This window comes from Coregonus clupeaformis, chromosome 10 (assembly GCF_020615455.1).
Source record: "Coregonus clupeaformis isolate EN_2021a chromosome 10, ASM2061545v1, whole genome shotgun sequence".
Taxonomy (NCBI): domain Eukaryota; kingdom Metazoa; phylum Chordata; class Actinopteri; order Salmoniformes; family Salmonidae; genus Coregonus; species Coregonus clupeaformis.
Genome location: NC_059201.1, coordinates 20,438,906 through 20,723,138, shown reverse-complemented (window position 1 = coordinate 20,723,138; position 284,233 = coordinate 20,438,906). Strand labels below are relative to the sequence as shown.

Genomic DNA, 284,233 nt, shown 5'->3' with positions numbered 1-284,233 from the left:
CCTGCTATATATATATATATTGTTTTATTTCACCTTTATTTAACCAGGTAAGCCAGTTGAGAACAAGTTCTCATTTACAACTGCGACCTGGCCAAGATAAAGCAAAGCAGTGCGATAAAACAACAACACAGTGTTACATATGGGGTAAAACAAAACATAAAGTCAAAAATACAACAGAAAATATATATAGAGTGTGTGCAAATGTAGCATGTTATGGAGGTAAGGCAATAAATAGGCCATAGTGCAAAATAATTGCAATTATTATTAACACTGGAATGATAGATGTGCAAGAGATGATGTGCAAATAGAGATACTGGGGTGCAAATGTGCAAAATAAATAACAATATGGGGATGAGGCAGTTGAGTGTGCTAATTTCAGATGGGCTGTGTACAGGTGCAGTGATCGGTAAGGTGCTCTGACAACTGATGCTTAAAGTTAGTGAGGGAGATAAGAGTCTCCAGCTTCAGAGATTTTTGCAATTCGTTCCAGTCATTGGCAGCAGAGAACTGGAAGGAATGGCGGCCAAAGGAGGTTTTGGCTTTGGGGATGACCAGTGAGATATATAAGTAGATGGGGGGAATCTTGACGGCTGTGTTTCCAGTAAGATTACATTCGCACAAGATCATTATTTTGACCATGATTATTATTTTAACTCCACTCCACTGATCAAAGTGGCATACTTTTTGGCCATTCAAAGGGCTGCATTACACCAGTCTACCAATAGATGGCAGAGTACTGAATCAAAGAGACAATGTAGTCTGATGGTATCTTTGTGAAGTGTCACAAGAAATCTACAGTGGGGGAAAAAGAATTTAGTCAGCCACCAATTGTGCAAGTTCTCCCACTTAAAAATATGAGAGAGGCCTGTAATTTTCAACATAGGTACACGTCAACTATGACAGACACATTTAGAATTTTTTTTCTCCAGAAGATCACATTGTAGGATTTTTAATGAATTTATTTGCAAATTATGGTGGAAAATAAGTATTTGGTCACCTACAAACAAGCAAGATTTCTGGCTCTCACAGACCTGTAACTTCTTCTTTAAGAGGCTCCTCTGTCCTCCACTCGTTACCTGTATTAATGGCACCTGTTTGAACTTGTTATCAGTATAAAAGACACCTGTCCACAACCTCAAACAGTCACACTCCAAACTCCACTATGGCCAAGACCAAAGAGCTGTCAAAGGACACCAGAAACAAAATTGTAGACCTGCACCTGGCTGGGAAGACTGAATCTGCAGCTTGGTTTGAAGAAATCAACTGTGGGAGCAATTATTAGGAAATGGAAGACATACAAGACCACTGACAATCTCCCCTCGATCTGGGGCTCCACGCAAGATCTCACCCCGTGGGGTCAAAATGATCACAAGAACGGTGAGCAAAAATCCCAGAACCACACGGGCGGACCTAGTGAATGACCTACAGAGAGCTGGGACCAAAGTAACAAAGCCTACCATCAGTAACACACTACGCCGCCAGGGACTCAAATCCTGCAGTGCCAGACGTGTCCCCCTGCTTAAGCCAGTACATGTCCAGGCCCGTCTGAAGTTTGCTAGAGTGCATTTGGATGATCCAGAAGAGGATTGGGAGAATGTCATATGGTCAGATGAAACCAAAATATAACTTTTTGGTCAAAACTCAACTTGTCGTGTTTGGAGGACAAAGAATGCTGAGTTGCATCCAAAGAACACCATACCTACTGTGAAGCATGGGGGTGGAAACATCATGCTTTGGGGCTGTTTTTCTGCAAAGGGACCAGGACGACTGATCCGTGTAAAGGAAAGAATGAATGGGGCCATGTATCGTGAGATTTTGAGTGAAAACCTCCTTCCATCAGCAAGGACATTGAAGATGAAACGTGGCTGGGTCTTTCAGCATGACAATGATCCCAAACACACCGCCCGGCAACGAAGGAGTAGCTTCGTAGAAGCATTTCAAGGTCCTGGAGTGGCCTAGCCAGTCTCCAGATCTCAACCCCATAGAAAATCTTTGGAGGGAGTTGAAAGTCCGTGTTGCCCAGCGACAGCCCCAAAACATCACTGCTCTAGAGGAGATCTGCATGGAGGAATGGGCCAAAATACCAGCAACAGTGTGTGAAAACCTTGTGAAGACTTACAGAAAACGTTTGACCTGTGTTATTGCCAACAAAGGGTATATAACAAAGTATTGAGAAACTTTTGTTATTGACCAAATACTTATTTTCCACCATAATTTGCAAATAAATTCATTAAAAATCCTACAATGTGATCTTCTGGAGAAAAAAATTCTAAATGTGTCTGTCATAGTTGACGTGTACCTATGTTGAAAATTACAGGCCTCTCTCATATTTTTAAGTGGGAGAACTTGCACAATTGGTGGCTGACTAAATACTTTTTTCCCCACTGTATGGCAACATTTGCATTGGCTACTATTTGCACATCGTTACAACACTGTAAATAGCCATAAAATGACATTTGAAATGTCTCTATTCCTTTGGAACTTTTTTGAGTGTAATGTTTACTGTTCATTGTTTATTTCACTTTTGTTTATTATCTATTTCACTTGCTTTGGCAATGTAAACATACGTTTCCCATGCCAATAAAGCCGTTTGAATTGAATTGATTTGTGTTTGAGAGAGAGAGAGGTCAAACTACAGTTGTTGAATGTGTTTGTCACTCAGCGTTTAACAGCGGCGACTGTTTAGATATTTGAGGCATTGGAGAAAACAATAAACAGAGTACAAGGAATACATTTCCAGTTCGAATATATAAATTTGCAAACATGAGGGGAAAAAACTGTCAAGGGGTGCTGAAGGTGGGTGTGGTGCATGAATCAAGCGCAGGACGCGAAGCTCAGTCCAAAAGACTTTAGTGCAATATTCACGTAGAAAATAAGCACAATAAGCCCGAAGGCGAAATAACGGCGCACACAGGCGTCAAACAAACGGCGCTCTAACATGTGCGAAAAACCTCTCCAAAACACTGGAGGGAAGTACGTAGCTCCAACACGAAACAGAAGAGCAATCACACACAAAGACAAACACACACAACGAGAACTAAATAGGACACTAACAAGACACAGGTGTACAACATCAAGACAAAACCAAACGAACATGAAACATAGATCGGTGGCAGCTAGTACTCCGGGGACGACGACCGCCGAAGCCTGCCCGAACCAGGAGGAGCAGCCTCGGCCGAAACCGTGACAGTACCCCCCCCTTGACGCGCGGCTCCAGCCGTGCGCCGACCCCAGCGACGACCAGGAGGACGCGGAGCAGGGCGCGCGGGCTGGTCCCGGTGGAACTCCGACAGGAGAGATGGGTCTAGGATGTCCCTCCGCGGCACCCAGCACCGCTCCTCCGGGCCGTACCCCTCCCACTCCACGAGATACTGGAGACCCCCATCCGGCGTCTTGAGTCCAAGATGGACCGAACGGTGTACGCCGGAGCCCCCTCGATGTCCAGTGGGGGCGGAGGAGTCTCCCTATCTCATTGTCCTGGAGTGGACCAGCTACCACCGGCCTGAGAAGAGACACATGGAACGAGGGGTTAATATTCCTATACTCAACAGGTAGATGTAACCTATAACACACCTCGTTCAATCTTCTCAGGACTTTAAAGGGTCCCACAAACCGCCGACCCAGCTTCCCGGCAGGGCAGGCGGAGGGGTAGGTTTCTGGTAGAGAGCCAGACTCGATCTCCGGGTGCGTACACCGGCCCCTCATTGCGGTGGAGATCGGGCGCCGCCCTTGTGACGAAGCGACGGCCCGCTGCAGGTGGACGTGGGCAGCGTTCCACGTCTCTTCCGAGCGCCTCATCCAATCATCCACCGCAGGGCCTCGATCTGACTCTGCTGCCAAGGTGCCAGAACCGGCTGGTAACCTAACACACATTGGAAGGGGGGTTAGGTTGGTAGAGGAGTGGCGGAGAGAGTTCTGGGCCATCTCGGCCCAGGGAATGTACCGTGCCCACTCCTCCGGCCGGCCCTGGCAATACGACCTCAGAAACCTACCCACATCCTGGTTGACACGTTCTACCTGCCCGTTACTCTCCGGGTGGTACCCTGAGGTAAGGCTAACCGAGACCCCCAAACGCTCCATGAACGCTCTCCAAACACGGGAGGTAAACTGGGGGCCTCGATCAGACACTATATCCTCGGGTACCCCGTAATGCCGGAAGACGTGGGTAAATAGGGGCCTCAGCGGTCTGTAGGGCAGTAGGAAGACCCGACATAGGGAGAAGACGACAGGCCTTAGAGAACCGGTCCACAACGACCAGGATGGTGGTATTCCCCTGAGAGAGGGGAAGGTCTGTCACAAAATCCACCGAGAGGTGGGACCATGGTCGTTGTGGAACGGGCAGGGGTTGTAACTTACCCCTGGGCAGATGTCGGGGCGCCTTACACTGGGAGCACACCGAGCAGGAGGAGACATAAACCCTCACATCCCTAGCCAAAGTGGGCCACCAGTATTTAGTGCTAAGGCAATGCACTGTCCGGCCAATACCCGGATGTCCAGAGGAGGGTGACGTGTGAGCCCAGTAAATGAGTCGATCCCGACTCTCGAGCGAACGTACTTCCGACCCTCAGGACACTGTGGAGGGCTGGGGTCGGCACGCAACGCCGCTCGATTTCGGCACCGACCTCCCACACCACCGGTGCCACAAGGCAAGACTCCGGTAGTATGGGAGTGGGCTCAACGGACCTCTCCTCCGTGTCATACCGCTTGGGACAGCGCATCTGCCTTACCATTCTGGGACCCAGGGATGTACGTGATTTTAAATACGAACCTGGTGAGAAACATACTCCATCGAGCCTGGCGAGGGTTCAGTCTCCTCGCTGCCCGGATGTACTCCAGGTTCCGATGGTCAGTCAAAATGAGGAAAGGGTGTTGAGCCCCTCAAGCCAATGCCTCCACACCTTAAGGGGCTTGAACTACAGCTAACAGCTCCCTGTCCCCAACGTCATAGTTACGCTCCGCCGGGCTGAGCTTTTTTGAGTAAAAAGCACAGGGGCCGGAGTTTAGGTGGCGTGCCGGACCGTTGAGAGAGAACGGCCCCTATACCAGCCTCAGACGCGTCTACCTCAACCTGAAAGGGGTACGCGGGATCCGGATGCGCCCAGCACCGGAGCCGACGTAAACAGGTCCTTCAGTCTCCTAAAGGCCCTGTCCGCATCAGCTGACCACTGCAGGCGCACCGGACCCCCTTTCAGAAGGGACGTGATGGGAGCTGCCACCTGTCCAAAACCCCGGATAAACCTCCGGTAGTAATTCGCAAAGCCCAAGAACTGCTGCACCTCTTTACAGTGGTTGGAGTTTGCCAATACGCACAACTGCTCCACCTCCATTCTCACCCCTGACGCGGACAACCGATAACCCAAAAAGGAGACCGACTCCTGGAAAAACAGACATTTCTCTGCCTTGACATATAGGTCGTGGCTCCAACAGCCTCCTCAATACACGACGCACCAGGGTTATATGCTCGCTCGGGTAGACGAGTACACCAGAATGTCATCAATGTACACGACCACCCCTTGTCCCCGCATATCCCGGAAAATGTCATCTACGAAGGATTGGAAGACTGATGGAGCATTCATCAACCCATATGGCATGACGAGATATTCGAAATGACCTGACGTGGTACTAAACGCTGTCTTCCATTCGTCGCCCTCCCTAATGCGCACTAAGTTATACGCGCTCCTGAGATCCAATTTTGTGGAAAACCGTGCTCCATGCAATGACTCTGTCATGGTCGCAATCAGAGGGAGTGGATAACTGTATTTCACAGTAATCTGATTGAGACCACGGTAATCAATGCACGGGCGCAACCCTCCATCTTTCTTCTTCACAAAAAAAGAAACTCGAGGAGGCGGGAGAAGTGGAGGGCCGAATGTATCCCTGTCTCAAAGATTTGGCTATGTAAGTCTCCATAGCTTTTCTCTCCTCTTGAGACAAAGGATACACGTGGCTCGTGGGAGCGCTGCTCCTGCCTGGAGATCAATCGCACAATCCCCCTGTCTATGAGGAGGCAACTGCGTCGCCCTAGTTTTACTAAACACGAGAGCTAAATCCCCATATTCAGGCGGAATGTGCAGTGCGGGCACTTGGTTTGGACTTTCCACCGAAGTCGCCCCCACGGAAACACTCCAGACATCGCCCCTCGCACTGAGCAGACCAACCATCGAGAGCCCTCTGTTGCCACGAAATAGCAGGGTTATGGGTGCTTAACCAGGAATTCCCAGCACCACTGGGTACGCAGGAGAGTCGATCAGATACAGCTGTATAGTCTCTTCATGACCCCCTGCGCACACATCCTAAGTGGTGCTGTGATCTCCCTAATCAACCCCGACCCCAACGGGCGGCTATCTAAGGCATGAACGGGAAAAGGTTTGTCAACAGGTAGGAGAGGGATCCCTAAATCTAAACAAAACTTCCGATCAACAAAATTCCCAGCTGCGCCTGAATCTACTAGCGCCTTATGCTGGGAATGAGGTGCAACCTGTGGAAAACACACAGGTATACAAAAGTGCGCAACAGAAAGCTCTGGGTAAGTGGGACGTCTACCACCTGGGAGGCCCCCCCAGTGCGTGGCCTGTTGTCTTCTCCCCGGAGAACCCTCCCCAGCACCTGGCCGCAGTGTGCCCTCCACGACCGCACTTGGTGCAGGAGACAGGCCCCCTCGGGCTCCTCCTCCTCCTTTCTATAGCGCCGGCACCCCCGAGCTCCATAGGGCTCGGCGGTGCCGGAGGGCGGGAATGGACGGACCCCCTCATGACGTCCACGGGTGGCCAGCAGGGTGTCCAGACGGATGGACATATCGACCAACTGGTCGAAGGTGAGATGGGTATCCCTGCAGGCCAACTCACGTTGAACGTCCCTCCCGTAGGCTGCATCGAAAATGGTCGATGAGGGCCCGTTCATTCCACCCTGCGGTCCCGCCGCTAGAGTCCGGAACTCTAGAGCAAACGCCTGTGCGCTCCTCCTCCCCTGTCTCAGGTGGACTAGACGCCCCCGCCGCTTTGCCCTCAGGTGGATGGTCGAACACGGCCTTGAAGCGGCAGGAGAACTCGGCGTAGGAGATGGTGTTGGCGTCCATCTTCCTCCACTCGGTGTTAGCCCACTCCAACGCCTTGCCCGTGAGACAGGAGATGAGGGCGGAAACGCTCCGTGTCCCGAGGGCACCGGGTGTACAGTGGCCAGGTAGAGCTCCACCTGCAGGAGGAACCCCTGACACCCGGCAGCTGTTCCGCCATACGCCCTCGGGAGCGAGAGCCGAATCCCCCTGGGTTCCGGACCTGGGACTGGTGGACCGGCCGATGGGGTTGGCAGGGTAGGTGGAGGTGTGGGTACCCCGCTGGCCTCCCATCGGTGCAGGGTGTTGATGACGTCCTGTAGAGCGGTCCCCAGTTGTCGTATCTGGTCATCTTGGCCGCGAACATGCTCCTCGAGCGACTCAGGCGTAACTGCAGATCCAGCTGATTCCATTTTGGTGTGTGATTCTGTCAAGGGGTGCTGAAGGTGGATGTGGTGCATGAATCAAGTGCAGGACGCAGAAGCTCAGTCCAAAAGACTTTAGTGCAATATTCACGTAGAAAATAAGCACAATAAGCCCGAAGGCGAAATAACGGCGCACACAGGCGTCAAACAAACGGCGCACTAACATGTGCGAAAAACCTCTCCAAAACACTGGAGGGAAGTACGTAGCTCCAACACGAAACAGAAGAGCAATCACACACAAAGACAAACACACACAACGAGAACTAAATAGGACACTAACGAGGACTAACAAGACACAGGTGTACAACATCAAGACAAAACCAAACGAACATGAAACATAGATCGGTGGCAGCTAGTACTCCGGGACGACGACCGCCAAGCCTGCCCGAACCAGGAGGAGGAGCAGCCTCGGCCGAAACCGTGACAAAAACGATGTAATACATTTTACAATAAGGCTGTAACGTAAATTCAAGGGGTCTGAATACTTTCCGAATGCACTGTATATTTGTTGTTTGTTGTCACTTATATCCTAAGTGTTTGATATTTTTTGTGGTCCACTTAAAGGATTGCTGTAGATCATGAGTTATTATTTTTCCTATTGCCATTATTATTTTATTTTTTCCATGTTAATTTTATATCCTGAGATTTTAGAGTATTCTGAAAAATATTTTTAGCAAGGGGGCATTAAGTTTTCAGTGTTGGTCAGGTATATCAGGAAATCATCTGCAAATAAGTTTCGTTTATATTCATATTTACCAATACTGATACCTGTTACGTTTGGGTCATGTCTAATTCTTTCTGCAAGCGATTCAATTGACAGTGCAAACAGGAGGGGGGAGAGAGGACATCTCTGTCTTGTGCCCCTTTCTAAATCAATTTAATCAGATAAGGTATTATTTGTGTATATTTTTGCTTTAGGACATTTATACAATATTTTTATTAAATGTATTACACTACTTGACCAAAAATATGTGGACACCTGATCGTCGAACATCAAAATTATGGGCATTCATATGGAGTTGGTCCCCCCTTTGCTGCTATTACAGCCTCCACTCTTCTGGGAAGGCTTTCCACTAGATGTTGGAACTTGCTTCCATTCAGCCACAAGAGCATTAGTGAGGTCGGGCACTGATGTTGGGCGATTAGGCCTGGCTCGCAGTCGGCGTTCCAATTCATCCCAAAGGTGTTTACTGGGGTTGAGGTCAGGGCTCTGTGCAGGCCAGTCTGTGATCCCAGCCACAAACCACATTAAGCCTGACAAGCAGCATCCTCCATCCCTCCACACACATACACTGTCTGCTACTTCTACAGACATGTTGTGCAGCTTGGTTTTATTTGGTCCTAATAGAATAAAGTAGTGATTAACTAATCTGCGTTGCCTTGGCCTCCACTTAAACTTAAGCTCTACACAGTAATAAATGAACCCAAAGCATTATTTTACCACAAATACTGTACTGTCTTTGACAGTATGAACCTAACACGCTAGGTGGCAGTATTGCACAAACCTTCAGGCTCCAGCCTGCACAGCTAGAAGAGAAGGGAAGGGGCGCTTCGACAAATATTTCCTAGTATGGCTTCAGTAGCTGCTTGCAACCATTTATTAATTCACCAGAATCGCTTATGGCATTTCTAGCGGAGCGGCAGCTGCTGAGGATATATTTGTCGTGATGGAACAAATGATCACCAACTATGAGGGTAAAATGTTATGTTCCAAGCAGGAGAACGCGCGCCTACGAGCCTCGTTTTGGACGTCGCGGTGAACACTGAAACATTAGTCTCAGGCCTGGAACTAGCTAGGCTGGTAGCTAATGTGAAGTTTATGTACAATTTCCTAAAGTATACTCCGACCTATCTTGTTTCTGGCAACAATACCACAGTGCCTAACCTATGTATTACTGTCTCTAACAAATCCATATATGTCTACCATAGGTGCTAAGTAGCTATAATTTGTCACTTGTGCACTTGAAAAATGGTACGGTATCATCAACAGAAGGTGTAGTTCTCTTTGATGATGTGGATGCCTCTTAGATATTTCGTTCTATCTATTACAATTACCAATAGGGTGTGGGTCATTTTAACTATTGTATGCCCCATGGTCATTTGAGCTTTTCAGATTCTCGGATGCTCGCACTCTTAGGCTCCATAGAGGATCCCCATGACCAGCCGCAGGAGTGGAGCCCACTGTCTGGGACAGGAGGAACAGGAGGGCAGGGCCAGCTTTAGGGAAGAGCAGTCTCCTTACATGCATACCGAACTGTAGACTCATCAGCACTCGCTGACACAGCCTCCCTCAGAGGAAAACACATTCAGCACGGAGTGAAAGCCCCAGTGAGAGTGAGAGCCAGGAAAGTGATGATGAGTACTAACAACTGCAGATGGAAAACTCACGCAGGAGAGGAAGTGGAAAAGACTCCCAGGAGTCTCCATCCAGATCCAACAACCCTCCTTCACCTGTAAGGTCTGCAGCAAGTCATTCAGGCACGTGGGAAATGTCAATGTGCATGTGAGAGTGCACACGCAGGAGGAGCCGTACCTCTGCACTGTGTGTGGTAATCAGTGCCGGTCCTCAGAGGAACTGACGGGACACCATGAGATCCGGAGAAGCCCTACCGCTGCCACGCCTGTGGAAAGGGCTTCAAACAGGCGGGAGAGCTGAGGGTCCACACAGGAGAGAAGCCCTTCAAGTGTTCTGAGTGTAGGAAAATGTTAATCTCAGCCACCACTCTCAGAATCCATCAGAAGATCCACAAAGGAGAGAAGCCCTATTGCTGTGAGGTCTGTGGGAAGTTTTTCACTCAGAAGGTTCACCTCAACGTGCACATGAAGGTCAAAATAAAGGGCAAATAGTGAGGATATAGAGAAAGAAGTAAGGGATAGACTGCTTTTCAGGTCAATAGCATTCTCTTCCGACATGTGGCGTCACTCCTAAGCAATGCTAGTCCCTCTGTTTAAAGGTATGTTAGACTGATTCTCTTCTCCTTCATTTCTTTATGATAATGATACTCAAAAAAATATTTGCTATGTGAAAATGTGTGGTAAGTGTTCTCATCTCCAATGCTTCAAACTACTGACAAGTCTTTTATTAATCAAATTGGGATCCTTGGCTGAAAGCAGAATTTTTGCTTGTCTTGTGTAAAAAAATATATATATAGATTTTTTTCTTGTTCTTGTGTCCTTTTGATGTATTGAAGTGTCACTGAATAATAAGGTATCTCTGTAAGGTCTTGGTCTGTACCAGTGTTTTCAATGGGAAGTTATTTTCACACACAATCTTACACAAGTGACAATACATTACCCCACGCTGATCATTCATATACACAGGAGAAGTAATGCATATTGGGAAACGTACTGTGGCGTCCCCCATCAACACGGTTCTGTCTGCAGTAACTACCTCCCGCCCATAGGGGCACTGCAACCTTGCGGCACAATCACTCTGCTTGCGCACGCGGAAGGCCGGGAGCGGGCCATTGAAGAGAACTTCAACGTGAATATTTCAATTTCGCTGTCCGCCTGGGACTGAAATGTTTTGCTGAAAAATAGGTTTTTAGACAACAAAGCGTTAAACCTACAAGGAGGATGGCGTACAGAGGACAAGGGCAGAAGGTCCAGAAGGTTATGGTGCAGCCAATCGTATCCTTTTATCATGAAATTGTAACGTTAGCTAGCATTAGCCTGCTATTTTGCCCTGGCCTGTGTCTGATTCACTGTAGCTAAGTTAGCAGGATAATCCTAACTAGCTAGCGGTACTCATTAATGAGCAGTTGCTATTAATACACAGGGACGTTTGACTAATTGCAACTTTTTTAAGTGGTTAGCTACCTAGCTTGTGTCCAGCCAGGAACTGAAACATGGCCAATTATGTAGCTAACTATAAAGATGTGTATGTTGCTAATGGCCAAAAAAAACTGCAGCCAGTTAAGCAATATGTTTGTCGAGTTTCCTTGACCCTCTGTCCACCAGAACCTTATTTTCAGGTATCTACAGAATGTAAGTATTCCATCCTTTTTGTATGATTTTCTTCATTTCAGTTACATGATTTGATGTTCATGGCTGTATATAGACCTCATACTTTCATAATACATTACATAGCGAGCTATCTCTCAAATGTATTCAAAGCCTCTCTTCTCCCTGCAGCGCTCTCGGATCCAAGTGTGGCTGTATGAACAGGTGAACATGCGGATAGAGGGCTGCATCATCGTAAGTCATCATCCTCCAGTGTTTCCTCCTTTATTCTCCTTGGCTAAGGCTCCTGAAACTACATCATGGCTGCTGACACCTAGATGTGTACTTGAAACCAACAAACCTCTCACTCTCTCTCAGGGCTTTGATGAGTACATGAACCTGGTTCTGGATGATGCTGAGGAGGTCCACATGAAGACCAAGAACAGGAAGCCCCTGGGTAAGTCTGTGTGTTTGAGAGTTTATTTTCAGTATCGGTCTCTGTGTATTACATGTTGATTCATACACATCAGTTATAAGACTTGCAGGCTATTGTCCACGTTCCACAATATCAGAGTTGGTCTGTGACTAGCCTTCAGAGGCCCAGGCTTCTCACATTCTGTTCGAAAGCCTGGGGAAGTTGTCCCCAGGAAGATGATAAAAAGGGGTGATATATGGCAGAGTCTAGATGGAAACTAGTGATGCGTTGCCACTTATGAAACCAATCAAATGTTTTGCATGGGTGGAGGTCCAAATAGAGGTTGTGTTTTTGAACATTTGTCTGACTTGCAAAAAGCTAGCTCGCATAAGATATAAAACACAGGATAGGCTACCAAAACTTTGTCCGACGCGATAGGAAAAGAGACACGGACAAAACAAGGAAATGCAAGAATGAAAAACAAGGAAATGCCTCTTCTGATGGGAACATAAGTTCTATGTCATTACTCAGAGCCAATCAAATGTGAGCGCTGACAGCCAGTACTACCATGCATTTCAAATGCATGCTCCAATATTGAAGTTCTCCAGACTTCCAGTAGTCAACGAGACGAGATTTGGAAGGATGGCCCTGCGAGACTAGTCTGTGACCAACTCATGGTAAGCAGCCCTGTCCTGCACCATGGAGAAAAAACACACTTCAAACCAGATAGATGACTCTTGTCTGATGGGGTCTAATGCCATCAAAATGATAAAGGCCACTCCAGTTGACTAAGTCTCTGTAGTTTCTCATTCGTTGTCGATTAGTCATCTTTCCTTTGCCGGCAGTCTGTGAAGAAATGTCTCCTACTACTGACTGCTGAAGTGTCAGTTACTCTAGGCTGATCACCTGTCTCTCTCCACTTATCCCCTCCTCTCTCAATCCCTCCCTACATTTCTCCATCCTCTCCGTCTCCCTCAGGGAGGATCATGCTGAAAGGAGATAACATCACCTTGCTACAGAGTGTTGCCACCTAACTCAACAGGATGAAGTCCATCCATCTACAGCCAGCAGACAGATTTGAGGATCTTGTGGATGTTTTTTTCCTTTCTATTTTGTAGTTTTTGGAATGTTTTTGATTTTCTTTGTGAACAATGTTGAAGCTCAATGGTTTTAGGGACATGAATAATGTAATTTTCCTTTTACCAACTTTTCCTCCTCTGAAATAAATTTGAGTTTTGTTTCTTACAGTGGTTGTCTCATTTCAATGATGAAGTATGTGGTCCTCTGTAGCTCAGCTGGTAGAGCACGGCGCTTGTAACGCCAAGGTAGTGGGTTCGATCCCCGGGACCACCCATACACAAAAAAAAATGTATGCACGCATGACTGTAAGTCACTTTGGATAAAAGCGTCTGCTAAATGGCATATTATTATTATTATTATTATTATAAGTATCTATTTACAACCAATTACTCTTTATTATCCCAAAGGGAACATAGTTTGCAAGCAGGGATCATACAGTGAGGGGAAAAAGTATTTGATCCCCTGCTGATTTTGTACGTTTGCCCACTGACAAAGAAATGATCAGTCTATAATTTTAATGGTAGGTTTATTTGAACAGTGAGAGACAGAATAACAACAAAAAAATCCAGAAAAACGCATGTCAAAAATGTTATAAAATGTTTTAAAATAAGTATTTGACCCCCTCTCAATCAGAAAGATTTCTGGCTCCCAGGTGTCTTTTATACAGGTAACGAGCTGAGATTAGGAGCACACTCTTAAAGGCAGTGCTCCTAATCTCAGTTTGTTACCTGTATAAAAGACACCTGTCCACAGAAGCAATCAATCAATCAGATTCCAAACTCTCCACCATGGCCAAGACCAAAGAGCTCTCCAAGGATGTCAGGGACAAGATTGTAGACCTACACAAGGCTGGAATGGGCTACAAGACCATCGCCAAGCAGCTTGGTGAGAAGGTGACAACAGTTGGTGCGATTATTCGCAAATGGAAGAAACACAAAATAACTGTCAATCTCCCTCGGCCTGGGGCTCCATGCAAGATCTCACCTCGTGGAGTTGCAATGATCGTGAGAACGGTGAGGAATCAGCCCAGAACTACACGGGAGGATCTTGTCAATGATCTCAAGGCAGCTGGGACAATAGTCACCAAGAAAACAATTGGTAACACACTATGCTGTGAAGGACTGAAATCCTGCAGCGCCCGCAAGGTCCCCCTGCTCAAGAAAGCACATATACAGGCCCGTCTGAAGTTTGCCAATGAACATCTGAATGATTCAGAGGAGAACTGGGTGAAAGTGTTGTGGTCAGATGAGACCAAAATCAAGCTCTTTGGCATCAACTCAACTCACCGTGTTTGGAGGAGGAGGAATGCTGCCTATGACCCCAAGAACACCATCCCCACCGTCAAACATGGAGGTGGAAACATTATGCTTTGGGGGTGTTTTTCTGCTAAGGGGACAGGACAACTTCACCGCATCAAAGGCATCCCCGAACTCCTTCTGTCAGCCAGGGCATTGAAAATGGGTCGTGGATGGGTATTCCAGCATGACAATGACCCAAAACACACGGCCAAGGCAACAAAGGAGTGGCTCAAGAAGAAGCACATTAAGGTCCTGGAGTGGCCTAGCCAGTCTCCAGACCTTAATCCCATAGAAAATCTGAGGGAGCTGAAGGTTCGAGTTGCCAAACGTCAGCCTCGAAACCTTAATGACTTAGAGAAGATCTGCCAAGAGGAGTGGGACAAAATCCCTCCTGAGATGTGTGCAAACCTGGTGGCCAACTACAAGAAACGTCTGACCTCTGTGATTGCCAACAAGGGTTTTGCCACCAAGTACTAAGTCATGTTTTGCAGAGGGGTCAAATACTTATTTCCCTCATTAAAATGCAAATCAATTCATAATATTTTTGACATGCGTTTCTTTTGATTTTTTGTTGTTATTCTGTCTCTCACTGTTCAAATAAACCTACCATTAAAATTATAGACTGATCATGTCTTTGTCAGTGGGCAAACGTACAAAATCAGCAGGGGATCAAATACTTTTTTCCCTCACTGTATACACATCACTTATTACTCTGTCGACCCGTATTCCATCTGAGAGAATCGCAAAAGCCAACGAATAGAAAACCATTAATTTGAGTGTTACTTGGTTTCATTTAGCGACAAATTCAATTGAATCATGCTTCTAGATGCATTTTATTTTCTAGCAATATTGACCATCATACTGGCATCCACTTTTCTGGTCTGTGGGTTAAAACCGTGATGATCCACCAGATGGCAATATGCGCTTAGTGTTTTTCTATGCAACTCTCATATGAGAAATGTATAGATATTTTCAGCAGGGATTCTACACTTTTCATTTCAATTTTATAAAAAATCCAGGAAACATTGCATGCAACATTTCAGATACAGGACTGTACTGACTGCAGGGTACCATTATGTCAATCAACATTTCCACACATCTTACCATAAGTGGCCATAGTATTTCATATGGTATTAATAGAGTGTATTATATAAAGCAGGATTGGCCATTTCACTGTTGGGTACAATATACCTGTAACATGATGATCTGAGTCAGCGAGGCCAGCCTTGAGTTTGCAGTTAACAATAGTATTAATAACATACAACCCTGGGCCGGCTGGCTATCCGTGGAGGATGTGTGATGGATACGAGCAGCCGAGGACAGACGGGAGTTCACAAGTGGGAGAAGGAGCAAGGAGCTTCAGCAGCGAGGGCCGAGGTGTCGCCTTACAGGACAGGAGCCGTACGCCTCATCTTAAAAGGAAGGGGTGCCACAGCTTGTGGCAACATGCGTCGCTCATCGGGCATCGTTGTCAAGTGCCAGATGACTCTCTTTGTGCTATGAGGGGAGGAATGGGCTGACTCTCAATTCCACACACCTCCCACACATTCTTAAGTCAGGCTGAGAACAGTGAGACTCTACAGACGCTGGCAGTTGACTGTCACAGTGGTGCAGTTCAAGCAAACAAGTTTTACTTGAAGATTTCTGTACGTTGTAAACCAATTGAAATTATTTTGGTGACCTTTCAACAATAAAACGCTTTTCCAGACACACACACTCATACATAACATACATTGGCCTCCATGGGAGTTTTAGGGCCAACTCCCCTTCTTATCCATCTCTCCCCTGTCTTCCTTGTGTTTCCCCACTTCCAGGCAAAGGAAACAGTGCCCGGGTCAGACCACTTCCTTTCCTTAGTCCACTTCCTAAGCCACCTGACCCCTCTCCTACCTCGGCTTGGCTCAGCCAGGTGTGGGCCTGTATCCTGCCTACCTCCCTCCCTTTCTCTCATTCTGTCTGTCTATTCATAGCACCCTCATTTAACATGTTTTGGGGCTCAGACTCTTGTGTGGTTGTTATTTATTTCAACCTCTGCTCTGTCTATGGCATGTATCAAAACTCTATGAATAAAAGTTATTCCAAAAGTTCAAATACATAACATCAACACAGTACAGATGTATTGTAATGAGATTGTTATTTCAACCTCTGGGTGGCCTTAGTACCTATTCTGACTCTCAGGGTAGTATGTTTGTTAATCTGTGTGTCTCCCTCTAAAGCCAGCACCCATTGATAGCATTGTATCATGACCTGACCATGACTGAGAGACTAGGAAAGAATAGGACCAAGAGTTACTTGATACATGGCTATTATATGCATGTTTATTTTGTTTATTCAAAAGTGGGGTTGGAGGCCAACCCCGGTGAGAAAGGGGGAATATCTGTACGTTTGTAACATTAAGCAACGTTAATACAACATCAGTTTAGCTAGTGCTTAGCATGATGGAATGACAATAATTAATTGAGAAAATGTATAAATACTGTACCTCAGATTGCTCTCTGTATGTTTTTCTCCTCAGAATCAATCAAATGTACAGGTATATGTATGACCTTTTACCTGCAGAGATGCATTGTGTCAAACATAGCCATCTGTCACCATCTCTGACAGCATCCAAGAGAAGCTCTCTGAGCAGAGCTGGGGAACTTCCAGACTGTTCACCTTAGACAGGCAGACTTGGTCAGAGCAAAAATAAAAAATCATCTGTTTTCAACTTGTTCACACTCTTTATACCAAACAATCCCATTGAATGGCCATCGGCTTGGACCTGTTCACGGGGCCCTTATCTTGTTTTCACAGGGCTGTCGCGATGCAAAATACACGTATTTCCCCCCCAATTAACATCATGAATAATACGCAGGTCGCCTTTTTGTTTTAAATAGAATTTGTGAAAATGAGGAGGCGTTTTAATTGTGTGACTCTTTGGCTGTAACACAGGATCTGATCTACAGTGGCAGGGTGTTGAGGCCAAACCTGTACCAGAGGCGTCACGGCGTACCAGAGGTGGGAAAGTCACCCCAGGGTTTGGGGAAAATAGGCTGCAGGAAACATGTTAACATATGAACACAGGCTACCTGATTCAGCTAATCCTGATGCTTATTGAATCTTGATAATCAGTTAATCAATGTCTTAACGGTCAGTTGATATCTACAGCCCGTATAGCTCAGTTGGTAGAGCATGGCGCTTGCAACGCCAGGGTTGTGGGTTCGATTCCCACGGGGGGCCAGTATGAAAATGTATGCACTCACTAACTGTAAGTCGCTCTGGATAAGAGTGTCTGCTAAATGACTAAAATGTAATATCTTATTGAATCTTATGTATTAGAGCTAGGCTGGGATGAAGGCCAGCACACATAATACAGTAGCTCTTCAGGACCAGGGTTAGTGACCACTCTGTGGTTTACTGTGTTCAAACAAGGTCTATTGATTTAAGATGGATATTTCATAACAATGGAAAAGGTCCTAGCTGTGCACGGCCATGCGTTAAGCCTGTGAATAGATTACTACTTCTCTCTTCACAACTACCCTTCACTTACTATGTGATTACATTACAAAGATAGATGAAATTCATTTTCTCTGCAGACACTGTATATGTAGCTGTTTGTAGCTTCCTGTGATGTTACAGAATGAGAGACATGTCTTTTCAGATTATTTACTTCCTGTTTTATCTCATCATGAAACTGACACCTGTTTTGCACACACACACAGACTGGCGATGGCTCCAAATGAAGAGCCTAAATTTGTCTAACAAAAGATCTGCAGGGGAGCGAAAGGAGAAGCGGAACAAAAAACAAACGAGTAATGAAATTATAACAATACGGAGAGAGGGAGAGGTAGAGAGAGAGAAAGAGAGTAGGGTGCGGGTGCCACAATGGCAGGGAACAATCGTGCCGCGTCAATGGAAAAAGAGAGGTGGGGAAGGGCTATCTGGACAATAGAGCCGGTGACAGGAGCACAATGGCTGCAGTGTTTTCAATTAGACATTATCTCATAGACAGAGTGGCAGGTCTCATTGTGTGAGGGGGCTATTTCAGGGCTGCCTTTGTGTGGGGCAGTGCCGTACCCACCTCCCCTCAACCCCCCACCCCCCGCCGAGAGACTGTACCCCTCCTGCCCCCTTGTGTGTGTGTTAGTGTGCGCGTTTGTGTGTGCACCCATGGAGAGAGAGCAGGCCTTTATGCGGCCCTCTGTCAGGGCAGGGGAGAGCATGGGTGGCTACTGGGGTTGGACCTCAGAGAGAGAGAGAGAGAGAGAGAGAGAGAGGGAGAGAGAGAGAGATGGAGAGAGAGGGAGAGAGAGAGAGAGAGAGAGAGAGGGAGAGAGAGAGAGAGAGAGAGAGAGAGAGAGAGAGAGAGAGAGAGAGAGAGAGAGAGAGGTTAGCTCGTCATCTGATCTCACTGTCTTCACCAGTGTTCTTCAACCCAGGTCTTGAAGAGCTACAGGCCGTGCAGGCTTTTGCTCCAGCCCAGCACTAACACACCTGATTCCACCCATTCAACAGCCATAAGAGGCTTGACAAGCACAAGGGCCCTGGATTGAGGCCTTCTCTTGACTATCACCCAAATTGTTGTCACAAATAGATTGGCTGTCACATCAAAGAAGTGACTACAAGACCTCAAAACAATTTCTGTTAAATTGCCTGCATTCACTAAAACTATCAGCTCAATCGGGTCACTGCGGTCTGTCTCAATAGGGTAATGTTTGTGAGAGGGAGTGTTACTGTGGCCGTATGTTTTTCCGATGGCAGATGTGTTGTTTTGCTCGAATCTGCGGAAGTGGTGTCGGAACGGGGGTGTTGCGGTCCCTTCACTTCTGAGAAATAATGGGAGTGCTTGTTATCGTATAAACATGTATCACGCACACAAACACACACACACACATACACAGGAGTGATGTTTTTGCTGTTCTCGATAACATTCTCAGCCTACTTCTCCCATGCAGTTGGTGTGTGTATCTGCCCTCTTCTGTTTCCCACCCCGCCTTTTGCATGTTGGTGAAGACACCTTGGTTTGTGTAAGTGCACACATAAGCAAATCCGCTTTTTCGCTTTGGCTGCTATCAAATATACTGTTGTGTCAGCTAAGCAGAATAAAGTCAACCCCACGAGGAGCTTTCCCCCAACAGGTTTGACTGTTATCTCTGTCTTCACTGGGTCTTCCTTTGATGCTCACAAGATTCCATGGTTGTGCTTGATGTTCTGGCTGATATTGTTTAAATACACATTCATAATCATTTTAGTCATACTGATGGTTATTCCATTTGGCAAAATGCGTGTGAACCAACTTCTCATGGCAAAAATGACCCATCAGTCCCCTCTGCTAGGGTGAGTGATACAGCACAAGAGGGCATTGTGAGTATGATTCTTCTTTATCCCCAAAACTTGTAGAGGCCCATCATAAGATTTTGGGATTTTCCTATGGCCCACTCTTTCCTAACCAAAGCAATGTTATCAGTCATCTTCCATACAGATGGAAATGAATCCACTATGACCCAGAAGTGGGCCTGGACACTGGAGACCCCTGCCAACCAATGTCATGGTTTTGGTGGTTTAGTGGTTAAGGTCTTCAGTACATTGTTGTGAACACTGGTTGGGATCGTGGGTCCGCCGTGTTAGAGATGGACTGTGTTCCACCAGCACCACAGGGAGAGACAGACAGTGTGTTGATATTCACTTGCTTCAGTCAAACCCACCAGTGGTGCTGAGAGTGCTGTTAGATTAGACAGATAGGCAGGCAGGCTAACAGATCAGCTCCAGGAGAGAACAGAGAGGCCCATAGTCAGATTGACATTGAGGGCAGAGAGCAGGCTGCTGTGTGGTCTGATACAGATCTTTGCCATCAGGGGAGGGCAGGGGGCTGACAACCCCACAAAAGGGGGGCAAAGAAACAACCTGGCACACAGGAAGAGAGTGTGGTAATCTCATAAAGTTTGGATTGTGTCTGTTACAACATATATCGCATGGAGGCTAGGCGCTAATGCAAACACACATAACGGACATAAAGTGTTTGGTTTGTGGGGATAGGTCCCACTGAAACCAATGTGAAGCTTGCTTCTTTGCTTTGCCTAGGGCAACTCTGGTCCTGGAGGTCCATTGCGTGCAAGCTTTTGTTCAAGCCCAGCTCAATGCACACATACCAGATTAAACTAATCCAAATCGAGATTGAAGTAAATTATAAATTGATTATTTGAATCAGGTGTTCTAGTGCTGGGTTGGAATAAAAGTGTGCACACAGACTGTGAACCCTCCAGGACTGGAGTTGCCCACCCCTGGAGTAGGGTTTTCACATTCTCTCTCTCTCAATTCAATTTCAATTCTCTCTCTCTCTCTCTCTCTCTCTCTCTCTCTCTCTCTCTCTCTCTCTCTTCTCTCTCTCTCTCTCTCTCTCTCTCTCTCTCTCTCTCTCTCTCTCTCTCTCTCTCTCTCTGTGTTGATTTGAAAGTGGCTTAACAACCTTGGCTCAGCTCAGCCCAGTTCGGTTGGTTTAAGCAGGCAGAGTAGACAAAGATGCATGGCCTGAAAGGCAGAGGGGAGAATAAGGGTGCCAGATCCTTAGCCAGGCAAACAGTCTCACTGCAGCTCACTGACACCAGAGTGACTCACTAATAAACAGAGAGAGTGTACAGAGAGGAGGGGCAAAGATGAACTGGCCAAAAAAATGGGGGGAGATTGAAAGAGAGAGACGCAGAGAAGAAAAGGAGAGAGAGCGAGGGAGAGAGAAAAGACGAAGGGGAGCGAAAAGGAGAAGTGGAGAAAGGGTTCTGTAATCCCGCAATAGTGGTGTTGGGCCGTCACCATGGTGACAGGCACAAAGGCCTGTGGTTGGCCATTGATGGCTAATTGTATTCTTCACAGCTCTTTTGTTAATTGTTGTCTGCCCAGCTCCTACTTCCTGCTGGGCCACAACACAAAGGCAGGAACAGGGGGGATTAGAAATGGCACATCAGCTCCCAGCTAGCTAGCTATAGTCTCTCTCCCTTTCTCCGAGCCCTTGCCTCTCTCTCTCATCTATCCGAGCCCTTTTCTCTCTCTCTCTCTCTCTCTCTCTCTCTCTCTCTCTCTCTCTCTCTCTCTCTCTCTCTCTCTCTCTCTCTCCCTCTCTCTCCATCTCTCTCTCTCTCTCTCTGTCAGAGCCTTTGTCTCTCTCTCACTCTTCCTGTCAGAGCCCTCGCTTTTCGCTCTCTCTCTTTCTCTGAGTGACTGATGGACTGACTGAGTGAATGACTGTCTAGTTTTGGCTTAGGGCCTCACTGTATCTATCTGTGCTTGTCTGGTCCACCACTGTATAGCTTCCATCCATGTAACAGATAAAGCACTATGTGTTACAACTATTAAAAACAGGCTTCTGTTTCTAGCTACAGACAGTACTCTAAAGTCTTACTCTAAGGTGCCACTTTAAGGTGAGCAGGCATACTTACACTTTTACCCAGTGTAGACCAACATCACAAAGAACGTCATGGGGATGAAACACTTTTCTCAATGGTTGGCATACTTTATTCCAATAAAGGATTTTGTGTCCCATTAATGTTTAGATTATACACAACTGTTCTGAGCTGTTTTAGGTTAGGTACTTTTGAGCCCTAGTGTATACTCTCCTTTGCTGTGTGTGTGTATGTGTGTTGTTTTGGAGGGTATGGGAAGGGATACCTTATTGACAGTTTGGTTATTGTGTCAAATGAGAATCGCGTGCAGAAAAGGCCTTTCTTTCCAGTCTAAATATAATATTGATTGGATACCCGGGCCCTTTCTCATTATCCCTTCTCTTCCAAGCCCGCTGCGGCGACAGTTAAATGAGTCCTTTGCCTTTAAGTGGGAGGTGAGTGGCAGGGAGCGTGAATGTTGGAAACAAAACACCAGAAAGTCATCGGGAGAAAGCGGGGTGAGGTTGTGTGAGCACTGGGGAGAACTACCGTGAAGCTGATAGCAACTATAGGCGCTTCTGTAACCCTGTCCTCGTCTTCCCTGCAGACCGAAGAGAAGTCGACACAACGCATCCTCTTGTGCTTTGCATGCGGTGAGCTATCAACCGTGAGCGTTCGGAAAAACAGCGGTGGGGACGGAAGTTTGGAAAGCCCGGGCGCTTCAGGAGTGGTGAGTGAACAGAGCGCGGCACTGCAAAGCTCCTGACGCACATAGTGTTTTTACATTTCACTTTATCCAGGATTAGTGTGATGACTCCCGACACACTGTACTACTTGTTATCGTCAACACCTACAGTATTACCTACTGTCCATACAATTACATAAAGCATAACTTTGGGTGCTTTGGGATATTACCCCTATGCGTTTCCCCCCAAACATCATGCGCGCATCCTGGATCGCGAATACCAAAGGACAATTTGCAACTATTTCACATGTGCACCATATTCGAACTCGAATAGCTAATATCATATGTATCAATTACTCAGACTGGTCCCTCTCGCATATTCTTCAGTTGGATTATATGTGAGTGTCAGTTTGTGACTGTTTTTATAGGCAGAACAGTGACGGCGAACGCAATAAACTAGAGGAGAAGATGCCAGTTCTGTTGGCAAATGCAAATTAAACTGTATCACCTACTTTCCCGAGAATAGCTGCGAGTGTTAAAACACACAGATGTTTTTAATATGTCTCTGTTCTCTCATGGGTCGTGGCATAATTATTATATAATTCAATTTAAAAAAGACTCTGCTGGGGAGTTGTTGGGTGTTTGCATGGGCAGACTAGCCACCTGGCATTTTGGGCAAATGCCTGATGGCTGGTCCATTTTTAGCCCAGTGGGCCTGTCTAACTTGTTTTTTTTTGCGCAAAATGATGATTATCTGGCTAATAATGGGGCCCTCAAGAGAAAAAAAATGGGCCAGTGTGGGCTCTTTCAGGAAAAAATCGGGCCGGTGTGTGGGCCTCAAAGAAAAGAATGGGCTGGTGTGTTTGAAATGCCAGGGCCAATTTCTGGTCCCAGGCCGCCCCTGGGTGTTTGGATGTGTAAATTAGGCTATATCTTTGTAGTTTTGGTAGAGTTGGAGGATTGGTAAGAAAAGAGAACATGCTTCATAGTTTTACCTTTGTAGAATCTATGTGCAATCTGCTCTTCTAGATCATATGGACATAGCCCTGGGTGGAGGTGACAGAACATGTTCATTGAGTCAGAGGTGGCATCTTTAGTGGTGGTCAGTCTTGATGGCTGGAATGAGTTGATTGACAGCACTAGACAGCAGATATGTCTTCATGGACAATGTGTGTGCATTGTGCAAGTTATAAGCAAAGCAAGTCACTCTGTAGTGTGCAGGGTCTGGGTAGGCATACCCTACTGTGTGTATGTGCGTTGAGCATGCATGGTCTGGGTACTGTGTTTAGGCCTATATGTGTGAATGATGGGACTGTGAAGTCTGAAGTTAGGTAATTTCAGATTATTTAAGGCTTTCATTTCCAGCCTATGGCCTCAGTGTGTATCTGAGAGAGCCAGAGTGTGTGTTAGGCTTTACAGTGACTGGCTGCACACAAAGCTGTCCGTCAGTGGGGAGTCCCTGACCTTTCTCTCTGTCCATCTCTATTCCTCACTCGCTTTTCTTAGCCGTCCTCATTCCCACTCTGTTTTGTCTCATTCTCTCTATTTTCTCTCTTTGTGTGTCTGTCAGGAGAGAGAGAGAGAGAGAGAGGTCTTATTTGCTCTTGCCCTATTGGCTGTGTTGAGTTCCAGTTGTCTTTAGCCTACAGAGCAGAGAGGGTCTGTGTTAAAGCTGGTAGAGAAGGGAAGGGACTGACATACAGTCTGTCAGCAGCAGAGAGCTGACTCCATGTTCACACTGTACTGTCTCAGCTGTCTCTGTCTCCACTGTCAAACATTTCATCGGGCGCACCTACCTCTGCAGAAACACATACACACAGTTCCGGTATGGGAATTAACCAGAGTAACTGACAGGCTGTGTGTGCTGCTCTTACAAGGAGAGGGTTGACCCCTGACCTCTAGCACTTTCTCTCTCCAAGTCAGGTCAAACTTGATAGGTGACTAGAAGACTATCAGTGAAATTCTATTGAAAGAGTATTTACACCTTCTTGCTAAATAAAGCATTGTCAATGACTACCTGCAGAATACAGAAACTATGAATGAATGACCTATTGTTAAAATGTATCCAGCTGACTCTATAGGCTATCTAGCTAGCTCTCTGATTGTTGGTCTGTTGAGTGACACAGTGCATATATGTTTCTGCTCCACTTCATTTCTATTGGCAAATTTCAAGAACTCAGGGTAGTGTTTTTGTGTGTGTGTTTGTTGCCTTTGTGTGCCGTTCATGTGTGTGTTTGTGTATGTTTTTGTACGTATATGTGTGTGCCCCATTTCCTATATACCAGACAGCTCCATAAGGGCAGCAGAGCATTTCTTCTTCTGACCTCTTCTGTGGCAGTCTGCATTGTTATCCCTTTCCTATTGAACCAGGGGTCCACAGAGACACCACAGTGGAGACTGGAGTGTGTGTGTGCTCCCCCTGTGTGTTGTGTGTGTTTCTTCAGATCAAAAAACAACAACAACTGGAAATAAAGTGATGGATTGGTTGCTGTGATCCATATAATATATTATGCAAATGTCCTTGGATCATCAGTCATTAAACAATACGATTAATTTGTCATTAAAAACTGAATACATGGAACGCATTCTTATTCAGTCCTTGACAAGTTAAGTGGATGTTTTAAATTACATCTGACACATTTTTATTTATTTGACATACGTGTGTGTCAGTGATGTTGTGGGAAGGGTGTCGCAGGTCAGAGTGATAAGGCGTGCTTGTGTCTAATGAGGGGAGTGAAAGGCCTGTGGTGAAATGGAAGTGCATGTTGTCTCCTGTTGGATCTGAGACTCAAACCCCATGATTAATGAGCCAGGCAGGTCTCTTTCTGTGTGAGAGACAGGATGAGAATGAAAGAATATTGACAAAGAGGGCAGTAATCATTGACTACATTTGACTATGTGTGTTTGTTCAGCGCAAACCAGGTTAAAGAGGCAATGGAAGAAAATGGTTTTACACACCATCTCTGTGCGTGTGTGTGTGTGAGAGAGTTCACATGGTTTTGGGCTCTTTCCTTCTTGAGGCATGATATGATTTAGAGAGGTCTTGAGGTACTATTTCATCATATGCTTTGATTGGGCTCCCGAGTGTCGCAGCGGTCTAAGGCACTGCATATCAGTGCCTGAGGCGTCACTACAGACCCCCTGGTTCGATTCCAGGCTGTATCACAACCGGCCATGATTGGGAGTCCCATAGGGCGGCGCACAATTGGCCCAGCGTCGTCCGAGTTTGGCCGGTGTAGGCCGTCATTGTAAATAAGAATTTGTTCTTGACTTGCCTAGTTTAATAAAGGTACAATTAACATTTCATGAGCTACCTGGTCTTTGCACCTAACTCTGAAATGCACCACTTCAGCACTAGCTATCTTAACACAGTGGTTCCTCATTTTCTGGAAAAAAGGGTATTGTGTAATGATGCTGGCTTTCAATGGCCTCATCACAGGAAACCCAGTTTAGTGTTTTGGTCGATGCAGACTTCATACTCTAGAGGAGAGTTTGGAGATCATTGACTTTTGATGAATCTCTGACCCCTCCCTCCCTCCCACTAACACCTCATCTCATGCGCGCACACACGCACGCACAGTCTCCACCTGTTGTTGTTTCAGTGGTGAGTGGTACCTTAGTGGGCAAAACATAGATGCAGATGTCTCAGATTCAGCATTGCTTATAGAGCTCAGTCAGAAGAGACAATAGACAGTCAGTCAGTAGACAGTCAGTAAACTCGGTCAGAAGAGCTCAGTAGGTAGAGTCCAACAATAGAGAACACAAATCGTACTTGCTTCCCTGCATATCAGCCTCTCTTAGACATTTCAAGGTAAGACTCCTTTCCACCAACCAATTCCACTTCAAACATTAATATACAGTATTATAAAGCAAAATTACTGAAAATAAGTTTAATCCATAATGAGGTTTTCAATTTGCGATGTTATAAAGTTCCAACTAAGGCAGTAACATCTTGTTTGTGGCATACTGAACTTTTTTAGTTTGTTAGGTTAAAGTTGCACTTTGCCTGTGACTTAAAAAAAATTATGTTTTCCAGTCATCTCATTTGTGGGGTGTCTTTTTGTTCGATTTTGTGCCAGTGTTATTAATACAGCATAATGTCACATAACAGTCTATAACAGGCACAATCAACTAGATTCAGCCGTGGGCAAATTTATTTCTTGAGGGGATGATCAGGGGCCCGGAACATAATTACTAATAATTTGTAGACTGCAAATTGACCGCAAGAAGCCCGAACAGATACTGTATAATATTTGACTAAAACAATCATTTCAAACTTTGTTTACATTTGTATATGATCACATGTATCTCTTTATTATGCGTGGGAATACTTTGGAACAGATTTCCAAAATTAAAATCACTTGGAGCTGATTTGCTGGTGTTTTCACAGTCTTATGTCCAACAACCCTCCCCCCAAAAAAGATATATACAGTATACACTACCGTTCAAAAGTATGGGGTCATTTAGAAATGTCCTTGTTTTCCATGGAACATGGAAACATACATGAAATGAGTTTGAATAGGAAATATAGCAACATGAATAGGAAATGTAGTCATTGACAAGGTTAGAAATAATGATTTTTAATAGAAATAATAATTGTGTCCTTCAAACTTTGCTTTCGTCAAAGAATCCTCCATTTGCAGCAATTACAGGCTTGCAGACCTTTGGCATTCTAGTTGTCAATTTGTTGAGGTAATCTGAAGAGATTTCACCCCATGCTTCCTGAAGCACCTCCCACAAGTTGGATTGGCTTGATGGGCACTTCTTACGTACCATACGGTCAAGCTGCTCCCACAACAATAGGGTTGAGATCCGGTGACTGTGCTGGCCACTCCATTATAGACCGAATACCAGTTTGGAGCTGTGCTTTGGGTCATTGTCCTGTTGTAGGAGGAAATTGGCTCCAATCAAGCGCCGTCCACAGGGTATGGCATGGCGTTGCAAAATGGAGTGATAGCCTTCCTTCTTCAAGATCCCTTTAACCCTGTACAAATCTCCCACTTTACCGCCACCAAAGCACCCCCAGACCGTCACATTGCCTCCACCATGCTTGACAGATGGCATCAAGCACTCCTCCAGCATCTTTTCATTTGGTCTGCGTCTCACAAATGTTCTTCTTTGTGATCCGAACACCTCAAACTTCGATTCGTCTGTCCATAACACTTTTTTCCAATCTTCCACTGTCCAGTGTCTGTGTTCTTTTGCCCAACTTAATCTTTTCTTTTTATTGGCCAGTCTGATATATGGCTTTTTCTTTGCAACTCTGCCTAGAAGGTTAGCATCCCGAAGTCGCATCTTTACTGTTGACGTTGAGACTGGTGTTTTGCGGGTACTATTTAATGAAGCTGCCAGTTGAGGACTGATGGTTGCTGATAATGGGCCTCTGTACGCCTATGTAGATATTCCATATAAAATCAACCACACCTGGTGTTGTATTGTGCATTTTTACCTTTGTGTGAACCATGGGTGTACATTCAGCAGTCTATAGTGATGTTATAAGCCGGTGGCGTGTTCTACTATAGGGAGCTATTCACTAACGGTAATAAATCCGTCTGAACAAGAAAGAACGGAAGCTGCTGTGAAGGCTGCTTTGACTTTCTCATGCCACAGCTAAAGAGCTTTTAATCCCTCTCAGAATACACAAGTGTGGGCTGTGTGTGATCCTGTACCTGCTGCAGATGTGTGTTATTACAGAGAGGGCACTAGGTGGGGCGCTGCTTCAAAAAGCAAGCTGCTACAGGACCAAGGTGTGTTTCACCATGCCTCTATCTAAATAGATATCAGGAGGATCTTTTGTTGGTTAAAATGTTTTGTTTCGCTCATTTTATTGTTTGTGTAACGTGAGAGATGCAACATCAGACGGTGGAATTTTACTTAATTCATTCGGCAATGTATGACTGACTCTACTCTCACAAGTCTATAAGAAAAAAGCAAATTATAAGAAATGGCCAAACAAACTATTTTGCAGTGTTGAATTGTCAATTTATGTTTAGACAAACCTAAGCAATACAATTTAGACAGTCTTCCTGTAAAATTCAACGACATAAAGGGAAATAAATAAATAAAATATATGTATGCACGCATGACTAAGTCGCTTTGGATAAAAGCGTCTGCTAAATGGCTTATTATTATTATTATTATTATTATTAATATTTTATTTTCTAGCACCATAAGTTGTTAATGGGTGACTGGTGTGACTGTAGGTAACAATATTAGACTGCTCTCTCCAATGCAAGTTCCAAGACACAGATGGGAGAGGCTGTACATTTCACACAATACAATACAAATCGTTCCGTCTCTTTATGTTGTTCTGTGGTTAATGGAATGTCACTGTATAGTATTTGTATGGATGATTGTGATGCTACCTCTTGATTGGGATGCTCCCTGATCGTAAGTAGAGCACTTCAACCTTTTCTTTTCCAGGGACCCCCTCCCAGGCAAACTGGCGACCCAAGGGCCACCATCATACATTAGCAAAACAAATATTTTTCACGTCTTGCCTTATCATCAGGTGAATGATAATGGCAAGGAGAAGTAATCAACATTTTAAAATTACTAGATTTCGTAGATTTATTATTTTTATTTTTATTATTTTGACCTTCCTGGATGAGGAACTGTAAACTCTGACATAGCCTATTAGCTAGAAAGGTAACTCCAAACACATTTTTCACTAACAGCAGCTGTTTAGCAGCTGGTTAAATATTGGCAAAAATTAATGTCCAAGTCAAGAAAGCTTTCCAGCAGCTAGCGGCACTGGTAGCCTATTTGCAGGTGCTTTTTCAAAGCCTATGTCAGATACTCCAGTGAGTGTAATTGGCTGAAATGAGTGTAATTTGCTCAATATTAGGAGTTGAGAAATAAAGTTGACATCATTATGAAGAAGATATTCTCCTCTTTTCTACTTTCATATAGATATGTAATTCAAAATGTGTTTATTCTGTTGCTAGCGATATTCATAAAAATATTAAAATAATAAAAATAGAAAGTCCCTTTTTTGGGGGGGGGACCCCCGGTTGAATACCCTTGCTATTGAATACCCCTGCTATCAGAGTGTGCTCTGGGCATTCGTAGAAATGTGTTGCGTTCAGAGCGCACACTGGACACTGCCCGAGGAGTAGGGTTGATCCGAGTGATCTGACCTCACAACAGCAGTCAAGCGCCCAAGCTAACTGGCTAAAGTTGGCTAGCTTGCTACTTCCAGACACAGACGTGAGAACAGCCCACTGAACATTTGACTTGCCCTAGCGGATCTGGTTAGTGTTTTCATGTTATCAAGAGTGTTAGTGACTGTAACTGTGTTGCTGGCAACAATTTAATTCTGTTTACTGTTCACCTTTTATAACAACCGAGTTTAGGGCTTTCATAAATTCTTCAATTATTCTGCGCTCTGGTACTCTCAACCCAGAGTGCTCTGAAATCAGAGTAGTTTGCCAGGGTGAATTTACGAATGCACCCTTTCCCTTTTAAAATAAATGATTATCTCAATGGGACTGACCTTGTTAAATTAAGTCTAAATATATACATTAATAAAAATACATTAACCGTTGATAGAATATCCAATATTTTAATATTTAGCAACTTTACAGTATTGTACTGTAGAAGTTCTTTATGGAGTAGTTATAGTTAGCAAATAAACGGCCTACTCCAAAAATATTCTGAATTTGCTTCTGATACACTTTTATTATTATTAACCATGAACATTTGCATGGTTAGCGTCCTGGTGTAGCCCCTCAGACACAGATATATGTGTGTTGTGGCTGTCAGGTATGTGAGTGGGGTGAATGTCACCTGTTGGTTGTCACAACCCAGTGTCCAGTGGATTTGTTTATCTGCCATCAGGAGAATTCACAAACACTCTATTGATCAGCACCCACCTAAACAGCACAGCATTATAACCCACTAGTTTCCTGCTCCATTTACATGTCTTTCCACTGGGTGTTTAAACAACACACAACAGATTGCTTGTACCATTAAGTTTAATTCCTCATCGCCGGACACGCACCTCAGTGTGTGTGTGTGTGTGTGTGTGTGGCAACTTGCAAATTACCAGAGACAGTTAGTTTTTTTTCCATAGCTGTCTGAAGAATGATTTGCATCTCTTTTGGAATCAGTGAAAACTAAGAAAGAACTGTAAGTGTTTGTCTGTTTTTTTGTGATGTTTTTTGTTTGTTTATTAACTTTGTCAGTGAAGGTCTATCTGATACATTGTCCAGCACTGAATGTGACAGTGCTTAAATAAATAACCTTAAATGTGGAAAAACAACCATATTACGGTCAATACAGTATAATTTATTATCTCAAATCCTCTCTTTAATTATTCAGTTAAAGTAAGCACATTTTGGATTAAGTGCCATCCTGTCTTTTTTAAATGTTATGGTTGTTTTTGTAAGATTTCCACATATTATATAGGAAGTGTATTCCAGGGGCGGACTGGGACCAGAAATTGGCCCTGGCATTTCTAACACACCAGACCAGTTTTTTCTTTGAGGCCCCCACACATTTTTTTCACCCTTCAAGGCCAGGTAGCAGATAATGCACCCTATCAGATATTAATGTAGTTGGTGCTGTATATTTAAGCAATAAGGCACGAGGGTGTGTGGTATATGGCCAATCTTCCACGGCTAAGAGCTGTTCTTAGGCACGACGCAACGCCGAGTTGGCCATATACATCAAACCCCAGAGGTGACTTATTGCTATTATAAACTGGGTACCAACGTAATGAGAATAGTAAAAATAAAATGTTGGTCATAGCTGTGAAAATGGTCTGATACACCACGTTTTCAGTCAATCAGCATTCAGGGCTCGAACCACCCGATTTTATAATAACTAATGGGTTCTAACTTGAAAAATTGTTTGTTCGTTTACAATTATATGCTCCCCGCATATAAAAAACACGAAGACTGCCGGAAAGGCCCGAATGTAAGATCGTAATTTTGATGACTCACGGTGAGCCTACTGTAGCCTACTGTACATGGTAAGCTGGTGCGCACCAAGTTGTACTTCACGTTTTAGTATGGAAAACAGCTGTGAGGATTTTTCTGCAATATTCAGAACATATTGACATAATTACATTTCTTCATAGAATAAAAATCTAATTTCATCAATTACATGTGGAAAAATGTATTTGAGTGAACATTATCAAGCCAACAGCAGATGACAGTGAATTCTCTCCTCCCTTTCTTCCCGGTTTTAGCTTGCGGCTATCACTCTCTAGCTGGCTAGCTTTAGGATATTTTCTAGCCCATACCAGTGACACACTTGGCTATGGTATCGACATATGTCAGTACACAAACAAAATCTAGCTCACTTATTTTGCCAGCTAGAAAGAAACAGCCACAAATTCATTCAGAAAAGGAGGAAGAGGATAGCTATATGCCTCTTCAACAAGAAGCAACTGTGACAACATTGATCCTAAGATAAAAAAAATAACTTTCCCACTGAACAAAATCCACAATCCACCCCTCCAAAGAAAGCCTGTCTCCGTGACTTCTCCAAAACTCCCTCGGCACCACAGACACCATCCAACGAGCCATCCACACACACCGAGAGCCCAAGTGCAGACAGCCAAAAACACAACTTGTGCGGCAAGCTACAGAAATAAACTTTGATCACAATCCACTCTTCTAAAGAAAACCTAGCTCCTTTCTCCAAAATGCCACCAGATCCACGATCGAAAACATGGCCAAAGCGTTGCATTTCGGTTTAGCCCACCATCCACACACATAGACACACATACAGTTTTGGCCCCAGCCACAGGGCTCTATACAAAAACATTGACCTCCATCTCGACCAAAACTACTATTTTCCCATAGGCTTGTATTATCTGTAGTATGACAGCACCAGCAGTTAGCTACCAACAGCTGGCAGACAAGGTAATTTGGTTACTTTAGCATTGTTTAGATGGAAGACGTGAGCTAAATGCCGTAGCTCTATAGCTAGCTAACGTTAGCATAGAGGTAGTAAGCTAGCTCTTTCCCTTACCCGGTGAAGCCCTGATAATGCTCTCTCTGTTGGTGCTGCTGGCTGTTTGTGATACTTTAAAGCCATGTTGTTGGTAGATGCCCAATTTGCCCACCTCATTCTCACAAATGTATCCCATTTTTTGCTAAGTGTTTCATTTGTGTGGCCGTAGAGGCATAACATACTCACATTCGCATAGCAAATGTTGCAACACCCTACTTACCCACCCTTTTTTGTAATTTTTATATGAAGCACTTGATGCGAAGGGTGAGCATGGATTTTTATTTCCTCACTGTGTGACGCTGACACAGAGCATTGTGGGATTGTTTCCGAAGTTAGAGCTGATGTGGGGAGAACCTCAAACCCAACTTTTAGAACAATATTACAGTATTATAAAAATGTATTTAAGTTTGTAATTTGGGAATGTTTTCTTGGGGTGCTCTAAGTTACTATTATATGTTTTTCTGGCATTGAGAAATAGCTGCTACATGCCCTTTAAGGCCTCCATTACTAGCCAGATAATGATAATTTGCTCAACAAAAACAAGTTTGACAGGCCCACTGGGATAAAAATGGACCAGCCCATCTGGCATTTGCCCGAAATGCCAGCTGGCCAGTCTGCCCCTATTGTATTCAACTGGTAAAACTAAAACTTAAGTTAGGCGAACTTTAAATAAGGATGAGGGTTAAGGTTAAAGTTAGTTATAGTTTCAGTGAGGTTAGGGAGAGGCATACAAGTTAACATTGGGTAAGCATACCGCCATACGCCGCCATTCATTGTTCTGTCAGTTGAATATACCTCTATATCAGGGGTAGGCAACCCTGGTCCTGGAGTGCCACAGGCACTTTGTGTTTTTGATTTAACCAACCTGGAAGACCAGGTATGTTGAATTTAGTCAATCACTGAACTGATCAATTAGCTCAGTTGGTCTGGTCTGGTGCCTAGTTGGGACAAAATTCTGCAGTACCTGGTACTCCAGGAACAGCATTGCCTACCCCAGTTCTACATTAACAGACAGAAAATGTCACACTGTAGAGTATTTCTTAGAGAGTTTAAATGGAGCTGGTAAACTACAAGTGATTCATAGCCTATATCTTTATCCATCATAGCTATCTCACCTCTATTTAAATATGGATTTGGATAGCATGTATAATACCAGGAAACACATCTGAAAAAGAATAATGTATTGTTACTGTAAATCTGTATTGAACCATACCTGGGTGAGAGACCATTTCACCAATTACAGTCAAAGTTTGTTCAACTGATAAGCAGTGCAGAAGAGTATATTATAAATCCAGAAAACAGGCTATTTTAGGCTCTAGATTATAGACCCTAAATAAAAAAATAAAAAAGCAAGTTCTGCTCTGAGAAATCAAGTTATCGAAAGGAATTACACGTACAGTATCTCATCATGTGTTGAAAAGACTTTCAGCCCTTCAACAGTTTGCTAGGTTTCCATAAAGGAGGATATTGATTCTTAAACCATCTTTATCTGTGCACACCCCTTTTAAGAATTTGATGATTGATTGGTTAATCGGATTCCTTGCTGGCAATCCATAGCCTATGACGTTGTGTCTTGTTACTTTAGTTGCTCTCTGACTGCAGTAGCTTTGATGTTTGTTTGCCTTAATTTATGTCGGTATCTTTCTGACATATATGACAGTATACACACGCATGTATACACTCATGCACGCACACACACACACACATTATGGAGATTGGCTTTGGCTCAGCCAAGTTTATCCATTCCAAGGAGAATAACCAGTTCTCTATCCATCTACATCCATCCATCCATCCATCCATCCATCCATCCATCCATCCATCCATCCATCCATCCATCCAGTGGGGGAAAAAAGTATTTAGTCAGCCACCAATTGTGTAAGTTCTCCCACTTAAAAAGATGAGAGAGGCCTGTAATTTTCATCATAGGTACACGTCAACTATGAGAGAAAAAAAATCCAGAAAATCACATTGTAGGATTTTTAATGAATTTATTTGCAAATTATGGTGGAAAATAAGTATTTGGTCAGTAACAAAAGTTTCTCAATACTTTGTTATATACCCTTTGTTGGCAATGACACAGGTCAAACGTTTTCTGTAAGTCTTCACAAGGTTTTCACACACTGTTGCTGGTATTTTGGCCCATTCCTCCATGCAGATCTCCTCTAGAGCAGTGATGTTTTGGGGCTGTCGCTGGGCAACACAGACTTTCAACTCCCTCCAAAGATTTTCTATGGGGTTGAGATCTGGAGACTGGCTAGGCCACTCCAGGACCTTGAAATGCTTCTTACGAAGCCACTCCTTCGTTGCCCGGGCGGTGTGTTTGGGATCATTGTCATGCTGAAAGACCCAGCCACGTTTCATCTTCAATGCCCTTGCTGATGGAAGGAGGTTTTCACTCAAAATCTCACGATACATGGCCCCATTCATTCTTTCCTTTACACGGATCAGTCGTCCTGGTCCCTTTGCAGAAAAACAGCCCCAAAGCATGATGTTTCCACCCCCATGCTTCACAGTAGGTATGGTGTTCTTTGGATGCAACTCAGCATTCTTTGTCCTCCAAACACGACGAGTTGAGTTTTTACCAAAAGTTCTATTTTGGTTTCATCTGACCATATGACATTCTCCCAATCCTCTTCTGGATCATCCAAATGCACTCTAGCAAACTTCAGACGGGCCTGGACATGTACTGGCTTAAGCAGGGGGACACGTCTGGCACTGCAGGATTTGAGTCCCTGGCGGCGTAGTGTGTTACTGATGGTAGGCTTTGTTACTTTGGTCCCAGCTCTCTGCAGGTCATTCACTAGGTCGCCCCGTGTGGTTCTGGGATTTTTGCTCACCGTTCTTGTGATCATTTTGATCCCACGGGGTGAGATCTTGCGTGGAGCCCCAGATCGAGGGAGATTATCAGTGGTCTTGTATGTCTTCCATTTCCTAATAATTGCTCCCACAGTTGATTTCTTCAAACCAAGCTGCTTACCTATTGCAGATTCAGTCTTCCCAGCCAGGTACAGGTCTACAATTTTGTTTCTGGTGTCCTTTGACAGCTCTTTGGTCTTGGCCATAGTGGAGTTTGGAGTGTGACTGTTTGAGGTTGTGGACAGGTGTCTTTTATACTGATAACAAGTTCAAACAGGTGCCATTAATACAGTTAACGAGTGGAGGACAGAGGAGCCTCTTAAAGAAGAAGTTACAGGTCTGTGAGAGCCAGAAATCTTGCTTGTTTGTAGGTGACCAAATACTTATTTTCCACCATAATTTGCAAATAAATTGATAAAAAATCCTACAATGTGATTTTCTGGATTTTTTTCCTCAATTTGTCTGTCATAGTTGACGTGTACCTATGATGAAAATTACAGGCCTCTCTCATCTTTTTAAAGTGGGAGAACTTGCACAATTGGTGGCTGACTAAATACTTTTTTCCCCCACTGTATGTATGTATGTGTGTGTGTATATGTGTATGTGTATGTGTATATATATATATATATATATATATATATATATATATATTTTATAGTAGATTTCACAATACTTGGAGTTGAAGATATGATCAACTCTGATGCTTATGCACTCTCTCTTTCGGTGAGGTTAGATGCATGTTAGTGTGTAAAGCAGTGTGGCCCGGTAAACCCAAGCAATTTTAGACATGATCTGTGTATAAAGGAGCTAGTTAAGAACTCTCGGCCAAGCTGGATCCTGAAACAGCTAACACCTCGTATAATCTCTCTCTTTCTCCCTCGCTTCCTCTCTCACTCACACTCTCTCTCGCTCTCTCTCTCACACACACACACACCTCCCGCAGTTCTCAATACTGAGACCAGCTCAGCTAGCCTTCTTTAGAATCACCTGTTGTGCAACTTACTGCACAAAGACATCTCCATGGCAACTCCTTAGAGCCATGGCCTGTCAGTCTATAAGGCCCTCAGCAAACAGGGATCTATACACGCACACACACACATCCTCTCTCTCAGCCACATATGCTCTGTGCACACATGGGTGCCCTAAAGTAGTGGTCCTGAATGGGGCTAGGATATAAAGTGTGTCGGGGCTAAAGGTCCTGAATGGGGCTAGGATATAAAGTGTGTCGGGGCTAAAGGAAACAGCACATTGTGTGTGCCTTCCCCTTTTGAGGGAGGAGGGGGCGAGGGGGGTCTTTCTGCGAAAGGGGCACTTCATACACATCCTTTCTTCCCCTTCTCTTGTTCTTTCTCTTTATTGGGAGTATGTTTTGTCCTCATCCCTCTCCTTTCCTCCTCCTCTCTTTTCTGATAAATACCACAGTACCCTTTCGCTATCCACCACAATACATTGCCTGTTCCTAAGTCGGAGAGAGATGAGAGAGAGAGGGATGAGAGAGAGGGATGAAAAGGCTGCTTTTTAACCTGCGTTTCTGAAAAGCAGAAGAAAGGAGCCGCTGCACCAGAGCCAGAGTTCCTTTCTCTTCTTTTTTATTTTCTCTCCTTTCTCTCTTTTTGTGAAAAGTGCAGTTGTGTCATCAACCTATTTATACATTTACATCTTATTTAGAAAGCCTCCTCAGAGAGGGAGAACACAGGGAAAGCAGAGAGTGAGAGAGAGGACACAGAGAAAGCTGAGAGAGAGGGCAGGGAAAGCAGAGGACACAGAGAAAGCAGGGAGAGAGGGCAGGGAAAGCAGAGGACACAGAGAAAGCAGGGAGAGAGGGCAGGGAAAGCAGAGGACACAGAGAAAGCAGGGAGAGAGGGCAGGGAAAGCAGAGGACACAGAGAAAGCTGAGAGAGAGGGCAGGGAAAGCAGAGGACACAGAGAAAGCAGGGAGAAGGAGAGGACACAGCAAAAGCAGAGGGAGAGAGGACACAAGGAAAGCAGAGAGAGAACAGGAGAGTAGAGCCCTCAAACTGTATAGGTTTAGATAAATAACAAGGTGAACATGTGACATTGGCAACAGTGTGTTTTAGATGTTGAAGTTAAGTGGAATATACTACTAAGTAATTTGAATTAGTTGTGTGTGTGTATGTATGTGGTGAGACGGAGGGGGATGCCTTGGGGCTGTACCTGTGCTCCACACGGAAAAAGCTGAGAAAAATAGTGATTATTATCAGTGTATCCTGGAGCTCCCAACACTGGTCTTTGTGTGGTGAGATCTGGCCATCAACCACAGAGAAAAACGACACTGATTCAACCTTGACTACCTCTCCTCTGCCCTTATCATGCTTTTACAACTCCTCACCGCAGTGTGTGTGTGTGTGTGTGTGTGTGTGTGTGTGTGTGTGTGTGTGTGTGAGAAAGTGAATGAGTCTCTTGTCTGTGTGTGAGTGTATTCTGTGGCCAGAGTGTAGCCCCCTGGGATCGGCACTCTTGACATCAAAAGGCCAAAAGAACAGAAAAACAGAGAGGAAGAGGAGAGCGAGGGAAGGGAAGCTTTTGTGTGTGTGGCCCTGAGAGCTCAGTTCCTAATGAGACGTAGTCAGCAACACAACACAAAAAACCTGCATCAGACCCATTCAGAGAAGGAAAGCAAGCAAGTGCGTGCGTGAGAGAGAGAGCGAGAGAAACGTTGTACGCCGGCATAACACTAAGAGAAACAACCATGCCATCTGCAACACCTGTATCAGATTTAATTTCTGTCGTCTTGCCAAACCCCCCGCCTCTATAAAATATCATATCAAATATAGACACGCACACATAGCAGCCGCCACATGTCGGGCTCATCATGTCAGACAAATGTATGTGTTGACGTTATTCTCTCACTACAAGGCTTAGTATACTAAATATCTGACATATGGTCTGGGCCTGAGGCTGTCTATGATTCAGGGGGGACTGAGAGGGAGATATGGTCTGGGCCTGAGGCTGTCTATGATTCAGGGGGGACTGAGAGGGAGATATGGTCTGGGCCTGAGGCTGTCTATGATTCAGGGGGGACTGAGAGAGAGATATGGTCTGGGCCTGAGGCTGTCTATGATTCAGGGGGGACTGAGAGAGAGATATGGTCTGGGCCTGAGGCTGTCTATGATTCAGGGGGGACTGAGAGGGAGATATGGTCTGGGCCTGAGGCTGTCTATGATTCAGGGGGTAACTGAGAGGGAGATATGGTCTGGGCCTGAGGCTGTCTATGATTCAGGGGGGACTGAGAGGGAGATATGGTCTGGGCCTGAGGCTGTCTATGATTCAGGGGGGACTGAGAGGGAGATATGGTCTGGGCCTGAGGCTGTCTATGATTCAGGGGGGACTGAGAGGGAGATATGGTCTGGGCCTGAGGCTGTCTATGATTCAGGGGGGACTGAGAGGGAGATATGGTCTGGGCCTGAGGCTGTCTATGATTCAGGGGGGACTGAGAGAGAGATATGGTCCTAGGAACCCACTGTGGATCCAGGTCTTCATCTCAACTCAGGTAATTAGCCCACGTTGAACTATTAGACATATTCTTGGTCAATATTCTTAAAGAGATGGCATTTGTTTGTGTATATTTCGGAGAAAATCTCTAAAATGAGGGATTCAAAGTTAATTGGTGGCCTTTAACGAGGCAGATCCTAATTGATGGTCATCTTCAGTGGGTACCCAGGACCAGGGTTGAATCCACAGCTGCATTGTGTGGGCTGGAGAGAAGCAGAGGGAATATTTTGTGTCACCAATGAAAGGAGAGTGAATGTCCGTACATCCGCTGTTTGCTGCTGCCGAGCGTGATCTTTATTTGAGTGAGTTATACAACCATATATTACTATTAACCATATCGTCTTACTAAACTCTGTGACTCGACAGTCATATAATCACACAAAAGTTGCTCTGATGAAGACCATCACGATCAAAACTCACGTTGATCACCAGATCAATGAAAATCATGCTTGGGAGCAGAAAACGGTGAACACATATGCTTTATGTTCATTGACACGCTGTTTCTAGTCCAGCTCCTGTGCTATATTTGAATGTGTGATATTCCTTTCTTTCCTTCTTCTGTGGTGTCCCCATTTCAGGCAGGTGGCCAAGAAACGCAAGTAATGCATAAAGGTGACATTGTTAGGTGTTACTGGACATCCCAGCGCAGTATCACACACCTGGATCACACCTGTGGGTCCAACTATTTGATTATCACATATTAATGTTCAAGATAGGGTGACCGGGTGCAAAACACATATTATGCAAATTAGTGGATTGTTTAGCTCAAAGATGCCAAAAAGAGTCTCTTTGTCACGACAATGGGAGGTATACATGAACACACAGAGGGAGGAGGCATAGAGGGAGATAGTTAGAAAGAGGGATATAGAGAGACCGGGAGGGAGAAAGAGTTAGAGAGTTGAAAGGAAAGAGGAACATAGAAAGAGTTGAGACTACAGAGTGGCTTTGGGCTGTCCTGAGAGGGAGAGCGAGAGCGTTAGACGGCTGTCCTGTGTGTGCCTGAAGAGAACATGACGTGTTTCAGCATCACCAGTGCTCTACTGTGGAGGGGTCCTCTGGGTCTGGGGACCTCCACACTCACCACACCAAAGAGGTATCTCTCCCTTACCTTACTTTCTCCTTCTCTCCCCCTTCCTCTCTGCTTCTCTCTCTCTGATGGGGTCCTAAATGAGGAGTGACCGACTGCTTGTTTCTCCATAGTTGTCGTTAACTCTAAAAGTTGAAGCCTTGGGGGGGGAGGATGATAAGGTTCTGAAGTGTCTGTCCTATATCTAGGACATATAAGAAAGATCAGGAAATATACACACTACCGCTCAAAAGTTTTAGAACACCCACTCATTCAATTGTTTTTCTTTATTTGTTACTATTTTCTAAATTGTAGAATAATAGTGAAGACATCAAAACTATGAAATAACACATGGAATCATGTAGTAACCAAAAAAGTGTTAAACAATCATAATATATTTTATATTTGAGATTCTTCAAATAGCCACCCTTTGCCTTGATCGATCGAATCAATCAATCAATGAAATTGTATTTATAAAGCCCTTTTACATCAGCAGATGTCACAAAGTGCTATACAGTAACCCAGCCTAAAACCCCAAACAGCTAGCAATGCAGATGTAGAAGCACGGTGGCTAGGAAGAAACCTAGAGAGGAACCAGACTCTGAGGGGTGGCCAGTCCCCTTCTGGCTGTGCCGGGTGGAAATTATAACAGTACATGGCCATTAAGGCCAGATTTTTCTCCAAGATGTTCAAACGTTCATAGATGACCAGCAGGGTCAAATAATAATCACAGTGGTTGTAGAGGTTGCAACAGGTCAGTACGTCAGGAGTAAATGTCACTTGGCTTTTCATAGCTGGGCATTTAGAGGTTGAAATAGCAGGTACGGTAGACAGCTTTGCAGACTCTTGGCAAAGCAGTAATACCAGCTGAGCTAGGATTGTGTAATAAAGTGTTATTAAGCATTAGGCAGAGGGAATGGCTGCAGTGGGGCTTTACAGGGCATCTAACTTAATTCCCCCAGGGAGGACCATGGTACTAGAGTCCCACTAAGCATCTGAACCTGTACTATAGTGCACATGTTACTTTACAAGGGTTCTGTCCCAGCCACTGATCAGGCTTCAATGTTGCCATCGCCAGCCTCACCTGCCACTATACCAGCCCTCTGGGCATAAGGGAATCAACCACTCTCGGCTGGCGGACAACTGCATGTAAACATGCTAACTTTGCCAGAGCATTTAAACATTCCTAAAGCAGGATTGATTGAATCCAGCCATAGGTTTTTAATGGCTCGGGCACCTTAACACAACATTAAACAATTCTTCCACCAGGGGATGAGTGTGTCAAGTCAGTTCTGTCTGTGTTTGTGTCTCTCTCTGCCCCAAGGAGCCCATACAGAGCTTCTGTCTTTAGATTTGTCAGTCTCAGAGTTCACGATGGCAGAGTTTTTATTTGTTTAGTAAAATAATTCAGCCACTTGATCAGCCGCCGTGTGCTGGAATGGAACTGGCTCCTGGCTCATCTCTCTCTCTCTCTGTCGCTCTCGCTCTCTCTCTCTCTCTCTACTAGTCCCCTTCAGGCCATGTTTGGAAAACAACAAAGACAGTGCTGGGCAAACTAACCGCTCCTGTCAGGGAGGGAGGGAGGGAGGGAGAGAGAGAAAGAAAGAAAGAAAGAAAGAGAGAACAACAGAAGACATTGGCATTGCAGATGCCCTGGGGTGAGATGTTTGGTTTGCACGTTACAACATGTTGGGTAACTGAAGCTTTTGTCGGCTGTTTAGTGTGTCGTGGGAAGTGTATGATTTCAGAGGTGTCGGAGCTCAAAGACTCAGTGCTAATCTTATCCTGCCTCCCTCCTTTCTTAGACGTAATCACTGATCTGAACATGACTGGATTGGTGAAGGCAATGTATATGAACTCGCTTTCACCTGTCTCCGAGTTTCCATTCCGTTTGAACTAGACTGTAACAGTCTTGGAAAAGTATTTTCGATAAGTGCAAACTGTTTACGTGCAATACAGTTTTCCAGTCCCACTTCAATGAAATTGTTTTTAATTGCTATGGATAAATGCATGCTTTAGTTTAGTACATGATGTCATGACAGTCCCAAGCCGCTATATTTACCAGGAGTCTTACATATAGGACTGTGGTGAGGCTCATAGATCTCCACTAGATGTTGGAACATTGCTGCGGGGACTTGCTTCCATTCAGCCACAAGAGCATTAGTGAGGTCGGGCACCGATGTGGGGTGATTAGGCCTGGCTCACAGTCGGCGTTCCAATTCATCCCAAAGGTGTTCGATGGGGTTGAGGTCAGGGCTCTGTGCAGGCCAGTCAAGTTCTTCCACACCGACCTCAACAAAGCATTTCTGTATGGACCTCGCTTTGTGCACAGGGGCATTGTCATGCTGAAACAGGAAAGGGCCTTCCCCAAACTGTTGCCACAAAGGTGGAAGCACAGAATAATCTACAATGTCATTGTAAGCTGCAGCATTAAGATTTCCCTTCACTGGAACTAAGGGGCCTAGCCCAAACCATGAAAAACAGCTCCAGACCATTATTCCTCCTCCACCAAACTTCACAGTTGGCACTATGCATTGGGGCAGGTAGCCTTCTCCTGGCCTCCGCCAAACCCAGATTCGTCCGACAGACTGCCAGATGGTTAAGCGTGATTCATCATGCCAGAGAATGCATTTCCACTGCTCCAGAGTCCAATGGCGGCGAGCTTTACACCACTCCAGCTGACACTTAGTATTGCGCATGGTGATCTTAGGCTTGTGTGTGGCTGCTCGGCCATGGGAACCCATTTCATGACAGTTATTGTGCTGACGTTGCTTCCAGAGGTAGTTTGGAACTTGGTAGTGAGTGTTGCAATGATTTTTACGCGCTACGCGATTCAGTACTCGGTGGTCCTGTTCTGTGAGCTTGTGTGGCCTACCACTTCGCGGCTGAGCCGTTGTTGCTCCTAGACATTTCCACTTCACAATAACAGCATGTACAGTTGACCGGGGCAGCTCTAGCAGGGCAGAAATTTGACAAACTGACTTGTTGGTAAGGTGGCATCCTGACGGTGCCACGTTGAAAGTCACTGAGCTCTTCAGTAAGGCCATTCTACTGCCAGTGTTTGTCTATGGAGATTGCATGGCTGTGTGCTCGATTTTTATACACCTGTCAGCAACGGGTGTGGCTGAAATAGCCGAATCCACTAATTTGAATGGGTGTCCACATACTTTTGTATATACAGTGTATCTGTGGTCAGGTCTATGGTACGGCAGGCAGTCCTAAAGGTATGCTGTGTTATGACCGGCTGTGGTCAGCTCAACTGCTGTGTCCTACAATAATAATAATTTGAATGTGTGTTACAGGTTTGACCTGCATGGTCTCATAAAGAGAAGCATGTTAAACCAACCCAGAGTTCTAGGTGGTCTATTAGGCCACAATCAGACACTACTCTCTAACCCTGTTGCATATTCAGCCTATTGCATATTTACTTGCTTCAAGATGTCCAATCAAGCTAAGGTAACTGAACTAAATGACTATCGCCCTGTGGCACACCTCTGTCATCATGAAGTGCTTTGAGAGGCTGGTCAAGGACCGTATCACCTCCACCTTGCCCAACACCCCAGACCCACTACAATTTGCAATTGCTGTTTCACTGCACATCGCCCTATCCCACTGGGACATTGAGGAATACTTATGTGAGAATGCTGTTCGTCAACTACAGCTCTGCTTTCAACCCCATAGTGCCCTGCAAGCTTGTCACTAAGCTCAGGGCCCTGGGTCTGAACCCCTCCCTGTGCAACTGGGTCCTTGACTTCCTCACGGGCCGACCCCAGGTGGGTGTATGGGTAGGAAACAACACCTTTGCCACGCTGACCCTCAACATGTGGGGCCCCCCAGGTGTTTATGTCCCCCTCCTGTACTCTCTGTTTGCATTTCCTGTACTCCCATGACTGCATGGCTACGCACAACTCCAACTCAATCATCAGGTTTGCTGACGACACAACAGTGGTAGGCCTGATTACCAACAACAACGAGATGGCTTACAGGGAGGAGGTTCGAGCCCTGGAGGAGTGGTGCCAGGAAAATAACCTCTCCCTTAACGTAAAAAAAACTAAGGAGCTGATTGTGGACAACCGAAGACAGGAGGGAGGACCTGAAATGGTCCCACCAAACCGACACCGTGGTGAAGAAGGCGCAACAGCGCCTCTACAACCTCAGGCAGCTGAATAAATTCATCATGGCCCCTAAGACCCTGATAAACTGCTATAGATGCACCATTGAGAGCATTCTGTCTGGCTGCATCACCGCCTGGTACGGCACCTGCGCTGCCATAAACTGAATGGCTCTCCAGAGTGTGGTGCGGTCACCGGGAGCACGCTGCTTTCCCTCCAGGACACTTACAGCACTCGTGTCAAAGGAAGGCCAACAGATCATTTAAGGACCTCAGCCACCCAAGTCACGGTCTGTTCACTCTGCTACCATCTAGCAGAAAGAGACCGTACAGGTGCATCAAAGCTGGGACTCGAAAGACTGAAAAACAGCTTCTATCTCCAGGCCATCAGACTGTTGAATAGCCATCTCTAAGTGAGAGATTCTACTGCGAAGTATCTACTGCTGTACATATCATTCTTAGTATATATTTTTAGTGTATATACGCATAGATTGCATTTGGATTACTGATAGTGTTATTTGGGTTGTTAACTTGATTTTTCCTGACATTCATGAGTTCTTGTTTTTTTTTAATTGGATTATCATTTGATGATCTGTTTGCATTTTTACTTCATTGTTAGGAGCTAGTAACACAATACTTTTGCTGCACCCGCTATAACATCCGCTAAACTGTGTAAGCGTTTATTTAACATTGAAATCACACTTTACAATTCCCAAACCCACATGCACACAAGTTCCGCATGGATGCAGTTTGATGTAAACATGGACGGTGTACATTTAACTAGATTTGTGTTGAGAGCACTGATAAGCTGAGGTGAGGCGAGCCCAAGCATTGTCTGAGCTGTGACACTACGGCATTGTTTAACTCTAAGATTAGATGTGCCGGACCCCAACCCCAGAAAACACACAAACCTTAATGCATACCAGGCTGTCAGCAGGTCTGTGACTCAAATTCTGGGCATGCCTTTGTGTTGGGCACACAGGCAGAGCGGTGACACACTCGCGCGCACACATGGGTGGCAGTCTAAAGCCACCTGTATCAGCTCTATAAGCCAGCCACTTTTGAACGCAGATGGGAATGCTGTTCGGAAGACCAGGAATACATTCCTGTGCTCCACAGCAGGATGCTGACTGCCACCAACACCCCCCACAGGGAAACATCATCACTCCTTAAACATTAGGAACAGTCAAATGAACAGAGTGTTTGAGATGAAGACGAAAGGCTTGAGGTGTGTGGAGGAAAGGGATTTGAGTGGATTCTGAAGGTTGTTGCCACAGGCAATTTTGCCAATCCTCTATAGCCTAGAGGTGAAGAGTGTTTGGCCAGTAACCGAAGGATCGCTGGTTTGAATCCCTGAGCTGGCAAGGTGGAAAAATCTGCTGTTCTGCCCCCAGTTAACTCCCAACAACAACTGCCCCGATTCAGAGGGGTTGGGTTAAATGCTGAAGACACACTGAATGCATTCAGTTGTGCAACTGACAAGGTATTCACTTTCCCTCTATGCTCTACGATTAGAGTACCCCCCAGCACATTAAAAAAGTTAAAGGTTATGGTGAATGTATTGGTTCTCAACTCACTCACTCATACACACAGGTTTAGAGCCTTGGCCTTTGGCAGGCAGGTGGCTTTGTGTAGAGACAGAATATGAAAGGGGGAACGGGGGGAGGTACTCTAATCGCTCGGCAGAATGGTGGCGCTCCGCATTTTCCCCCGTTCCCCGAGTCCGTCGGCACATTCCGCAGGCATTGTTATCTGCGCTGTTTCCTGCGGCCCGCGGCTTTTGTCCGTCTCGCTCATTGTCCCGGCTTCCTTTGTTCTCCCCGTCTAACAATGGCTTTTTTCTCTCCCTTTATATATATGTGCACTTTTCGCCCTGTGTGTTCTGTTTGTTTTGTTCTCATGTCTGGCGTGCTTTTATTTCCTCCTGCAGCGGAGGTGGGAAAAAACACATCTAAAGTCGGAGAGTTCATTAAGGTTCAGCCTCTCTCTCTCTGCTCTCTCAACCTGTCCTTAATTCCATCTCTCTCCATCTCTCTGTATCTTTCTGTTCGTGTGTGTGTGTGATGTGCAGAGTCTTCGCCTTGTCATGATGGTTAACTTTCCCTGAGACTAGAAGTTAGGTTTTCAAGCTAAAGGTACAGTTGAAGTGTGTGTGATATTCACAGTATGTCCTTTGTTCCCTACGCAAAGCAATGGTTTCTATACACACACACCCAAAGCTCAGAGACCCAGAGATACAGTCACACCTGGAAAGGTCTCATTTACTTTTCTTTGTCTTGATTACACAGAGTAGGTTTTTTCTTACAGACAAAGTTGGTCGTGGTGTGTGTGAAATAGTGGGTAATTTTAGGGTAATTCAATATTGTGTTCGGGTTGAATAAAGAGGAACAATACCTTAATGCAATAAATATATAATTATTGTGCAATTTATATAGGATACATTGAGGTTCTAAGTTCATTATTTAGGCTATCTGGTATTACTGCATAAGCCTAAAGTTAACATCAATCCACGGAGTCAAAAAGGACATTGTCTAAGTTTAATTCAATAAGAAAAATCTGCGAAAGGAGAGTTGAACATAAAGAGAAGGGAGGGCCAGAAAAGTAATGTTTGGGAAAGATTTGGTGAAGTGGTAAAAGAGGATGATATCACTGCCGTCTATGTTATGTGTGATGATTGTGAGGCTTTATACAAATTCGACAGTCACAAGACGGGACTTAAAATAGGCCTATGGCATGTCAAGGGAACAAACTGTAGCCTACTGTTTAGATCGGTTAAATCGAAACTGAAATCTGGACATTGACTAACCAGAATAACCTACTGTTTTTTTTGTCAAACTCCAAAATCCTCTGATAATATTAGTCCCGTGCGAATCGACATCCCTGTGTTTTGAGAGAAATGTCTGAGTTTGACAGGTGTCGCTCACGGTTTGGAAAAAAACTAATCCAGTCAGAATCGTCCTCTGGAATAACTGACATTCTGGGATAATAAATACATAACCAACGTTCTCTAGTAATACTAGTCCGGTGCAAATAGGGCTATAGGCTTAATAAAACTCCTGCAGAATTAAGCATTTCTTGCAGTAAAATGGTACACCAAATGTAGGCAATATTTGGACTTGGGAACAGGAGTGGAGAAATAATTTCTTTCTTTCTGCAATGCTCAGTTAGATACCATCTGTAGAGGTGCTGTCTTCATCATAAAAGCTGATAGTATTTCAACCACATCAAATATGCATCGAAGCCGAACTGAAATATTATCAGAAAAACGTTGGGTAGTTTTCACAGCTTTTCTTTTTCCTTACAACCGGTCAAACTGATGTAATTTGGACATTTTGCACTGAAAATCTTTCATTTTCTCCACAGTCCCTAAACGTCTTTGCTCGACGAAAGATGACAGAGAGAACTTTACCAATGTCAACCTGATTGAAGCCATCATTCTATCGATCTATTACATTAGTCTGTTGAGCAAGAGTTATTTATAGTCTTCTAGGGCAACATAATGACAAAAGAGAAGCTACATGTATCTAATTATAGACAAGTTGACTAACAAATAACCAGTGGCAGTTTTAGCATGTAAATCTTGGTGGGGCAAACAAAACAGAAAAATGTGGGATGCGTGCCAGCAAAGCCACTACACAACACAACACTAAACAATACATTAATTGCACTATAACGTGACAAATGGTACCCACAAACTGTTAGGGCCTACATAAAGCTGTCCCAACAGCAGTTCCAACACCTTACCACTCCTACACCTGGCTATCAGCGGAGCCTTGTCTGGCAGCGAAACAGTTCATTCAGCCTCATTTACAGCCTTTAAAAAAACATAGCTGATATGGCTGACTTGCTTAAACAAATGTGGTTTTACTGACAATTGAGATGTACAAACTATGACATAAGGGGACGACAAGCAGTGTTCTCCCTGTACCCCAAGTCAGAACCGTAGGATAAGTAAAGGGGGCATATAAGCAGACAATGAAAGCTCTTACAATATTTGATGATTACATCTCTAAAACAGGTTATAGGCTACATGTGTACCACCAAGTCAGAACAGTAGGCGAAATTAAGAGGGGAAAATAGACCAAATTATTAGGGTGAGGCACATGGGCTACTAACAGCTTACTACACAACATACACTTAGTATTACTTTCTTAGCTACAGTATACATATCTCCCTGGCATATTACATCATTTAGGCAGCAGCATACAATACATTTTTAGACTCAACTTGTTGTGCTGTGCTCACTTGAACAGGAAGGTGGTGCGGCTGTCCTTCGTGGGCAAATTTGGTCATAGTCTGGCATTCTCTGGATTTATGGTGCTTTCAAGTCAACTGGGAACTCTGAAAAAAACAAGGTCGAATCATGATGACGTCAGTTATCTTCAGGTCGTAGCTCTAGAAATAGGCCAGAGTTCCGGATTTACAATTCCGAGTTGGATGACGTTCAAAACGTATTTCCCCAGTCGGAGCTAGTTTGTTCCCGAGTTCCCAGTTTTCTTGAACTCACTGAAGTCAGATTTCGCAGTTCCGAGTTAAGTTGTTTTGAGCGCTGCACAAATCATGCTTCATTGACAGCATGGCCAATGTTGAATGTTTATCATTTTAAGCTTGGAAAATAGACTCTTAATCTCAGACCTGTGACCACACAGCCACTCCACTGAATAGCAGGCTAGTGAATGCTTTGCAATGCTTGCAGTTAGCCACTGATTCCTGCCAAACCACTCATTGTTGAATTTGCGCTTTTCCAACTTGTTGTGTAATGTTTATGTCCAATTGTGGATGAGCACAGATATGTTTGATCTATTATTTATCTTCATATGACAAGGATTAAAAAGGATTTGCCAGTAGATTGTCGACTTGATTCATGATGATGACTGCTAGCTAAGATTTTGAAAGTATGATGTTGACATGATCAGTTCAATCAAAGCTACTGTAGATATAACGTGATATGATGTCATTTTATCTATGGCCAATGACCTTGAGCCTTCTTGGATGGGCACTTCTAATGTAACTCTATGGCAGCACCCAAGGGGCTTGAATTTTGTAGCTCTACCCTTAGACTTGGCAGTGACGTAGTGTCCCCATGAGTGACAGAACACTGAGCCAATCCCGGTGCAACTAGAGAATATTACCAACACCTATGCTCCGTATTTTCCACTGGCTGCCCCACCACCACCACCACAGAAAGCACTGAGCTAGGCTGAAACACCTGCGTTTTGGAGCTGCCTTACTCAAGAAAGCAAAAAAGAGACCATGTTTGTATGCAGCTTTATTAACTCAATGATTATTTAATTTTTTTACATTGTTTGCAAACTGATATGTGACACGTAGTAATGCCAAAATAACATGTGGGGCTCAAAATGACGGGTCGCCACTGCAAATAGCCTACCAAAATGTTGGAAACTATAAGCAGAAACATATGTATATCAGGCAACAACAACAAAAAATCCTGCACCCCCTGTCAAAAAATAATTCTGCAGTCTTTGACTGTAGCCTATAGCGCATTTTCTATATTTGCGGGTTAGGGTCGGGTGCAGGCCTCTGATTTTCACTTTATCACATATAGTCGGGCAGTTGCGGATGGGTTATTAGCAATTGCGGTCAGGTGCGGTGAACAAACTGCTGAGCCGCACACCACTAGTGTGTGTGGTCAGCTCCAGACGTGCTGTAAAATTCAAAGTTGGGCGGTCATAGAGACACTCAGTTAGTGGGAGTGCGTGCTGTTGTGCGATCACTCTGGTAAGGCTAGAGGCATGAGGGCAGAACAGCATTTGCGTTGCTTTCCCCCTACATGTTCCCATGGACTATCTATTCACCTGTATGGTTATTCTCTCTCCCCCCCGCCCCCTCTATTTCGCTCTCTCTTTTCCCTTTTCCTTCCAGAATGGTGGAGCAAAGTCCCCCAGCGCTGCATCTCCATGCCAACGGTGATGTCAGCATGGTGGGCGTCGGCGTGAAGTTGGAGGAGTCTGGAGGAGAAGGGGGAGGGGCCCACGCCAAGGCAGAGCTGCTCTCCTCCCCTGCCTGTGATTGGTCAGGACATCAGCCAGGGGAACGACTGGAGTCTAGACAGCTGACTCCTCCCCTCTCCCGCTCACCCTCCGTAATAAACTTCTCCCATTTTTTTGTTTAAACAATATTTTAAAGCTTATCCAGGTCTGCTTCCCAATCCCACTAGTCCTTGCCTATAGGCACTTGTGTAGATCTGGTTGTACTATGTTTATCACAGGCAAACTAGCTACAGTTTGTTAGCTATATGATTGTGATCTAACAATGTTTTCCCCTGTCCTTGGTAGGAGGGCTCTCCTGGTAAGGAACAGCTTCTCAGACAGAGTCCTGTGGGGATGAAGGGGGGCAGCAGGGGGTACAACCACCGACCAGAGGGACACATGCACCCCACTGTCAGCGAAGGTATGGTACACCTACACCTCGTCTGCTCCTCAGTGTAATCTGTTTCTGATCATCCCTTTGCTCTATGGTGATCTCTCCTGTACATTGATAGAGGTGAATGTGAAGATGTAGAGATTTTTTACAATGAATCCCATTTAGAATCTGAGGAGGCTAGAGGAGTTTGCCTTAGCTCTCAGTGTGCTCAAGTTTGTGCTCCTATTCGTTGGCTACAGAATTGCAATGAATTTCCCTTGGCTGTTTTTCTTTTTTAAGAGAAGTCACACAAAGTACCTTCCTATTGAAATCCTTACAAAGTAGCAGACCTTGAAATATGAACTACTGCGTTGATTCACACACAATCTAATTCCGTTTGTTCATACAATATGGCGGCTGGACAACAAGTAACACATCTTTGTCCTGTGTCCTGTTGGCAGTCATGCCCACCATAGAGAAGCTTCTGAGTGTGGACTGGAGGGATAAACTTCTGGACAAAAGCCCCCTGGGAGGCAACCACCTGAAAGGTGAGCTCTCACCCCTTTACCCCTAACCCCTGACCTTTACCTCTCACCCCTGACTCACCCATCAGCGCTTTGTCTTAACTGTCTCTCCACCTGTCTGTCAGTCTCTGCTTGCCTGCCTGTCTGCCTCCTATATCTAATTGCCTCTCTATGTATAATCCTGTTTGTACTCATCTCTCTCGTTCTCTCTCTTTCTTGTTCTCCCTCCTTCCCAGGCACTCCAGAGTCTCTGGCAGAGAAGGAGCTGCAGTTGTTGTTGATGATCAACCAGCTGGGTGGTCTGAGGGAGCAGCTGCTGGGAGCCCACTCTGAGCAGAGGAACATGGCCGCCTTGCTGCTGGAGAAACAACAGCAGCAGATGGAGCTGGCCAGACAGCAGCAGGAACAGGTGATCCTGACCTCTGACCCCTAACACAACTCACACTCACTCTGACCCCAAACCCTAACATTGACCATAACCTGAGTGTACCTGGACTAAGCTTTATGTTGTTAATGTGTGTGTGGTTTATTCCAGATTGCCAAACAGCAGCAGCAGTTGATCCAGCAGCAGCACAAAATCAACCTGCTTCAGCAGCAGATCCAGGTGAGACGAGACCTCTATAAATGACATGCTATTTTCATAACAGAATTTAGAAGTAACTTTGGGGTAACTCTGAGTGTGACTGACCTTGTGCCCTCTGTCTGACCTGGTCTCAGCAGGTGAACATGCCCTACGTGATGATCCCAGCCTTCCATCCCAACACCCAGCAACTCCCTGTCACTTCCGACACCCAGATGACCATGCCTCTGCAGCCAATCCCCTGCAAGCCAGGTGAGTCACACTGCTCACCAACCTCTCTTAGCCAATCCCCTTCGAGCCAGGTGAGTTACCATGTTGTCACCATGCCGACAGCTCAGTGCTTTCAGCAATATCTCCTGTATGTTTTTCTGTAAGCTTTATCATATAAATAATACCTTTTATAGTACTGTAAATGGACCTGTATACTTCAACTCAAGGTCTAGTGCGGTATAAATACAGATCACTGCAGCAGAAATGGAGAGATGAATAATATAGACCTCTGTCTGGGTAGAGCATTGCTCCACTCATAGAAATATGGAGAAAAGGCTTCTATAAGACTTCCTTGAACTCAGAGCGTTTCTAGGAGCCTTGCAGCCTCTCGGTATGAACAGTAAGAAACACACGTCTGCCCCTGAATGTAGCCTCACCTCACTGAGCGCATAACACTGCACTGACAAGAATACCTCAGCAGCCTTACAATGCCTGCTGGCTTTCCAAAGGCCTGGGAGGATGCAGTGAATAGGGGTCCAGATGGTCGTTGTGAACCTCATTGATCTGTGAGGCAGTGTTTTTCTCTGTCTTGGAGGTCAGGTGGTGTGAAGCTAGGGTAGACTGAAGCAGATATGTATTTTTACCTGGAATTCCACAGACCAAGGCCCCACTGCAATGCTTCCCAAAAATGAGGGTTGGTTGGGGCCCATTGGTGGGCTGTGACATGGTTTAGATTACTCAGTAGTTCATTATAAACACTCAATCCTCTCATACACTATGAAAACAAATAAGTAACATGCTGACATCAAGTGATCGCTGCAGACTTTTAATGTATCATAAATGTCAATCTGAAACAACAAAACAATGGTCAATTTAGCTCCTCGGTTTTGTTTGTCTTGTTGCTATGTACTGTGTAAGTTGCAAGAAAAAGAGCAGTAGTCCCTTTCAAATTGTATTGTGGTCAGTAACCTTCTCAGTCAAACCCCCATTTTCCCTGCTCATACCCTTCAATCTGTGGTGCAGTCAGCATGATGATAGTACAGATAATGTCTAAACGTTGTTTGGATGTTATTGATTCTGTTCCCTTCAGACAGGGATTGTGAAGCTTTCATCTCCACCCTTTTTATTTTGCAGTGGACTATCCCATGCAGCTGCTGCAGAACTCTCGCTCCACCCCTGTGAAAAGGCCCAGTGGTACCTTCCGTCAGGTAGTGCTTTTCATCCATTACTAAACTATATGGTAGAGTAAGACCTTTGGCCAGATTCTCTCTTTGCACCTGTTATTTTCCAGATGGAATAAAATAAGTTGAATTGGAAAGTAACCAAATGGTGTAAATGCTAAGTGTCAATAAAGACAGGTTTTCTGTGCTTTATACCTCTCTGAAAATAACAGCTGCAAACATTGCACAGGTTACAATCCTAATACAGCACTATAGTACATAGTACATGGATATTTGTATTTGGATAGCATGTCATGTTGGTGGTTGAGGCCTGAGGTATGTACTGTATGTACCTAGGAAGCCAGCTCTCTTAACACTACAGATACAGGCTGGGAGATCTTTGAAAATGCTGTCAAAACAATGCACTCCAAATTAACAATGCATGTTTCTGGTATCTGGGACAGTGAACAACTTAACAAATACACCACACCCCATTCACAGTTGTGTGTGTATGTGTGTGTGTGTGCCTTTGCGTGCACAATGCAGTCATGCTCTGTCTGCACTGTTGCACAAGTGGAAAAGGGCATCATGTAAATCACTAGACAATCACTAAACAAAAGAAAGAACAGACAGACTAAAGAAACACTACAGCGGTGTGAAAGGAAAGATCTGCCGTGACACACCAAATATGTCATTCATAACCCTAACATACACACCCACCCCATACCTGGGTGTGTTTGTTATATTGACTTTGATGAGAATTTAAAGTTGTGTGTGTGTGTTTTATATTGACTTAAGTAAGCAGTGTATTCTGAATGTGTTTTTTTGTGTTGGGCTGACACACTGCTAATTGTCTACTCTTCTGTCTTTCATCCCCTTAGGAAGCCAGCCAGCCTCTGAACCTGACCTCCAAGCCCAAGGGGATGGACATGGGGAAGAGCCCCAGCCCGCAGGCCTTTGAGCTGGGCTCGCTGACTCTGCAGGGGGGGTACAGACCCAGGGACAACCATAGAGACAGCCCTTCACGACCTGCACTTAACCTGGGTCAGTCTACACGCACACACACGTACGTACACATACACACACACACACACACACACACACACACACACACACACACACACACACACCGGCCAGCTAGTCTATTAGGTACATTAATATGCTACACAAATGGTTCGCTCCTACAGACAGGAAGTCACAAGGCCGTGGCTTGTTATATAAAGCAGGCATCGAGGCCTTCAGTTACTGTTCGATTGAACATTACAATGGGCAAAACGAGTGACCTAAGCGACTGAGTGTGGTATGATCATCGATGACAGGCGCGCCGGTTCCAGTATCTCAGCAATGGCCGACCTCTGGGCTTTTCACGCACAACAATGTCTAGGGTTTACTGAGAATGGTGTGATGAACAAAAAACATCCAGTCATGGGCAGTCCTGTGGGCGAAAACAGCTCGTTAATGAGGGAGGTCGAAAGAGAATAGCAAGAATTGTGCAAGCTAACAGGTGGGCCACAAACAGACAAATAACGGCGCAGTACAACAGTGGTGTGCAGAACGGCATCTCGGAATGCACAACTCGTCGATCCTTGTCACGGATGGGCTATTGCAGGAGACGACCACACCAGGTTCCTCTCCAATCAGCTAAAAACAAGAAGAAGCGGCTCCAGTGGGAACATGATCACCAAAACTGGACAATTGAGGAGTGGAAAAACATTGCCTGGTCCAACGAATCCCGGTTCCTGTTGCGTCATGCTGATGATCCTGAGTCAGGATTTGGCGTAAGCAGCATGAGTCTATGGTCCCATCCTGCCTGGCACACGTTAGGTCCCTTGACACCAATTGAGCAATGTTTGAACGCCACACCCTGTAGAATCCATACCCCGGAGAATTCAGGTTGTTCTGGAGGCAAAGGGGGGGGATCCGACCCAGTACTAGATGGTGTACCTAATAAACTGAATGTTTACACACACACACACACACACACACATACCTACCTCCACTCATGCCATTCCTCAAATTCAGGCATGTCAACACCCTGACTGTGTGTGTGGTGTGTGAAAGAACCTGTTCCTCCTTTGACTTCAGGGCTTGTGCGCTACCATCCCCATCCCCTCTGATGCAATAGGTGTACTCTGATACCTTGACTCACTTTTATATTGACATTTGCAACACTTTGTCGGTGCACTGTCCATTTGAGCTTCTAATGACCAATTTGTACCTGTTTTTTTCCCCCCCTAATTTTCTCTCTTTCTCTCTCCTCCTCTCTCTCTACAGGTTTCCTGGGAGAGGGGGATGTGGTGACCCAGGCCATCCACGATGCACAGCAGCTGCTGTGGAGTCATGGGCCGGGCGGAAGAGTGAGGGAGCGAGAGAAAGACAGCACTGCCAGGATGGTAAGCCATTGTCTAAAGTCACTCTCTCCTGTCACACACACACACAGGCTGGCAGGCTTAGGGTCGGGGGTGGGTTCAGGGCCAGGTTTAGGGTTACAGGGATGCGTGGTCTCACAGTGGCTGTTATAGACTGGAGAATGTCTCAGCTACACACACACTGAGAAAGTATCAGCCATGTCCTCAAGCAGGAACAACAGCTGCTGTAAACTTACAAAAGTGTTCTTATAAACACCATGGGGATGACTCACCTTTCTCCTTTGTCCACTGTAACACACCTCTCCCCTCCTCTCCCCCTCCTCTCTGCCGTCTCTCTCTCCCTCCTCCTCTTCTCTCCAGAGCCATAGATAGTGTTCGGCCAAGTGTGTTTGAAATGTAGACTTTTCATGGACTCCACAATGGCACCAAAAGCTCCAAGACGAGTCCATTCTTCAGCAGTGACAATGTCATTGTTGTGGAGCATTTGGTGCCATCATAGAGGATAGTCCTTATGTCTTTCACCCCTCCACCATCCTCTCTTCCTCTCCTCAGGTCTATAAACAACACAGTTCTCTCCTCCTCATCCCTCTATTATTTCCTGCTTTAAAACACTGGCTGATATGAGAAACATCACCCTGCTCAGCCAGAAATAGTGCTGTTCAACTCACTCACGCACGCACACACACAGAGATAATGTTAAATGCTCTCTTCAGACCTGTTTTTATTGCCGCAACATTCAAATATGTGTACCCATGTGTGTTAAGGTGTAGGCCTGTGTCTGTCAGGTGTGTGTGTGTAACTCTCTGTCTCTGTGTAGGAGTATAAGGTGGCTGGACACAGCAACAGGCTGCCACACCCAGACCCGGGAGAGAACAGACAGACCCGCCAAACCAACGAGGACCACCACAGCAGTGACTCTGAGGGTAGGCCCTCCATAACTGCCTGATCAAAAAGAACATGTGGTTTAGATGGTAGAGGGCGAGCATGGCAGTAGTCTAGAGCTTTACTCTCCTCCTCTTTATCTACACTGATCTGAACACACAACACACAGAGCAGGGGAAAGCAACATGGAGAATTCTTGTATTTGTTTTCACCTTGTTCTTTTAAAAGTGAAGGAAAGTAGATTTGTTGTTGGCCACTGACTAACTGTCCCCCCCACCCTCTTCCCCTCCTGCAGGCCCCCTGTCTGCTCCTGGTGTAGGGTTGTTTACAGAGGTTCGCAGCCCCCCCTCCTCCGTCCACATCAAGAGGCCCATGAACGCCTTCATGGTCTGGGCCAAAGATGAGAGGCGACGTATACTACAGGCCTTCCCTGACATGCACAACTCCTCCATCAGCAAGATACTGGGTGAGCACACACACACGGGGACATAAAGCATGCACTAATGGCTCCTCTGGGATTAATAGAGTCGTATGAAATTGAATTGACATGCAAAACACACACATGCTGTCAGTCAATGTGCACTATAATTGTTTGTGTGTACTCTTTGTGTGTGTGTGTCTCTATTCCGGGTGTGTCACCTGCTGTAGTCCTGGCACAGAGGGGCATGCGAAGGCACGATCTGCCACCTGCTTCCCCCGGCGACAGGAACCCCCCCACACACACCCCTTTCCTCTGACCAAACACTTACATTCCATTCCATTGTGGAGCACTGGAGACACTCATGCTATCGCTCCCTCCTCCCCTCCCTCCCCATCGAACGTAGTTTAGCTAAGCCCTTTCTCTGGAAATCTGTGTCCAACTAGTTTCAGGGTTTAATGTCACGTGCACAAGTACGGTGAAATGCCTTTCTTTCTAGCTCTAAACCTAACAAAACTGTAATAAATATCAATGTAGTACTAAAAATAACATAAGGTAGAACAAAAACATACGAGAAATATAAAATAGAAATAAGAAGAACAGGAGAAAGTAAGAAGCTACAGTATATACAGGGTCAGTTCCAATACCATATTTACAATGTGCAGGGATACTGGAGTGGTAGGGTTAGATATGTATAGGGGTAAGGTGACTAGGCATCAGGATATATGATAAACAGAGTAACAGCAGCGTATATATGATGAGTGTGTGTGTGTGCGTGTCGAGTCGGTATAAATGTGTGTGTGTGTGAGTGTGTAGAGTTCTGTGAGTGTGCATAGAGACAGTGCAACAACAACAAAAAACATACAAGGGTCATCTCACTGTGTAGCCATTTAGTTAGCTATTTAGACATTTACATTTTCGTCATTTAGCAGACGCTCTTATCCAGAGCGACTTACAAATTGGCAGTCTTATTTATGGCTTGGGGATAGAAGCTGTTCAGGAGCCTGTTGGTATCAGACTTGATGCACCGGTACCGCTTGCTGTACGGAAGCAGAGAGAACGGTCTGTGGCTTGGGTGGTTGGAGTCTTTAATGATTTTCTGGGCCTTCCTTTCACACCGCCTGATATAAAAATCCTGGATAGCAGGGATCTCGGCCCCAGTGATGTACTGGGCTGTCCGCACCAACCTCTGTAGTGCCATGTGATCGAGGGCGGTGCTGTTGCCATACCAAGCAGTGATGCAGCCAGTCAAGATGCTCTCAATGGTACAGCTGTAGAACCTTTTGAGGATTTGAGAGCTCATGCCAAACCTTTTCAACCTCCTGAGGGGGAAGAAGTGCTGTTGCGCCGCCTTCACGACTGTGTGCACGTGTGTCCTTTTTCACGACTCTGTCTGTGTCCTTCCTTCCCTCCAGGAACTAGATGGAAGTCTATGTCTAACCAGGAGAAGCAGCCCTACTATGAGGAGCAGGCCAGGCTGAGCCGACAGCACCTGGAGCGTTACCCCGACTATAAATACAAGCCCCGCCCCAAACGCACCTGCATCGTGGAGGGGCGGAGACTCCGGGTGGGCGAGTACAAAGCCATGATGAAGAGCCGGAGACAGGAGCAGAGAGGGGCATACACACACAGGTAACACACACACACACACTGGAGATGATGTTCTGTTAGAGATTGGCCCTGACAGTGAATAGAACCTGAGTTGCTATTATACAGAGAGCTCTTAGTGAAAATAAACAATGAACTCTGTTCCCGTCCCACATGCATTTTCTGTAAGAACACAAACAAACCCACTGTGGTTAAATAGAAATGCAGGGCTACAGCTGGTTATGTCGTTTCTCATAGTGAATAAAACTCTGCTCTATTGTTCTCTATGACTGTAAAACTGCTCTTGAGTAACAGCAGCTTTGAGTGGTTTGTTTACTTCAGTCCAGTCCTCTTCTCTGGGTATGGACTTGTCCTGAGACATGGTGCTAGACCTCTACATACAGCCATGCCTCAGGACAAACAACTATCCAGTCCTTTCAGATTTAGACAAGGATTTGGGATTTGTTGGACATTCCAGCACCAAAGTCCTGTCTCTTCCTGTCTTCCAGCCAATCAGAGCCGCTGAAGCTGCACTACGCCCCAGGCGAGGGCCAATACCCAGGCGGCGGTGGAACGGTCTCCATGCCGACGGTGCCATTCCACCCTGCGCTATTGGAGCACTACCTGCCACGAGGGTTGGAGGCTCCGCCTCCTCGCAGACCTGAGGGGCAGATCACACCCACTCCACTCCACAGAGAGAGGGAGAGAGAGAGACCACCACCGTACAGCGAGGGGGAGGAGAGCGACAGAGGAGAGAGGAGCGAGGGAGAGCTAGTTCTCCTCACTGACTGAGGGCGAGGGAGAGAGTGAGGGAGGGAGAGGGAGGGGGACAGAGTTTAATAGGGATAAAGGAGCAAGGGAAAGCTAGTGCTACTCACTGACTGACAGAGAGAGAAGAAAGGAAAAAAGAAGAGAGGAACGGAGAGAAATAAATATGTGTGTAGAGAACTGAATGAAAAGGGGTATGTGTGGAGAAGGGGATCTTGGACCACATCAAGTGTGTTAGAGTTCAACGGTTAAATCTTAGCCATGTGATATGACCATGTCAGGAGAGTCCATGACATGTTAGGGTTAGTATGAGACCATTGTTTGTTACGATGTTAAAGGTGTTTGCCATTTACTCATAAATCTGGCAGCTGAATCTAAAAGATAATTGGTCATGAATCATATCATAGATTGGGCTATCCATGTTGCTAGTGATAAAAGGCACATTCAAAATGTGAAGCAGACATTCACAATGTGAAATTAGTTGAGATACACTGGATTAGACTTGAGGTCCATTACTGTCACCAACAGGCATTGACATAGATGTTTCCCTTAAAACCAAATATCTATTATGTCTAGACCATATCCTTAAAAACTGAAACATTAGCTACATTTATCAGTAATTAGGGATAGATCTGATTTGATTCTGAAGGAGAGTGCTGCCCTCTGCTGTTTGGGATGGGCACAGCACCATGAAATATCCCACATTAAGATTGTTAGAAATTAATAAATATTTTTATTTGATATTTTTTACTATTTTTTTATTCTCAATATTTACAGATGACCTGGTCTGTGGTGATAGAGGCTGAATAATCCCCATTATTAGCCAATGCACTGGTCAAGCATAGGCAATGAAATGCACTCTGTAAGAATGCACTTTCACTGAACCCTCATCTCCTTTCCAAAACAGACTCAAAGGCTGCACCAAAGTAGTCTAAAATATAAACTTGTCTCCTTATATCCTCTCCTTCATATGCACTGACAACAAAACATAGGATAAGTAAAAGCAATATGGGGGATTCCTTCTGCGAGAGTTTCTTTCACTTGTCAAGTTCTTTCACATCAGTGCAAGTAGCGTAGGGGAGACGAGGAAGCCACTTTAGACTATTGGGATGCACCCAGTGTTTCACAGGTTTGCACTTGTGATAGAAGTGGTGTATCAGCAGTTACATCTACTGTAAATGAGGAGAAATGTGTAAGGAATCCCCCTCCAAGCCCTTATTCTAGATTCATCTCATCCTTCTCTATTCTCTAGTTGTGTACAAGCTGTATGTGATGTGTGTGCATATGTCTTTCAATCAATTTATTTTGAACGCGGGTTTACAATGTATTTGGCACAGAACGTTATACAAATGTTCTGTAAAATGTCTGTTTCTTTGTGTGCGTGTGGTTATTGAACTCAAAGGTTGGCCTGAACACTTTGTCTGTGTATCCTGACACCCTGGCCTCTTGTCTTGACCACAGCTGTTTCTCTGTCCGTGTACTGCAGTTTGCCTTCTCACAACAGGGCTCCATCTCAATAGTCCTAATGTTACTTAGTCTCCTTTCCTTCATCTGCACTGACCTGAAAGATCTGGACAGGTGAAATGAAAGTTTTCAACCCATGTTTTCAGATCAGTGCAGATGGAGAAGAAAAACAGAATATGAAGCCACTTTAGACTATTGGGATACAGTCTTAATCACAATGTACTGGACAGAAGGTCAGATTTGTGGTGTAATCATATTATTAACTGAGACAGGCCTGTGTTTAGTTGCTGTCACACTGTGGTAAAGCTTTTGGTGAGCCTTGCTTGGGGGAGTAGGAAGAAGTGGCCCCTGGACACTGATCTATGGTCAGTTTTAAATCGTTGCCTATAATGTTAAGGCTAGGATATGGATAGTGTAAAAAAAAATCCTAGGTCTGTTGCTAAGCACAACTTCAACCCAGAGCCAAGGGGATGGCACTGTTAAATGTTGGGACTGTATAGCGACAGATGTATCAGAGAAACATGTTTATCTAATTATGACAGAAACCCAGAGGAAGAGAACTGTCACCTGTTGTCACCCCTGCTGATGTAAATATAGACTTTATTTTGTTTATAAGAGCCTGTGTAATTTAAAGGTGTACCTTTTCTGTATGTTTTCTAAGTTGTGGTTTTGTTTGTTTTTTTGAAAATAATAAATTGGTTGTGTTACATTTGTCTATGTTTTCTGTGTGTACTCCTTTGCTTGTTCAGCTGCAATCACGTGCTCCTATATCCCCACAGGAGTGCAGTCCAGTAATTAGTTCTTACCATACTGACTCCGAGGTTACCAAGGTGAATTTCCACCCAAGTCCTTATCATGGTAACCACCCAGTCATTATGGGATGCCTCCTTCAGCCATTTAAGACCGCCGAAATTGTCGCAACCCCTATTACTAGCCTGTTCAATCTCTCTTTCGTAACGTCTGAGATCCCCAGAGATTGGAAAGCTGCCGCGGTCATCCCCCTCTTCAAAGGGGGTGACACTCAAAAGTTTTTGAAAGCCAAGTCAACAAACAGATCACCGAACATTTCGAATCCCACCGTACCTTCTCCGCTATGCAATCCGGTTTCCGAGCTGGTCATGGGTGCACTTCAGCCACGCTCAAGGTCCTAAACGATATTATAACCGCGATCGATAATAGACAGTACTGTGCAGCCGTTTTCATTGACCTGGCCAAGGCTTTCGACTCTGTCAACCACCGCATTCTTATTGGCAGACTAAATAGCCTTGGTTTCTCAAATGACTGCCTCGCCTGGTTCACCAACTACTTCTCAGATAGAGTTAAATGTGTCAAATCGGAGGGCCTGTTGTCTGGACCTATGGCAGTCTCTATGGGGGTGCCACAGGGTTCAATTCTTGGGCCGACTCTTTTCTCTGTGTATATCAATGACGTCGCTCTTGCTGCTGGTGACTCTCAGATCCACCTCTACGCAGACGACACCATTTTGTATACATCTGGCCCTTCATTGGACACTGTGTTAACAAACCTCCAAACGAGCTTCAATGCCATACAACACTCCTTCAGTAGCCTCCAACTGCTCTTAAACACTAGTAAAACTAAATGCATGCTCTTCAACCGAACGCTGCTTGCACCCGCCCACCCGACTAGAATCACTACTCTCGACGGGTCTGACCTAGAGTATGTGGACAACTACAAATATCTAGGTGTCTGGTTAGACTGTAAACTCTCCTTCCAGACTCACATTAAGAATCTCCAATCCAAAGTTAAATCTAGAATCGGTTTCCTATTTCGCAACAAAGCCTCCTTCACTCATGCTGCCAAACATGCCCTCGTAAAACTGACTATCCTACCGATCCTTGACTTTGGCGATGTCATTTACAAAATAGCCTCCAACACTCTACTCAGCAAATTGGATGTAGTCTATCACAGTGCCATCCGTTTTGTCTCCAAAGCCCCATATACTACTCACCACTGTGACCTGTACGCTCTTGTTGGCTGGTCCTCACTACATATTCGTCGCCAAACCCACTGGCTCCAGGCCATCTATAAATCACTGCTAGGCAAATCCCCGCCTTATCTTAGCTCATTGGTCACCATAGCAACACCCACCCGTAGTCTGCGCTCCAGCAGGTATATCTCACTGGTCATCCCCAAAGCCAACACCTCCTTTGGCCGCCATTCCTTCCAGTTCTCTGCTGCCAATGACTGGAACAAATTGCAAAAATCTCTGAAGCTGGAGACACTTATCTCCCTCACTAACTTTAAGCATCAGTTGTCAGAGCACCTTACCGATCACTGCACCTGTACACAGCCCATCTGAAATTAGCCCGCCCAACTACCTCATCCCTATATTGTTATTTATTTTGCTCATTTGTACCCCAGTATCTCTATTTGCACATCATCTCTTGCACATCTATCATTCCAGTGTTAATACTAATTGCAATTATTTTGCACTATAGCCTATTTATTGCCTTACCTCCATAACTTGCTACATTTGCACACACTGTATATATATGTATTTCTGTTGTATTTTTGACTTTGTTTTACCCCATATGTAACTCTGTGTTGTTGTTTTTATCGAGCTACTTTGCTTTATCTTGGCCAGGTCGCAGTTGTAAATGAGAACTTGTTCTCAACTGGTTTACCTGGTTAAATAAATAAAATAAACATAAACAATCAGTTGCTTTTTATGTAGTCTATCATCAGCCGGGCCTATAGTGAAACTAGAAGGCAACTTACTGGTTATAAATCACTGACCAACTGTATAGAAGTCGACTCCTATAGAAACGCAATGGCAGTAGTCTTGAGGGCAGTGATGGGTAACTTCATGTTGGTGTAGTGTATTAGGATGTGTGTGTTTAGAGGATATCTTCAGTAGTGGAGCCCCCTGGTGGTCTTCCTTCCCTCTCTCAGCTGCCAGAGGCAGACAGGTCACAGGAAACATATTAACCCATCAAGGTTGGTGTTCTGTCTCTCACACATGCATACACAACAAAAAGTTCAGACATTTTTTAATGGAAATATTTACTTACCAATGTTAAATTACTCCCTAGCACTCACACAGAAGTGTGGAGGATCACTATACAGTCAGATTTTCACAGTATTTCTTAGAGTATTTACAACCTCTGTCTCCTCTCCGCTGGCCTTAATGCCACAGCATCCCCTTCGAGAATGGCTGACTCCCTACACCCGCCCCACCACACACACACACCTTAATGTTAGGCCCTCTTTTATACCGTTTCTAATGAACACTTGTCTAAAATTCAAATCAGTCAAACGCATGTACAAAAAAGTAAATATGGAGAAAGTAAAATCTAGTTATCTGTAGTGTGTTTTCCAGTTAAGTCAGTTTAGTACATTCACACACACAAAAAGTGACTTTCAAATTAACTGCAAGACTTATGAAGCTAACCATTTTGGTATGTATATAGAAAATAAAAACATGACAGATTCACTCAATAAATACCCCCTTTAACATGTCTCTAGTCTAAAAATACCACCATCAGGATGTAACCCTTCCATAGCCAGCACATATCCACAGGGCTATATTGGAATAACAAGAATAAAATCAAGTCCCACATTAGTGCACGCTTAACTTCCTACATGTGTATTACTAGCTTTTTAAAATGGGGGACTTTTTCTTTACTAACGTATTTAATTGAATGTCTTTGAAAGCAAGTGTGCAAAGTCTTCTGGGACACTTTCAATAACTAGTGGAAATCAAAAGCTCTTTCAAATGTTGTCCAGTGAAGGCATGTGCTGTAGTAGTGTATAAAAACTCTACTATACTGCTTTTTAGCTATTATTAGTAGACCTACAGGGCACTTCAATTCTTCAACCCACTCCCCTCCATCTGCTCTTGCTGGCTTGCCCTCTAAGATCTGAGAGGATTGGATAGGTGTTAGCATGATGGTAGAAACTCCCTCCAGCCTATCAAAAGGGTACTAGGAGCAATAAGCATAATCGTTTACACTTACCCAAAGCTTTACATTTCGTGAGGGGGAGTTAACAAGGGCATAGGCAGAATGGAGAATAGGAAAGCAGCCCTAGCCTGCCGTAGTTAGTCTACCACTTCAATAAGTGGGGTGCATTTCCATTTTTGGTTGTGCGTTCAGGAAGCTGACTCATTTACAGTCGTCACTATCTGGCCATGCTAGAATGGATGGAAGTAGGCTGTTGCCTTCTAATCACAAATATTAACCTCAACCTAACTGTAACCTAAGTTGCCACTTCTGTTTGTTGTAGCTTGTCCATCTAGTGACTTCTGACTAGTTTAGTTGAATGTAACCACAGACCACCAGGAGTGCTTTGGTGCATAGAACATAATCTTAACCTCCATTCTTGACATTCGACCACATCGCCCTCATACTCTTATGGTCAGTCTCGATCATCTAAAGTGTCTTCCCCTACTCTTCTCTCCTTAAGCACCACGCATCTGAAGACATAGGATGAAAGCAATATGGTGGATTCATTTATTGTCATCCATCCAATTGTTTCCTATTAGTGCAGATGAAGGAAAGGAGACTAGGAAAGGAATCCACTCTAAGACGGTTGAGATGCACCCTAACAGGAGAATACAGTTTGAGTCTGATTGAAATCTTAAGGTCAACTCAAAGGAAACACATTCACATATGTACATCTACGATAAACAGGAATTCATTGCACTTGGTCACCTCTTAGTTCAACCCTGGGCCTACATAGAACAGGTGGTGAGCTGTGACTCACCTAAAGCCTTTCAAAGTGATGTCTCTGTCCATAATGTTCATAAAAGATTTATACAAGAGGGCCTTGACCATCCATTTAGGAAACACTACGAGATTCTCACAACCAATTCCACTCACTTAAAAACGCTGACTCAATGACATAAATGATTTGGAATGTTGAAGATAGAAATGTACTGTATAGAATGGACACAATCCTACATCAAGTATGAGTCATTTCCATTCCATTTGTTGCATCTCCATCTGCTGCTATGTTGCGGATGTTCTGCTCTGCTTAACACTACTCCAGTAGTCAAAAACCCTGGTCCTGGACAGTTACAGGGTGTGCAGGCTTTGTTCCACACTATCGAAACACTATTCATGTTAGTGACTGACTAGGGAGAGAGGATTTCTGACTCCAGGACAGAGTTATGGACCCTGCCTGTTCAGGCAGGTAAAAGATGGTGTCATGGTCTGCTGAATGATGGATAGCCCCTCCTCTGTCCTATATTGGTGAATTATTAACCCTGTCAGTAACAGGAGACAGCCAGGGGAGGGCAGGGATCAGCGCTCTCCGTCTCCCCCCAGTGGTCATGGGCAGGGATCACATGACAGGCTGTACGATATCCTAATACTCTAATCAATCAAATGTATTTATAAAGCCCTTTTTACATCAGCAGATGTCACAAAGTGCTATACAGAAACCCAGCCTAAAACCCCAAACAGCAAGCAATGCAGATGTAGAACATGGCTCTCCTCTAGTTTCCCTTACATGTTGATCTTCTGATCTGAGAGGGCTGGAGAGGAAGGGAGGGAGGACTGGGGTAAGGAAAGGTGTTGGAGTTCCTCCAAAGACCTGTGTGCCATGATGCCAGTCAGAGAAGGACGTGGCTGCTGGCTCAGTGTGGACTTCACCCTGCTGTCTTGTCCTTGGTCACCTCACTCACATCCTGATTAGCTTCAGAACTAACATTAGGGTTAGTGATTCCACACCCTTTGAAGCATTGACTGGCTCTGACCTGACAGTTTACGCAATATCTCATTGTATAACATTATGGCTCTTTTCTAGGGAAGTTATGACTGGATGGATGGATGGGGGTTGGGATGTTACAGTGAGTAAGTGCACTTCAGGCAAAAGTCCCTCCACCACCTCAGCCAATCAAGAGAGAGGCAGAAGCGTAATAGGGCAGGAAGAGGGGTAAGAGAGGGCAGGGGGAGACTGGGGAAGGCAGGGGTGATTGAGGTTGTGATTTTCAGAGTAGTCTGAGGAGTGCAAAGTTTAACAGAGCGAGTCACCATAACCATAAAAGCTAAAGTGGTGGAAAAGAGGCTGAGGGAGAACAGGCCCTGGTTTAAAGTTTAGTATCAGTGACGCAAAGCTGCTCCTGGCCACAGAGGCAGCTCTGCCGTCACAGACATTATTAAACCACCATATCACTGTCTTGTCATGGCTAGCCCCTCTCTAACCTACACGTCAATGCCACCTTCACTGCAAAGCAACTAAAACTTCCCAGTTCTACATCAACCCCCAGCCACTTTGTGTAGATCTGAGAGAATGGACTTAGTGTTTGCTGGACCTTTTTTCTACATTCTTTTTAAATGTAGTTGAATGTAAATTAATACACTATTTTCATGGCGAAACCATTCCCATATTGCTTAAGAAATCCTCTCAGATCAGTGCCTACATGAAGGATTAGGGGGTTGAAGATGGCTGTCCTCTCTCCCATACTACATGCCTTGAACACAACCACAGGGCAAACCCAGAGCCCATATATTCACAACTCTGTCTGCACACTGTCCTCAATGTTGGCACCAAATGCTCCCGGACTCAGCTAGTGTTTCAGCTTCCTGTCTGCCTGGGGAATGAATCTTACATCACTAGGTCAATCAATTCTTCACAGAATAAATACAGACAACATTTACACACAGACCTGGCTGTTTTGGGGAATCTTGATGAGCTTGACTGGTGAGACAGAGGTGGACAGAGTTGAAGAGGAATTAAATAGTATTTGCACTTGTTGCCAGGGACTGAGTTTACAAAATAATGTTGTGGTCCATCCACACTCAGCCCCGTAAATGTTATTTCCCCCACCCCTCGACCCCAGTAATAACGCTCAACCCTTGCCCTCATCCCCAAGCCCCAGCTCCTAGCCCAACCCTTTTACCCCAGCACAGCCCTTCCCTGGTCAGTGCCAGTGATGGGGTCCTCTCTTCTTCTCTCGTCTTCTCCTTCTCTGCTCATTCTGGGATCTGTAGGGCCATCACTGCAGGCTTGGTCTTGAAGTATTGGTTGAAGCGCAGCACAGCATACCTGCAGGAGAGATGGGGGGAAAGGTGGAGGGAGAAAGAGGGAGAGATGGGGAAGGAAGTGTTGAAAGAGAGCGGAAGAGAGTTTTAAACATCGATTTTGACTTAATGAGAGCACCAACTATCCAATAGCAGCCCTAACAATAGCCCAGACAGCTCCCATTGACTGGCTGTTAAACTGTCAAGAGCAATATGTCATTCATACAGGCAGCGGCACTGAGAGTGACCGGGGGGACAGCTCTGTTGTCACTGCAGGACTGATTGGGTTGCAGACACTGAAACCACCAGGGTCAGTTTCAACTCTGCAGGCCCCGAGGAGGGCAGAGTCAAGACAAGACCGCTCTCACTCTCTACTCCATCTTTCCTTTCTCCCACTATTTTCTCAGGCCCTCTCTCGCCTCTTTCTCTACCGGTCTGCTTTCTCAGTGTGTGTGTTTGTGGAAACTGTGTGTATTGGAAACTGTGCTGTACCACAGAGTTTGACTGTGCTGCTGGGTTTGTCTTTCAGTCTGTCACCCACATTAAAAGATCCCTTTCACTCACATGCACCACAGGCAGACAAGCCAACCAACAGCTTTTAACATCACTCCACAGGGTACCATTACACACACAAACACACTTACCCCAGGAAGTCAAAATCGATGGTGGAGTACTTTGCCTGGATGAGTGCCCAGAAGCCCCAGAAGAAGTGTGATGCCTACAGAAAGAGGTCAAAGGTTAGACAGGGTCAAACCAATACAAGTTTCAGCCCAGCATCTACCAACTCATCTGATGGTGAGAGAGACGATGCGGAGTGTTCCTCACCAGGGCAAACTTGTTGACCTGTACGTAGAGAGTCTCCAGCTCTCTGTCGCTGACCTCCTCTCCTTTCTTAGTGGACAGTTTGTACGCCTGCAGATACACACGCAACCACTCCAGCTGCATCTCACGGCTAGGATACAGCCCATAGTCCAGCTCACTCATACCTGAAAACACACAGGTTAACACACACACACACACACACACATATTATATACAGTGCATTTCCAAATGTTGTTACATTACAGCCTTATTCAAAAATGGATTAAATCGTTTTTTCCCCCCCTCATCAATCTACACACAATACCCCATAATGACAAAGCAAAAACAGGTATTTAGACATTTTGGCAAATGTATTCAAAATAAAAAACTGAAATATTACATTTACATAAGTATTCAGACCCTTTACTCAGTACTTTGTTGAAGCACCTTTGCCAGCAATTACAGCCTCGAGTCTTTTTGGGTATGACGCTACAAGCTTGGCACACCTGTATTTGGGGAGCTTCTCCCATTCTTCTCTGCAGATCCTCTCAAGCTCTGTCAGGTTGGACGGGGAGCGTCGCTGCACAGCTATTTTCAGGTCTCTCCAGAGATGTTTGATCGGGTTCAAGTCCGGGCTCTGGCTGGGCCACTCAAGGACATTCAGAGACTTTTCCTGAAGCCACGCCTGCGTTGCGTTGGCTGTGTGCTTAGGGCCGTTGTCCTGTTGGAAGGTGAACCTTCGCCCCAGTCTGAGGTCCTGAGCAGGTTTTTATCAAGGCTCTCTCTGTACTTTGCTCCGTTCAGCTTTCCCTCGATCCTGACTAGTCTCCCAGTCCCTGCCGCTGAAAAACATCCCCACAGCATGATGCTGCCACCACCATGCTTCACTGTAGGGATGGTGCCAGGTTTCCTCCAGACGTGACGCTTGGCATTCAGACCAAAGAGTTCAATCTTGGTTTCATCAGACCAGAGAATCTTGTTTCTCATGGTCAGAGTCCTTTAGGTGCCTTTTGGCAAACTCCAAGTGGGCTGTCATGTGCCTTTTACTTAGGAGTGGCTTCCGTCTGGCCACTCTACCGTAAAGGCCTGATTGGTGGAGTGCTGCAGAGATGGTTGTCCTTCTGGAAGGTTCTCCCATCTCCACAGAGGAACTCTGGAGCTCTGTCAGAGTGACCATCGGGTTCTTGGTCACCTCCCTGACCAAGGCCCTTCTCCCCCGATTGCTCAGTTTGGCGGCCAGCTCTAGGAAGAGTCTTGGTGGTTCCAAAATTCTTCCATTTAAGAATGATGGAGGCCACTGTGTTCTTGGGGACCTTCAATGCTGCAGAAATGTTTTGGTACCCTTCCCCAAATCTGTGCCTCAACACAATCCTGTGCCTCAACATACGGACAATTCCTTCGACCTCATGGCTTGGTTTTTGCTCTGACATGCAATGTCAACTGTGGGACCTTATGTAGACAGGTGTGTGCCTTTCCAAATCATGTCCAATCAATTGAATTTACCACAGGTAGACTCCAATCAAGTTGTAGAAACATCTCAAGGATGATCAATGGAAACAGGATGCACCTCAGCTCAATTTTGAGTCTCATAGCAAAGGGTCTGAATACTTATGTAAATAAGGTATTTCTGTTTTTTATTTTTTATAAATGAGCTAAAATGTCTAAAAGCCTGTTTTCGCTTTGTCATTATGGGGTATAGTGTGTAGATTGATGAGATTTTTAAATACATGTTTTATCCATTTTAGAATAAGGTTGTAACGTAACAAAATGTAGAAAAGTAAAGGGGTCTGAATACTTTCCGAATGCACTGCATACACACACTGCATGTCATGTCTAAGATACAGCCCATGTATCTCCTCTTACCGGCAAACTCGTTGAAGTGGTTCCCGATGTCAAAGGCCTGATAGTTGTAACTAGAGTATTCATAGTCTATGAATCGGACATGGCCTGGAGAACAAGGAAAGGTTGGAATTAGTAACATTTGGATGATGTTATAAGTGGATGATGTGAGTTTGTGGATGATCATCTGGGTGATGTTCTAAATTGATGACATATCTCACCCTCTTTGCTGTTGTGGATGATGTTCTTGCAGAGGAGGTCATTGTGACAGAGCACCACAGGAGAACCCAGCTGAGACAGGTGCTCCTTCATCCACACCATCTCTTGCTCCAACACTGCCTGGCTGGGCACCTCCTGCTGGATCCTGGAGAGATGGGGGGAGACAGGAGGAAGGGAGAGGTAGGAGGAAGTGGGGAGTAGGTTGCCCCTATTGCTAGTCTTTATCCTAAAAGGATAGAGTTTAAAATCAGACACGGAGTGTGTGTGTATGTATACACTGTGTAGAGTCAGAGTGCCCAGTGGAGCAGTGCTGAGGGGAAAGGGCCGCTCTCCTGTTGTAATGGGCTTAAAGGGTTAATCCAGAGTTAGCCTGAAGAGAGGAGAGGAAGATTGACTGACTCCCATTGTGTTAACTCAACCCTCTATCCAGGGACTCCCACCTCTAACCTTCTTCCATTAGTAGTACAGCAACAGCTAATACTGGCTGGACTGCTCCATACTAACAGTAACCTACCACCAACTGCTGCTGCTCCCTCCCCATGGCCTATCCCCACTGAGGTCCATCTACCCAGGCCACCTCTCGCCAACAGAGCCTCAACCAGCTTCTCCCTGCCTGCCCAGTTCTCTGCTGTTGGCTGGGTATAGGAGCAGCCAGTACCCACCCACAAGAAGACAGAAGCCTCCTCTGATAGTGCTGGCTGGGGCACAGTTGTTGAGTCTACGTGTGTGCGTGTTTGTTTGTACAGTGCAGGCAGGCAGGCTGAATGACGCATTAGCTCGCTACATTACCCAGGCGTTCTAGGCTTGCTGATAAGTGGTATGCAAACATCTGTTATCCCAGTGCATACCTCCGCCTCCCTAATCCACCTCTACCCTGTGCTGTAGTTATGATCACACTTATATAAGAGCCTGTATAGAGGAATGAATAGCAGACCCAGGCAGACACAGCCATTGAGGACAGGACTGGGAGACAGCTGGCCAGCGCATGTATGAACAGTAAACCGTTTTAAGAAAATACCTTATTGAGTAAGAGGGCCAAAGTGTGTGTGTGTGTGTGTGTGTGTAACTTCAGTCTGGTTTCTCTACAGTCTGTGTGTGTGTGTGTGTTCAGGTGAACTGGTACAGAGTATTGTGTGTGTTCAGGTTCCTCTTACCTGGCGTTAGAGGCTTGCTCGGTGAACTCGGTGGCGACCAGAGAGAAATATTTCCTCATCTTGATCCACAGGTTGGGTTTGGGGATGCAGCCGTTGTGTGCGTGGATCGCATGGATACGAGCCATCTCCCTGGATATCAGTCTGAGGACACACACACACACACACACACACACACACACACTACTCAATACTCATCATTCTGCAAGTATGATGAAATAATAGACAACATGCTCATTGCAAAATGACTCCTATCCCCCAAAATATGTTTGTGTCCTGCATCCTGTTCTGATCAATGAAAAATAAATGTACTTGACTGTTATCTGACCTTTTTCTGGTGTTTACTATACACTGTTTTATTGTAGTTCCATGGTGCAGCCAACAGGGCTTAGTACTGCCTAGAGACTCATCAGTCCCTCTGGACTCAGTAATAGTCAGCTAACCTCTCTGCTGGTAGAACAGGGGAGCACCACACCATTGCCATGTTCTCTCTGCTGTTAACATGGAACTCCAACTAAACCCTAAATCCAGCAGAGCAGACAGTGAGAGGTGCGACAGGACCTGAATGAGTGCACTATAAACTCCTAGCTATCTATCTCCTCAAGGAGCTTGTATTGAGGGTGTGTATATTTACACATCAAAGCAGGCTTTCCCTGCAGGCTAGACAGATACCAGGATCAGCTTGAAGATGGTTTTCTAGTAAATGTCCTCACCTGAGTAAAGTAGGGTCCCTGACGTCCTGTGTTCCGAGAGCGTCCCCCTGCATGAACTCGTAGCAGAGGCCATTCTGGAAGGTGCAGTAGAGGCGTGGCGCGCAGCCATTAGCATGTAGCACCTGGAAAGACATGCAAAGGATTAGACACAGATGACCTCATAAGACAGACCAGGAAGTACCCTCCATATGGGTCCATGCACAGGGAGTTGAACTTTGCTACCAGTGTAGATGCACTTTGTTCCTGAGTTTGATCGTGAAATGCTCTGAAGTGTCAAATGTGTGAACTGTAAAGTGTGTGTGTATATATATATATATATATATATATATACAGTGGGGAAAAAAAGTATTTAGTCAGCCACCAATTGTGCAAGTTCTCCCACTTAAAAAGATGAGAGAGGCCTGTAATTTTCATCATAGGTACACGTCAACTATGACAGACAAATTAAGGAAAAAAATCCAGAAAATCACATTGTAGGATTTTTATGAATTTATTTGCAAATTATGGTGGAAAATAAGTATTTGGTCACCGACAAACAAGCAAGATTTCTGGCTCTCACAGACCTGTAACTTCTTCTTTAAGAGGCTCCTCTGTCCTCCACTCGTTACCTGTATTAATGGCACCTGTTTGAACTTGTTATCAGTATAAAAGACACCTGTCCACAACCTCAAACAGTCACACTCCAAACTCCACTATGGCCAAGACCAAAGAGCTGTCAAAGGACACCAGAAACAAAATTGTAGACCTGCACCAGGCTGGGAAGACTGAATCTGCAATAGGTAAGCAGCTTGGTTTGACTGAAATCAACTGTGGGAGCAATTATTAGGAAATGGAAGACATACAAGACCACTGATAATCTCCCACGATCTGGGGCTCCACGCAAGATCTCACCCCGTGGGGTCAAAATGATCACAAGAACGGTGAGCAAAAATCCCGAACCACACAGGGGGACCTAGTGAATGACCTGCAGAGAGCTGGGACCAAAGTAACAAAGCCTACCATTAGTAACACACTACGCCGCCAGGGACTAAAATCCTGCAGTGCCAGACGTGTCCCCCTGCTTAAGCAAGTATATGTCCAGGCCCGTCTGAAGTTTGCTCGAGTGCATTTGGATGATCCAGAAGAGGATTGGGAGAATGTCATATGAAACCAAAATAGAACTTTTTGGTAAAAACTCAACTCGTCGTGTTTGGAGGACAAAGAATGCTGAGTTGCATCCAAAGAACACCATACCTACTGTGAAGCATTGGGGTGGAAACATCATGCTTTGGGGCTGTTTTTCTGCAAATGGACCAGGACGACTGATCCGTGTAAAGGAAAGAATGAATGGGACCATGTATCGTGAGATTTTGAGTGAAAACCTCCTTCCATCAGCAAGGGCATTGAAGATGAAACGTGGCTGGGTCTTTCAGCATGACAATGATCCCAAACACACCGCCCGGGCAACGAAGGAGTGGCTTCGTAAGAAGCATTTCAAGGTCCTGGAGTGGCCTAGCCAGTCTCCAGATCTCAACCCCATAGAAAATCTTTGGAGGGAGTTGAAAGTCCGTGTTGCCCAGCGACAGCCCCAAAACATAACTGCTCTAGAGGAGATCTGCATGGAGGAATGGGCCAAAATACCAGCAACAGTGTGTGAAAACCTTGTGAAGACTTACAGAAAACGTTTGACCTGTGTCATTGCCAACAAAGGGTATATAACAAAGTATTGAGAAACTTTTGTTATTGACCAAATACTTATTTTCCACCATAATTTGCAAATAAATTCATAAAAAATCCTACAATGTGATTTTCTGAATTATTTTTTCTCATTTTGTCTGTCATAGTGGACGTGTACCTATGATGAAAATTACAGGCCTCTCTCATCTTTTTAAGTGGGGGAACTTGCACAATTTGTGGCTGACTAAATACTTATTTTCCCCACTGTATGTGTGTGTGTGTGTTTGAGAACCAGGAAGCTCTTGAGAACGTGTGCGCGCACCTGGAAGCTCTTGAGTTCGTTGTCTCGGTCGACGATCAGCTCCGTCTTGTTCCCGTACACACGCACCAGAACCACGTCTTCTGGACTGGCATCCACATAACAACCCACCAGCTTATTAGTGGTCCCATCAGTGAAGAGCTGAGAAAGGTAGGGAGTGAGGGAGAGATTAATACAGCAAAATGCATCAGTAGGGGCAGCAGGTAGCCTGGCGGGTAGGAGCGTTGGGCCAGTAACCAAAAGGTTGCTGGATCAAATCCCCGAGCTGACAAGGTACAAATCTGTCGTTCTGCCCCTGAGCAAGGCAGTTAACTCACTGTTCCCCGGGCGCTGATAACGTGGATTTCGATTCAGGCAGCCCCCCGCACCTCTCTGATTTAGAGGGTGTTGGGTTAAATGTGGAAGACACATTTCAGTTGAATGCATTCAGTAATACAACTGACTAGGTATGCCCCTTTCCCAACAGTGAAGGTATAGTTTAGTTGACTCTACTCTAGTTTACTGTCACTAGGTCATTTGAGGCACAAGCCTGTCCTTGTCAGGAATCATATCAGGAAGCGTAGGCCTAGATGACCATGAGAAGGTTGAGGGAGTCACAACACTGATTTCCTCGAAGGTCTGACTAGCCTATCTTGTGAGCTGAGATAAGACACAGTTACAGTATTCTGGGTTACACTGAAGCTGGACAACTGGGGCAAAGGGCAAGGGCTTTACAGCTAGGCTACTTGTTTAATGTCTCCCAGACAAGGAAGCTGTTTGCATTACCAGTGTGAGCCACTTCATTCAATGACTACTGTTGGGGGAGAAAGTAACACACAGGAACTCATGGTCTGCATCTGTAGTCTTTAGTTAAGTGTGGCTTTCTTTCCCCATCTCCTTTCCAACCAGTTCAGACCATTGAGATCCACCCAATGGCTAATAACTGACCATATTCTGGATTGTGGACAATCCGGACTAGTGATTTGACAGTCAGCAGATATCCATCCCCACAGCTAGAGACCACAGAGCGACTAGCCCTATACACACTGGCCCTCTCTCTGGCCGCCCACCCCTACATAGCTGGCATTCCCAGCATGGTTGACCAGAGAGATGGGCACATGGGCACCGTGTTATGACCACACACACGTACACCGCTTTGTGACTGCTTTATTTATCCCGTGACAGTCTACACATACCCAGAACACAACGCACCACTAAGACCTGTGATCATCGTGCCCCAGTGTGTGTGAGTTTCTCCATGTGTCACAGGCAATAAGCTCCAACACAACTGGGGTAATTATTAATGAACATTCTGTTTTAGGTGACATGTTCTTTGAATGAGAACAAAACGTCTGCATATCTTAGTAGGCCATCACTTTATTGTGGCTACGCTTAAAAGCTTTGGCTCAAATGAAAACCTTCTCCAGAGCATTGATCTTCTCTGTTGAGACTGAACCCTTCTCTCAGTTTCTATCCATTGATGAGGCCATTGACAATCAAACACGCAAAAGTTACGAAATATCTCTTGCACACCCACATCAGAATTGGCAGAAGGCCACATGGCATTAATGTGTGATAATAAGCAGGTCAAAGGTGAAGGGAATGGGATGTGACTGGGGTGTCGGTGTTGGCAGGTTCTGGTGTTTGTAGGGACAGAGGGCAGGATGTTTGGGACTGGACACTAGATATTTACAGTAACAAAAAGCACCCCTGGCCCCCTCCCAATCCTGTCCAGGTGGCTCAGTCAGTTCCAGTAACCCCCCCTCCCCTCCCACCTTCACTGCTCTCCAACTAGTTTCTCTCTCGGTCTCCCAGCTCTCCGTCTCTGTCTGTCCTCCCAGTCTCGCTCAGTTTGTCCTCCATCTCTCTCTCTCTCAGTTGGCACGTGTCCATGTCTGGGGGGGGGCTGTAGTGGGTTACAGGGACAAAGGCAGGGGGACAAAGCCTGTTTGGGTGGCTCCCATTGAGAAAAGCTGTGTTGGGAGGTCAACAGTGTCACGTTCTCAGTCACAGGGCAGCAGGGGGGGACAGGGAGGGACTAGACACACACACACAGGTAAACATTCAGCTGAGACACAGTCACATTCTGGCCTCAATGTACAAAACAACCCAGAATGACTGGGTAGTTAGACATGTGTAAGTTTGTCAGCACTAGTCGAGGAGTGGGAAGTTAGTCTCACTAGCAAGGCCCTAGAGCTGGGAGATATGGCCAAAAATCCAGATTGTGATAAATTGACACATTTCTCACCACAACCATAAGAATTTGCCGACATCTTTGTGCATATTGGCCTATAGGCTACATTATTCACCACCTGAGGAAGTGGGAACTCAAAACACTTAGCTAGATTGCTAACTCTAAATATGACATTGTTGCTAGATAGATTGATCAATTAGACTACATGGCTATCAGTAAATGTAGGCTAATGTCCTACAAAAACGTTCCAGAACAACAGCAGTTGCTTTGAAAACTGCATTTTTCCCGCAATAGCATTTTTAGCAACAGTCATGCTTGTGCTTCTCAGAATGCATCTCTCCCTCCTCCGTGCGCACAGTGGGGAGAGGGAGTGAGAGTCAGCAGTCGACAGCCAAACAGGGACAGAGATACTTTCATAGTAGGAATCAACATAATGCATATGCCATTACTGTTGACCAAATAATGGTGTTAGAACAATCTACAGGAATGTTGTGTAGCAAAATCACAGAAAATTACCGATGTAAACGGTGTCGGGTAATTTTCGGTTTATCGTCCCAGCTCTACAAAGCCCGAATGAAACCAGTGTGTCATGTAGCATGAGTGTCATCATCATACGTCACATATCAACACATTGCCATAAAACAGCTGACACTTTGTCAAGAGACAAGATTCACCCAATAGCAGGCCTACCTACTGCTTAGTGCCAGTGAATAATGCATTTCCCCTTTCCCCGACAGGAACCCTAAACGTGGCAGACATCACACACAGTCATTCACACAAACAGGGTAATAAATAGACCTAGCTTGGTCTATCAATGGACATCAACTCCAGTTGGTATGGAGATGAGATGAGATTGAGGTGTGTGTGTGTGTGTGTGTGTGTGTGTGTAGTTGAGGTGAGTTGTGTCTTATGTGGGTGTGTGCGTGAAGCCAAAAGTTAGGAGTGTGTCGGGGGTCAGGAGTGAGGCAATTATGGATGGGGATATGACGTCGTCATCGGACAATGGGTGACTCACAGGGTACTAAAATCCTCTGGACACGCACACAGTTTTGCCACTACCCTGTCCATCTTATCTGAGAGGAAAGCTTTCAAAGTTCCTGTATTTACATGAAGCTATTGAGGCAGTGGGGAATGCAAATGAGATAGCTAGCTAGGAGATTTTGACTGTCCACTCTGGTGTTCACTTGATAAATTATGATATTCTGATCAACTGTGAATTAAATGGAAATATTTTTGCATAGATATCTTCCTTAATATGTTGTGAACAACGTGTGTAAATGTTAACGTCTGATAAATCGTTTGTGAGCATGTCTCTCTGATATCGAAGGAGCTCCCTCAATCAGTGGGGCCAGAACCGTTTGATGCTTCTGACAACCACTTTTCCTGCTCTCCTGAAAATACTGCTTTCACATTCGTCCATTTAGAGGTGTTATCTTGTCCAATCATAAACTATTTGAGTACCAACTCAAAGTATACAAGTTGACTGACTAGGAGGAGTTTTGTGGAGAAAACTAAATTCTAATGAACATTTTGCTATGCTGCTATCAAGATTTCATGCTGAATTGTTGAAGTGATCGTAGATTTACCACAAGTAGGTGAACAAGCTGTTTAGCTAGCTAGCCACCGTTAGCTAACTGAGGGAAAGAGTGGGGCGTTCTGCTTGGATAAGGCGGAGATGTTCTCGCTCACTGAGCCCTTCGTCTCCTGCTCTCGTTCTATCGATTTGGTGATACTAAAATAAACGTTAATACATTTAAACCTGAGGTTCTTAGGAACAGTTTGATATGCAGCAATTGAGGCAGCATTTAGAATTGAACCTACGACCGGATATTAACCACAGATTACACAAATTGTAATTTCAGCAATGGTAAGGCCTTCAGACATGAAATATGCACTGTGCTTCTGAGAGTCTTGTTTAATTTGGAATCAGTTCAGTTCTAAAAGCACTGTTTATTTTACCCCCCTAACAACCTAACAGTAGCTATCTTTGCTGTAACTTAACTGTGTCCTTTAAATATGCCACGTCTTGAAAGGTAGAGGTATGAATGATGCTTCACTCAGATTGAGTTGTTCTGGAACGATGTCTGGGTGAGCAAGCAAAGGAGGGAACATGGCATCAGCGGGCGACTCGATACTGAGTTTCCTGAAGTCCCAAACGGAGATGTAAGTCATGTCCGAGGACCGGGCATGGAAGTGGGCAGATGGCGAGAAGCAGCGAGGCAAAAAGAAAGGCGCGAGGTGCAAACCCGAACCGACAAATACAAGCCGAGTACTTTCTCCTTTGGGTCAAGTACAGGAGAGAAAAATGCATGTTACGTGCCAGAAGACCCTGACCAGTCTACAGACTGAACTTGAAATTGATCCTGACAAAAGTGAGGAGAAAGGACCTGCGTCGTCAGGTGAGGTGAAGGCTTACGAGCCACCCAATGATCAGGAAAATGCCAGATATGACTCTGGCCCAGGGGGAGTACGATTCATGGAAAAAGTGGATCCATGCCTTTTGGCCGATCTGTTTGTGGTATCAGACTGGGTGAAGAAGGAGATGGGTTCTGTCAATTCGGTTAAAGTATCCAGAGGTGTGTCTGCTGCTTAGAGGGAGAGGGCGCTATGCGTTTCGAGTCTCGGGACGAAAGCAGTGTCCTACTTTGATCTCCGGAGTAGAGCGCCACTGAAAGGAGTGATAACTGGGGTGGGGTTGAGTGTTAAGGTGGATCAACTGAAGTTGGGGATACCTGGTGTGTGTGATGCATGCCGTTTGGTGCGACGCAGACTGAGGAGACCCTGTCTGTCCTGAGTTTTGATGCAGAGTGTTTGCTGGATATAGTCATGCTAGGGTATAGAAGTTATCCCGTGAGAGCATTTTTTCTGAACCCACTACTCTGTTTTAGGTGGCAAGTTTATGGTCATGTTGCAGCCATTCTGTATGTAGGATGGAGATTCCAAGGTGTGAGAAGTGTGCAGGAGAGCATAGGACAAAATAGTGTGGAGTTTTGGGGTAAAAAGTGGAGTTTCAATTGTGGGGGTGCGGATCCGAAAATGTCCTGTGCAAGTGAGACAGATTGAAATTTCTAGGGTGAGAGCAGTGCAGAAAGTGTCATATGCTGAGGCAGTGAGGAAAGTAGAGGATGGTGGGCAAAGGGTGAGGGAGCCTGAGAGGATCCCTGTGACTAGTAGGCCAGTACAGAGTGACCCGAACAGTTTGTGCTTTAGTAAGGTTGGCTACTTGCCGTTTATTGCTATGATCATTAATTGTACCGCACAGATGGAAAGGAAATCCAAGAAGATTGAATTGGTAGTAGCAGCAGCAGCAGAGAGGTTTTTGGGTATCAGAGATTGTAATGCAGGAAAAACTACAAGCGGTTTTGAGAGAAGGGGTTGTAGCCTCCCAGGCCGATGGCCTGGTGTAAGATCTGTTGGGGCCAAGTAGGGTTTTTGTGTGAGAGTGAGAGAGAGAGAGTTATCTATCTAGGTGCAATTTATTTTCTTGTGAACAAATGTGTAATGCACTTTCCAAACTGTGAAAGGCAGCAATACGCAACAAAGCGTCTAGTCTGCCGGAAAACCACACGAAGAAGGGAGAGGTATGACTTTTCTGTCAATGTATCCATGGAACACACAATACAGACACGAATATTCCTTTTTGATTCGACCTAAAGACTCCAAGGTTGGAGTAGTGACAGCTAGCTAGTTAGCTACTGGCTGCTACACCCAGGACGAAACCAATCTAACGTGGTTAACTAGCTTGCGAACACCACTAGCTTTGATCTCAGCTTGAATAACTGCAAACTAAGTAACTAAATACAAGAGAAGCCAGTGTGATGCACGAAATACATGTTTTAAATGTATGCACGGGACGAGGAATATATCAAGGGCCCTGGACTGGTCTAATAGTTATGCTAACTTTAGTTAGCTATCTATTGATGATGATGTATTGGCGCATCATTCAGTGGAGAGATTGTCAAACTTACCTTGGTCTTGACATGGTTTATGTCCCACGCTGGCCGAAGCTGCTTTATCAGCTTCATTGCCCCATCGGTTACGTTATGTTCCTCCACGAAAATCGGGAATTTTCGAATTACCGGCGACCCCACAGGCACGTGTATTTCCGTCTCCATAATGTGGTTTATTTTCCGTTTCGAATTCTTGACAGATATTTCTGGAATTCGGGACATAAAAAAAAATAAATATATATATAACAACAATTGTTTGTGAGCTGGTTTGTATAAACGGCTAACGTTAGCTAAACCATGGGCTTATCGGTGGTTAAAGCAAAGGATGCAACTACCGGTGAGGTTCTCGTCGTCGCTTTAATCATACTTGGCACCGCCCTCGCGTAATCATCTGACGCTAGACGCGCGTAACCGCGTGCTCGGAGCAAATCAAATCAAATCAAATTTCATTTGTCACATGCGCCGAATACAACAGTGAAACGTTTACAGTAATCCCTCGTTTATCGCGGGGGTTACGTTCCGAAAATGACCCGCGATAAGTGAAATCCGCGACATAGAAAACTTTTTTTTTTTTACAATTAGCAACTATTACATGTATACAAATACAGTGACTCACGTGTAGGCCGTTTCACTGCTCTTCAGACTGGGCCGCTGCATCCTGACTGCGCTCTGCAGTGTTCTCTTCTTCTGGCTCAGCGGTGCAGGTGTGTTTGTTCGGGAGAAGAACATAGTGATAGGCAGCTGTTGTCGCTCTTTTTCTTCTTTGCAAAAAGATCCTTGTACACCGACATGCCACCATCGATTACGTTGGAGAACTGTAACGAACGGCTCATCAAAGGGTCCCATTCCTCAGCTACTCGCTTAAGTTCAGTGGCCATTCGCACCATGGTTGCTAAGCGACCAAGCGTTAGTCCTTCCTCCTCATCTCTCTCCGTGTCCTCTTCTCCCTCTTCTCTTTCATCGCCGCTTTGTGGCTTTGTGCATTTCTGCCAGCTCTGCATCGGCCGCTGTCGGCTTGTCTCCATCAATCAGGGCGTTTATGTCTCCGGACTCATGTCATTAAGCCGTCTCCTCCAATCTGTTTAGCCAGATTCCAGCTTTTTACGGCAGAGTGGTGGACCTCGCTAAGCGAGCCTCCGGTTGCGTTTTGCACTGCCTCTGGCCAGTTTTTCAGGCCAAAAAAATGCATTATGAAAATCCGAAATAGCGAACCAGCGATAAGTGAACCGCGAAGTGGCGAGGGATCACTGTGCGTACTAAAAGCCCTTAACCAACAATGCAGTTTTAAGAAAGAATACAAAAAAGAATGACAAAAAAATACAATATAAAATAATATAAATAAAGTAACAAATAATGAAAGAGCAGCAGTAAAAATAACAATAGCGAGGCTATATACAAGGGGTACAGGTACTGAGTCAATCTGCCGGGGCACCGGTTAGTCGAGGTAATTGGGGTTATATGTACATGTAGGTAGAGTTATTAAAGTGACTATGCATAGATAATAAACAGAGTAGCAGCAGCATAAAAGAGGGGGGGGGGGGGGTACTGGGCCATACGCACTACCCTCTGTAGTGCCTTACGGTCGGAGGCCGAGCAGTTGCCATACCAGTCAGTGATGCAACCAGTCAGGATGCTCTCGATGGTGCAGCTGTAGAACCTTTTGAGGATCTGCCAAATCTTTTCAGTCTCCTTAGGGGGAATAGGTTTTGTCATGCCCTATTCACGACTGTCTTGGTGTGCTTGGACCATGTTAGTTTGTTGGTGATGTGGACACCAAGGAACTTGAAGCTCTCAACCTGCTCCACTACAGCCCTGTCGATGAAAATGGGGGCGTGCTGGTCCTCTTATTTTTCCTGTAGTCCACAATCATCTCCTTTGTCTTGTTCATGTTGAGGGAGAGGTTGTTGTCCTGGCACCACACGGCCAGGTCTCTGACCTCCTCCCCATAGGCTGTCTCGTCGTTGTCGGTGATCAGGCCTACCACTGTTGTGTCATCTGCAAACTTAATGATGGTGTTGGAGTCGTGCCTGGCCATGCAGTCATGAGTGAACAGGCCCAGGGTCCTTAGCTTAGTGATGAGCTTTGAGGGCACTATGGTGTTGAACGCTGAGCTGTAGTCAATGAATAGCATTCTCACATAGGTGTTCCTTTTGTCCAGGTGTGAAAGGGCAGTGTGGAGCGCAATAGAGATTGCATCATCTGTGGATCTGTTGGGGCGATATGCAAATGGAGGTGGGTCTAGGGTTTCTGGGATAATGGTGTTGATGTGAGCCATGACCAGCCTTTCAAAGCACTTCATGGCTACAGACGTGAGTGCTACGGGTCGGTAGTCATTTAGGCAGGTTACCTTAGTGTTCTTGGGCACAGGGACTATGGTGGTCTGCTTGAAATATGTTGGTATTACAGACTCAGACAGGGAGAGGTTGAAAATGTCAGTGAAGACACTTGCCAGTTGGTCAGCGCATGCTCAGAGTACACGTTGTGGTATTCCGTCTGACCCTGCGGCCTTGTGAATATTGACCTGTTTAAAGGTCTTACTCACATCGGCTATGGAGAGCGTGATCACACAGTCATCTGGAACAGTTGATGCTCTCATGCATGTTTCAGTGTTACTTGCCTCGAAGCGAGCATAGAAGTAATTTAGCTCGTCTGGTAGGCTCGTGTCACTGGGCAGCTCTTGGCTGTGCTTCCCTTTGTAGTCTGTAATAGTTTGCAAGCCCTGCCACATCTGACGAGCGTCGGAGCCGGTGTAGTACGATTCGATCTTAGTCCTGTATTGACACTTTGCCTGTTTGATGGTTCGTCTGAGGGCATAGTGGGATTTCTTATAAGCTTCCGGGTTAGAGTCCCGCTCCTTGAAAGCGGCAGCTCTACCCTTTAGCTCAGTGTGGATATTGCCTGTAATCCATGGCTTCTGGTTGGGGTATGTACGTACAGTCACTGTGGGGACAACGTCATCGATGCACTTATTGATGAAGCCAGTGACTGATGTGGTGTACTCCTCAAAGCCATCGGAAGAATCCCGGAATATATTCCAGTCTGTGCTAGCAAAACAGTCCTGTAGCTTAGCATCTGCCTCATCTGACCACTTTTTTATTGACAGAGTCACTGGTGCTTCCTGCTTTAGTTTTTGCTTGTAAGCAGGAATCAGGAGGATAGAATTATGGTCAGATTTTCCAAATGGAGGGTGATGGAGATCTTTGTATGCGTCTCTGTGTGTGGGGGCGGCAGGTAGCTTAGTGGGTAAGAGCGTTGTGCCAGTAACCGAAAGGCCGCTGGTTCTAATCCCTGAGCCGACTAGGTGAAAAATCTGTTGATGTGCCCTTAAGCAAGGCACTTAACCCTAATTGCTCCTGTAAGTCGCTCTGGATAAGAGCGTCTGCTAAATGACTAAAATGTAAATGTAAAAGGGATTTAAATGTCCCTGCATTAAAGTCCCCGGCCACTAGGAGCGCCGCCTCTGGATGAGCGTTTTCCTGTTTGCTTATACATTTCATTGAGTGCGGTCTATGGGGGCGTGCTCGGTCCTCTTCTTTTTCCTGTAGTCCACAATCATCTCCTTTATCTTGATCATTTCTTAGTGCCAGCATCGTTTTGTGGCGGTAAATAGGCAGCTACGAAGAAAATAGATGAAAACTCTCTTGGTAGGAAGTGTGGTCTACAGATTATCATGAGATACTCTACCTCAGGCAAGCAAAACCACGAGACTTCCTTAGATATCGTGCACCAGCAGTTGTTTACAAATATACATAGACCGCCAACCCTTGTCTTACCAGAGGCTGCTGTTCTATCCTGCGGATACAGTGTATAACCCGCCAGCAACCGGCGGACTGGGAGGGAGCACGCCCACGTTCTAAGCCCGAGTTTGTCCGAGTGGAGCCGAAGAGCATCAGAGTAGCCGTTTTCGTTTGAGAAGGGCGACATTCATGACCTTGAATGATGATCTACTTTTGATCAGAAAGAAACATGTCATTGTTTTTTACGCAACATTTTAGGCCTATTGATTGGTCACAGACACTGGCCATAACTTAGTCTGGGGCGCCCCCTATTGACCAATCAGTATTCTTCTCAATATGATTAGAAGTACACATTTCAGTCAGAGGGTGTCAGTGTTGTGATGCAAATACCAGTCGATTACCAGCGGCAGCAATGTAATGGCATTCAATATATTTTATAGTGTGTAAAACACATTATATATATATATGCGCTTTTTCCCACCAGAGATGAGTTTTCATGAAATTGACTTGTTACGGATAAAAGGCTGTGCGTGATGACATAGTGCACATAAAAATAACTTTTGAGGTAAAATTCCCATGTACAGAATAAAAAATACAAGTTAATAATAATAATATGCCATTTAGCAGACGCTTTTATCCAAAGCGACTTACTGTCATGCGTGCATACATTTTTTTTTGTGTATGGGTGGTCCCGGGGATCGAACCCACTACCTTGGCGTTACAAGCGCCGTGCTCTACCAGCTGAGCTACAGAGGACCACGTTAAGTGGGTTTCCATTGCATTTTCAACTCTACAATGGTTTTATCGCAAGAAATGTTGCGTTAAATAGTGCACATGTGCGCTCTAGCCAACACCTTGCAGATACAGTGCGGGTATAGCCTACATCAGTGTTTCCCAAGTCCAGTCCTTGAGTACACCCAACAGCACACATCTTTGTTGTAGCCCCGGACAAGCCCTCAATGAGTTGTATCAGGTGAGTTTGTCTGGGCTATAACAAACGTTTATGCTGTTGGGGTTACTCGAGGACTGGAGTTGGGAAACCCTGGCCTACATACATGATGAGATTATTATGGACAAAAGAGCTAGATTATTATTATTTGTCAAACGGCAGCAAGCATCGATGATCATGTCACCAGAATGAGACCCTCGATATTTATAGGAAAGGAGCATCAAGCTCATCACCTTGCACTTTCACCACCCTGTGAAGTTATTTTTTTTTTATTTCATCATAACTTATTTTATCTGTTGCCTAATAAACTGCATGCTTTCCCGACAAGTCGTAATGGGAGTGTCACACAACATGTCATCGAGTGACTCCAAGTTTACTTCGATATGAGGGTTATTATATCAATATTTGCGCATAAAAGCGTTTCCACCGACATTTCTCGCATAATTAATTTTACCAACACAAAAAGATCCCACCTTGTCTAGCGTATTTTGATTTGACACATGTGGAAAGTTTAACAACACTTATTCTGTTTCCATCATGCCTGTCATTAATTTTATTTTTTATCAGACATGCACTTTACTCGCTTAAAAAGGTTGGATGGAAACCTGGTTTGTAAAATAATTTTTTCTATCTATAAAATGCATTGGTTTTATCAATCAAGAAAGTTTTTTATCAACTTCCACTGCCCTCCTAGCAGGGGTGGAACGAGTACTGAAATACCCTACTCAATTAGAAGTACTGTTTTATTCAAGTAGAAGTAAAATTACTGGTGTAAAAAAAACGACTCAGAGTAAAAGTACTTTAAAAATAAAAACATTGACCTTGATAATGTCGTATCTGATGAGTGGTGGCCATTATTGCTGTCAACAAAGAGTCCGCCTATGCTGCATCGTGTTAGAGGCTTTTATTAAAATCACGAGGTTACAGCATAAGTACAGACCCGCGGTGTCCGGAGAACGGCTCCTCAGATTGCCATGGCCGTTCTGCCTTCTCATCGTTTAACCCCTATTTATAAACAATGCAACAAGATGGGCTCCCTCTTCTGGCCAATCACCAGTTTACAACACACTTCCTGTCTATTATATGTGACATTATACTAAACATTGCCTTTTGATACTAACATAACCAACATTCCATTTCTTCATGAAAAACATTTAACAAAGGCATAATCTTCAGATACTATAATAATTAGCTAATTTTGCTAAGGTTACCTGAATGTTGTTACATATGATATTTTCCATACATTACATTGAAAAAGGAAGTGAGGAAATTAATGAGGGGATTCGATTAATGCCCGGGCATTAAGTGAAACGTGTTAGCGTTGATTGCATTCGATTTGGAACCGGGCTACCTCCAGGGCAAGAAAATCAGTCAATTGAAATATACTGAACAAAAATATGAACGCAACACGCAACAATTTCAAAGATTTTACTCAGAGTTACAGTTCATATAACAATTTCAAAGATTTTACTCAGAGTTACAGTTCATATAAGGAAATCAGTCAATTGAAATAAATAAATTAGGCCCTAATCTATGGATTTCACATGACTGGGCAGGGGTGCAGCCATGAGTGGGCCTTGGAGCGCATAGGCCCACCCACTGGGGAGCCAGGCCCAGCCAATCAGAATAAGTTTTCCCCCACAAAATGGCTTTATTACAGACAGAAATGCTCCTCAGCACCCACCACCACCCCGCCTCAGACGACCCTGCAGGTGAAGAAGCCGGATGTGGAGGTCCTGGGCTGGCGTGGTTATACGTGGTCTGCGGTTAAGAGACCGGTTGAATGTACTGCAAAATAATCTAAAACGACGTTGGAGGCAGTTTATGGTAGAGAAATGAACATAACATTTTCTGGCAACAGCTCTGGTGGACGTTCCAGCAGTCAGCATGCCAATTGCACGCTCTCTCAAAACTTGAGATATCTGTGGCATTGTGTTGTGTGACAAAACGGCTCATTTTAAAGTGGCCTTTTATTGTCCCCAGCACAAGGTACACCTGTGTAATGATCATGCTGTTTAATCAGCTTCTTGATATTCCACACCTGTCAGGTGGATGAAATATCTTGGCAAAGGAGAAATCCTACTAACAGGGATGTAAACAAATTTGTGCGTATGGAACATTTCTGGGATTTTTATTTCAGCTCATGAAACATGGGACCAACTTTACATGTTGTGTTTATATTTTTGTTCAGTGTAAATTCATTAGGCCCTAATCTATGGTTTTCACATGAATACAGATATGCATCTGTTGGTCACAGATACCTTAAATAAAAGTAGGGGCGTGGATCAGAAAACCCGTCAGTATCTGGAGTGACCACCATTTGCCTCAGAGTTGATCAGGCTGTTGATTGTGGCCTGTGGAATATTGTCCCACTCCTCTTCAATGGCTGTGCGAAGAAGTTGCTGGATATTGGCAGGAACTGGAACACGCTGTCGTACATGTCGATCCAGAGCATTCTAAACATGCTCAATGGGTGACATGTCTGGTCGTATGCAGGCTATGGAAGAACTGGGACATTTTCAGCTTCCAGGAATTGTGTACAAATCCTTGCGACATGGGGCCGTGCATTATCATGCTGAAACATGAGGTGATGGCGGCGGATGAATGGCACGACAATGGGCCTCAGGATCTTGTCACGGTATCTCTGTGCATTCAAATTGCCATCGATAAAATGCAATTGTGTTCGTTGTCCGTAGCTTATGCCTGCCCATACCATAACCACACCGCCACCATGGGGCACTCTGTTGACAATGTTGACATCAGCAAACCACTCACCCACACGACGCCATACACGTGTCTGCCATCTGCCCGGCACAGTTGAAACTGGGATTAATCTGTGTAAAGCACACTTCTCCAGCGTGCCAGTGGCCATTGAAGGTGAGGACGACAAGCACACAGATGAGCTTCCCTGAGACGGTTTCTGACAGTTTTTGCAGAAATTCTTTGGTTGTGCAAACCCACAGTTTCCTCAGCTCTCCGGTTGGCTGGTCTCAGACAATCCCGCAGGTGAAGAAGCAGGATGTGGATGTCCTGGGCTGGTGTGGTTACACGTGGTCTGCGGTTGTGAGGCTGGTTGGACGTACAGCCAAATTCTCTAAAACAACGTTGAAGGAGGCTTATAGTAGAGAAATGAACATTACATTTTTCTGGCAACTACTCCGGTGGACATTCCTGCAGTCAGCATGCCAATTGCAAGCTCCCTCAAAACTTGAGACATCTGTGGCATTGTGTTGTGTGACAAAACTAACCATTTTAGAGTGGCCTTTTATTGTCCCCAGTATAAGGTGCACCTGTGGCAATAATCATGCTATTTAATCAGCTTTTTGATATGCCACACCTGTCAGGTGGATGGATTATCTTGCAAAGGAGAAATCCTCACTAACAGGGATGTAAACAAATTTGTGCACACCATTTTAGAGAAATACAATTTTTGTGGGTATTGAACATTTCTGGGATCTTTCATTTCAGCTCATGAAACATGGGACCAACACTTTACATGTTGTGTTTATATTTTTGTTCAGTGTACATAGAGTCATTGAACACTAGCCACTTTAATAATGTTTACATACTGTATTGTAGTCATGGTTCATCCTATATAACTACTACTATACACACCTTTTCTATTCACATGCTGTCCATACTGTCTATACACAACATTCACATATACAGTTCCTTCAGAAAGTACAGTATTTACACCCCTTGGCTTTTTCCAAATTTTGTTGTGCACATCCTGAATTTAAAATTTATTAAATAGAGATTACCCCATAATGTCAAAGTGGAATTATGTTTTTAGAAATGTTTACAAATTAATAAAAAATGAAAATCTGAAATGTCTTGAGTCAATAAGTATTCAACCCCTTTGTTATAGCAAGCATAGCAAGCAAGAGTAAACATTTGCTTAACAAGTCACATAATAAGTTGCATGGACTCACTCTGTGTGCAATAATAGTGTTTAACATGATTTTCAAATGACTACCTCATCTCTGTACTCAATGCTATCGGAAGAATCCCGGAACATATTCGAGTCTGTGCTAGCAAAACAGTCCTGTAGCTTAGCATCTGCGTCATCTCTTGTGGTTGCATCATGTTATGGGTATGCTTGTCATCGGCAAGGACTAGGGAGTTTTTAGGATAAAAAAGAAACAGAATGGAATTAAGCACAGGCATAATCCTAGAGGAAAACCTGGTTCAGTTTGCTTTCTACCAGACACTGGGAGATTAATTCACCTTTCAGCCGGACAATAACATAAAACACAAGGCCAAATCTACACTGGAGTTGTTTACCAGGAAGACAGTGAATGTTCCTGAGTGGCCGAGTTATAATTTTGTCTAAAATCTATGGCAAGACCTGAAAATGGTTGCCTAGCAATGCTCTACAACCAATTTGACAGAACTTAAAGAATTTGGAAAAGAATAATGGGCAAATGTTGCACAATCCAGGTGTGGAAAGCTCTTAGAGACTTACCCAGAAAGACTCACAGCTGTAATCACTGCCAAAGGTGCTTCTACAAAGTATTGACTCAGGGGTGTGAATACTTATGTAAATGAGATACAGTATTTCTGTATTTAATTTCCAATAAATTAGCAAAATTGTCTAAAAACATGTTTTCACTTTGTCATTATTGGGTATTGTGTGTTGATGAGTAAGAAAAAAAAATGTGGTAGGTTTGTTATTGTTTCAACAGCTGATTGCCGCTTTAATGAGGAGGAGCTATACCACAGCCTCATACAGTTCTTGCGCTACGAACTTCCAGGAAGGAAACTAGTAGCTCGTGAGCACAGCCCTACTTCCTGAGGAGTGGCGCAGTGGTCTAAGGCACTGCATCGCAGTGCTAGCTGTGCCACTAGAGATCCTGGTTCGAATCCAGGCTCTGTCGTAGCCGGCCGCGATCGGGAGACCCATGGGGTGGCGCACAATTGGCCCAGCGTCGTCCAGGGTAGGGGAGGGAATGGCCGGTAGGGATGTAGCTCAGTTGGTAGAGCATGGTGTTTGCAACGCCAGGGTTGTGGGTTCGATTCCCACGGGGGGCCAGTATGAAAAAAATAATAATGTATGCACTCACTAACTGTAAGTCGCTCTGGATAAGAGCGTCTGCTAAATGACTAAAATGTAAATATGTAAATGAATGGAATGCACCCGGAACTCACTTCCTCTTGAAGACGTTTATTGAATTAAGAAAGCGGTTGAGGCTTTACAAGTGGGATGCACTGTTGAGCGATACATCCCGAGGGGTTCGTGCTGATTGTACGGAGATTGTGACAGCCGGTTAAATGGCATCCCTTGAGAAGTCAAGAACAACTTGTATGTCAGGAGAAGTGCAGTATTATCATAAGGAGACGTATACTTGGAATACGGAGGAGGAATGGAGGGAAAAAGAGAGACAGAGGAGGTCTAAGAGAGCGAGGGAGGAAGAGGGTGAGCTTGAGTCGGTTAAAAATGGCGGGAAAAGGGGAGATGGTTTGTTAAAGAAGAATGGTAGGAAGTGTAAGCAGAGTGAGCTGAAGACAGGAGGAGAAATGGATGTGAATGAGGGCGAAGTATCTGAGGTGGTAGGTGTGGTGAAGTTCTCGAAGCCCGAGGCTTGCACCGAGGGTCAGGATAAAGATGAGTCTGTGACAGTAGGAGTGACGTTTTTGGATAAAGTGGACCCTTAACTTTTGGCTGATCCATTTGTGGTTTCAGGGTGGGTGTAAACAGAGTTGGGTGCTGTGGAATTGGTGAAGGTAACCAGAAGTGGTCTAGTGATAATTGTTTGTGTTTCTGCTGGTCAGAGGGAGCAGGCGCTCCGTGTTAAACGAATGGGGGCAAGAGATGTGAATTGTTTTGCTCTCAAGAAAAGGGCGCCATTGAAAGGAGTGATTACTGGGGTAGCGGTAAATGTGAAAGTTGACCAACTGAAGGGGAAGATTCAGAAATGTCCCATACTAGAGATGCAGGTTGAGGTTTCCAGGGTTAGAGTAGTGCAGAAGTTGTGATATGCTGAGGCAGTGAAGAAAGTAGAGGAAGATGGGTCAAGGGGGAGGGATCCTGAGAGGAGTGGTGTGAGTAGTAGATCTGTACCAGTATAGAGGGATAAATCAACAAGTGATACAGTGGGGGGAAAAAGTATTTAGTCAGCCACCAATTGTGCAAGTTCTCCCACTTAAAAAGATGAGAGAGGCCTGTAATTTTCATCATAGGTACACGTCAACTATGACAGACAAATTGAGAAAGAAAATTCCAGAAAATCACATTGTACGATTTTTAATGAATTTATTTGCAAATTATGGTGGAAAATAAGTATTTGGTCACCTACAAACAAGCAAGATTTCTGGCTCTCACAGACCTGTAACTTCTTCTTTAAGAGGCTCCTCTGTCCTCCACTCGTTACCTGTATTAATGGCACCTGTTTGAACTTGTTATCAGTATAAAAGACACCTGTCCACAACCTCAAACAGTCACACTCCAAACTCCACTATGGCCAAGACCAAAGAACTGTCAAAGGACACCAGAAACAAAATTGTAGACCTGCACCTGGCTGGGAAGACTGAATCTGCAATAGGTAAGCAGCTTGGTTTGAAGAAATCAACTGTGGGAGCAAATCAACTGTGGGACATACAAGACCACTGATAATCTCCCTCGATCTGGGGCTCCACGCAAGATCTCACCCCGTGGGGTCAAAATGATCACAAGAACGGTAAGCAAAAATCCCAGAACCACACGGGGGGACCTAGTGAATGACCTGCAGAGAGCTGGGACCAAAGTAACAAAGCCTACCATCAGTAACACACTACGCTGCCAGGGACTCAAATCCTGAAGTGCCAGACGTGTCCCCCTGCTTAAGCCAGTACATGTCCAGGCCCGTCTGAAGTTTGCTAGAGTGCATTTGGATGATCCAGAAGAGGATTGGGAGAATGTCATATGGTCAGATGAAACCAAAATATAACTTTTTGGTAAAAACTCAACTCGTCGTGTTTGGAGGACAAAGAATGCTGAGTTGCATCCAAAGAACACCATACCTACTGTGAAGCATGGGGGTGGAAACATCATGCTTTGGGGGCTGTTTTTCTGCAAAGGGACCAGGACGACTGATCCGTGTAAAGGAAAGAATGAATGGGGCCATGTATCGTGAGATTTTGAGTGAAAACCTCCTTCCATCAGCAAGGGCATTGAAGATGAAACGTGGCTGGGTCTTTCAGCATGACAATGATCCCAAACACACCGCCCGGGCAACGAAGGAGTGGCTTCGTATGAAGCATTTCAAGGTCCTGGAGTGGCCTAGCCAGCCTCCAGATCTCAACCCCATAGAAAATCTTTGGAGGGAGTTGAAAGTCTGTGTTGCCCAGCGACAGCCCCAAAACATCACTGCTCTAGAGGAGATCTGCATGGAGGAATGGGCCAAAATACCAGCAACAGTGTGTGAAAACCTTGTGAAGACTTACAGAAAACGTTTGACCTGTGTCATTGCCAACAAAGGGTATATAACAAAGTTTTGAGAAACTTTTTTATTGACCAAATACTTATTTTCCACCATCATTTGCAAATAAAATCATAAAAAATCCTACAATGTGATTTTCTGGAATTTTTTTCTCATTTTGTCTGTCATAGTTGACGTGTACCTATGATGAAAATTACAGGCCTCTCTCATCTTTTTAAGTGGGAGAACTTGCACAATTGGTGGCTGACTAAATACTTTTTCCCCCCACTGTATATGTTTCATTAAGATTGGATTTTTTGCATTTATAGCAATGGTTATCAACTGTACTGCAGGGATGGAACGTAAGTAGCAGAACATTTAGGTTGTGGTGGCAGCTGCAGAGAGGTACAGTGCCTTTGGAAAGTATTCAGACCCCTTGACCTTTTCCACATTTTGTTACGTTACAGCCTTATTCTACAATTGATAAAATATTTTTTCCGCCTCATCAATCTACACACAATACCCCATAATGACAAAGCGAAAACAGGTTTGTAGACATTTTTGTACATTTATTAAAAAGAAAAAACAGAAATATCTTATTTACATAAGTATTCAGACCCTTTGCTATGAGACTCGAAATTGAGCTCAGGTGCATCCTGTTTACATTAATCATCATTGAGATATTTCTAGAACTTGATTGGAGTCCACCTGTGGTAAATTAAATTGATTCGACCTGATTTGGAAAGGCACACACCTGTCTATATAAGGTCCCACAGTTGACAGTGCATGTCAGAGCAAAAACCAAGCCATTAGGTCGAAGGAATTGTCCGTAGAATGCCTGAATGCCAAGTATCACATCTGGAGGAAACCTGGCACCATCCCTACGGTGAAGCATGGTGGTGGCAGCATCATGCTGTGGGGATGTTCTTCGGCGGCAGGGACTGGGAAACTAGTCAGGATCGAGGGAAAGACGAACAGAGCAAAGTACATACAGATCCTTGATGAAAATCTGCTCCAGAGCGCTCAGGACCTCAGACTGGAGCGAAGGTTCACCTTCCAACAGGACAACAACCCTAAGCACACAGCCAAGACAATGCAGGAGTGGCTTCGGGACAAGTCTCTGAATGTCTTTGAGTGGTCCAACCAGAGCCCGGACTTAAACCTGATCAAACATCTCTGGGGAGACCTGAAAATAGCTGTGCAGCATCGCTCCCCTCCAACCTGACAGAGCTTGAGAGGATCTGCAGAGAAGAGTGGGACAAACTCCCCAAATACTGGTGTGCCAAGCTTGTAGTGTTGTACCCAAGAAGACTCAATGCAGTAATCGCTGCCAAAGTTGCTTCAACAAAGTACTGAGTAAATGGTCTGAATACTCATGTAAATGTGAAATTTCCGTTTTTAATTTTTAATAAATTAGCAAACAATTCTAAAACCTGTTTTGCTTTGTCATTATGGGGTATAGTGTGTAGATGTATGAGGGGAAAAACTATTAAATCCATTTTAGAATAAGGCTGTAACGTAACAAAATGTGGAAAAAGTCAAGGGGTCTGAATACTTTCCAAATGCGCTGTATTTGGGTGTGCGAGACTTGATGTCAGAACAGTTACAGGGTGTGTTAAGTGGTGGTGTCCCATTTTTCAGGCTGTTGGCCTGAAGTAGGAATAAATAGATTTAAATAGTGGAGTATGGTATTTTTGAAAGTTGTTTTGTTTGTGAGTGTAGTGTTAGATGGTAGGGTATTTTTATTGATATATCTTTAAGCAAATTATAAGGGTGTTATACTTCAGTCTAGTAGGTGGTGGTAATTCAACATTTATTGGATGCCAACTGCCGTTAAACCTCATCGAAGAAGAAAAAGACATCCTCATACAGGAAATCCATCCAAACCACTTATTTTCAGTACAGAGAGTTCAAGCACTCTGGCGCATCTATCTTCACAATAAAGAATCAAGAGCAAAGCATGTGATCAAAGGAATATCATTTAGAGGAAATAATGTAGAGTTTAAAGAAAATAACCCTTTCAGCATGAAGTCATGCAAAACTCCATTCAGGTTTAAATAATATAACTACCTGAGTTGGCTGATGACACAAGGCAGGTTTCCATTGACCCAGGTTTATTAAAAAGCAATGTCGCAAAAACAAATCATTGCGACGTGTAATGGAAACGGCAGATATAGAGGACATTTTCAATTTTTATCTGTTCAACAAGTGTGTGCATTCACAACAACTAGATTTTTTTTAGACATTGCTTTTGTCTAATAAACCATTAGACAAAAGCAATGTCAAAAGGAATTATCTAGTTTCACCATCCAATTATTTCAGATCTACAGGAGTGCACGTGTCACCATGGCACGGGCCGTGGCAATACGTTGGCACATGAGAATTATTAGAATAGGTAAATATTAGTAAATTATTGCATTCTATCTATGATGGCTATCGCGGGCTACCTGAGACATGAAACAGATAGGTGGGAGGGCATGGAGCCTGTCGCCAATTTATTAATGCATAATTTGCCTAAATGGGTAATGAAAACACTTTAACCACTACATTTTATTTGACACTGTGGTGTCCAAGACAACGATGCTGATCTATGCTGTGATGATAAGAAGTCCGCTTACACTGTACTTTGATTATAAAGATTTTATTGTATCAAAGATCACAGTATCAATTTACAGATATCTGCAGGCATTTGAGAACAACGGCCCAATCTGTTGTCTCCCCGTCCTTTGTTCAAACAAAGTATTTATATCCTATGTAACATAATATGGCGTGATTTTAATAAACCAATCCCCTGCCTCTACATAGCAGACTTTCCAAGAAACCTATGTAGTAATGCTTTCCAGATGTTTCCGCAAGTCGAGCCAAGTTTCCTCTAACACACCATTTGCAAACGTCAGCAAATCATAGACCCTCAGATACTACATATTTCCCCCCTTCGAGACTAATTAAGTCTCGAAAACAAAAATAATAGGATTATGACAAATAACAATTTTTGTTCTTGAGTAACTTCAACAATAAACCAAATTTTATGGAGAGTAAACACCTTTTTCTATGGAGTGTAAATACATTTCTATGAAATATGAACAAATATCTATGGACTGTAAATAAATTGCTATGGAGTGTAAATAAATTGTTATGGAGTGTAAGAGCGAAAAACCTGTCTGGCAGCTTTCATTCCAAATATCCATCAATCAGTCAAGACAGGAAGATTCTCTCACGGCCCCTCTGCCCCAGGCGACCACCTAAGTACTCCAGATCAATTTATAAATCTTTATCAATGCATTTTAAGCTATGATGCAATTGAATACACATGAAAACCTCAGCAAACAAAATACAATAAAAATGTCCACATTCAGGCTGGTCGACGCATCGGACCCTCCTGTGGATTCTCTCTGTCCCTGCCTAGACCCAAAATCCCTAAGCTTCAACTAAATAAACAAAAACATCTGAGGTCCCCACATGTACCCAACAACAGAAAACATAATTCTTCAAAACATTAATACAGAAAGAATATAACACAAATTATGTATTACACATGCAAATATGTCTATATATCATTGCAGACACTGGAATGTAGTCCACTATACTTCATCTCCTCAGCAGTGTCGACTTCCAATGAAACGTTGATGATGGAATCTGAACATCTCCACACCTTCCTTGTTCCACTTCCTCCAGTCCACTCATATTGTCCATGTTTGAGTATTTGAATCCCCTCTACACATTCCCCCATATGCTTCTGGAAGAAAAGAAAAGACCAAACAGTATCTTTTGCAAAACAACACATTCAAATTAAAACATCAATATCAACTAAAAATATAAAAATGATATATAAAATGATAAATAAAATTAATCATATTCCATTTCCCCCCTTTTGAATCATAAGAAAATACTAAATATCACAATAATATAATTATCCCACAATCAGATATTCAACATTTCCTAGAGTTATTTCAACCCTAGTTTTCATAACATTTTAGTCTGAGTTTTTTTTTCCCACTAATTTTTTAAAAAACATTTCACTGATTTATCCACAAATTCTTTCCCATTTCCTGAGGATATTCGATCGGGAAGTCCCCACCTGTTTATGACTTCTTTACACAAGAACTTTGCAACCGATTGAGCATATTTTAGCTTAGTTGGACATCTTATGCACCTCTTGGTGTAGAAATGTAACCAAGAATAACAGTCACACCCCTGCAAACACTATTTTTCAGACAAATTATGCACCTTCCTATGACATAGTCAATCTATTCAAGCAAATATGGTTCCCAAAAACCATACTCCTTTGTGATCTTTCTCCTAATCTTAGCCTTCTTTAAAGAATCTTCACTGAGATTTCCAATCCAGAATCCTGTAGACTAATCCATCTCCGTCATCATAAACAATTGGTAAACCTTTTCCTTTGGCACTTCTACCAGACAGCCGTCTGGTGTACATCTTATTGTACAGTTCAATTTCCACAATGCATCTCTTCCCAACAATGCAATAGGTATGTGTTCTGATACCAGTATGGGTATTGTAATTTTCTCATTTTCATAGCAGAGCTCAATTGGTTCCTTAAGAGTAATCAACCGTTTTACTCCCTCAAATCCCTATCCTAATTAGTTGATTTTACATAGTGAGATGTGTAACCTCTTCAGGCTGAACACAGATAAAAGCAGTTCCGCTATCCATCATCACTTCCCATAGTCCTTTGTTTACTTTCACCTCAATTGTTGGATCTTTTTCCGGTCCTGATGCTACCAGCTGACACCCCCCTTTCGGATCTTCTGGGCACCCCTAGAATCCTTGCTCCTTTCCCCTATAGGGGTTCACCTGTCTTCCAGATGATCTTCACTTGCTCCTGTATCTTCCTCTGAAATTCCCTCTTGTGTTTCCTCCTGGCCCATTACACTCACGGCAAAGTCACCAACCTTAGTTGGAGTTGATCCGTTGTCAGCACCTTCTCTCTTTCTCTCTCCTCCTTCTTATCGTCTCTCACATGATAGAAGTACAAAGAAACAGACAAGAATTTAGTATTTTATGCATACCTATGTTCACATTCGCGCTAAGAAATAAGCAAACAGCTTAACTCAGGAATATTATAAATAGCTCAATAACATTTAATTTAATTTATTTATTTAATTATTTATTTATTTTTAATCCGTCAACATATCTCTCTCATTTATCAATTCAATAGATCTCAACAAATAGTTTCATCATTAAGCAACAGCCTATTTAACAAACAGAACACTATTAGTGTTCAAATCTCCCCCACTCCCTGTCTGCTCTGTTCTGAGTCTGCGTCTCCCAGCAACTCAGTGCAGGCAGAGGAGTGGCACATTTGCACTACGTAACTCTAAACACATAAAATCCCACGCGTGCGTAGTTCATTCACCAGTGCGATTTCAGAGTGGAGAGAGCTCTCTGGCAGCTCTCTCCAAGTCTAAACAACAGAGTGGACAGACCCGCTGTCGCTCCGTTTGCTCCCCCCTTTGACAAACACAACTCACAAACCAACACAGAACACAAATCCTACTTCGAAGTTTCTTATCTTTAATTATTGTAATCTGCAGATTCATAGTTATTTTCTAATCCATTACAAATAATCATCCTCCCAGGGGCTCATATTTTTTTTTTTTAACAAGTATTAAAAGTTCTCTCTGACGGAGACTCATAAGGTTTTAACCATAACTAACATATTTCCTTACAAAAAACTAAAACCCCTGTTGTCATAGCCTAGTCGACACACAGCTGGAACATATCAGAGACCTCTCCATGTACTCACACACACGCATAGGCTCTCTCACACACACACAGAGACATAGGCTCTCCTTGTCTCACACACACAATTCAAGAGGAATGCATCCATTCATACAATACATTAAGCATGCTACCGTCGCTCCTTATTTCCTTTGTACCTTACTAAATTTATGCTACCTCGAGTTGCAGAAAATTCAATGAGAGGTTACTTCGGGCATATACTTCGTCAAATATATTCCGAGAAGTAACGTACAATTGAATGTATATTCTACAACTGACAGTTCCCAGAACTGACCCGACAGTCAATCTAATGACTCCCAGGATTTATGGCCCATCTTAATGATCGCCTCTTTGAGGGCTTCCTTAATCAGCGACGTCCTAAAAGTATACTTTTTCCTTATTTCCTGGCCTTATTCCTTCATGCTTTTCCTGGACACTCTCTCACACTTTTTTCCAAGCCAAAATATGTGTGCCCAGTGTCAATAATTCCTATATACATTCCCCCCTGTTTGCGTTGTTCCCAACGCAAACAAATTTAGAATTTAGAACGGATTCCCATCACACAGCAAATAACAGCAAAGCGCACACACAAGTCCTTTAACGGTACGTCTGAACGCACACACATGCACAAGCACACGAACTAACCAGCGCCCAAAACTGTGAGAAATCTCACCTTATCTGCCGGCGTCTTGAGCGGGAGTCACTTCGCAGCCCATGAATGGAATGCAGAGAAAAGACGCAGCACGTCCCAAAAACCTTGTCGCCATTTAATGTGGTGTCCAAGACAACGATGCTGATCTATGCTGTGATGATAAGAAGTCTGCTTACACTGTACTTTGATTCTAAAGATTTTATTGTATCAAAGATCACAGTATCAATTTACAGATATCTGCAGGCATTTGAGAACAACGACCCAATCTGTTGTCTCCCCGTCCTTTGTTCAAACAAAGTATTTATATCCTATGTAACATAATATGGCGTGATTTTAATAAACCAATCCCCTGCCTCTACATAGCAGACTTTCCTCTATTCCAAGAAACCTATGTAGTAATGCTTTCCAGATGTTTCCGCAAGCCGAGCCAAGTTTCCTCTAACACACCATTTGCAAACGTCAGCAAAATCATAGACCCTCAGATACTACAACACTGTAGGTTTTTGCGATAAAGTGTTTTCTTTAGGAGTGACGTCAATACACCCAGCTGTTTTTTTTCGACACAAGATAGTTAAATGGAAATGCACCCTAGCAGGCAATTGTTGCATATATTTTCTATGCAAACTTTATAAATGTTGACAAAAAAATCACTGGACAAGTTAATGGAAACATAGCTACAGTAGTGGTCAATAGTTTTGAGAATGACACAAGTATTGGTCTTCACAAAGTTCGCTGCTTCAGTGTTATGAGATATTTTTGGTATACTGAAGTATAATTACAAGCATTCCATAAGTGTCAAAGGCTTTTAGTGACAATTACATTAAGTTTATGCAAAGAGTCAATATTTGCAGTGTTGACCCTTCTTTTTCAAGACCTCTGCAATCCGCCCTGGCATGCTGTCAATTAACTTCTGGGCCACATCCTGACTGATGGCAGCCCATTCTTGCGTAATTAATGCTTGGAGTTTGTCAGAATTTGTGGGTTTTTGTTTGTCCATCCGCCTCTTGAGGATTGACCACAAGTTCTCAATGGGATTAAGGTCTGGGGAGTTTCCTGGCCATGGACCCAAAATGTCGAAGTTTTGTTCTCCGAGCAGCTTAGTTATCACTTTTGCCTTATGGAAAAGGCATTGTTCATCACCAAACTGTTCTTGAATGGTTGGGAGAAGTTGCTCTCGGAGGATGTGTTGGTACCATTCTTTATTCATGGCTGTGTTCTTAGGCAAAATTGTGAGTGAGCCCACTCCCTTGGCTGAGAAGCAACCCCACACATGAATGCATGACACAGGACTAATGGTAGCGCTCACCTTGTCTTCTCCGGACAAGGTGTTTTCCGGATGCCCCAAACAATCGGAAAGGGGATTCATCAGAGAAAATTACTTTACCCCAGTCCTCAGCAGTCCAATCCCTGTACCATTTGCAGAATATCAGTTTGTCACTGATGTTTTTCCTGGAGAGAAGTGGCTTCTTTGCTGCCCTTCTTGACACTTCAGGCCATCCTCCAAAAGTATTCGCCTCACTGTGCATGCAGATGCACTCACACCTGCCTGCTGCCATTCCTGAGCAAGCTCTGCACTGGTGGTGCCCTGCTCCCGCAGCTGAATCAACTTTAGGAGACGGTCCTGGCACTTGCTGGACTTTCTTGGGCGCCCTGACGCCTTCTTCACAACAATTGAACCTCTCTCCTTGAAGTTCTTGACGATCCGATAAATGGTTGATTTAGGTGCAATCTTACTAGCAGCAATATCCTTGCCTGTGAAGCCCTTTTTGTGCAAATCAATGATGACGGCACGTGTTTCCTTGCAGGTAACCATGGTTAACAGAGGAAGAATAATGATTTCAAGTGCCACCCTCCTTTTAAAGCTTCCAGTCTGTTATTCTAACTCAGGGGTGTCAAACATACGGCCCGCGGGCCGGATCAGGACCGCAAACGGGTTTAATCCGGCCCGCGAGATGATAAAAAAAAAAAAAAAACATGTTTTTATTATTTTGTAAAGTATAAAAATGCGCTGCAATTTTTCAATAAAATAAACTGCTGTTCCAATTGCGTCCACTGGATGGCGCAATAGCAATTGTGTTAAGCAAGCAAACTATTTATACCGGGGCAGAGCAAGTAGGTCAAGCACGTGCAGCCAATGAGCTACTTTGTTTTGCCCGCGATATTTATTACGGCTTCTACTTTTAACATTATGTGCTTTGGCACCCTCATTGCCCCATTATGTCTCTGTCAAAAAGAGAAAAGTGGACGCAGAGTGCAGAGTGTTCCAAGAAAAATTGTCATCCTATTTAATCACGGAATTGAATGGGAAAGCTGTATGTTTGGTGTGTTCAGAGCATGTTGCAGTGCTGAAAGAATATAACCTTCGTCGCCACTATGTGAGTCTTCATGCCGACAAATATGACAACTTTCAAGGACAGCGGAGATGAGAGAAGGTGAATGAACTGTTGGCGGGTCTGAAGAAACAGCAGTCTGTGTTTACTCACAGCCGAGACATCAGTGACGCTGCAGTGAAAGCTAGCTACCTCATTGCTAATAAAATCGCAGTGGCTTCAAAACCATTTAGTGAGGGTGAATTTGTAAAAACATGCATGATGAAGGCAGCGGAGATTGTGTGCCCTGAAAAGCGGCAGGCTTTTGCAAATATCAGCCTGACAAGAAACACAGTTGCAGACAGGATTTCCGATCTTTCAGTGGATTTGGACAGCCAGTTGAAGCAAAAGTAAAGTCATTTATTGCGTTTTCGGTTGCAATTGATGAAAGCACGGACATTACAGATGTTGCACAACTGGCCATTTTTTCATCCGCGGAGTTGATGACACATTGACCGTCACCGAGGAGTTTGTGGAGTTGGTGCCGATGACAGATACAACGACAGCAGCTGATATTTTTACCGCACTCGTCGGCGCGCTGGACAGGGTCGGGGTGGACTGGTCCCGCGCTGTCAGCCTGGCTACAGATGGTGCGCCCTCAATGATCGGGAAAAAAGCAGGCGTTGTGACAAAGTTCAGAGAGAAAGTGCAATCTGCAAATGGAGGACGTGATTTTTGACTTTTCACTGTATTTTGCACCAGGAGGCTTTGTGTTGCAAGTCATTAAAGATGGATAACGTCATGAAGGTGGTCATCCAAACTGTTAATTTCATCCGATCCAGAAGCCTGAATCACCGTCAGTTTGACAGCCTTCTCAGAGAGAAAGACCACATCTATGGCCTGCCATACCACACTGAGGTAAGATGGTTAAGCCGAGGTGCTGTGCTGAGGCGTTTCTTTGATTTACGAGAAGAAATTGAACAGTTCATGGAAGAAAAGGGCAAACCAGTGTTAGAATTACATTCCGCAGAATGGATGCCGGACCTTGCATTTATGGTGGATGTTACAGAGCACCTGAATAACTTGAACAAACAGCTGCAAGGGCGCAACAAAGTTGTCACGCAGTATTATGACAGCATACGTTCTTTCAAGTTGAAGCTGTCATTGTGGGAGACGCAACTTGCCGGTGGTGATGCAGCTCACTTCCCCTGTCTGAAAAATGTGTGCGTGACCCAACATGTGGCAGACATGAAGCGGTTCAAAGATAAAATAACGGGACTGTTACGGGAGTTTGAGCAACGCTTTCAGATTTATGTTTATATGTTTTTATGTTGATGTGCTATTATTTTTAATTGATTTTATTTTATTTGTATATTTAACCTATTCTTGACTCTGTGGTTCTTGCACTTGTTTGGGGAACAGGATTTCATTATTTTTATCTACATTTCTGCCTGAGAAATGACACCCTGATATAGTTCTGTGATCTGTGAAACAGTTCTGTGAATCACTGAGGCATTGTGTGTTTGTGTGTTCTTTGTCCTCAGAACTTTCAAATAACTTGAGGTGTTTTATGATTAATAGTGATGTTGTGCTTTTGGACACACTGTCCTCAGGCTCCAGCTTTATGTTTATATGTTTTTATGTTGATGTGCTATTGTTTTTAATTGATTTTATTTTATTTGTATATTTAACCTATTCTTGACTCTGTGGTTCTTGCACTTGTTTGGGGAACAGGATTTCATTATTTTTATCTACATTTCTGCCTGAGAAATGACACCTGATATAGTTCTGTGATCTGTGAAACAGTTCTGTGAATCACTGAGGCATTGTGTGTTTGTGTGTTCTTTGTCCTCAGAACTTTCAAATAACTTGAGGTGTTTTATGATTAATAGTGATGTTGTGCTTTTGGACACACTGTCCTCAGGCTCCAGCTTTATGTTTATATGTTTTTATGTTGATGTGCTATTGTTTTTAATTGATTTTATTTTATTTGTATATTTAACCTATTCTTGACTCTGTGGTTCTTGCACTTGTTTGGGGAACAGGATTTCATTATTTTTATCTACATTTCTGCCTGAGAAATGACACCCTGATATAGTTCTGTGATCTGTGAAACAGTTCTGTTAATCACTGAGGCATTGTGTGTTTGTGTGTTCTTTTTCTTTAGAATTTTCAAATAAACTTGACGTGTTTTATGATTAATAGTGATGTTGTGCTTGTACTATTTTGGACACACTGTCCTCAGGCTCCAGCTTTATGTTGTATGTTGATCGTATTAAAACAAAGAAAACAATCTGAAGTTGTTGTTTTTAAGTTATATATACCATGATTTTACCGGTCCGGCCCACTTGGGAATAGATTTTCCTCCATGTGGCCCCTGAGCTAAAATGAGTTTGACACCCCTGTTCTAACTCAATCAGCATGACAGAGTGATCTCCAGCCTTGTCCTCATCAACACTCTCACCTGTGTTAACGAGAGAATCACTGACGTGATGGCAGCTGGTCCTTTTGTGGCAGGGCTGAAATGCAGTGGAAATGTTTTTTGGGGATTAAGTTCATTTTCATGGCAAAGAGGGACTTTACAATTAATTGCAATTCATCTGATCACTCTTCATGACATTCTGGAGTATGTGCAAATTGCCATCATCAAAACTGAGGCAGCAGACTTTGTGAAAATTAGTATTTGTGTCATTCTCAAAACTTTTGACCACGACTGTAGTGTTGTCACAGATTTTCTGACAAAGGCAGGATGCAATATTGTGGGGAAGGTGATGAGGCGTATGATAAGATTCAAGAACCAGCTCACAAACTGCTCCAATGGAGACCGTTTTGTGTACATCGAAGCAGTGCCTACCACCTCCATGCCCCATTCCACAATGCTTGGACCACATTGGGTCAGAATATTTTATGATGGGCAAAGTAATGAACCTCAGCAAGGCAGGCGAGCATATCATACTACACTAGAGCCTCAGTTGGCAGAGTTCAGCTCAAATACAGAGTCTGTAAATTGTAAAACTGTCAATCGGAGAGAGGGCAGGTAGCAGATAATGACAAAACATACAGTGGGGAGAACAAGTATTTGATACACTGCCGATTTTGCAGGTTTTCCTACTTACAAAGCATGTAGAGGTCTGTAATTTTTATCATAGGTACACTTCAACTGTGAGAGACGGAATCTCCAAAAATCCAGAAAATCACATTGTATGATTTTTAAGTAATTAATTTGCATTTTATTGCATGACATAAATATTTGATCACCTACCAACCAGTAAGAATTCCGGCTCTCACAGACCTGTTAGTTTTTCTTTAAAAAGCCCTCCTGTTCTCCACTCATTACCTGTATTAACTGCACCTGTTTGAACTCGTTACCTGTATAAAAGACACCTGTCCACACACTCAATCAAACAGACTCCAACCTCTCCACAATGGCCAAGACTAGAGAGCTGTGTAAGGACATCAGGGATAAAATTGTAGACCTGCACAAGGCTGGGATGGGCTACAGGACAATAGGCAAGCAGCTTGGTGAGACGGCAACAACTGTTGGCGCAATTATTAGAAAATGGAAGAAGTTCAAGATGACGGTCATTCAACCTCGGTCTGGGGCTCCATGCAAGATCTCACCTCGTGGGGCATCAATGATCATGAGGAAGGTGAGGGATCAGCCCAGAACTACACGGCAGGACCTGGTCAATGACCTGAAGAGAGCTGGGACCACAGTCTCAAAGAAAACCATTAGTAACACACTACGCCGTCATGGATTAAAATCCTGCAGCGCACGCAAGGTCCCCCTGCTCAAGCCAGCGCATGTCCAGGCCCGTCTGAAGTTTGCCAATGACATGTGGTCTGATGAGACAAAAATAGAGCTTTTTGGTCTAAACTCCACTCGCCGTGTTTGGAGGAAGAAGAAGGATGAGTACAACCCCAAGAACACCATCCCATCCCAGTATGGAGGTGGAAACATCATTCTTTGGGGATGCTTTTCTGCAAAGGGGACAGGACGACTGCACCGTATTGAGGGGAGGATGGATGGGGCCATGTATCGCGAGATCTTGGCCAACAACCTCCTTCCCTCAGTAAGAGCATTGAAGATGGGTCGTGGCTGGGTCTTCCAGCATGACAACGACCCAAAACACACAGCCAGGGCAACTAAGGAGTGGCTCCGTAAGAAGCATCTCAAGGTCCTGGAGTGGCCTAGCCAGTCTCCAGACCTGAACCCAATAGAAAATCTTTGGAGGGAGCTGAAAGTCCGTATTGCCCAGCGACAGCCCCGAAACCTGAAGGATCTGGAGAAGGTCTGTATGGAGGAGTGGGCCAAAATCCCTGCTGCAGTGTGTGCAAACCTGGTCAAGACCTACAGGAAACGTATGATCTCTGTAATTGCAAACAAAGGTTTCTGTAACAAATATTAAGTTCTGCTTTTCTGATATATCAAATACTTATGTCATGCAATAAAATGCAAATTAATTACTTAAAAATCATACAATGTGATTTCTGGATTTTTGTTTTAGATTCCGTCTCTCACAGTTGAAGTGTACCTATGATAAAAATTACAGACCTCTACATGCTTTGTAAGTAGGAAAACCTGCAAAATCGGCAGTGTATCAAATACTTGTTCTCCCCACTGTATGTCTTTGGACATTAAGAATTTGCACAAAAAAGTAAGTCTCTGGACATTAAGAATTTACACCCAAAAAAACCTGTCTCAAACTGTGGCAAACGTGATCACTTATAGAGCTCTTAAAACCAAATATTGATCCAGGTTGGATGTGACAGCAGAGATGAGGAGCACACTGTCTACCACGCCCCCTAACTTTGAGAATCTCCGACGAGACATTCGTCAGGCCCACCCATCTCATTAGTGGTGGTGAGATAAGATACATTATGTCAGACTAATTTCCAATTGACTATCATAGCCCCACACTAAAAGTATGTGATGGTGAGTCGAGAAGACAATCAGAAATACTGTTTAGAATGTTTTTGAATGAACTGCCATAGACCCAAATAAAAAAGGAAACATTGGCTGTTAATTACATACTTTTTTTTCACATGGTTGGGATCGCGATCATTTTCAGATATCTAAATGGGGTTGTGGGCCAAAAAAGTTTGGGAACCCCTGGCTTACACTGAATTTTTATTAGACAAACTAAAAACCCTGGCCATTGAGTAACGTTAGTCCAGCAAAAGCAATTGGAATTTAGTGACCGTGTTACATGCACATTAATATTCCGGTGTTATTTGGGATATGGCAATATTCTGTTTATAATGTGTAGGCTTAAACACCATGTTCCTGTCAAAGCCCCCAGTGATATGCGGCATAGCCTACTATTGTGCATGTAAACGTGTCAATCACCATCACCATCATTTTATTACTGCTTGTCATGAAAACGAAGACGACCAAGTTAAGTTAGCTAAGTCAATCAGATATGCCCATAACCTGCATATTAGTCAGGGCAAGCGTTCCACAGGGATGCTGGCCGATATTGACTCCAATGCTTCCCACAGTTGTGTCAAGTTGGCTGGATGTCCTTTGGGTGGTGGACCATTCTTGATACACACGGGAAACTGTTGAGTGTAAAAAACCCAGCAGTGTTGCAGTTCTTGACACAAACAGGTGCGCCTGGCACCTACTATCATACCCCGTTCAAAGGCACTTCAATCTTTGTCTTGCCCATTCACCCTCTGAATGGCACACATACACAATCCATGTTTCAATTTTCTCAAGGCTTCAAAATCCTTCTTTAACCTGTCTCCTCCCCTTCATCTACACTGATTGTGTCACGCCCTGACCTTAGAGATCACCTGTATTCTCTGTTTGGTTAGGTCAGGGTGTGATTTGGATACATTCTGGTGTATCTATTTCTATGTTGGCCGGGTGTGGTTCCCAATCAGAGGCAGCTGTCTCGTTGTCTCTGATTGTGGATCATACTTAGGCAGCCATTTTGCCTACCTATGTTGTGGGATCTTGTTTCTGTTTCGGCTTGTTGGATGTTTAGCCTTTAGAACTTCACGTTCTGTTGGATTTTGTTATTTTGTCAGTGTTTCTTAAAATAAACGACTATGTACGCATACCACGCTGCACCTTGGTCTGATCCTTTACACAACGAACGTGACAGATTGAAGTGGATTTAACAAGTGACATCACTGGGATCATAGCTTTCACCATGATTCACCTGGTCAGTCTATGTCATGGAGAGAGCAGGTGTTCTTAATGTGTTGTATACTAAGTGTAGTTTGGTATTCAAAATGTATTCACTTATAATTGCATACTAAATTGACATTTCAAATATAGTGTGAGCGCAATCCTCCATGTCCATCCTCTGTTCTCCGCTCCCTGTCAGCCCCATAGACATTGGTCAGCCCCTCCATCTCCACTTGACAGGCTTGACTCCGCACTCTCATCTGGATAGCACACCACACCCCCTTAGGTGTACGTGCAAAGAGCCTCCTCGTAGCCCTTAATTGGTCTGTGTCAGCACGTGGTCCTGTGTGATGACGTAGTCATCAGAATGGATCACTATTTAATGAAATATCTCAATTTGTAGAAAACTTCACTGTGGGGATTGAACTTGATCGTAATAAACTAATTTTAGAGCCCAAAACGTTTGTAAATTTGTTGGGGTTTGGCCGTTCTGGTGATCTTAATTTACAAAGGCTTTCTGGGGCATGCCAGGGCTTTTGGCACCGCTAGGTTGCTACGCAGTAGCCGACCAGCAGAGCTTGTGACTTCTCGCTCCAGATTGGACATTGGGGGTCTGCCTAAACCTCCTTCTATGACTGTGCTACTATACCACTTCCTCTTATGCCCTGCAGGCCCCCAGGCCTCCGCGTTGCGTCGTGCGTAAGAACAGACCTAAGCCGTGGTATATTGGCCATATAACACACCTCCTCAGGCCTTATTGCTTAATTATAAACTGGGTAGTTTGGGTCCTGGATGCTGATTGGCTGATATCAGACAATATACCACAGGTATGATGCAAAAATACTTTACTGTCCTATTTATGTTGGTAAACAGTTTATAATAGCAATAAGACATGTTGGGGACTTGTGGTATATGGCCAATATACCACGGCTGGTGCTATATCAAGGCACCCCACTTCGCCTCGTGCTTAAGAACAGCCCTTAGCCTTGGTATATTTAAACAATAAATACAAAAAATACAAAAAGCAAAGCCCCTGAGGTGCCTTATTGCTATTATAAACTAGTTACCAACATAAATAGAACAGTAAACAAGTATTTTTACATCATACCTGTGGTGTCTGATACAGTATACACCAGGGTGAAATGCTGTTTCAGCCAATCAGCATCCAGGACCCAAACTACTCGCTTTATAATCTGAATTACACAGAAGCTTTAGCCATTACTCCCTGTCTATCTATTCTATTGTGTTTGTTACCAAAATGGCACTTATCATACAGACACATTTATTCATGCACATTTATATATTTATATTTATACTTATAATATTGGACAAGAAGGATTAGCTATGCAAATCACTGAATGTTTAGGTTTTTCTGTGTTCTTTGTCAGATCTGACATGTCTTGCCTGTCTAGTTCAATGTTTAGGTTTTTCTGTGTTCTTTGTCAGATCTGACATGTCTTGCCTGTCTAGTTCAATGTTTAGGTTTTTCTGTGTTCTTTGTCAGATCTGACATGTCTTGCCTGTCTAGTTCAATGTTTAGGTTTTTCTGTGTTCTTTGTCAGATCTGACATGTCTTGCCTGTCTAGTTCAATGTTTTGTAGAGGAGCACTCTACTACTGTGTGTATTATTTTATTCTGATTGACATTAGACACTGATTACTCAACATCAGGTGCAGTAATTAGTTTATACTCTTTATTCATTATTTATCAAATGTCTCATGGAGATTATAAATATGTTCGCATGAGGGACCTAAATGTAATATTCTAATTATTGTAGTTATTGTAGAATTACATTAATACATAAAACATTGATACATTTGTATTGAGCACTTTCTTTTTCACTATTCAAATACATGTCTACTGAGGTTGAATTACTCAGAAAAACATGTGTCTTCCAAGATTCAGTGTTGAGCTGATAGATTGTACTTAGACAGTTATCTGATAAGACTGTGAGAACCAGGACTCAGGGTGTATGTGTGTCTTTGTTTGTGAACCAGATGACAGCACCAAACATCTGTGCGTGTGTGTGTGTGTGTGTGTGTGTCGGAGAGAGAGCTACTCACCTCTATCACAAGGACACTCAATAACCCATACCCATGTGATACATTACACTGTTTCTTCAGAAAGGCATTACACACATACAAAGACAGAGGCACTCACAGAAGACCATAGGATTACTGAAGAGTGGTTCGAAATGATATAGTCCTTTAATTCCAGCAATTTATAAAGTCCTGTAGAGAGAGAACCCCACTACAGTCATGGGGTTACAGTTAGCGGGGGGGTGTAGCAGTGGGACACAGTTCCAAATACAGTGTATGAGTGTGTTTGTGTGTGTATATCTGTATGTATGTACAGTATGTATGTATGTATGGTGTGTGTATGTGTGTGTGTGTTATGCCTTTCTGAAGTTACAGTGTATGGGTTATAGGGGGGGGTTATAGAGAGATGATCAGTCCGTTATACTTTCTAAACCTCGGTGTCGTCCCACCACTGAGTCTGTTCCTATACCCAGCCCACAGTTGCCCTAGACAGCGCCTTCTATTTACAATATTCATCTATTCATTTCTGTTCTAAATAGAAGATTCTGGCCCCAGTGATTCCCAAACACTGCAGCCTTTATAGCCATGCAGCCTCTCTCTTAGACTGCTCATTCACTCATTACATTTCAACATCAAATCAACATACATCAGTTATTAGTCAAAGCTAATTAAAGAGATGCTACTCTGTGGTGAGCCTGGCTCCTGATTTGTTATTATGTATTGAGCTTGGCTCTTGATTTGTTAAGGCCTCCTATGTTTGGTCCCCTGCCCGAGGGCAGGGGGTGTGAGGTGTGTGAGGTTCATGAGATATTAGGCACCACGCTGTTCTGTTCGTTAACTTAGCCGCTAATCTACCGCGGTTAGCGCTAAAGCTCTACTGGCCCGAGGCAAGAAAAAATTATTAACAAAAAAAGAAAAGAAAGAAAATGAGATAAACAATTACAAAAACAAAAACAGCGAACTGAGACAAAATGAAATGAAAAATAAACACATTATTTATAGAATAAATATAGTATGTACAATTTGCTTTGTATGCATCTAAAAATAAATAGACAAAGCATTCCTTCCCCCCTGAAGAAGTATTCACAACCTCTGACCCGTGCTGGGGCACAACGCTGGCACAGGTTCAGTAAGACAGCAAAGAGAACCCAGGTTCTAGATCCAGGGTTCTGCTTCAAGAATCCAGAGGACGTTGTAGAATTAAGAAGGTATAGATTCTACAACCAAGGATAAAGGTTCTAGAACACCCAGGTTCTAGAAACAAGAAAAATACAAAGTTCTAGAATCTAGAAAACATAGGTCCTTGATCAGAATCTTGGATACAGGTTCTAGAATCTAGATGAAGGGAATAGTGAACAGAGGCGATCAGCACTGTCTCATATTCACTCATATGACAATGTCGCCCTCTGGTGCCTGTGTGTATACTACAGTACTTTCCACACAATGACGCTATACTCCACTTGGGCTGCCTCAATCATAGACATGACATAATCATTTCTCTATGACCAACACATAAGATCACAGAAGGATTAGGAAAAATAATGAAGTTAAAGAAAAATCTAACAACAGACTCAATGTCCACTTTGTAAAATGGGTCACAAACCTAAGCAGGAAAACATGATATTTTAAAGAGAAGGAAACTTAATTCATAAAGCACACGTTTTGCATATTCATATTATGTGGTCTGCACATGCATTCTGCTGGCCCCTTAAAAAACATAGAAATCTAACAAGCAACAGATAACAAAGCATTAGATGATAACACATGAATTTGACCATCAAGCTGGGCTCTGCTGCTTAGAGAATTTGAGTGTCTATACTGACAGTAGGTAGATGATGGTAGGATAAGAGACCATTTTGAAGCATGGCGTCTAGCTGGCAGATATTGTAGGTCAGCTGCACATTGTGTTTGACGTTGTTTGTACCATGAGAAAGAGACATAAAGAGAGAGGGAGCGAGAGACATGAGATTTTGTTAAATGATATCCCTAAAAGAGAGAGAGAGAGTGAGAGAGCGAGAGAGAGCGAGAGAGAGCGAGACATGAGATTTTGTTACATGATATCCCTAACAGAGAGAGAGCGAGAGAGAGAGAGAGACATGAGATGTTAGTACATGATATCCCTAACAGAGAGAGAGCGAGAGAGAGAGACATGAGATTTTAGTACATGATATCCCTAACAGAGAGAGAGCGAGAGAGAGAGACATGAGATTTTAGTACATTATATCCCTAATAGAGAGAGAGCGAGAGTGTGAGAGAGAGAGAGAGAGAGAGAGAGAGAGAGAGAGAGAGAGAGACATGAGATGTTGTTACATGATATCCCTAACGGTGGGAATATTGGCTTGACAATTCATCCCTCAACAAACTGCAATTTCTGATAACGTTCATCTCACATCAGTTGACATCCTGTCTTTCCTCACTAACCATTGAATTCCAGTTAAGCCTTCCAATCAGAACACACCAAACAAGTAAAGCCACGTTTTTTACAGATTCTCCAAATTCCTTGTGCTGGAAAACAAAAGACAAAATTTGATTTGATTTGGAGAGCAGATTTCACCTAGAATGGCCTCTGTCTCAATAAGAGCTGTCTCTACCCTCTCTGGTCTCTCTCTGGCCTCCCAGTAAGGCTACTCTAACCTCGGTGAACCCAGTGATCAGCAGAGCTGTGTGTATGTGCGCATGGCCGCAGAAAGATGTTTTGAGGTGGGGGTGCTGTCGACGGGGGACGGACGGTGACGGGGGGGACAAGAAAAACAAAATAAGTTTTTTTAAAATATTATTTTAGATTTCTCTGATTTATCCAGGGGTGCTGCAGCACCCTCAGCACAACTACTTTCTGCGGCTATTTGTGTGCGTAACCGTCATCCTGCCAGAAACTGAGGCAGGCCGGACAAACAAAGCCTAATTTTCTGTCTCTAAGTGTTTGTGTACAAAAACCGTTAACAAAGAAGAAACAACAATCTAATTTAAGATATTTCACAATCGTAGCCCTTTAGGAGGATTTAGGGGAGAACAAGGAAGTGTTGACACATTGTAGTGGCGCTCTTCTGCCTCAGTAACCACTAAGGACATGGTTGGCAAGAATTGGGCTGACTTTAATTCAAGAAACAACCCTCCAACTGTGTGTGAAACATGATGTGTATAGAGGTCCCTGGCACCTGACCTTACGATCTGGCACGACCTTAGTGACCTCTGTCCACAGAATAGTTTGAAGTTGCCTCTCACCACTGATATAGGGTCAGGTATGTTTTCATCTCTCCCCAATGGTTCAGGTTAGGATTAGGGGTGGGTAAACCGATCCTAGAGCTGTGCTTAAAGGGCAACTTCTACCCAGAACTGTTAACACTTCCTGTTTCTGTTCAGGTTAGTGTTCAGACGTCCACTGATTGGGTTGGAAGGTTGTTACCTAAGCGGATTCAGGTCTATACATTCTGGTCCGGGTCCCTGTGCAGCTGCCCCCACTGAATCACTACGATAAAGGCAAGGCAAATTGGGAGAGTCATTTAAGGCCCTGTGTACTCTCCTTCATCAAACATTATTCACATAGGGGCCGATTCCGACTTAGGAAATATATGCCTTTGCTACCCGCGCCTTTCCTACGCACATCTCAGTAGTTGGTTTTCAGACTTACCTTATGCAGGTGCGTAACGGGCTTTGCAGGCGTGGTTCCCTTGCACATGCTGAATACATTTAATTAAACTGCTAAAAACCCTCCCGCTAGCTGGCCAACAGATTTTCTTTTGGAGTTTTCAATCAATAGGGTTTTCAGTACATTTGTCTTAAGCCATCCCTTTAAATACGGTGTACCTTTAATTTGAATTTTGTCAACCGACTCATTAGAATACATCGAAAGAATGGGTTCAGAATATAGGGATCAATGAAAGAAAGTAATCTAAATATATGCATATTTGTCTCCTTTTCAGCACCAACTCGTAGATTTAAAAATACTGTGATCATGTCGATTATTTAGGCACATTTTAGGGTTAAGAAAGTATGTATGAATCATTAAAAAATAACTGGTTTGGAGAGCCTTTACACACTAAATATATTGATGAATCAAAAATACAGTGGTTTGATTTATCCTGAATCAAGTTCAATCCATTAAATATTGGAAGGTGGAAAAAGTGTACAATAAGGGTTAAACAATAGTCCTATACATTTACCCTAATCCCCACTAATCATGGAACTGTATGACAACGGTCCAGTCGTCGTGAACCGTGTGCCATACTCCAGGTTTAACCTGCTACGTGTGCTCTGAGTTCCATAATGATTAAAATAGGCTCCATGTCCGAAATTATTGCACAACGTTAGCCTAATATGATCCACTAATGATTACGACCCTCAGGAACAACTTCACGGACGTGACAGAGGAAAGAAAGGGAAACGGAATGGAATGATAAAAAATGTAAGCTACAAATTGAAGAAAACGAACACTAAAGTGACAGTCATAAATGTATGTGGGTATTACTGACGGTGGCTCCCGATAGTGGCTAATATTTAATATGAAGGAGAAAAGCCCGAGCGTATAATTAAAAAGTTCTAAAGCGCATACATCAACCGGGCAGGATCAGAAGCCTATAGCTTGGGTCTCCACATTTCATCTACGCAAATTATGAGGGCACACAATTCAAATTTGGAATAATGGCACAGCTACTTATAGCCTACTTCACCGTAAAAAAAGGGGGCCACAATACATGTCATGTTGATATGATTTTCAGTTTGCTTCCATAACTGGTTTCACATTCGTCTCCAGGGATCATAAGGAAAAATCATCTAAAACAATTGATATGTGTATTTACAATCCCCTACTCATTTACCTAGCTCCTATCAATAGCTCTTATCAATTTATAAATTATAGTGCATGGAGAATGCTGTTATTTCTATTGGTAAAAAGAAAGTAGATGCTTTTTCCACTTGGAACCGGCAGGTTCGCTCAACCTTATTCCTGGTTTCCTTGCGTGTAAAGGTGGTGGAATTATGAGGGAATTAAAGTCAAGGTCAGAATACGGTGTAGACACACCTCCACCACACCTTCATTTCTTAGATCTCCACCCTGAACGAATAGCGGGTGAATATCATGCTATTCTCATGCTTAAGTTCAAGGTCAGAATACACATAGAGAGAAAAGTGCATTAAAAGGGAATTACGTTCCATTTACTCGCGCTTAACTCGGGTCGGAATCGGCCCCATATCTCATAATTAATTAATCTCTTTATACATATAGCACTTGGTGATTAAGTATTCTAGGCTTGTGTGAGTTTTTTTGCTGTCTGTCTTCATTTCAAGTCTTTAAAATGTATCTCATCTTTACAAATGCGGCCAACGTGACTGGCCCAAGGGAGAATGTCCCCATTGAAAATAATGAGGATTAATCTGCCCAATGATAAAACAGATATAGATTCATATCAAATTCACTATTACCAATAATAATCATAATCGTTGTCATAGTAATAATAATAAAAAATAATAGTAGTAGAACTCTCTTATTTAGTCAAATAAAGAAAGAGAAGCGTAGTCTGCGACCCAGGGAGGGGAGGGGGGTTTGGTCTGGGTCTGAAAGTCATTCAGCTGTTCTGTGGTTCAGATGTCTAGAGGGAGATACTGTACAGTTCAGTTGTTCAGGTTGTTTCCGGTGATCCGGCGTTGATGCCGTGTATGTATACTGTCCAGCTGTGTGTATGCTTAGTCTCCCACGTCGGTGTCTCTGTCTCCAATGAGCCAGAGGACATGGAAGCAGAGGGCCAGGAAGCCGGTCCCCAGCAGATCTCCCAGGGCCGTCAGGTAGGGAATAGAGAAGTTATCAGGGTTCATTCCCCTACTCCACATCCAGTGGACCATCCAGTCAGCCAGGTACAACAGGATCAATACCTAGAGACAGAGAAGGAGAGTGGTGAGGGTGTGTGTGTGTGTGTGTGTGTGTGTGATTGTGTGTATGTGTACCTGCAGTAGTGCAGCTGCCATGTAGAAGGCAATGAATGTGGATGTTAGAGTGGTGTGTCCTCCCTGCATGGAGTTGATGGTGTAGAGGAAGACCAGATGACCTGGAGCAACCAGGAGGAAGAGCACCCGCGCCGAACGAGAGTTCACATCTGAGAGAGAGATGTAGAGAGAGAAATGTAGAGAGAGAGATAGAGAGAGAGAGAGGGGTACGAAAGACGTGTTTACATAATATCACTCAACAAACCACCGTTTTGCTAACAATCCTGCATCAGTAAACATTGAACCTTAACATAAAACGAATCAATACTCACTGGAGCTAAAGAAGGAGGTGCAGGGAGTGGGGCATTTCCTGGGGTTGGGGTCAGGGTCTCCCATTGGGATACCGTTCATGTGCAGATAGGTGGAGATTCTACTGGCCTGCACTGCTACCAGGTTACCTCCCACACCTGGCAGAGCACATCACAGTACACGTATGAGACAGACAGGCATTGTGTACGAGTGGTTTTGTATCAGTGGTTGTGTATGAGTGGTTATGTACTGGGTATTTCAATGCCAGGAGTCTCACCATTGATAACAGGAGTGAAGACAGCCATACCAGCAAAGTTGGGGTTGGACACAGTCTTATCTAGGATCAGACCCCCAACACTAAGGAGAGCACAGAGGAGGGGAGGTGAGACACAGGACAGACACAGGTGAGACAGAAGAGGAGGGTGGGGCAGGTTAGAGAACAGTGACACATATGAGAGGTAGGTGAGACACGTTAGAGAACCGTGACACAGGTGAAAGGAAAGTTAGGCACAGAGAGAGGAGAGACGGAGGTGAGACAAATGAGAGACACAGGTTAGAGAGCGGATTGACATAGGTCTTGTACCTGCTGATTGCCATGGCGATGATGACAGGTTCCCAGCCTGAGTAGAGCACCTCTCTTGTGGAGGGGATCCTCCGAGCGATCAGCACCCACAGAGGGGTCAGTGCCACAAACACAGCACACACCAACGGGTTGGCATAGTCGTTAAACTCTATAAGAGAACACACACACAGGGGTTAGCATTATCGTTACGCTATATAACACACACTTCATCAGTTCAACATAGAAACTCGGACTGGGTGTGAATGGGAAATCGTGAGTGTTTCCATGTATTTATGTGTGGTGGGGGGCAATAAAAAAACACGTTATTCTGAATCACATGCCGCAGGGTGTGGTGATGGTGAAAACACGATCACTGAGCTAACAATAGACAGCATAGCTGTGGAATCACACAGTCAGACATACACACATCTCCTACCACTGTGAGGTTAGCGGTGGAGTCAAATCTCAAGTAGGCCTATGTTAAAATAAGGTCCTTACTTTAAGAGTCTAGCAGTTAAGGGGTGAGTTAAAGTGTTTCTATTGGGACTTTTACTGCCACACTCACACCCTGGGGTGAGACAGATAAGTGTAACGTAAAGTGGCTGTTTGTGATGAGTGTGTTTGAGTGTGTGTTTGAGTGCGTCTGTATCTTTATCTCAAGCATAGAGACACTATGCACTAAATCATACATCAATTCTGAGATCACAAGTGTGTGTGTGTTTCTGTATCTTACGTGTGTGTATATGTATGTGTGTGTGTGTCGTACCTAGCTCCTTGTACAATCCTGTGCTGATGCCAGCCAGCAGAGAGAGGGTGATCAGGTCTCCCAGACTGGCAGCGATGGGCGTGGCCACGTTGTCAGGGTTGATGCCCACCTTCCTGGCCGCAATGATCACACCAATCATAATGATCCCTGCAGACAGAAGGAGGGGCTTAATGTTAAACCCACCAATCATAATCAGCTTTATGGAATTTGTAGCATATATGATCACTTTTCCGTTGTTAAATCGTATCTAGGGTTACCATGTGCATATGAATAATTACAGTCTGAAAAAAGTGAATCAGTATTATTGATTATTGTCTCCTATCCTCCTAGTGGTACCTAGTATCAGAGAGGCGATGAATGCGGTAGCCACACTGGAGGCACACAGCAAGATAGCATGTCCCAGTCTAAAGTTCCCCTCTGGGATCCAGCCAAAGATCACCGCAGCGATGGACGCCAGGAACCCTACTACTGTGGCCTGGACCTAGCAGGCAGAGAAAGGGAGGGAAGGGTTACTGTAAACTGTACTGTACTGTACATGTGTGTGTGTGTGTGTGTGTGAGCTGACCCAGCACACAGTGATCCCTCTAGCAGGTTATGTGACTGGGGTTGAGGGGCATCCAGGAACCACAGGTTTATCTCATCAAATATTACATAACAGCACTTTTACATCTGACACAGTCCAAGTATGGTAACAGAATGATTGGAGTTATTTTGTTTTATATCTATGACCTGTTTTGTTTGGGAATATGTTGAATGGTGTTCTGTGTTCCGCAGTGTTCCATCCAGGTGTTATGGGATGTTCCAGAGCGTTTCGTACCTGGATGAGGGCGAGGTTTCCAACAATCATCTTCCACATGTCCTTGGCTGAGTCCATCTGACCAACATTAGCCTGCACAGAAAACAGACACAGGAGACCATAAGAGACCACGACCACAACACAACCATAACACAACCACAACACAACCATAACACAACCACAACACACTACCAAATCTGACTGGCCACGGTTTGAATCGAGGAAAAGTAATCAGTGTGTGTGTGTGTGTGTGTGTGTGTGTGTGTGTGTGTGTGTGTGTGTGTGTGTGTGCGCTCTGCCGTTGGCCCTGGGTTCTGTCAGAACAATCAGAGGTCAGTTCTCGGGACAAAGGAGCTCTGGAGTTCTGACCCCTTCACCCTGTGGCCGACTCCACTTATCTCATCTCTCTCTCTCTATACGCACACACACACACACACACACACACACACACACACACACACACACACACACAGACTCGTCTCTCTTATTCATGGTCTCTAGCATCAAGTGGCTGTCCAACAGCAGTGTCAGAGGCTATGATCCTAGAGCTCCCAGACCCAGGGACAGTTAGGGACAGTTTCCCAGACACAGATTAGGCCTAGTCCTGGACAAAAAGCATTATCAATGGAGGATCTCACTTGAAAATACTTCTCCGTCCAGGACTAGGCTTAATCTGTGTCCGGGAAACAGGCCATTAGAGCAGATAGCAGAACAGGTATGTGTGTGTGTGTGTGTGTGTGTGTGTGTGTGTGTGTGTGTGTGTGTGCAGAGAGCTGATAGTGGAAGACTGAGTCAGTGGCTGTGTTTGAAACCCATCTCTCCTTCCTTCCTCTCTTTCACTGATCCTTCCATTGATTACCCAGCTATGTAGAAAAAAAGAAAAAGATGATATGATGTAAAAGTGATCTTTACTGTAAATGCTCTTTACAGACCTTGTTACACAACTATGCATAGTGCAACTGGAAGAGCTATGCAAATGAACCCATATCATATTAGATCTGTGATTAGGCTACTTTTCTGAAAGGCAGAAGGAAGGATGCTTTTTCTAAGTATTCAAACAGTGTGAAATGCTGAGTATCTTTTTAACCTCTCTCTCTCACACACACTCTCTCTCTCTCACTCCTCTCTCTCTCTCTCTCTCTCTCTCTCTCTCTCTCTCTCTCTCTCTCGCGCTCTCTCTCACTCTCTCTCGCGCTCTCTCTCTCTCTCTCTCTCTCTCTCCCTCTCCCTCTCCCTCTCCTCAGGCAACAGCACTACATCAAGCTCTAGTGACTAGCCACATGAGAGTGGTCCTGACTGCCAAAAACAGAGAGAATGCTTTGGAAGGAGAAAAGAGAACATGTTTGAAGGAGAGAGCAGAGAGAGAGAGAGAAAGAGAGAGAGAGAGGGGGGATGGGGGGAGGAGGAGGAGGTTTGAATGGAGGAGTTGGTTCAGAGCCAGACCACATTGGCCTCTAAGTCTCAGCTTGAACATGAGTGTAACACTCTGGCTCCAGGGACTCTGATTGTTGAGCCAGGGTTGTTATTTTCATTTAGGGTGTCTTTTGTTTTGGTTTTGTATTTCTAGGTTTGCCTTTCTGTTGGTTGTATTTCTAGGTTTGTCTATGACTCCCAATCGGAGGTAACGAGTGTCAGCTGTCGGCTCGTTATCTCTGATTGGGAGCCATATTTATTCTGAATGTTTTCCTGTGGGGTTTGTGGGTTTTTGTTTCCGTTACGGTGAGTGCACCGTGGAACTTCATGATCGTGGTTTATTGTTTTGTCGTGTTGCACTTTAATTAAATAAAGTCATCATGTTTATCGGTACACGCGCTGCGCGTTGGTCTCATCCTTCAGACGATCGTGACAGAAAAACCCACCATACCAAGACCAAGCAGCGTGTACAGGAGCAAAGAGACTGGACATGGGTGGAGGCGCCGGGCAAGGAGATGGAGAGGCTGGCGATGGCCCAGGTGGGCACATCGTGGTCCTGGGAGGACATGCTCGGAGGCAAGGGACCTTGGGGAAAGATCAAGGCCCTGGCGAGAGAGGAGCATCGGCGGCAGCAGGTTTTTCGCCGGAAGGACGAGAGGCAACCCCAAGAAATTTTTGGGGGGGCACATGGCTTAGCGGCTGGGCAGCAGGAGGCTGCCACAGGGAGAAAAGGAGAGAAGGCTAACGGAATACGGGAGCCATTGGCGAGTAGAGGAAGGGAAGTGTTTGTGGCACGGCGTGAAAGACCGACGTGTGTTGCCAGTCCGGTCCGGCCCGTTCCTGATCCTCGGTTGAGGCCAGTGGTGTGTGTTCCCGGTACGGACGGCTGTTCCTGCTCCCCGCACCATGGATACGGTGCGCTCGCCAGCCCGGCCCGGCCTGTCCGCCACTCGCACCAGGGATACGGTGCGCGCCGCCAGCCCAGCCCGGCCTGTTCCTGCTCCCCGCACTCATGGATACGGTGCGCTTCGCCAGCCCAGCCCGGCCTGTTCCTGCTCCCCGCACCATGGATACGGTGCGCCGCCAGCCCGGCCCGGCCTGTTCCGGCCACCTGCACCAGGGATACGGTGCGCGTCGCCAGCCCAGCCCGGCCTGTTCCTGCTCCCCGCACCATGGATACGGTGCGCTTCGCCAGCCCGGTCTGCCCTGTTCCGGCTCTCCGTACTAGCCCTTATGTGCGTTCTCAGGGTCCAGCATGCCCTGTTGCTTCTCCCCGCACTAGCCCTGTGATGCGTGTCCTCAGTCCGGTACCTCCAGTTCCGGCACCACGCAACAGGCCTACGGTGCGTCCCCCCAGGGCCAAGCATGCCCTGTTGCTTCTCCCCCGCACTAGCCCTGTGATGCGTGTCCTCAGCCCGGTACCTCCAGTTCCGGCACCACGCAACAGGCCTACGGTGCGTCCCCAGGCCAAGCATGCCCTGTTGCTTCTCCCCGCACTAGCCCTGTGATGCGTGTCCTCAGCCCGGTACCTCCAGTTCCGGCACCACGCCACAGGCCTACGATGCGCCTCAGACGGCCAGAGTCTGCCGTCTGCCCAACAGGGCCTGAACTGTCCGTCGGCCCAACGGCGCCTGAACTGCCCGTCCTGCCCAACGGCGCCTGAACTGCCCGTCTGCCCAACGGGGCCTGAACTGCCCGTCTGCCCAAAGTCTGCAAAGCCGCCCGTCTGCCATGAGCCATCAGAGCCGTCCGCCAGACCGGGAGCCGCGCTCAGAGCCTTCCGCCAGACAGGATCAGCCAGAGCCTTCCGCCAGACAGGATCAGCCAGAGCCTTCTGCCAGACGGGATCAGCCAGAGCCCTGCCAGACAGGATCAGCTAGAGCCTTCTGCCAGACAGGATCAGCCAGAGCCTTCCGCCTGCCAGAGCAGCCAGATCCGTCAGCCAGCCATGAGCAGCAGGATCCGCCAGAGCCAGCCAGCCAGGATCCGCCATTCAGTCCGGAGCTGCCCCTCAGTCCGGTGCTGCCACTTAGTCAGGTACTGTTCCTTAGCCTGGTGCTGGTCCTTATCCCGGTGCTGGCCCTTAGCCCGGTGCTGCCCCTTAGCCCGGTGCTGCCCCTTAGCCCGTGCTGCCCCTTATCCCGGTGCTGGTCCTTAGTCCGTGCTGCCCCTTAGTCCGGTGCCGCCCCTTAACCCAGTGGGGGTGTAGTTGGGGGTGGTAATGTGTAGGAGGCTAAGTAAGTGGGTAATGACTATGGTGGGGTGGGGACCACGACCTGGGCCAGAGCCGCCACCTGGACAGACGCCCACCCAGACCCTCCCCTAGACGGTATGCTGGTGCGCCCGGAGTGCGCACCTTTAGGGGGGGGTACTGTAACACTCTGGCTCCAGGGACTCTGATTGTTGAGCCAGGGTTGTTATTTTCATTTAGGGTGTCTTTTGTTTTGGTTTTGTATTTCTAGGTTTGCCTTTCTGTTGGTTGTATTTCTAGGTTTGTCTATGACTCCCAATCGGAGGTAACGAGTGTCAGCTGTCGGCTCGTTATCTCTGATTGGGAGCCATTTATTCTGAATGTTTTCCTGTGGGGTTTGTGGGTTTTTGTTTCCGTTACGGTGAGTGCACCGTGGAACTTCATGATCGTGGTTTATTGTTTTGTCGTGTTGCACTTTAATTAAATAAAGTCATCATGTTTATCGGTACACGCGCTGCGCGTTGGTCTCATCCTTCAGACGATCGTGACAATGAGCTTCTGTTCCCTCTGTGAACACACATATGGGACTAGTCCTGAACACTACTGCCACTGATGGGACCCTGATTCAGTTACAGCAACTCTGCCTCAGTGTCAGCATGCCAGTATTTGTATGTGTGTGTGCCTGTTAGTATGTGTCCGAGTGTGTGTGTGTGTGTGTGTGTGTGTGTGTGTGTGTGTGTGTGTGTGTGTGTGTGTGTGTGGCAGAGAGTTAAAAGAGGAATACTGAGTCAGGGGCTGTTTTTGAAACCCATCTCTCCTTCCTTCCTCTCTTCCACTAATCCTTCCATTGATTACCCGGCTATGTAAAAAATACAAAAAGATGATATGATGCAGTAAGCTGGCTCTCGACACTATGTGGTAGCTAATGCGATTATGCCTGCCAGCAGTCATTCACTAAATATGATTTATTCCAATACTTACAGTCAATTAGGCTCACAAACACGGATCATAGAGAGTTACAAAAACAAATGTTTGTAAGGAGAGAGAGAGAGGCAGAAAGAAAGAAAGAAAGAAAGAAAGAAAGAAAGAAAGAAAGAAAGAAAGAAAGAAAGAAAGAAAGAAAGAAAGAAAGAAAGAAAGAAAGAAAGAAAGAAAGAAAGAAAGAAAGAAAGAAAGAAAGAAAGAAAGAAAGAAAGAAAGAAAGAAAGAAAGAAAGAAAGAAAGAAAGAAAGAGAATTAGCCTAGCCCCATTTCCTCTCCTATCCTTTAAACAAGTTGACAATTTTCAGCAGACCAAAATAACAAGGAATTCAGGGAGAAGCGTGGTCATGTGGATGGCATTCTGCCTCAGCCCCTGGCAGCTATTTCTTCTTTGATAAGTGCATTAGGATACTTACAGTGGTCTTAATCTGCTGATAATTAGTAATACCATGGAAAGAAAAGTGGCCCACCGGGGCCAGCCAAGATCCACAAAGAAAGATAATAACTCTGATTTCTTAAGCAACCCTATAATGAGCCCTACACTCAATTCACCTGAAACACAAGAGATTCTGTGGTACTTTTGTATACTTTCTAGCCAGTAGTTCTGAAAGTATCGCTCACGAGCCAAAAGTGGTCCCCAAAAATAGCGTACTACGTCATACTGTATATGGGCAGATAGCCACATCCTCTCTCTCTCTCTCTCTCTCTCTCTCTCTCTCTCTCTCTCTCTCTCTCTCTCTCTCTCTCTCTCTCTCTCTCTCTCTCTCTCTCTCTCTCTCTCTCTCTCTCTCTCTCTCTCTCTCTCTCCTGTTTGTGCATCTTGCTAGCTGTCACTCAAATGCAGATGGGCTCAACCTCATTGGCTGGAACTCGAATATCTAGGGGGCTGGCCCACGTGGGGGAAAATGTAGGGGAAAATGGCGCTGTACAGCTTCCAGTAAACAGTCGCTTTCAAACTAGGGATTTCATGGCTAATTGACGTAAAACAGTAATTCTGCTCATAGATTATGCATGTATGAACTACACATTGACACAACCAGTCCAAAGCGGGAGGTTTAAAAAATACTTACTAATCGCCAAAGTTCCGGAGCGTCTTTAATAATCAGGACAGTAAAGAACTGGAAAAGCTTATCACATTCTGCTGTGTTTGTCAGCCTGTTTTCCCACAAGCCAATGGAATGAATGTGTGAATTGGTGTACTTAAGAGCAGCAGTGGACTAATTCTCTTTTAGCACCAAATAGCTCCAGGGATAGGAGGCTAGGCTAGCTAGCGCCTCCTGTTAACAACACCAGTGTCCCAATGACCCCTCTGCCTGCTGCCTACAATGGACAATAGTGTTGTGTTGTTGTAATGGTGTTGTTAGCGGAGTATAAGCTCATGAGCTAAGAGCCTAATAGAGATGTAAACACTTGCCTGGTGTCAGGTACAACAGACCCAGTGCTTTGGTTAAACTTTGAGCAAAGTCAGAGAAATTAGTTTAAACCAGAGACATGACAGGAAAGCTGGGATCTGTTACAGTTAGTTAGCCAGTCAAATGTCTTACAAAACCAGACACATACAGTGGGGAAAAATGTATTTAGTCAGCCACCAATTGTGCAAGTTCTCCCACTTAAAAAGATGAGAGAGGCCTGTAATTTTCATCATAGGTACACGTCAACTATGAAAGACAAATAGAGATTTTTTTCTCCAGAAAATCACATTGTAGGATTTGTAATGAATTTATTTGCAAATTATGGTGGAAAATAAGTATTTGGTCACCTACAAACAAGCAAGATTTCTGGCTCTCACAGACCTGTAACTTCTTCTTTAAGAGGCTCCTCTGTCCTCCACTCGTTACCTGTATTAATGGCACCTGTTTGAACTTGTTATCAGTATAAAAGACACCTGTCCACAACCTCAAACAGTCATACTCCAAACTCCACTATGGCCAAGACCAAAGAGCTGTCAAAGGACACCAGAAACAAAATTGTAGACCTGCACCAGGCTGGGAAGACTGAATCTGCAATAGGTAAGCAGCTTGGTTTGAAGAAATCAACTGTGGGAGCAATTATTAGGAAATGGAAGACATACAAGACCACTGATAATCTCCCTCGATCTGGGGCTCCACGCAAGATCTCACCCCGTGGGGTCAAAATGATCACAAGAACGGTGAGCAAAAATCCCAGAACCACACAGGGGGACCTAGTGAATGACCTGCAGAGAGCTGGGACCAAAGTAACAAAGCCTACCATCAGAAACACACTACGCTGCCAGGGACTCAAATCCTGCAGTGCCAGACGTGTCCCCCTGCTTAAGCCAGTACATGTCCAGGCCCGTCTGAAGTTTGCTTTCAGCATGACAATGATCCCAAACACACCGCCCGGGCAACGAAGGAGTGGCTTCGTAAGAAGCATTTCAAGGTCCTGGAGTGGCCTAGCCAGTCTCCAGATCTCAACCCCATAGAAAATCTTTGGAGGGAGTAGAAAGTCTGTGTTGCCCAGCGACAGCCCCAAAACATCACTGCTCTAGAGGAGATCTGCATGGAGGAATGGGCCAAAATACCAGCAACAGTGTGTGAAAACCTTGTGAAGACTTACAGAAAATGTTTGACCTGTGTCATTGCCAACAAAGGGTATATAACAAAGTATTGAGACACTTTTGTTATTGACCAAATACTTATTTTCCACCATAATTTGCAAATAAATTCATTAAAAATCCTACAATGTGATTTTCTGGATTTTTTTTCTCTAATTTTGTCTGTCATAGTTGATGTGTACCTATGATGAAAATGACAGGCCTCTCTCATCTTTTTAAGTGGGAGAACATGCACAATTGGTGGCTGACTAAATACTTTTTTCCCCCACTGTACAATACAAAACTCAACTGACTGAAGTCTGGAGAGAAATGAAAACAACACTTGGTTGTCAGGTTGGTAAGTGTTGTTGTTGATAAAGTGTATGTGTGGTATTCAGCCTGTCTGAAAATATATTCCCTTTGACACAATCATTCAGAAGTTGTTACGTCTGGAGAGAAGACAGGTCAACAGGTGTCCAAACTGATTAGTGGAAACTACACCAAACTCAAACACACTCACATACACCTAGGGCAGGTTGAGCTGGATCAGATAGGTGTGTTGAATCAGTAGAAACAGGTCGAGTGGAATGTTGGCTTGAGGTCATAACCAAAGATAAATAACATTTAGCAATCATGACCTCTGACTTTTGACTGTTGACCAATCACTTGAGAGATTCCAAGTGAGCGAAAGATAAAGAGAACATGTTTCCTGAATGAGTAAAAACCCTTTTAGAATCTAGTCACCACTGAACATTTTCTTGTTTTCCATGGGGTTCTAGATAGATCAAACAGAATGGAACAATTTAAGTTTTTTCCTCATAATGTTTCCATGACAACAAAGACAAAGCTCTTTCAGACACTGAGGTGAGCGTGAACCCCTGTCTCCTTAAGACGCGTGATTAGTGCTTGTTCACCTGTAGCCCACCTGTAGGCCCCTGTTAGTCAAACACTCTATTGTTGAAACCAGTGGGTCTGATTAATCTGACAGGAACATTACGATAATGTTATGGTTTCTAGTGTTTCACTCTGCTGCTCCTTGTGTGCTACAGCCAAACACTGTAGCGCACAATGGTTGCCAAATGTAGAGAACACAACAAAACACACTCACTGCTGTGGACAATCTGGAGGCCAGTGTCATCTCCAGGTTGCCTTTTAACCCCAGCAGCGCCGGGACCAGGATGAAGACCTCTGTCACCTCTGTAAACACCGTCCAGTGCTGTAACACAACAACACAACACACAGTTACACAACTACACACAACAAAATACCAGGTGTGTATTCATGGATGCCAAGGGAAGCCAGGCTTCCCCAAAAATGTGACCATTAAAACAATTTTAACTATATAACAATTTCTCTTTCGTCTCTCTGTGTTTTCATAATTTTCCTTCAATTCGGAAGTGGCTGTATCTCACTGGAGAAATCATCAGAGCGAGGGAAACAGCGCCCCACTGTCTCAGTATGTGTAGCCCATGTATATGATGCTGTCTGGACAAAAAGAGTATGACACGTTGCCACCGTAGCATTTGATTGATCCAGCAAGCATTTGACCTTTTATTACATTTTTATTTAACCTTTATTTAACAAGGCAAGTCAGTTAAGAACAAATTCTTATTTACAATGACGGCCTACTTGCAAAGCCCCCCCGGCCAAACCCTCCCCTAACCCGGACGACGCTGGGCCAATTGTGCGCCACCCTATGGGACTCCTGATCACGGTTGTGAACCTAACTTAGCTGGTTCATTATTGCCCAATCGAGGAAGTTAGGAGCCTAGCAAGCATTTTAGCCAGCTAGCCTAGGACATCAAAAACTAAAAGCGTGTACTATTGTCTGAGAGTCATAGACCGTTTTGGCAACATAAAAGAGAGGACAATGGCTTTGGAGTTCATCTAGTCTACAAGTAGTCAACAACATGCTTTTTTCTACTTTTTTTTCACACACACAGAAAATCAGTAACATGGACAGCCACATGATATTTAACAACGTTGATTGGACTAAATTGTTTTTGGTATGTTAAAGTTATTTTTCACTGTATTAGAATAAGAATATTATAGCCTAGTTGATTTGATTATGTTTAAATGTTTAAGTTGAAACCCACTGGGCACAGTGACTAAATTCCCTTTACGTTGATTACTTTTTGCAAATCAAATCAGTTTTCCACATTGATTCAACATCATCACATAGATTTTTTGTTATTTAAATGATGTGGAAACAACGTTCATTCAACCAGTTTTTGCCCAGTGGGAATGGTGCTGGAATAGCGGAGGAAGTGCTCCTGTTCACTTTGTGCTGACTTGCTGTAACTCTCTGTGGTTCTAAATCAGTAATTGTTTAGTAAACTGTTGGAAACATTACCTTGCTTGACCACTGTTTGTTACATGCAATATTTGCTTTGTGGACTTCACCGGACAGATGTTGCTCTCCGGTTTTGTGATGAAACAAACGTATGTGTGGTTGAATTTATTCCACCACTGTGTGACTGTTGTCTTTTTGTTGTCTCAGCCTTATTTTACTGTATATGACGGTGGTGTATGAACAAATGGGTTAATTGCACAAACAATGCAGTTATCACAACAGGTTGTACTATGGCTTTTTTCCTGGCTTGGCTTCCCCAGAGAATTGACACATGCACCGCTACTGCACAACACAACACAACGTCACCTACACAACAAAATAACCTTTACTGACCTATAAAGTAGTATAAAGTCTGACTTCAATTGTGATAAAACAGTTATCGTGATGCAGTTATCACTGAGTTTTCATGATACAATATCCCATTATGGTACAAACCCAACAGCGTATCACACTGGGCACTGCTGAGGTCGACAATGTCTTGCTGTCATTTAGTTTCATATTGATTCAATCTGAAACCTGATCTCTGTCTCATCTTAGTAATATTCTATTTGTCGAGACCATGTTGGGATCATATGATCTTATTCACTCTGGAGAGGAGCAAGGTCATTTTGACCTCACACTGCAACAATTCACCACCCTCTTTCTGCCACTTCTCTCTCCCTCTCTTCTCTCTACCTCCACCCGCTCCTTCTTTCTCGCTCTCTCTCCACCTGCCTATCTGCTCTCTCCTCTCTCTCTCTCGCTCCTGAACAACAGTGGACAAGAGGACATTTTATTATCATCTTTCATACAGTACTTGCAACCCACAGTGTTTTACTGTAACCCTCCATCTGCCTGCTACCTCTCTGCCTCAGCACAAATACTCTCTGACTCTGTGCCAATTACCCTACATTTCCACAGTGAACAACTTGAGGCAAAGATAGCCAGGAGCAAGAGCAGCTATACTGAACAAAAATATAAAACAGAACACGCAACAATTTCAAAGATTTTAGTGAGTTACAGATCATATAAAGAAATCAGTCAATTGAAATAAATTAATTAGGCCCTAATCTATGGATTTCACATGACTGGGCAGGGGTGCAGCCATGGGTGGGCCTTGGAGGGCATAGGCCCATCCACTTGGCAGCCAGGCCCACCCACTGGGGAGCCAGACCCTGCCAATCAGAATGTGTTTTTCCCCCACAAAAGGGCTTTATTACAGACAGAAATACCCCTCAGACGATCCCCCAGGTGAAGAAGCCGGATGTGGAGATCCTGGGCTGGCGTGGTTACACATGGTCTGTGGTTGTGAGGCTGGTTGGACGTACTGACAAATTCTCTAAAACGACGTTGGAGGCAGCTTATGGTATATAAATTAACATTCAATTCTCTGGCAACAGCTCTGGTGGACATTCCTGCAGTCAGAATGCCAATTGCACGCTCCCTAAAAACTTGAGACATCTGTGGCATTGTGTTGTGTGAGAAAACTAAACATTTTAAAGTGGCCTTTTATTGTCCCCAGCACAATGTGCACCTGTGTAATGATCATGCTGTTTAATCAGCTTCTTGATATGCCACACCTGTCAGGAGGATGGATTATCTTGGCAACATGGAAACATGAAACATGGGACCAACACATTACATGTTGCGTTATATTTTTGTTCAGTGTAAATCTGAAAGGTAATTTACAGTTGAAGTTGGAAGTTTACATACTCTTAGGTTGGAGTCATTAAAACTCGTTTTTCAACCACTCCACAAATTTCTTGTTAACAAACTATAGTTATGGCAAGTCGGTTAGAACATCTACTTTGTCACGATCGTCATAATGATTGGACCAAGGCGCAGCGTGATATGCGTACATCTTTTTAATAGTACTTAAACAACAATACAAAAACAACAAAACGAAACGAAACGTGAAGTCCTCAGTTAACAACACAAACCAACACGGAACAAGATCCCACAACTCACAATTGCACAAAAGGCTGCCTAAGTATGGTTCCCAATCAGAGACAACAAGCAACAGCTGATTCTCGTTGCCTCTGATTGAGAACCACCCCGGGCAACATAGAAACACATAACCTAGAACGAACATAGAAAACGAACATAGACACTACACAACGAAACTAACACCCTGGCTCAACATACAAGAGTCCCCAGAGCCAGGGCGTGACAGTACCCCCCCCCAAAGGCGCGGACTGCGACTGCGCCAACATAAACCCAACAGGGGAGGGGCCGGGTGGGCATTCCACCTCGGAGGCGGATCCGGCTCCGGGCGTGACCACCACCCTCTAACAACCCCCCCATAGCGCCCCTGGTCTGGTCTGGCCCCGCTGGCTGGAGCTGGACTGGACTGGACATCGGTGGAGCGGATTGCTTAGTCTCCGGTGTGGAGCAGCTGACCGGTACCTGACCAGGCACCGGTGAAGCAGGCACGGGCTGTGCCGGACTGACGACGCGCACCACAGGCTTGGTGCGGGGAGCAGGGACGGGCCGGACCGGGCTGGCGACGCGCATCACAGGCTTGGTGCGGGGAGCAGGAACGGGCCGGACCGGGCTGGCGACGCGCAACATTGGCTTGGTGTGGGGAGCAGGAACAGGCCGGGCCGGGCTGGCGACACCCACCATAGGCTTGGTGCGGGGAGCAGGAACAGGCCGGGCCGGGCTGGCGACGCGCACCATAGGCTTGGTGCGGGGAGCAGGAACAGGCCGGGCCGGGCTGGCGACGCGCACCATTGGCTTGGTGCGAGGGGCAGGAACAGGCCGGGCCGGGCTGGCGACGCGCACCACAGGCTTGGTGCGAGGGGCAGGAACAGGCCGGGCCGGGCTGGCGACGCGCATCACAGGCTTGGTGCGGGGAGCAGGAACGGGCCGGACCGGGCTGTGGAGACGGACTGGAGTTCTGGAGCGAAGAGCTGACACAACCCGTCCTGGCTGAATGCCTATTTTTACACACACTGTGTGAGGCATCAGCACAGGACGTACAGGGCTGTGTACTCGTACTGGCACTACAGCACGTGACACTGGCGCAGGATATCCGGGACCGAGGAGGGGTACTGGAGGCCACGAGCGTTGAGCCGGCACACTCCGTCCTGGCTGCATGTCCACCTTAGCACGACACATGCGTGGTGCTCGCACAGGACGTACCGGACTGTGCCGGACCACTCGCGGCACAGTACGCAGCTCCGCATACCTCGGAACCTGCCCAATCTCACGCTGCCTAGCCTGAGTACGGGGAGTTGGCTCTGCTCTACCTCTAGGCTCCGCCAACCTCCCTTCCAGCCCCCCAAACCCGGTGGCCTCCTCTCCTAATCCACAAACTCGCCCAGTAGCTGCCTCCAGCAGCCCCGTCGTCCATGCCGTGTGCCCCCCCCCAAAAAATTTATTGGGGTTGCCTCTTGCGTGTCCGACGTCGGCCCGGTTGGCGCCGCTGCTCCTCTCTACGGCGCGCCTCCACCGTCTCCTCCCACGGACGGCGATCCATACCGGCCTGGATTTCCTCCCAAGTCCAGGACCCCTGCCCGTCCAAGATCTCCTCCCAAGTCCAGGCTGTCTGCTCCTGGACACGCTGCTTGGTCCTGTTTTGGTGGGATCTTCTGTCACGATCGTCGTAAAGAGTGGACCAAGGCACAGCGTGATATGCGTACATCTCTTTAATTGAGTACTTTTACAAATATACAAAACAACAAAACAAAACATGAAGTCCTTGGTCATACACACAAACCTACACGGAACAAGATCCCACGACTCACAATTGCACAAAAGGCTGCCTAAGTATGGTTCCCAATCAGAGACAACAAGCAACAGCTGATTCTCGTTGCCTCTGATTGAGAACCACCCCGGCCAACATAGAAACACATAACCTAGAAACGAACATAGAAAACGAAACATAGACACTACACAATGAAACTAACACCCTGGCTCAACATACAAGAGTCCCCAGAGCCAGGGCGTGACATACTTTGTGCATGACACAATACATTTTTACAACAATTGTTTACAGACAGATTATTTCACTTATAATTCACTGTATCACAATTCCAGTGGGTCAGAAGTTTACATTCACTAAGTTGACTGTGCCTTTAAACAGCTTGGAAAATTCCAGAAAATGATGTCATGGCTTTAGAAGCTTCTGATAGGCTAATTTACATCATTTGAGTCAATTGGAGGTGTACCTGTGGATGTATTTCAAGGCCTACCTTCAAACTCAGTGCCTCTTTGCTTGACATCATGGGAAAATCAAAATAAATCAGCCAAGACCTCAGAAAAAGAACTGTAGACCTCCACAAGTCTGGTTCATCCTTGGGAGCAATTTCCAAACGCCTGAAGGTACCACGTTCATCTGTACAAACAATAGTACGCAAGTATAAACACCATGGGACCAGAGATTAACGTACTTTGGTGCGAAAAGTGCAAATCAATCCCAGAACAACAGCAAAGGACCTTGTGAAGATGCTGGAGGAAACAGGTACAAAAGTATCTATATCCACAGTAAAACGAGTCCTATATCGACATAAGCTGAAAAGCCGCTCAGCAAGGAAGAAGCCACTGCTCCAAAACCGCCATAAAAAAGCTAGACTACGGTTTGCAACTGCACATGGGGACAAAGATCATACTTTTTGGAGAAATGTCCACTGGTATGATGAAACAAAAATAGAACTGTTTGGCCACAATGACCATCGTTATGTTTGGAGGAAAAAGGGGGTACTTGCAAGCCGAAGAACACCACCCCAACCGTGAAGCACGGGGGTGGCAGCATCATGGTGTGGGGGTGCTTTGCTGCAGGAGGGACTGGTGCACTTCACAAAATAGATGGCATCATGAGGAAGGAAAATGATGTGGATATATTGAAGCAACATCTCAAGACATCAGTCAGGAAGTTAAAGCTTGGTCGCAAATGGGTCTTCCAAATGGACAATGACCCCAAGCATACTTCCAAAGCTGTGGCAAAATGGCTTAAGGACAACAAATTCAAGGTATTGGAGTGGCCATCACAAAGCCCTGACCTCAATCCTATAGAAAATGTGTGGGCAGACCTAAGAAGGGAATTTTTACTAGGATTAAATGTCAGGAATTGTGAAAAACTGAGTTTAAATGTATTTGGCTAAGATGTATGTAAATAATTCATACACACAAATGCATGTGCTCACACAGCTAAGGTGTTATAGAATCAAATGGAAATTCACAGTGGATGACTCTGTGGTACTGGAGCTGATTACTGGCCCACTTTGGCCCCCACTTTGGCAGTTTTCCAGCCCTTGAGATGGTCTCTATGAGTCCCTGAACTGATGACTGGGGTAAAGTGCATCTCTGGTGTTTCTCAATTAGCCCAGTGCAGTGGGAGAAACAGCAGAGTGGGGCTGGGGTATGAGGATGAGTTTTGGGTAAATAGCTAGGGACGGGCTGGGTTAGCCTAGAAGGCTGGGACGGGGGTATAAGGCTGGGGGATGAGGTTGGGGCTGGGGGATGAGGTTGGGGCTGGGGGATGAGGTTGGGCTGAACATTGATCCATCAACAGAGAAAGTGCTTATCTTTAGAGCCAGTCCCACTGGCCCTCAGCACTTACAGCTCAACTCAGCCCAGCCCAGCCAGCCCACAACTTAATCAATACTGAGAGGCTGTCAGAGAAAGGAGAGGAGAGGAGAGGAGGAGAGGAGAGGAGAAAATAGGAATAATAGCTAGATCACTTCATTCTGCCTACAGATCCCTACAGTTTGTGAGAGATAACAGGGCTTCATTAGAAGTCCGGGTGGAGGTAATAGGTGACTGGGCAAAAAACGGTTGAATCAATGTTTCCACATATTTTTTTAACAAAATAATTTTATGTGAAAACTGATTGAATTTGCTAAAAGTCACCTAAGGGAATTTCATCTGTTTTTCACCCAACATTAACCTAAATCCAATGACATGGTGCAATTTTTGGTTGATTTCACATTGAATTCATGTTAGTTGACAACTCAACCAAATGTAAAGCCAAAATAGATATTGAACTGTCTGTGCCCAGTGGGAGGTTAACACTGCTGCTCTCTGTCTGTCAGCAGCCTGGGCTCTTTAAAGCAGTCGACTCCGCAGAGACCCCACCACCCCACCTCCTGGCACTCTGCCACCCCAGCTCTGATTCCCCTAGTGCCCCTAGACCCCCCCCCATGTCATTTCTCCCCTCTAACCCACTTCACTCTTTCATTCTCTTCCTTTCTACCCCCACTCTTTTCCCCAATGTCTATATCTTCCCCTAACCCACTTCTCTCTCTCTGCCTCTCTTCCATAAAACTCTTTCCTCCCTCCCCTTTTCCTTTCCTTACCCCCCTTTCACCCTCTCCACCTCTCTCTCCTCTCATCTCCAGCTGTGATATATGTTGTTGTCTCCAATGGAACAGTGGAGCCCAGCCAACAACCCCCTCACTCCCCAACGACCAGCCCCAGTTCTGCGAACTCTGTGAACAGTCAGCATCATGGTGTATCAGAAGCATATAGGCTGTGGTATGCCGTCCAAGGGGGTCAGGTTGCAGAGTTAGGTAACGCAGCCCTGTTTGCCCACTGTGCATATACAGTGCCGTGAAAAAGTACTTGCCCCCTTTCTGATTTTCTCTATTTTTGCATATTTTTGATACTGAATGTTATCAGATCTTCAACCAAAACCTAATATTAGATAAAGGGAACCTAAGTTTACAAATAACAAACAAAATTGATCATTATTTTATTTATTGAATTAACAAAGTTATGCAACACCCAATTCCCCTGTGTGAAAAGTAATTGCCCCCTTACACTCAATAACTGGTTGTGCCACCTTTAGCTGCAATGACTGCAACCAAATGTTTCCTGTAGTTGTTGATCAGTCTCTCGCATCGCTGTGGAGGAATTTTGGCCCACTCTTTCACGCAGAACTGCTTTAACGCAACGACACTTGTGGGTTTTCAAGCATTAACTGCTCGTTTCAAGTCCTGCCACAACATCTCAATTGGGATTAGCGGTCATGGGTCCCATTTTGCCTGGCGAAAACCAAAAACTGCATTCCACAGAAATAACCTTATACCAACGTTCAAGCATGGTGGTGGTAGTGTGATGGTTTGGGGATGCTTTGATGCCTCAGGACCTTGACGACTTGCCTTAATACAGTGAGGGAAAAAAGTATTTGATCCCCTGCTGATTTTGTACGTTTGCCCACTGACAAAGAAATGATCAGTCAATAATTTTAATGGTATGTTTATTTGAACAGTGAGAGACAGAATAACAACAAAGAAATCCAGAAAAACACATGTAAAAAATGTTATAAATTGATTTGCATTTTAATGAGGGAAATAAGTATTTGACCCCCTCTCAATCAGAAAGATTTCTGGCTCCCAGGTGTCTTTTATACAGGTAACAAACTGAGATTAGGAGCACACGCTTAAAGGGAGTGCTCCTAATCTCAGCTTGTTACCTGTATAAAAGACACCTGTCCACAGAAGCAATCAATCAATCAGATTCCAAACTCTCCACCATGGCCAAGACCAAAGCGCTCTCCAAGGATGTCAGTGACAAGATTGTAGACCTACACAAGGCTGGAATGGGCTACAAGACCATCGCCAAGCAGCTTGGTGAGAAGGTGACAACAGTTGGTGCGATTATTCGCAAATGGAAGAAACACAAAATAACTGTCAATCTCCCTCGGCCTGGGGCTCCATGCAAGATCTCACCTCGTGGAGTTGCAATGATCATGAGAACGGTGAGGAATCAGCCCAGAACTAAACGGGAGGATCTTGTCAATGATCTCAAGGCAGCTGGGACCATAGTCACCAAGAAAACAATTGGTAACACACTACGCCGTGAAGGACTGAAATCCTGCAGCGCCCGCAAGGTCCCCCTGCTCAAGAAAGCACATATACAGGCCCGTCTGAAGTTTGCCAATGAACATCTGAATGATTCAGAGGAGAACTGGGTGAAAGTGTTGTGGTCAGATGAGACCCAAAATGGAGCTCTTTGGCATCAACTCAACTCGCCGTGTTTGGAGGAGGAGGAATGCTGCCTATGACCCCAAGAACACCATCCCCACCGTCAAACATGGAGGTGGAAACATTATGCTTAGGGGGTGTTTTTCTGCTAAGGGGACAGGACAACTTCACCGCATTAAAGGGACGATGGACAGGGCCATGTACCGTCAAATCTTGGGGGAGAACCTCCTTCCCTCAGCCAGGGCATTGAAAATGGGTCGTGGATGGGTATTCGAGCATGACAATGACCCAAAACACACGGCCAAGGCAACAAAGGAGTGGCTCAAGAGGAAGCACATGAAGGTCCTGGAGTGGCCTAGCCAGTCTCCAGACCTTAATCCCATAGAAAATCTGTGGAGGGAGCTGAAGGTTCGAGTTGCCAAACGTCAGCCTCGAAACCTTAATGACTTGGAGAAGATCTGCAAAGATGAGTGGGACAAAATCCCTCCTGAGATGTGTGCAAACCTGGTGGCCAACTACAAGAAATGTCTGACCTCTGTGATTGCCAACAAGGGTTTTGCCACCAAGTACTAAGTCATGTTTTACAGAGGGGTCTAATACTTATTTCCCTCATTAAAATGCAAATCAATTTATAACATTTTTGACATGCGTTTTTCTGGATTTTTTTGTTGTTATTCTGTCTCTCACTGTTCAAATAAACCTACCATTAAAATTATAGACTGATCATGTCTTTGTCATTGGGCAAACGTACAAAATCAGCAGGGGATCAAATACTTTTTTCCCCTCACTGTAGAAGGAACCATGAATTCTGCTCTGTATCAGAGAATTCTACAGGAGATTGTCAGGCCATCCATATGTGAGCTGAAGCTGAAGCACAGCTGGGTCATGCAGCAAGACAATGATCCAAAACACACAATCAAGTCTACATGTAAATGGCTAAAAAGCTAAATATTTGATGTTTTGGAATGGCCTAGTCAAAGTCCAGACCTAATCCCAATTGAGATGTTGTGGCAGGACTTGAAACAAGCAGTTCATGCTTGAAAACCCACAAATGTCGCTGAGTTAAAGCAGATCTGCATGGAAGAGTGGGCAAACATTCCTCCACAGCGACGTGAGACACAGATCAAAAACTACAGGAAGCGTCTGGTTGGAGTCATTGCAGCTAAAGGTGGCACAACCAGTTATTGAGTGTAAGGGGGCAATTACTTTTTAATACAGGGGCATTGGGTGTTGCATAACTTTGTTTATGAAATAAATGAAATAAGTATGTGATTGTTGTGTTATTTGTTAATTCAGGTTCCCTTTATCTAATATTAGGTTTTGGTTGAAAATCTGATAATGTTCAGTATCAAAAATGTGTAAAAGTAGAGAAAATTAGAAAGGGGGCAAATACTTTTTCGCAGCACTGTATGTACAGGCAGGAAACTGAACCCAGTGGCATACAACACCAACGCAACGTTGATGACTGTGCAGTGACACCAACGGTCAGAACACCTATGACATCACAGGCACTAACACTGATGGCACACAGCAGTGTTTTGCCTAGATTTTTTCCCCCTATTGCTGGCTGCAAAAATCAACATTTTAAATGGAAACTAATTGATTCTGAATGCTTTTAGGCAGACAGCCACTGAGCTTGGAGGGGAAGGGGTTCTGCCTTAGTAATGTTAGGGTAAATATTGCATCACAGCAACTCAGATGATGACAGTGACCTTCAATACTGACGAGTGCAAACAGAACTCTCCTGAAAATTCTAAAGCCTCCTATGGACAGAGTAAAAGATTAGCTAAGGCCTTTAGCCACACAATAGCAGGCTAACCCGCTAAAGCCTTCAAACTCAATCAATCAGCCATCTATATCAGGGATATAGCATTGTTAGCAGGCTACTGAACAGCGTAGCATTTAAAGGGGGGGATTTGGATGGATGGAAAATCCACGTCACGTCAGAATCAACTTCAGAGCATGTTTTAGAATTAGATTTGGGAGGGTGTTGTTGCACAAACCAAAAAGACAAACATACCACAAGTGTACCACTCCAGAAATGATAAAATAATTAAGACAACTAACCCTCTGCAAGGTCAATCGATCAATAACATAGTCAATCGATCAATAATATAATAATAATTTTAGCAATCCAAGTGCCATTGCCGTTTGAGTGGCGCAGTGGTCTAAGGCACTGCATCGCAGTGCTAACTGTGCCACTAGAGATCCTGGTTCGAATCCAGGCTCTGTCGCAGCCGGCCGCAACTGGGAGACTCATGGGCGGTGCACAATTGGCCCAGCGTCGTCCAGGGTAGGGGAGGGAATGGCCGGCAGGGATGTAGCTCAGTTGATAGAGCATGGTGTTTGCAACGCCAGGGTTGTGGGTTCGATTCCCACGGGGGGCCAGTATAAAAAAATATGTATTCACTAACTGTAAGTCGCTCTGGATAAGAGCGTCTGCTAAATGACGTAAATGTTTAGCAAACTCCAGGCGTTTACATTTGTTGGATGACATGAAAATAGAGCTCTGGTGGGTTCGGCGTCAAAATGAGAATGCATGAGCAGAAAATAACCCCGTACCTACTGTCAAATATTGTGGTGGATCTTTGATGTTATGGGGCTATTTTGCTTCCACTGGTCCTGGGGCCCTTGTTAAGGTCAACGACATCATGAACTTTACCCAGTACCACGACATTTTAGCCAAAAACCTGGTTGCCTCAGCCAGGAGGCCGAAACTTAGCCGCAAGCGGATCTTCCAGCAAGACAATAACCCCAAGCACACATCAAAATCCACAAAGAAATTGTTAATTGGCCACAAAATCAACATTTTGCAATGGCCATCTCAGTCTCCAGACTTTGAAACCCATTGAAAACCTGAAGGCAGTCTATAAGCGCAGATGATGGATCTAGAAAGATTCTGTATGGAGGAATGATCTAAGATCCCTCCCAATGTGTTCTCTAACTCATAAAACATTTTAGAAAAAGGCTCAATGCCGTTATCCTCGCAAGGTGAGGTATTGAAAGGTATTGAAAACAGCGGTGTCAATAATTCTGCCCCCTAGCTTAAAAAAATTAAGTATTACTTGTTAAATAAAATCTATTTCTCTGAGCAATTGTATTAGTATAAAATAATATAATTTCCCTATTTTTTTTTAACTTACACTATTGCTCAGTATTTGAATTATTTATTTTATACAGTCATTTTTGCTCATCTTTATCAAGGGTGTCAATAAATTCAGACCCCACTGTATGTATCAGATTATCCGTTTTGGAGAGGAGCAGGGAGTTCATATGTGGGACGGTGCTGCACTGCACTCTACCCTGGCTTGGTCTCAATAAACTAAACTAGCTTCCTTTCCTTGTGTCCATTCCTTAATGATCTCTGATCTGGCAGAAAATTAAATTTAAAGCAAATATTTAGAGAATATAAGGAAAGGAAGTGAAGGGAGGGAGGTGATGAGAGGCAGCCATGAAAGAGACAGCCATGTTGTCATTCATGATAGTGTGTGTGATAAGAGTTTAGCAGATCATATCTGAGGATCAATTAAATGACTGTTAGCACCAGTGAGATTATGTCTCTATTTTCTTCTGTGGATAACATTCTGAAATTAAAAAGAGAGAGACAGCTGGATTTACCAGATTATGAGGCTAAATCCGATCCACAGGGGACTAATCACATGCTCTGGTTTCACACTGGCTCCTGTAGAAACCCGGCAACTGAATGTGGTTGACCCAAAATGGCCTCCCTTGGGCGGAGAGGGCTTGGCTGTTGTGAGGCCTTTGTGTTGATTGTGCTTTCCTGTTTACTGTTTCCTATATTTTTTAGATTGTTTGTGTGTTTTTGAGGCACTGAGGCTGAACCCATGTCTCGCCTTGCTGTTTTATTTTGGTCATCTGCACATCATCCGATGCCACAGTGTGAGGCAGACAGAAAGACGGAGAAGAGACAGATAGCTAGGATAAATTCCACAAAGCAACAGACAAACAAATTACCCCACATATTTACACTATCTAATCTGTGAATGTCAATTAACTGTGGCTAACACTATCTGGGGTGGGGTGTTCTCCCTTTCTACTGGAAGCATCTCCCTCCTTCCAGACAAACATAAAAACAACCATTGCACCAGTCTTGACCTTTGACGTTCCTAGGAATGTAAACACATAAATCACGTCTACAAAGAACACATCTGTGACCTGTCCTCTCAATGACCTACAGTAAGCAGTGACGGAAAACCTTCTCAATTGTGATACTGGAGTAAAAGTAAAAAGTAGAAGTAAATGGGGGCACACACCAACACTCAGACATCATTTACAAACGCAGTATTTGTGTTTAGTATGTCCGCCAGATCAGAGACAGTAGGGATGACAACGTGATATATTGATAGGTGTGTGAATTGGACCATATTGCTGTCCTACCTGAGCATTCAAAATGTAACGAGTACTTTTGGGTGTCAGGCAAAATGTATGGGATTAAAAAGTATATATTTTCTTTAGGAATGTAGCGGAGTAAAAGTATAAGTTGTCAAAAATATGAATAAAGTAAAGTACAGATACCCCAAAAAATGACTTAAGTAGTAATTCAAAGTATTTTTACCATGACAGAAAGTGTCCATTTCAGAGTGCCTGAAAGTGTCCATTTCAGAGGACCATTTCAGCTAGGGCCATTTCAGCAAGCCCACTGCTCATGGTTTGGCATTGGGACACTGTGTCTTGAGGTATGAGGTTGCAAGGCAGTATTGAACCAATGATGTATATAAACCCTGGTTTGATGATGCTAAGTATTGGCCATTGAGAGGCTTTAAAGCCACCAGTCGGCCATATTGGCACTCCCCAGTAGGAGCTGTCCTCCATAGGAATGAATGAAATTCTACAGTATTTCAATGAAATGTTTCAAGTATTTAAGTAGTTTTGTTGTTGTAGTGGGGACAGTAACATTCATAATCTCTCAAAACTATATTTTAAGGAAAAGGATTTCATATATATTTAATGTTTTTTTTATGTTTAATGCACATAATATAATTTAAAAGTATGCATTAAGGTGGCTGTAATAACATGAATGTGGCAAAAACAAATGTAGACATTAATAAATGCATTTCTATAGCTTCTAAAATAAAAACATTTAATTGGTGGAGGAGTGCCAAGATGGAGGCACGGTATCTTCAACACAGCGTCCACTACCAATCATCTAGTGTATATATAAATCAGCTAGAGTCCCTTCCTTCTCCATACTGTGCTGTGTTGTCTTTCCTAGGCAACTCTGCAGGATTGGGGCCAGAGACAGGGTGTGTGTGTGTGTATGTTTGTGTGTTTGTGTGTGTGTCCGTGCCTATGTGTAAAGGGGGAAACTAAGTGAAGTTAAAGAGGTAGGTTACATTTCACAGAGACATTATAGAGAACGCTGTGGAGAACGTGTACATGCATCACCCTGGGCAACCATTCCCTTACTCCAGGAGCTGAGGGCAACACACACACTGAGGGGCTGAGATAGTTTGCATCTACCATACATCTGAGTCAGCTTGCTTAATCAGAAAGAACATATCTGAGAGAGAGAGAGAGAGAGAGAGAGCGAGAGCGAGAGCGAGAGCGAGAGCGAGAGCGAGAGAGGGTAATTGCCTCCTGCAAGGGCAGAAGGGGATTAGCTGAGTTAGCTGAGATAGCAGTGTCAAGGGAGGGGAATTAGAAAGTGATAGAACCTACTAGACAGGCTTCTAGAACCATTCACTATACTGACCACATTGTCATTATTATCTATTATCTATCTTCACACAGGGAATGATATCACTGTCTCTTATCTTTATCATCACAGCTGATGTTATTGACTCTGAGATCAACAGTTGCTTAGATGAATCAGCATGATATGAACTAATGAGAAAATGAGAGAGAGGTAGACAGACAGGGAGAGAGAGAACTTCTGACCTCCTGGAAGTGAACAATTCCTGATTAGAGGGTATGATATGGGTAACGGCATGAGAGTGCAGGCTTTAAACCACAGTAAGGCACTAATCTGTCCTTATAACAACAGTTATAACACTAGAACCACTCCCACCTCACAGGTAAGCACTTTCTTTCTCTTCACCCTCTTTCTCTCCCGCTCTGTGTTCATCCCACTCCCTACTTACCCCTCTCCTCTCCTCCCCTCCCTCCCTCTCTCTGTTCCTCTCCCTCCCCCCTTCCCTCCCTCTCTCTCTCTCTCTCTCTCTCTGTCCAGAGTTCCTGGGGTACACCATGTTGGCATCAAAATGGGCAGTCAGTGCCAGCGCTTGGTCTCCCAGCTACCAGACACCTCCAGCTTTATCTGTAGCAGAGGCTGACCTTATTGAAATATATGACCTGTCAGGTGCCCAGGACTGTATTTTTACACTGCAATACACACGTACTGGCAGACACACAGACACAGTAAACTCTCACATACACATTCATGCACACCATGTGTTCACACACACACACACGTACCAACAATAACATCCACACCCAGTTTACACCAGGCAAGTCAACAGGAAAGTGGGGAAGGAGAGTAATTATAAGTTAGTTAAAATTGTTTTCCCTGTGGCTCTCAGAAGCCAGCGGTTCTGTTGTTGGTCTCCTTTGGGTTACAGTCAGCTACATCGGCTGAAATAAACACTACACTTCACAGCTGCATGCACATACTATCCTCTGTTCTATTATATGAGGTGTTATTCTATTCTGTTCTGCTGTATTCTATTTCATCAGAACCATGAGGATCTACTTATGTGTTTGAGTCTGTCTCAGCAGTATTCACAGATATGTCAGATAAATCAACAGACAAGTCTTTATTAAACTGACCAGCTGTCCTCTTTCTACCTCCTCAACCTCCACTCCCCCTTCCAAGAACAGACTGTGTACCAACATGTGCCAGATGGGGGGTGAAGGGGTCATATGTTATGTAGATACCCCCATGGTCTCTGATAACCGCCCACACTGTCCATCATCAGAGCTGAGCCGTCACATCGGCTGCCAGGAAAGTGATTGACAGGTGCTGGGCCAATCTGGCTCGAACCAACCAGTTCATTCAAACATGCCCAAGACCCGCCCCTTAGTAGTCATCACTCATCATCACATGATGTGACCTATCTAAGAAGAGGTTGTACCTCAATGACAGCAGCTTAGGCCAAACATTGCAGTGCTATTTAGTTTAGGGTTAGTTATGCATACTAATATAATAATATATGTGACTAAATCAGTCAGACAGTCAACAGTGTCTATTCCACTTCCTCCCTCCCTTGTGTCAGTGAAAAGCATGACTAAGAACAGGACTGTAGCATTCTTCTGAACACTGGGCCCTTATTGTCTTTAATAGGACTGGGACTGTAGTGAGTAGTAGTGGGTGGAGGAGGTAGCATTACAGTACAGTTCCTGACACAGGGCCTAGTGTTGTCTGTAGCCTACAGGTGGAACAGAACTTGATGTCTCAACATTCTGTTTCTTAGTCCATACTGCAGATTGAATCAGTAGGTTCATTAGTTTTTGTCTGACCATGTGACCTGTCACGATTAGAAATAAATTGGTGTGAATCAAAACAGGGTAGACAATCAGAATCCTTGGGACAACCCTACCCTAAACCCTAACCCTTACCCCAACCATAATATTTGCCTAACTCTAACCCTAACCCTAACCTCAACCCTTACCTTAACAGTTTTAAATGTCTACTTCAATGGGGTGACGTCGGAGTTAGGTCATCCCAAGCACCACAATTAGCAATAAACATCAAAACAGTCTCTCCTCACCTGAACGATGTCCAGCACCATACCCGCCGCCACCGTCCCGAACCCGGCCAGCAGGAACGGTAAGACCACCTGGAGGCCAATGGAGAAGGAGGTCTCCTTTAATGGCGGCGGTGGCTCTGGGCTCTGGTCAGTGCTTATGTCGTCACTCTCATTGCTCTGGCTGGCGTTCTCCAGGAGAGCGTCCTCCTCGCGCTGGCCCTTGGCGTTCGCCCTGCAGTCTATCACCACTATCTCCCGGTCCTCATCTCCTGGTTCACCAGACCTGTCCGCAACGGATGTCACCTCCGTGAGCTCGTACTCGCCCCTCTCCTCAGGTCTCATCTCCTCGGGGTCCTCGGTGAGGATGGCTGGGTGAACGGAGCCGTTGGAGTGGAGGTACGCCGGCGGCACCACCTCCTTCTTCATCTCTATCGCCCCCGATGACATGTCGGTGTCCGACGGTTTGTCTTGCTCTTTCGACCAAAGTACCATGCGGAAGCTTTTGGGGACAGTAGACTGAATGAGAAATATAGGTTATGGCCAAAGGTGTGGGACGTTTAATTGAGTTTAGAGTTCCCTTGATCGGTTTTTAATAACCTGATCTCACAAGATAATTTATCCCATTAAAGAATGCTGGTGAGTGGCACTCAGGTATGGTCACGAACGCGAAATTATGTGGTAATAAAAAAACGATTCGAGGGCGCAACTAGGCTACTCTTGCGTCTGCAAAGGCAGGTGTGAGTCGCCGCTCTCCCCAAGGCGTGCGTGAGATCTTGCCGGTGCTTCGGGAGAAGCTCGAGTATGTTCTCCATTCACTGCGTGCTCAAGGTAGACAGATGGATAGAAGAATGAAACATATGTTTTACAAAAAGAGAGCAAAAACAAAGAAACAAACAAATTGTTATCTGGTCAATGTTCTCTGATAGCCTAATCTGGTCAATAACGTCTGGTAGCCAAAAGGTATTGAAACGTTGGTCTTAAAAAGTTAATGAAGTAGCCTAGGTCCAGTAGCCTACTTTGAGTATGAAGATCTTTTCAGAAAGTCATCCTAGAGCGCAGTCCTGCACGCACTCTGACTGTCCTCTCAGACTAGCTCGCGCCAGTCGGTGTCCCGGGCTGGGAGGGTCTCACCTTACACCACGTGGCTATTTTATGAGGAGTATTTAAAGGTCTGCAGCGCATGGATAAGGTTACTGAACTGCGGAAAAGTACTTATCCTCCAGCGCTGTGGCCGGTGTTCTCCTGAAAGAGAAGAGATTAAGAATAACGATTAAGCATAGGCTACATGGAGTCTCTTTCACATTGAATATTAGCTTTACAAAATTGATTCAAACTTTTTTATTGGCTTCTGTAGCCATATGCCTATAAATGGCATTCTTGCGCGCAAATGTCTACAATGGAATGGACATAGCAATACAGAATTTATTTGGTAGGCAATGGTGAGATATTTAAAAATATTTTTTTTGGCAGTTTGCCTATGTTATCCTCAAACGGGTGATGTCCATATCAATAGGCCTACATTGTTACCTAATTCCACAACGGCATCATTTCTTGACATTATCATGATCTATGGATGCACATAACCCTTAGACACTTAGGCTATAGCCTACCTAAATCAGACTTTACTTTCATCTGCCTACTTCAAGATGAGTTTACTAAGGGTCGGCTAACCGTTAAAAAAGCGGTGTTTTGTGCCAACAACCCTCCACGCTTACACTCTGACACTCTGTTTGGCGTTATGAAGAGGGGTTGCCTATAGGAGCGTTTACAAACGGGTATATACAGGATACAGCGCCAAACATGTCATTTCCTCTGGCCGGCTATAAATAATCTGCCTTCAGCCAAGGTGTACATCCTCTAATGCTGATTCTCTCCCCGCATGTTATGACATCCGTCGAGGATACGCTCAAACGTCAGTGCGCATTTGGTTTCGCCCTTGGTCCTGGAACAATCCTTTGCTCTGTTTAGTAGTCAAGACCGATACCCCGCAGCCCAACATGGCAAAGGCGTAAATTAGTACAAGCTTGGTCGTGGCTGAATAGGGGGAACACTCCTGTGTTTGTAATAATTCCAACACGATCGTTGTATTAAATTATAGATAATGTGGATTTTTTTTCTCTAAATATAGCCAGTCCAGTTATGTATAATAAAATAATTCAAGTAACTGGCTTGACAGCTAAACTAGCCATAACATAACGGTAACATATAGATATATATTCTCTGAAGTGGCCATGACAAAAAAAAAGATTCCCTTACCGATAATAAACATTTCTTCACACACAGAGAGCGAGAGAGAGGGGGAGAGAGAGAGAGAGAGAGAGTGCAGCGAGGAATAAAACATGAAAATAGTCTGAGGTCAGCATCCCCCATCCAATAGGTCTGGATCGGTACCAGTACATCAGGTATAACAGACAGTTCTTTACCTAAAACGCGGAGGTCCACAGAGGAGACGAGAGAACTCAAAACAGACACAGAACAGAGGGCACTGCTGAACGCCACACAACGGTTGTCTCATATCCTGCACTCGGTTATTATGTGTGCTGCAGCCTGTGTGGGCGCAGGTATGCATGTCTTATGTACGGTAACGGCCCGTACCTGGCTTAATCGTTAACCCCGCGTTGTTAAGGCTGTCACTTCCGACCGTCACATTGTTCCATTCAGAAGAACCATGCGAGCCGCTACATGCGCATATATGAACCACATCCTGGCATAGGAAGTCACAAGGCGGGTCCACCAGAGATGACGTGAGAACGTGTACGTGAGAGTCCCCTCGTGTTTCTCCCTGTTTTTAAATTAATGTTTTTAAATTAATGTTTATCTTTTCTAAATGAACCGTTGAGCCACGTCTCCGTTCGATAAGCACGCGCGTGAATTGATATATCCCTGCCTATATCACCCATGGAAGGAAGAGTTGTGATGGTTATAGACTGGATTATTCATTGTAACTGAAGTGGACTTTCAGGTAACCCATTCACCAACACATCCTTATATAACTGGATTGGTCATCACCCCACCATGCTCATTCAGAAGTACACATAAACAATGCAGGATGAGGATGATATTCGAATAGCCTTATAGTACACTAGTAGAGATCATAGACTATAGCACTGGGGAAATGGTATTGAGCCCAGGTCATCTGTGTTTTCCAACACCTTGTTAACAAAGTGAGCTAAAGCTTAGGCATTCACAGAATTACATCAGCTATAATTTGACCTCAGCAACTGATAGGCTAGACATCAACTATGTGACTCAGGTCAAGGCACCAATGTGACCAGTTTTCACCTATGTGAAGTGAACTGGACGGACTGGGTATTGATCATGGGTCTCTGTCTCACTCAAGATTACATTTACCCACTGGGCTAAAGCCCATATAGGTGTTAGCTCTGTATTTTCACAATGGCAGGCATGGGCCCAGTGCTGTTTCCTGTTGTTTGCTAACTGACTGGTTTTTCTATTGAAGTTGGGGTTGTACCAGGATGGAGATGTAACAAGAATTACATAAAGTGTTAGCTACAGTATTGCGCAGTGGCGTAAAGTACTTAAGTCCAAATAATTTAAAGTACTACTTAAGTCATTTTTTTAGGTATCTGTACCTTTCTTTACTATTTATATTTTTGACAACTTTTACTATTACTTCACTACATTCCTAAAGAAAATAATGTATTTTTTACTCCATACATTTTCTCTGACACACAAAAGTACTTGTTACATTTTGAATGCTTAGCAGGACAGGAAAATGGTCCAATTCACGAAGGCTTTGTTTGTAAATTATGTCTGAGTTTCAAAATACAGAAATCATCCCCTTATGATGCATTTTGCATCATATGATGCTGCGTTTTGCATTATGAGGCAAAATGCATCATACAGGGATGATTTCTGTATTTTGAAAGTTACATATCTCGGAAACTTGAGTGCTGACAAGCAAAACATTTTGGGACTATGTCAACAATGGACTACTGCAACAAATACCAAAATATAGTTTTGGGGTGGAGTTTTCCTTTAAAAGGTGAAGCATAGTGCTAAAACATTTGGAAAGCAAAGGTAAGAGTTGCCCCAAACTGACTGAAGACAGTGAATACATTTTTCTGTGTAGTAGACAGTATGTAATCCCATGGGTAGGGTTTGAGTGCTGTATAAACAAGTTGAGAATGGGAAACCAAATTCAGGAGAGCAATAGGGAGAGAGACAGAGAGAGAGAGAGAGAGAGAGGAAATAGAGAGGACATAGAGGCAGACATACAGTACCTGCCTCCCCGACCCTCCTTCCCCCCTTCTTCCCTGCCTCTCGCCCTACCTAGGGGAGCCCAGCTAATGAGTTCCCCAAACTAGTAGCACCACAGGGATCAGGGGGCTTAGTAGCAGCAGGAATGATGGAGGAAAGGTTATTATTTATCACAACATCTCAGGCCTCTGGTGCTGCTGGTGCTGCCTGGCAGCCTGTAAGCCTCAGTGTACACACACCACGTCAAACTATCTCCTGGAATGACGGTGACTGGCACCAAATAACACAAGTCTAATGAAGTGTTTAGCTCACATGTAGAGCCTGTTTGGGGAGTGTGTGTGTGTACACGTGCATGCATAGGATTAACCACCACACCTCTGCGTTGTGTGCATGCATTTTAAAAGACTAGATAAGGGATAGGCAACTGGCGGCCCCCCTTTTGAAGGCCCTCGGATCAATTTCCCCCACAAAAAGTATATAGCATAATATGGAGTTGGTCCGCCCTTTGCTGCTATAACAGCCTCCACTCTTCTGGGAAGGCTTTCCACTAGATGTTGGAACATTGCTGCGGGAACTTGCTTCCATTTAGCCACAAGAGCATTAGTGAGGTCAGGCACTGATGTTGGGTGATTAGGCCTGGCTTGCAGTCGGCGTTCCAATTCATCCCAAAGGTGTTCAATGGGGTTGAGGTCAGGGCTCTGTGCAGGCCAGTCAAGTTCTTCCACACCAATCTCAACAAACCATTTCTGTATGGACCTCGCTTTGTGCACGGGTGCATTGTCATGCTGAAACAGGAAAGGGCCTTGCCCAAACTGTTGCCACAAAGTTGGAAGCACAGAATCGTCTAGAATGTCATTGTATGCTGTAGCGTTAAGATTTCCCTTCATTAGTGTGCAAAGCTGTCAAAATATTTTGATTTGTTTAACACTTGTTAAACAGCACATTTCCCTCTCCACCCCATGGCAAAATGAGTAGAATTGCATGAAATTAGTTAGGAAATTGCTAAATCTTCTCTGTGCCCCATGGCAAAATGTGTAGAATTGCAGCAAGCTTACTTTAAAATTGCAACATTGTCTCTACATCCCATGGCAAAATGTGTAGAATTGCAAAAAAGTTACTCTAAAATGTAAAAATGTTGTCTCCGCTGTCAAGAGGGGGGCTGCTAAAATGTGGGTACGCAGACCCGTGAGCAACTGCAGCCCCTCATGATGAGTTTTTTTGTGGCCCCCACCCCCATCAAAGTTGCCCATCCCTGCACTAGATAAACAGGAGCAGGATGTCTCTCTCTGTGGTTTGGGTGGTAGCTGCTTGGGGACACATCGATGTGATGTCATCATGCCACATGTCAATTACCACTGCCAGGCTAGATGTGCCCTCTGTGCAGTGTGTGAGAGAGAGAGAGAGAGAGAGAGAGAGAGAGAGAGAGAGAGAGAGAGAGAGAGAGAGAGAGAGAGAGAGAGAGAGAGAGAGAGAGAGAGAGAGCTTTATACTTTGTCTGCTTGTGCAGAAATGTCCCTTGCATTACTTGCTCCACGTCACACAGGTTAACACAGTTGTGTGTCCTCAGAAGATAGCTGATCCTGTTGCCCATAGTGAGTCTGTTGTATGTGTGTCCAGGTGTGCTGTGCTCTGTAAGGAGCCTGTTCTATTGTGGTGTGCAAGTGCTAGCTGGGGCTGACTAATTGACTCTGTGAAGGGGGGTTGTGTGACCTCTCTCACAATGATAGTGCTGTACGAGACAACCCTGTCAAAAAGACTAGCTGTGCCCATATCTGTAAAACCAGAAAAATCACAATGCCTAATCGGAATCTAGGGTGTGTCTGAGGTGAGAGAGGGACAGAGGCAGAGGGGCAGAGGAGGGGGTCAGTGAGTCTAGACATGCTGAACTGACCTGAGAGCAGTGGGAGAGGATGCAGAGACCGGCCCGACTGGCAAGACACACACACACACACACGTTATGTGGCAGTTCTGAGTTATGACATTATTCTAAAATTGGTGTCCCACTGGGACATACGTCAATTCAACGTCTATTCTACATTGGTTGAATGTAATTTTGTTGAAATAATGTAGAAACAACATTGATTCAACCAGTGTATGCCCAGTGCGGTGTCTCTCACAATTAAACTTCAACGTGTGGGTCAATCAATGGTGTGGGTGTATCCGGGGCGAATGTTCGTCTGTAGACTTCAGTCAGTCAAGTAGATTTCCATTAGGAATGTATTAAGGCATATAGGGGGCCTGATAGGCCTACCTGACACACATTTGAGTCCTTGCAGGAATGCAGAGAATATGGAAACTCACAGGGTTGCCCTTAATCTGCACATTTAAGAGGATTCAGCTTTGGATTTAGAGCATGACATTTCTTTCATACTAGAATTATGGTCACATTCTCCCATTTCTGAGCTTTCATCAGACACCTTTCTTGAAATAAATTCTGAGCGCTAAAGGAATTGGGATGTTGGGTGTAGGGTAGAGTAAAGTAGAGTAGATCTGACTGTATTGGCAAATATAGGCCATTTGTTCAGCAGCAAGAGAAAGAAGACACTGAAATGTACAGGAAACATCACATGTTAACAAATTCATTGCCAGAAAGTTGTCTCTGTCTGGATTCCCAGCAAACTTGGGTCATGTGAAGTCTGTGGGCCTCTAATATAAATATAATTACTGTTCTATTAATTACTATCTAGTGATTATATTTCTATGGGGCCTCCTGTAATTGCGTCACTGTTGCTCACTGGTCTATCAGCCACAGGCCCGGTGGATTGAGGACATGTCTTGACACCACAGTGTCATGGTTATAGTGTAAGCTCTCCGAACAGACACAGAGAATATGGAAAGATCTGACCCGGGTCAGTCTGTTAACCAGTCAATACAACTACTGGAGGTATGCAGGGTTTTTCTTCTTTCTTGGAAGCCTCCGTTACACAAAAACTTGCGCCATCCCTCTGTCTGCCCGCTTACACTGGTGTATAGATGTTTGTTTTAGTATAGCTAAATAGAATGACATTTGCTGCCAAAGAGGACAGAAATAGGTAACCAAAGTGGATGGTGAGACTCAGAGGGTTAATGATTATCTTCCTTCTTTTGCCTCCTCCATTTTCTCCAACAGGAAGTGAGGTGGCAATGGGACAAAAAACAACATTCACCCTGGCAACGCTTCAGGAAAGCGCTTCTCCGTAGCAACCGTAGGGCAGTCTGTGCCAGTTCTGTGCCAGTTCTGTCCCTGCGTTTCTTTGAGCCCAGAAGAATGTCAGGGGAGATTTGGAACCTTCCCTTGGGCCTGGGTGAATAGCTGTCCACTGACCAGCCCCCCCTCCCCTACACTACCTCCTTTAAAAGTAGAGAGGCCCAAACAAGCAACTTCAACCGTCAGGTTTGTGGATCTTTACTTTTTTGTCTCACACTGCACGATCTGGCTGAATATACTTGCTTGTGCTCTTTCAAAGTTTTGATGAGGTAGGACTGTGCTTCACTGTAACTTCGTTAAAAGAAATCACTTAATAAGATAGATAGATTTATTTTATTATCCTGGTAAAAATGTACAGTCATTCAAATCTGAACACTACTTAAAAACGAGTTAACATAAAACAGCACAATTTCAAGCAACCCATGACACTTCATCACCAACCACATACAGAGCACAGTACAGTAGCTGATGGATCTACAAATCAGTCAGCCAGCCAGTCAGTCAGCCAGCCAGTCAGTTAGTCAAGATGGAAACTTGGAAAGTGGTTATGTCAGAAATGTACGTTAGGGTTATGTCAGAGACAAATACAGTGACTATAGTGATGAAACATTTACAGTGGACGTCATCACTCATTCACACCAAACTCACTGACAAGAAATTATGCAGCTTATCAACCTGCATCATGTAACATGTTAGAGAGTAACAAGGAACCTCACCCATTAACCACCACACCTCTATGTGTGTGTGTGTGTGTGTGTGTGAGTGAATAACTTCCTGTTTGCATCTCATAACCATTAATCTTTATACCGTCAAGCAAACAGAATCATAGATGACCATTAGGGGGTTGGGCCTAGGGGGAGGAGGGGCGTGACCCTTAACCTTAGTGGATGAGGACACACTCTGCCCTCACTCAAAATGAGCTCTCTTCTGTATACCCTCAGGGAATATATAGAACACGTTTTGTTGCATAACTATAGGATGAGTAGTGACTGGCCCGTATTTCTGTATCTGACCTATGTTTCAGGAAAAGGCATGGGCTGCCATGTACCTGGCAGATGTAAACCCAGGGCAGGTAGAGGACAGGACAGGACACAGAGGGAGGAGCTGCTGCTTTAGCTTTTCCTGTTAGTTTAGACCACAGAGATGGAATCTATGGTAAAGGTTAATCTGATCAAGCAGATCCCATACTGTATGTGCCATAGCCAACTCAGGTGGGATGTTTTACGGTGCAAATTGTGATTAAATAGTTCTGCGTATATATATGATGGTATGTATGTGAAGGGTATTGTCCCTGCAGTCTATAGACAGTAGTCTAGTCATCATCTACTTTACCCAGACAGCTCACTGTCTCAGAATTCTATCAGGAAATTCCCCAGAGATGGGTTTATTATTTCACTGTTAAAACATGATGCAACATGTCTATTTGACATTCTGGTCAAATATGACCTTTTCAAAGAGCCAGGAACAAACTGACTGTACAGAAAATGTTCAGTCACTCCCGGAGGACAATGGGAATTCAATAAAAATGCATGTAGATAGTACTACTAAATACAGTATTACTAAAGACCAATGCATTTCAGTCAGAAATCCTTTGTCAGGCAGAAGACAAGGTTAAGATGAAAGTTTAAAGACCCAGGAACAGATGAGACCAAAATACTCAGATATCCACAGACAGCACAGAATATGAAAAACAACAAATAGGTGAAACAAAGTAATTCTTCTCATGTAGCTGCAGATCTGGGATGGGCACCAATGCAGGCCCTGTCCTGGCCAATATGCCGCCCTAGGTGAAACAATTTTTTTTTTGCCCTCCTCCCATCCCTGCAAAGTAGAATAGTAGCCTAGGCTATACATTGTCGGCCGCAATCCACTTTTATGAATGCCTATCCATATGGTTTGTAAAACAGGCAGTTGCACTGGCTTTAGAGTTCTGATACCTGACAAAGACTTAAGACAATTCATTTTGGCTATTCAAGCTCTGAATATCAGCTGCCTACCATAGGCAGTGTGTCCTAAAGTCAATGTAAATATATTTGCCAACATTATATAATGCTCCTGTCTTTACAGAAATAAATAAAATCATTCAAAATACTTCACCAGAGAGCATGACTTAGCTTCTTTTAAAAAATGCATGTATTTCTGTAAATGCATGTATTAATCACAGTCAATTACCATTCTCATTCTCGGGGTGGAAATATTGTTTGCAGAGTTCATAACCTGCTACACTTGTGAGAACCAAGTTTTGGTTTATTTCATACCATCATTTAGGCCCTATGAGTTTTGTGTCTGGTTTGATTCTCTGTCCTGTTAATGATGACAGAATGCGTACGCCTGAGCACGCATAAAGTAGGCTACCTGGCCTGCTGCGCGCAAATGTAGGAAAGGGATGTCTGATTTCTGACCACCACTAATAATAAGCTGAGCTTGTCAGTCCTTTTTTCTTCATCTCACACAGTGTCTTTTTTTTCTTTTCTTTTTTTACATCCATTGCGAATGATAGGCTAATAGTTCCTCACAGTATTTTAAAAATCTTTCCAACACTCTCCCCCTCGATAATCACCAAGCCTCAGTGTGAAAGAGCAAAATGTCATGCTCTGAGGATCCCATATATCCAGTTAAAACATCATAAAATGCCTGAACACTTTTCCCTTGTGAAAAAACAGAGGTCTGTCCTGAGCTCACTGGCATGGAAACTCTGAGGGCTCAGAATAGGCTAGTTGAGACAATGTTGCAAGTTCACTAGCCAGTTGATTGATTTGATACAAAGTTGCACTTCACTAGCAATAGCTCAAGTCAAGACAGATAGAAAGGGAGGCAGACAGGCGGAGTAGATAGATGAATGTGATTGAAAGAACCTGAATTTTCATCAGGATATTTTCTACTGTTTTTATTTGTCAGTTTTATATATTTTTACTTAGTTGACAATGGAAGTTATAGGCCTACAGCTGCATTGGCCAATTTGGCCTATAGGCTATCTCTGAGTTCTATGCGCTCATTTCTTTAGCCGCCAATGGCTCGTGGTGTAGACCTATCTATAAGGCAGAGGCTGGTGCTCTCGCATTAGTTGAATTTTAACTTTTAGATTTTTATCATTTTCATTCAGATTTGTATTATTAACCACCTGACAACGAGTTTGAGAAAGAAAAACCTAATTTTTTTAATGAAACTTTTCCATGAAAATGCAAATATTAAAATCATAACTGGTAGAAATGGTAGAATAAATTCTTAGCTTCCCCAAACTTGAAACTCACTCGTCACGCCGCCTATGTCAGCTATAAGCCTGCGACACGCAACCTCTCTCCTCTGAAAGTAAACAACTAGGCAGTGGTGACTCAGTGTGTGTGTCAGCTATAGGCCTACCCAAGTTTATCATGCCTCACGTTATCTTGGAAAATGCAGTTGTTATTTTCTTCTTCACCATGATCAGCTCAGAAATTGATGATAAAGCCTACAAACTTGAAATGGCTAATTAGCCATGACAATTTAGCCCACTGAGTGAAACTCTTTGACAGACAGCAGTCATGAGTAGTGTCACGCTCTGGCTCCGGGACTGTGTTGTTTGAGCCAGGGTGTATTCATTTGGTTGTGTTGGGTATAGGGTGTGTTCATTTGTTGTGTTTGGTATTGGTTTTGTTTTCCGTGTTTGGTCAAGTGACTCCCAATCGGAGGTAACGAGTGTCAGCTGTCGGCTCGTTATCTCTGATTGGGAGCCATATTTAAACTGCCTGTGTTCACCTTGTGTTTGTGGGTTTTTGTTCCATGTTCAGTATTTGTCACTGTGGACTTCACTATCGTCATTTGTTTTGTTGTTTCCGTGGTTGCTTTAATTTAATAAAGTCAACATGTTCGCTAAACACGCTGCGCCTTGGTCCGCTTCCTTAGACGATCGTGACAAGTAGCCTCATTTCATTCCATAAGCTATTGTCCATTTTACTTTAACCTGTCCTGTTTTTAGGATATGGTGTGTTTGTTAACATGTTAATTCATATTTACAAAGATGCAAATGTTTAATTGATAGCGTGCCATTTAGGCTATTTGATCGGAAACAAATGATGTAACAATTGTCTATCTCATGACATTGTCATACATTTGGTTGCCCTGTAGGCTACAGAAAAGGCCACATATGCCTACTCTTTCTACCATATGCTATATCTGCTACATGATTTACATTCATCGGCCAGTTTATTAGGTACACTCATCTACTACCAGGCATGACCTCCCTTTGCCTCCAGAACAGCCTGAATTCTTCTGGGCATGGATTCTACAAGTCGGAAATGTTCCACAGGGATGTTGGTCCATGCTGACGCGATGGCATCACACAGTTGCTGCAGATTGGATGGCAGTACACCACCGCCACCAGCCTGTACCATTGACTGGGATTCGTCAGACCAGGCAATGTTTTTCCACTCTTCAATTGTCCAGTGTTAGTGATCACGTATACACTGGAGATGCTTCTTCTTGTTTTTAGCTGATAGGAGTGGAACCTGGTGTGGTTGTCTCCTGCAATAGCCCATCCGTGACAAGGACCGACAAGTTGTGCGTTCCGAAATGCCGTTCTGCACACCACTGTTGTACTGCGCCGTTATTTGTCTGTTTGTGGCCCACCTGTTAGCTTGCACAATTCTTGCCATTCACCTTCGACCTCTCTCATCAATGAGCTGTTTTCACCCACAGGACTCCCGCTGACTGGATGTTTTTTGTTTGTCGCACCATTCTCGGGAACCCCTAGACACTGTTGTGCGTCAAAAGCCCAGGAGGGAAGCGGTGCGCCTGACACCGATGATCATACCACGCTCAAAGTCACTTAGCACACTTGTTTTGCCCATTCTAACGTTCAATCGAACAGTAACTGAATGCTTCGATGCCTGTCTGCCTGCTTTATATAGCAAGCCACGGCCTGTTGAAAGACAATGTGGTTACTGAGAATAGAGGGAGAGAAGTAGGGAAGGAAGGAAGGAGGTCATGGCACCTTGGAGAGGCATACCGGGCATGGACAAGATACATATTTTGTGCCCTTGCCTTTGGCAAAGTGGGCACTGCTTATCATGGGACGCCATCAGCGCTCACCTTAATAGCCCATATGCTACTGGGTGAGAGAAGTATTCATTGTTTTGGGGCAGAATTATGTGAGGTGTTAGAGGTGAGTCTTGGTCAGTTTAGCTCGGAAAATGCCACTCTCAATCTGCCGCTCTAGGCGTCGGCCTAATCCTGCCTAATGGGTGGGCCGGCCCTGGGCACCATTGTTAGTAATGTTACAGTAAAACCCTCATGGCTGGACGGCTGTGATGTTCTGACCACACTGTTACTTCCTGCTGCCGGGGAAACACTTCCTGCCTTGGTCACATGCTCTCAACCAATCACATTCTGACACAGACGAGCTGAAGGTGAAGCCATGACTTCCTTCCTTCCCTACTTCTCTCCCTCTATTCTCAGTAGCCACATTGTCTTTCAACAGGTGGCTTCACTCCTATGTGACACTAGTCCTTTGACTAAGAATTTCACTATCTGACATAAGACAATGCAGTAGCCATTAAGGGACGAGAGCTGACTGACTCTGACGTGATCAATTGAAAGGATACAGCAGATATGGATCCTATCCACATCATGGCCTGTTGGCAGCAGTCACTAATGAGTTAAACATGCGACTAGTCTGAACTGAAACTGGCCCTCTGTACATCATAATGTTCTCTCTCTCTCTCTCTCAGTGCTGCAGGGTAGGGCCATAGAGGCAGACCGATTACCCTGAGTTAATAATGTGGAAAAAGCACAGGGGAGAATACAGTGGCCACAGAGAACAGTCAAGCCTGCGACACGCAACCTCTCTCCTCTGAAAGTAAACAACCCATTAGGCAGTGGTGACTCACTGTATGTGTGTGCAGTGGCAAAGAGGGGTCATGGGGTCAATTAGACCAAAAATGGACACCAGCAGTCATCACACACAGAAAGTCTAAGTTACAGCATTATAATTAAAAGAACGGACGTTTCCATTCACAACAAATCTCCTCCGTGGTGGATGAACAGGTGGAATACTATTTGGAAGAATGTTCATGTAATTGATACTTATATCATGTTTATTTCAACTGTTCACAATACATTATAAAACTCCACTTCACTCCAATATTCTAGAACTCTTGCTTTTGAATAGATGGTGTGCCAAACAGGGCTTGTAAATCAGTGGCTTATAAATGTAATGCTTATGTTTCACCTATTTTTCGCAGGTTAGCATTTTTCGTCATGAATCTTGTTCAGGAGGCAGCTCTGCAGAATGTTTACTAGCTGGCACAGCCACAAAGTCATAACACCTGATTTTAAACCTAACCTTAAGCCTAACCTTTACCCCAACCTTAAATTAAGAACAAAAAGCACAGTTTTGTTTTCATTAACTTTTACAATATAGCCAATTTTGACTTTGCAGCTGGCCCATCTAGCGGAAATCGCTCAGTTCTGCCTCCAGGACAAGACTCATCCCAGTAAATGACAACCTGCCTATTTTTCTCACCTTGGTGAGGAAGGAGTGTCTTCTAAAGACAAGTGTTTCATCAGGGCGCAGTGTTTAGTCCATGTTATAAATTCATTGGGTCATTGAGTTTGAGGGAGAAGGTATAAAACTGAGCGTGTGTTTGCATAGTTTGTGTGAACTTGGATCATTTGTTTTATCATACTTTGACCTATTACCAGGGGCCCCAGGCAGAGACCAGTCTGAGCCCCCCCCTCCCACCTCTTAATGTGCCATGAACACAATCAGTCTTGAGGTTTTCATCTGATTGTCAAACCCATCACTTCAAAAGTAGGTTACCTTCGCATGTTCATCCACAATAATTCCAGTATCCAAACATCCGAGTGAGCAAAACACCCCCATCTTACTATATGTAGCCAATGTATCAGATGCTGTCTGGCCAAAAAGAGCATGACATGCCATACTATTTTTGGCCAGACAGCATCAGATACATGGGCTGCACATACAGTACATATTCTATCAGCAGCACCTGTCTTTTTACTAAAGAAATTCGTTAACTTAGGTAATGTTTCTGTTAAAATGAAATATTTATTTATTTATCTTTTCTTGGCCCCACTCTGAAAGCACCTCATTGCTGCAGCTTCATTTCAATGAAAGTCCCGTTTGCAATCATATCGTGTGAAACAATGCACGGGAACTCTGTCAGGGGAGGGTGCAGCAGTTGGTGGGCCTTGAGCGGAGCATGTGGTGGCCTCAAGCAGAGAAAAAAAAAGATTACTAGTATAATTTCACGAGGCCCCTTGATGATGTGAGGCCTGAGGCAATTGCCTCTTCTGCCTAATGGTAAGTCCGCCACTGCCTATTGCTAGACTGTGAAACCAAAAAGACTGTTGAACAAAAGGATACGTACACAATAAAGGGGGGATATGTATATGGTGCCAGCACTGTGAGGATGTTAAGCCTGTTTAGTATGTTTGGGTCAATTCTGTCCTAGAGAAGAACTATCTCCCTCAGTTTATAGTTTATATGTTGTGTTTAATTGCCATCTAGTGGTGACGAGTGAGATTGCAAGGCCATTTTCAACACCAACCACAGGCAGTGAATTGATAACAATTAAACGAAAAGTATATAGATATAAGCACACTAGATACAGGTAGGAACAGGATGCACTCGATGGAATTATTTTCTTAAACTTCTGTTGTTTTATTTTCTAATCAAGTTAGAAGAATACCTCATTGAACCCATACTGACTGTAGAAGTATCCATCTTCTAGTTCGTGCTTATTAAATCACATCCTGAGAATGAAGCTATTCATTAATGATATTTCACATCAATCAATTGTCAATACACAGTACACCAATGACAAACCCTAACATATGAACCAAATACTATTATTGCAGCTATGATTATAACATATTTCCTAACATTGGGGTGTTAAAAAGAGCACTTTCTCCCAAACAAAACTTAAATAAAATTGAATAACACAATTGAATATACACTATATACTAATTGTAAATATATGAAAGTATGATATCACACCAATATAATTCATATTGCCATAGCCAATACATAGGCTACACTATCAAATGTGTGGGTACAGTCAACTTCTGATAAGTGCATATTGGATAAGTGCACACATTATTTTGACTTGCTCCGGATATCTGCATGCTATGTGCATGCTCCAATTAAGTGGAGCTAGAAACAGTGCATGTATTCATGCCAGTCCAAGCACCTGCATACTGTACGTCATGAGTTGACTGTACTTTAGGCCCTAAAAATGGGTGGACACTAACATGAGGTCATTTGCATCTACAGTATGAATAGCAAACTGTTGACAAACTGCACACATTTCATATACAACAAATATATACATATAAATCTAAGTAACAATACAAAATGTTTTACCTTACTTTAGTCTTTACTTACTATTAAGAACCCATCTATATTTCCTGTCAAAAACGTTTAATGCAAGGCAAGCTGTAAGTCTACAACAATATATGTAAAAGTTTAAAAATATTGAAGACCTTGAGAATGCTTTCTAAGAAAACTCTAAAGCAGGGCTCTCCAACCCTGTTCCTAGAGAGCTACCCTCCTGTAGGTTTTCGTTTCAACCCCAGTAACTTACCTGATTCAGTTTATCAAACAGCTAATTATTAGAATCAGGTGCTCTAGATTAGGGTTGAAGTGAAAACCTACAGGACGGTAGCTCTCCAGGAACAGGGTTGGAGAGCCCTGCCCTAAAGGGATATCACACACACAGTGCAGAGGAATCTTCTCATTACTAAAACTCGTATATATAACTTATTTACAGAGAAAGCCAGCTCCTCGTGTGTGTAGAGTATATTTGGATGCTGTGAGTCAGTATGGTGATTTGTGGGACCAATTATGTGTGTGGTATCTAATCTGTGTGTTTGAATGTGTGTAGACAACCCAGCAGAGGGCACTTTTCTGTGTTTGATTGTGTGTAGACAACCCAGCAGAGGGCACTGTTCTATGTTTGTGGCATGACTTCCCCTTCTTTTCTATTCTGCTGTAGATCTTTGGAAAATATTGCACTTGTCCAAGACCAGCAGCCGTTCTGAAAGCACTGGAACCACTGATCTTGAATAGAATGTTCCTGGAATCTTCTTGCTGTCATCCTGCTGTCAATCATCATGTAAGGGGCATGTCGTCTAGCCTACAGACACTCCTCCTCTTTCACATACAGGATCTCATGGGCTGAACTAGGGACCTTGTAGACAGATAGACAGAGACAGAGTTAAAAAAACAAGTGTATGTGTGTGACAACATGCAGAGCAATATTCCAGCACCTGGTTGACTCCTCCAACCACCAGCAGGCGGTCCCTGATGACGATGGAGGAGGCGGAGCATCGTGGCATTGCCATAGGAGCCAGTCTCTCCCACTTCCTTTTCTGAGGGTGGAAGGCTTCCACCGTGTCCAGAACTGAGGGCTGGTGACCTGGGGACCACACACGGCCATCACACATTGTCAAGACCAACTAGGTGTCATCAAAAACACACGTATACAAGCACATATACACACACATTCACACTCCCTCCCTCACCGAGTCCTCCTGCTACAACCATCCTGCCCCTGAGGAAAGCTGAGGCGAAGTCAGCCCTCTTAGTCTTCATGGCCACCGTGTCCTCTGACTTCAGCCATGACCCTGGAGGGAGAGGATGATGTTAGAGTTTCTGTATGCAAGTGTCAACCACCTTTTAGTGGAGGCATTGAAGTGTTGTAAAATCCACTTTGACCACTGCATAAAACTCCAGCAAGATTACATTTTTCTTTGTTCTGCAAGCTACAATTTGGTGTTCTTGAATGCTGGTGGCATCACGACTCAGTAAGAAATACTGTGCGTACCATGAATACAAATGTCCTCGCACTCACACGTGGGCACAATGCACGCACACACACACCAAACTACCAGGTCATGGCCCAAGATATTGGAATAGAGACAATTTCCCTATAAAACCACCCAGTCGGAACATTTTAATTGCTTCAAAGGAGAAAAACAAGCTATTTCCCTCTTGCAGTCTGGCAGGAGATGACCTTTGGAGTACATTGGCATATTATTTACACTTCTACTTAGTCAAACACTTGTGTGGCTAAAGACAGTGAAACTATTTCAGAGAAACAGCAATTAGGGAGAATACACAGTAAGTTTTTCAAATACTATTTTTAAGCTTTTATGTTGTTGTGCCTCATCTGTCTGTAGTTTAGTATTTCTGGCATCACAATCAGCTCCACAGAGAGAGATACAGAGACAGAGAGACAGCGAGAGAGAGAAACTGAACCAGCAAATAAAAGCACTTTGTTAATAAAGTGTTTTGATGCCAGCCCAGACTTGAACTTGAAAGGGAATAAGGCAGAGCACAGCTGGCGATGGGCACACTGCTCTGCCACTCACTGCCAAGGCCTTTGTTGTTGAAGTGGTGGCACTCTCAGGGGCTTCCTCTAAATAACTTTTTAAAACATATCATATTCAGCACTAAGTAAGTTCCCTTCAGATTCAGAGTGAGGGGAACACACTAACACAATAGCAGGAATATACAGTTGAAGTCGGAAGTTTACGTACACTTAGGTTGGAGTCATTAAATCTCGTTTTTCAACCACTCCACAAATGTCTTGTTAACAAACTATAGTTTTGGCAAGTCAGTTAGAACATCTATTTTGTGCATGACACAATACATTTTTACAACAATTGTTTACAGACCGATTATTTCACTTATAATTCACTGTATCACAAGTGGGTCAGAAGTTTACATACACTAAGTTGACTGTGACTTTAAACAGCTTGGAAAATTCCAGAAAATGATGTCATGGCTTTAGAAGCTTCTGATAGGCTAATTGACATAATTTGAGTCAATTGGAGGTGTACCTGTGGATGTATCTCAAGGCCTACCTTCGAACTCAGTGCCTCTTTGCTTGACATCATGGGAAAATCAAAATAAATCAGCCAAGACCTCAGAAAAAAAATTGTAGACCTCCACAAGTCTGGTTCATCCTTGGAAGCAATTTCCAAACTTCTGAAGGTACCACGTTCATCTGTACAAACAATAGTAGGCAAGTATAAACACCATGGGACCACGCAGCCGTCACACCGCTCAGGAAGGAGACGCGTTCTGTCTCCTAGAGATGAACGTACTTTGGTGCGAAAAGTGCAAATCAATCCCAGAACAACAGCAAAGGACCTTGTGAAGATGCTGAATGAAACACGTACAAAAGTATCTATGTCCACAGTAAAACAAGTCCTATATCGACATATCCAAGATAGCATAGCAGGGTGGTCGTGTTTTCTGTAGTGTCCTTGTGTAAATAGACAGTTTTTTGTTAGTTTTTTATCTTTGTATATATTTCTCAATTTTACTTTTCATTCTTTAACTAAATATACTTTCCTGCAACCCACCTCACCCAACGTGGAAAGGATTCTATTATTTCTTTATAACTTTTATCAAGAACCTTAAGCTGAAACTAGTCTAGCTGCAACCGAATGGCTGTGGTAGCCAGATAGCTAGCTACTTGTTATTAGCCACCGTTAGCAGTCTAAACCATTGTCCGTGGCCTGCACTACCCACCAGCCAGCTCTAGCTCTAGCCTGGACAATTTGTCGGCCAGTCTGCACAGCGTGCTATCGACCCAGAGCATATTGGATTTTCGGCCGGAATCACTGGACCCTAGCGCCGGATCATCGCAACTAGCTAGCTGCAACCGAATAGCTGTTGTCGTTGGCTAATTACCATTGCCCCTTAGCAAGCACCAGTTAGCCTTGAGCTAGCCTCGAGCCAGGCCCATCTCCCGGCTATCTACCTCTCTGTCAACCGGACGGGACCACCTAGTGTTGACACGGAGCCCCGCCGATCCAACACGACTGGTCTGCCGACAAAATCGTCTGATGTGGTTTCAACAGGCTTCCCGTTACGACGTCGACCATGAAGATCCATCTGCTAGCCCCGGCCCGCTAGCACACGCAAGCCGTGCCGCTTGCTCGCCAGTGCTGTAGCAGCCCCCGAACTACCTCCGAACTCTCCTATTGCTGTTCACTGGACCTTATGATAACTCAGCTATACAGCTGATGCCTGCTGGACTGTTCCTTTATACAGTACCGCATCCGGTTTATGTTTAGCCTAAGCCCAAACTTTGTCGCCATTACCAGCTGTTGTCTTAGCTCTCTCGAATAACACCTGTGATTGCTTTATGCCTCTCTCCCATGTCAATATGCCTTGCTTATTGCTGTTTCGGTTATTTCTTATTGTACTATTTCACTGTAGAGCCCCCAGTCCAGCTCAACCTGCCTTAGATAGCTCCTTTGTCCCACCCCCCATACACGCGGAGACCGACTCAATCGGTGCCTCCAGTGATGCTATATCTTTCATCGTTACCCAACGCTTAGGTTTACCTCCACTGTACTCATATCCTTCCATATCCTTTTGTCTGTACATAATGCCCTGAATCTATTCTACAACGCCCGGAAATCGGCCCTTTTTTTTCTCTGTACCCAACGCACTAGAAGACCAGTTCTTAAAGCCTTTAGCCGTATCCTTATTCTACTCCTCCTCTGTTCCTCTGGTGATGTAGAGGTTAACCCAGGCCCTGTAGCCCCCAGTATCACTCCTACTCCCCAGGCATTATAATTTGTTGACTTCTGTAACCGTAAAAGCCTTGGTTTCTTGCACGTTAACATCAAAAGCCTCCTCCCTAAGTTTGAGTTATTCACTGCGTTAGCACACTCCGCCAACCCTGATGTTCTAGCAGTGTCTGAATCCTGGCTTAGGAAGGCCACCAAAAATTCAGAAATGTCCATCCCCAACTACATCATTTTCCGTCTCGATAGAACTGCCAAAGGGGGTGGGGTTGCAATCTACTGTAGAGGGAGCCTGCAGAGCTCTATCGTACTATCCAGGTCTGTGCCCAAACAGTTTGAGCTTCTACTTCTAAAAATCCACCTTTCCAGAAATAAGTCTCTCACTGTTGCCGCTTGCTACAGACCCCCCTCAGTTCCGAGCTGTGCCCTGGACACCATATGTGAACTGATTGCCCCCTATCTATCCTCAGAGTTCGTACTGCTTGGTGACCTAAACTGGGATATGCTTAACACCCCGGCCAACCTACAATCCAAACTAGATGCCCTCAATCTCACACAAATTATTAACGAACCTACCAGGTACAACCCTAAATCTGTAAACATGGGCACCCTCATAGATATCATCCTGACTAACTTACCCTCTAAATACACCACTGTCTTCAACCAGGATCTCAGCGATCACTGCCTTATTGCCTGCGTCCGTAACGCGTCCGCGGTCAAACGACCACCCCTCATCACTGTCAAACGCTCACTTTAGCGAGCAGGCCTTCTTAATTGACCTGGCCCAGGTATCGTGGATGGATATCGATCTCATTCTGTCAGTAGAGGATGCCTGGTTGTTCTTTAAAAGTGCTTTCCTCTCAATCTTAAATAAGCATGCCCCATTCAAAAAATTCAGAACTAAGAACAGATATAGCCCCTGGTTCTCCTCAGACTTGACTGCCCTTGACCAGCACAAAAACATCCTGTGGCGTACTGCATTAGCATCGAACAGCCCCCGCGATATGCAACTTTTCAGGGAAGTCAGGAACCAATATACACAATCAGTTAGGAAAGCAAAAGCTAGCTTTTTCAAACAGAAATTTGCATCCTGTAGCACTAACTCCAAAAAGTTTTGGGATACTGTAAAGTCCATGGAGAATAAGAGCACCTCCTCCCAACTGCCCACTGCACTGAGGCTAGGAAACACTGTCACCACCGATTAAATCTACAAGAATCGAGAATTTCAACAAGCATTTTGCTACTGCTGGCCATGCTTTCCACCTGGCTACCACTACCCCGGCCACCAAATCAAATCAAATCAAATTTTATTGGTCACATGCGCCGAATACAACAAGTGCAGACATTACAGTGAAATGCTTACTTACAGCCCTTAACCAACAGTGCGTTTATTTTAAACAAAAAAAGTAAGAATAAAAACAACAACAAAAAAAAAAAAAAGTGTTGAGAAAAACAAAGAGCAGAAGTAAAATAAAGTGACAGTAGGGAGGCTATATATACAGGGGGGTAACGGTGCAGAGTCAATGTGCGGGGGCACCGGCTAGTTGAGGTAGTTGAGGTAATATGTACATGTGGGTAGAGTTAAAGTGACTATGCATAAATACTTAACAGAGTAGCAGCAGCGTAAAAAGGATGGGGTGGGGGGGCTCTGCACCCTCCGCTGCAACTTGCCCATGCCCCCCCCCCACTTCTCCTTCACACAAATTCAGACAGCTGATATTCTGAAAGAGCTGAAAAATCTGGACCCCTACAAATCAGCTGGGCTAGACAATCTGGACCCTTTCTTTCTAAAATTAGCCGCCGAAATTGTCGCAACCCCTATTACTAGCCCTTTCAACCTCTCTTTCGTAACGTCTGAGATCCCCAGAGATTGGAAAGCTGCCGCGGTCATCCCCCTCTTCAAAGGGGGTGACACTCTAGATCCAAACTGTTACAGACCTATATCCATCCTGCCCTGCCTTTGGAAAGTATTTGAAAGCCAAGTTAACAAACAGATCACCGACCATTTCGAATCCCACCGTACCTTCTCCACTATGCAATCCGGTTTCCGAGCTGGTCATGGGTGCACCTCAGCCACGCTCAAGGTCCTAAACGATATTATAACCGCGATTGATAAAAGACAGTACTGCGCAGCCGTCTTCATCGACCTGGCCAAGGCTTTCGACTCTGTCAACCACCGCATTCTTATTGGCAGACTAAATAGCCTTGGTTTCTCAAATGACTGCCTCGCCTGGTTCACCAACTACTTCTCAGATAGAGTTAAATGTGTCAAATCGGAGGGCCTGTTGTCTGGACCTCTGGCAGTCTCTATGGGGGTGCCACAGGGTTCAATTCTCGGGCCGACTCTATTCTCTGTGTATATCAATGATGTCGCTCTTGCTGCTGGTGACGCTCGGAGCCACCTCTATGCGGATGACACCATTTTGTATACATCTGGCCATTCATTGGACACTGTGTTAACAAACCTCCAAACGAGCTTCAACGCCATACAACACTCCTTCCGTAGCCTCCAACTGCTCTTAAACACTAGTAAAACGAAATGCATGCTCTTCAACCAAACGCTGCTTGCACCCGCCCACCCGACTAGAATCACTACTCTCGGCGGGTCTGACCTAGAGTATGTGGACAACTACAAATACGTGGGTGTCTGGTTAGACTGTAAACTCTCCTTCCAGACTCACATTAAGCATCTCCAATCAAAAGTTAGATCTAGAATCGGCTTCCAATTGTTCGCAACAAAGCCTCCTTCACTCATGCTGCCAAACATGCCCTCGTAAAACTGACTATCCTACCGATCCTTGACTTCGGCGATGTCATTTACAAAATAGCCTCCAACACTCTACTCAGCAAATTGGATGTAGTCTATCACAGTGCCATCCGTTTTGTCACCAAAGCCCCATATACTACCCACCATTGTGACCTGTACGCTCTTGTTGGCTGGCCCTCACTACATATTCGTCGCCAAACCCACTGGCTCCAGGTCATCTATAAATCACTGCTAGGCAAATCCCTGTCTTATCTTAGCTCACTGGTCACCATAGCAACACCCACCCGTAGTCTGCACTCCAGCAGGTATATCTCACTGGTCATCCCCAAAGCCAACACCTCCTTTGGCCGCCATTCCTTCCAGTTCTCTGCTGCCAATGACTGGAACGAACTGCAAAAATCTCTGAAGCTGGAGACTCTTATCACCCTCACTAACTTTAAGCATCAGTTGTCAGAGCAGTTTACCGATCACGGCACCTGTACACAGCCATTCTGAAATTAGCCCACATCATCATCTTTTGCACATCTATCATTCCAGTGTTAATACGAAATTGTAACTATTTTGCACTATGGCATATTTATTGCCTTACCTCCATAATTTACTTGTTTTTATCGCACTACTTTGCTTTATCTTGGCCAGGTCGCAGTTGTAAATGAGAACTTGTTCTCAACTGGCTTACCTGGTTAAATAAAGGTCAAATAAAAATTAAAAATTAAAACCTGAAAGGCCGCTCAGCAAGGAAGAAGCCACTGCTCCAAAACCGCCATAAAAAAGCCAGACTACGGTTTGCAACTGCACATGGGGACAAATGTCCTCTGGTCTGATGAAACAAAAATAGAACTGTTTGGCCATAATGACCCTCGTTATGTTTGAAGGAAAAAGGGGGTTGCTTGCAAGCCGAAGAACACCATCCCAACCGTGAAGCATGGGGGTGGCAGCATCATGCTGTGGGGGTGCTTTGCTGCAGGAGGGACTGGTGCACTTCACAAAATAGATGGCATCATGAGGAAGGAAAATTATGTGGATATATTGAAGCAACATCTCAAGACATCAGTCAGGAAGTTAAAGCTTGGTCGCAAATGGGTCTTCCAAATGGACAATGACCCCAAGCATACTTCCAAAGTTGTGGCAAAATGGCTTAAGGACAACAAAGTCAAGGTATTGGAGTGGCCATCACAAAGCCTTGACCTCAATCCTATAGAACATTTGTGGGCAGAACTGAAAAAGCATGTGCGAGCAAGGAGGCCTACAAACCTGACTCAGTTACACCAGCTCTGTCAGGAGGAATGAGCCAAAATTCACCCAACTTATTGTGGGAAGCTTGTGGAAGGCTCCGAAACGTTTGACCCAAGTTAAACAATTTAAAGGCAATGCTACCAAATACTAATTGAGTGTATGTAAACTTCTGACCCACTGGGAATGTGATGAAAGAAATAAAAGCTGAAATAAATCATTCTCTCTACTATTATTCTGACATTTAACATTCTTAAAATAAAGTGGTGATCCTAACTGACCTAAGACAGGGAATTTTTACTAGGATTCAATGTCAGGAATTGTGAAAACTGAGTTTAAATGTATTTGGCTAAGGTGTATGTAAACTTCCGACTTCAACTGTAGGTCAGAGATATTAGTTGCTCTACTACAGAGCTGAACTAGCAGGGACTGGAGATATTATAGTGAGTGGTGTAGTTAATGTATGTCGCTTCGGGTGTCCCTGTCAGGGTGGGGTGCGCTGTACGAAGACAACTCGATTCGGGGGGTATGTTCACTGGTGCGGAACGCATGTCAATTATCCAGAGTATCTGGCACTCAGGCGCTTCCCTGTTTTTGTGGGCTGGCTTGTGCTGGTGAGAACCAACAATATGTCAGTGGTGCCATGCATCAACAGATGGAGAGAGACTCCTAACCTTGGTTTGCTCCCTATTGCTGGGGAGCGGCGCAAACATGTGGTTGCCTCAACTCGGGTGCAGATATTTTATCCAGGTGGGATCCTCTCTCTTAGTAGAGGAGGCTCTCCCAGGTATGGAATATTTTTGTCAGGGCTGACGTAGATCTTTACATATTGCAAGAAAACCTGTAGTGTCGTCTGTTTTTCTTGATGAGGGACCCGAGTGCCTCGTTGGGAACGGACGCTCTGGCACACCAGTGGCTTCAGACCCTCCTTTATTCGTTTCCGGAGTGGGTGCGCCGGGAGGGCTTACCATTGATTCTTGTGGCTCCCCGTTGGCCCAGGCAGCCTTGGTTCACAGAGATCATTCGCCTTTTAGGGACCCGTGGAAACTCCTGTTGCGCAGGGACCTGTTGTCCCAGGCGCACAGGAAGGTTTGTCAAGCGAGGCCAGAGATTTGGTTCCTATGGGCCTGGCCCATAAGAGGGCCAATTTGATGGCTAGAGGTTTACCTCCGAATGTTATTGCTACCATTCAGTCTACAAGGGTGCCCTCCACGAGAGGGCTGTATGCGTATAAGTGGCAAGCGATTGAGCTCTGGTGCCAAGATAAAGGGGGGCGACTAAGGTGACGTTGTGTCCAAATGCGGCCTTCGCCCCGAAAGTCATGGCTACAGTGCATTCGGAAAGTATCCAGACATTTACATTTACATTTTAGTCATTTAGCAGACACTCTTATCCAGAGCGACTTACAGTTAGTGAGTGCATACATTTTCAGACCCCTTGACTTTTTCCACGATTTGTTACTTTACAGCCTTATTCAAAAATTGATTTAAATTACATTTTTTCCTCATCAATCTACACACAATAACTCATAATGACAAAGCGAAAACCGATTTTTATAAATATTTGCAAATGTATAAAAAAATAAAAGATACCTTACTTACATAAGTATTCAGACACTTTGCTATGAGACTCGAAATTGAGCTCAGGTGCATCCTGTTTCCATTGATCATCCTTGAGATGTTTCTAAAACTTGATTGGAGTCCACCTGTGGTAAATTAAATTGATTGGACATGATTTGGAAAGGCACACACCTGTCTATGTAAGGTCCTACAGCTGACAGTGCATGTCAGAGCAAAAACCAAGCCATGAGGTCGAAGGAATTGTCCGTAGAGCTCCGAGACAGGATTGTGTCGAGGCACAGATCTGGGGAAGGACACCAAAAAATGTCTGCAGCATTGAAGGTCCTCAAGAACACAGTGGCCTCAATCATTCTTAAATGGAAGAAGTTTGGGAACCACCAAGACTCTTCCTAGAGCTGGCCGCCCGGCCTTTGTCAGGGAGGTGACGAAGAACCCGATGGTCACTCTGACAGAGCTCCAAAGTTCCTGTGTGTAGATGGGAGAACCTTCCAGAAGGACAACCATCTCTGCAGCACTCCACCTATCAGGCCTTTATGGTAGAGTGGCCATAAAGCCACTCCACAGTAAAAGGCACATGACAGCCCTCTTGGAGTTTGCCAAAAGGCACCTAAAGACTCTCAGATCATGAGAAACAAGATTCTCTGGTCTGATGAAACCAAGATTGAACTCTTTGGACTGAATGCCAAGCGTCACGTCTGGAGGAAACCTGGCACCATGCCTACGGTGAAGCATGGTGGTGGCAGCAAGCTGTGGGATGTTTTTCAGCGGCAGGGATTGGGAGACTAGTCAGGATTGTGGGAAAGATGAACGGAGCAAAGTACAGAGAGATCCTTGATGAAAACCTGCTCCAGAGCGCTCAGGACCTCAGACTGGGGCGAATGTTCACCTTCCAACAGGACAACGACCCTAAGCACATAGCCAAGTCAACGTAGGAGTGGCTTGAACCCGATCTAACATCTCTGCAGACCTGAAAATAGCCTTGCATCGACGCTCCCCATCCAACCTGACAGAGCTTGAGAGGATCTGCAGAGAAGAATGGGAGAAACTCCCCAAATACAGGTGTGCCAAGCTTGTAGCGTCATACCCAAGAAGACTCAAGGCTGTAATTGCTGCCAAAGGTGCTTCAACAAGGTCCTGAGTAAAGGGTCTGAATGCTTATGTAAATGTGATATTTCCAGGTTTTTTTGTAATAAATAAGCAAAAATGTATAAAAATGTGTTTTTGCTCTGTCATTATGGGGTATTGTGTGTAGATTGATGAGGGGGGAAAAAAACAATTTAATCCATTTTAGAATAACGTAACAAAATGTGGAAAAAGTCAAGGGTTCTGAATACTTTCAGAATGCACTGCATGTCCTACAGGCCCTTGAGCTATTTCCCTTTTCGCCTCCTCCTTTTGCTTCTGAAGAGCAACAGAGGTTACATGCCCTGTGTTCGGTGCGAGCTTTACGCACGTACACTACCGGTCAAACCTTATAGAACACCTACTCATTCAAGGGTTTTTCTTTATTTTTTAAAACTATTTTCTACATATGGAATCATGTAGTAACCAAAAAAGTGTTAAACAAATCAAAATACATTTTATATTTTATATTCTTAAAATAGCCACCCTTTGCCTTGATGACAGCTTTGTACACTCTTGGCATTCTCTCAACCAGCTTCACCTGGAATGTTTTTCCAACAGTCTTGAAGGAGTTCCCACATATGCTGAGCACTTGTTGGCTTCTTTTCACTCTCCTTCTTGGTAAAATAGCCCTTACACAGCCTGGAGGTGTGTTGGGTCATTGTCCTGTTGAAAAACAAATGATAGTCCCACTAAGCCCAAACCAGATGGGATGGCGTATCGCGGCAGAATGCTTTGGTAGCCATGCTGGTTAAGTGTCACAGACAGTATCACCAGCAAAGCACCCCCACACCATAACACCTCCTCCTCCATGCTTTACGGTGGGAAATACACATGCAGAGATCATCCGTTCAACCACACCGCGTCTCACAAAGACACGGCGGTTGGAACCAAAAATCTCAAATTTGGACTCTAGACCAAAGGACAAATTTCCACCGGTCTAATGTCCATTGCTCGTGTTTCTTGGCCCAAGAAAGTCTCTTCTTCTTATTGGTGTCCTTTAGTAGTGGTTTCTTTGCAGCAATTCAACCATGAATGCCTGATTCACACAGTCTCCTCTGAACAGTTGATGTTGAGATGTGTCTGTTACTTGAACTCTGTGAAGCATTTATTTGGGCTGCAATTTCTGAGGCTGGTAACTCTAATGAACTTATCCTCTGCAGCAGAGGTAACTCTGGGTCTTCCATTCCTGTGGCGGACCTCATGAGAGCCAGTTTCATCATAGCGCTTGATGGTTTTTGCCACTGCACTTGAAGAAACTTTCAAAGTTCTTGAAATGTTCCGTACTGACATACCTTCATGTCTTAAAGTAATGATGGACTGTCTTTTCTCTTTGCTTATTTGAGCTGTTCTTGCCATAATATGGACTTGGTCTTTTACCAATTAGGGCAATCTTCTGTATACCCCCCCTACCTTGTCACAACATAACTGATTGGCTCAAACGCATTAAGAAGGAAAGAAATTCCACAAATTAACTTTTAAGAAGGCACACCTGTTAATTGGAATGCATTCCAGGTGACTACATCATGAAGCTGGTTGAGAAAATGCCAAGAGTGTGCAAAGCTGTCATCACGGCAAAGGGTGGCTATTTGAAGAATCTCAAATATATTTTTTGATTTGTTTAACACTTTTTTGGTTACTACATGATTCCATATGTGTTATTTCATAGTTTTGATGTCTTCACTATTATTCTACAATGTAGAAAATAGTAAAAATAAAGAAAAACCCTTGAATGAGTAGGTGTTCTAAAACTTTTGACCGGTAGTGTACATTGAACGGACCTGGGATATACGGTTCTGTGATCAACTTTTTGTCTGTTTTGCTAATCCAGCTCGTGGCAGGGCGCTCTCTAAACAGCGTCTCTCCCACTGGATTGTGGATATCTCCCTGGCATACAGCAGCAAGGGGCAAGGGTTACCTAGCGGTGTTCGCGCTCACTCCAGCAGGGGTTTGGCAATGTCTTGGGCGTTGTTTAAAGGGTTGACTATAAGATATATTTGTGCTGCGGCAAGTTGTCATCACCACACCCTTTTGAGGTTTTATCGCTTGGATGTCACTGCTCCCAGTATAGCACACAGTGTTCTTACGGCTGGGACAGGGAAAAGTCACTAGGCAGCGCGTCGTGTGCTCAATACCCAGACTGACGCATCTAGCGGGGTCAGTTCTGGGTGGTCAGTTCAGTTCTGCCATGTGTCATTTCATTTAGTATCCGTTGGGGTCGGCTTGGGACGTGATTATATTTCCCCATAGTACAGTGTTTCCCAAACTCGGTCCTGGGGACCCCAAAGGGTGCACATTTAGTTTTTTTCCCCTAGCACTACACAGCTGATTAAAATAATCAAAGCTTGATGATTATTCCATCACAGTTGATTATTTGAATCAGCTGTGTATTGCTAGGGCAAAAAACATTACGTTCCCCAGGACCGAGTTTGGGAAATGCTGCCATAGTATGTTGTACTGAAGTTGACTGACTGAAAGGGAACGTAACGTTGTGACTATAACAACTGTTCCCTGAAGGCGGGAAACGAGGTACAACACCTGTTTGGTCCTGGACCGCTCGTTCTTGGGCTCGGTGAAGAGCGATATTAAATTGAAGGAATTAATCCGAGCCTCACACTTATCACCTGTGGAAGGCGCGGCTTCCAGCGAGGCGCAGATTTCATTGGCATTGTCAGGCGTGATTGTAGATCCTTCAACTGAAGTCGCGAGAGTGCGACTCCCCATAGTATGTTGTACCTCATTTCCCTCCTTCAGGGAACAGTAGTAATAGTCATAACATTTAGTTTTTCTATTGAACAGATGAGCTACAGTCAGACAGACATGGAGAACACAATCTAGATACTTGAACATTCGTTGCTCTACTTTGTCAATTTAATGTATACTTGCAATGCAGCTTTTTTTGCTATTTTGCACACTGGTTTTCAGTCAACATAAAAAACATTCTCTAAAGACATTGAAGAATGGATAAGTATAGCAATGAGTGAGATACAGGGAATAATATCCCAGATTCCCTGTGTGTGAGTTGCAGACTCTGTAGGGGAAGAAAGATAAAGCATTCTTTTTCTGAATCCTGTAATTTAAACATCTCCCTCCTCGCTATAGCTCATCTCCCATCTCATCTCCACTTAGATTAGATTGGGAGGGAATGTGAATGGGCCTTTTTGTTTACTCTGTGTGTGTGTGTGAGGAGGGAGGTAAGGAGGAGGATAGAGTAAATTAATGTATAATATATCTGGAGTAAAACACAGACAGACAGGCAGACGGCCACGCCGACATTCTCACTGTGGTGTTAGATTAGTATTCAGACTCCCACTGCTCCATTCATATGGCTTTGTTCGGGAAAAATCCAAAAATCAAAATGCGTGACAAAATACCCTACTGTCTGAAATTACTTATCGATTTTTTTTTAACTGGGTATGGCTCTCGCTTTTATCTTCCTGGTCTCTTCTCAATTTGATCATTTGTTATTCAGAGATATCTTTCTGTGAGATGGAATATGAGATGTGTGTGTGCAGCATGCAGCCAGCAGGGACAAGCTTTTACTTGTAGAGAATTAATTTTCTTTGGGGAGAAATTCAATAGGATGACTGTCTGACAGGCACCTTTAAAATTAATAGGAGACGCTATCAGTATGATAATACACACATGCGCACACACACACACTTCTGTTTGTGTGTGTTTTTGTCTTTGTATATGTGTTCTATATTCTACATGCAGAGTGATGTATTTTCCCCTAACTCTCTCTCAGATTTGCAGTGATGCTTTTACAATAGAATAGAGTAGAAAAGTAGTAGAATAGAACTTTATTGTCTTCCTGGAGAAGGAAATCAGTGCACTTACATGTGTGTTTGTGTGTGTGTGTTCTTGGTGGTTCTTACCCTGGTTAGTATCAAAGATGTTGACGTTCTTGGTGAATTTGGAGCTCTGGTGGCCTCCTCCCTTCCTCAGCCCCCCCAGCAGACACAGCCTCCCCGAACTGTCCCAGAACATGCCCCCGTACGAACGTTTGCACGGCATGTTGGGTAGTGTAGTCCAGGAGCGTGTCTCTAAGTCGTATACCTCGAAGACCTTCAACGTGCGTTTACACTGACGCCCACCTAGAGAGAACACACACACTTAGTATACCCTCCGGGCACTGATGATGTGGACGTCAATTAAGGCAGCGTCCCGCACCTCTCTTATTCAGAGGGGTTGGCTTAAATGCGGAAGACACATTTCGGTTTAATGCATTCAGTTGTGCAACTGACTATGTAACCCCCTACCCCTTCCCATTACACATGCAAACTGGCAAACGCACACATGCACACACACCTTTTCCTTACCTGTCACGTAGATCTTGTTGCCCAGCAGGTGTGCGGTAGCGTCATACCGCGCTGTGGGCATAGGGGGCAGTAGTGCCCACACGTCCTTCCTCATGTCATACTGCTGCAGCAAACTACGGGGGAGCAGGTCTGCACCCATACCCCCTACCGCCAACGCACGCCCATCTACAGAGAGGTGAGAGACAGACAGAGAGACAAAGACAGGGAGAGAGAGGGGGGTAGAGAGAGAGGAGGGAGGGGAGGAGGTGAAAACTGAGCCAAAACCATGTTTCTGGTCATGTACAGAATGTGCGACTGACTATGAACAGTGAGTAACCCCCACCCTACACACCTTTCACAGTGATGGCCACCCCCATCAGTGCTTCTCTGAGGGCGCTCCTCTTCCTCCACCTCCCCTCCTCTGTGTTGTACACCTCTACCACCTTCAGAGGGCGCTGGTCATCCCCTACACCACCCACCACCAGGATCTGCTTGCCCAGCACTGCCACGGCCGTACCCGCCCGAGGGGTGAGCATGGGGGGAAGGCTCAGCCACCGGTCCCCCTGATAACAACAATCAATAAAGTGTAATTACATGGTTGTTTAGTCCTGTTATGTTTGAACTGATGTGTTCTGTGTTTAATCGTGTGTGTGTGTGTGTGCTCCAACCTACCTCTGGAGAGTAGAGTTCTAGGGCTGGGGAGGGCCTCCCTGCAGCATCACAGCCCCCCAGCATATACATCTGCCCCCCCACCTCCGCCAGGGAGTGGTAGACACGCCCGCTGGGCAGCCGTGCCAGGCTCTGCCAGTGAAACTCATGGGCCGAGGGCACAGACATCTCTATCTCAGCCCAGGGAAGGGTTGCTGGGGGAGAGGTGAGGGTGAAGTGGGTCTAGGGAACCAGAGATGGAGATGGACAGGGTGACCACCCCGGGGTATAGAGCCGTGTCTTGGGGAAGAGCTGAGAAAGTGGTGTTGTCAGGAGATCCAGTGAACTAGGTGGAAAGATAGGGGGTAGAGCAAAGTCCGCAAAGCCCAGCCAGAGGCTCTTCCCCTGGGGTTGACTACCGGCTCGGACTTTGTCCTGCAGGAAATGAGAGAGAAGGATGATTAGTATGGAACAGGAAGGGCATAAAGAGTCGTCATCCAATTTACCACTGACTCATAATGAAATGGTCATTTAGCAGACCCTTCTAATCAAAGCAACCTACAGCTATTTACTATTTATTAGATTGGATGTTCTGTTGTGGCCCTTGGCTGTGTGTGTGTGTGTGTATTGTGTGTGAGGCACTCATCCATCAGTAACCAGGCGACATTTTCTTGGCTTGGAATGCCTCTCAACTTTACAGCAGGCCTACATCATGAAGCTCAAAGCTTTCCTCATAATTACACTTCTGTTCATCTGTACTTAATTACTCAACTCAAGTAAATACAACATGTTGAGAGTCTCTCTCTCTCTCTCTCTCTCTCTCACTCACTCACTCACTCACACACACAGACAGACAGACAGACAGTGTGACTGAGCAGCAGCAGCATGGTGGATCACCCCAGTGACGTAAGAGGAAGTTCACGGCAGAAACCCTGTTAATCACAGGATCACTTACAAAATACCTATTTCTTCAGAGCTGTGAGAACCCATTCACACCCACACACATCACACTGGGAGTGTGGGTGGGTAATATATAACATGGATATAATTAGGCTTCATTGAAAAAGGCCTTTAGTAGACCAAGTGCTTGGGTCCACATCACTCAAACATAATTGGCTTACTTCAGTACAAATGTATTTTTCTGCGAGGAAACTTGTGTGGATTTGGCACATTCAACAATTGAAGTTCAGTTAGTCTCTCCATCCATTTTCATTGATTGACCACAATGCAGTATATTCCCTAAAGAGTTCCCACTACTGTCAGTGTTTATATGCAGTAGACAGATTCTTTGTCTCTCTATCTCTCCTGCTCTCCCTCATCCCTCCCTCTGTCTTTGTCTGCTCCCCCCTTCTCTCTCTCGCTCTGTCTCACTGTCTTGTCAGGCTGTCATACCTTTCATCCAATCGCAAACAGACAAATAAAAGGAAGGATGCATGCGGAAAGAGAATAAAGAGAGAGTTCTTTAGAATAATCTTTCTTCTCTCTGGAACTTTTGAGTGCAGGGATGGGTTACCATAGAAACAGTGAAATGTTTAGTTGTTTGGTTTGGTTTGGTTTTAATAATGGATTAAAGCAGAAAAGCATAAACAGCAAATAAAAGCTGTGGTGTTTTTCTTCACTCTGACCCCGGCAGGCAGAATCTTGTCAGCAAGGCAGGATTGCTTTCTCCTGTTGTGACTTGCAGAGCGTATTAATTGCAATCTGTAACCGATTTGCTTCACCACATATTTTTTTAAATTAACTGCTTGAACAGTTTGAGATCAACAGTAGTCCCACCAGCACCCACGTAAGTCGTTCACAATCAGCATGTGTCTCTTTCCAAACTTTTAATTAGTTAGTTAGTCTCCCTCGGCTCCTTCCCTTTATATGCACGAGTTGGCCCCTCGTACAGCAGGGCTTACAGCAGGTACAGCAGGGCTTAATCCTGCTCCAACAACAGTGTTCATGCTGGGGTGGGTTTAAATAAAGGGACACCCAGGAGAGCCACCCAGGAGAGCCACCCAGGAGAGCCACCCAGGAGAGCCACCCAGGAGAGCCACTCAGTGCTAGGGCCAGGGAGGGGAACGTCATAAAACTGCTGCTCTAACGTCATCAAATCCAATTCAATGCAGTACAAACACAGTCCAACACGGCTTTATTCAAATCAAATCAATTACATGCGCCGAATACAACAGGTGTAGACCTTACTGTGAAATGCTTACTTACAAGCCCTTAACCAACAATGCAGTTTTAAGAAAATAGAGTTAAGAAAATATTTACAAAATAAACTAAAGTAAAAAAAATTCAATAAAAAAGGTAACAATAAAATAACAATAATGAGGCTATATTCAGGGGGTACCGGTACTGAGTCAATGTGCGGGGGTACAGGTTAGTCGAGGTAATTTGTGCATGTAGGTAGGGGTAAATAAATAATAAACAGGGAGTAGCAGCAGTGTAAAAACAAGGGGGGGTTAATGCAAATAGTCCGGGTGGCCATTTGATTAATTGTTCAGCAGTCTTATGACTTGGGGGTAGAAGCTGTTAAGGAGCCTTTTGGACCTAGACTTGGCGCTCCAGTACCGCTTGCCGTGCGGTAGCAGAGAGAACAGTCTATGACTTGGGTGACTGGAGTCTTTGACTATTTTTGGGCCTTCCTCTGACACCGCCTAGTATATAGGTCCTGGATGGCAGGAAGCTTGGCCTCAGTGATGTACTGGGCCGTACGCACTACCCTCTGTAGCGCCTTATGGTCGGATGCCGAGCAGTTGCCATACCAGGCTGTGATGCAACCGATCAAGATGCTCTCGATGGTGCAGCTGTAGAACTTTGTGAGGCTCTGGGGACCCATGCCAAATCTTTTCAGTCTCCTGAGGGGGAAAAGGCGTTGTCATGCCCTCTTCACAACTTTCTTGGTGTGTTTGGACCATGATAGTTTGTTGGTGATGTGGACACCAAGGAAATTGAAACTCTCGACCCAAGGAAATTGAAACTCTCGACCCGCTCCACTACAGCCCCGTCGATGTCAATGGGGGAGTGTTCGGCCCTCCTTTTCCTATAGTCCACGATCATCTCCTTTGTCTTGTTCACATTGAGGGAGAGGTTGTTGTCCTGGCACCACACTGCCAGGTCTCTGACCTCCTCCCTATAGGCTGTCTCATCGTTGTCGGTGATCAGGCCTACCACCGTTGTGTCATCAGCAAACTTAATGATGGTGTTGGAGTCGTGCTTGGCCATGCAGTCGTGGGTGAACAGGGAGTACAGGAGGGGACTAAGCACGCACCCCTGAGGGGCCCCCGTGTTGAGGATCAGTGTGGCAGATGTGTTGTTGCCTACCCTTACCACCTGGGGGTGGCCCGTCAGGAAGTCCAGGATCCAGTTGCAGAGGGAGTTGTTTAGTCCCAGGGTCCTCAGCTTAGTGATGAGCTTTGTGGGCACTATAGTGTTGAACGCTGAGCTGTAGTCAATGAACAGCATTCTCACATAGGTGTTCCTTTTGTCCAGGTGGGAAAGGGCAGTGTGGAGTGCGATTGAGATTGCGTAATCTGTGGACCTGTTGGGGCGGTATGCGAATTGGAGTGGGTCTAGGGTTTCTGGGATGATGGTGTTGATGTGAGCCATGACCAGCCTTTCAAAGCACTTCATGGCTACCGACGTGAGTGCTACGGGAAGGTAGTCATTTAGGCAGGTTACCTTCGCTTTCTTGGGCACAGGGACTCTGCTTGAAACATGTAGGTATTACAGACTCGTCAGGGAGAGGTTGAAAATGTCAGTGAAGACACTTGCCAGGTGGTCCGGGCATGCTCTGAGTACGTCTGGCCCTGCGGCCTTGTGAATGTTGACCTGTTTAAAGGTCTTGCTCACATCGGCTATGGAAAGCGTGATCACACAGTGGTCCGACACAGACGAGATCCAGATATAATCAAACCTACCTTAGAACTGTTCATGTAGTACCTTTTCATACACTACTCCTGACTGCAGTTCTACCGTAGTGTTTTACAAGACCTGGGTGCTTGCTATACAGCAGTATACTGCTTACGCTATTATTCTTTGTTTACACAGTTACAGCACAGTACAGTGCAAGAAGGTAGTATATCACAGCATCATACCACCCTGCAGGCTACTGTTACTGCTTATTACTATTTGAAGACCAAGAGCAAAATAAACATTCTCCCCACAGGGCCAAATATGGAAATGAGAAAATCTCATCCTCATTTTTCATCACTACAAAAGTTGAATCAAGGAATTTCAGTGTTCCCCTATTCTCTCTCACTTGGTTCTGCCTGCATTCATTAGTATCCGCAAATCTCTCCTGCTTTCTGATAATAGAAAATGTGTTTTCAATGAAAATGATGACAAGAACAACAACAACCTAGACGTTAGGTTTAAATGGCTCCACTGTTAGCTTGAGGCAATACCTTTCTTTCAATACTTGTTGTTGTACAGTATGTACAGTCCCAGTCAAAAGTTTGGACACACCTAATCATTAAAGGGTTTTTCTTCATTTTTACTATTTTCTACATTGTAGAATAATAGTGAAGACATCAAAACTATGAAATAACACATATGGAATCATGTAGTAACCAAAGAAGTGTTCAACAAATCAAAATATTTTATATTTGAGATTCTTCAAATAGCCACCCTTTGCCTTGATGACAGCGTTGCACACTCTTGGCATTTTCTCAACCAGCTTCACCTGGAATGCTTTTCCAACAGTCTTGGAGTTCCCACATATGCTGAGCACTTGTTGGCTACTTTGCCTTCACTCTGCGGTCCAACTCATCCCAAACCATCTCAATTGGTTTGAGATCGAGGGATTGTGGAGGCCAGGTCATCTGATGCAGCATTCCATCACTCACCTTCTTGGTAAAATAGCCCTTACACAGCCTGGAGGTGTGTTGGGTCATTGTCCTGTTGAAAAACAAATGATAGTCCCACTAAGCCCAAACCAGATGGGATGGCATATCACTGCAGAATACTGTGGTAGCCATGCTGGTTAGGTGTGCCTTGAATTCTAAATAAATCACAGACTGTGTCACCAGCAAAGCACCCCCACACCATAACCCCTCCTCCTCCATGCTTTACGGTTTGGAAATACACATGCAGAGATCATCCTCTCACCACACCGCGTCTCATAAAGCCACGGCGCTTGGAACCAAAAATCTCAAATTTGGACTCCAGACCAAAGGACACATTTCCACCGGTCTAATGTCCATTGCTCGTGTTTCTTGGCACAAGCAAGTCTCTTCTTCTTATTGGTGTCCTTTAGTAGTGGTTTCTTTGCAGCAATTTGACCATGAAGGCCTGATTCACGCAGTCTCTTTTGAACAGTTGATGTTGAGATGTGTCTGTTACTTGAACTCTGTGAAGCATTTATTTGGGCTGCAATTTCTGAGGCTGGTAACTCTAATGAACTTATCCTCTGCAGCAGAGGTAACTCTGGGTCTTCCATTCCTGTGGCGGTCCTAATGAGAGCCAGTTTCATCATAGCGCTTGATGGTTTTTGCGACTGCACTTGAAGAAACGTTCAAATTTCTTGAAATGTTCCGTATTGACTGACCTTCATGTCTTAAAGTAATGATGGACTGTCGTTTCTCTTTGCTTATTTGAGCTGTTCTTGCCATAATATGGACTTGGTCTTTTACCAAATAGGGCTATCTTCTGTATACCACCCATACCTTGTCACAACATAACTGATTGGCTCAAATGCATTAAGAAGGAAAGAAATTCCAAAAATTAACTTTTAACAAGGCACACCTGTTAATTGAAATGTATTCCAGGTGACTACCTCATGAAGCTGGTTGAGAGAATGCCAATAGTGTGCAAAGGCTATTTGAAGAATCTCAAATCTCAAATATATTTTGATTTGTTTAACACTTGTTTGGTTACTACATGATTCCATATGTGTTATTTCATAGTTTTGATGTCTTCACTATTATTCTACATTGTAAAAAATGTAAAAATAAAGAAAAACCCTTGAATGAGTAGGTGTGTCCAAACTTTTGACTGGTAGTGTATGTTCACACACAGAAACACATTGACTTACATTGACAGCCACTGACTCTCAGCTACATCTTCCCATTTGTATCAGCAACTGACACACAAACAGCAAATCAATAACAATGAGAAATGCATCTCTTGGAGATACTGTACTCAGTGTTGGGCAGTGGTCACCTACAGGGTGTGCAGGCTTTTGTTACAGCTCATCACTAACACACAGCAATTCAGCCAGGCCACTAAGTGATTATCCACATGACTAATTAAATCTAACAGCTAATTTATTCTCTCTCACTCAGGGGGTGTGACCTGATGAGCCTTGGGTCGATACACAATGGCATCTCTCTCTCTCTCTCTCTCTCTCTCTCTCTCTCTCTCTCTCTCTCTCTCTCTCTCTCTCTCTCTCTCTCTCTCTCTCTCTCTCTCTCTCTCTCTCTCTCTCTCTCTCTCTCTCTCTCTCTCTCTCTCTCTCTCTCTCTCTCTCTCTCTCTCTCTCTCTCTCTCTCTCTCTCTCTCTCTCTCTCTCTCTCTCTCTCTCTCTCTCTCTCTCTCTCTCTCTCTCTCTCTCTCTCTCTCTCTCTCTCTCTCTCTCTCTCTCTCTCTCTCTCTCTCTCTCTCTCTCTCTCTCTCTCTCTCTCTCTCTCTCTCTCTCTCTCTCTCTCTCTCTCTCTCTCTCTCTCTCTCTCTCTCTCTCTCTCTCTCTCTCTCTCTCTCTCTCTCTCTCTCTCTCTCTCTCTCTCTCTCTCTCTCTCTCTCTCTCTCTCTCTCTCTCTCTCTCTCTCTCTCTCTCTCACTCTCTCACTCTCTCTCTCTCTCTCTCTCTCTCTCTCTCTCTCTCTCTCTCTCTCAATGAGCAGCCCCATATCTAGCTCTATCAGTCCTTAGGGGCCTGATTGGTGACACACTTTTGCCCCAAAACTAGCTGACACACACCTGACTCTAATAATCAACTAATCATGGCCTCCAGTTTGGAATACAGTTACTTCAATCAGGTGTGTTAGCTATAGGGCTGGGGGAAAAGTGTCACCAATCAGGCACCCTAGGACTGAAGTTGCCCATCCCTGATCTAAATAAATTGGGATTTCAAAACACAAGACTAAGGGCAGAACAGAGTGTGGCAGATTGTTGGTAGAGTTTTCCAAGTAAGTACACTGTAAAAAAAGAAAAAATCCTGCTGTTTTTACAGCAACTTACTGGCAGCCAGGTACCTGTAAGTTACTGTAAAAAAAGGTATGTTGTATGTTACTGTAAAGAAAGAAACATGTACTGTTAAACCAACGTTTCTTTGGAATTTATGGTAACTTAATATACCTTTTTTTACAGTTACTTACAGGCTGCCAGTAAACACAACAGGATATTTTTTTTTTTACAGTGTATCTTATCTCTCTCTGTTAAAAGGCAAATGTCTGTCTCGCCCTCCTTGCATCGCGCACGTGTGTTTGTGTGCTGTCTGCGTGTGAGTAAATGTGCTCGCTCGCATGCTTTTCGGTAAACAGCTGCTGTAAAAGCAGACCAATCGTTTCCATAGCAACCCAGCAGCATGCATACAGGCAGCACGAGCAGATGCAAGGCAGAATGACCAAGAGGTGATGATGTCACAATGAGAGCTGAGAATATCAAAAGCTGAGACAGAATGACTCCCTATAGACCAAATAACAGACCACTGTCCGTCTCTAGACAAGAGCATGTCCCTATAAATGAATACTAAGACCCCACACCCATCCCAACAATAAGCTAATTTTCCTTTTTAATAATAAGCTAGGTGCTTACATTTGTCCTATTTCACACATGTACAAGTGTGTATTATAAGCATGTGAATTTTATTTTTTGCATATCCCACTCCCCCTGAGCCACCCTCAGAGAGTGGAGTCACAGCCAGGGATCAGCCATTATTGACAGTGACCCTGGAGCAATTAGGGTTAAGTGCCTTGCTCAAGGGCACATCAACAGAATTTTCACCTTGTCAGCTCGGGGATTCAAACCAGCAACCATTCGGTAACTGACCCAACGCTCTTAACTGCTAGGCTACCTGCTGCCCATGTTTAATGTTGGCCAAAGAGGAATAGTCTGTATATATGTAGGCATCGAGGCATAGAATGGAAGACACTGGAGCTGCTACTGTTTAGATCAATATGATGTATTCATCATGACGTTTAAGTTACCAGACCTGGACTCAGGGATGGCTAACCCTGGAGATCCATTCAATCGCCACAGAGTTAGGTAAATCTGCTTTTAGTTTTTATGCGCCTCTAATGTGGAATGATCTCCAAAAGTCCTTGTGTAATTGATGTGTATATAAATACAGTACGTATAGTGTAATTGTTGTTTATTGATGTGTTCACGCAGGGCTCATCTGTGAAAGAGACTGTTGTGTCAGCATGACTCCCTGCTTAAATTAAATTAAAATAACAAATCACAGTACATTCTGCAGGCATTCTGTTATTCAGACCAATGGAGTGTATACTCAACTCAGACATACTGCAGGCTTACTGCACTGTACATTATCACTGAGAACACACACATACACACTTGGACACACACACGGACACTCAGTACACTGGCTGCTGTGTAGGAGAACCATTAGAAATGCCAGCCTGGAAAAGGCATGAGTGCAGAAAGAGAGAGGGCAAAGAGCAAGAGTAAAGAGTGGGAAAGAAGGAAAGAGAGACAAGGGGAATATTGAGTAGGAGTGGGATAAAGGAGGGAGTATTGCTAAGGTAGATAATGAGAGTGAGATGATTGAGAGAGCAATAAAGGGATGGAAGAACAGGTAGAGCTATTGATGGTAGTTCTATTACAGAGGGGAGCCAGGGACACAGTACTCCCTATATGATTATATACTTAATTACTACTACTGTGAGAGAGAGAGAGAGAGAGAGAGAGAGAGAGAGAGAGAGAGAGAGAGAGAGAGAGAGAGAGAGAGAGAGAGAGAGAGAGAGAGAGAGAGAGAGAGAGAGAGAGAGAGAGAGAGAGAGAGAGAGAGAGAGAGAGAGAGAGAGAGAGAGAGAGAGAGAGAGAGAGAGAGAGAGAGAGAGAGAGAGAGAGAGAGAGAGAAAATAAAGGGGAAGAAAAAGAGAAGAGAGCCTAAAGGACCAGTCTCACTATCTCTCCTCTGTCAGCAGAACTGGACTCCCTTGGATCATGCTCTGCTGTGCTGACTGGGCCAGTGAGATAGAGAGAGGGAGAGGGGTGAGGGGGAAGGGGACTGCCAAGGCTCCCAGCAGTGAGAGGTAGCAGACTGACAGGCCAAACTCCAGAGCTGTTAACTTTGGCAGAGTGGTCGTGGGCCTCAGTCTTCTGTTTGCGCAAGCAATAAGGAGAGTTACTCATAGCAGCTTTACAATGGCCTCGAAATGATATGTACTGATTTAATGCACAGGTCCATTGATATATAGGCCATTTATGACTGTAGGTAATCAATAGATGCTGAGAGTAGTGGAGGATGGAGAGAAGAGGTAAAGAGAGGATTTCAGTCTGTATTTAGCTCAGTGAGTGTCCCAGATCTCCCAGCCTTGCTACTAGCTGTATAGTGTGTGTTTGGTTTGGATCTTACACAGCCAGTCAGTCAGCATACAGATGACCTTTCAGACTGAAAATGGCATGAGTCATTATTCATTATCTTTTTCAGCATCATTCTCCTTATCACTACCAAGAGCACAGTCATCATCATCATGACCAACAACAACACCAACATCATCATTACTATCACAATCACCATAATCATCATCATCTTACCACTTGTAAAAATAACAAGTTAGAACAGGAAAATAGATAATAGGTGTACCACAATGAATAATAGGCTTATAGGCTACTGTATGTTTCGTACACTTTTATCTGTTTTTATTGAGGTGCATCATACTGACCTCGTTCAAATTGACCTCATCCCCTGGCTAATTGCAAAAAAGCAGAAGTAGCTGTAGCCTACATTCCATTCAACCTTGTTTTATTATCGCCCAAATTCGTCTGAATGACACAGACTACAACAAGTAAAATAACTGCATAATGAAACAAAGTTTTTTATATATAAGTTATATTTAGGAATAGAAACACCCCACAATAAGAGGCTGCAGAGCTACATGCTTCTAGCTACATGCTTCTGAGTTCTCACATAGACTAGATGTAACATAGTAAATGTAAATCCGGGAAACTCAAATTAGTATATGTTACTTTTGGTATGGCTACATAAGACCGGAGGTTAATTAAGGCAAAATATAAAGTAGGTATGTTGGCCGGGATGGATGGATGCCTGGCGGCTTTATAAAGCCAGCGTCTCGCGTGTTCGAATCTCATCACGGGCAACTACTTATTACTTTTTAGCTACTTAGCATATTAGCTAATCCTTTAACCTAACTCCTAACCTTAACCCTAACCTTAACCCCTAACCCCTAGCCTAACTAACGTTAGCCACCTAGCTAACGTTCGTGTTAGCCACCTAGCCCCCTACCTAACGTTAGCCACAACAAATTGGAATTCGTAAAATATCATACGAAATGGATGATGGACATCCACAAATTAATATAAACCATACCCAACTAAACATAATATATTATACAAATTGGAGTGTACCGGAATCACGTTTACTATGTTAAGTGTACCCCTGAGTCCAGGTTGCACACACACACACACACACACACACACACTGGCCCCAGAAAAGTTGAACACAAAGCGGACACGGCGCTCGCAATGATAGCTCGGTCACATTGAGCGACAATATTTCAATTAATCCTTCTCACTTACTTTCCTATCCTCACGCGGTCCGATTCTCCCTTCTCTCCGTCGGCGTCTTTTCTGGGAAGGCTGAGAGATGGAGAGAGATGGATAGAGGCTTCAGTGCAATAAACCACCCGAGAAATAGACACTCCCTCCCTTTTCTGTTCTCGCTGGTTTAGCAGTGTTTTCGCAGTAAAACAGGCACTGGTGGTACTGCACTCTAAAAATTAATGTTCAAACAAGCCCAGCCACTTCCATCCATCGTCATTATGTGGGTCACACTTGAAAAATTAATTTCCTCTTTCACCGTAGCCTACTGGTTGTCATTCATACATCAATTTTCGATATGGCCGCTGTGCCATGCCTATAACCCACATCGCACTCTGACACACCTTTTTACACATTTTAATTGTAGGCCTAACAGTCATTTTTCATAAAAAGGAAATCACTGAAATGTATTGCCTTCAGTAGGCTAGAGTTGACTCAGTCCAAATCACTGCATACATATTTTATAAGTTGAGTACATTTAGCCAGTGGCGATTTTAGCATGTAAATCTTGGTGTTTTTAGCAAAGCCACTACACAACACAACACAAAACAATATATTAATTAATTGCACTATAACGGTGCCCACAAACTGTTAGGGCCTACATTAAGCTGACCCAACAGCAGAACTTTCTTTTCAGCACCATGGAGTGAATCCTACACCTGGCTATCAGCTGAACCTTGTCAAAACAGTTCATTCATTTACTGCCTTTAAAAAAAAACATAGTTGATATGGCTGACATGCTTAAACAAATGTGTTTTCTACTGACAGTTGATATGTACAAACTATGGCAAAAGGGAACTACGAGCAGATAAGAGGCAATCTGTGATTTCGATTAAGACATTAATGAGCGAGCTAGGAAGGATGTAGTCAATATAACTATTTGTTCAGCACTTTTGAAATGTACAGTGTCAGAATTCAGAACATGGGCAGTTCTTACAGTATTCTCCATGTACACCAAGTCAGAACCGTAGGATAAATAAAGGGGGCTAATAAGCAGACAATGAAAGCTCTTACAATATTCAATGATTACATTTCTCTAAAACAGGCTATAGGCTACATGTGCACCACCAAGTCAGAACAGTAGGCGAAATTAAGAGGGGAAAATAGACCAAATTATTAGGGTGAGGCACATGGGCTACTAACAGCTTACTACACAACATACACTTAGTATTACTTTCTTAGCTACAGTATACAGTTGAAGTTGGAAGTTTACATACACTTAGGTTGGAGTCATTAAAACTCGTTTTTCAACCACTCCAAAAATGTCTTCTTAACAAACTATAGTTTTGGCAAGTCGGTTAGGACATGTACTTTGTGCATGACACAAGTATTTTTTCCAATAATTGTTTACAGACAGATTATTTCACTTATAATTCACTGTATCACAATTCCAGTGGGTCAGAAGTTTACATACACTAAGTTGACTGTGCCTTTAAACAGCTAATTTACATCATTTGAGTCAATTGGAGGTGTACCTGTGGATGTATTTCAAGGCCTACCTTCAAACTCAGTGCCTCTTTGCTTGACATCATGGGAAAATCAAAAGAAATCAGCCAAGACCTCAGAAAAAAATTGTAGACCTCCACAAGTCTGGTTCATCCTTGGGAGCAATTTCCAAACGCCTGAAGGTACCACGTTCATCTGTACAAACAGCCGTCATACCGCTCAGAAAGGAGACGCGTTCTCTTTCCTAGAGATGAATGTACTTTGGTATCCCAGAATAACAGCAAAGGACCTTGTGAAGATGCTGGAGGAAACAGGTACAAAATTATCTATATCCACAGTAAAACGAGTCCTATATCGACATAACCTGAAAGGCCGCTCAGCAAGGAAGAAGCCACTGCTCCAAAACCACCATAAAAAAGCCAGACTATGGTTTGCAACTGCACATGGGGACAAATATCTTACTTTTTGGTCTGATGAAACAAAAATAGAACTGTTTGGCCATAATGACCATCGTTATGTTTGGATGAAAAGGGGGGATGCTTGCAAGCCGAAGAACACCATCCCAACCGTGAAGCACGGGGTTGGCAGCATCATGCTGTGGGGGTGCTTTGCTGCAGGAGGGACTGGTGCACTTCACAAAATAGATGGCATCATGGAGGAAGGAAAATTATGTGGATATATTGAAGCAACATCTCAAGTCATCAGTCAGGAAGTTAAAGCTTGGTCGCAAATGGGTCTTCCAAATGGAGAATGACCCCAAGCATACTTCCAAAGTTGTGGCAAAATGGCTTAAGGACAACAAAGGTATTGGAGTGGCCATCACAAAGCCCTGACCTCAATCCTATAGAAAATGTGTGGGCAGAACTGAAAAAGCGTGTGCGAGCAAGGAGGCCTACAAACCTTACTCAGTTACACCAGCGCTGTCAGGAGGAATGGGCCAAAATTCACCCAACGTATTGTGGGAAGCTTGTGGAAGGCTACCCTAAACTTTTGACCCAAGTTAAACAATTTAAAGGCAATGCTACCAAATACGAATTGAGTGTATGTAAACATCTGACCCACTTGGAATGCGATGAAAGAAATAAAAGCTGAAATAAATCATTCTCTCTACTATTATTCTGACATTTCACATTCTTAAAATAAAGTGGTGATCCTAAATGACCTAAACCAGGGAATTTATACTAGGATTAAATGTCAGGAATTGTGAAAAACTGAGTTTAAATGTATTTGGCTAAGGTGTATGTAAACTTCCGACTTCAACTGTACATATCTCCCTGGCATACTACATAATCTATGCAGCAGCATACAATACATTTTTGGACTCACCTTGTTGTGCTGTGCTCACTTGAACAGGAAGGTGGCGCGGCGAGAAAAAAAACAAGGTCGAATCATGACGCCAGTGATCTTCAAGTCGGAACTCTAGAATGAGGCCTGAGTTCCTGACTTGGAATTCCGAGTTGGATGACCATTCAAAACTTTTTTTCCCAGTCGGAGCTCGTTTTTTTTCAGAGTTCCCAGTTGTCTTGAACTCACTGAAGTCTGAGATTTCCCAGTTCCGAGTTTCCAGTTGTTTTGAACACGGCAGAAGTCATGCTGGATTGACAGCATGGCCAATGTATTCAACCTTTTCTGGCCCATGGTGTGTTGCGATTGAATGTTTATCCTTTTAAGCTTGGAAAAGAGACCCTTAAACCCAGACTTGGACCACACACCCTCTCCACTGAATAGCAGGCTAGTGATTGCTTTGCAAAACTTGCAGTTAGCCACTGATTCCTTCCAAACCACTCATTGTTGAATTTGCAATTTCCAACTTGTTGTGTAATGTTTCATATGACAAGGATTGAAAAGGATTTGCCAGTAGATTGTCAACTTGATTCATGATGATGACTGCTTGTCTAGCTTGCTAGCTAAGATTTTGAAAGTATGATGTTGACATGATCAGTCCAATCAAAGCTATGGTAGATATAACGTGATTTGATGTCATTTAATCTGTGGCCAATGACCTTGAGCCTTCTTGGATGGGCACTTCTAATGTAAATCTAAGGCAGCACCCAAGGGGCTTGAATTTTCTAGCTCTCCCTGTAGATTTTGTGGTGACGTAGTGTCCCCATGAGTGACAGAACACTGAGCCAATCACGGTGCAACTAGCAACTAGAGAACATTACCAACCCTACGCTCCATATTTTCCGCTGGCTGCCCCACCACCACTGAAAGCACTGAGCTTGGCTGAAACACCTGCGTTGTGGAGCTGCCTTACTCAAGAAAGCAAATAAGAGACCATGTTCATATGCGGCTTAATTAACTCAATACATTTTTTAAACATTGTTTGCAAACTGATATGTGACACGTATTAATGCCAAAATAACATGCAAAACAGGCACTTATTTTTTTTGCTAAACAGGTGGGGCTCAAAACAGGTGGGGCTCTGTCCCAACTGCCCTGCATACAGCTCTACAGCCACTGCATACAGCTCTGCATTATGTTTATTCTCATAATAAACATTGGGAATTGAATGTTTCCCCCCTCAAAGGCAACTCAGGACATGCCAGTAGGGCCTACTAGAATGATTCAATTCAATATCATAGCCAACATTCCTTTTATTTTTGTTTATCTGTTTAACTGTCAACTTTTTCTGTCAATTTCTGTGCATCAGTTCAGTGCCATTGATTTAACTCATTTATTTGTATCATAATGTCCTCTGTAAGCACATTTTCCTTTTATGTCTGCTGATCTATCTATGGTTACATACATTCATCAAGGAGAAGAAATGTCAGTTGGCTGGAGCGATGTGGATGCGTAACCAGGCGACATTTTCTTGGCTTGGAATGCCTCTCAACTTTACAGCAGGCCTACATCATGAAGCTCAAAGCTTTCCTCATAATTACACTTCTGTTCATCTGTACTTAATTACTTAACACAAGTAATTACAACATGTTGAGTCTCTCTCTCTCTCTCTCTCTTTCTCTCTCTCTCTAGTTATGTATGATGGAACAGTGTGTCCTACATACTCACAGTTAAACCAGTGGACTCATTCTGTCTGCTCTGCTATCTGGAGGGCCGGGACCTAACCTGCTAATGGTGCTATTCCTCACTCTATCTTTATTCCTGCCTCGCACGCACTCACGCACGCACGCACGCACGCACGCACGCACGCACGCACGCACGCACGCACGCACGCACGCACGCACGCACGCACGCACGCACGCACGCACGCACGCACGCACGCACGCACACACACACACACACACACACACACACACACACACACACACACACACACACACACACACACACACACACACACACACACACACACACACACACACGTGGAGGGCTCCTCAGAGGAGGAAGTCACTAAATAAATGATTAAAACATACTGTTTTGCAATAAAGGTCTACAGTAGCCTCAACAGCATCATCTAGGGTAGCACCATGGTGTAGCCGGAAAACAGCTATTTTCCGTCTGGGTACATTGACTTCAATACAAAACCTAGGAGGCTCGTGGTTGTTCTGACCCCCTTCCATAGATTTACACAGTAAGTAACTTCCAGAGGATGTCCTCAAACCTATCAGAGCTCTTGCAGCATGAGCTAACATCTTGTCCAATCCAATCAAAGGATTAGAAAATGAATCTAGTACTGAAAGCATAAGCTACAGCTAGCTAGCTGTCGATGTGCAGGGGTACGAGGTAATTGAGGTAGATATGTACATATAGGTAGGGGTAGACTAGGGAACAGGATGGACAATAAGCAGTAGCAGCAGCGTATGTGATGAGTCAAAAGAGTTAGTGCAAAGGGGGGTCAATGCAGATAGTCCAGGTAGCTATTTGGTTAACTATTTAGCAGTCTTATGATTTGGCGGAAGAAGCTGTTTAGGGGCCTGTGGGTTCAGACTTGGTGCATCGGTACTGCTTGCCGTGCAGTCGCAGAGATAACAGTGTATGACATGGGTGACTGGAGTCTTTGACCATTTTTAGGGCCTTCCTCTGACACCGCTTGGTATAGAGGTCCTGGATGGCAGGGAGCTCGGCCCCAGTGGTGTACTGGGCAATTCGCACTATCCTCTGTAGCGCCTTGTGGTCGGATGCCAAGCAGTTTCCATACCAAGCGGTGATGCAGCCAGTCCACTACAGCCCTGTCGATGTGGAGGGGGGCATGCTCAGCCCTCCGTTTCCTGTAGTCCACGATCAGCTCCTTTGTCTTGCTGATGTTGAGGGAGAGGTTGTTGTCCTGGCACCACATTGCCAGGTCACTGACCTCCTCCCTATAGGCTGTGTCATCGTCGTTGGTGATCAGGCCTACCACCGTTGTGTCGTCAGAAAACGTAATGTTGGTGTTGGAGTCGTGCGCTGCCACGCAGTTGTGGGTAAAAAGGGGGTACAGGAGGGGACTGAGCACGCACCCTGAGGGCTCCTGTGTTGAAGGTCAGTGTGGCGGATGTGTTGTTGCCTACCCTCCCCCCCGGGGCGGACCGTCAGGAAGTCCAGGATCCAGTTGCAGAGGCAGGTGTTCAGTCCTAGGGTCCTGATCTTAGTGATGAGCTTGGAGGGCACTATGGTGTTGAACGCTGAGCTGTAGTCAATGAACAACATTCTCACATAGGTGTTCCTCTTATCCAGGTGGGAGAGGGCAGTGTGGAGTGCAATAGAGATTGTGTCATCTGTGGATCTGTTGGAGCGGTATGCAAATTGGAGTGGGTCTAGGGTGTCTGGAATGATGGTGTAGATATGAGCCATGACCCGCCTTTCAAAGCATTCCATGGTTACAGATGTGAGAGCTATGTGACGATAGTAATTTAGACAGGTTACCTTGGCGCACAGGGAATATGGTAGTCTACTTGAAACATGTAGGTATTACAGACAGGGTCAGGGAAAGGTAAACATTTCAGTGAAGATTCTTGCCAGCTGATCAGTGCATGCTCTGAGTACCTGTCCTGGTAATCCATCTGGCTCCTGCGGCCTTGTGAATGTTAACCTGTTTAAAGGTCTTACTCACGTTGGCTATGGAGAGCGAGATCACACAGTCGTCTGGAACAGCTGGTGCTCTCATACATGGTTCAGTGTTGCTTACCTCGAAGCGAGCACAGAAGGCATTTAGCTCCTCTGGTAGGTTCGCGTCACTTGGCAGCTCGCAGCTGGGTTTCCCTTTGTAATCCGTGATAGTTTTCAAGCCCTGCCACATCCAACGAGCGTCAGAGCCGGCGTAGTAGTATTTGATCTTATTCCTGTATTGACGCTTTCCATGTTTGATGGCTTGTCGGAGGTCGTAGCAGGATTTCTAATAAGCTTCCGGATTAGTGTACCGCTCCTTGAAAGAGGCAGGTCTAGCCTTTAGGTCAGTGCGGATGTTGCCTGTGATCCATGGCTTCTGGTTGGGAAAGTATTCAGACCCCTTGACTTTTTCCACATTTTGTTAAGTTACAGCCTTATTTTAAATTGATTAAATAGTTCCCCCCTCATCAATCCACACACAATACCCTACAATGACAAAGGAAAAACAGGTTTTTAGAAATGTTGGCAAATGTATAAAAATTAAAAACGTAAATATCACATTTACATAAGTATTCAGACCCTTTACTCAGTACTTTGTTGAAGCACCTTTGGCATTGATTACAGCCTTGAGTCTTCTTGGGTATAACGCTACAAGCTTGGCACACCTGTATTTGGGGAGTTTCTCCCATTCTTCTCTGCAGATCCTCTCAAGCTCTGTCAGGTTGGATGGGGAGCGTCGCTGCGCAGCTATTTTCAGGTCTCTCCAGAGATGTACGATCGTGTTCAAGTCCGGGCTCTGGCTGAGCCGCTCAAGGACATTCATTTTCATCAAGGATCTCTCTGTACTTTGCTCCGTTCATCTTTCCCTTGATCCTGACTAGTCTCCCAGTCCCTGCCGCTGAAAAACATCCTCACAGCATGATGCTGCCACCACCATGCTTCACCATAGGGATGGTGCCAGGTTTCCTCCAGACGTGACGCTTGGTAAGAGTTCAATCTTGGTTTCATCAGACCAGAGAATCTTGTTTCTCATGGTCTGAGAGTCCTTTATGTGCCTTTTGGAAAGCTCCAAGTGGCCTGTCATGTGCCTTGTCTTGCTGAGGAGTGGCTTCCGTCTGGCCACTACCATAAAGGCCTGATTGCTGGAGTGCTGCAGAGATGGTTGTCCTTCTGGAAGGTTCTCCCATCTCCACAGAGGAACTCTGGAGCTCTGTCAGAGTGATCGGTTTCTTGGTCACCTCCCTGACCAAGACCCTTCTCCTCCGATTTCTCAGTTTGGCCGGGTGGCCAGCTCTAGGAAGAGTCTTGGTGGTTCCAAACTTCTTCCATTTAAGAATGATGGAGGCCACTGTGTTCTTGGGGACCTTCAATGCTGCATTCATTTTTTGGTACCCTTCCCCAGATCTGTGCCTCGACACAATCCTGTCTCGGAGCTCTACGGACAATTCCTTCGACCTCATGGCTTGGTTTTTGCTCTGACATGTACTGTCAACTGTGGGACCTTATATAGACAGGTGTGTGTCTTTCCAAATCATGTCCAATCAATTGAATTTACCACAGGTGGACTCCAATCAAGTTGTAGAAACATCTCAAGGATGACCAATGGAAACAGGATGCACCTGAGCTCAATTTCGAGTCTCATATCAAAGGGTCTGAATACGTATACGTTTTTTATTTTTAATACATTTGCAAACATTTCTAAAAACCTGATTTCGCTTTGTCATTATGGGGTATTGTGTGTAGATTGATAAGGGAAAAAATAACGTAACAAAATGTGGAAAAAGGGAAGGGGTCTGAATACTTTCTGAACAACAAGCAAAGTGATGATGCTGTATGTGGCTGGTATGAAAGTGAACTGTGTGTGCGGGTGATCAGATCAACTAGATGCAGGCAAGAGTGTGCAAGACGGTATTAAATGTGTCACTGTCTGTCACCTTGATTACTCCAATTTGTTTCTCGACCTGTGGCTATGTTGTAGGAACCTTACGATGGGTATAGGGAAAATTTGAGTATCATGTAGTAGCCTAAATCTATCGATACATTGAGCTGGGTTAATGGAATATGAATGACAGTCATCCAATATGCTGTGATAGAAATACTGTAAGGCCATGCTCACACAAAAAGACGTCATTCCTAATCTTGAACGGCACCTACTGACACACACACATACACACACACACACACACACACACACACACACACACACCACACGCACACACACACACGTATTACACTGTCATCCACTGTGATGGGAGCGAGAGGCCCCATCCAGAAATAGCCCATAGATACACTGTAGATTCTGGAGGTTAAGATGGAACAACTACAATATAGCTATCAAATTGTTTCAGATCAACATGAAGTGCCTAGGAGGTGGTTGTGTCTGGGTGGGACCTCTGACACTTAGTGATGTGGATCACAGGTGGGAGGCAACATAATTGGTTTGTCAAAATAACACTCTCTTTCACCCATCGGCCAAAACTGAGGTCTGGAGAGTAGAACTCCTGTGAAGTGAATAACTACAGTATCGCCCACACACACATCTCTCAGTAAGAGGGATGATTCACCCAATTACACTTGATGCAATTACGCTTGACTTTAGCATGCTAACTGGACCCCATTCACTCCCATTGCTGTCTAGGCATCAGTGCTGATGGCAGTCTTGCAAGACTCAATGAGGGTTAATTTACTGGCCAATAATCAATTGTCATGATATGGTTATTTTTATAGCAACTCCCTTTGTGTTTCTAAACTGAGACACATCTGTGTGTGTTTTTGTATCCAGCTTAACTGAGGAGAAGGAAAATAGAGCATTAATCTCAGCCCCACACGTCAAGCACACACACACACACACACACACACACACACACACACACACACACACACACACACACACACACACACACACACACACACACACACACACACACAGTAGAGTAGAGAACCAGAGAACACATTACTCATGCACAGAACAGAGTGTGCCCCAGGCAGGGCTCTATGTCTGGGGGCGTCTCGCTAACTGTCTGCCCTGATCCACTTTGATCATGGAGCCGAACAAAGTGGAATCAGAAAGGCTTGGCAATCTCAAGCCTGTGATGAGATACAGCGTAGTGACGTCTTGGGTGGTACTAGGCTTTTGTATGTTAATTTGTTCATTAAGGAGGGGGAGTTGTTTTTCAAAGGAGTCTTTTGAAGGTTCATGGAGATAGGAATGGGGGTAGAAGATTTTAGTAGCTGCAGAATGCCTGGTCCAAGACAATGAATGTGGAGATGAAAGCATGTGAAAACATGCCCGAGAAGGCCTTTAAATGCCTTTAGCCCAGCAGTAAGGGAGGTCTGACACAACCTAACTGTAGTCTGCATGGGGATTCTAGTCTGGGGATCAAGTGAGGATACCACATTCAATGGATGATATGGCTCCCGCCATATGGCGAGTGTGAGAGAGGTGATTTTCTACTCTGTATCTGTTGGCTGCCACTCTGCTCATCCACAGGCAGCCAGAGGTGACCCAGTCCCAGGGGACAGGGCATTCAGATGACTATGGCAGACAGACAGACAGTGACAGGTGGCAGCTCCCTGGACAGGTGACAGGAGACAGCTAGCTAGGAGAGAGATGGAGGGAGAGAATGGAGAAGTGACAGGTAGGGGAAAGACGGGGGCAGCAGTGCATCATGGGACTGTTCAGAGGGTATCCACCAAGCATTAATTTACTTCAACTTATTAAAATGTACTTTATACACAAACATCCACACACACTTGCGCACACACATACGCATGCACGCACACGTACACACACAAACAGATATGCAACCCACAGAGCTGACAAATGAGTGGAGCTAGAGATGGCCTCCCACGGCAACGCGTCACACACACACACACGACACATGTGCGTGCTGATAATAACACGCCAGGGGACCCACACATGTATTATTTAAAATAACCCAAGCATTGGGGCGAGGTGTTGCAGTGAGAGATTGTTGTACACAAATAGGCCATATTGCTAAAACTGGGACACACGTAGTAGTCTTAGAAAAACATCCCTCAGTGTGTCTCTGTAGGCAGGATGTGAGTGGCTGTGTGCTCGTTATCTGAACAAACAGAACACCGAGCTGAAGAATAGAGAACACACAGTGTTCCACAGAAAAAGGATGAAAGCCAGAAGGAAAAACAAGACATTTCCGATGAGGAACAGAACACATAGCAGTAACATAACAGAAGGGAATTATTCAGAGCGTTTTAACACATTGTAGATCCAGCAAGCAAAAACAAAGATACAGTAGATATTCTGTTCAAAAAATTTGAATATGAAACAAAATAAAGATCAGTGTTACATTTTACAGACTTATACCCTGAGAGTGTTTTTTAGTGTCTCTAAAAGAGTAAACAGTAACAACATTATCTATTTTCAATCCCCTTAGTGTTTCAGCTTTCATAGGCCTACATTGTCCTTGTTTTGGTAAGTGATGGGAGTGTGTACAGTTGAAGTCGGAAGTTTACATACACTTTTCTAAATTTCTTGTTAACAAGCTATAGTCCTTCCTTGGGAGCAATTTCCAAATGCCTGAAGGTACCACGTTCATCTGTACAAACAATAGTACGCAAGTATAAACACCATGGGACCACACAGCCGTCATACCGCTCAGGAAGGAGACGTGTTCTGTCTCCTAGAGATGAACGTACTTTGGTGCGAAAAGTACGCAAGTATAAACACCATGGGACCACGCAGCCGTCATACCGCTCAGGAAGGAGACGCGTTCTGTCTCCTAGAGATGAACGTACTTTGGTGCGAAAAGTGCAAATCAATCCCAGAACAGCAGCAAAGGACCTTGTGAAGATGCGGGAGGAAACAGGTGCAAAAGTATCTATATCCACAGTAAAATGAGTCCTATATCGACATAACCTGAAAGGCTGCTCAGCAAGGAAGAAGCCACTGCTCCAAAACAGCCATAAAAAAGACAGACTACGGTTTGCAACTGCACATGGGGACAAAGATCGTACTTTTTGGAGAAATGTCCTCTGTTTGGCCATAATGACCATCGTTATGTTTGGATGAAAAAGGGGGGTGCTTGCAAGCCGAAGAACACCATCCCAACCGTGAAGCACGGGGGTGGCAGCATCATGCTGTGGGGGTGCTTTGCTGCAGAAGGGACTGGTGCACTTCACAAAATAGATGGCATCATGAGGAAGGACAATTATGTGGATATATTGAAGCAACATCTCAAGACATCAGTCAGGAAGTTAAAGCTTGGTCGCAAATGGGTCTTCCAAATGGACAATGACCCCAAGCATACTTCCAAGGTTGTGGCAAAATGGCTTAAGGACAACAAAGTCAAGGTATTGGAGTGGCCATCATAAAGCCCTGACCTCAATCCTATAGAACATTTGTGGGCAGAACTGAAAAAGCGTGTGCGAGCAAGGAGGCCTGCAAACCTGACTCAGTTACACCAGCTCTGTCAAATTCACCCGACTTATTGTGTGAAGCTTGTGGATGGCTACCCGAAAAGTTTGACCCAAGGTAAACAATTTAAAGGCAATGCTACCAAATACTAATTGAGTTTATGTAAACTTCTGACCCACTGTGAATGTGATGAAATAAATAAAAGCTGAAATAAGTCATTCTCTCTACTATTATTCTGACATTAAAATAAAGTGGTGATCCTAACTGACCTAAGACAGGGAATTTTTACTAGGATTAAATGTCAGGAATTGTGAAAACTGAGTTTAAATGTATTTGGCTAACGTGTATGTAAACTTCCGACTTCAACTGACGGTCTCTGTAACACAAAGGGACCAACCCGATCTCTGGCTTGGATTAGAGGCTGTGGCTGTGATGACTGTGATCCAACTCTGTGGTACAGTGATAAGCCTGCCGTTATATTGGACATCCCTTATCTCAAACCGAAGACCATAAAACCCTTGTCAGTGATCTGAGCCTCTGTCCACCCAGGACTGCAATGACTGCCGGGTTTCTCTCAGTAATTTTGAGGGAAAATGGATCTCAGGAAGAGAAAAACGTGTAAGACTAAGAAGTGACGGGAGACTGAGAGTCTTTGATACGAGCCACTCAAAGAGCCTCACAACTCAATAGGATGCGTCTAGACAGACGTCTGGGAGCTGCACACTGACATATTACTCCCAAGCCAGATGGAGTCAGTGGGCAAGTGTTCTTATCATTATATCTGGATCGTTCCACGAAATGAGTGCCTTTTACGTCCCTTTGATATTTTAAGTAGAGATTGTGCACAAATATTGCATTTTAAAAAGCCTGGTATATTAAATGAAGTGCCCTTTAATATACACTATCAGCCAAAATTATGGACACACCTACTCATTCAAGGGTATTTCTTTATTTTTACAATTTTTTACATTGTAGAATAATAGTGAAGACATCAAAACTATAAAATAACACATATGGAATCAAGTACATTTTACATTTACATTTTAGTCATTTAGCAGACGCTCTTATCCAGAGCGACTTACAGTTAGTGCATACATTATTTTTTATTTTTCATACCCCCCGTGGGAAGCGAACCCTACCCTGGACGACGCTGGGCCAATTGTGCGCCACCCCATGGGTCTCCCGGTCGCGGCCGGCTACGACAGAGCCTGGATTCGAACCAGGATCTCTAGTGGCACAGCTAGCACTGCGATGCAGTGCCTTAGACCACTGTGCCACTCGGGAGTACACACAGGAGTTTCTAGTAACCAGAAAAGTGTTAAACAAATCAAAATATCTTTTATATTTGAGATTTTTACAAATAGCCACCCTTTGCCTTGATGACCGCTTTGCACACTCTTGGCATTCTCTCAACCAGCTTCATGAGATAGTCACCTGGAATGCATTTCAATTAACAGGTGTGCCTTTTTAAAAGTTAATTTGTGGAATTTCTTTCCTTCTTAATGTGTTTGAGCCAATCAGTTGTGTTGTGACAAGTTAGGGGGCTATACAGAAGATAGCCATATTTGGTAAAAGACCAAGTGCATATTATGGGAAGAACAGCTCAAATATGCAAAGAGAAACAACAGTCCATCATTACTTTAAGACTTGAAGGTCAGTCAATACAGAACATTTCAAGAATTACCTCTGCTGCAGGGGATATTTTCATTAGAGTTACCAGCCTCAGAAATTGCAGCTCAAATAAATGCTTCAGAGATTTCAACTAACAGACGCATCTCAACATCAACTGTTCAGAGGAGACTGGGTGAATCAGGCCTTCATGGTTGAATTGCTGCAAAGAAACCACTAATAAAGGACACCAATAAGAAGAAGAGACTTGCTTGGGCCAAGAAACACGAGCAATGGACATTAGACCGGTGGAAATGTGTCCCTTGGTCTGGAGCCCAAATTTGATATTTTTGGTTCCAATCGCCGTGGCTTTATGAGACACGATGTGGTGCGAGGATGATCTCCACATGTGTAGTTCCCACTGTAAAGCATGGAGGAGGAGGTGTTATGGTGTGGGGGTGCTTTGCTGGTGACACTGTCTGTGATTTATTTAGAATTCAAGGCACACTTTACCAGCATGGCTACCACAGCATTCTGCAGTGATATGCCAACACATCTGGTTTGGGCTTAGTGGGACTATCATTTGTTTTTCAACAGGACAATGACCCAACACACCTCCAGGCTGTGTAAGGCCTATTTGACCAAGAAGGTGAGTGATGGAGTGCTGCATCAGATGACCTGGCCTCCACAATCCCCCTGATCTCAACCCAATTGAGATGGTTTGGGATGAGTCGGACTGCAGAGTGAAGGAAAAGCAGCCAACAAGTGCTCAGCATATGTGGGAACTCCTTCAAGACGGTTGGAAAAGCATTCCAGGTGAAGCTGGTTGAGAGAATGCCAAGAGTGTACAACGCTGTCATCAAGGCAAAGGGTGGCTATTTGAAGAATCTCAAATATAACATATATTTTGATTTGTTTAATATTTTTTTGGTTACTACATGATTCCATATGTGTTATTTCATAGTTTTGATGTCTTCACTATTATTCTACAATGTAGAAAATAGTAAAATAAAGAAAAACCCTGGAATGAGTAGGTGTGTATATCATGGATTAAGACTTAAGTGCCAATATTCATCATTTTGACATGTCCCTCTGTGACTTCTATGAAGATTTTAACCCCACTTAACCCCAACATTTCTCAAAGTTTTCACCATCATTGTAAAGCCCTTGTTATTTTGTTACTTTGGCAAAGTCATTTGTGAAGATTATGATTTATTTAATGTGATTAGTGATTCATTTTAAGGTTAAAAAAACCTGTCCTTAATTTTAAGGTTAGGTGAACTGAACTGTTAGGTGAACTGAACTCTCGTTTTAATATGGTGAAGCTATTCATTATTAAACATTTCAAAAGAAACATTGAACATCTAATAGTCAAATCATAGTGTAAAAGCAGGTGAGCTGGTTGTACTCTTTTTGTTTTGTGGTGGAAAACTGAGCGAGTCGAGCGTAACACGTCAACCCTGTTACCCATAGATAGACAGGCTAGAAGTTATTTCACAATTTCAATTATTTTGTGACGCGTGCATTCAATTGCCTATCTCTGTTGCATAAAACAAGCTTCCATTCCCCCTGTCACATGGGGATTCATGGCTGGTTTTAGATTAAATCGTCAACCCTGTTACGGTCAACCATGTTACTTTATTTGGCACTTAATAGGCACCTACTATAGTCCTTTTTTAAATGTAACCTCTTGAGATGGGAAAACATGTTTTTTTATTAAGTTGAACATGTGCTCTTTATGACAGACTCTTAAAATTATTTGAAATAAAATGTTTTATTAATTTTCTCTCAGAACATTACACTGCTCAAAAGGCACCTAATTGGTGCAACGACCCACCTGTGTACAGCATTGTCTGTCTGCATATTTCATCAATACAACTTCACCTCTGTATGTTTGATAGCTGTGTTTGCTTTGATTGATTTAAATCTACAGGTTTATGTTGGATGATTTGTTCACATGAGTTGTATTGATCGGTAAGGTGATTATGTGATGTTGAAAGGCCAGTCTTTACACAGTAAACAGGGTTGTGGGGTGGCAGGTAGCTTAGTGGGTAAGAGCGTTGTGCCAGTAACCGAAAGGTCGCTGGTTCTAATCCCCGGGCCGACTAGGTGAAAAATCTGTCGATGTGCCCTTAAGCAAGGCACTTAACCCTAAATGCTCCTGTAAGTCGCTCTGGATAAGAGCGTCTGCTAAATGACTAAAATGTAAACGTAAACAGATAGAGCTGCAGTATGTAGCTCAGCCAGGAGATGTCACTGCTCTACTAGTGACAGGTCTGATATGAAGTCATGGAGGCCCTTTCTCCAATCTGGGCCTTGAGAACCGTTTCTCATTCTTCCTCTCTTTTCAGACGCTGATTCAGATCTGGGACTCCAGGTGAGCAGAATCTCGGCTTTGACAGACAGACAAATAAACAGAGAGATGTGTGTGTGCATATCCTTCAGCAGTAGAACAATCAGACACGTAATGCTCGTGCCCCCTCAGATTATTATATATACATTTTTATGTTAAATCAATTACTAATCTTCATTTTTAAGCCCATGTTTTTTCATAATTATTTATAAAAAGATGTGTCAACGGTATTTTGCGGAGGGGACACACTGACTGGACCAGGCAAAGAGTACCCCCCTCTTATTCTCCCTAGTAAATGGTTCCTTCCAAGGTGCACCATGGAGGATGCTAGATACTCTAGTGCAGGGGTATTCAACTCTTACCCTATGAGGTCCGGAGCCTGCTGGTTTTCTGTTCTACCTGATAATTAATTGCACACACCTGGTGTCCCAGGTCTAAATCCCTTATTTGAAGGGAACAATGAAAAAATGCAGTGGAACTGTCTTTGAGGTCCAGAGTGGAGTTTGAGGGCATCTAGTGCGTGCAGACAGTATTGTCAATGGAGGAGAAGAGAGAGTGTAGAGTGAGTGACATACACATCGTTTGATTTGATTTTAGCTGCCGGTGATGGGCAGGAATCACAGGAGGTATGTTTGTAAATTAATTTGATCAAGCTAGGTAGCCTATTGATTCAGTCTTGATGAATAAGTAAAACAAAAAGGTTTTGTTGTTTCTCTGTAATATTAACCACCAGTGGAGGCTGGTGACTTGAAAGATTGAGGAGGAAGGGAGACCCACAGTATAGGCGCGGAACATACGGAGACGTCAAAATGTGTTTCAAAAATCATCAAAGAGTAATTATTTTTAACCTAAAGCATTTAAAGTAGACATTTATAGTGCAATATTATGTTGTTGTTCAAACCTGAATGGGAATGAGAGGGCTACTTCCACAGTGTTGGGAAGGGATCACAGCAGTGATTGAATGAGGGTATGAGGCATGAGTTGAGATGTTCAGAGGCTTGACTTCAGTGCAGGACAGGATTTGACTGGGAAGACAAAAAACATTAACACAACACACTACACAGTTTAAATTTTTTTAATTTAATTTTACCTTTATTTAACTAGGCAAGTCAGTTAAAAACAAATTCTTATTTACAATGACGGCCTACACCGGCCAAACCCGAACGACGCTGGGCCAATTGTGCGCCGCCCTATGGGACTCCCAATCACAGCCGGTTGTGATACAGCCTGGAATCGAACCGGGGGTCTGTAGTGACACCTCAAGCACTGAGATGCAGTGCCTTAGACCGCTGCGCTAAGAATGAGTTAGTCCAAGCAAGGAGTAAAATCATTGATGTGTAATAATGTGATTGTGTTTGTGTATGTGAGAGAAAATTGATAGGGGTACTCACGGTGCTTGGAGAGGAAACATTCAATGTGCCAGTGGATGAGCGGGCACATGAGACATGGCTTCAGTTCATGTCAGGAGAGAGTTGACAGTGGTAGTGTAGTGGTGCTGTCATCACCTCTTAATCAGGGAACAGGAGGGGACTTAGCTGGAAATACAAATAGCAGATACATTCCATTACAGCTGCGCCATCGTAGGTTTGAACAACAAGTTTCTCCATGAAGTTAAACACAGACTGCGCATCTCGCCCACTTGACACATCAAAGTAGCCCAATAAACTTTTCTGAATAAAGCCCTGATCATCCACATACCTGACGATAACTTACAACTGCAAGCAAACTGGTGGCACCATAGGTCCCAGAGTGGGGGGGCAGTTTTTACCCCCTGGGGCCTGGAGTTTTTCCTTATCAAGGGCTATGATGGGACCAGTTTTTCCTAATCAGGTCACATGGTTTTTAAAAACTGGAGAGAAAAAAACTCCTGGCGATTTGAAGAAACTAATTTGAATTGAATAATATCCAAATAATGCTCAGCTATCACTTTTCAATCTCTATCCAATAATGTCACCAACTCACCAAGCTTCTCAACACATAGAACCCCCCCATAATGCTCTGCGGCTCAACCCCAATACAACACACTAGGTTCATTCTTTGATCCTAATCCTATGATTGGATGGACAACATGTCAGTTCATACTGCAAAAGCTTTGATTGGTTGGAGGTCGTCCTCCGGAAGTGGTCATAATTACCATGTAGGTCTATGGAAAGGGGTGAGGCCTACGAGCCTCCTAGATTTTATATTGAAGTCAATGTACCCAGAGGACGACAGAAGCTAGCTCTCTTCCGGCTATACCATGGTGCTACCCCAGAGAGTGTCGTTGAAGTTACTATAGACCTTCATTGCAAAACAGTGTGTTTTAATCAATTATTTGGTGACATATTAATATATTTAGCATAGTTTTATCTAAAAAGGATAACTTTTTTAGTGTTTCACTATTTTTATTTTCATGAAATTTCACTGAGGAGGATGGTCCTCCCCTTCCTCCTCTGAGGAGCCTCCACTGCTAGCCACCTACCAATTTTATGAAATTGACTTGCTATAGCCAGCTAAAAGGTTTCCAATCTCCCAACTTCATAACTAGCTACTAAGCGATTTCAGGCTATCAATCAATTTAGAGTAGCTTGTCTAACTATATTAGCTGGCATGACTGCTGGCAAAGTTGCTAGACTTTAGAAAAGCAAACAATTACTAAATATACTGAATAAGACTTACATTCCTTTGACTCTTTTACCCAGATTTGAGCAGAGATGCAGAGAAGCATTAGCCAGTGGCATGTCATTAGTAAAGATTGAAAAAAGTAAGGGGCCTAGACAGCTGCCCTGGGGAATTCCTGATTCTACCTGGATTATGTTGGAGAGGCTTCCATTAAAGAACACCCTCTGTGTTCTGTTAGACAGGTAACTCTTTATCCACAATATAGCAGGGGGTGTAAAGCCATAACACATACGTTTTTCCATCAGCAGACTATGATCGATAATGTCAAAAGTCGCACTGAAGTTTATCTCAGCCAATCATCAGTCATTTGTGTAAGTGCTGTGCTTGTTGAACGTCCTTCCCTATAAGAGTGTACCTGGCGCTGACGAAGATGGTGGCCTCGCGACTAGCTCTTAGGAAACTTTGCAGTATTTTGTTTTTTATGTATTATGTTTTACATTATTAGCTCAGAAAGTGTTTGTATCATTACATACAGCCGGGGAAAACTATTGGTAGCGGTAACTCACCAGCATTACGACCAGGAATACGACTTTCCCGAAGCAGATCCTTTGTTTGCGGCTGACCCAAAACATCGCCGGTGGAGGAGAGGCACTCGGAGCGGCCTGCTGGTTCGATTTAGGAGGCACGCACACCACCGACCGCTTCCAAGTATACTACTCGCTAATGTTCAGTCTCTGGTTAACAAGGTTGACGAGCTCCGGGCAAGGCCTGTAACATACTTTGTTTCACAGAAACATGGCTCTCTTGGGATATTCTGTCGAAATCGGTCCACCCAGATGGGTTCTCAGTTCAACGCGCAGACAGGAATAAATATCCCTCCGGGAAGCAGAAGGGCGGAGGTGTGTGTTTCATGATTAACGACTCATGGTGTAAATGTAATAACATACAGGAACTTGAGTCCTTTTGTTCACCCAACATAGAATACCTCACAATCAAATGCCGACAGTATTATCTCCCAAGATAATTTTCTTCGGTTATAGTCACGGCCGTGTATATCCCCCCTCAAGCTGATACCACGACGGCCCTCAAAGAACTTCACTGGACTTTATGCAAACTGGAAACCACATATCCTGAGGCTGCATTTATTGTAGTCAGGGATTTTAACAAAGCAAATTTGAGGACTAGGCTGCCGAAGTTCTATCAACATATCGACTGTTGTACTCGCGCTGCTAAAATCCTTGACCATTGCTATTCGAACTTCCGAGATGTTATAAGGCCCTCCCCCGCCCTCCTTTCGGCAAATCTGACCACGACTGCATTTTGCTCCTCCCTTCCTATAGGCAGAAACTCAAACAGGAAGTACCCGTGCTAAGGACTATTCAACGCTGGTCTGACCAATCGGAATCCACGCTTCAAGATTGTTTTGATCACGCGGACTGGGATATGTTCCGGGTAGCTTGCAAAAATAATTTAGACGAATACACTGAAACAGTGACTGAGTTTATCAGGAAGTGTATAGGTCATGTTGCGCCCACTGTGACTATTCAAACCTACCCTAACCAGAAACCGTGGATAGATGGCCGTATTCGCGCAAAACTGAAAGCGCGAACCACCGCATTTAACCATGGCAAGGTGACTGGGAATATGGCAGAATACAAACAGTATAGCTACTCACTCCGCAAGGCAATTAAACTGGCAAAACATCAGTATAGAGACAAAGTGGAGTCGCAATTCAACGGCTCAGACATGAGACGTATGTTGCAGGGTCTACAAACAATCAAGGACTACAAAAGGAAAACCAGCCACGTCGCCGACACCGACGTCTCGCTTCCAGACAAGCTAAACACCTTCTTCGTCTGCTTTGAGGATAACACAGTGCCACCAACGAGGAATGTGGCCTCTCCTTCTCCATGGCCAACGTGAGTAATACATTTAAGCATGTTAACCCCCGCAAGGCTGCCGGCCCAGACGGCATCCCTAGCCGCGTCCTCAGAGCATGCGCAGACCAGCTGGCTGGTGTGTTTACGGACATATTCAATCTCTCCCAATTCCCAGTCTGCTGTTTCCACATGCTTCAAGATGGCCACCAAAAGCCATATCTCAGACTGGCCAATAAAAAGAAAAGATTAAGGCAGTCTGAGATATTACTTTTTCTTTGCAACTCTGCCTAGAAGGTCAGCATCTTCATTGTTGACGTTGAGACTGGTGTTTTGCAGGTACTATTTAATGAAGCTGCCAGTTGTGGACCTGTGAGGCGTCTGTTTCTCAAACTAGACACTCTAATGTATTTGTCCTCTTGCTCAGTTGTGCACCGGGGCCTCCCACTCCTCTTTCTATTCTGGTTAGAGCCAGTTTCGCTGTTCTAGGAAGGGAGTAGTACACAGCGTTGTACGAGATCTTCAGTTTCTTGGCAATTTCTCGCATGGTATAGCCTTCATTTCTCAGAATAAGAATAGACTGACGAGTTTCAGAAGAAAGTTTCTGTTTGTGGCCATTTTGAGCCTGGTATCGAACCCACAATTGCTGATGCTCCAGATACTCAACTAGTCTCAAGAAGGCCAGTTTTATTGCTTATTTAATCAGCACAACAGTTTTCAGCTGTGCTAACATAATTGCAAAAGCGTTTTCTAATGATCAATTAGCCTTTTAAAATGATAAACTTGGATTAGCAAACACAACGTGCCATTGGACCACAGGACTGATGGTTGCTGATAATGGGCCTCTGTACGCCCATGTAGATATTCCATAAAAAATCTGCCGTTTCCAGCTACAATAGCCATTTACAACATTAACAATGTCTACACTGTATTTCTGATCAATTTGATGTTATTTTAATGGACAAAAAAAATGATTTTCTTTCGAAAACAAGGACATTTCTAAGTGACCCCAAACCTTTGAACGGTAGTGTATATATTCTTAAATTCCATTCCTTACTAGTTTTGTGTGTATTGGGTATATGTTGTGAAATTGTTAGATATTACTTGTTAGATATTACTGCACTGTTGGAGCTAGAAGCCCAAGCATTTTGCTACACCTGCTATAACATCTGCTAAACACGTGTATGTGACAAATAACATTTGATTTGATTTGAAAGTCTGTTATTAATTTGTTTACAGTAAAATAGCATTGTATCTGTTCAAACACAATTTTTTCAAAAAGTTTACTAAGGGTTGGTAACAGGCTGATTGGTCGGTTATTTGAGCCAGTAAATGGGGCTTTACTATTCTTGGGTAGCGGAATTACTTTTGCTTCCATCCAGGCCTGAGGGCACACACTTTCTAGTAGGCTTAGATTGAAGATATGGCAAATAGGAGTGGCAGTATCGTCCGCTCTTATCCTCAGTAATTTTCTATCCAAGTTGTCAGACCCCGGTGGCTTGTCATTGTTGATAGACAACATTAATTTTTTCACCTCTTCCACACTCACTTTATGGAATTCAAAATTACAATGCTTGTCTTTCATAATTTGATCAGTTATAGTTGGATGTGTAGTGTCAGTGTTTGTTGCTGGCATGTCATGCCTAATCTTGCCAATGAAAAAATCATGAAAGTAATTGGCAATATCAGTGGGTTTTGTGATTAATCTGATTCAATGAATGATGGAGCTGAGTTTTCCTTTTTGCCCAAAATTTCATTTAAGGTGCTCCAAAGCTTTTTACTATCATTCTTTACATCATTTGTCTTTGTTTCATAGTACAGTTTCTTCTTCTATTTATTCAGTTTAGCCACTTGATTTCTCAATTTGCAGGACGTTTGCCAATCGGTTGTGCAGCCAGACTTATTTGCCATTACTTTTGCCTCATCCCTCTCAACCATAACATTTTTAAATTCCTCAGCAATCCACAGGGATTTAACCGTTTTTACAGTCATTTTCTTAATGGATGCATGCTTATTAGTAACTGGAATAAGCAATTTCATAAATGTGTGAAGTGCAGCGTCTGGTTGCTCCTCATTACACACCTCAGACCAATAAATATTCTTTACATATACAAACATAGGATTCACTACAAAATGTATTGTATGACTTCTTATACACTATATTAGGCCCAGCCTTTGGAACTTTGGTTTTCCTAGATATGGCTACTATATTGTGATCACTACATCTGATGGATTTGGATACTGCTTTAAAGCACATTTCTGCAGCATTAGTAAAGATGTGATCAATACATGTTGATGCCCACCTTCAGGCCCAGTTATTCAGGAAATTTAACACATGCTCTTGGTTGGTGGCCTGGCAGTTGGAAGCTTGGGCCGGTGGCTGATAGGTCGCTGGTTCGGGTCTCCGATTTGACTTGGTGGGAGATCTGTGGACGTGCCCTTGGGTGGGGGCGCTTGACCCTGGTTACTCCTATGTGTCACCCTGGATGGGAGTCTGCTAGATTACTGAATGTAATGTAAATGTTGAGCGGCTTCATTGCAGGTAGATTGTATGTTTTATATCAATAAATACAAAATAAAAATATAATACACACGCTCTGCCTCCTCTCCAATCCAAGCAACTATTCCTCAAGCACCTAGAACCTAACACTTCAATATAGCCTAAATATTTATAATTCCAGCATCCTCAAAATGGCTCGACATTAACCAGGTTTCCATCCAACCGTTTTATGGGAGTGAAGTAGCCTACATGTTTGATTGAAAAATGTCACCTCATCATGGGAAAGAATGCACCTTATTAGGTTACAGATTAAATAAATATCTTATTCTGGTGACATGATGATTGATGCTTGGCTGCCATTTGACAAATAAAAATAATCTCGCACTTTTGTCCATAATATCTCATCATGTAGTAGGCTATACCTGTGCTCTATCTGCAAGCTGTTGGCTAGAGCGCACGTGCCAATTTTCTCCCGGGTAACCCAGTATCTCCCACCCAAACAGGAAGTGTCATTCTAAAGCATATAAAGCATATGAATATCTCTGGATTTGATTAAAGCTTTGATCGGCATGAAAATTGAAGTCTGGTGCTACCTGAGCCTGATAAGCCATACATTAAATACATTTTATGAGCCCAAGCCCAAAAAAGCCCAAATTATTGTGCCTTTATCCAATACATAGCCTATGATATAGGCTACCTCACATTACGCATGACAGAACAACATAAAAGCCAATAGATGTAGCTGTTAAATAATAAGGTGACCCCCGATAGCCAGATGGAGATGTGTAAATTAGACGTGCATTCAGTCCTTATATTACTGTAGCATATGCTGCAGCAAATGTAGGGACCACAATGGAAATAAGTCCCCGACTTTATTGTGCAATCCCGGGCACTTTCAGACTTATTTGTGTATATATGTATTTTTTAAAACCTACAAATAAAATCAATCAATCCAAACTGTGCAGAGGAAATTTGATGAATGGAAAGAGACATCTGTTACAAAACACCAAAAAGTTGAATAACATTCAGAGATTCGATACTGGGTAAGCCTGCAAGGTAGGGAGGGATGGATGTGTTTTCTGTTTTTCTAGATTGACATAGTCTATTTATTGTGGTTTCGAAAACGCAAACCATGTCGGTATGTTTTGTTTATTGGTTGTGTGATGCATTGTCACAGAAAAATGTTGTTGGAAAATCTCTTGCATATATTTTATATAATTCCAAATATGCCATCAAAATGTTGAAAATCTGATTTCCCCCTAGCTGATCATTGTCTGCAACCGGCTCTGATCGTGAAGTAATGAAACAGGCATGGAGAGTGAGCTCCTCTGTGGTGGTCGGCGAACGCTCAACCTTCTGTCCCGTATTCCTGCGTGGCATTGACTGTGCTACAAAAGCAAAGTAGATATCCACCTTTATAAACACATAGTTAATTATATGAAGGGGGAGGGTGTCACATTCATTTTATAACACAAGGGGAGGGTCATGTGAAAATATTGTTGATGTTTTTATGACCCCCCGGTCCCTAAGAGAAGGAAGAGAATGAGGGGACAAATGAGATGGCGATAGAGAGAAATATAGGATAGATTGGAAAGAGGGAGAGAGAGGGGTAAGCAATGTGTATGACTGATTACTCCGTCAGTTTGTGTTAGTGTGAGGAAAGCACTCCAGCGTCGCTCTGCATCTGTGTGCGTGTGTGTGTGCACGCGTGTGTGTGTGTATTAGTGTGTGTGTTAGTGTGTCACACAGACACTTCATTCCTGCAGGTTTTTAATGAGGAGGAAATTGCTTCGCTCGCTGCCTGCGCCTCTGTAATTTCTGACGTGCTGAAAGAGAGAGAAAACAATTGTGTAGCGTGCAAAGTAATATTGCCTCTCTGGCGTGATACGATTGTGAATTGTTGACTGTTTCTTTCAGAATATAGACACTATGCTCCTGTAGGAATAGCCAAGTGCTGATCATTGATTTGCATTGAATTTAGCAAACTCTATTTATAATTCATAAGGCTGATTTACTTTATTGTTTTCTCTCCACATTTACATCATGATCGACATAGACTACAAAGGAGACCGGAGAGGAAAAGAGAGAGAGGATTGCAATACCTCTCTGGGATAAAAGTGGAAAATCTTCGTAACCACAAAAAAAAAAGAAGAATTTGAGCAGTCCTGATCAGGCTATTGTTCTCCAGAGCATCATGCACCTATTATTTTAGAGGGGGCACGAAGTACTTGAGGATGTATCAGGGGTGGTTGAAGAATTTAGCAAACACCTGAAACAGCTTTTTCCTGCAAACTAGAGCCATAATCATTATGCCTTATTCTATTTTTTTTTTAATTATATTTTTCTGCTAAGCTTACCCATTTTAACTGTTCAATTGTCATTTTAATGAGGGTGTCATTCTGACTCTCAATATACTGCACTAACATGCCTAGGATATTACATCCAAATTACAACACAGTACACGGGATCATAACACACATTAATACAGGCACATATCATGCCATCATAATTAATACACAAATATCATGATTTTATCATAAGGTGCCACATTACATTTTAAAGAACTGATTGGGTCTCTGCTTGACACCAACAAATGCCCCATAATATCTGGCCCTGTGCCCTCCCTAAATCGTGGCATTGAACGTTTCAGCAGACTTTTAGCCCTTCATAACTGGCTACCTGACTATTGCAGCTATGTGGGTGTAACGTCTATTGACAATTTTGATACCTTCTGGAAACATAGCTAATTTTATAAGGAGGATGGGATCCACCTAAATCATTTGGGTTCCTGGGTCCTTTCACAGCATTATAAGGCTGCGTTGAGAAAATGACTTATCAATGACCCAAGCCCATCTCAGTTAATCCCTACCATTGTGTTGCTGAGTTGTCATAATGTACATTATCCCATGGGCGTTGGTAGACACAATGTAAGTAACCTAATTTATGTCCCTCTAACTGCCTTGAATGCTGGGCCTTAAGGTGGGCAAATGTGGCCACATTTCTATGGGACGACTTGGGAGAATGATGATCTACAACAGACAGCGCATTCAGTATCAGAAGTAGAAATACAGCTAGACTAGCCTGCTACTGTGCCTTTCTATACCTTATAAACTGTAGTGAGTAGACCCACAAATGATCCAAATATAATGAAACATTCAAATCACAGGGCTTTTGAGCTGTCACTCAAATGAAATTATTTTTCACTGCAATCTACCCTCGCCTGTGCCCAATAAAATAAAAAGTTTGACAACCCTCCCCTATTTTGGAACATCCCTCCCACCCAGTAAATTGCGATCTGTCCACTCCCTTCTCTGTTTCTCTCCACCCTCTTTCCCCATTCTCTCTTCTCTCTTCTCATCTCTCCCTCCCCACTTTCTCTTCATCCTTCTCTCTCTCCCATCTCCCTCTTCCCTTTCTGTGTTCACATCAGATGCTGTAAGCCTATTATACAAAGGACATGGCAGGCCAGCCCAGTTTTAAAAGCCCTCTCGTTTGTACTCTGTTTCCTCCCTCTTTCATTCTCCTTCTCCCTCACACTCACTCTCGTTCTCTCTATTTCATGCTGTTCTCTGGGTGAAGGTGGAAAGGTAATGCAATGCAGAGAGAGAGAACTGGAGCGAGACCAAGCCGTATCTCAGTCAGGGAGAACAGAGGTTCACACAGGGCTGGGTTACACCTCACCAAGTCTGCTCACATACACACGCGCACACACACAAACATACACCCATGCATACACATGCTTGCACGCACGCACACACACACACACACACACTCATTCACTGGTGGTAGTAATTTCCATTTTCTTTTTGTATGTACAGTGGCTTGCGAAAGTATTCACCCCCCTTGGCATTTTTCCTATTTTGTTGCCTTACAACCTGGAATTAAAATGGATTTTTTGTGGGTTTTATCATTTGATTTACACAACATGCCTACCACTTTGAAGATGCAAAATATTTTTTATTGTGAAACAAACAAGAAATAAGACAAAAAAAACGATAACTTGAGCGTGCATAACTATTCACCCCCCCAGAGTCAATACTTTGTAGAGCCTCTTGGGGTATGTCTCTATAAGCTTGGTACATCTAGCCACTGGGATTTCTGCCCATTCTTCAAGGTAAAACTGCTCCAGCTCCTTCAAGTTGGATGGGTTCCACTGGTGTACAGCAATCTTTAAGTTATACCACAGATTCTCAATTGGATTGAGGTCTGGGCTTTGACTAGGCCATTCCAAGACATTTAAATGTTTCCCCTTAAACCACTCGAGTGTTGCTTTACCAGTATGCCTAGGGTCATTGTCCTGCTGGAAGGTGAACCTCCGTCCCAGTCTCACATCTCTGGAAGACTGAAACAGGTTTCCCTCAAGAATTTCCCTGTATTTAGCGCCACCCATCATTCCTTCAATTCTGACCAGTTTCCCAGTCCCTGCCGATGAAAAACATCCCCACAGCATGATGCTGCCACCACCATGCTTCACCGTGGGGATGGTGTACTCGGGGTGATGAGAGGTGTTGGGTTTGCGCCAGACACAGCATTTTCCTTGATGGCCAAAAAGCTCAATTTTAGTCTTATCTGACCAGAGTACCTTCTTCCATATGTTTGGGGAGTCTCCCACATGGCTTTTGGCGAACACCAAACGTGTTTGCTTATTTTTTCTTTAAGCAATGGCCTTTTTCTGGCTACTCTTTCGTAAAGCCCAGCTCTGTGGAGTGTACGGCTTAAAGTGGTCCCATGGACAGATACTCCAATCTCCGCTGTGGAGCTTTGCAGCTCCTTCAGGGTTATCTTTGGTCTCTTTGTTGCCTCTCTGATTAATGCCCTCCTTGCCTGGTCCGTGAGTTTTGGTGGGCGGAACCTCTCTTGGCAGGTTTGTTGTGGTGCCATATTCTTTCCATTTTTAATAATGGATTTAATGGTGCTCCGTGGGATGTTAAAAGTTAACCCAACCCTGATCCGTACTTCTCAACAACTTTGTCCCTGACCTGTTTGGAGAGCTCCTTGGTCTTCATGGTGCCGCTTGCTTGGTGGTGCCCCTTGCTTAGTGGTGTTGCAGACTCTGGGGCCTTTCAGAACAGGTGTATATATACTGAGATCATGTGACAGATCATGTGACACTTAGATTGCACACAGGTGGACTTTATTTAACTAATTATGTGACTTCTGAAGGTAATTGGTTGCATTAGATCTTATTTAGGGGCTTCATAGCAAAGGTGGTGAATACATATGCACGCACCACTTTTCCGTTATTTATTTTATATATATATATTTTTTTTTCACTTCACCAATTTTGACTATTTTGTGTATGTCCATTACATGAAATCCAAATAAAAATCAATTTAAATTACAGGTTGTAATGCAACAAAATAGGAAAAATGCGAAGGAGGATGAATACTTTTGCAAGGCACTGTATCTGTGTGCCTGTGTGTGTGTCTATCGCTGTGCGTGTTTTTGTGTGTATACATTATACACCAGCTGCAGTGCTGTCCATCTGTGAAAAGGTAAATTGAATTTTACAGACACAAAGCGGAGTTCCCTGCGGTCCTTTGGAAAAAGCCCACTTTGTGAGTCTAAAGCTTTCTAAAGCTTTTCTTTCTCTCTCTGGAAATGGAGGTGTGAGAACGACTGATCAATAAGCTATTTAAAGAGCTCTGTCTTTCTAATGCTCCGTCTCAACGTAGCTCGACAGGAAACTCAACACACGGAGGAGAGAGGGAAAAACGACTTCAAATAACAGCTTTTAAAATAGTTCCTTATCTTAAACCTACCCCTCACACCTTCCAAAGAACTACTCAAAATAGTTTTCATTCTAAAACTACCCAAACACAGTTTAGTTTTTGTTGTGTAAAATTGCATTACACCAAACACAGTAGAGAGGAGTTGAATTGGGTAAATGGTACCAGTGGGGATTCTTTCTCTCAGCTTGGGCACACCTGGGATATTTCCTGCATATTGTCTTTGTGCTTTCTACAATATGTTAATCAGCTCTATTATTAGAAGCCTGTATCTTGTTTTGTGCAAGCTATTACTGTCACGGAATGCACCCACACACACGCACACACACACACACACACACACACACACACACACACACACACACACACACACACACACACACACACACACACACACACACACACAGGCTTTTTGTGATGTGTTGTTCTTGCTCTTGAAGTTTTTATGAGAGGCCCATACAGTATGGTGTGTTGTGTAGTGCCAGAGAAGAGATCCACAGCAGGGCACAGAGTCTGCCCACACAATTAACTCACTATGAGGGTGTCAGAATATAACCCAAATAAATCCCAAATAAATGATGATTAGAGCATGGGCAAGACAAACTTGAAAGCTAATGAGGCATATATCTGGATGAGGGTAGGAATGACGTATGGGTGGGTGTGTATGTGTCATTACCACACTGCTTATGTGATTACCACAGGATCAAAGAGAGGTGAGAGCTCTTCATGTGAAATGCAGAGGAAATCATTAAATTGTTAAATTGACCAAATAACAGCAACTGTCTGCCTAAAGGCTCTTAATTGCATTTTCTAGATTTTTTCTTAGTTTTCCATACCTGCCTCCAATTCCATTCCTCTTTCTCTCTCTCTCTCTCTCTCTCTCTCTCTCTCTCTCTCTCTCTCTCTCTCTCTCTCTCTCTCTCTCTCTCTCTCTCTCTCTCTCTCTCTCTCCATACCTCCATCCCTCACATATACTCTTTCCATTCCTCTCCACTCCCCTCCCCTCCCACCCTCCTTCTCTTTCTTTCTACCCCTCTCTCCCTCTTTATCACCCTCTGAACATTTACCTTGGTGAAGCACTGGCAGTGGGACCATCTGCTTTAGAAGAGAAGAGAGAAGTATGGAGGGAGAAGGGAGGATGGAGGAGGAGGGGGAGACAGCATACATCTTTATTATGGACTCCCATTAATGTGTCTTTATTAAGCTGCAGTCATCACAACCAGTGCTGCCTCTCTCATATCACTGTCACTTAGCAGGCAGACCACTGAGAAATGGTCTTCTCCACTTTATTAAATATCACTGAAAACATCACACATCAACTATTTAGAAACATAACGGTTTTATTAAAAAAATCTCAGCACAGTTGTGAAAACCATACAAATGCAAACGTCAGGGAGTCTCAGTGCAAAACAAGAGAGCTTTAGCTCTCATTTACCAGAACAGAAACAGGAAAGAAATTGCAAGAAAGAAAAATATCAATTTATTCATCAGAGAGGCAGGAATTACAATATAATTTCATCATGGCTTTCTGGCAATATGGCTTCTTTAATAATCAGAGTGCATAGCAATCTATTATTTATTCATAAACACAGATTTAAAAGGCACACAGACACACCATAGGCAATCTCCACAGATGTGACACAATCAAATATACATGAATATCATATTACTGTAGGAGGGAATAGTATTGGGAGAACATAGTTTAAACACTGTTGATGTAGAGAGGGACACGGAAAAAAGGAAGATCAGGGAGTCTGCAGGGAGGGGTCAAATCCCTCCCTGATGAGAACAAACCCACTCTAAAAAATAAAAATAAAAAATAGAAAGAATAGACAAATATGCACATCCAACTCATCAGGTGCAGGACAGAAGTACGGATCAAAGAAAAAAGCAATGTCTGCTACTTGGGTGTGCTCCCATGGTGATTTAATCAGACGCAAAAAAAGACATGGTTTCGTTCTGAGTTGGATCTTGACCTGACGAAGATCCAACTCGGAACGAAACTTTGTCTTTTTCTATGCGTCTGATTAGATCACCATGGGAGCATCCCATAGTTGCGGACATTCTTTTTTTTCTTCTAACAAACCCATTCTCTCACACTCGAACACCGTGTAATACCACAGTGTCCTGAGAAAGATGCTTTATATCGTATTTCATATGTGTTTGTGTGTCTGTGTGTGTGCTTGTGTTCCTCAGTCTCTCTCTCTCTCCTTCCCTCTCTGTGTGTGTGGTCTGGTCTGGCTGTAGACAGCTGTGTTAAGGCAAGCCTCTTTAATGAGGCTTTTCTGCAAGGAGAACTTCACAGACCTCGGACGTGCTCCGCATCCCAACCACACAGCCCTCCGCCTCACACACACACACCCCTCCCTTCGGCGTGCGTGTGTGTGTGTGTATGCACGCGCACGTGTGTGTGTTAATGATGGGTGTCAGACAGTGTCAGACATGGCTGGGTGTGTGGGTGATAGCCTGTCAATATTGTCTGATCCGAGGGCCAAAGTCTCTCTCTGAGGATCCAAACCCAGCCCTTTCCTCTCACTGTCTCTTCTCTTTACCTCGCCCCAGGCCTTCGGGTGGACGTTTAATACACGGCTCAGGTTAACTAACACCTGTCTGTTTAGAACAGATATCTGCTCTGGACAACATACTCTGGAGTCTGAAATATCTGAGATCCCTCCCACGAAGGACACTTAGATTTTTAAAGATGGGTTTTAGAAGACTGTTTTACTGTGGCTGTAAAGTTTCATGAATAACCCCCTTCAATCTTTGGTAGTAATGTATCTGATACTGTATCTCTCAGTGCGGAGAGGTTTGGCTGGTCTATCTTAGTCCTATACCCTCTCTCTGTTTCTCTCTCTCTCTCTCTCTCTCTCTCTCTCTCTCTCTCTCTCTCTCTCTCTCTCTCTCTCTCTCTCTCTCTCTCTCTCTCTCTCTCTCTCTCTCTTCCTCTATTCCTCCAACCCTCTCCGCTTCTCCCTCCCTGCTGCAGAGCCCCAGGAAGATGAATAATGTAACAAACTCTTGCAGAAGCAGATTACCCCAGCGTGGTCTCTCTCTCTCTCTCTCTCTCTCTCACTCACTCACTCACTCACTCACTCACTCACTCACTCACTCACTCACTCACACACACACACACACCACTGCGCAGAGACCAATCAGATCTCACAAACACCAGAACAAAGCAGACAAACAGACAGACAGAGAGAAACATAACTTGTGTTTGTGTTTGGAGTTACAGCACAAGACCAGGGTCTCTCATCCTTACATTACAATGGATGACTGCAGTACTAAGGATTTGCTTCCCACCCTAAGCCCTAGAATACACCCATATACTGTACCTGAATAACACTATTGGATTTTGTAACAAGAATAATGCTATTAAAATGTACATTTCTATGACTGCTGTGCTCCACAAGGCAAGCATCTGATTTCACCATATCGCTGCAGAGAACTGGGGACTCTGTTTGAGAGACACAGTTCTGGGCCTAGTGCTCACATCAATCAAACAGAAATCACCATGTGTCTCTGATAAATGAACAGCTTTAATGGCAGAGGCTGAGCAGTGAGTGTTGTATTCTAGACAAGTGGTGTGTGTGTGTGAGTGTGTGCATGAGTGTGTGTGTGTGTGTGTGTGTGTGTGTGTGTTGGGGGTTGTATCGCAGGCAGGCACGCACACACACACGTACACACACAAACTTAATCAAACACGTTTAGAGCAATCCCTCAGACTGTAACTCAATGCCATGGGTACCAGTATGAAACCCCCAGAGAAATCAAATATTCATTTAGACGAGAGCCACTGCTCAATATCGACTCTCCAATCGATGTGTGCGTGCAAGAGAGAGAAAAAGAGATGGAGGACAAACGAGATTGAGTGAAGAGAAAAAGAGCGAGAGAGGAAGAAAGACAGAGAAAAAGATGAGGACTCTATCCTCAATCACAGAAGTTTGATCAAAGTTCTCTGTTCAAGTATACATTTCTGAACAGCACGCCCGATTCAAACACAACTCAGCTGCATGCACAGTAGGGGGGAAGACAATCAGTGTAGCGCTCCTTTTTCATCTAGAAATTATGCGAATACAAGCTGTAGCTGCCTTCATTCTCCTCCAGTCACAAAGCAACTGGTCTGTGATTGCCCTGGACCCCTCGTTAGGCGCCAAGAGCCTGTCCAATCAACTCCATCATTCCACTACAGTGTATGTGTGTGTATGTTTTGTGTGTGTGATGTCTGAAGACAGACACAAATTGGCAATCAGGTAACACTGCCATGGATAGGACTTTCCTCAGAGGGATCCTGACTCCAATACCCTCTTCCTTTTCTCTCCTCCATCTCCTCCTCGCTCCGGAGCGGCTCCAGCTCGACCCTGACAGGTGCTCCTGACAAAACCCATTACCATCACAATTACACAATCTCTCTCTCTCTCTCTCTCTCTCTCTCTCTCTCTCTCTCTCTCTCTCTCTCTCTTTATCTCTCTCTCTCTCTCTCAATCACTAAATCTCCTCACTTGTCCTAACCCTCAATCCGTCTCTCTCTTTTTCACCCCTCCTCTCTTATCACTATATCTCTATCCATCTCTATCAATCTCTATTGGTTCCCATCTCCTAGGCCCAATTAGAGCATTAGAGTAGATGGCTCACTTTAATCTTCATTAGGGAAGAGATGCAAGGGCAATGAGGAGAGGAGGAGAGAGGAGAGGGTGATGAGGAAAGGAGGAGAGAAGAGCGGGTGATGAGGAGAGGAGGAGAGAGGAGAGGGTGATGAGGAGAGGAGGAGAGAGGGTGATGAGGAGGAGAGAGGAGAGGAGAGAGGAGAGGGTGATGAGGAGAGGAGGAGAGAGGAGAGGGTGATGAGGAGAGGAGAGGAGGAGAGAGGAGAGGGTGATGAGGAGAGAGGAGCGGGTGATGAGGAGAGGAGGAGAGAGGAGAGGGTGATGAGGAGAGGGGGAGAGAAGAGCGGGTGATGAGGAGAGGAGGAGAGGGTGATGAGAAGTGCGGGTGATGAGGAGAGGAGGAGAGAGGAGAGGGTGATGAGGAGAGGAGGAGAGAGGAGCAGGTGATGAGGAGAGGAGGAGAGAGGAGCAGGTGATGAGGAGAGGAGGAGAGAAGAGCGGGTGATGAGGAGAGGAGGAGAGGGTGATGAGAAGTGCGGGTGATGAGGAGAGGAGGAGAGAGGAGAGGGTGATGAGGAGAGGAGGAGAGAGGAGCAGGTGATGAGGAGAGGAGGAGAGAGGAGCGGGTGATGAGGAGAGAAATTTAGGTTTTCTTCTTTCTCCTTACCCCGCTATATTTCAGTTTATTTGTCTCTCTTTCTCTCCCCTTCCCTCCCCCACCTTGCAGGTGTACGATAGTGATGTATTGAGAAGAGAGAGAGAGAGAGAGAGACAGAGAGAGAGGGAGAGAGAGAGAGAGAGAGAGAGAGAGAGAGAGAGAGAGAGAGAGAGAGAGAGAGAGAGAGAGAGAGAGAGAGAGAGAGAGAGAGATGAATCTCCTCTGTATGAAACACCCTCTGCCTCACTTGGTCTTCCCATCTTTTCTGACCCGAATCTAATCTGACAGCACTCTTTCTCTCTCCCTCTCCCTTCCTTCATTCGCTCCTGCTATTATAGGAGTCGCGTACTCCCCTCTATTTTTAGCTGTTTGTCCTTGAGTAAGGCTCGGTGAGCATGGATATGATCCATAGAAGACTACACATAGTCATTCAGGTGAAAAACAACCCTCCCACAGATAATAACAACATGTTATTAATTTCAGCTCCTCTTCATTATTCAAGCGAATCCTTTCTTTAACGTGATGGAGGGAGCATTAAACGAGTGTAATGCCGGGATCAGGCTGTGCTTTTCTAAACCTCCTCCTCTTGCCTCAGAGAGTTAGCAACTGTAGCCAATTAGCATGACGGCCAAATATTAGCTCCCTCTTCCATTTCCATCCCTCTCTCATTAACTGTTCTCTCTCTCCCCCTCTCCCTCTCTTTTTCTCTCTCCCTCTCTTTCTCGTTGAAAAGCCTTTCTGTAACATGGTGACTCATAATATCTGCTCATCTCTGTGAAATGGCTTAGCGTTATCCCATTTCACTTTTCTCAATGGTAGAATGGGTAAATACACAATCAACCCTATCGCTTAATCTATTCTTATAAACAAACACACACACACACACACACACACACACACACACACACATACACACAGGCATCCTACCCCTTCAACTGTTGTAAAGCAGCTTTTGTGGTCTTGGCGAGAGGGCTCCCTGAGCGAGAGTCAGAGTGCTGGTGTTAATCTATCGCATATTTCCATCCAAGGCTTAAAACACTAGGCCATGCTCACTGCCCAGAGAACATGTTTCACTGAGAGATAAAGAGCAAGAAAGAGGGATGTGGGCAAACAGATTGAGAGAGGGGAGAAAGGAGAGGGAGACGGGGAGAATGTGAGCGAGAAAGAGGCTTGGTAGCCAGACACAGACAGACATACAGACAGGAAGAGTGAAGGAGAAAGAAAGACAGAGAAGGACAAGAAGAGGTTGAGAGAGAAAGGAGGGAAGATAAAAGGAGAGGAGAGGTAATCTGGCATTATTAGTGTTTTAAGCCTTGGATGGAAATATGCGTGAGGGGATTATCATTGAATGCCAGCCGCTGTCTTTTGACGCTTTATTTCCGTGACACCAGACGTGTGTGTGTGTGTGTGTGTGTGTGTGTGTGTGTGTGTGTGTGTGTGTGTGTGTGTGTGTGTCAGACGTCCAGATTGCTGTTTCCTGCTGGAAAAGGTTAATTACATCTCCACTGGCCAACTGGACGTGCCATGCATAATTACACAAGCTAATGAGACCTGCGTGTGTGTGTTTGCGTGCGTGCGCGCATGTGTGTGTGTAAAGGGCATTCATTCTGCAGCATATGCTTATCTTAACTGGTAGGTGCAGTCCTGCAACTCTCTGTGGTCCAGCTGCAATGAAGTCTCAGTGCACACACAATCACATTCACTACTTTCATCATAAACAGGTGACAGGCGTCCCTACGCCCCACTGGCATTTACAGACCCACACAGGGCTTTAATTAATTAATGTGTGTGTGTGTGTGTTTGTGTGTGTCCTTGGTGTAGGAGATTGTAAAGAACGCTAGTTTTGAGCTTTGACCTCTACCTACACACTCCAGTGAATCTGCTGATTGGACAGCTGCTGCAGGTGGAGGAGAGAGCACCACAGCGTGAAGACTAGAAAAGGATCTGGACTTAGAATGAAGAATGCCCTAGAAATTAGAATGCCATCACAGCCGTGACCACACCAGAGTCTCTGAGAGAATGAAGAGGAGGGTGAAGTCCCTCCAGGCTTCCTTCACACCTCAGTCTCCTGATCCCTCCGTTTCTCCTCCATCTCATCCTGTTCCTCCCTTTTCTGCTTTTTCTTCTTCCTCCGTCTCCGGCAGAAGCCGTGCAGACTGCAAAAACAGGCGAAGGTGAACTGGGGCATGGTCTGACTAAGACACATGTAATAACTGCAGAGAGAATGAGCGAGAGAGAGAAAGAGAGAGAGAAGAGAGAGAGAGGGTATTAAAGTATAATCAGATTTTCATGTCAGTAAATACTGCTAAAGTAGGCAAACTTCTTATCCAGAAGGCAAAAGAACACTCCAGAAATGATCAAACATTGAAGCTAAATTGAAACTTTTCAAGGGGATGTTGAGGCGTGAGAAGTTTAGAACATTTGAGGTTAATAGATTCCTGATCTTTTGTGTGGGAAACTTAATGGAGAGAAAGTTACTGTGCTAATCGATATCTCAGCTCATAACTATGCCAAAACACACACACACACACACACACACACACACACACTGCATTGAGGATTAGATCAACATTTTATCTATCTCTGCCACTCAAGCAGGAGGAAAGCTAATTTCTTATCAGACTCTCCCTACGGCATTACAGGACGAAACCGACTAGTATCATGAGTTATTACGCCTGAAATAATGTATTACGACAGATTACTGTCCAGCTGAGGCAAAAAGAACACTCACTGTGATATACAAGTGATATGCAGCACACACACAGTCTCTCTATTTGACAATTGAGGGGCAATCTTTGGTATGTCAGAAAATACAGTTGTCAGTAGCCCACAGATATGGCTGGCTGGAGAATACTTTAACACACCTTTGTGGTAATTTGAATTGTCGGAATCCTCTTACTCTCCCATATGGACTAACAGTTACAGTAGGGGTTTTGGCCGGTTAGAGAAAGTACCACGTTAACAGATCTTCCTCTCTGCCATTAGCCAATCACATGCTACTGTGAGATTAAGAGACAGGTGGTACAACTGAGAGCTTCATTAGATACCAACCTGAGTCAGCATGAACAAGTGTCCACTAGGGAGTGTGTGTGTGTGTGTGTTGTTTGTTTGTGTGTGTTCTAAGAAAGTGTTGCTCTGTTCAACCTGTCTCATACTGGGGCAATTAACTCTGAGCCAGAGCTAGGGTGCCTACAGAAGACACCTCAGGGCACACACTCTGTGTGTGAATGAATGAATTACATTTTATTTTCGTGTCAAATCACCAGTTGACAACCCATCCCTTACGGGATTAATTGACACATAAACAAACATTACAATAATTCACTGTGATAATTCTGTGATAATTCTTCCGGTATTCTGTGCACTGCGCACCGCATAAAGAGTGAAAAATAAATCAATACATAATAGTAAATAAGGTTATCCAACAATAATCATAACCCTAGAGCAGTAAAAATAATACAAATAAATACAAATAAATATGTATGTATGTATGCATATTTTTTACTGCTCTAGGGATATAATTATTGTTTGGATAACCTTATTTACTGTTATGTATTGATTTTTATCTTACACTTTTTCACTCTTTATGCGATGCGCACTGCAGAGAACACCGGAAGAACAATGATCACAGAATTATCACAGTGAATAATTGTAATGTTTGTTTATGTGTCAATTAATCCCATAAGGGATGGGTTGCTAACTGGCGATTTGACACGAAAATAAAATGTAGTTCATTCAGTCATTTACATTTCATTCATACAGATAAATAAATAGAGAAAAATGAAATGAAAGGCGTTTGGACCCAGTCTGACACAAAGAGAAGATTCCAGTGTGTGTTGAGTTATGCTGCAGATTAGTTACAACCTCTCCTTCCTCAAGCCCTGACAACCTCACCCCATTGCTCTCCTCCTCTCCTTCTCTCCCCTTTCGTAAGCAGATGTTCCACTTCGTACCCGATGGCTTTAGTCCCGTCAGTGTGAATGTGTGTGTGTGTTAGTGTGTGTGACATAGCAGAGGTTCCACTCTGTACCCAATGGCTTTGGACCCAATGTGACAGTAGAGAAAATCACATAGGAATAGAAAGCCATAGAAAACAGCAGCGAGTTAGTCACAGAGACACCCACCTCCCCAACCCCCATATAGACGTGTGACTGTATTTTTGTTTTAGTGTCTGAGTACTTGTGAGCATCCTCTCCTCTCAACCTTAGCGTTTGTGTCTATATAAATGTGTGTGTGTAGCGTTCTCACTCTCTCTGACAGCAGGGAGTTACAGTAATACTGGAACACCAGTCTATCACATCCACCACTCTCTTCCACTCTGTCAACTCCAATGCTCTTCATCTCAATCACTAGCCTTACTGCTGTATCTAATGCTCCATCTTTATTCTGACCATACAATAAATTTGTACATGAAGCCCTCTGCTATGGCCACTCTTTAATCTTCAACTCCATTTTAGCTCTGACATCATGATATAATCCTGCAAATACATTATACCTATCTCTTCTTCTTCACTCTCTCCTTTCCTCTCCTCCAACCCTTCTCCTCTTATCCACTTGCCAATGTATAGTCCCAGTCGGTATTAAATAGAACGTTGCGGCCCTGCCCGCCTGTGGGGAAAACAACCCAATGGTTACCATGGTTACCCAATTGGCTCACAGCAAACACTTGACCTTTTTCAAACGCAATTGTCTTGTTGTCTTCTTCTTTTAGTCAATTACAAAACTACATTTTAAGAAAAGTACAACATGTCTAAAGATTACTTTTCAACCTTGCCTGCTCCCAAGCATTCTCACTAGTTAGAAAACTGTAATATTGTAGGGCTTCCCTCATGCCCCTTTTCATGACGGTGCTAAAGTTAGCCACGTGAGTGAGTACTAGCTAGCTACCAACCAGAACATTAAGCTAGCCAAGACCAACAACACAAACGAACAGACTGTAAAGCTACAGGTAGTGAGTGTAGCTACAAACTGACTATACTAAAGGAGTTAAATGTCTTACCTGTGATGAAATGTTTTCCACACACATAGCCTACTTGGACACCGGGTCCCCACAATTTCCCACTCTTCCACACCGAATAGCCTGAAGCCACAGGGCTCTTCTCTCAGGCTTTATTTCCCTACGTGGGAACATTGCGAACCGTAGGTCGGGATTTTGGACCTGGTTGCATATACATTGAACAAAGCAAAGCAGCCTTTCGGCATATTTTGTTATTTCTGTATAACAAAAGATTGACAACGAAGTTGGCTCTTTTATAATGGAGGTCAGTGGGAAATAATGTTTGTTTTCCCCAATTTGTTGGGGTGGTCGAGGGGAATTCCTTCTTATGACATGAATAGCGCCTCAGAGTATCCCCCTGTCCTCTCCTGCACTCTATCCTCTCATCTTCTCACTGTGTGAGTCATTGTCTTCTCCTTCCATCTTGTTTAGAGAGAGGTCATTATTGCTGCTATGTTACAGGCGAGGCAGAAGATGACACTCTACAATATTAACTGGTTGAATAAGTACGAGTCAACAATCAGAGGCCTAGGAGAGGTAACACCACACACAAATGCACGCACACTATAAACATAGTCTGGTTATTCACTCTGAAGGTTGATCCCACAGAACAAGGAGCTGTTTTGTAGTGTAAGAGCTCCTAGAGTTTCAGAGGGATAGATGGGATAGATGAAGTAGAGGGGAGGGAGGAGGGACAGAGAGAGGGATAGAGGAATTAGAGAGACGAGAGGAGGGACAGAGAGAGGGATAGAGGAATTAGAGAGACGAGAGGAGGGACAGAGAGAGGGATAGAGGAATTAGAGAGACGAGAGGAGGGACAGAGAGAGGGATAGAGGAATTAGAGAGACGAGAGGAGGGACAGAGAGAGGGATAGAAGGAAGACCTGAAATATAATTACCTAAAACTGAAAGGGGTTAAGAGAGAGAGACTGAGAGAGAAGAGGGATGATGGAAGTTGAGAATGAGAGAGGGAAAGAAAGTGAGACAGAAACAGATAGTAAAAGGAGAGGGAAAGGAAGAGAGCTATAATCAAAGAATGCGTTTGTGGTGGGAACAGGTTTGAATTGCGTAGACCATTTATGTGTGTGTGTGTGTGTGTGTGTGTGTGTGCGTGTGCGTGTGCACATGCGTGTGTGTGAGTGCTGATAAGTCGAGGTCTTGGCTTTGAGTGACATAATCCTAAAGCTGATCCCTATGGTCAACAGCCAGGCAAGTTTATCGGAATACGGAAAGCGTATTAGCTTATTCTACATTATTTACAGTAAACACACGCACACAGATATAATCCAGACTCTGCTGCCTGAGTCCACTCCACACGCATGACAGCAGTGATAAGTGTGTGTGTCTGTTTCTGCGTGTGTGTGTGTCATTATTAGTAACTATTTCCAGACCCCGCTCTGACATTCAGAATTGGATTGATTACATTGGTCCAGCCTGTGTCAATGCCCGCTTCCATATACAACAAAACAAACAAGAAAAGGAGGCTGTCCAGACAGGTCGAACCTCTCCGCCCCCCTTTCTTTCATCCCTCTATCTCTCCATCCCTCCATCCCTCCATCCCTCCCTTCCTCGGTTCAGAAATCTACTCCTTTTCTGCGGAGGGAGGAGAGAAGCAAGAGGTGCCCTGGCTGCAGTGATAACAGAGCTGTGAGTGATGTAAAGACCTCTAGATAAGACACCTAACGATCTTCGCCCCCGGAGAAAGAAGAGGCAGGTGAAGGGAGGGGGAGAAGGGAGAAGAAAGGGACCGTTCCCTTGTTGAAGCCACTCCTCCTTGCAGAGAGACAATGCTGTCCCTGTGTTCCCCTAAGCCAATGACATCCTATGATCTACCATTAGTTATGAATACAATAAGTTATATTGGCTGCGCCATAGACAGTATGGGTTGTGCCGTCATCAATTCTAGATGAAAAGAGACGATATGGCCATTCTTCTTCTAATGACATGAGTTAAGACAATCCTCTGAACAGAACCTTAAGCATCTTGGTATAACTCACTACTCTATGATAAAACTACAACAGAACAATACGCATCTTGGTATAACTCACAACTATGATACAACTACAACAGAACAACAAGCATCTTGGTATAACTCACAACTATGATAAAACTACAACAGAATTTCAAAGACAGAAACACATAGAAAAGAGGGAGGAGGGAGAGGAAAGGAAAGGGAGATAGAGGGTAAGTTGGGAGAGAGAATAGGAGACGGAAAGAGGATAGATAGGTAGGAAGAGGGGAGGGAGAGCAGAGGAGTGAGACGTATAGAGAGAAGTGAACATATCTATTTCACTGCTTTCCCTACTCGCTGTCTCAGCCACTCAAAGCATTACAACACACCACAGATTTAGATTTAGCAAAAATTATAATTCACCCATAGCATGATGTCTTCTGCACACTAAATCTACCATAAGATTCATACTCAAAGCCCCACATTCCATAAGCCAATCAGTCAATGCAACTGACAATACCCATATAACAGACCACACCCTCTCCTCTACCTCTCCATATCTCATGCTGTACTCACCCATCTTCTCCATGTTCTTCTACAGGAGATGATAAAGGAAGTCTTGTGAATGTCTGAGAGTTTGCATTCCCATTCCTCCATGAACCTATGTTCCTTTTGTTAAGACGACTCAAGAAAACATAAATGTGTCTCCATTTCTGATATCTACTACACGGAACCCTCCATGTGTATGCACCTGTTTTGCTCTCTTTCCCTCCCTCCCTCTCTCTCCCTTTCTCAATATCTTTACTTTTTTCTCCCGCCCCCTCTCTTCTCACACACAGTGCTCTCTGTGTATTAGCCACAGGTAAGTCAACAGCCCCCCTCCTCCCCTTCTCCTGGTCAGATAAAGCAGAGGGCCAGGAACAAGGAAACAGTTTCAGTTGTTCAAACACAAAAGACAGAAAGAGAGAGAGGGAGGGGGAGGTAAAGATCTAGAGAGGGATATAGAGGAAAGAGAGGAATAGATAAGGAAGTAGCGACGTAGAGAGGCGGTATAGAGTAGGATAAAGAGAGAGGGAGAAAAGTATTATAGGACAGGCTTTCAGGATGAGGTATTTCAGGTATGTGCATGTGAGAGTGTATGTGTGGATTGGGGGCACAGGGTTGCTTGGGCGATGGGGGGAGAGAGGGGGTTGTCAGGTATTACTGTGTGTCCGAGTCTCTCTCTCTCACGGCTCACTGTCTCTCAGCCCTGCTAACAAAGACCCCATTCACACAACCACACAGGGGCTTTCTCTCTCTCTACTAGACACACACATGCACACGCACACACAAACACATACACGCATGCACCCTCCTGCACTCAGTGACCATTTAACTGCCCCCTATATACACCATAGACTGGCTCAACTCTTCCCTCTTGTGGGTAGAGGATAGAAACACAGAGAACAAGAGCTGTTCTACCCTCAATTACAGAGGATTAAGCACACACTATCAAAGAGTATCACAGAGTATTACAGGGGGCCTTAGAGCAGATATAAGCTGTCTCACCCTGTCTAACCATGTACAATACAATTTATAGCTGGTAGGATACTGCATATGATGCTGAATATAGGCTGATACCAGTGATGACTGGGGGGCTATAAATCAACCCAACCCTTTCTCTCTGAGTGAGTCTCCTTCACTCAGCTCAACTCCCAGACACACAGCCACAGACGAAAGGGCAGGAACGAAGAGAGGAATGTGTAAAAAGAAAGAGAGAGAACCAGTAGCAGAGCTAAGTATCGGCTGGAGGGATTACCTGAGTCTGGGAAGAGAGAGAAAGAGAGAAAGGTCACAGTAATCTCAGAAAGGGAGGGGAGAGAGGAAGGAGGGGAAGACAGGGAGGGAGGAGCCTGGGAAAAGAAAATGACTATTGAATGAGGAATTGGTGTCAGCTCAGCATAGATCTCTTCAAGCAGGCAAGAAAAGAGAGAATAGGAGAGCAGGGGAGCTAGACCGAGGGAGAGAAAGAGAGAGAGAGGGCAGCCTGCCCCAGATAGCTCTCTCTAAGCTGCTCACAAAGTAGACGTGGCAATGGGCAATGCAGAACGAGAGAGGAGAGGAGAGGAGAGGAGAGGAGAGGAGAGGAGAGGAGAGGAGAGGAGAGGAGAGGAGAGGAGAGGGACAGAATGAGAAGAAAGAGGGATAGAAATGCTGGCTAGAGAAAGGATTAGTGAACAAAGGATGTCGACGGGTAGCCCCTGACCCCTTACACACGCACGCACACATGCCATACTGTTCGGATCATTAGACCACCTCCTGATAGAAGATTCCTCTTCCTCTTCCAAATGGCCTTTAACTGACCTGATGTTTAATTAATCTAACACATCATTCTGCTGCTGGAACTGACCTGCTCTGCACCCCAAATGAGGACTTAAGGAGAGAGGGATGGAGATGGATAGAGAGAGAAAGAGGTTGAGAGGGATGATGAAATAGCTAGCTAGGGAGGGAGGGAGAGGAGCGAACACACTTGCAGAGTGAGGAGGAGGAGAGACTTTAAAAAGCTCACTGCTAATCAGGGCATCCTCCCTCTCAATCTCTCACAGCAACTCTGTCCACGCAATCACACACCTACTACCACAAACACACACACACATGCACACCCGCGCGCGCACACACACACACAGCCCTGACCTACACTGGCCCACGCAGCTTTTTGGTATTCGGCTGACCTGATTGGCTGATGACAGCTCATTAATCTTGATGCTGCACCTGCAGAGGGGCTAGGAGCCACCTCAAATCTCATCCCAGTGTATGTGTGTGTGTGGGTGTGTATTTGTGCGTGCGTGTGTGTATATTTCGTCCTGCTAAACCAGCTTTATCCATGACAACACCGCCCTTGCAACATATTACGCAGTCTCTCACCTGGGGGTAGATGGAGGAGGAGGAGAAGGAGGAGGGGAGGAGGTAGGGAAGACGATCGACTGATTTAATGTTTTATTGACTCAGTGTTACTGCACTATATTGTAATTGGCAGAGCTGAAATGATTACTGTGTGTGTGTGTATGTGTGTGTGTGTGTGTCTGCAACAAGATCTCACGGTTTGACCAATTTGATTTCAGATTCGGATGTTTGTCCACGTTTCTCTAAACATCGAAGTTTTTAACATTTTTTAGGTGTTTTGGAAAACCTGGGTTGCTCCTCGCGGGTGCTTTAGGCATTCATTACGAATGGTTAAGGAAAAATGGAAGGTTTGGGTAGGGTTAAAACAAAAACAACTCCACAATCAAGTTTAGGCATTCATTCCGAATGGTTAAGTTAAGGGTTAAGATTTGGAATAGGGTAAAAAAATAAAAATGAAAATGAGAGCCTATCACTGGGATTGAACGCGCTAGCCTCGGAGCTCAAGCTCACGGTTTACACCACCCCCGTCCACAACACCCTAACAAAACCCAAGCCTTCTTGATGGTAATAGTGCTCACCGTTGCCCCTAGTGGCCGGTTATGAAGGCATCTCCCGACATCCTGGGGACCTGGACGAACGTCGGATTTAGAAGTGGATCTTGATGTTTGTGTGTGTCTGTGCGTGTAAGATGTTGCAAAAATCAATAGTGATCAGATAGAGAGAATAACTAAACACAGACGGTGAGTAGAGCTGTACAATGCCAGAGATTTCTCTCCCCTTTCTTCCTTCTCTTTACCTGGCTGCAGTGATAGAGAGAGAAATTGTGTGAATTAATGGATTTTCCTCTGGTCCCCGTTCTCTCCCTCTCTGCTCACTCCCTGGCTGCGGTGAAAGACAGAAAGAAGGGAAGAGCATGTGAACGGATGAGTTTTGGTTTGACTTCACTCACGCACACCCTGAAGAACACTCACTGGCCTTTACAGTGGAGGATTCACTGGGTGGGAGTTTAAGCCGAGGGTCGCGTGTTCAATCCCAGTGCTATGCACTTGTTTTTTGGTTTTGGTTTTAAGTCTTTTCCAAACTTTAACCCTTAACTTAACCATTTGGAATGAATGCCTAAACTTACATTTAACCCTATCCCTAATCGTAACCATTTGGAATGAATGCCTAAACTTAAGTTTTAGTTACACTTTTGTGGAGTTTGACTGACACCTAAGATACGGCACCACATGGCGAAATTAAAATGTCAAGCCATGGTGTAATTCTGCAGTTGGTATTTTATTTGGAGATTGGGTTGCAGCCTCCCTCCTCCTCTGTTTCTTTCCTTTTTTCTCTCTTAACTCCATCTTTTCTCTTTCATCTTTTTCTTGCTTTCCCACTTCACTTCCCTTCCTCCTGTTCTTCCTCCTCCTGTCTCCTTTTTCACTACACTCCTTTGTCGTTATCCCATTTAGTTGTAACAAACAGGTGTTTGTTTGGATCTGGCCTTCACTGCTTCTCCTAATCTCTCCCCCTCTTTCTCTACCTTTATCCCCAGCCCACAATGGTTCATCTGTGGTTGTAAAACTGAACCAGAGTCAGACGGTAAAACTCCTGTTCTAATCCTCATCTCAATCCTAGTTTTGATTTCAGATCTCATCCTGATCTCAGATGGACTACAGGAGCAGGCTCTCACTGAGCTCCTGAAAACACTAGGATATCTCAAACAGAAAATGTAAACTTGTAAAACATATTCTGTCTGAATGATTCAAGCACAAAATGAACAATCAAATATGATATTGTGCAGCAGCAGCTGAGCTGCAACGTGTTTGTCTGTGTGTGTGTGTGTGTGCGTGTGTGCGTGTGTGTGTGTGTATGTGTGTGTTGCAGGATTGCAAGTGTTATGGGGGTAGTTTGAGCACTAGCCCTCTGCTCAGTCCTGATTTAGAATTAGATCTATTTCTGTTCACCCCTGGGAAATACTTAAATCTGCCATGGAATGCGGTGTGTGTGTGTGTGTGTGTATCTACAAGCTTAATGTGAAATAGCAGGCAATGAGGCTGAAGCCATGGTCAGTAATTCATAACCAGAGCACGTATAGTCCCAGACAGTCTCACCCTGTGGCTCCATAAACACACATTCACACAAACACTCACATAAACACACACACACGCATTGGCACGTACACACACATTGGCACATACAAAAACATTGGCACATGCACACACACACACACACACACACACACACACTAGGGACCCGGGTGATCCTTGAGATATCAGAATATCCAGTCAACCATAGTCATATCTCGTACTCCACATACCATTCCATGGGGAATATAGAAAAGTGCCACAATGAACCCCTTTGACACACTCCTTTTACTGATACTACACACAGACACACAAAAACACACACAAGCACACAGACACACACACAAAAACACTCCGACACACAAAAGAAAACACCCAGACATACACACACACGCTCACACACAAACACAGCCCTCAGGTGACACCAAACAGAGGAGGATTTGGTATGGGTAAGGTAGGTGCGTACTCACCTCAGGCTCCCCCTGTGCTCCGCGGCTCCACTGCAGAATGGGTTGGTTCCCCCGTACACACACTCACACTAACACACTCCGGCTATGTGTGTGAAGACAATGACACCGGGCAAGTGAGGGAGCAGCAGGCGAAGAGAGAAGAAGAAGGGAGGTGTGAGGAGGGGGGGTGGGAAGGCAAAGGAGTGTGAGAGAGTGATAGAGACAGAAAGCGGGAAGGAGAGAGAGAGAGAGAGAGAGAGAGAGATGGATAAGGGATCAACTGAAAGACCAATCAATGTAAGAATCAGGAAGCGTCTGTGTAGAAGAGATATGGTGTTCTTAGAGCCTATATGGAGAGATGGAGTAGAGGAGAGATGGAGAGATGGAGAGGAGGAGAGTGAAGAGGGCAGAGAGGGGAAAAAATAAATGGGTGCTAAAAAAAAAGAATCCTGAAAAAAAAGGGTCCCAGACGAAGCCAGGTTTCTTTCATTCTGTTCTTTTGTGTCTGTGTATGAGTGTGTGTGTGTGTGTGTAGTTGGCACTTTGCCCTAAGAGAGAGACAGACCAAAAAGCAAAGAGGTTGGGGGGGGCTGACTGTATGAGAGTGTGTTTGTTCATCCGTTCACTCCTATCTTGTGCATTCTTCTCAGTCTGGGTGACTCGCTGATGTTGTGAAGGGACCGATGTCTTTTCTCCTCATCTCTCCTCGTCTCTCCTCTTCTCTCCTCTTCTCTGTCTTGTCGTTTATTTGCTCACTCTGTCCATCCACATCACTGGTTGGGCGTATTTTCTTCCCTCACACCCCTCCTCAGGGAAATACTTATATGTACCGGATTAGTGCTCTACTGTACTACCTTTTCTCTCACTCCCTCTTTCATTCTCTCATTTTTCTGTCATGCACGTCCAGTTCACACCGGAATCATCTAGTGTGGTACACCCCCTCCCAAAGCCCCTAGGGATAAGTCAGAGATTCCACACACACTCATCCACACGCACCTGAGCACACACTCACACACAACCCGGTGTGTGAAGGATTGGGAGATCTCACTCCTCTGGCTCAGGCACAGAAAAGCCAACTTCCACTCCCAATTATGCTGCTCTCAAAAGTTGCCGGAGAGAGAGAAGGAGGGAGAGAGAGAAGGAGGGAGAGAGGGAAGGAAGGAGAGAAAGTCCCTTTGAGTGTCTGCACGGAGGGGAATTAATTAAAATGAAAAGGAAGAGAGAGAGAGTCTCTCTCGTTCCTCTGCTGGAGTCCTGAGAATACTCCACAATTAGCCAGAGTCCCAAACACAGCCTGCAGGGCTGGGGAGGGAGAGAGGGAAGGAGGGAAAAGAGATAGAGAAAGAGAAAGAGAAAGAGAGGGAGAGAGATTAAACCGAAATGGAAAATGCCAAAGGGACATTTAGAAGCAGAAGTTGTTAGGAAATGATTTGAGTTTTTTATATATATACCCGTCAGGCGAACTGGCTGTCCGGAGTGCAATTAGTTTCTTCTCTCTTCTCTCTTCGTCTTTTTATTTTCTCCTCCGCTCCTCCCTCTGTCCGTGGGGCTCTGGATAATCCATCGAGGAAACGGGAGTCTGGAGTGTCTTGAATGGACAGAGCTCACTCTTCATCTCTTTCTCCTCTCTTGTTCCTCTCCTCTACCTCTTCCAGCTTGTTGGCCGATCATTTTCTTCACCATGGTGGTGACACAGAGCATGTGGGTTAGAAGGGTGTGGGGGCTGGAGAGAAAGAAAGAGGGAAAGATGGTTGGACAGAGGTGTAGGTAGTGATGACAATGGGAGAAAGAGGAGGGATGGAGGCAGGTGGAAGGGATGAGGAGCAGCAGTCTGTGTGTGTGGGGGGGTCCTTTCCCACACACCTCCACCACCCCATCACTGAAGCAGAGGAGGAGAAAGAGAAAGGAGGGATGGATGGATGGAGTGGTGGTGAATCAGCCGACTGCCTCGTTCCTTTTCTCTCCACTCTCCTCCCTCTCTCCACTCTCCTCCTGCTCTCCGCTCTCCTCCCTCTCTCCACTCTCCTCCTGCTCTCCGCTCTCCTCCCTCTCTCCACTCTCCTCCTGCTCTCCGCTCTCCTCCCTCTCTCCACTCTCCTCCCGCTTTCCGCTCTCCTCCCTCTCTCTACTCTCCTCCCTCTCTCCGCTCCACCCGCTCTCTGCTGTACTCTCTCTCTCCACTCTCCTCCCTCTCTCTGCTCTCCTCCCTCTCTCTGCTCTACTCCCTCTCTCCACTCTCCTCCCTCTCTGCTCTCACCCTTTCTCCACTCTACTCCCTCTCTCTGCTTGCTCTGCCCTCAAAGAACAGAAACGTCTCATATTCACAGAATACTCCCTCCTTCCCTGACACACACACACACACACATACACACACAGACACACACTCAGTTCATTAACATTCACTGGTTCTCACTGTGACACGCTTGGCTAACCCACTCTCAGAGACGGGGCTGAGTAAGGAGTAGAATTTTAATAGAGGGAGGTGAGAATGAGGGAGGGAAATAGGTTGGGAGGGAGGGAAAGAGGAAGGGAGGGAGAGGAAAGTACTGAGGGAGTGAAAAGAGAAGGATAGGGAGAGAAGAGGGAGAGAGAGTGAAAGAAGGGTGTAGGGAGTAAGAGGAGGGGGGTATATCAGACTAGCAGGTGTCCTCTGTCTGATCCTGTCAGTGAATAGACTGTCCTTCTATACTGGTTTGCATTGTTCTGTGTGTGTGTGTGTGTGTGTGTGTGTGTGTGTGTGTGTGTGTGTGTGTGTGTGTGTGTGTGTGTGTGTGTGCGCGTGCGTGTGTCGTTCTAAGCTGGACTCATGAGGATAGCTAGGTACTGAGCTGAATGGCAGATGGGAAAGAAAAACATTTTTTCCCCCTAAATATTCATAATCTCATTTGTCTCAAGAGAACCCAATACCAGTAGGTTTGGTGTTGTCTCACCTTTTCCTCACTAACACTTTCTGATTGAATTCACATTGTCTCCAGGTTTCACAGGCTATTATAACTTCAATCTCATAGGTTTCTTTACTCACTGATATAATTACATTACCTCTGAAACACAAAGAAACTGTAGTTGTTCTTGATAATAATAACCATTCTATTTCATGATGTTTGTCATCGTCTCTGTGGTTATGAACAACTCTCTTGTGTGTGTGTGTGTGTGTGTGTGTGTGTGTGTGTGTGTGTGAACGGCTTTTCTTAAATGTCAGGTAGAGCACAGGCGTCACCATCCCTCCCCCACACCTCCGGAAGCTCAAGGGTAATATTGTTATTAAAGATCATGGTGATTGGCTGCTGAGAAGCCAGTGCCCTTTTCCACTGCTATGACTGGCAGAAGTGAGGGGGTTCTGGGAAAGAATGTTGGGGGTTGTTTGAAGGATTGTGTGTGTGGGTGCATGTATGTGTGTATCTTTCCTCTGATCTCTGAAATGCAATAAATCTCTCAAACAGAGAATGTTCCTGTGTTCCTGTTACACTGTCACTATCCTGTAACCGTATATGCCCCCCCCAACTGTTTAGCTACGTGTGTGTTGGCTTCGACAGTAGGATGTGGACACGGTTATACAGTACAGTATGAGTGAGTGTGTGTTGTTTCTTCAATAGGGGAACAGTCAGTGAGCTTCCCGTTCTTTCTTTGGGAGCCACAGCCTTTTTCACGGTCTTTGTGTGTGTGTTTGTGTGTGTGTGTGTGTTTCACAGGGCTTTGTCCGACCCCTCTGGGGCTGAGGGCTCGACTCCACACAGCCATGTCCATCGGAGCCATTCGTCACGCCTAAGGAGTGTGTGTGTGTGTCATGGTTGAGCGGTGTTGGACCCCCAGACACAGAGGATAAATTAGCCTCCACCCATGTTGCCATGGCAGCGGCTAGCTTTATTAGAGTCCTACTTCGAGTACCACACACAAGCCACGCCACCCTACCCCGAGGCGCTTGCATTTTGGAGCAGTTAAGAAACTTGTCAGGAATGAGAGATGGGTGATGCGTGGCTAAATGAAGCGGAATGGAGGAACCGACACATGATTTCACACTAGGGTAGCCTGCGGCTCAGCCACACAAAGCACACACAGCACACACACACTCATGCGCCTGCACTCACACACACGCACATACACACAGAGGCAAGATGAGATGCCTGAGATGAACGTACTCTAAATACAAATTCCTATTCTCACTCTGCAAAGCCCATACCATATCAATATTCACCAAACCATATCCCATATCCCATACCATTAGTTCTGAGAACTAATTCCCATATCAATTCCCTATAAACCCAACCCTATATCTAGTCTATGAACCATATCCCATATCCACATCGATTACAACTAAGCCCTGCCACAGTCCATTACCCAAATGACACAGTCCTACCAAACCAAACAGCCCAATAGCTATTTAGTGAGTCAGACAGTTCAGGCTGGAGACCTGAAGACCTGGGGATCTGGAGACCTGGATATCTGGAGACCTGGAGATCTGGAGACCTGGATATCTGGAGACCTGGGATCTGGAGACCTGGATATCTGGGGATCTGGAGACCTGGATATCTGGAGACCTGGGGATCTGGAGACCTGGATATCTGGAGACCTGGAGACCTGGGGATCTGGAGACCTGGAGATCTGGAGACCTGGGCAACTGTTAAACACTGTGGATAAACAGGGGCCTATTGGACACCAGGGAAAATAACAGTCCCTCTGGAAAAGTGGAACGAATTACATTTTTACATTCTCCATTACTCTCCTCTTCTCCTCTTCCCCCTCTCCTCTCGTTTCTTCCTCTGTCAAATGTTGGTATTCTCGTCCCAAAGAGCAGAGAGGAGAACAGGGACGCAAGGACGCATGTCAGAGAGAATACTAAACAGTCTGAGGGGTCTTAGACACAAAGGCCAGTACACACACACAAACAAACAAACGCACATACACACACACACGTACACTTACACACATGTACACACGTACACACGTACACACACACACACACACACACAAACACTGATGGGTATTAGAGTACCCCTGGCGAGGGCTGAATAGAATGTGTTTGTTTCGGCTGCTCAAACACTAAGGATTATGGGGGATACGAGGGGAATGCTAACACCAGGAGGGAGGGCAACGACCTTGCCAGGGGGGAGGAGGGGAGAGTAGGAGGGGAGAGGAGGAGAGAGAGTAGGAGGGGAGTTGAGAAAGGAGGAGTGAAAAGGATGGAGAAGCAACAGTGGCACAATATAAAGCATTTTAAGGCACACGCAGCTACTCGCGCCAACGACACACACACACACACACATACAAACACCTACACACCAAAACACACACACAGGGCCACTCAGCTCAGAGAAGTCAGCTCAGACATATCCAGCTTAGCTCCTGAGCTCCATCACTATCAGATATTCATTTAGAATGGAAAATGAATGTGTTCATGCAACAATTGTTAGTTCATCGTATTGTATCAAATCGAACCGAATCGCATCGATTCGTTCCACTAATCAAATCGAATCGCACCGAATCGTTTCAAACCAAAAGTATGGTTCCTGTATCGTATCGGAGCCCAGGTGCTATCTAGAACTTAAAAGGGCTCTTCGGCTGTACACATAGGAGAACCCTTTGAAGAACCCTTGTTGGTTCCAGGTAGAACCCTTTTGGTTCCAAGTAGGACCGTTTTGGGTTCCATGTAGAACCCTTTCCACAGAGGGTTCTACATGGAATCCAAAATGGTTCTACCTGGAACCAAAAAGGGTTCTCCTATGGAGACAGCTGAAGAACCCTTTTGGAAAATGTTTGAAGAGGGTAGATGCATATCGAATCTTGCTTGTAAAGAGATGCACATCCCTAGAATATAACATATACTGTACTTATACAAGTGGCATGAGAAAATACAAAATTCATTTTCATTTGGGTCCTGTAATGGGGTGGTATGTGGGAACATGCTGGGGCTGTGTGTGTATTAATGTGTGTGTGTGTGTGTGTGTGTGTGTGTGTGTGTGTGTGTGTGTGTGTGTGTGTGTGTGTGTGTGTGGTGATGCGTCTAGCAGGGTAATAACCTCAGATTGGATCGTCAGATCATTTCTACAAGTGTTACAGATCATTTCTACAAGTGTTACAGCGAGCAGAGAGGCAATCAGGGAGGGAGGGGGGGGGGCTGAGGTTGAGGGGGGTGAGGAGGAGAGGAGAGGTGGATACGTCTCAGCTCATCAGTGATGGGGATAGGAAGACCTGGAAGGAGAAAGGGAGCGGGGAAGGAGAGGGGAGGAATGGAAAGGAGCAGCTATAGAGAGAAGGCGATGGTGCTGTATTTCAAGCTCATGTTGAATCTTCCCAGATAGGCTTACAGGGCTTGGTTAGACATGGCTCTATGTGCATCATGTCTTTTGTTTCTTGTATGCGTGTTTTTCCTTGGTGTGTGTGTTTGTGTGTTCCCTTTGGGCATAGCCGTGGGTAGTAGGGTGCAGCACCCCCTGAAAAGTCTTCTTTTTTTAAATACTAAAGTAGTGCACTGGGCCTTTACTAGTATTAGTGGCCGCTATAGATGTCTGTAGCGCGGGCAAAACATTTTTTCAGCATCTCTGCTTTGGCAAGAAAGGTAGTTGTATAATTAAGAACAGTATCTTGCAGGACTCAATAGTTGGAATTGTAAGAGTTGTTGCCCTTTCTCTGTGATTATCATTCAAATGCAATCCAGAAAGAACAAAACCCTGTCCTCAAACATTTACATCAAAAGGTGCAAAGTTATGGGCAAAGAAACAAAATGTTTTTCTTGATCAAATAACATGGAAAACAACTACTTTTGTGCAGTATTAATTTACCATCCTTACTAACCACTTAATGTAAATGTACATTACTATATTGTACATACAGTAGGCTGGTCATCTAGGTTTGTACCTGTAGACTTTCCATCACTATGAAGGAAAACAACGTACAATACAGTAATTGAGTACATTGAGACATCATGTGGTTAGTGGTGATGTGATGATGTGGCTCAGTTGGTAGAGCATGGCGCTTGCAATGCTAGGGTTATGGGTTATAAATGTATGCACTCCCTATTATAGGTTGCTCTGGATAAGAGCGTCTACTAAAATGGAAAAGGAATGAATAGACCATTTCAGTTTTCACATAGAAATAAGTTGCATTTGCAAAGTATTTCAAGAAACTGGAAAACATATATCAGTTCATTTTTATATGAACTGTTTTGTACAGATAATTATCAAACTCAAGTTACAAATGCTGGTAAACACTGAAATAAATTGTTGACATTTTTTCAGAAAAGTAGTGCACTGGGCCTTTACTAGTCCTGTATTAGCAGACCAATATAGACGTCTTCAGTACGGGCTACTTTTTTTCCTTCTTTTTCTTCCGCAGCACCCCCACCCCCAAACTACTTCCCGCGGCTATGCCTTTGGGTGTGTGTTCCCTTGGTGTGTGTCTTTGTGTGTGTCAGGCTGATGCTAAGGTGAGGTGATGGGTCAGTCCATATCACACAGGGACCCCCCTCCCCACCGTCCCCCGTCCCCTCCAATTCCCCCCCTGCCCTCCGAGGGCTGTTAAGGTCATGTTGTCCCTGTGGCATTAACGTCATCCCCAAATGCCACTGACCACCAACGCAAGGAAAACAAACAGCCAGGATGTTACCGTAGAGACAAGCTAACACAAACATCAGTATGTCTAATATCCAGTGCATCAGGTGTGACTGGGCTGGTTAACACTAACACTGGATAGACCAGAGAGACACAAACAGCCATTTGGATTACAAACATTGGATAGATGTGTGTGGCAGTAATGGCACTGGAAAATATACATTACCAGTCAAAAGTTTGGACACACCTACTCATTCAAGGGTTTTTCTTTATTTTTACTATTTTTTACATTGTTGAATAATAGTGAAGACATCAAAACTATGAAATAACACATATGGAATCATGTAGTAACCAAATAAGTGTTAAACAAATCAAAATATATGTTATATTTGAGATTCTTCAAATAGCCACCCTTTGCCTTGATGACAGCTTTGCACACTCTTGGCATTCTCTCAACCAGCTTCATGAGATAGTCACCTGGAATGCATTTCAATTAACAGGTGTGCCTTCTTAAAAGTTAATTTGTGGAATTTCTTTCCTTCTTAATGCGTTTGAGCCAATCAGTTGTGTTGTGACATGGTAGGGGCGGGGGGGTGTATACAGAATATAGCCATATTTGGTAAAAGACCAAATCCATATTATGGCAAGAACAGCTCAAATAAGCAAAGAGAAACAACAGTCCATCATTACTTTAAGACATGGAGGTCAGTCAATCCGGAAAATGTCAAGAACTTTTAAAGTTTCTTCAAGTGCTGTCGCAAAAACCATTAAGCGCTATGATGAAACTGGCTCTCATGAGGACCGCCACAGGATTGGAAGACCCAGAGTTACCTCTGCTGCAGAGGATAAGTTCATTAGAGTTACCAGCCTCAGAAATTGCAGCCCAAATAAATGCTTCACAGAGTTCAAGTAACAGACACATCTCAACATCAACTGTTCAGAGGAGACTGCATGAATCAGGCATTCATGGTCAAATTGCTGCAAAGAAACCACTACTAAAGGACACCAATAAGAAGAAGAGACTTGCTTGGGCCAAGATACACGAGCAATGGACATTAGACCGGTGGAAATGTGTCCTTTGGTCTGGAGTCCAAATTTGAGATTTTTGGTTCCAACCGCTGTGTCTTTGTGAGATGCGGTTTGGGTGAACGTATTTCCCATCGTAAAGCATGGAGGAGGAGGTGTTATGGTGTGGGGGTGCTTTTCTGTTGACACTGTCTGTGATTTATTTAGAAATCAAGGCACACTTAACCAGCATGGCTACCACAGTATTCTGCAGTGATATGCCATCCCATTTGGTTTGGGCTTAGTGGGACTATCATTTGTTTTTCAACAGGACGATGACCCAACACACCTCCAGGCTGTGTAAGGGCTATTTTACCAAGAAGGAGAGTGATGGAATGCTGCATCAGATGACCTGGCCTCCACAATCCCCCGATCTCAACCCAATTGAGATGGTTTGGGATGAGTCGGACGGCAGAGTGAAGGCAAAGCAGCCAACAAGTGCTCAGCATATGTGGGAACTCCTTCAAGACTGTTGGAAAAGCATTCCAGGTGAAGCTGGTTGAGACAATGCCAAGAGTGTGTAAAGCTGTCATCAAGGCAAAGAGTGGCTATTTGAAGAATCTCAAATATAAAATATATTTTGATTTGTTGAACACTTCTTTGGTTACTACATGAATCCATATGTGTTATTTCATAGTTTTGATGTCTTCACTATTATTCTACAATTTAGAAAATAGTAAAAATAAAGAAAAACCCTGGAATGAGTAGGTGTCCACACTTTTGACTGGTACTGTAGGTTCCCTTAATTGGAAACTGAGGTAAAGCACACACACATACATGGATACAAAAGAAGATTGTACTCACATATACTCACTCATACACACAACCATACACAGTAGGCAACCAGGGAACACAAAGCAGAAAGACTCCTCTCTCTCTCTCTCTCTCTCGCTCTCTCTTTCGCTCTCTCTCTCTCTCTCTCTCTCTCTCTCTCAGCTGACAGTTAACAGGTAGAGTGGATATCCCTCTTGCTGCTCTGAGTGGTATTGTTCAGACGAAGGCTTTTGAGGAGCAGGTATGTGTCTTCTACTTGACACATACACACATGCAAACAAAGCCATACGGCAAACAAAACCATATGCACATTCTCTCCTTCTCTTTTTCCAGCCTCAGATCTTTTTCAGCTAATTGGGCTTTCAGCTTTGTGTGTGTGTCTGTGTTTGTGGTGTTTACTTTGCAACAGAAGGAGCGCTCTGTGCTGATCAGTGTTTGGGGTAATGCATCACAAATGTAATAAGATTACTTTTTCTGAGTAACTAGTCATTTAACCCGTAACTTTTTAAAACTGGGTAATATAATTATAGTTACTTTGTCAAGTGACGCATGCGTTACTTTCGATTAATATCTCTACCGGCGAGTGTTTCCATGATCCGATCTTTACTTCCTCATTTAGTTCTCGAGCGAGCAGAGAAAGGCTGTTTGGAGAAATGTCATGGCAGCTACAGTCCATAAAAAATGTATAAAGGGGGCACATCTGATCTTTCCCATTGATCGCTTATGTGATAGCAGAGCCAATAGAGGACTTCACCGTCTAGTGGCAAGTGTGCCCTCTATACATCTCTATGCAGCGGTCTAACCAGAACTGGCGGCTGGAGAGAAATATTTTGAAAAGGAAGGAAATCTGTACAGATGTTTAGCTTAAAATATATTAGGCTGATTAAGCCCATTTGACAGCGCAGCACTTGTTTACTAGCACAGGAAAGTATACCGCCACAGATGAAAGGAAAACTGATGATACCTGAGTTAAGTAGCCTATCTTTAGTAGCGCACGCTCCCTCCGACATTCAAACAAACAGTGGGATTTCTTTCATGAAAGTAACGCTACGTAATATAACGCATTATTTCCATGCAAATTAATATTGTTAAGTAAAGTGTTACTTTTGCGATATGTAACGAGTAATATGTAATAGATTTCAAGTAACTAATTCCAACACTGGTGCTAATACATCGTGACAGCCTCTCCTCTCCTCGCTAACACTAACACGCTGCTGGTTAGTGGCTAATTAAGATGCATGAGTCACCCTCTCTCCTATTCTGCTCCTCTCTTCTCACCCTCTTATCAACTCTCATCCTTTCTTCTCTCTTCTACTATCTTCCTTAGTCTCATCTCTCCGCTTTCCTCTCATCCTACACTCTTAAAAAAAGGTGCTATCTAGAACCTAAAAGGGTTATTTGGCTGTCCCCATAGCAGAACCCTTTGAAAAACCCTTTTTGGTTCCAAGTAGAACCGTTTTGGTTCCAGGTAGAACCCTTTTGGGTTCCATGTAGAACCCTTTCCACCGAGGTTTCTACATGGAACCCAAAAGGGTTCTACCTGGAACCAAAAAGGGTTCTCCTATGGGGACAGCTTCCCTTTTGGAACCCTTTTTTCTAAGAGTGTATAGCCCATTCCCTCTTGTCCTCACTAGTCTGTTTCATGCTACACATGAATGGTGCTGTCTAGGGTGTAATTGGCACAAGTGAATGGTTTTGCAGCCAGGAAAAGTGTCTAATTCAGGGATGACACACACGAGAACTCAATCGTACCCACGCCACACAAAAACATTTCAGAGTAGGCAAGCACTTTGAGTTACACCATCCTGGTTCCACGCAGTTAGTATAACACACACACCCGCGCAAGCGCACAAACACAAACAAGTGCCAGTGAGAGTTATGATAGTATGAGGCCAGTTGGGTGTGGGAGTGTAGAGTGGACAGAAATAGGCTATCATCATCATCACTCTCCAAAGCCCCACACGTTTTCAAACATGTTAGGTTCTGAACAGAGTAAAAACTCACGGACAACTAGAAAAAGCTCAAACCAAGTTTATTCACCCACTGGGTCAAACAGCTGAAAAAGACAAAGACATGTTTACACAAGCACATATATTTATACCCTCCTAGTAGGCGGAGTCAACTCCTTGCACGTCCAGACAGCCAATACATCTCTGTTGCTAATCAGGAACTTAATTGGTTCCTCTCACTGGTATAGTCATGGCCCTGCCTGATGCTAGAACCTTTGTGGGTGTGGAAGTATACAGTGGGGAAAATAAGTATTTAGTCCCACCTAAAAAGATGAGAGAGGCCTGTAATTTTCATCATAGGTACACGTCAACTATGACAGACAAAATGAGAAAAAAAAATCCAGAAAATCACATTGTAGGATTTTTAATGAATTTATTTGCACATTATGGTGGAAAATAAGTATTTGGTCAATAACAAAAGTTTCTCAATACTTTGCTATATACCCTTTGTTGGCAATGACACAGGTCAAACGTTTTCTGTAAGTCTTCACAAGGTTTTCACACACTATTGCTGGTATTTTGGCCCATTCCTCCATGCAGATCTCCTCTAGAGCAGTGATGTTTTGGGGCTGTCGCTGGGCAACACGGACTTTCAACTCCCTCCAAAGATTTTCTATGGGGTTGAGATCTGGAGACTGGCTAGGCCACTCCAGGACCTTGAAATGCTTCTTACGAAGCCACTCCTTCGTTGCCCGGGCGGTGTGTTTGGGATCATTGTCATGCTGAAAGACCCAGCCACGTTTCATCTTCAATGCCCTTGCTGATGGAAGGAGGTTTTCACTCAAAATCTCACGATACATGGCCCCATTCATTCTTTCCTTTACACAGATCAGTCGTCCTGGTCCCTTTGCAGAAAAACAGCCCCAAAGCATGATGTTTCCACCCCCATGCTTCACAGTAGGTATGGTGTTCTTTGGATGCAACTCAGCATTCTTTGTCCTCCAAACACGACGAGTTGAGTTTTTACCAAAAAGTTCTATTTTGGTTTCATCTGACCATATGACATTCTCCCAATCCTCTTCTTGATCATCCAAATGCACTCTAGCAAACTTCAGACGGGCCTGGACATGTACTGGCTTAAGCAGGGGGACCACGTCTGGCACTGCAGGATTTGAGTCCCTGGCGGCGTAGTGTGTTACTGATGGTAGGCTTTGTTACTTTGGTCCCAGCTCTCTGCAGGTCATCCACTAGGTCCCCCCGTGTGGTTCTGGGATTTTGCTCACCGTTCTTGTGATCATTCTGACCCCACGGGGTGAGATCTTGCGTGGAGCCCCCAGATCGAGGGAGATTATCAGTGGTCTTGTATGTCTTCCATTTCCTAATAATTGCTCCCACAGTTGATGTCTTCAAACCAAGCTGCTTACCTATTGCAGATTCAGTCTTCCCAGCCTGGTGCAGGTCTACAATTTTGTTTCTGGTGTCCTTTGACAGCTCTTTGGTATTGGCCATAGTGGAGTTTGGAGTGTGACTGTTTGAGGTTGTGGACAGGTGTCTTTTATACTGATAACAAGTTCAAACAGGTGCCATTAATACAGGTAACGAGTGGAGGACAGAGGAGCCTCTTAAAGAAGAAGTCACAGGTCTGTGAGAGCCAGAAATCTTGCTTGTTTGTAGGTGACCAAATACTTATTTTCCACCATAATTTGCAAATAAATTCATAAAAAATCCTACAATGTGATTTTCTGGATTTTTTTTCTCAATTTGTCTGTCATAGTTGACGTGTACCTATGATGAAAATTACAGGCCTCTCTCATCTTTTTAAGTGGGAGAACTTGCACAATTGGTGGCTGACTAAATACTTTTTTTCCCCACTGTATGTGCTGTTCCTTCTCACTTCATCTGATCTGACCTCGGGCCGAATTCCTTGCTCCTCCCTGATCCACGACTGTCCTACCTTATCATTGACTGAAACCAGACTGTTGCCCTTTGCCTCTCTCCTTTGGATCTATGAGATTTAACAATAACATGTTTTGACAGAATGTAAACTTTCTGCACTCCCCCTTGTCTCACTCAGTAACTTTCCATACACCTAGTTCTTATCCACCCTCCATTGACCCCAACATATACATTCCTTATACATGGACAGTAATCAATAAATTCTAGTCTGGTAACATTAATAAGTATATTTCAAGCTAGAACCCAACATACCCTCCTTTTTGAATAGTAACTCAATACTATTCAACATTATATAAACTTTGAAATTACTTATAAATGAACAGAAAAGAAAACATGATTAATATTCTCAATTGATTGTATGTTTACACTTCCGAGACTTATGGCCTCTGATTTATAATCACACAATGCACACTCTTATTCCCCCTCCTTTTATACATCTGATAATGACATTTCAGCTGGAGCTTTTTACTTTCTCTTCCTCCTTCGGGTTCCTAAGAGACTGATAGCAAAATACTTGAAAAGAAAACACAAACTATGAGAAGTATTAGTCATGCGTTAAGATATGCATAATCATATATGGCAAAAACCGATGTTTGATAACATGATAATTCCCACTCTCCCTTAGCCTGACTCTATCTATACCTTTGGGATACTGTTCTGCTGGGGTCCACAAAAATGAAGGCTCTATACACCTCCTCATGCTTGTACCCAGACTTCCTCCTCAGGCTGCAGGTTTTATAAGAGGTGTTCCCACGCCATGTCATCCTCACTTCGCCCCCTGTTTTTGTCCAGGATGTACAATGAACCTCTGTGGCTAAGCATGTGGTGTTATTGTCCCAGCCCGAGTCCAGACCCTTTGGTACTCCTTCACGCATCTCCCGGTCTTCTTATCAGTAGGGAGTATACATTCTTGCACCTTGCCTCAGTCTATTGTTAATTATCCAGACTCATACACAAAGAGCTATTTGAGAATAAGCGACCCATTCATACTCAAGTGAATATCATGATGCAAAACATAGAGAGAATATAATGATATAAAACAGTGAAGCTATAAGACATTGTTATAGGGCAATAGTTCACAATCTATAGTATTAACTCTATCATATGCCTCCTATCTCACCCTTATGGAAACATTCTGTCTCAGAGACAGGTGCCCTACAGTGGCTTGCGAAAGTATTCACCCCCTAGGCATTTTCCTATTTTGTTGCCTTACAACCTGGAATTAAAATTGATTTTTGGGAGGTTTGTATCATTTGATTTACACAACATGCCTACCAGTTTGAAGATGCAAAATATGTTTTATTGTGAAACAAACAAGAAATAAGACCAAATAAAAACAGAAAACTTGGGCGTGCATAACTATTCACCCCCCCAAAGTCAATATTTTGTAGAGCCACCTTGTGCAGCAATTACAGCTGCAAGTCTCTTGGGATATGTCTATATAAGCTTGGCACATCTAGCCACTGGGATTTTTGGCCATTCTTCAAGGCAAAACTGCTCCAGCTCCTTCAAGTTGGATGGGTTCTGCTGGTGTACAGCAATCTTTAAGTCATACCACAGATTCTCAATTGGATTGAGGTCTGGGCTTTGACTAGGCCATTCCAAGACATTTAAATGTTTTCCCTTAAACCACTCGAGTGTTGCTTTAGCAGTATGCTTAGGGTCATTGTCCTGCTGGAAGGTGAACCTCCGACCCAGTCTCAAATCTCTGGAAGACTAAAACAGGTTTCCCTCAAGAATTTCCCTGTATTTAGCGCCACCCATCATTCCTTCAATTCTGACCAGTTTCCCAGTCCCTGCCGATGAAAAACATCCCCCCCAGCATGATGCTGCCACCACCATGCTTCACTGTGGGGATGGTGTTCTCGGGGTGATGAGAGGTGTTGGGTTTGCGCCAGACATAACGTTTTCCTTGATGGCCAAAAAGCTCAATTTTAGTCTCATCTGACCAGAGTACCTTCTTCCATATGTTTAGGGAGTCTCCCACATGGCTATTGGCGAACACGAAACGTGTTTGCTTATTTTTTTCTTTAAGCAATGGCTTTTTTCTGGCCACTCTTCCGTAAAGCCCATCTCTGTGGAGTGTACGGCTTAAAGTGGTCCTATGGACAGATACTCCAATCTCCGCTGTGGAGCTTTGCAGCTCCTTCAGGGTTATCTTTGGTCTCTTTGTTGCCTCTCTGATTAATGCCCTCCTTGCCTGGTCCGTGAGTTTTGGTGGGCGGCCCTCTCTTGGCAGGTTTGTTGTGGTGCCATATTCTTTCCATTTTTAATAATGGATTTAATGGTGCTCCGTGGGATGTTAAATGTTTTTGATATTTTTTTATAACCCAACCCTGATCTGTACTCCCTGACCTGTTTGGAGAGCTTGGTCTTCATGGTGCCGCTTGCTTGGTGGTGCCCCTTGCTTAGTGGTGTTGCAGACTCTGGGGCCTTTCAGAACAGGTGTATATATACTGAGATCATGTGACAGATCATGTGAAGGTAATTGGTTGCACCAGATCTTATTTAGGGGCGTCATAGCAAAGGGGGTGAATACATATGCACACACCACTTTTTTTCATTTCACTTCACCAATTTTGACTATTTTGTGTATGTCCATTACATGAAATCCAAATAAAAATCCATTTAAATTACAGATTGTAATGCAACAAAATAGGAAAAACGCCAAGGGGGGTGAATACTTTTGCAAGGCACTGTATGTACTTTGCCTCCGGCCACAAATACATTTGCACTTAGATCATTCCATCTAACCCATAACATGTTAATCACTACTGCTAGGCCACTTATGTAGTTATAAACATACTAAAACATGTTCAAGTCAATTAGTCCGTTTCCAACAAACCCTAATACAAAACTTCACCCCCCCCACCCTCCCCTCACACACACATAAAATATCGTCATCACCATCACTCCCACGCCTACACACACACACACAACACACACACACACACACACACACACACACACACACACACGTATGCACACAAACACAGTGCATTGATAAGTTCCCTTGCTCCTCCACACAAAATATCATCACATTCTGCCCAGTTTGTCTGTGTCATAGCCTGGGTGAGGGCTCTTGTGGGCAAGCCCATACACAAACACAATGTAAGGCATAGAGGAATGTATCACCCCATGTTCCTGCTCTGTTTCCCCTTCCACTCTCACTCTGTCCACCCTTTCTATCTCTATCTTCTCTTCTAGTTTTCTAAGCACGTGTCACGTTCGTTTAATGACGGGACAGACCAAGGCGCAGCGTGATATACGTACATGTTTATTAAACCAATAAACACTTGACAAAACAATAAACGAAATGAAAGGTGAAGTCCAAGGTAGTACACACAACATACCTTACAAGGAACAAGATCCCACAACCCACTAGTGCCAATAGGCTGCCTAGGTATGATCCCCAATCAGAGACAACGAGCTACAGCTGCCTCTGATTGGGACCACACCGGCCAACATAGATCTACACATAATAGATCAACACATAGAAAACACCACTAAGAATATACACACCCTGACTCAACATATAAGAGTCCCCTGAGTCAGGGCGTGACAGCCCCCAAAGTTGCGGACTCCGACCGCACCAACCTGACATGACAGGGAAGGGTCCGGGTGGGCATTCCGCCTCGGAGGCGGATCCGGCTCCGGGCGTGACGACCACAATCTCTCCTCCCCCCCATTACGCCCCTGGTCCTGTCTGGACCTCAGCGCGCTGCTTCCCCTCTCCTTCCTCCCACGATACACCAGACCCTGTCTGGACCCTGGTATGAGAGACCCCGAACCTGGAGAGGGGCTGACGTCAGGCTCCGGACTGGAGCCGCTGACCGGAGCTGGACTGGGCACCGGTGGAGCGGACTGCTCTGGCTCCGGAGTGGAGCCGCTGACCGGAGCAGAATCAGGCACCGGTGGAGCGGACTGCTCTGGTTCCGGAGTGGAACAGCTGACCGGAACTGGATCAGGCACCGGTGGAGCGGACTGCTCTGGCTCCGGAGTGGAACGGGCACGGGCCGAGCCGGACTGGACAAACGCACCACTGGTCTGGTGCGAGGCGCAGGCACGGGCCGGACCGGACTAGGAACACGCACCACTGGCTTGGTGCGAGGGACATGGAACGGGCCGGGCCGGACTAGCGACGCGCACCACTGGCTTGGTGCGAGGAGCAGGAACAGGCCGGGCCAGACTGGCGACGTGCACCACTGGCTTGGTGCGAGGAGCAGGAACAGGCCGGGCCGGGCTGGCGACGCGCACCACTGGCTTGGTGCGAGGAGCAGGAACAGGCCGGGCCAGACTGGCGACGCACACCACCAGCTTGGTGCGAGGAGCAGGAAAAGGCCGGGCCGGACTGGCGACGCGCACCACTGGCTTTGTGCGAGGAGCAGGAACAGGCCGGGCCGGACTGGCGACGCGCACCACTGGCTTGGTGCGAGGAGCAGGAACGGGCCGGGCCGGACTGGCGACGCGCACCACTAGCTTGGTGCGAGGAGCAGGAACAGGCCGAGCCGGGCTGGCGACGCGCACCACTGGCTTGGTGCGAGGAGCAGGAACAGGCCGGACTGTGGAGGCAGACTGGAGGTCTGGAGCGGAGAGCTGGCACCACCCGTCCTGGCTGAATGTCTACTTCCGCACAGTATGTGTGAGGCATCAGCACAGGACGCACTGGGCAGTGCACGCGCACTGGCGATACAGTTCGTAGAACTGGCGCAGGATATGCGGGACCGAGGAGGCGTACTGGAGACCAGGAGCGTTGAGCCGGCACACCCCGTCCTGGCTGGATGCCCATCTTCGCACGGTACGTGCGTGGTGCAAGCACAGGACGTACAGGATTGTGCCGGCGCACTGGCGACACAGTACGTAGCTCCGCATAACACGGAGCCTGCCCAGTCATACGCTTCCTCGCGTGAGTACGGGGAGTTGGCTCTGCTCTGACACTAGGCTCCGCCAACCACACCGTGTGCCCCCCCAAAATGTTTTATTGGGGCTGCTTCTCGGGCTTCCTCCTCGACCGGCCTCCTCCGTGTTGCCGTTGCTCCTCTCCTGCCTGGGCATCTACCTTAGCCCATGGTCCTCTCCCCGCAAATATCTCTTCCCATGACCACAAATCGGCCACCTGTGACATGGCCATTCGCTCCGCCTGGGCACGCTGCTTGGTCCTCGTTTGGTGGGATCTTCTGTCACGTTCATTTAATGACGGGACAGACCAAGGCACAGCGTGATATACGTACATGTTTATTAAACCAATAAACACTCGACAAAACAATAAACAAAACGAAACGTGAAGTCCAAGGTAGCACACACAACATACCTTACAAGGAACAAGATCCCACAACCCACTAGTGCCAATAGGCTGCCTAAGTATGATCCCCAATCAGAGACAACGAGCTACAGCTGCCTCTGATTGGGAACCACACCGGCCAACATAGATCTACACATAATAGATCAACACATAGAAAACACCACAAAGAATATACACACCCTGACTCAACATATAAGAGTCCCCTGAGTCAGGGCGTGACAACACGTCTCATACCTGCTTCTTTATCTGGCTACATTTTACCTCATTTCTTTATGTTCATGAAGACAGAAAGGCAGGCAACTCCTGATAAATGCACAACAGATCATGGGTTGGAATCGGTTCAGGGGACAGAACAGAAAACTGGAAAATAACTAAATATGCTGCCTAGGATAAAACAACTATAGCTTGCATGCTCCATAGCAAACTGCTCTATCCGTACGGATTGGTGAAGTAATTTAATGCAGAGCTAATGTAGGGTTTTAAAAAGGATCAGAAAGGAAGGATATTAACCGGTTCCTAACTTTATTTTGCAGGTCGGAACAGTGGAAGGGAATGAGAAAAAATAATGGTTCTGGTCAGAACGAAACGATTGGAAAATAATTTTGGTTCCAACGCCTGCAACAGATAGCTCAATTTCTGCACGTCTCCATCTCTATCACACTCGCACACACCTCCTCCCCGTTAGTGTTTGTCCTGCACCTGCATGGATTTGTCTCTTTATCGCTGTTCCTGTTAAACCGAATAGGAATGAGCATGGAACATTCTGTCCTTATCTCTCCCTCTATCCATTAAAATCAATTCATCATTACATCATTACAGTTAACAATAGCAATAATAATCATATGAAAAAGAGTAGTCACCAAATACAAAATAAAATATACATATTTACAAGACAGTACACACAATCTATTTTTGTGTTGCTCTCGTTCTCCTTTTTCAGATATCTAGACAGCACAGACAGTTCAGATTAGAGTTCTATGAATATTATCACACACCACCACCTCGTCCTTACAGGCCACTGTACAAACAAAACCTGATTACTCCATAAATACATGACCATAAAACCTAATAGGCAATGACATTTTAGTTTTCCACTGAATACAGGATTTCAATATAAGTCTGATTGCATTATACTGTAGAAATTAACAGTATCATGCAGTTCTGTCTGGGAGGTACACTACCGTTCAAAAGTTTTAGAACACCTACTCATTCAAAGGTTTTTCTTTATTTTTACTACTTTCTACATTGTAGAATAATAGTGAAGACATCAAAACTATGAAATAACACATATGGAATCATGTAGTAACCAAAAAAGTGTTAAACAAATCAAAATATATTTTATATTTGAGATTCTTCAAATAGCCACCCTTTGCCTTGATGACAGCTTTGCACACTCTTGGCATTCTCTGGAAATCTTTTCCAACAGTCTTGAAGGAGTTCCCATATATGCTGAGCACTTGTTGGCTGCTTTTCCTTCATCCCAAACCATCTCAATTTGGTTGAGGTTGGGGGGTTGTGGAGGCCAGGTCATCTGATGCAGCACTCCATCACTCTCCTTCTTGGTAAAATAGCCCTTACACAGCCTGAAGGTGTGTTGGATCATCGTCCTGTTGAAAAACAAATGATAGTCCCACTAAGCCCAAACCAGATGGGATGGCATATCGCTGCAGAATGCTGTGGTAGCCATGCTGGTTAGGTGTGCCTTGAATTCTAAATAAATCACAGACAGTGTCACCAGCAAAGCACCCCCACACCATAACACCACCTCCTCCATGCTTTACGGTGGGAAATACACATGTGGAGATCATCCGTTCACCCACTCTGTGTCTCACAAAGACACAGCGGTTGGAACCAAAAATATCAAATTTGGACTCCAGACCAAAGGACAAATTTCCACCGGTCTAATGTCCATTGCTCATGTTTCTTGGCCCAAACAAGTCTCTTCTTCTTATTGGTGACCTTTAGTAGTGGTTTCTTTGCAGCAAATCGACTATGAAGGCCTGGTTAACACAGTCTCCTCTGAACAGTTGATGTTGAGATGTGTCTGTTACTTGAACTCTGTGAAGCATTTATTTGGCTTGCAATTTCTGAGGCTGGTAACTCTAATGAACTTATCCTCTGCAGCAGAGGTAACTCTGGCTCTTCCATTCCTGTGGCGGTCCTCATGAGAGCGAGTTTCATCATAGCGCTTGATGGTTTTTGCGACTGCACTTGAAGAAACGTTCAAAGTACTTGAAATTGTCCATATTGACTGACCTTCATGTCTTAAAGTAATGATGGACTGTCGTTTCTCGTTGCTTATTTGAGCTGTTCTTGCCATAATATGGACTTGGTCTGCTCAAACGAATTAAGAAGGAAAGAAATTCCACAAATTCACTTTTAAGAAGGCACACCTGTTAATTGAAATTCATTCCAGGTGACTACCTCATGAAGCTGGTTGAGAGAATGCCAAGAGTGTGCAAAGCTGTCATCAAGGCAAAGGGTGGCTATTTGAAGAATCTCAAATATACAAAATATATTTTGATTTGTTTAACACTTTTTTGGTTACTACATGATTGAGTGATGAGTCACTAGTGCAGATTACCTCTGCTTGTGTCATCATACTGTTCCATAAAGAGTGATATAAAATGAGGGATAGCTCCACTCTGCTGGTAGGTATCATGGGGCGGCTGTGGAGGGTAATGAGTTTCTGATGACCTTGTTTTAGAGAGTCTGGGGAGGAGGACAGAGAGCTGTGAAGGTGTGTCTCACAGCTCCTCTCCTTTTCTTTAGCCTGTACCATGGAAGTGTAACCAGCCTTGGGCTGTGCCTGTGAGAGCACTGTCTGGAACATACACTTTTTTTCAAGGGGAGGGTCCATACTGCCCTACAAAGGCAAAATGCAGTAACTACGAATTTGGTCAAAAATCTTTGATCTGTTGTAATGGGCAGGTTTATATAAGGGATAAACGCCGACATTCTGTACATTACCTTTGAAATAGTGTATGACGCAGCCGCCGAGTCCCTTTGCGTAGTACATTTTTCCAAGGTAATGTACAGAACGGAGGCGTTTATCCCGCTTATACCACAGTTGCCAAAGTAAACAATATGAAAGCACACATTTACTGGTAGAAATACTTTTTTTTAAGTCGATATTTTCATTTTTGTAAGCGAATTCACACTTCCTCATCTTTTGGTTGCTAGAAACGCGAACCAGTCGTTCGTTCCAATAGTTCTTTATGTTCCGTTGCCATGTTCAGTGGCAAAATTCTTATCCCTTGCTTGCTAGTTAGCCAGCTAGCTATGGCTAACACAGTCACGACCTCTGCAGCCAGAATAAGATCAACGTAGCTGTTTTCTATTGACATTTATTTGGATACATCCATAACAATGAGCTGATAATGCCCGATTTTGCCTGGCATAGCTAGAAAAGTTTGCCTTCTCATCAGGACACTTGTAAACACTTACTGTTAATATACGAGGAGATCGTATCGCATATCAAACACTAGGCTAGAAGCTAGCTAAATATATAGTTTGCTGCTAGCAAACCTGCCAATATGACAACCAAATTCAAAAATAGCAGTTGCTGAAAACAGCTGGTCAAACTAGAAACATGTGGGAGGACTTGACAGTCATATAAAGATACTACTGTATTTGCCACAAAGCCTGCTTTAGCATGGACAGAGGCATTGCGGGCACGTTATAGCGCAGTGCACTGTATTACTTTTAAACTTTACTGCTGACATACACCAAAAATACAACAACATTTCTATATTGTTTTATATTGGTCTATATAAATATTGTTTTGAATATCCATGTAGACAACATGAAGGTAGTACACTATAGGAACTCATCAGTGCCTAGAACACATTGTATGTTCACCTGTGGTCCTGCCACATTAGATGTCAGTGAGTACAAGTATCTGAGGTTGATTTTAAAATATATATATATGTCTTAAGTACATATCTAACTACGCAAATTGAGCCCTTGGTGCCATAATTGCAAAGTGTAAAGCCATGGGTGGCCTACATTTTCAATGTTTTACTAAACTGTTTGATTCATTAGTGCTACGTATCATTACTTATGCTGCAGTAGTATGGGGGCACAGAAATTATTACTATTCTGTTAATTCTGTTTTTAACCGTGCCTGTAGATTTTATCTTGGAGTTGGTAAATGTATGCCAAATGCTGCAATTCAAGGCGATATGGGCTGGAAAACTCTATGGCATCATCAGTGGCTATGTATTTTTAATAATTGGCAGAGATTATGCGGCATGCCAAATGAACGTTTATGTAAGCTTGTATTTTAATGGGCTAGTGATGTTGCAATTGCAACAACAACAAAAATTATACCATGTCAGTCTTTTATTTTTATTTTCATATGACTCACCTCACTGACACAGTGTTTTCAAGAAATTACCGAAATGTTTTCGAATCAGCACTTTCAATAAGTGAAGAACTTAAGTGGCATCAACTGATAAACAAACCCGAAAGTAACAAACTACACACATACTGCCTTTTTAAAAACACTTTTGGGACAGAACCATACATACGTACAGTTTTATCTAATCAATATTGAAGCTTTTTTTGCAAAGTTTTAATATGGAGTGGCCCCTCTCGTTATTGAGACTGGTCAAAACACAAACACTTCCCTAGATAAACATTTCTGTTCTTTTTTTTTTTTTTTTTGTATTTTACATCATGCCTACCACAGTGCATTGATTTTAATTTGAGACTTTAATTCGAGACTTACCTTTCAATGACCTGAGGATCTTTCTCTCTTCCTTCACCTTTTCCATTCTCTTCCTCATCTTTACTGTCTTCTTTACAACTAATCTACCCATTTCAAAATGTTTACCATCTTTGCCTGCCACCATGTTGTCTATTTTCCATAGAAGCTCTGGGACCCGTTGAACGTTGAAGACGTGATACCTGTTGCCACATTTCTCAACAAGCCACTGGAGGGCCTCCCCTTCACTCTTTATGTACTCCTCGATGCCTGCCTTTCCCAGACATTCTCCATTGATGGACAGCACTATAGTGTGACTCCAGACTTTATCACTGAGAAGCTCAAGGTGATCCTCCACTGCTCTTCTACATTCCTCTGTAAAAGAGTGGCTCTCTTCGGGAAGGAATAGTTACATTTTAATCTGGCCAGGATGGTGTGCCCTACTGCACTCTTTCCACTATACCTGCACCCCAGCAGCACAATCCTAATCTGACGGAGAAGAGGACGTGGAGAAAAGGACGTGGATTAGCTATTTTGAGTTACTTCAAAACACCACTTGTGTCAGGCATGGTAAATGGATTGATCGACTCCAAATCAAAATCAACTGAGCTTTTATTAAAGTAGACTCTGGGAACTGGGTCATTTCAATTATTGATATTTACCCATTAGCCACTTACCCATTGTCACGCTGGATCAGGCCAACACATGCTCGTGTCAAAGAAGTTTGAAAGTCAAAAGATGCAACAAGCGATTCCATTACTTAATGTAACGCCTGCAAGTGCGAGGAAGATTCAGACAGAACGCAATGGCATGTTCTTATAGGAGTATTCGCTTTTTGAGTCCATTGTGATTCTGTCTCTCTGGCTCTGGCACACACTGACCTGCACAGATGTAGCGCAATTAAAGGTAAGCAGCTATTGATTCTTGAAAACAACAAGAATGTGAACAAACAATGTATGGCTTCAAAATATGTTTAAAACTATCAGGTGGATCTCTGGATGTCAGTGCTTGCATCGAGAGCTCACTCTATGAATTTGAGAGGGGTTGTTTGTAAAGTGCAGGAGGCTGTCTTGACATGCTTTGGCTGGTCGTGCACTAGATAGGAATACTGACACATGCTGCTAATATTATGGGTTCAATCCCATAATGCAATAGATATGATTGGAACACTATGTGGTAGTAGAGTAGGGGCCTGAGGCAGTGGCGGTCAGTGCCGTTTAAGATGAGGGAGGATGATTTATTTTCATGAGCATGGCCTTATTTCTATTACAGCATATTGGATGACTCTCATTCATATTCCATTCATCCAGTTCAATGTAACAGCAATAGATTTAGGCTACTACATGATACTTGAATTTTCCCTATACCCATCATGAGGTTGCTACAACCTAGGCTATGAATTTAAGTTTACAACATAGGTGCACAGGTTGAGAGAACACAGGTCAAGAGACAAATTTGAGGTGACAGACAGTGCACACTCTTGCCTGCATCTAGCTGATATAGCAGTTTGGCCTTTCCCAGCCAAACTGCTACACACAGCCTACATCGTTGTCACCATATTAGCTAAAGTAACGTCATAGTCAGCACAGCTAATAGAACTAACATGTTAGTAAACCCGCTACAATCATGCAGTAACGATACAGTGAACAGTCAGTAAGCAGTTACACCGGCGGGCCCCGGTGGCAATAAATTAGTAATACCAAAAGTTTACCATGACTTGGAAGAGTTCCAGTGTTGTGTTGGAAAGTAATATCCAGCTAGCTAACATAACATCTCTCTGTTTGAGCAGGGTGTTTCAGTAGACTAAACTAGCTAGCTGCATTTGCTAGCTAAGTAAGTGAAACTGAAAGTGGAAAGAAATGACAATCTACATTTCTCTCTTGCTTATCCTTCATTTTGGAAGAAAATAATTTGTTCAAAACTGTTCAACTATTGTCTTTCTCTCTCTTTGAGTCAACTACTCACCACATTTTATACACTGCAGTGCTAGCTAGCTGTAGCTTATGCTTTCAGTACTAGATTAATTATCTGATCCTTTGATTGGGTGGACAACATGTCAGTGTAACACTCTGGCTCCAGGGACTCTGATTGTTGAGCCAGGGTTGTTATTTTCATTTAGGGTGTATTTTGTTTTGTTGGGTTTTGGTTTTGTATTTCTAGGTTTGCCTTTCTGTTGGTTGTATTTCTAGGTTTGGTCTATGACTCCCAATCGGAGGTAACGAGTGTCAGCTGTCGGCTCGTTATCTCTGATTGGGAGCCATATTTATTCTGAATGTTTTCCTGTGGGAATTGTGGGTTTTGTTTCCGTTTCAGTCGTGTCACTGAGGACTTCATGATCGTGGTTTATTGTTTTTATCGTGGTTTCTTTAATAATAAAGTCTACGATGTTCAGCTCAACACGCTGCGCTTTGGTCTGCTCCTTTCTACGATCGTGACAGAAAAACCCACCAAAGAAAGACCAAGCAGCGTGTCCAGGAGCAAGGAGACTGGACATGGGAGGAGGCGCCGGGCAAGGGAGATGGAGAGGCTGGCGATGGCCCAGGTGGGCACATCGTGGTCCTGGGAGGACATGCTCGGAGGCAAGGGACCTTGGGGAAGGATCAAGGCCCTGGCGAGAGAGGAGCAACGGCGGCAGCAGGGCCATCGTCGGAGGGTCGTGAGTCAACCCCAGAAAATTTTTAGGGGGCACACGGCATGGACGACGGGGCTGACGGAGGAGAAAAGGGGAGTATCCAGGAGGCCACCAGGCCAGGGGTACACCGCCCTGTACGTCCTGTGCTGATGCCTCACACAGAGTGTGTGAGGGTAGGCATTCAGCCAGGACGGGTGGTGGCCGCTGTTCACTCCAGGCCTCCTGTCCGTCTCCACAGCCCGGTCCGGCCTGTTCCTGCCACCCGCACCAAGACTACGGTGCGCGTCGCCAGCCCGACCCGGCCTGTTCCTGCCACCCGCACCAAGACTACGGTGCGCGTCGCCAGCCCGGGTCCGGCCTGTTCCTGCCACCCGCACCAAGTCTACGGTGCGCGTCGCCAGCCCGACCCGGCCTGTTCCTGCCACCCGCACAAGACTACGGTGCGCGTCGCCAGCCCGGTCCGGCCTGTTCCTGCCACCCGCACCAAGTCTACGGTGCGCGTCGCCAGCCCGACCCGGCCTGTTCCTGCCACCCGCACCAAGACTACGGTGCGCGTCCGCCAGCCCGGTCGGCCTGTTCCGCCACCCGCACCAAGACTACGGTGCGCGTCGCCAGCCCGACCCGGCCTGTTCCTGCCACCCGCGACCAAGTCTACGGTGCGCTGTCGCCAGCCCGGTCCGGCCTGTTCCGGCCACCCGCGCAAGACTACGGTGCGCGTCGCCAGCCCGGTCAGGCCTGTTCGGCCACCCGCACCAAGTCTACGGTGCGCCTCAGATGGCCAGAGTCTGCCGTCTGCCCAACGGGGGCCTGAACTGCCCGTCTGCCCAAAGCCTGCAAAGCCGCCCGTCTGCCGCCATGAGCCATCAGGAGCCGTCCGCCAGACCAGAGCCGCTAGAGCCTTCCGCGCAGACAGGATCAGCCAGAGCCTTCCGCCAGACAGGATCAGCCAGAGCCTCCTGCCAGACAGGATCAGCCAGAGCCTTCTGCCAGACAGGATCAGCCAGAGCCTTCTGCCAGACAGGATCAGCCAGAGCCTTCCGCCAGCCATGAGCAGCCAGATCCGTCCGTGCCAGCCACGAGCAGCCAGATCCGTCGGCCAGCCATGAGCAGCCAGATCCGTCGGCCAGCCATGAGCAGCCAGATCCGTCCAGCCAGCCATGAGCAGCCAGATCCTTCAGCCTGCCATGAGCCGTCCAGCCAGGTGCTGTCCCTTAGCCCGGTGCTGCCCTAAATCCAGGTGGGAGTAGTTGGAGGTGGTCATGTGGAGGAGGCTAGGGAAGCGGGTGGTGACTAAGGTGGGGTGGGGACCACGACCAGGGCCAGAACCGCCACCGTGGACAGACGCCCACCCAGACCCTCCCGAGACTGTATGCTGGTGCCCGAGTGCGCACCTTTAGGGGGTACTGCAACACTCTGGCTCAGGGACTCTGATTGTTGAGCCAGGGTTGTTATTTTCATTTAGGGTGTATTTTGTTTTGTTGGGTTTTGGTTTTGTATTTCTAGGTTTGCCTTTCTGTTGGTTGTATTTCTAGGTTTGGTCTATGACTCCCAATCGGAGGTAACGAGTGTCAGCTGTCGGCTCGTTATCTCTGATTGGGAGCCATATTTATTCTGAATGTTTTCCTGTGGGAATTGTGGGTTTTTGTTTCCCGTTTCAGTCGTGTCACTGAGGACTTCATGATCGTGGTTTATTGTTTTTATCGTGGTTTCTTTAATAATAAAGTCTACGATGTTCGCTCAACACGCTGCGCTTTGGTCTGCTCCTTTCTACGATCGTGACAGTCAGTTCATAATGCAAGAGGTCTGATAGCCTGGAGGACGTCCTCCGGAAGGTTTTGTATTGAAGTCAATGGGCCTCATTCACCAATATCTACCTAAGAATTTTCTAAACTTTGTTCTTAATAAACTCCCTAAGAAAAGTCTATGTTGGATTCATGACATGTTCTTAAACAACAGAATTGTTCGCACCTGTGTTCTTGGGATTGATGAATCCCACGTCTTCGTAATTGAATGCGTGTGCCAGTTGTTCCTAATTAGCATAAGAAAACGCCCCGCAAATTCCCATATAAGGACATGACACTTCAGGGCCGTGTGCAAGAAAAGTTGGAGAATGTCCAAAAGACGCACAGATGGTGGTGGTCCACCGATCACCAAACGAAAAAGTAACTTCAGTAATTATGAAATAGAAATTCTACTGCAACAGGTAAATGCCAAACGAGGCATAATATTTAGTAGTGTTTCCAGTGGTTTTAAAGCCACCAACAAAACGGAGGCATGGAAGGAGATCACGGATTCCGTGAACTCTGTTTCTGGACTACATCGCTCAATTGAAGATGTAAAAAATAAATGGTTTGACTTAAAATCAGAGACCAACAAATCCATTGCCAAACATAAGAGACATATGCTGACCACTGGAGGGGGGCATGCAGGCCCTGAGTTATCTGAGATTGACCAGCGCATCGGGGCCATTATTGGTGAGACGGCACTCTCAGGTGTGCCATCAGCGGAGCAACTGGACACTGACCAGGGCCCTATATCAACAGCTTCATATCCTCCAAGGCCATCTCCCACCAGTGAATCAGACGTTAAGCAAGTCTTTCTGAATTTATACAATTTCATGCCATAATTTAACTGAAAGCAAGGGTGAAACCATTGGAAAGGAATTTTACACCAGTTTGTCAAACCAAATGTGGGCCTATGTGACTGTGAATGAGTCCTCACCTGAATTCCTAGTTTATTCAGTTTGAAATCCTATTGCTTTTGCAGTAGGCCTATATTGAACAAACTGAAACATCTATAAAAAAAAAAAATCAGTGTGACTGTTTTACTTTCAGTATCGTTTTTGTTATTTACAGATCTCCAATCCAGGCAACCCCTCTGTGAAGAGGAACCTGACACCATTCTGCCTTCCTGCAGTAGGCCTGCCTCTGTACCTGCCCCCAGGTCCCGTCCAACTGCTCGTGTCATCTCCGATGCTGTCTTGGATAACCAGGAGCGGATTGCGCAAAGTCTCTGAAATCGCTTCTACTCTGGCCACAATATCAGAAACACTAAAAGACATAAACACACATTTAAAAATATAAAGAACGTGCACTGAAACCTGTATCATTTCATGTGTTTAATTTGTGGTATTTAAAGGACAAAACAAATCAAAAACGAGAAATTATTTGTTGTCTGACTTCCACGCCAAGTCGATTGTCTGGTCCCAGCAATGGGTCAGGGCGCACATCCTGGTGTGGTGGCTGAAGTGGAAGTGGAACACCACGCTTCATAGCGTTGTTGTGTAACACACAACAGGCCATGATTATTCTGCAAACCTAAAAACGGTGTAAAGATGATCAAAAGCTTGCATTTATCCTCAGTAATTTTCCATTCAAGTTGTTAGACCCAGGTGGCTTGTCATTGTTGATAGCCCCCACAAAAAATTATGCTCTTCCACACTCACTTTACGTAATCCAAAATTACAATGCCTGTCTTTCATAATTTGGTCAGTTATAATTGGATGTGTTGCTGGCATGTCATGCCTAAATTTGCAAATCTTGCCAATAAATGTTTTTAAGTAGTTGACAATGTCAGTGTGTTTTGTGATGAATGAGCCATCTGATTCAATAAATGATGGAGCTTGGATTGTATTTTTGCCCAATATTTCATTTAAGGTGATCCAAAGCTTTTTACTATCATTCTTTATATACTTTATCTTTGTTTCAAAGTATAGTTTCTTCTTCTTTTTATTCAGTTTAGTCACATGATTTCTCAATTTGCAGTATGTTTGCCAATCGGTTGTTCAGCTAGACTTATTTGCCATTCCATTTGCCTCATCCCTCTCAACCATACAATTTTTAAATTCCTCATCCATCCACAGGGATTTAACAGTTGTTACAGTAATTTTCAATAATGGGTGCATGCTTATTAGTAACTGGAATAAGCAATTTCATAAATATGTCAAGTGCAGTGTCTGGTTGCTACTCATTACACACCACAGACCAGCAAATATTTTTTAAATCATCAACATAGGAATCACTACAAAACGTATTGTTTGACCTCTTGTACACTATATTAGGCCCAGCCTTTGGAACTTTGGTCTTCCTAGATATGGCTACTATATTGTGATCACTACATCCAATGGATTTGGATACTGCTTTAAAGCAGATTTCTGCAGCATTAGTAAAGATGTGATCAATACATGTGGATGATTTAATGAATGTGCTGTTTGTAAATACCCTGGTAGGTTGACTGATAACCTGAACCAGGTTGCAGACACTGGTTACAAGCTTTTTCTAGAGTGGGCAGCTTGACGAAAGCCAGTCAATATTTAGGTCACCTAGAAAATATACCTCTCTGTTGATAGCACATACATTATTAAGCCATTTCACACATATTATCCAGATAAAAACTGTTAGCACTTGGTAGTCTCTAGCAACTTCCCACAAGAATGGGCTTTATGTGAGGTAGGTGAACCTGTAGCCATATTACTTCAACATTTAACATGAAATCCTCTCTAAGCTTTACAGGAATGTTTCTCTGAATATAGACCACAACACCACCCCCATTGGTATGTTATAACCATGTATTGCTACCACTGTATCATCAAATGTATTATCTAAGTGAGATTCAGAGATAGTCAGAATATGAATGTAATCTGTTACTAGCAAGTTATTGATTTCATGAACCTTGTTTCTTCCTCATCAATCTACACACAATACCCCATAATGACAAAGCAAAAACAGGTATGTAGAATTTTTTTACATTTACATAAGTATTCAGACCCTTTACTCAGTACTTTGTTGAAGCACCATTGGCAGCGATTACAGCCTCAAGTCTTCTTGGATATGACACTACAAGCGTGGCACAACTGTATTCAGGGAGTTTCTCCCATTCTTCTCTGCAGATCCTCTCAAGCTCTGTCAGGTTGGATGGGGAGCGTTGCAGCTGAGCTATTTTCAGGTGTCTCCAGAGATGTTCAATCGGGTTCAAGTCCAGGCTCTGGCTGGGCCACTCAAGGACATTCAGAGACTTGTCCCGAAGCCACTCCTGTGTTGTCTTGGCTGTGTGCTTAGGGTTGTTGTCCAGTTGGAAGGTGAACCTTCTCCCCAGTCTGAGGTCCTGAGTGCTCTGGAGCAGGTTTTCATCAAGGATCTCTATGTACTTTGCTCCGTTCATCTTTCCCTCGATCCTGACAAGTCTCCCAGTTCCTGCCATTAAAAAACATCCTCACAGCATGATGCTGCTACCACCATGCTTCACCTTAGGAATGGTGTCAGGTTTCCTCCAGATGTGACGCTTGGCATTCAGGCCAAAGAGTTCAATCTTGGTTACATCAGACCAGAGAATCTTGTTTCTCATGGTCTGAGAGTCGTTTAGGTTCCTTTTGGCAAACTCCAATTGGGATGTCATGTGCCTTTTACTGAGTGGCTTCCGTCTGGCCACTCTACCATAAAGGCCTGATTGGTGGAGTGGTGCAGAGATGGTTGTCCTTCTGGAAGGTTCTCCCATCTCCACAGAGGAACTCTGGAGCGCTGTCAGAGTGATCATCGGGTTTTTGGTCACCTCCCTGATGAAGGCCATTCTCCCCTAATTGCTCAGTTTGGCCGGGTGGCCAGCTGTAGGAAGAGTCTTGGTGGTTCCAAACTTCTTCCATTTAAGAATGATGGAGGCCACTGTGTTCTTGAGGAACTTCAATGCTGCAGACATTTTTTGTTACCCTTCCCCAGATCTGTGCCTCGACACAATCCTGTCTCGGAGCTCTACGGACAATTGCTTCAACCTCATGGCTTGGTTTTTGCTCTGACATGCACTGTCAACTGTGGGACCTTATACAGTGGGGGAAAAAAGTATTTAGTCAGCCACCAATTGTGCAAGTTCTCCCACTTAAAAAGATGAGAGAGGCCTGTAATTTTCATCATAGGTACACGTCAACTATAACAGACAAAATGAGATTTTTCTTTCCAGAAAATCACATTGTAGGATTTTTTATGAATTTATTTGCAAATTATGGTGGAAAATAAGTATTTGGTCAATAACAAAAGTTTCTCAATACTTTGTTATATACCCTTTGTTGGCAATGACACCGGTCAAACGTTTTCTGTAAGTCTTCACAAGGTTTTCACACACTGTTGCTGGTATTTTGGCCCATTCCTCCATGCAGATCTCCTCTAGAGCAGTGATGTTTTGGGGGCTGTCGCTGGGCAACACAGACCTTCAACTCCCCTCCAAAGATTTTCTATGGGGTTGAGATCTGGAGACTGGCTAGGCCACTCCAGGACCTTGAAATGCTTCTTACGAAGCTCACTCCTTCGTTGCCCGGGCGGTGTGTTTGGGATCATTGTCATGCTGAAAGACCCAGCCACGTTTCATCTTCAATGCCCTTGCTGATGGAAGGAGGTTTTCACTCAAAATCTCACGATACATGGCCCCATTCATTCTTTCCTTTACACGGATCAGTCGTCCTGGTCCCTTTGCAGAAAACAGCCCCAAAGCATGATGTTTCCACCCCCATGCTTCACAGTAGGTATGGTGTTCTTTGGATGCAACTCAGCATTCTTTGTCCTCCAAACACGACGAGTTGAGTTTTTACCAAAAGTTCTATTTTGGTTTCATCTGACCATATGACATTCTCCCAATCCTCTTCTGGATCATCCAAATGCACTCTAGCAAACTTCAGACGGGCCTGGACATGTACAGGCTTAAGCAGGGGGACATGTCTGGCACTGCAGGATTTGAGTCCCTGGCGGCGTAGTGTGTTACTGATGGCAGGCTTTGTTACTTTGGTCCCAGCTCTCTGCAGGTCATTCACTAGGTCCCCCGTGTGGTTCTGGGATTTTTGCTCACCGTTCTTGTGATCATTTTGACCCCACGGGGTGAGATCTTGCGTGGAGCCCCAGATCGAGGGAGATTATCAGTGGTCTTGTATGTCTTCCATTTCCTAATAATTGCTCCCACAGTTGATTTCTTCAAACCAAGCTGCTTACCTATTGCAGATTCAGTCTTCCCAGCCTGGTGCAGGTCTACAATTTTGTTTCTGGTGTCCTTTGACAGCTCTTTGGTCTTGGCCATAGTGGAGTTTGGAGTGTGACTGTTTGAGGTTGTGGACAGGTGTCTTTTATACTGATAACAAGTTCAAACAGGTGCCATTTATACAGGTAACGAGTGGAGGACAGAGGAGCCTCTTAAAGAAGAAGTTACAGGTCTGTGAGAGCCAGGAAATCTTGCTTGTTTGTAGGTGACCAAATACTTATTTTCCACCATAATTTGCAAATAAATTCATTAAAAATCCTACAATGTGATTTTCTGGAGAAAAAAAATCTCAATTTGTCTGTCATAGTTGACGTGTACTTATGATGAATATTACAGGCCTCTCTCATCTTTTTAAGTGGGAGAACTTGCACAATTGGTGGCTGACTAAATACTTTTTTCCCCCACTGTATAGACAAGTGTGTGCCGTTCCAAATCATGTACAATTAATTATATTTACCACATGTGGACTCCAATCAAGTTGTAGAAACATCTCAAGGATGATCAATGGAAACAGGATGTACCTGAGCTCAATTTCGAGTCTCATAGCAAAGGGTCTGAATACTTATGTAGCTAAGGTAATTCTAAAAACCTGTTTTCGCTTTGTCATGATGGGTTATTGTGTGTAGATTTATTTAACCCATTTTAGAATAAGGCTGTAACGTAACAAAATGTGGAAAAAGGGAAGGGGTCTGAATACTTTTCGAATGCACTGTATGTTAATGTGGGCTATTTTTAGCAGTTTTCTTGGATGCTTGATTGTTTTTATTGCTTTACTGATAAGCTTATCAGAAGTAGACATAACAATGTTATTTATGTTTGAGCTGATAGTGCAGGGTGAGCTGCACACAGTGGAGTTCCTACTTGGGCACACCGTCTCAGAGCTAACAGTATAACTGGTTCATAGGCACATGATTACTATCTTCAGCTCAAGGTACATGTTCCAGAGAAGCTCTGGTACAGAGTCCCTATAACCAGACATACATTCAAATGATAGAAATATACTGAACAAAAATATAAATGCAACATGTAACAATTTCAACGATTTTACTGAGTTACAATTCATATAAGGAAATCAGTCAATTGAAATACACTGAACAAAAATATAAACGCAACATGTAAAGTGTTGGTGTCATGTTTCATGAGCTGAAATCAAATATCCCAGAAATGTTCCATACGCACAAAAAGCTTATTTCTCTCTAATTTTGTGCACAAATTTGTTTACATCCCTGTTAGTGAGCATTTCTCCTTTGCCAAGTTCATCCATCCACCTGACAGGTGTGGCATATCAATAAGCTGATTAAACAGCATGATCATTACACAGGTGCACCTTGTGCTGGAGACAATAAAAGGCCACTCTAAAATGTGCAGTTTTGTCACACAACACAATGCCACAGATGTCTCAAGTTTGAGGGAGTGTGCAATTGGCATGCTGTTTGCAGGGATGTCCACCAGAGCTGTTGCCAGAGAATGTAATATTAATTTCTCTACCATAAGCTGCCTCTAACTTTGTCGTGTGGGTGAGCGGTTTGCTGATGTCAACGTTATGAACAAAGTGCCCCATGGTGGTGGTGGGGTTATGGTATGGGCAGGCATAAGCTACAGACAACGAACACAATTGCATTTTATCGATGGCAATTTGAATGCACAGAGATACCGTGACGAGATCTTGTCATGGCACTCATACGCCACTATCACCTCATGTTTCAGCATCTCATACCTGCTTCTTTATCTGGCTACATTTACCTAATTTCTTTATGTTCATAAATAAAGATATGCAGGTGACTCCTGATAAGTGCACAACAGATCTCCTCACGTTTGTTTGTCCTGCACCTGCATGGATTTGTCTCTTTATCATTGTTCCTGTATAAAGGATTAGGAATGAGCATGGAACATTCTGTCCTTATCTCTCCCTCTATCCATTACAATTAATTCAATTGAACTGCTTTCAGTTCCATTCAAAACATTTCAAAAACCTTTATTGACATAAAAAGTGAGGGAACTAATTGCCAAAGCAAATTATGACATTAACATCAGCAACAAAATCAACAACATTATTACAGTAAATAATAGCAATAATAATCAGAGTAGTCACCAAATAAAAATAGATTATACATACCTACATATATAAATTATACACACAATGAAACTAGCTCTATTTGTGTTTCTCTCTTTCGCTTCTTTCATGTTATACTGATAACAAGTTCAAACAAATTTAAATGTAAATGTAAATAATGCACGGCCCCATGTCGCAAGGATCTGTACACAATTCTTGGAAGCTGAAAATGTCCCAGTTCTTCCATGGCCTGCATACTCACCAGACATGTCACCCATTGAGCATGTTTGGGATGCTCTAGTTCGACGTGTACGACAGCGTGTTCCATTTCCCGCCAATATCCAGCAACTTCGCACAGCCATTGAAGAGGAGTGGGACAACATTCCACATGCCACAATCAACAGCCTGATCAACTCTATGCGAAGGAGATGTGTCACACTGCATGAGGCAAATGGTGACTGGTACTGACTGGTTTTCGGATCCACGTCCCTACCTTTAAAAAAAAAGTATCTGTGACCAACAGTGTAACGATCCCGGCTGTCTGAGTCGGGTCCTGGTCGTAAGCTCCAGTTTCCCGAGGGTTCGGGAACGCTCCGGGGAGCGCTCTGGTTTCCGCACCTGCTTCCCATTAGCAATCTGCACACCTGGGCCTAATCAGCACCTTTCTTAGGCTCTGGCCCAACATCCAGTTCCTGCCGGATCGTTAGCCATGAACAGTAGGTGTATCTGCGTATCAGTTAGAGTATCTAGCGTGAGTTTTTGTTGTTTTGTACTTTGTTGAGTTTTGTGTCCTTACCTCCGTTTTTGTTTCACCTGCAGTCACACGTCCGGAACCTTCACCCCACCTCTGCCTGATGGTCGGCGGCTGCCGAGCCATCACCGGACCTTGCACTGCACCCCCAACTACTCATCCACGCCGCCCGCTCTGTCCCTGGAATATTCTGCACCTTTTGTTTGTATCCGAATAAACCCTCACTTTCGTTCAACTCTCCTTGTCCTGGTCTGCTTTTGGGTTCTGGCTGAGGGAACTGTGACAAACAGATGCATATCTGTATTCACAGTCATGTGAAATCCATAGACTAGGGCCTAATTAATTTATTTCAATTTATTTCAATTGTCTGATTTCCTTATATGAACTGTAGCTCAGTAAAATCGTTGAAATTGTTGCATGTTGTGTTTATATTTTTGTTTAGTGTATATATATTAATAATACTGTCCATTGACTTCTATAATCAATTTAAACAAATTCATCAATAACATGTGTTTGGTACTGTTTAGATCGCTTTTGACTTTGCTGAAACCCCCTTTCTTTTTGAGTTTCAGAATAGGAATGAGGTTGTGTGGCAAAGGAGTTCCTATCCTGAGTGGTCTCTTCTGTACTGCTCTGACAGAGGTACATGCCTCTGATCTGACATCTAGTGTTACAAACACAGCAAAACCACTCACTATCTACCTATCTCTTTGTCTATAGCTAAATACAAAGAAAAAATACCTGACTGCCAATTTTAGGATGTCTCTGATATCTTAACTGGTCAATTGAGCTTTTGCTTTGTAAAATAAGATTATTTAGCTCCAAACTGAAATGGGCTTTCCTTGGCTGTAGGATGGTAAGGGTGAACAATACCACCTTCTGGTACAGCATATTAAGTCCTCCTGCTGAACTACTAACACTAAGACTCTGTGTAATCACATTTGGCTAATTTACTAAATAATCTTGTAGTGCAGTAAGCAGACCCCATCATTTATTGCAATGCTGATAAACGTATTATTTTCTGAATTTGAGTGTTTTTGACACTTTTGAGCTATATCCTTAATAGTATTGTTTTTAGGCTTATTGTGTTTTTTATTTGTGCCCCCCTCTCTCTCCCTCTCTCACTCCTTCCCTCCCTTACTCTCCGTCCCTCCCTCTCTGTAAAGTCAGTCTTATCTGCTGGGCTTGTGGCCGGTGGTGTTGTTCGGCTGGAAGAGCAGAAAGGAGAGGAGAGGTGGGAGGAAGAGGGAGGCAGAGCGGAGAGGAGGTGGAATGGGGGAGACAGAGGAGTTCTAAGCCCATTGAGGCATGCACATAAACACAAACAGTGCATCAACAAGTTCACTTGCTCCTCCACACCAAATATCATCACATTCTGCCCAGTTTCTCCATGTCATAGCCTGGGTGAGGGGCTTGGGTGGGCGAGCCCCTGGCACACACCAGCACATACATTCCTCTATGCCCACATTGTTTGTGTACTGTATCACCCCATGTTCCTGCTCTGTTTCCCCTTCCACTCTCACTCTGTCCACCCTTTCTATCTCTATCTTCTCTTCTAGTTTTCTAAACACATCTCATACCTGCTTCTTTATCTGGCTACATTGACCTAATTTCTTTATGTTCATAAAGAAAGATATGCAGGTGACTCCTGATAAGTGCACAACAGATCTCCTCACGTTTGTTTGTCCTGCACGTGCATGGATTTGTCTCTTTATCATTGTTCCTGTATAAAGGATTAGGAATGAGCATGGAACATTCTGTCCTTATCTCTCACTCTATCCATTACAATTAATTCAATTGAACTGCTTTCAGTTCCATTCAAAACAGTTCAAAAACCTTTATTGACATAAAAAGTGAGGGAACTAATTGCCAAAGCAAATTATGACATTAACATCAGCAACAAAATCAACAACATTATTACAGTAAATAATAGCAATAATAATCAGAGTAGTCACCAAATAAAAATATATTATACATACCTACATATATAAATTATACACACAATGAAACTAGCTCTATTTGTGTTTCTCTCTTTCGCTTCTTTCAGATATCCAGACAGCACAGACAGTTCAGATTAGTTGTATGAATATTATCACACACCATCCTATTCGTTACAGGCCACCATACAAACCAGAGCTGACTACACCATGAATACATGACCATAATTATAAAACAGGTTGTGGAAGGCAAGATACCTGTACCTACATTTCTCAACAAGCCACTGGAGGGCCTCCCCTTCACTCTCAATGTACTGCTCAATGGTTTTGTCTCCCAGCCACTTAGAAAACGTGAACAGCACTATGGTGTGACTCCAGACACTCTCACCGAGAAGTTTCAGTTGCTCCTCTACTGGTCTTCTGCTTACCTCTTTAAATGAAGTATCTGTATCTATGACCAAGATGAGTGCATGGGGTCCTGGAGGACACAGTGACACACTGCGCACAAACTCCTTTTGAACCAGCTCGGTGGGGTTTTCTATAGGGCTATATCGCCACTAGCCTGGTGTATCGACCACAGTGACCTGCCTCCCTAACACATTCCCTTGTCCCTTAACAAACTGGGCAGTTCTCTACAGTATGGAGTAGTGAAATTGAATTCTTCCCAGGATGCTGTTTCCTACAACACTCTTCCTACCATACCTGGCGCCTAGAACCACAATACTCAGCTCTGAGAGATAAGGAATATCACCAGAACAAAGGAGGGAGTAGACCAAAAAATAACATTAGTTTGAGATTGTTGAACTTATGAATCAGTCAGATAAATATCTGGTTCAATAAAATAAAACATATTTTTGACAAAAACAACTCACCACCTGATCTGGTCTGCATCCTCTTCCACCGCTCAGTTGATCTCTTATTTTCTTCTTGCTTCTTCTCTTCTACTTCCTGTAAAATCTTTCTGTCGATTTCAGAATGTTGGCCTCTGTTTCTTTCCATCATCTTCTTTATCTTCTTGAGCAGCTTTGCGACTTGAGTGCCATTACCCCTTTTCTGATTGTTGAAGACCTGATACCTTGTTGCACATTTCTTACATTGTAGTTATTCCACAATACTAACCTAATTGACAGAGTGAAAAGAAGAAAGCCACTAGAGAATAAAAATATTCCAAAACATGCATTCTGCAACAAGGCACTAAAGTAATACTGCAAAAAATGTGGCAAAGCAATAAACGTTTTGTCCTGAATACAAAGTGTTATGTTTGGGGCAAATTCAATACAACACATTACTAAGTACCAGACACCATATTTTCAAGCATAGTGGTGGCTGCATCATGTTATGGGTATGCTTGTAATCGTTAAGGACTGGGGAGTTAAAAAAGAAACAGAATGGAACTAAGCACCGGCAAAATCCTAGAGGAAAACCTGGTTCAGATTCCACCAGACACTGGAAGATGAATTCACCTTTCAGCAAGACAATAACCTAAAACACAAGGCCAAATCAACACTGGAGTTGCTTACCAAGAAGACAGTGAATGTTCCTGAGTGGCCGAGTTACAGTTTTGACTTAAATCTACTTGAAAATCTATGGCAAGACTTGAAAATGGTTGTCTAGCAATGATCAACAACCAATTTGACAGAGCTTGAAGAATTTTGAAATGAATAATGGGCAAATGTTGCACAAACCATTTGTGGAAAGCTCTTAGAGACTTACCCAGAAAGACTCACAGCTGTAGTCGCTGCCTAAGGTGCTTCTACAAAGTCTTGACTCAGGGGTGTGAACATATGTAAATGAGATATTTCTGTATTTCATTTTCAGTACATTTTCAATAAATTGCTTGCAAATAAGATACCCTTGTTTATTGAATGTGTTATTCTATCATTAAAAAGGTTTCATAAGGCTCTTGGTATATATTGGACTATGAGTGGACTGCCATGTCTCTGATAGGTTTTAATATCTGAAGCCAAATAGCTTTTCAATGTTTGTTCATGTTTAAATCTCATTCACACAGTTAGAGCATATCAACAATGGGCAATTCCGCAAAATATAATCACAAGCCTTTCACGACAGAAGCACATAGTAGAGTAATCAACAGTAATACAACAGCCAGCTACTCTAGTAGCTTATATGTACAGCTCTAACCTTTTCCCTCTTTTCCCCTCTGAAACGAAGTGTGCAAGGTTGATTCAACGTCTTTGAGGTGACAGGACATGAGTGTGCCCATTGACTAATTGGAACGTTATCTTAGGCTGAATAATGCTGAAGATAATTCAGTAGTGGAATGGTTAGTTGTCTAGTTGTGAAGGAGAGTCTGTGAAAGGGCTGTCACAAACAGACCTGCCTTTAGATCTTTCTAACACCTAATTGACCTGTGGGTGGAGTTTTTATGTTGAATGTGGCAAAAATCCTGCAGGTTATTATTCCTTCATATTCCTTTGGGAGTCGGGTAGGATGATAATGTGGCCGATATTAACTGTGGGTGGTTGCCTGTGATTACGGTCTGGGGCAAGCCCAGCAGGAGATAAGGAGAGTGACAGAACCAGTGAGGGTGACCTCAGGTTAACTAGAGGTTACCTGAGGTCACCCTCACCGCCCTACCCTATGCTTTGACTTCTTTCTCCCCTCTCTCTCCAGATAAAATCTTGCGACTTGTGACGGCCGGCCGCCCAACAACCTGCCCGCTTGACCCTATCCCTCCTCTCTTCTCCAGACCATCTCCGGTGACCTTCTCCCCTTACCTCACCTCGCTGATCAACTCATCCTTGACCGCTGGCTATGTCCCTCCCCGTCTTCAAGAGAGCGAGAGTTGCACCCCTTCTCAAAAAAACCAACACTCGATCCCTCTGATGTCAACAACTACAGACCAGTATCCCTTCTTTCTTTTCTCTCCAAAACTATTGAGCGTGCCGTCTTTAGCCAACTCTCTTGCTATCTCTCTCAGAATGACCTTCTTGATCCAAACCAGTCAGGTTTCAAGACTGGTCATTCAACTGAGACTGCTCTTCTCTGTGTCACGGAGGCTCTCCGCACTGCTAAAGCTAACGCTCTCTCCTCTGCTCTTGTCCTTCTAGACCTGTCTGCTGCCTTTGATACTGTGAACCATCAGATCCTCCCTCTCCACCCTCTCCGAGCTGGGCATCTCCGCACGGCTCACTCTTGGATTGCGTCCTTACCTGACCGGTCGCTCCTACCAAGTGGCGTGGCGAGAAGCTGTCTCCCGCACCACGTGCTCTCACCACTGGTGTCCCCCAGGGCTCAGTTCTAGGCCCTCTCCTATTCTCGCTATACACCAAGTCACTTGGCTCTGTCATATCCTCACATGGCCTCTCATATCATTGCTACGCAGACGACACACAACTAATCTTCTCCTTTCCCCCTTCTGATAACCAGGTGGCGAATCGCATCTCTGCATGTCTGGCAGACATATCAGTGTGGATGACGGATCACCACCTCAAGCTGAACCTTGGCAAGACGGAGCTGCTCTTCCTCCCGGGGAAGGACTGCCCGTTCCATGATCTCGCCATCACGGTTGACAACTCCGTTGTGTCCTCCTCCCAGAGTGCGAAGAGCCTTGGCGTGACCCTGGACAACACCCTGTCGTTCTCTGCTAACATCAAGGCGGTGACCCGATCCTGTAGGTTCATGCTCTACAACATTCGGAGAGTACAACCCTGCCTTACACAGGAAGCGGCACAGGTCCTAATCCAGGCACTTGTCATCTCCCGTCTGGATTACTGCAACTCGCTGTTGGCTGGGCTCCCTGCCTGTGCCATTAAACCCCTACAACTCATCCAGAATGCCGCAGCCCGTCTGGTGTTCAACCTTCCCAAGTTCTCTCACGTCACCCCGCTCCTCCGCACACTACACTGGCTTCCAGTTGAAGCTCGCATCTGCTACAAGACCATGGTGCTTGCCTACGGAGCTGTGAGGGGAACGGCACCTCCGTACCTTCAGGCTCTGATCAGTCCCTACACCCAAACGAGGGCATTGCGTTCATCCACCTCTGGCCTGCTGGCTCCCCTACCTCTGCTGAAGCACAGTTCCCGCTCAGCCCAGTCAAAACTGTTCGCTGCTCTGGCACCCCAATGGTGGAACAAGCTCCCTCACGACTACAGGACAGCGGAGTCACTCACCACCTTCCGGAGACATTTGAAACCCCACTTCTTTAAGGAACACCTGGGATAGGATAAAGTAATCCTTCTAACCCCCCCCTTACCCCACCCCACCCCCCCAAAATAATAATAATAATAATAATAATAATAATAATAATAATAATAATAATAATAATAATAATTGTAAAGTGGTTATCCCACTGGCTATAAGGTGAATGCACCAATTTGTAAGTCGCTCTGGATAAGAGCGTCTGCTAAATTACGTAAATGTAAATGTAAATGTTACTTAGACTGTAGGTAGTAGACTACGACTAAGAAGCGTTATGAAGGACATAGCACAGCTCCACACACATATACATTTGAAGATGATCCCTGGGCTTTGATGGACAGTAAAGGGGTTGCAGAGGAGGTGGAGATGGTCAAGCATGGTGCATCTTTGTTTAAGTTTGACCATCCTAAAGGGCCTCTTGTTTGCCATAGATGGCATACAGACATGTCCTTAATAACATTTTATTGCAGTGGGCTTCTTCGTAGTATTAAACAAATCTGCTTTGAAACAAAAGTATACACCTCACACACATGGTTATGGGCTTTTTAAAAAATAAGACACCGGTACCATGTCTGATGTAGGATTGAAATGTATTCAATTTTGAGTATGCATCCCAATATTACACTTTATATACATCACAGAAGACTGAAATATAACAAAACCGTCTGACATAGAAACACCTGATTTGAAAAGTTCTTTAAAAAATTTATAATGTTTATGAATTATGAAATTATGAAAAATATTAATAACATTCCACCCATGAGGTCACTAGGTCATTTCACTGCAGGAAAGGGCTACAGGGATGTTGAGATTACTAAACAGTTTCCCAGACCAATGGATGAGTCACCGCAACATGACAGCTCATTCTTTACATCACATGGGCTGGCCAGGCATGGTTGGTAGCAAAATAGGTACATATGATGGCAATGCACCCCAGCACTTTCCAGATGACATTTTGGCTGTTGAATGGCATACTGACATGTGGCAGTCCAGTCCTGTCTGTAGTAATTGCCAGAGGGGAGGACTGATGGTGGAGGGGGCCTATCGAGGACAGTTCTGGGAGATTCAGGATGGCATTGACATTGGAGAGGTCCAATTCCTATCATATGTGAAGGCCCAGTAAGTTGATGGCATTTATTGTCAATGAGTGTCAGGTTGTGTTGGTTCAATGTGGTGAATACCTGCCTTATGTGCTTGTCATCATATGTGGTTGCATACTCCCCATAAACCAAAATGTCACCAAGTCAACATATACAGCAACTCCAGGGCAGACAGCCAGGATGGTGGACATGACAGTTTTCAGTGTCTGAGCCCACTTGTTTTCCTTAGAGCTGATAAGATTACAATAGCCACAACATCAAAAAACGTGTAACTATCAAAAAGGAAAACTTACATTCATCATAAATATTCATAGTTGATATTTACACAAGCTTTGGAGGCCCCAACCTCAAAAAAACTATATATATTTAGCCTCATGGCAAAATGTGTAGAATAGCAGGAAATTAGCTCAGGGATTCTTGAAAGTCGGCACAATCCTTGCATTATTTGAGCTTAACATTTACATTTTAGGGGAATTTTATTAGGGAAATTATTTGTTTTTGGAATTTTCTAAATACAGTGCATTCGGAAAGTATTCAGATCCCTTCACATTTTCCACATTTTGTTACGTTACAGCCTTATTCTAAAATGGATCATCCTTGAAATGTTTCTACAACTTGATTGGAGTCCACCTGTGGTAAATTAAATGTATTGGACATGATTTGGAAAGGCACACACCTGTCTATATAAGGTCCCACAGTTGACAGTGCATGTCAGAGCAAAAACCAAGTCATGAGGTCGAAGGAATTGTCTGTAGCGCTCCGAGACAGGATTGTGTCAAGGCAAAGATCTGGGGAAGGGTACCAAAAAATGTCTGCAGCATTGATGGTCCCCAAGAACACAGTGGCCTCTATCATTCTTAAATGGAAGACGTTCGGAACCACCAAGACTCTTCCTATAGCTGCCCGCCCGGCCAAACTGAGCAATCGGATGAGAAGGGCCTTGGTTAGGGAGGTCTCCAAGAACCTGATGGTCACTCTAACAGAGCTCCAGAGTTCCACTGTGGAGATGGGAGAACCTTCCAAAAGGACAACCATCTCTGCAGCACTCCACCAATCAGGCCTTAATGGTAGAGTGGCCAGACGGAAGCCACTCCTCAGTAAAAGGCACATGACAGCCCGCTTGGAGTTTGCCAAAAGGCACCTGAAGGACTCTCAGACCATGAGAAACAAGATTCTCTGGTCTGATGGTCTTGTTCGGCTGGAAGAGCAGAAAAAGGAGAAGAAGAGAGGTGGGAGGAAGGGAGAGGCAGAGTGGAGAGGGGGAGGAAGGGGAAGGAGGTGGAATGGCGGAGATGAGGAACGCCTAAGCCCATTAGATGCTCGTTAGTGCTAAGACTGTTAGTGCTCAGAGGTGTGAAATAACATGTGTATGACTGGGGGATGTTAGGCTTTCAGCTTTAAGACAGAAAGGAGGGGAAAGAACAAGCACAAAAGGTAATCATTTGAATCAAAGTATTTTCTTACATCTTTTGGGGTATTCATGTACCTTTTTCCATATAATAATGATGGATTACATAATATTTACATAGTGTTTTTCACATGGCTTTCTAAGTATCCAACCTGTGTGATGCACGGCAGCCATTTTGTGCTAGAATGGACCATGTATCTACCTGTTCCTCTCTGAATACGGTGGATGAGAGGATGATGGATGGGAGGAAGCAGCAAGCTCCACAACCCTTACCTTTAACATTCAGAATTAATGCTTAAACTTAACCTTCGAATTGTGAAGTTTATAAGCAAACGTCAGATTCTGCAGTGAGACTGAGAGCTCGTTCCTCTCTCTCTCTCTCTCTCTCTCTCTCTCTCTCTGTCTCTCCCTCTCTGCCTCTCCCTCTCTCTCTCTCTCTCTCTCTCTACATTGCTCTTTAAACCCCCATCTCTCTGTCTGAGGAACAGTCCATTCTCTCTCCTCTTCCCCCTTTCATCTCTGTCTTCTAAAGCCTCTCTCTCTGGATTGCATAATTCAAAAATCCATTTTATCACTGAGAATTTAATTTGTATGAATGGGGCAGACTGAATGACACACACACACACACACACACACACACACACACACACTCACACCACACCACACCACAACACACACACACACAGCAATAAAAAGTGTTTGGAGACCCTGAGATATCTGAAAGGGAACGGTATTATATCAACATAATATTAAACATAGACTAGTCAATGCACAAAACTGTGGAACAAATGTATTTTGGTATTGTCTAGATTCTTTTTTAACAACAATGACTTTGCTAAAATCCCATTTATTTTGTAGTTTCAGAATAGGAATGATATCATGTGTGGCAAAGGAGTTCCTATCCTGAGTGGTCTCTTCTGTACTGCTCCGAGAGAGACAAGCCTCTGGTCTGACATCTAGTGGTACAAACACAGCAAAACCACTAACTGGGAAAAAAAAGTTTGATTCTGTTTTCCTCTCTTTTAATCTATAGCTAAACACAAAGATAAAATGACCAGATTGACAATTTTAGGAAGTCTCTGAAATCTTAGGAATACAATCTTAACTGGTCAGTAAAAGCTTGTGCTTTGTAAATAAGATTCTTGAGTTGAGCTCCAAACTGAAATAGACTTTCCTCTGGCTGTAAGAAGGTTAAATGGGTAAACATTGTCACCTTCTGGTGTGTTGGGGAAGTACACAGTATGAAGTCCCCCTTCTAAATCCCCCTTCTGTAATTATATTTGGCTCATTTGGCAAAAACCAATTGTGGAGAAGAAGACCACGTAATTTATTGCAATGCTGATCATCTGATAATTTTCAGAATTTTAGTATTTTTCCCACTTTCGAGCTATATTCAACAATGACTTTGATAAAATCCCATTTCTTTTGTAGTTTCAGAATAGGAATGATATCATGTGTGGCAAAGGAGGTCCTATCCTGACTTCCTATTCTTGTTAGTATGTCAACTATGTTCTATTTGTTGCCCCCCTCTCTCTCCCTCTTTCTCCCTCTCTCCTTCCATCTCTGTAAGGTCAGTCTTACCTGCTGGGCTTGTGGCAAGCGGTCTTGTTCGGCTGGAAGAGCAGAAAGGAGAAGAGAAAAGAGGTGGGAGGAAGTAGGAGGCATATCGGAGAGGGGGAGGAAGGGGGAGGTGGAATAGCGAAGACGGGAAGGCCTAAGCCCATTGAGGCATGAAGGAGAGAGCTGTGTTGATAAAAGACAATGTGTTACTTACATATGCAACACGCCAGCGCTCATGAGTTGTGTTTAAAACAAGTTACACACAACACACCACAGCTCACGATGCAGCCCGGAGTGTAGGCCTATGTTAATTACAGCCATACTGAACAGAAAAAGCTATAGTGCGGATAATGAATTAGACGCTTGTTAGTGTTAGCGCTCAAAGGTGTGAAATGCCATGTGTACGAACCCCCATCCACCCCCAGCTCTCTACCCTGGTCCGAACATAGCCAGAAACACAGAGAAAACACGTCTTATACAGTCAGTTATGATAATTAATGGTAATAACCCGGGTCTCCAGCACATCAAATTGTCAGTTTTCCCAATTAATGTCACCTCTCTGGGAGTACATTTAGCAGGCAGAGGAAAGAACAGTCACCTGTTTTGGCAACCTGAGCCTCACCACAGCAGACAGAGAGAGAGATGTTAACCTACCCCTAAAACCTACCAAAGAATGAGTCACATGATTTTAACTTAAACCTATCCTATGCATTATATAATATTAGTGTATGATGATACGGTATGTAATAGAGCATGTCAATACTGAACTATAGAACAGGTTAACGTTTAATCCATTGTAGAGGATCTTGTAGGTACACACTGAAGCCATGTTAAAGTGATACATATGGAGGGGAGTTGAGTTGAGTTGAGTTGAGTTGCAGAGTTTGAAGAGTATCTATAGATCAGATCTTTACTGGTCACATGTCCAAATACCTCCATGCCTCCACTCAGTTACCCAACTCAACCAAACTGGACTCAGGGGTAGACGTAACATAGTCAACGTAAATTTGACACTCCAATTAGTATGATATGTTACGTTTCGTATGGTATGTATTAATTTGTGGATGTCCATTTAGTATGCTATGTTCTGAATTAAAATTCGTATGATATGTTATGAATTCCAATTCGTTGTAGCTAACGTTAGCTAGGTGTCAGTCAATACGGAACATTTCAAGAACTTTGAACGTTTCTTCAAGTGCAGTCGCAAAAACCATCAAGCGCTATGATGAAACTGGCTCTCATGAGGACCGCCACAGGAATGGAAGACCCAGAGTTACCTCTTCTGCAGAGGATAAGTTCATTAGAGTTACCAGCCTCAGAAATTGCAGCCCAAATAAAGTTCAAGTAACAGACACATCTCACCATCAACTGTTCAGAGGAGACTGTGTGAATCAGGCCTTCATGGTCGAATTGTGCAAAGTAACCACTACTAAAGGACACCAATAAGAAGAGGAGACTTGCTTGGGACAAGAAACATGAGCAATGGACATTAGACTGGTGGAAATGTGTCCTTTGGTCTGGAGTCCAAATTTGAGATTTTTGGTTCCAACCGCTGTGTCTTTGTGAGATGCGGTTTGGGTGAACGTATTTCCCATCGTAAAGCATGGAGGAGGAGGTGTTATGGTGTGGGGGTGCTTTTCTGGTGACACTGTCTGTGATTTATTTAGAAATCAAGGCACACTTAACCAGCATGGCTACCACAGCATTCTGCAGCGGTACGCCATCCCATCTGGTTTGGGCTTAGTGGGACTATCATTTGTTTTTCAACAGGACAATGACCCAACAAACCTCCAGGATGTGTAAGGACTATTTTACCAAGAAGGAGAGGGATGGAGTGCTGCATCAGATGACCTGGCCTCCACAATCCCCCGACCTCAAACAAATTGAGATGGTTAGGGATGAGTCTGACCGCAGAGTGCTCAGCATATGTGGGAATTCTTTCAAGACTGTTGGAAAAGCATTCCAGGTGAAGCTGGTTGAGAGAATGCCAAGAGTGTGCAAAGCTGTCATCAAGGCAAAGGGTGGCTATTTGAAGAATCTCAAATATAAAATATATTTTGATTTGTTTAACACCTTTTTGGTTACTACATGATTCCATATTTGTTATTTCATAGTTTTGATGTCTTCACTATTATTCTACAATGTAGAACATATTAAAAATAATGCCCTTGAATGAGTAGGTCTTCTACATCTTTTGACCGGTAGTGTACACCCACCCATCCATGCTGACCAACCACCCTACTTTTGTTTTTGCCTTAAGTAACCTTCTGTCACCATACCAAACGTAACATATCATTCTAATTTGATTGTCCCGGATTACACTTACTATGTTACGTCTAGTCTATGAGACCAGGCTGACTCAACATACTGGACTGCCTGAGTACTGCAAGGGAATACCTTCCTTGCTGTTCTTATAGAATGTGAAGTGATTACAACATTGTCATATCATGTCATATTACATTACATTATAGTATATACTATTAAACATCATATCATATCATTATGAATTCAGACTGCTAACACACATTATCACCCTGCAAGATATGAAACTGCAAGAACTCTCTCTTTCTCGCTCTCTCTCTCTTCTCTCTCTCTCTCTCTGGTTCGGATGGTCATGTGTTCAATCCCAGTGCTAGGCACTCATTTATTTTATATATTTTTAACCCTATTCCAAACCTTAACCCTTAACTTAACCATTCGGAATGAATGCCTGAATTTAACCTTTGAAATCTGACGTTTATGGACAAATATTGAATTCTGCAGTGAGACTGTGAGAGCTTGTTGCTCTCTCTCTCTCACTCTGTCTGAGGAACAGTCCATTCTCTCTCTCTCTCTCTCTCACTCTGTCTGAGGAACAGTCCATTCTCTCTCTCTCTATCTCTCACTCTGTCTGAGGAACAGTCCATTCTCTCTCTCTCTCTCTCTCTCTCTCACTCTGTCTGAGGAACAGTCCATTCTCTCTCTCTCTCTCTCTCTGTCTGAGGAACAGTCCATTCTCTCTCTCTCTCTCACTCTGTCTGAGGAACAGTCCATTCTCTCTCTCTCTCTCTCTCACTCTGTCTGAGGAACAGTCCATTCTCTCTCTCTCTCTCTCACTCTGTCTGAGGAACAGTCCATTCTCTCTCTCTCTCTCTCCACTCTGTCTGAGGAACAGTCCCCATTCTCTCTCTCTCTCTCTCTCTCTCTCTCTCACACTCTGTCTGTGGAACAGTCCATTCTCTCTCTCTCTCTCTCTCACTCTGTCTGAGGAACAGTCCATTCTCTCTCTCTCTCTCTCTCTCTCTCTCTCTCACTCTGTCTGAGGAACAGTCCATTCTCTCTCTCTCTCTCTCTCTCTCTCTCTGTCTGAGGAACAGTCCATTCTCTCTCTCTCTCTCTCTCTCTCTCTGTCTGAGGAACAGTCCATTCTCTCTCTCTCTCTCTCTCACTCTGTCTGAGGAACAGTCCATTCTCTCTCTCTCTCTCTCTCTCTCTGTCTGAGGAACAGTCCATTCTCTCTCTCTCTCTCTCTCTCACTCTGTCTGAGGAACAGTCCATTCTCTCTCTCTCTCTCTCTCTCACTCTGTCTGAGGAACAGTCCATTCTCTCTCTCTCTCTCTCTCTCTCTGTCTGAGGAACAGTCCATTCTCTCTCCTCTTCCCCCTTTCATCTCTGTCTGAGGAACAGTCCATTCTCTCTCCTCTTCCCCCTTTCATCTCTGTCTGAGGAACAGTCCATTCTCTCTCCTCTTCCCCCTTTCATCTCTGTCTTCTAAAGCCTCTCTCTCTGTATAGCATAATTCAAAGAGCCATTTTGTCACTGAGAATTGAATTTGTATGAATGGCGCAGACTGAATGACACACACACACACACACACACACACAGTATTTTACAACTAACACAATTCAGACCCATTCAAAATCCTATTTTCTCTAACCCCTAAACCTAACCCTAACCTTAACCCTAACCCCTAAACCTAACCCTAACCTTAACCATAACCCCAAAACCTAACTCTAACCCTAAAACTAACCCTAGCTCCTAACCATAAACCTAATTCTAATCCTAACACTAATTCTAACCTTAACCCTAAACCCCCTAGATATAGCATTTGACCTTGTGAGGACTAACAACATTTCCCCAGTTTTTGTTTGTTTACTATTCTTGTGGGTACTTCTGGTCCCCACAAGTATAGTTAAACACATCCACACACACACACACACACACAGGAATAATTGTCTCTCTGCGATCTTCCCTGTAGTCTTTGGTGTCACCAAATGGACAATAAAATAATAGTCTACTGTGAGGTTCTCCAGTACGTGTGCTGTCAGAGTTACACTATTATGTAAATAGACAATCTTTTAAACAGACAGTGAATACATTATTACGTATCTGTCAATACAGTATAATTATATTGAGAAACCACTTATACATTTCAGACATAATTTTCCCTTACGAAAAATGTATCAACCCCTACAAAAATGTATATTAATTATAATCCACATTTCCTGTTGGTGCAGGATTATTTTCCTGCTGTGGCAAACTGGCTCAAATTAAGATCCTACATCTGTAATTGGTCTAGGCTGGAGGGTTCCTTCCTCTGCCTGTGAGATTCATGTGATGCTAGTCATCTGCCCCTGCTTACCAAAAGTGTGTGTGTGTGTGTGTGTGTGTGTGTGTGTGTGTGTGTGTGTGTGTGTGTGTGTGTGTGTGTGTGTGTGAAGTAGGAAACAGTTAACTCTACTATATATGTTTAAATATAGTCAGTTCATGGTGAGACTCTCCTCCCACACTCAGAACTCAAAGTCCTCTGAGTAATCCATGTGCAAACCACAATATTGCAGGTTAGTTTGCATTCATGTGTGCATGTTTGTGCATGGATGTGTGTGAGAGCATGTGTGTGTGTGATCTCCAAAGGAACGTGTGCGCAACAAACCATTCCGGTCTTGAAACTGTATCCATCAGAAATCCTACTGGACGTTAGCTCTTAACAGGCTATCCAACTGGTCCAGTACATTGGACCATTAAAATACCTGAGCAGAGAGAGAGAGAGAGAGAGAGAGAGAGAGAGAGAGAGAGAGAGAGAGACCCAGCTCCATGTCCTGTTCTCTGTTTGTTTATTAAATATTTAACCACCACTTTGGTGCTAGCAGCTCCCTGGAATAGATTTACATTTTCTGTTAGGTTCTTCTCCTCACCCAGCGCTCTGTGTGTTTGTGTATGTATGTTTCTGTGTGTGTGCACCCTGTAATGGAGGACACGGCCAATCTAATCAGTCTGAAGAATGTTCCAGGCTGAGCTCCTGGCAGTTGTTCCATGCTGGAATAGATTTACATTGTCTGTTATGTTCATCTCCTCACCCAGCACTCTGTGTTTGTGTGTGTGTGTGCCTGCATGCACGTGTGTGTGAGAGACTACATTTCATTCATGTGTTCATTTGTGTTTCAATGGAGTTTGCTGTTGTAAATACAGCACAAGACCACATGTTTGATCCTAATACTAAATAGAGAATACAGTGCTATGAAAGAGTATTTGCCCCCTTTCTAATTTTCTCTACTTTTGCATATTTGTGATACCGAATGTTATCAGATCTTCAACCAAAACCTAATATTAGATAAAGGGAACATAAGTGAACAAATAACACAACAATTACATATTTATTTCATTTATTTCATAAACAATGTTATGCAACACCCAATTCCCCTGTGTGAAAAAGTAATTGCCCACTATTCCATGCAGAACTGCTTTAACTCAGTGACGTGTGGGTTTTCAAGCATGAACTGCTCGTTTCAAGTCCTGCCACAACATCTCAATTGGGATTAGGTCTGGACTTTGACTAGGCCATTCCAAAACTTCCAATTTGTCGCTTTTTAGCAATTTTCATGTAGACTTGATTGTGTGTTTTGGATCATTGTCTTGCTGCATGACCCAGCTGCGCTTCAGCTTCAGCTCACAGATGGATGGTCTGACATTCTCCTGTAGAATTCCCTGATACAGAGCAGAATTCATGGTTCCTTCTATTAAGGCAAGTCGTCCAGGTCCTGAGGCAGCAAAGCATCCCCAAACCATCACACCACCACCACCATGCTTGACCTTTGGTATGATGTTCTTACTGTGGAATGCAGTGTTTGGTTTTCGCCAGGCATAATGGGACCCATCTCGTCCAAAAAGTTGACTAAAGTTTGGCAAAAAGCACCTGGATGATCATCAAGACTCTTGGAAGAACGTTCTATGGACAGATGATTCAAAAGTATAACTTTTTGGACGACATGGTTCCAGTAATGCAAAAAAACAAAATCTGCATTCCACAGTAAGAACATCATATCAAAGGTCAAGCTGGTGGTGTGATGGTTTGGGGATGCTTTGCTGCCTCAGGACCTGGACGACTTGCCTTAATAGAAGGAACCATGAATTCTGCTCTGTATCAGGGAATTCTACAGGAGAATGTCAGACCATCCGTCTGTGAGCTGAAGCTGAAGCGCAGCTGGGTCATGCAGCAAGACAAATGTGATCCAAAACACACAATCAAGTCTACATGAAAATTGCTAAAAAGCAACAAATTGGAAGTTTTGGAATGGCCTAGTCAAAGTCCAGACCTAATCCCAATTGAGATGTTGTGGCAGGACTTGAAACGAGCCGCTCATGCCGAAAACCACACGCCACTGAGTTAAAGCAGTTCTGCATGGAAGAGTGGGCCAAAATTCCCTCCACAGCGACGTGAGAGGCTGATCAACAACTACAGGAAGCATTTGGTTGGAGTCATTGCAGCTAAAGGTGGCACAACCAGTTATTGAGTGTAAGGGGGCAATTACTTTTTCACACAGGGGAATTGGGTGTTGCATAACTTTGTTTATGAAATAAATGAAATAAATATGTAATTGTTGTGTTATTTGTTCACTTATGTTCCCTTTATCTAATATTAGGTTTTGGTTGAAGATCTGATAACATTCTATATCACAAATATGCAAAAATAGAGAAAATTAGAAAGGGGGCAAATACTTTTCATAGCACTGTATAATGAACTATTCTGGGATAGAGCTGCTTTGAGAGCCGCCCTTCTAGCCCTAATAATTATTTAATGATCATAACCTTTTCTCTGCTCTAACGATGACCTTAGCAAACATTTGCATAATGAGGTATTCCGCAAAACACTTGTGAAGATGGATTGCTGTGATTTTTTGTAAGGTACATTATTATTTCCATCAGTTCCATCAATATCAGCTGTGCACACATCATATTTAATGCAAGATCATACCTGTACATTTACTTTGGCTGTGTCTCAAGTCAAATGACACCTTATTCCTCCGGGGAAGTAGTGCACTATATGAGGTATAGGTTGTCATTGCAGATTTTCCCTTTGTGACCCACTACCTGTGGTGTGAAAGGTGTTGAAGAGGAGACTTCCCCCAGAGAGGTTCAGATAGACCCTGGGTGAACAGGGAATGTGTTGGGAGCTGAGGTGGCTGTGGAGGGTAAATTAGATTAGGTAGTTGAGGAAGGTGAGGTGGCTATGGAGGGTGAGGTGGAAGGTGAGATAGTTGAGAGATGGTTGTGTTGATGCAGATCAGTTATGTAGAACATGTAAACATA

At 44.3% G+C, this 284,233-nt stretch overlaps 5 protein-coding genes, 2 long non-coding RNA genes and 1 pseudogene across 11 annotated transcripts; 3 read left to right on the top strand and 5 right to left on the bottom strand.

The window, feature by feature from the left end:
• The first annotated feature begins 10,908 nt into the window (after window positions 1–10,908).
• Window positions 10,909–13,078, top strand: LOC121575327 (small nuclear ribonucleoprotein E). Its single transcript, XM_041888328.2, has 5 exons — window positions 10,909–11,106; window positions 11,437–11,463; window positions 11,611–11,673; window positions 11,797–11,875; window positions 12,812–13,078. Exons 1-5 carry the CDS (start codon window positions 11,053–11,055, stop codon window positions 12,865–12,867), a joined length of 279 nt encoding a protein of 92 aa, XP_041744262.1. The 5' UTR covers window positions 10,909–11,052; the 3' UTR covers window positions 12,868–13,078.
• Window positions 13,079–22,020: 8,942 nt separating this feature from the next.
• LOC121575326 (transcription factor SOX-13-like) lies at window positions 22,021–60,789 on the top strand. 2 transcript variants are annotated; one of them, XM_045223259.1, is made up of 14 exons: window positions 22,021–22,293; window positions 49,641–49,860; window positions 50,054–50,168; window positions 50,582–50,668; window positions 50,881–51,053; window positions 51,180–51,248; window positions 51,365–51,476; window positions 52,569–52,642; window positions 53,476–53,638; window positions 54,869–54,987; window positions 55,781–55,886; window positions 56,141–56,311; window positions 57,679–57,895; window positions 58,360–60,789. In XM_045223259.1, exons 2-14 carry the CDS (start codon window positions 49,642–49,644, stop codon window positions 58,640–58,642), a joined length of 1,908 nt encoding a protein of 635 aa, XP_045079194.1. In that variant the 5' UTR covers window positions 22,021–22,293; window position 49,641; the 3' UTR covers window positions 58,643–60,789. The 2 variants fall into 2 exon arrangements, with proteins under 2 accessions (XP_045079194.1, XP_041744260.2); XM_041888326.2 differs by having other exon boundaries at window positions 51,362–51,476.
• A 2,287-nt stretch (window positions 60,790–63,076) lies between these two features.
• On the bottom strand, window positions 63,077–80,232 carry LOC121575325 (ethanolamine kinase 1-like). The gene is made up of 9 exons (XM_045222881.1): window positions 79,908–80,232; window positions 73,770–73,907; window positions 71,792–71,913; window positions 71,082–71,222; window positions 69,930–70,072; window positions 69,733–69,816; window positions 67,894–68,054; window positions 67,713–67,786; window positions 63,077–67,093 (listed from the first exon to the last, which is right to left on the bottom strand). The coding sequence occupies exons 1-9, from the start codon at window positions 80,109–80,111 to the stop codon at window positions 67,021–67,023; spliced, it is 1,140 nt and encodes a 379-aa protein (XP_045078816.1). The 5' UTR covers window positions 80,112–80,232; the 3' UTR covers window positions 63,077–67,020.
• A 33,746-nt stretch (window positions 80,233–113,978) lies between these two features.
• On the bottom strand, window positions 113,979–144,981 carry LOC121575324 (solute carrier family 41 member 1-like). Of its 2 annotated transcripts, none has more exons than XM_041888325.2 (11): window positions 144,903–144,981; window positions 142,329–143,549; window positions 125,450–125,557; window positions 117,224–117,295; window positions 116,743–116,887; window positions 116,407–116,553; window positions 115,662–115,809; window positions 115,356–115,435; window positions 115,102–115,236; window positions 114,791–114,939; window positions 113,979–114,718 (listed from the first exon to the last, which is right to left on the bottom strand). In XM_041888325.2, the coding sequence occupies exons 2-11, from the start codon at window positions 142,797–142,799 to the stop codon at window positions 114,533–114,535; spliced, it is 1,641 nt and encodes a 546-aa protein (XP_041744259.1). In that variant the 5' UTR covers window positions 142,800–143,549; window positions 144,903–144,981; the 3' UTR covers window positions 113,979–114,532. The 2 variants fall into 2 exon arrangements, with proteins under 2 accessions (XP_041744259.1, XP_041744258.1); XM_041888324.2 differs by having other exon boundaries at window positions 144,731–144,974.
• Window positions 144,982–145,057: 76 nt separating this feature from the next.
• On the top strand, window positions 145,058–260,216 carry LOC121575323. Its single transcript, XR_006002316.1, has 3 exons — window positions 145,058–145,269; window positions 149,638–149,901; window positions 259,539–260,216. It is a non-coding gene; the product is annotated as an uncharacterized LOC121575323 (long non-coding RNA).
• Window positions 158,577–184,919, bottom strand: LOC121575321 (kelch domain-containing protein 8A-like). 2 transcript variants are annotated; one of them, XM_041888323.2, is made up of 8 exons: window positions 184,623–184,918; window positions 173,937–174,347; window positions 173,617–173,827; window positions 173,286–173,450; window positions 172,842–173,060; window positions 159,238–159,339; window positions 158,983–159,131; window positions 158,577–158,903 (listed from the first exon to the last, which is right to left on the bottom strand). In XM_041888323.2, the coding sequence occupies exons 2-8, from the start codon at window positions 174,099–174,101 to the stop codon at window positions 158,850–158,852; spliced, it is 1,065 nt and encodes a 354-aa protein (XP_041744257.1). In that variant the 5' UTR covers window positions 174,102–174,347; window positions 184,623–184,918; the 3' UTR covers window positions 158,577–158,849. The 2 variants fall into 2 exon arrangements, with proteins under 2 accessions (XP_041744257.1, XP_041744255.1); XM_041888321.2 differs by having other exon boundaries at window positions 158,577–159,131; window positions 184,623–184,919.
• LOC121575322 lies at window positions 218,312–232,778 on the bottom strand. 2 transcript variants are annotated; one of them, XR_006002314.2, is made up of 3 exons: window positions 232,205–232,778; window positions 230,775–232,055; window positions 218,312–220,619 (listed from the first exon to the last, which is right to left on the bottom strand). It is a non-coding gene; the product is annotated as an uncharacterized LOC121575322 (long non-coding RNA). The 2 variants fall into 2 exon arrangements; XR_006002315.2 differs by having other exon boundaries at window positions 230,775–230,856.
• Window positions 260,217–267,869: 7,653 nt separating the features above from the next.
• Window positions 267,870–269,172, bottom strand: LOC121574624 (annotated as a pseudogene).
• Window positions 269,173–284,233: the final 15,061 nt, after the last annotated feature.

What these genes read in the sequence shown, in the direction of transcription:
- LOC121575325 (XM_045222881.1), bottom strand. Translation starts at nt 80,111, where the DNA reads ATGTCCCGAATTCCAGAAATATCTGTCAAGAATTCGAAACGGAAAATA. An exon ending in GAGCAAGCCTCTAACGCCAG is followed by an intron (nt 70,073 to 71,081) that starts GTAAGAGGAACC and finishes CCATCTCTCCAG; the next exon opens with GATCCAGCAGGAGGTGCCCA. An exon ending in CATCCACAACAGCAAAGAGG is followed by an intron (nt 69,817 to 69,929) that starts GTGAGATATGTC and finishes CTTGTTCTCCAG; the next exon opens with GCCATGTCCGATTCATAGAC.
- LOC121575324 (XM_041888325.2), bottom strand. Translation starts at nt 142,799, where the DNA reads ATGGTACTTTGGTCGAAAGAGCAAGACAAACCGTCGGACACCGACATG. An exon ending in GAAACCTCGCCCTCATCCAG is followed by an intron (nt 116,888 to 117,223) that starts GTACGAAACGCT and finishes TCTGCCTGCTAG; the next exon opens with GTCCAGGCCACAGTAGTAGG. An exon ending in CTTCACTCCTGTTATCAATG is followed by an intron (nt 115,237 to 115,355) that starts GTGAGACTCCTG and finishes GTGCTCTGCCAG; the next exon opens with GTGTGGGAGGTAACCTGGTA.
- LOC121575326 (XM_041888326.2), top strand. Translation starts at nt 49,642, where the DNA reads ATGGTGGAGCAAAGTCCCCCAGCGCTGCATCTCCATGCCAACGGTGAT. An exon ending in CCAGACAGCAGCAGGAACAG is followed by an intron (nt 51,054 to 51,179) that starts GTGATCCTGACC and finishes GGTTTATTCCAG; the next exon opens with ATTGCCAAACAGCAGCAGCA. An exon ending in GCCAATCCCCTGCAAGCCAG is followed by an intron (nt 51,477 to 52,568) that starts GTGAGTCACACT and finishes TTTATTTTGCAG; the next exon opens with TGGACTATCCCATGCAGCTG.
- LOC121575321 (XM_041888321.2), bottom strand. Translation starts at nt 174,101, where the DNA reads ATGTCTGTGCCCTCGGCCCATGAGTTTCACTGGCAGAGCCTGGCACGG. An exon ending in TAGAACTCTACTCTCCAGAG is followed by an intron (nt 173,828 to 173,936) that starts GTAGGTTGGAGC and finishes TGTTGTTATCAG; the next exon opens with GGGGACCGGTGGCTGAGCCT. An exon ending in CATCTTTGATACTAACCAGG is followed by an intron (nt 159,340 to 172,841) that starts GTAAGAACCACC and finishes CTCTCCCTCCAG; the next exon opens with GGTCATGGCTGAAGTCAGAG.
- LOC121575327 (XM_041888328.2), top strand. Translation starts at nt 11,053, where the DNA reads ATGGCGTACAGAGGACAAGGGCAGAAGGTCCAGAAGGTTATGGTGCAG. An exon ending in AGGTTATGGTGCAGCCAATC is followed by an intron (nt 11,107 to 11,436) that starts GTATCCTTTTAT and finishes TCTGTCCACCAG; the next exon opens with AACCTTATTTTCAGGTATCT. An exon ending in GGATAGAGGGCTGCATCATC is followed by an intron (nt 11,674 to 11,796) that starts GTAAGTCATCAT and finishes ACTCTCTCTCAG; the next exon opens with GGCTTTGATGAGTACATGAA.